At 35.6% G+C, this 251,773-nt stretch overlaps 1 protein-coding gene across 20 annotated transcripts; it reads right to left on the bottom strand.

Moving 5' to 3' along the window:
* Nucleotides 1–25,323: 25,323 nt before the first annotated feature.
* Nucleotides 25,324–174,655, bottom strand: IKZF2 (IKAROS family zinc finger 2). 20 transcript variants are annotated; one of them, XM_036926850.2, is made up of 9 exons: nt 174,517–174,655; nt 172,625–172,725; nt 171,096–171,144; nt 170,161–170,268; nt 82,767–83,033; nt 75,974–76,141; nt 44,816–44,953; nt 36,707–36,850; nt 25,324–31,173 (listed from the first exon to the last, which is right to left on the bottom strand). In XM_036926850.2, exons 3-9 carry the CDS (start codon nt 171,127–171,129, stop codon nt 30,449–30,451), a joined length of 1,584 nt encoding a protein of 527 aa, XP_036782745.1. In that variant the 5' UTR covers nt 171,130–171,144; nt 172,625–172,725; nt 174,517–174,655; the 3' UTR covers nt 25,324–30,448. The 20 variants fall into 20 exon arrangements, with proteins under 20 accessions (XP_036782745.1, XP_036782750.1, XP_036782740.1 ...); XM_036926855.2 differs by having other exon boundaries at nt 170,161–170,265; XM_036926845.2 differs by having other exon boundaries at nt 172,662–172,725.
* Nucleotides 174,656–251,773: the final 77,118 nt, after the last annotated feature.

Here is a 251,773-nt window from a genome sequence, read left to right as displayed (position 1 = left end):
AGATTATCATGACTTGTTAGTACTATGTATTTTACATATTTGTGTTTCCAGTAAAGACTGAGAGACCTTATTCCTGAGTTTATGCATTCATTCTAAGGATGTATCATAAAAATTTTCCTTTCACCTTCATATATGGAGAAAAGATGTCATCCACGAATTCTAGATCCTTTAAATTGCCAGACGGAGAATGCCTGAAATATACAAGATGTTCTAAAAGAACACAGTTTAATGATAGGAAAAAGCCGTAATTCAATAGTGGGCCTAATGCTATAATTCACATAGGTTCGGGGTAGTATGTGGTATGCACTTAAAGGATTACTTTCCTTTAAAGAGATGTTCCTTTGATCCCAAGGAATAGTTGAGTTACTTTGCCTCATTTCTGGTTAAGGATCTATACTCAGAATTAATCTGAAGTTTGAGCATTTGTTGGAACATGGCCCATATTGTGTGGCCTTACAAAATAGCAAGGATTTCAGGGATTGCATGCTTAAATCCTTGGAGATCCATCTTTTAGGTCAGGGGACCCCGTCCAGGTACTTTCTCCTCATTGCATGCCTTCACTTGGGATAAGAGAGGAGAATGGTTGTACTGTGTTCCAGTATGCACTGAGAGAAAGCAACATGTTGATGCAAAGAAAGGCCAATGGCCTGCATTTTCACTTCATCCTTGTGTGCTGTTGTGTTATTTGACCTTCAGATAATTTGCCACTATTGTACAGAGAGGACTGCTAAATCAATCACTTAAATATCCACAGGCATTAATTGACCATCCATGGAAAATGAATGATGGAAATAAGACCACCTGGGGTAATTTTATGGATTAAGAACACTTACTCTATAATAATATAAGAAGTGTAGCTACCCTATATTGCTTGCTTATTTTCTACTACATACTTAAATCCATCGGGTTATTTCTTTGAATAACTGTGAGATAAATAGTATACACACTACATGGATGATGCAACGGCATTAATGGAAGCAGAAAAATTTACCCATGGTAACGTAGCATGTGGAGGAGGCGGAGGAGCCTGGTCTGCCACCAAATCTGTCTATTTCTAAGGCTAATATCCTTTCCACTATTTCATAACCCTTAGCAATGCCTTTAGCCTTGCAGTTATGGTTGCTTTTTCCTCCACAGAGATTTCCCCATTACCTTGTACACATAAACCCACAGCTTATTCCTGACTCTTCTCCTGCCCTCTGTTCCTTCTAAGACATCTGACTCAGAGTAATCTTCCTGAAGTAGCAAGACACTGAGATTAACAAAGCAGAAGTACTATTATGCCACTTGGGACAATGACCTATGGGTTGTGGTCAGATTGCAGCCTGGAAAAGTCACATTTTGGAAGTCAGAGGTGATGATTAATATGATGTCATCTTTTATCAAGGTAAGTTTTAAGAAATGTCAGAATGTCCAGTCATCTGGTTTTCTACAAAATCTGCCTGCAAAAGAATTATGTTTTTTTCTCCTCAAAGTTTAAAATAATGCACTTCTTGCTCTGCAACCCACTGTTCTGGGACTGTCAGGAGTGAACGATTACAGATTTCTCCTTTCCAGGGCTCACTCTGGCACCTGTGCCTCGATCCCATCACTTCCAAATTCCTCAATAAACTTGTTAGCACATGTTTTCGCTTCATCTCTAGAATCTTCAGTTGTTCATTCCATTTTTATTTTTTTCTGCCTTTAAACTTCACTAAAAAACTTAGTTTGTTCTGCTGTCCCCTCTAGCTACCGTTTATTTCTCTTATATTCATTGCTGGGCTTTGAAAACAAGCGGTCTCAGGGCACTGCCCTCCCCACTCACCGTTGCACGCAGCCCTTCCTTCAGCTCCGCCATTCCGGCCCCACCCCCCTCCCTATCATGAGTGTTCAGTGGTTTTTCTCTGGCCATATACATGGGACAGTCTTGGTTCGTGGTATCTCAGGGCGGTATTATTTTAACTGCTCACTCTTCTTTTGAAACCCTGGCTTCATCCCTGGTCTCTTTTGGTCTCTTCCTATGATTTTCAGTAGCTTCCTTTCCTATTTTTCCTTTTGTTTTCTTATTTGTTCTACTTTATACTTCTTCTTAGTGGTGATGTAATGAATATTATTTTTTTTAGCAGCTTTATTGAGCTATATGACATACAATAAATGGAATATATTTAAAGTGCATAACTTGATGTTTTGCTGTATTTGTACACTTACAAAACCATCACCACAGTCAAGGTAGGAAACATATTCATCACCCCCATATTCATCCTCATGACCCTTTATAATCACTCTCCCCTGACTGCCCTCTACCCTCCAGTTCATGAGACAATATTTATTTTTTTGGTCTGGCTTTTTTCACTCAGCATAATGATTTTTGAATTGCTCCTGCATGTATCAGTAGTTCACTCCTTTTTGTTATTGAGTTTCAATTCATTGTACAAATAAAAATGAAATGAGTGGGCAGATTTTATTATATCTCTTCTTTGACAGACATTTGTATTATTTCCAGCTTTTGGTTATTACATAGAAAGTTTCTATGAACATCTGTAGGCAGGCTTTCCTCTGAACATATGTTTTCATTTTTTATTGGAGAAATACCTGAGTGGAATGCATAAATCATAGAGTAGCATATTTCCCTTTTAAAAAAACTGGTAAACTCATCTCCAAAGTGCTGTACATTTTACATGCCCACCAGCAGTGTATGAGAGTTTCAGTTCTTCCAAATCCTTCCTAACACTTGGGATGGTTAATATTTAATATTAGCTATTCTGATAGATGTGCAACAGTATCTCATTGTGGTTTCAATTTGCATTTCTCTAATGACTAACAATGTTGAACATCTTTTCATACATTTGTTATTTGTATATCTTTTTTGGTGAAATGTCTTTTCCAATCTTTTGATGGTTTTATTTTCTTAATTGGGTTGTTTTTAGTCTTATGTGGAATTTGAGAATTCTTTATTATGGATACAAGTCCTTTATCAGATAAATATGATTTTCAAATATTTTCCCCTAGTCTATGATTTTCTTCTTAATGGTGTCTTTTAAGAAAAAGTTTTCAATTTTGACAAAATCCAATTAATTAATTCATTTTTCTTTAATGGATCTTGTTGTTGGTCTTATATCTATGAAATCTTTGCCTAACCCATGATCACAAAAATTTATGTTTTGCATTAGAAATTTTAGCTTTCAATTTTACATTTAGGTCTGTGATCCATTTTTAAATTAATTTTTATTTATGGTGTGAGGTATGAATTAATGTCTATTTTAGAGCATCTACTGTTCTAGCATCATTTGTTGAAAAGACAACCCTTTCTCCTTTGTATTGCCCTTGCAACTATGGGAAAAATTAGTTGTCTGTACGTTTATGGATTTCTTTCTATTTCATTCTATGAGTATGTCTGTTATCACACCGATATCACAATGTCTTCACTTCTCTAGCTATATAACCAGTCTTGGAACCAAGTAGTGTTAGCCCTCCAACTTTGTTCTTCCCCTTCCTTTTTAAATTCCCCAACTACGGCTATTCCTGTTGGTCCTGTTGACTTGAACTTTTCTCTCTAAACATGACTGGCCTTAGTGAATTATGGAAACTTTCTCACAATTTTCATAAACACTTTTCTGCTAAAGTCTCTGAAAAAGAAAAGCAAAGGGAAAAAAAAGCAGAACCACCAACCCCAGCTTCTCTTTTGAGTTCCAGGGCTATAGTTTTGCCACTATACAGACAACCGTGTTTGGAAATCTCATTCCTTCCAGCTCCGGACTCTTCTGCACTGCCTGCCTGCCACCCTGCAAGAGCTCACCCTCCCAGGGCCTTTGTGTCAGCTCTCCCACCATTCTTCTCTCTGTCACTCAGACTTCAAACTTCATCTCTGACTTAGTTCTGTCCTACTTCCTCTAGTCCAGTAAGTCACCATACCCTGGCCAATTTTTTTCTTCCAAAATATCTTTCATGTATGTTTTTTCTTCTTCATTCTCACTGTTGATTCCCCCTCTTATTTTCTCATGCCTGAATGAAAACCCAACTGACCATCGCACTTGCAGACTTTTTCTGCCCCACATCATTTCCTCAGATAGAATTCTCTAAAGCACATTTATTTGCAAATCAAACCCCACCCAGTTTTCCTTTCTAGCTTTGTTTCCCTCTTTCTTTTAACTTGCTCCAGTTTAGCTGTTTTTTTTACTCTTATTTACATATAAAACTAGCTAGTTTTAAAAAACTATTCTTTAAGTATAGAAGGAGGTTTTAAGTACACACTAACTTAAGTAACATTTATTAAGACTTTGCAGAAAGACTGTGAAATGCAGAAACCATCACAGAATTTGGTTCCCAGGACTACTACTCTATTTAAACTGTACTCTATTTAGTCTGAAAGATAATCAGTCATTGGATACTGAGTATTCCATTTTATTTAAACTTGTCCCTTGCCGAATAGTCATTCAAGACCCTAAAAACACAAAAGTCCAGTGAAAATTCTCTAGTCTCTAAGACACGAACGAGGTCTCTTAGAGTTTCATTCTATGGTAAAAAGGACAAATTCCTGTGACTATAGGCAACTAAACGAGAATTTTCAGAAGTGATGTTATAAAGATCCCCTTTCTTCAATTAAAAATTCAACAAATGTAGTTAAGTTCAACTTAGGTAAATGCCCAGTTACCCTTCAGACTTCCCAGTCCTAAATGAAAGTCATGGGAAAGTAATATTTCTTATAATTGCAATAAACTTTAAAAGCTTAGTTCCTTATGGTATTTTGTAAAAGAGATAAGAAATAAACCATTTTCTAATAAGCATGATTCTCCTTTAAGAAAAGTAATATATCAAGATCAGTTATTTTAAGAATGAAAGAAACATTAGAATCTTGTTTATGGGTGCAGAGGGACATGAAATAGGAAATGTATCTTCTGTTTTTCAAGAATGTGGTACCCTGGACATGGAATCATTAACATAATTAAAGTGCCATAGTTAGGAGGAAATATCACAGTTGATTATTCTGGCATAAAATTATTAATTCTCTGAAGTCAGGTATGTCTTTTTTTCTATTAGCACCTCAAGAAATACCTTATACATAGCAAGCATATAATATGTATTTTAAAACTGAATTCAGTGATACTATTTCCCCAATACTAATAATACTGAAACAGTTAAACAACTGGCTTCAAAGGGTCAATTAGATATGTAATTTGCAGGAAGAAAATGAAAAAAGAACAAAAGCAGTATAATTCCAGATTTCATCTTTTCTATGCTAAGAAAATAAAATGGAGGACCTGAATCAGAACGGTGCACCTAGGAGATGATTTCCTGACATGTCATGTGGATTTATTTGTAAATGCTTAAAAGTAAAGATTGAGAGAGAGAAAAAAGCTCATTGTATTAGTAGAATGATTTTCTTTCCATGAGCACAAGTTCTTTTGGAAAGACTCCCATTTTCAAGGACATGCAGGTTCAGGTATATAAGTTTGTATGGGGTAAAGGTGTCATATGCAGAACAGGGAATTTACGACACTGGAGCCCTGTACCATCTCACACCATGTGACTTTGTATGTATCTCCAAGTACAGGAGAATTGTGTTTCCTAAAATTCTCATGCATAGCTTTTTTTCATCTTCCTACTTCATGTGTAAGGAATGAGGGCTACAGAAGAGAGTAGTGACACAGTTAACCTCACATAACAAGCTAGTCTAAACATCGCCTGACTACTCAAAGTCCATGTTGCGTTCTTTCACCTGCTCAGGAAAAAGCAGGAAGGTGCAATGCTTTGTTTGAATGAAAACATGAGAATTCGTGTAAGCAAAACCAAACAGCTTAGCCAAGAAGATAATTCAGCTTCTTAGGGTTTGGGCAGGCAAATGGGGAAAGAATGGAGGAGGTAAAAATCCTCCCTCCCCCAGAAAATCAACAGGAAATCTCAGTTAAAAAAAAATTATGTAGGTGATGATGTGGAGTAGGCACATAAAGTTGGAAAAGAGGCTTAATAACAAATCAAATTACATGTTGTGCATGCAACATGATTTCTGATAATTTTAGAAAGAGAATTTGAACATGATGAGGGTTGAAGAAGAGACTTGAAAAGGAATAGAGACGTAAGAGAGTGAATTTGTCCATTTAAGCATGTTTTTCTCCCAGTCCTTACTGCTCATCTGAAAACAAGAAGTAGAGCAGGTCAGGAAAGGGGTTATGGTTAACACTGCAAGATGAAAGATAAGCAGCCAGGCAGTTAGAAGCCAAAGCATTTTATCTAGAAGAGCAGGTCTGGCCTTGTTTCCATCTTGATAAGAATTAGATTGGAGAGCTTGTTTGTCTACAGACTAGGATGGGGTGGTGGGGCTGAAGAAAGGGGACAGGGAAGTCGGGTGCTTAGTTATGGAGTTGTGGCAAACTACGAATGTAATGATAGGTCCCTCTTTTGTGTTATATGTCTACCTGAACTTTGCAATTGTTAGACTTGTCTGTTTAGATAACATGGCTGTGTTTCTTTCAAATGTAGAGTCTTAAATATCTAAAAAGTTCAGAAGACCTGAATGGATTTATTATCCTAGTCTAAAATTTTAAAACAATGGCTGATTGAGCCACTGACTCAAAACGAAGGAATGACATGTGAATTTAACTCCTCTTTAAGTCATATGTTTGTCTTTATTCCAAAGCATATGCACAATATATTCTGAGTTTCTTTTTAAAGTTGTGCTTTCATTTCACTTCAAGTCCTCTTTTTAAAAAAAACAGTTTATAATTATAGGAGCTTCTACTTTCATACTGCTGCAGTTTGATGATATACCTGGCTCAGAAAGTGGTTTTTCAAATATCATTCTTAAAATTGACAAAGTTCTAAAGTCACCGAGTTTTATTTCTGGTATTCTTGTGTAAGAGCCTTGGTTGCAGGGTTTCCTGGGATTTTACTTGCCGTTACTTTTGGTGTCACAGTCCATCACAGGACTAAGAGATCAGAAATTCAAAATGAAGTAAGTTGTTTATTTTTTTATAGGGCTTTAAAATTATTTTAGTGCAAATTGTAATGATTTTAATTGTAGTGGGTTTATGCTGCTCATGCCATTAATTACTTCAGTAGTTTATCGGACATGTAAAATGATTAGCACTGGAGGAGGAAGCATTATAGGAGGATGGGTATAATCCTTAACTCTGTTGGGGATTATAATCTATACTACAGTCTGAAAGATGAAGGAGAACATTTTTAGCCAAAATGGTTAAATACTAAAACAAGATTTTATAAGCAACAGGTGGGAAGAAAGATCTTAAAACAATACATTCTTACTTATCTTGGCTACTTTACAGTTTGGCTGGTACCTTGAGTCTTATCTTCCCAGGTCCTGAGGCAGCCCCTATAGATAATTAGCTTTGGACATTGCCCTGACCACCAGCAACAGTGTCCAGAACACTCTGCCAGGAGAATTCTTTCTCTAGAATGTTTCTTATTTTTAACTTTTTTTCTTTTACATTTTGCCCTTGGCTACCAGTACAGTTGTACGGCATGCCGCTAAAGTCTAAGGCCTGAGGAAATTTTGATGATGATGATGATGATGATGATAATTGTAGTAGCAGTAGCCCTCATTTATAGGAAGCCTCCAGGTGGTAGAACTCTGGAAAGCATTTTATATATTCTGTTTCTCCCTCAGTTATAAATACATTCTAGTTACTAGACCTTTAATCTCCTTCACAGATAATTTTTGACTAAGAATAATGCCACTTGCTATTCTATACCCTGACCCCCAAGATGCTTTTAATTTTTTTATCATAAAAAATAGTGTTTCAATATACACATAATCTAGAAATGTGTAAAATTAAAAACGAAATTCACAACCCAACTATACAGACATAAGCACTTTGATACATAGCTTCCTAAAAATTGTTGTAATAGTCAATACACATGTATATGCTGTTCATAAGTGGAACTGTTCTTTTCATTTGGTTTAAAAGTGTTTTTCTAATTATCTGTTACTGTCTTTCTATAGTGCTAAATAGTTAACTGCACCCTTTTTCATGGCTGTATGTTATCACGGGCATGGAGATATATGTTTTTTAAAAATCAATCTTACCATTGAATATTTTAATTATTTTTCTATTAATTTAACAAACACTCAATATTACATACTTATAGTGTTTACTCATTTAATTCTTATTAAACCCAATTAAACTATAACAACCTATTATTGATAATGATAATCCTTTTAGTATTTTATAAGTTAAGAAATCATGGCACAGACAGGTTAAGTGACTTGCCCAAGGTCACAGAGTTAGTAAGTGGCAGATTTCAACTCAGACTGTCTGGCTCTACAGTAAGCTGTCTTAACTACTACGGTAGAGTTGCTATCATAAATAATGCTTCAATGAATGTCATCATTTCTTACTTTCCCTTAGAAAGATCCTTAGAATGAGAATGCTGGCTTTTCAAATGCATTGGCAAATGACCTTCCAAAGGTTGATACTTCTCCCTGAGCTGTATATTTCCAGACCGTAGACAATACTGGGTGCAATAATTTAAAACTGAGTTTCATGCTGTTTTAACTTGCATTTCTCACTCACAATCTTCTTCATCTGGTGGACTTAATTTTAGTCGCCTTTTCCCTTCTCATGAAACTCCTGCTTCGGTGTGGCTGTGGTGTCACCATCTGCTTCTCCCTTCTAACTTGTATTAACATTCCTTCTTTGACTCCTTCACTGATATTTCTCTCTGACCTCCTTTTTAATGTTAGTGCTTCTTAGCTCTCCACTTGATTCTCTTCTCATGTTGCAGTCTCCTTGGGAAATCTCATCCATTCCCATGACTTCAGCAACAATTTAAATGCTAATGCCCCACAAATTTTTATCTCCTCCCAGACATCTCCCCTAAATTCTACACATACAGATGTAACTATCTATTAGACATCTTCACCAGGGATATTCTCCAGGCTTTTAAAAACAGAACATGTTTAAAACTGAACTCAACATTTTCTCCCTAAATCTGTTTCTCATCTTGCATTTACCATCTGAATTTGATTCTACCATCATACAACCAAACACCTAATAGGAGACTCAATCAAGACTTGGGATGCACTACAGGATAATGACAAATGGCAATGATTTTGAATCAGGAAAATTTGGATTTGACCTTATCTGTGTTATTTAAAAACTGGATGACCTTGGGAAAATTGTTCAAAACCTATAAATTTAATTTTACATCTGCAAAATGAAGACAAAAATACTTACTTGGTAAAGCTGTTGAGAAGATGAAATGGAATGATGTATATATATTACATATGTTCTTATTGGAGTTCCTGACATACTAAGGCATTTGATAAAGAGTATTGCTATTTTGGGGTTAATATCTCACTTCTCACATCCAGTCCATTTCTGAATCCTGTCATTTCTAACCCTGTAACTTCACTCCAACAATCCTTTCCCTCTCTACCATCCCTGCTGATAATGCCCAATTAAGATCTAGTCACTTCTGCTTCAATGGTTGCAATTTTCTCTAACTCAATGGCATGCAATCTTTTTTTCCTGACATCAACACACAGGATGGGTGATGTTCACATGTGTGATTCTTTCCCCTAGGCATGGTGAATGTTAAGTACAATTCTAGAAGTTTAGGCTGCAACACCAGCTCTTGGAAAACATATTGGAATAGAAGAAAGAAAGAAAACATACTGGAATAAAAGTAAGAGTGACATTATTAAAGGTTAGCTTGAATCTGTTCTAATTTATTTTTTAAGTCTTATGCAAATCTGACTGCTATATTTTTTAGTAGCGAAGTGCTTGCAGCACATCTGTATGTATCTACATCATGGTTGAAAGCTTTTGTTAACCAGCTTCCTTTACCAGTTCTCTCACCCCACACTAATCCCATTTTCCACATTACTGACAAAGTGAGCTAGTTTCTATTAGGTAGACTTTACTATACGCCCTGCATTTTCTATGGGACACAACTCAACCCCCTTTAGTTTGGCACACAAGACCCTCCAGACCAGGGCCTTGTTAGCTTCTTCAGGCTTTTCTCTTTCTATTACTTCACCTTGCTTATCATTCTTAAAACAGCAAAAGAGAGGCATTTTTCACCTCCCTCTCCTCATGTCTCCCCACTGTTCATGCCGTTTTAGTCTGCCTCAGGCTCCAGATGCTCCCTTGAATGTGCTCTTCATCTGGGCACCTATGACCTATATGCCGCTAAATGTCCTGGTTATTTTCCCCTTGGCAGCAGTGGGCACTTTGAACACTCCCTTTCCTCCTAATTCTCTGGCTGCTCCTTTATCAATCACATCTACCCCTTTTTTCCTTCTACCTGTACTTCCATATTCCGCCCCTAGGACTCTCTCCTACACAGGTTTCTTTTCTTCTTTCTTTTCTTTATATTCTAACTCTCTTTGGGAGATCATCTCCACTCTTCATGGTCTCAGTAGCCATCAGTAGGCAGATACCACCAAATCCTTTATTTCTAAGGATTTACCTCTTGGTTGAACCTTATCTACCCAATTGCTCATAGGACTTCCCACTAGGTCTTGCAAGTGACATAAGCACAGTGTTTCCAGAAAGGACTTCATCAATGCTTCATCCTCCCCAACCAAGCTTTTCTCATCAAAATCGCACACTTCCATAAATGGCACTACCCATCCAATTTCTTAAGCCAGAAATCTAGGAGAATCTATATTTGACCTCTTCCACTCTGTTTTGGCCCCTACATTTCAACCAGTCATCATATCTTGTTAATTATACCTCACAATATCTCTAAAACTTGCCACATATCTCCACATCCATCGCTACCTCCTTATTCCAGTTGCCATCATCTCTTACTTAGATTAATCTATCTCCTCCCTCTGATTTCACTCCTCACCAACACTTCCTTCTCCACATTCAGCTGGTTATTTTACCTCAATCCAAATCTGATAATATAACTTCCTATAAAGCCTTTCAAGAAAAAGTTCAAAGATTTAACATGACTGGCAAGGCTTTCCAAGACCTGGGACTGGCCTCTCCCACCAGCCACCTACCAGCCACCTACCATGCTCACACTGTATGGTCTACCTTCATTGAGCTTTGTTCAGTCCCCGTATTTCTTTTTATCTCTGTTCTGCTTGCATGGGATGTTCTCCTCTCCCTACTCCCTTCCTTTTCTTGGCTTGCTCCTACTTCAGAGATCCTGTTCTTCAGGATTGATTATGTCTACCCACTGTAGGTTTCTAAGGTCCCACTACATTCCATATCATTACATCATACCACTTTACTAGAAGCTAACTTCCTACATGAGTGCTAATAATTAAAGTAGATTCACATTGAAGATCTATAAAAAATATTATCTATATAACCTTAAACATTTTAGCCTAATGCATTTAATGCACAATCATTCACCAGTTTCTTGATGTAGGGCTATGGCTTTTAATTTGGAGATGGAAACATTGACTGAAGATCCATTGTCTTTCTTTACTACAGTACATCACGTGTAAGTTCTAGTTTCACTTTATTTAAAGTGGGATGATAACTTAAATGAAGTGAAAATTTAAAGACATTTGCCAACTAAACTGAATGTAGAATTTTATGGGTTATTAAGACTTTCTTTTGAGTCTTTTCTGGTTGTAGATCCTATACCTAATTTTGATAGAAAAGTTTTTAATGATTCTCCATTACAGAGTCTCTCTAAAATATTCTACTTAATTTTCAAAGAAACAACTCTTTCATTTTACACTCTGTTTCATTGAATTATGCAAGCAATGCTTAATTATATTACATGGTTACAATAATAAGTCAACTGTCATAAATAGTTTGGGCATAAAGACAACTAATTCTTGGCAAGCATGCAACTCAGCCCAATGAGAGAAGTGTGTAGGCTTACTGGAGCACAGCCTACTGGCTTTGAGCTTTCACTGAGTTTTCACTGAATATTAATCAGTTTGTTGTGCAAAGGCAACTGATAGTATTAGTTAATTTGCCAAGTCAGTCAAGTGGAGGTCTACTGAGAATGCTCTGTCAACATAGTCTGTCTCTCTTCCACATTGACTGTAGGCACTGTGAGGACAGGAGAAGCATGGATATCAGAAAGAAACCATCTCTCCTTTTATTCACCTCTGTGTTCACTACCATGTGCTGGGAACACAATAAATATTTGCTTAAAGAATGACTATATTAACAAATATGTAGTCTGTCCTTCCTCCGCTAAAGCTCAAATGTCAACTGTTTATACAGCCTGAATTTCCTGAGTGATCTCTCCATCCTCCACAGCAAAATACGTAACTTCCCTTTTTCTGCCCTACTGTACTCTGCAGTTACTCCCAACATACCACTTTATAATACTCTAACATTTGATTTTGTTTCTATTTCTCTTTACTCCATTACTATCTCATAAAGGCAGGAAATTGTTTTTATTTTTTATCTTGTGTTTATTCTATTTGTCCCAGAAAATTAATTAATAGGTGAACAAATAAAATAGCTCTACCATCTAGATATTCTTGTTACCACTTTAGAGGAGGAAACTGAAGCCAGGAAGATTATATAACGTAAGTCATATTACAAGGCAAGTAAATCTTAGGGTCTCCTTGGTCTGTGGATCCCAAAGCGCATGTTCTCTTTCAACTTTGTTATGTCTCCTTCAGTCACCTAGTAAGATAAAACCTCTTCTAGGAATGGAAGCAAAGCATTTCTTGGCCTCAATCAATTCTTTTTACTTGCCAGTTATTTGTGAATATTAATACTTTCTTTGCTTGATTTATTTTATAGACTCATATGTGAACAGCAAGGAGGAAGGGCAGATGAAGAATGCTTTGGAACCAAAGGATATAAACCTGAGCAATAAGGAAGAGTATGTGGTTTGAATCAGAGGAATGTGGGGGCTGAGGTGAGAACGAGATTATATGAAGCAAATCAGACCCAAGGATACAGCTCTATCCTATGGCATACTTAACCTGTGGAATGAGAGCGTTTGTATAAATTAGCCATGCCACTGTTCCCCTCCATGGAGGATACTGCATTTCCCACATGTGGTTTGGGAAGCCTTCCTGGAATAGAATGTTTCCAAGTGATATCTTGAATGGTAGTGAATAATACAGCTTAGTGTTTGGAAAAAGAGGTTTAATTTTCAGGCTGAAAGGCCAGTGATATTGAAGGAACTGACACAAATGGAGAACAGGCAAATCTGGATGATGGGTAGAGTGAAGAAAGAGCCACTGCAGTGTGGGTGAGCAGTGGAGACTCTCCATACAATCTAGAGAAAAGAGCCGGAACAGCCGAATTAAGGATTTCCCTGGACCTCCAACTCCATGCCACTGACCCTGTGTTCACGTTTGATTTTGTCCAAATAAGACTTACCTAATACTCATTTTAGTTCTTTAAACACAGTATCTTATGTCAACTTTCTTCACTCTCAAATTAGTAACTTCATATAGAAAATTCAGAGCTTAATCAATTCTCCAGTTTTCTTAACACTTCAATAACTCAGTTTCTTTCAATATACCTAATAATGTAGAGGTTTGACTTCTTGTATCTCACTAAGAATTAATTATCTTCCATATCATCTGATTAAAACATATCCAGGATATACTACTATCCTTCCTACTTCTCCTTGTTTTTAACTTAATTCAGCAAAGGTGTATGTCTCTGTGGTCACCTTCTTCAATATCACTATGACCATAACATCATCTCTTTTATTTTTCTTTCCCTTTTATAAATCCTCTTAACCCACAAGAAAGATGGGTCTGTGATCTTTCACTTTTCCAACTACCAATTCACTTCCATCACTTTACCATGAATTTACTTCCCCTAAAATTAGATTGGCTATCTTCACTGAAAATTACAAACACAAAATCATCTAAAAACATAAAATATAAATAACATTCAATATACTTCTTTCATCTTCAGTTTAAATCCCTGGTCTATCACTTGTTAACTCCATAAATTTAGGCAAGCCACTAAGTCCTTTGAAGTCTCTTGTTTCTCCATCTAAAAAATTGGGTTGACAAATGGTATCTACTTCAAATGATTGTTTTGAGGATGAAATAAGAAAAGCATGGAAATCAGCACAGTAACTGGGACATGATAAGGACTTAATAAAAGATAGCTGTGGTCATTATTATAACACAGGAGTACTTATGTAGTTGAGTTTAATTATTAGGATAGATCACTGAGCCCTTGAAATGTGGCTGGTCCAAACTGAGATGCACTATGAAATGTAAAATACAAACTGGATTTCAAAGACTTTAAGGAAACCGAAGAAGGTAAAATATTTCATAAATTTTCATATGCTTACATGTCAAAATGGTATTTTAGATATACTGGATTAAATAAAATATTATAATTTCCATCATTTAAATTCTTAATGTGGCTATAAGAAAAATTTTAAATGGCATACGTAGCTTGTAATTTGTGGCACATATTACATTTCTACGGCACAGTGCTACTAAAGATAATGACAATCACAAACTCATGAGTAGATTCAGTTTTACTTAGAAGTCCTGTCATAAACTTTCTCAGGTGAAATTTATTCTTATAATATATACACACTTAAAATATTTTGAAATCTTTTACTACAAGATACATAGGAGATACTTTCTTAGGATTACAGATTTTAAATGATTAATATTTTATAATTTGAAATGGTTTTTATATCACACTTGTCAAATGCCCCCCTTTTATATAGCCTATGAAGAATAATACTAAAGATTTACTTGGGCACTGTTTATTTATGTACCTAGTTAATTTATATCTGTGTGTGTAATTAAAGATCTACATGACAATAAATGGGAAAACTTACTTAATTTTACTACAAGGCATGCGGGTTACCAGAAGATCAATAATAGATTATGGTTAAAAAGTGGTCCTAGAGAAGCCTACGTAAGTAAAAGAAATTGCCTAAAAGCTGCGTCGGGATACAGGGTTGCTCTATAACTGTACATCCTACCTCTTTGTGGGACCTTGAATATTATCTCCTATGATGAAATCCCAGTTGCCAGTCATGTGATTAACTAGCTGTGAAGAAAAAAAGTTTATTTAAATAAATTCACCAAAGACCTCATGATTTTGGCCTCAGTTTCTAACTTTGTATATTGGGATGCTCTCCCATAACCTGTAGTTCAAAATATATCAACACCTTGCACATTCAAATAAATTTGAGTTTGAACATACACCTACTTTTTTACACTTATATATGCCACAGATTCGAAAAGAATAACTTTAAATATAACTCTTCCATATAGATCCCAAAGAGAAACAAACTGCTCAAAGGTTCATGAGCGCAGAGAGACACATGGCTAGACCGCCGCCCCCCACCGCCAGATGCCCCGCCGTCTCCACTGGCTGAGGTGTGTGGGGCTCACACACTGCACTATGTTTATGAAGGTTGGGCTCTCGGGTTCTGCTCTTTATTTCTCCTTCTTAGACACCTTTAAATTCAGAGGAACAGAAAATAGAGGTACATTTCCCTTAAAGTTCCTCTGTAACAGAAATTCAACTTAACTTTTTAGTTGTCTTTCTGAAAACTTTCCAGTAAAATTTTACAGTCCCTCTTAAACATAACCTTTCCTTTGAGGCTGGTCTTGGCCCCCAAACCTTCTCCCACTATGAGCCCCAAGGTTATTTGACCCTCTGTTTTGACCATTGGTAACAGCTTTTCATTACAGTCATTTTTATACTAGTCCCATTCCTTCTACTGTTTTGTGCATTCCTTGACAGAACTGTTTTTATACTTGACATTTTGACCCCTTGATTTTGACTATTCAATGTTTCTCAACTTCCTATCCCTCAAATCTATTTCTCCCTTGTGATTTAGATGTCAATACGTGGCATCATGTACTTACTTTTCTGATTCAGAAACTAGGGTATCATCCTTAATTTATCCTTCTTCCTCACTACTACATAGATCAGTCACCAGTCCAGCACCTTCTACCTTTTAATTACCTTCAGAATCTAACCACATCTCTCTATTTCCAGACCACTCCCGTATAACTAACCACCACTACCTTTTTCCAGGACTTACTGCAGCATCTTCTACTTCCTTCATTATGATCTCCTACTGAAGTCCAAGCAATTTTGCTAATCTAATTATGTCACTCCTCAGCTTGTTTCCCTTGATATGAATGCAAATGCCTTGAGTTAGAAAAACAAAGTCCTAATACTTAACTCTACACATCTCTCCAGTTTTATCTCTTGTTATATGTCCCTATTTTCATCCCGTGCTCCAGCCATATTGAACAACAGTTCCCTGAAGGTAAACATTCATATTCATTCCCTCTCTTCCTGTTATCATCTCTCTCTGACTCTCCTTTGTCCTCTCCCCCACGTCTGTCTCTATGTCTCTCTCCATCTCTCATTGTCTCTTCCTCTCTCTTTCTCCCCATACTTCCCCTCCAGGACATTGTAGATGTCTTCCGTCTGCTTAGAACACATTTTCCATCTTCCTCTCTCACCTTCCCATTGCCATCAAATTTACTCCCATTTATCCTTTCGGACTCGCCTTAGACGGCACTTCTATCAGGATGCGTCTCCTCACTCCAAGGCTAAATGAGGTTCTTCTTCCATTTGTTTCCATAGCATTTTACCTTTCCAGTTCTAGTAGTGACTGTCATGTTTTATCCCTAATTATTTGTTTGCTTCCTCCGTGTAAGATAATGTCCTTGAGTACAGGGACTGTGTCTCATTCAGCAGGAAGTCCCAAGTACCCAGTCTGGCACAGTGAAAGTACTGAATAAATGACTGAACTCCCTGTAGTTCTAAGCAAAGTCATTGCCTAAGTAGGCATTTTAATCCCTTACACTTTAAATGATTTTACTAGTGAACATTGTAATAGGAACCAATCATGCAGAAAGAAAGTCTGGAGGAAAGGGACAGAGCTTATGGCCTCCTCAAACTTCCCAAGTAGATTCAAATTTAATGTTTGAAACAAAATCTTCTGCACAGTATTCTATCCTCTTGAAGTTTTCATCCTACAGGCTAATTCTGTAGCCATTTGCTTAAACTTCTCCAAGGACACAAAGTGACCTTGCCAAGAATCCCAGAATAAATAATGTCCACTGGGCCAGAGTCCTAGACTGAAAAAGTGCATATGTTGTTCCATACTTGTTTTGTTGTTGTTCTTCTTCTAGAACTCCTTACCAAGTAATTTCTTCAGGGTCCTCTAAAGAAAAGCACCAAAAACCTGCCACCTTCAAGTGGTAAACGTTTACTCCCTTTACCTCGACAGAATCGGGTTTAAAATTTAGATTTTTAAATGTATACATTCTTTCATAACTACATATTCTGAATACTCTGTTTAATAAGTCAAATGGCCAAGGATATTTGTCACACTAAGACCCATTATCCAGGTATACTTTACTTAATAGTAAAATATCAAAGAGCCTTGCTGTGTCACGAGTTAAGTGTTACTACATATAAATCAGGCCTGCTTTGTACATAGTGATAAATGGGGTGGGATGAGTCATTCACTCTTACTGTCATTCAGACGCCAATGATGTAGCTCTCCTAGCTTCTCCAAATTAGTTTTATTATGGAGTTCTGTCATTATAGCTGGATAAATGGGATGAATTCAGGTCTCACAGACCAAAACAAATTTAGAAACTAAGGCTCTTTTCTCTTCCTAGACTATCGCATTCGTAATTTACAGTCTCAAAATAGTGAAAATAAGTCTTACTTAAAAATAAGAAAAGTAGAAAAAGGCTTTGCTTCTGAGAAATAGAGAGGTTATTTATAACTCAGCCTCCAGAGAACTAAAGAACGAACAGAGGATAAATAGAAACCAGAGAGTCTGCAGATTTAAAATGTAACAAGTGAATAAATTACATGAGTTGTACCTTCACCCTGTGCTGGTACAGGGCGATAGTGACACTCACTGACGACACCATTAGTGACGTGTGATGCTTGGATGTGCTGGGTCACCACGGAGCACTAACTTTGCCCAAAGCTACTCACAAACTTTAATGTAGTGACTAATAATTGTAGTTGGGTTATACACACATTGGAAATGCAGCTGGCAAGGCTTACTGATATTAATATGAGCCAGAGGATCACAGAAAGGAAAACATACCCTGCATCATCCTGGTCACTTCTGAAGACTGTTTTTTTAACTTGGCTGACTGTGCCATGTTTTCTGAGTCAGATACAGGAGTAGAATAGAACTAGCCCAAGCACACTGTAATATACTTCATCTTAAAAAGAGGGCTTACATTTTTTAAGATGATCTACATGGATGGAATGTTAGTAAATTGTCATATGGCCCCAAAGTCACCACACCATATCAAGCTCTTGAGTGTTAAACTTTCTATAGGTTAGAAATTATAAACCAGGATAAATTAACAAGAATTCAAAATACATCAGTTAGCACAAATGAGCATTTTATTAAAGCTGAAAGATAACATTATTGAACATGGCGGCTGGTCTCTCAATGATGTTGAATAATTTTTTAAAACCCCAAACATATTTTTATAATTAAGGCAGAGAATATAGTTTTTAGCATACTGTAGTTTAAATAAATAATACTGTGTATCCACTTTAGAGTTTCTGCCAAAAACAAAGAAAAATAAGAGATATAATACCCATGAGCTCACCTTTATTTCAAAAGAATTCGGCAACTACCAACTTCATCTCTCAAGACCCAAGAAAGCTACTTGAGTTCTTGTGAATAAAGTGCTGTTGTCCCATTACCCAAGTGTGCCCCAGTATTTTTCATGTTAATTATGTAATCAAGTGATCACAGTCTTAGCTATAATCAGACTTGTCAAAACATTAAAGAAAGCAGAAGGTTCTGGGCTTACCCTTTCAGTGTTATGGGATAGTCAAACTGCCATTTGTTAGAATAACTACAAAGTAATTTGACTAAGAGTTTGGAAATTCATGAGTCATTTGCTGTCCCAGATTTTTACCCCTAAGTGTTATCAGATTATTAATATATATGCACGTTACAATCTGATGTAAATAAATAAATAAACAAAACAGGGTAGGGTGGGGTGGGGTGAGGAGACAAAGAATAGACTGTTTGAAAGCCAAAATATCAGGTTACTTACTTACACTGAAGAAGTAAGACAAGGAGAACATTGATAGTAGGCGTAACTACAGCACCCATCCCTGAAGACTGGGGAAACTTGTCAGGTCAAAGCCAAGAAATTCCAAATGGTGTACATGTTCCATTCCTGAAGGCAGACAACATGAGGTTGGATTTTATCATAAATGCATCACTTCACAATAGATCAAATTGGGAACTGGGGGGTGAATCTTGGAAACATCCTTATGCTATAGAATTAAAAGTAAAGAGATTAGGTTAGTAGATAGGTTTTGGCACCTAACAATAACAAGCATCAGTGTCCAGGCTGCTCACTGAATTTCGAAGACATAATAAAATGCCAACTCTTCACTGCAAACACTTGGATATCATGTCCAGGGTTTCCAGTACTGATAACTTCATATTACTCCTGACAGTCAGCTCAAGGTTTTTAAATAGAAAGGAACCAGATAGACCAGTATAAATACTGGAAATTACATTCTGCAACAGGCCAAGAAAATGAATAAGGGCATATGGATAGAGTGCTTTAGAAATGGGCAAAGAATTCCATCAATTCTGAAGGAAATTTGGTAAATTACCAGAAGACCACAGTTATTTAAATATAAAGAGTCTTTAAGAGACCAAGTTAGGATGATTTATCCATTTTTTTAAAACTTCTGCAAAAAAATTCTAATTCCAGGTTATTTTTTGGCCTACTACTTAATGCTGTATTTCTCAGCCTTCCTGATTGTGTCAATGAGTTCATTTGGGATCATTCTGCTTAAAAATTAGAATAAGCAATACATTACTTACAAGCTATGATTGCTGAAACATTATTTCTTGTTACATGCTACTTTGTAATATGTGCTGTCTTGGTCTGTTTGGGTTACTATAACAAAATACTGCAGATTGGGTAGTTTACAAATAACAGAAATTTATTTCTCACAGTCTGAAGGCTGGAAGTCTGAGATCAAGGTGCCAGCACAGTCACATTCTGAAAGCCATCTTCATGGTTCATAGCTGGTGTCTTCTCATTGTGTCTGCACATGGTGCAGGGACTAGGGAGCTCTGTAGGGTCTCTTTTGTAAAAGGCACTAATCCCATTCATGAGGGCTCCACCCTCATGACCTAAACCCCTCCCAAAGGCTCCATCTCCTGATACAATCAAATTGGAATTAAGATTTCAATGTGATATTTGGGGCTTACACAAACGTTCAGGCTATAGATTTGCTATTCCTCTTTATTAATGGAGTTTATCAATCAAATGCTGAATTAACTTTAAGACATAAAACACTGGGCTAAATATAGCTGGAATTGGAGCTAGTTTTAGCTTTTTCAATTATTTGGGGTGTTCATGAACAAAGTCACAACCCACATGAACCTGTTTCCTTGTCAATAAAATAAAGTCACATACCCTATACTTCCCATGAAAATTTTTAGGATGAATTAAAGTCAATAACAATTGTGCTTATTTGTAAAACACTTGTAAAAAAGGACATAGTTAAAACTCATATTCTGGTTGCATTGAATTACTTACATTGAAAAAGATTACATTTCAGATTACTTAATCAGAATTGTGACAGGGTGAGGAGGAACAAATAGCAAATGGCACAACAGGTGATGCAGAGTAGAGAAAGGAAAGAAAAAGGGCTGATGTGGATACAGATCAGGGGTGATAAAGGAGCTGGAAAGAAATGTAGATGAATTATAAGACATAGTGAAGAAAAAGAAAAAACAGGGAAAGAAGGAAAAACAGGGAAGAAGGCCACTCACTCCAAGATCTGAGATATTCCACATCCAAGATCTGCATCCGCTTTTGCTGCTTCTTAGAGAGCCAGATGCCCTTGGTCGCCTCGTCCCTACTTTTGAATGGGGAATGTGAGAGTTGGAAACTACTCCGTAATTTACAAAAGATGTGTTGCCCATAGTCTTTTAAGCTTTTATATCCACCAAATCAGAACCAGTATGTGGGCCCGGGGCTCTGACACAACGTGGACTTTTCCCATTCCCTCTTAAATTCTTCTACCCCATTAAGGGATACCACAAAACACTCCCAGTGAGGACCCTGCTCTGAACCCAGTCGCCGTCAGTTGAGATAAAGTGACAACACTGAGTGACTCCTGCCTCTTTAGACACAGGCTTACCTGTCCCCAAAAGTTCCCCTACCCCACCCCACCCCCACGCCCTTACCTTTGGTTCGTCCTGGAGCACTTAAAAATTTTCCTTCTTTGTGTGTGTTCCAATGGTCAGATGATCAGGTTCATACAGCTCTTTTAAACATTTCTAGGGCCAAAAACTCAACACCAGTATGAAGAGTATGTTTTCACTGTTTTGAGGAATTTGTCTTGTCTTGACAGAATTTCAAGTTAGAAGCTTGGTCTGATGCAAGACATACTCTAGGATTATAGAACAGAAGTAAGGACAAAAAGGAAAAAAAGCTAACGTTTCTTTTTCTCAAACTGAGCATATTTTTATTTTCCAGGATCTCCCCCTATCTTTGCTCTTTTTAAGGAAACTTTATCTTGTCCATTCCTACCATCTGCCTGTTAAGCTAGTTCATGGAAGCACCTCCCTCAAGTTTTGTGCCAAGTTGGAGAAAAGCAGCTACATTCAATTTTACCATTTATCCTCCTTGGTACTTCTGGTGAGAAGTTAAAAAAAAAAATCAGGTGAGAATTTTCGGTAGGACTATTAACAAAACACGAGGTTTTTTGGGGAGTTTAATGGCACCATCTTGGAACTCCCTAAGAGCAAGAGGTAGAGTCGCTTAAAGGCCAAATGAACTTCTTCACCAAGTGGCTCACACGTCAAGGGACTACCCTTTGGCTTGAGTTTATTAATAAAAAGTCTTCAGATGAAGATTTCAATTATTCTCTGACTCCACTCTAATAGAAAAATCAAGAGCAATGCATGTTTAAAAAAATGAAAAACTTCACTTAGTCTTTCTCAGTATTATAAACCAGGAGAACCTGATATTTTTTGCTGATCTTGAAGGGATCTTCATAAACTTAACATTAGAGAGTAATTTGTTAAATTCACCCTTTTTTGTTGTTTTTGTTGCCCTGATAATTCCTTTGTTTGTACTTTTCCTCCATAAAATAGGTACTCTGAACTAAAAGACAGTAAAGGAAGTAAAATTTCATTCAATTTTGTAGTATTTTTCATTGTATGTGGCATTTAGAAGTGATGACACTGGGGAATGTGATACATATCCATGGAAATCTGCAAATAATTCCCAATGAACAAACATCCTAATAACTATCTCACTGGTGATAGTAGATTTAAAATTGACATGGGGGGAAAGTAAATAGAAAAAGTTACCAAAAGGAGTGTGCAATGTATGTGCCCTTCTACATTTCTGGCAATGAAGATACTTGTAATAGAACGAATTTCTCATATTAAAACATATGCTAAATTTGTAAAATCTGAAAAGTTTATGACTCATACAGTGGTAGTATAATGTGAAGCAGAACAGATAACTGCATTTTTGCCTATGTGACTGGACAGTCTCAATGATTTAATCCCTAATTTAATCTTGGTCTGACTCCTAAGAAATGCCAGTTTTTAACACAGTTATGGATCATTAGTTGGATTGCTTGTGTCATTCATTGTGTGCTTTGGGGCGAGTCACAACTTTCTTCCTTCTGGTCTCTTTTTTTTCCTATAACTAGGGTATAGGCTCTGACATACATACCTCTGAGATTTGTTTTAAGGATAAAATAAAATAAATATGAGAATTGTCTAAAGAGTAAAGAGATGTCCATTTAAGAAATCATGGAGTAGTTTGTTGCCTACTCTGGTGGAGTACCCAGTGATGATGGAGATTTCTGATCTCACATGTACCCAAACTCTGGGCCAGGAATTGTGACACACATACACAATGGCAATGATAACTTAAATGAGCCTGTTACTATTCTAAAGTTTAGTCTTCTGTATTTGGAAGATGTGTTCGTGTACAGAATTGTCACCAGAAAGTGTTTATAGCAAACTTTTTATGTCAGAAGTTTATTTTATTGGTAAAATATTAAATAATATACAGAATTAAAAACTGCACTTACACTTCTGAGAAGAAATAAATCTTGGACAAATTATATGCTTGTTCCTGAGATTCCCTAAATTTATTCCAGTAGCTGTGCACTCAGACAGTACAAACCTTTATAATATAATCCTTTTCACAAAGTATTACAAAGTTTCTGCAGCTTCTTTAGTTGTACACACATACAGACATACACTCACACATGCATATACAACACTCATACACGTATACACAGTACCCACATACACGTACAAAGTATGTATGTGTGTGCATTAAAAACAAAGAAAATACAAGTCCCACATTTTAGTCTGCAGTGATAAAACTGTCTAGCAGAGGTCTCCAAATTGGTATATAGCAGAGTGAGTTGTCACACAGCTGCAAAGACTGTTTCTGTATTTCCATAGTAAACCTCATTTTCTGAGGTATGGTATCTGAGCCTTAAAAAAACTACATTACACTGAGCAAACCTGACATACAAGGTCTGGAATTTTAATTTTACATATATATTTATATATATATTTCTTTTTTAAACAATAGTTTTTATTTTCCCAAATCATTAGTTGAAAAAAAATGAGGTTTACTGGTTTGACCTATTATTTTTTTTTTTTTGCTTCTAAAACTCAAAATATCCTAGAAACTGTCAAGCAATTAGTTTTTAAAGTAGTCTAATTACCTTTGGTATTGTTAAAGAAAAATTCTAAAATGGCCAAGACATATACTGTACAAATTTAGTAATTGTCTTTAAAAGAAATGCCAAAGAAATGTTATCTTTTAACAAAATATGTATTTACAATTACAGCAGTTTTACTACAGGGTCACAGGTATAAAAAAAGGAAACCAGCATACTACATATAAATATGCATGATACGAAAAATACTTTTTACTTAAATTTGTATGAAAACAGGAGTGCTCCAAGTATTTCTTAAAAATTTTCTTCACTAGGTGGTGTTTAAAATTGAGCTAAGTGCTTTGCTTTTATTTTAAAGTTAATTTTCAAAAGGAGAAAAATGAAATAAAAAATAGTCTCTTAATTTAAAATATTGGGCAAGGGTCTAAGACAAAAATTCGGTCTTCATCAACTTTTTCAACTTTAGGACATGTTTCTCAGGCAAAATATTACTAATTTCACTGAAATTTAGCCTAATAAAGATACCATGAGATTAGACCAGTAGTTCCCACATTCTCTAATCTTTAGATTGTGGAGTGTTTTTCTCTTTGCTTGTGTGTCCTTTAACTAACACCACCACTTTCAAGGGTTTCTTTTTGTCATTACCTAAAGAATACGTCAGAACAGACAAAAAAAATAAAACCACAGTTTTTAAGACTTCAAGGAAAGTATTGCACTTGTACAGAAAAAAAAGGAGAAATATCTTTTAAACTAACTAGCAGAAACAATTATTCTGAGATTGCAAATAACACATGGTCTAAAAGGTCCAACTATTAAGAGCAAATATGGAGCCTGGAGAGCCCCCTCCAAACCTGGAATATTATTATAGTAATGTTAAAGCATTTTCTCCCAAGTGGGAGACAGTTAAGACTTTTTGCTTTAGATTTTTAACATCTTTCTAAGTTCTTGCAAAAAACTGTTTAATCTCATAATATACATTTTAGGAGGAAAACCAAGTCAGAACACAAAGTCCAACAAAAAAAGTAAGGCAAACATACCATATTATGATTACATAATCTCTGAAGTCATATTTTATGTACCCAATATTTGAAAGTGAAAGTAACACAAGGGTTATACCTTATTATTTTTAATCCAACTACTTTTCTTTTTAATATAAAACTACAGTTGAGTATAAAAATATGTCAGCAGATTATACAGCCAACAAAAATCACACACAAAAAAGTTAAGACTTAAGAGACCAATGAACTGGAAATAAGAATTGATTAGTCTACAAACTAGTTGGGGGAAAGAGAGGCAGAGACAATGACAGAAGGGACATGGACAGACAGAAGTGTGTGGGAAAGAGTAGACAAAATTTAAGAGATAACAAAGAAGTTTGTTACACAAAAGGGGAAGTGATTTTTGTTCAAAATCTGGGAGTGCTTGACAGTTGAAATGTTTTATCACAGTTTCAGAAATTGACCTACTTTAAAAAAACAAACACAAAAGAATAAAACAACAAAAACCAAAACCCAGAATCCTTCCCTTGTTACAGTGTATTCATTTTTTAAAAGTCCATTTCCAGTAAATTAAATTAAGTAGAATCCTGATAAGTGCATAGTAGGGGATTCAGTGACCTCCACCCGTTTGAGAAGCTTTTCTTACTGTCACTTGAGGTAATTTGAAGGGCCCAATTAACTGCAAACTGGCTTATCTGTACCAAAATGAAGTTATATGTTGTACTCTATGTGGCTTAGCAGAGGGCCTCTACATTTTATATTTTATTCACAATAAAAAGGACATCTTAGAAAACTAGTCATTCAGGTACCATTCTCTGTATGGGATAAAGGTTAATTCACAACAAATTTATACAGAAAATATACAAATGTAATGTAATGGGAGAAAAATCCCACAAACAGAATTAGGAACATATTTTTAAGAGTGCATGTGAAAGATATCCAGAAACTTACATTATAGCAAGAGAAAACTAAAAAGCTAGAAATATAATATTACATAAAAACCTTACACAAATCCCCAAATTTTAGGTTGTTGCAATAAATGTAAAAATATTCAAGGTGTCATTATTTGGCCTAGCAATACACTATGATTAAAAAGAAACACTAGCATATCACAGCTTCTTGGTCATATGACATTTGCTTTGTATACCAAGCAGCTCACTTTAAAAAAGCTGTCATATCCTAACATATCCATTGCAAGTAATACACAACCATGGTAAGGAAACCATTTGAGATTATGCTTTGGAGAACAGCAATGTGATACGACTGTTGACTTTAGTTTTGTTCAAGGAGAATTAATTACCTGCTTCTTTACATTACTCCATGAAACATGAACAGATTAGAAGACAGAGATTCTAAGACTAGAACAGCACTAGTCTGAGAATGAAATACCAAAACAATACTGTATTTCACTGACCAAAATTCCACTAATAAATCCTTGTATGACACTAAAACTCATTCTTCCTTAAAACAAAACAAACACATACCATAATACAATTCACAGCTAAAATATCCCTCTACCTCATATTTTACCTGCATAATCTTGTAATAGTATTCAGAAAATATTACCAAACTAATAAGGTACTAAAATCTGGTTTCAAGGTTTCCTTTTATTTTAAAGAGATGAGCTGTAAGTCTCTGTATTAGAAATACCTCTAACGGTTTTGCCCTAAGAAAATGGAGATGAACTATATTTTACTCAATTTTAAGTGATTTTTAAAAATACATAATAAAAAGTGTTGGAGAGCTACAACAGCTAACCAACACTTTCTCAATGCATTTTAAAAAGGCACCAATAAAGAGAAATTTTGTAAGTATTTAATACATTAAATTCAGGATCTTAAGAGACCAGTTACTGTATATTTTAATTATTTTGCAGAAACTGGAGATTCAAAAACATTTCTAAGATAACTTTTCTATGTACAAACTTCAGTTTCATCCCCTTTTCTTTTTCTTTTGCATTTGGGGAGTCTTCTGTTTCAGAATAATCTTCGTACATATAGTGCTTTACTAGAATAAAATATAAACTATAAAAGATGACCACAAATATAACTTATCCCTTTTTGTAAAGTGAGAAATTCAAAGTTAAAAAAAGAAGTAATACAGCCAGTACCTTTTATGATATAAGTTTTGTCTTGAAACCAGAGGAATACAGTTTTCTGTTTGTATTTTTTGCTGCCTTTCCTGTTCTTTCTCTACCTTAAGGAATCATTCTGGAGACAGAATGAAGTAACGTTCAGAAAATAAATAAAACATAATTTTCATTTAAATGCCTTCACTGATGTAGATTTTATCAAACACTTATAAAATATCATAAAGACTTCGTGGTTTTGTGGTTTGCATAACTGGGACGAAAAAACTGTAAATAAAAACGGTATCAGACTCACTTAAAATATTCCTGTCTTTCTACATTTGCCAACAGGTGATCATTTGCTTTCTGTATCTTCTTATTCAAAACTAATTTGTGTTTTTTTCACTTTGGAGGTTATGAAAAATCAGCTTAAAATCTTTTTTTTTTTTTTTGGACTGACTTTTTTGATTTGTTCTGGAAGTAAACAGTAAAGACCCCAGATTTAAGTCTATTAGTCGCCACTAGTTCTGAAGATACACTAGTAACTAAAAATATTTCCTAATACAGTCTGGTAAAGTAAATCTGCTAAATTGCTCAGGAATTAACTGCAATTTTAACTCTCTCTCCCTTTGTTTTTACAACACATCTGATCACTCTAATTGCTTTTCATGAATTTTGTTTAAAAGAATGTGTATGTACACACAAATACACACTATGATGCATACATACTTGTATGTATGTAGAGAGACACCCCCTACCTTGTAGCCAGACCTAAATCTCTTACTCTCCCATTTTGTCCCTCCAGAAAGTTCTCAACACTGGAATGTTTCAACAACTCAAAATCTCTTCCAATCTGCTTATTGGTAATTTTCATTGTTTTTAAAAGCCAGATTACAATGGCTCTTTAAAAGTGATTGACCACTATTAGAGAGATGCAGCACACTTCTCCAACAGGAACTGGCAATAAAATTCTGGGCAAAATTAGGGCAGAGCGATGTGATACATTTCTGAATTTTTGCCAAACTGGAAAATACAGAGGCTAACCCATTTTCAAGCTCCTCAAAAAAAGTGTAATGTAAAATCTCACCTAAATAAACCGGGAATATAACTGTTGTGTAAAACTTGATTTATTTGGTGTCTGAACCCCCCAACTTATTTTTAGGTATTACCACTTTGCATATTTCCTTTTGTGAATTAGAGCCAGCCAGCAAGAGCTTCCCAGAAAGCACTGTGTCCATAAAAATTCTTTCTAACCTACACGTTTGAATTGACCTTGTCCTCATTTGTCCCTGCAATACCCTGAGCCACCGTTACCTCTTTCTGATCCTCACATCATGAAGCTAAGAAAGTACAAGTATAGGCTGGTAACAAATACACTCTCACAAATAGTCCCTTCAATGAAATAGATTCCCCAGAAGATGAAATCAGAAAAGGAGAGTGCATTAGTGCTGTCTCACAGGAGTAGTATACAACTAACTCTTCAGGTCTACCTAAATTCAGTTTCATCCCAGGGCAGGTAGGTACATGACTGCTCATACATTGAAAAAAAAAAACCACAACATAGTAGGCAGGAAGAAGATTCATAGATGGCGCCAGCAAAAATTCACACGCAGCCAAAGTTATGAACATATTGACTGCCATCCAAATGTTTCCTTAAATTGAAGTAAAACACAAAATCACTAATCTTAAATTATTTATTCCCTTCCAAAAGGAAAAACAAACAAAATTTCATTTATGTGTGGTTAGAGTGGGTGGGGTAAGGGAGTCTCAAAGACATGCTTCACCTTAAATAAACTGTACATTTGTAATGTACTAAAGCATGCAGGAAAAAAAAAATGAGAGTTGACATTCTATTTAAAACATTTCACATCTCTCTTTTGGTGCATTCTCTTAGATTTAAGGGAATCGTTTGGATTCCCTTAAGAGAGAGCTGCGTTGTAACCATTTTTGCTTAGCTCTAGCTGAGTTCATGCTTAGAAGTTGTTTAAATAAGCAGATGGTAAGCAAGAAAATGACTGAAGAGCAGTGTTAGGGCCAGACTTGCTTATCTATCCACAGACCTCTAGTTTTGCTATTTCTCATAACATTTTGTGTTAAGAAACATAGTTTCAGTATCCTATTTAATGATTTTTTTTAGAGTAGTTATCAGTTACTACTTAACAGAACTTCAGTATTCATAAATGGTTATTGATAAGCCAGTCATGTTCAGGCCTGTCCTTCCTAAACAAATCAGCAAGTTTTGCCTCCCAAGAGTGTCCCCCAAAGTGACTTTAATCAGTCTCACTTGTTTCCTTCCCTCCAATGCTGTTGGATTGCAAAGAAAACACAGAGCACCCACAGAAATGAAATGAAAATCTGCACATGAAATATGGCAACATGGGATTGAGATTCACTTCTGACAAGTACAGGACATAGTCACTTTCACTTGGAGGTTCAGTCACATTCTAGACTCCAAGAAGGATAAAAATAAGTTTTGTTTTTCGTTTCATCTATAGTTCGATGTATAGGTTACAAAGTTCCCCTTTCCTTGCACCAAAAGTGGGAAATATAATTATTGAACAAATACTAGAATAAATAGCCCTAGTTCCATAACCTATGGCATTCAAGTTACCACATTTCAGTCAAAATAGCAATTGCTCTAAGATGTTGAAGAAAAGAGCCTATAGCAAGATTTTTAAGACCTTCCACTAGAAGAGTACAAAAAGAATGGACTATGGACGAACACTGGGTGGTCAGAGCTTGAAAAAAACTCGTGAAAAGAGAAATACCAGAAAAGAGATTTCTGAGTAGATTTTTTCCCCCTACTGTTAGCCTAATTATATTTTTCTGCTGACTTGTTAACACTGATTAAATGTTAAAGTGACAATCACAAGCATACTTTCAGAAACAAATACATATACTATGCTGCCATCACCTTACAACTTTTAAAGGAAAACTTCCCAAACAAATTTATGAAAAGTAGAGGTCCCTTCTGGAAACTGTTGACTTAGCCATTCTTAGACCATATGTTATTCTGAAAACTACATAAAAACACTATTAGTTAAAGGTGTTAAAAGTAAGGCTGCCAGGGTGTCTATAAAATGCCAGTCATCAAAACTATGGAAAAACAGTGCTTAAGTTTAGAAAAATAAGATCATAGGACCTCGGATGTACTGTAGGTATCCTTAACTACCTGTAGTTTAAAAGTTTTACTATGTGGTACAGTGTGTAACATACTGTATTATAAATTCCATAGGGGAAGTAAACATACAATAACAACTCATCCAAGGAGTTATCACTGAAAATAACAATGCGTTTGTGTTCCATGATCTCTAGAGGGAAAAATAAGTTTACATTTTGAAACATTCTTCTTTAAAGAGTAAAATTGCTTGTACCATTTCAACTGCACAAATCCTACCTGGAAAACTCTCAACATTCCTGCCTTCAGATCATATTCCTGAACATCAGTGGCAAATTAGAATCTCTTAGGTGAACCTATATGAATGAAGTGATTTTTTTTTTCCAAAGCATAATATGCCTTATATCTATGCATGGCAGAAATGAACTGCTCTTAAATTCCCACAAAATATAAACTAGCCAAGTTATCAAGAAAGAATATCCCCTGTCCCTTCTCTCTTCTGCTTCTTTCATATTGTTATTAGGCAGAGCAAATGACACTGCATCCACAAAGTAAGGATTAATGACAGTAATAATATTTAAAGAAAAAAAAGGTATGTTAACATCTGAGGGAAGGTGGGACTGTAAGTGCAGTATTTCTTCATGTGCAGTTCGTTACTTCATAGGGGTCCCCTTTGGAATGGAAAGGCCTAGTGGAATGTATGCTCCCCTCGAACAATGTGTGATGAAAACTCATAACGGTCCTGGCTTCTGTAGCCACAGATGTTGCATTCCAGTGGGTCCCGGTAGCCATGGCAACCCATGTGAATGGTGTACATGACATGGTCTAGGAAAAGGACTCGGCAGTGCTCACACTTGAAGGCCCTAATCTGTTCTCCTTCTCCATTGAAGACCTTGTAGATGTCCTTCAGGGAGCCCTTGGGAGCTTTGGGGGTACCCAAAGCCTTGACATCCTCCTTCATGTAAGCTGGGCTTTGTTTCCTCTTGGGGTTTAAGGCAGGGTTTCCTTGGTAGGACTGGTGGTCATCATGGCTGCTCTCTGAGTCAGTAGAATCCAAGCAGCTATTGCTGGGAGAAGCCTCTCTTTCCTGGGGTCGACTCTTTGGTCTGATGAGAGAGATAGGGCCGTCCATGTTGTTTTCATGACTATCGGAGGTTTCCCTGCTAATGGGTCTTTCTATCCTATTTGGATGATAGACCTGAGAATAAGCTGAGCTTATAACTGGGGCCACCTCAGCGATTGTGCTTGGCGGGTGCTGCATCAGAGGGTGAAGGGCCTCAGCTCCAAGGTAGGTGATTGCATTGTTGATGGCTTGGTCCATCATATGAGACTGCATCAGCTCAGCCTCCTTCTCATATGTTAAGTTCATATCAAAGTGAATGTCTGGGTAGCTGAATCGCATGAGCTTTTCCCCTGAGAGGGTGGGGGGAGAGAAGCAAAAGGCAAAAAAAGCACGCAATAAAATTAGTGATGCATTGAAAATATCAAAGTGCAAAATTAACTGATCACCTCCATCTTCTATGATATGGTGCATCTTATTCTTTAGACCAAGTGTTTGGGCTCTTTAATTCTGCTGAGATTCACAAATACATTGAACCCGTAAAAGGGATTAGTAATGCACATTTCACAAGCCATTTGCACTTGTTCTAATGCCATCATGAAAATTCATCTAGCCTAAAAGTTATGATTGGGTATGTGATCTTATTTTCATTCTCTATCAAAGTTTCCATAGAGCTCGGCCACTGTAAAACAAAGAAGAAATACTACGTGAAAATAAGTCAGAGACTATGGCTTGTTTTTGCATATTTTAACCATCAGTGACAATGCCACAAAGATCAGAAAATTGTGAGTGATCTGGTTACAACATCTGTCACCTCACTTGTGACAGGCTGAATTTGTGTAAGGTCAATTTTGTTGACTTAACTGCTGTATTAAAAAAAGTTATAGAGCCAGTACTGTCATTCTGGACAATTCAAAAAAATCACTATTGAAGTACTGTTAAAAGCTAGATTGTCTGGTATTTTGAGAGAAATTTAGAGTTATTTAGAGCTATTTCCAAAAGTACTTACTTATAAACTAGGAAAATATTGTGTTTGTTATTTTGCTTCTTGAAATGGGTAACTGCCCACGTTTACATTACCTCCTCTTTATTCAGATATGTGCTGGTATGTACACCCACTGTTTTAGTTTTCCATATTTTTTCTTGATTGAGGAATATTTACAGTTTTCTTGTTAATATTCACTTCAACAGACTTAATTTCACTTCAACATTTTACTTCATAATATACAAACATTAACCATAGGAGTTTGTTAGGTAAAACAAGAAATTCTATTTTTTCTCCTACAATATTGCCAGCTTTGGAGAGAATACTGTATCTTTCTAAAATTCTGCCACTAACACATTGTGGTCTCCTCCTAATTACATACTTATTTGGATAGGTAACTCTTACAGACCAATGCATCTTAAATATACATGTGGACTTCTTATAAATGTTGAGCATGTTGCTGTAGATAGCTGCTTTACTTGGGATGCCGACAGGAAGTGTTGATCCACAGAACTGCATTCCGGAAAAGTGCTTTCAGGTAGATAGTTATTATTTCAGGTTTGAAGAAGGTCCCCAAAATGAGATGAGGGTAATGATCAGAGTAATGAAAATAGAAGAAAAAATGATGAGACATTATCTTGTGGCATCCAATTTAAGACAAGGCAATGTCAAGAGTTTAAAAGTTAAACTTAAAAAAAAATTAGATTTATAACCAAAAAAATTTCAAAATTAAAAAAAAAAGTTAAGCTGGATAAACCTGATCTATATTTTCAAAGACTTTACAGTTTAGAGAGAGTAACAGCAATTTAGGGATCATTTATAATGCGATGTGATAAGTACTATGGGATCAAATAAAAGGCATACAAAATTCATTATGAGAGGAGTTGAAGACTTCTTGAAGGAAGGGGCATCAGAGATAAGGATGTGATGGCAAACATTTGCCAAGTAAAGGCACATGGGGGGTGGAGGAGTTGGCAGGAAGGCTGAGAGGAAAGAGGGCATGACTTGTTCAAGGGATTACTTATACTTCACTACGGCTGAGAGTAGAAATAGATGAGAGAGATGAAATCAGATAATACAGGGCTCATTCGACAGCTAAGAAATTTGAATTTTATCCTGAGGCAACAAGGGTTGAAAGGGTTAAACAGAGAAGTGACTTGACTAGAAATTTATTTAGCAAGACAGTTTAGGAAGTTGTTTCTGTAGCAATCATGGTGGCCTGAATTAGCACAGCAGTAGTGGAAATGGGGAAAATTTGACTGGATGGAGAGAAGTTTAGAAAATATGGTTGCTAGGGCTTGGTGATTATCTACACATAAATAATAAGAACGAGAAAGAAGTTAAGCATGAAGCCTGGGTTTCTGGTCTGGGAAACTTGGTAGATGGTGGAGAGATGATGATTAATTCAGGATGGGGAAGACTATGAGTAATAGTCATGTCCAGTCAGTACTGAAAGATAGTCTCAAACTCAGGAGAGAGAGATCTGGACTTGAGATGTAGATATGAGAGTCATCAGTTGATAGAAATTAACTTTTGAAGCCACAGGAATAGATGGTATCACCCAGGCATAGGTAAAGTGTGAAGAAGAAAAGGTCATAAATAGAATCTGGGAGGACACAAAGACTGTTATGTCTGCTATTAGACCCAGGCAAGTAGGATTCCTGCGCTGGGCCCATGATTAGAGAGCTTGGGCCTTGTTCCTCCTGGAATGAGGACTGGGTAGGGCTAAGGGAATATGCCTGTTTGGAGCTTACTCCCTAGACCACTCTGGGTGACCAAGACCCCAGAATTCCTTGCCAAATAGCTCTCAGCTTGCACCCAGAGTCAGCACAATCCTCTTCAAAGGGCCCAACCTTCTGAATACCGGTTGTGCTGCTGGCATGTATACTCTTTATACACAATCTGAGGAATGACCAACACACTACCCTTTATGTGTTGTAGGAGGGGCAAGTTCTTTTAACTTGGATCTACAGGCAGAAGAGTCCACACCTCTGTGCATGAGGCCTCTTCTGGTACTAGACCAGGAGTGGGTCAGGAGAGGAATGTGGCTGTAGGCCAGGGGTGGTTCTGCCCAGGCTGACAAGGTCTGGGGCAGAAAGCCAAGGAATCTGATAATTCTGTATTTATTTGAACTCTTCCAAGTTAGGAGGGTTGAACAGAATAGCTTTCAGCTTGATTCTGGCTTCCATTAGTACCTTTGCCCCGGCTACATAACTGTGAGTGGTAAATCCCTAAAGAAAATTGAGAAGGAGCAGCCAGAGAAGCTGGACGAAACGCAAGAGAGACCAGTGGCATAGAAACTAAAGAAAGAGTGTTTCAAAAGGAATGAACTACTCAGTAGTGGCGAACGCTCTGTAAGAGTTATGTAACCGTCTAGAAAGGGTGCCCTGGACTTGGCACTCTGGAAGTTAGTGGGGACCTCAGTGAGAATGGGGGGAAAAAATATGGGACAAAGCCAGGTCGCACAGACTGGAGAATGAGAGTAAGAAAGCAAGAGCTGCAAGCACTGGCAGCTCCTCCGCAGCCCTGCCTCAGGGGAGAAAGGGAAAGCAGGAGACTGGGTTTGAGGGAAGATGTGCTTTGATGATGAGGGTTTTCCCATTCAATGCCAAAAGGAAAACACTACTAGATAGAAGAGGGATGAAAATGTAAGTGGGAAAGAGGAAAATAACAGGGGAAGGTACATGGGGGGCTTGAATGGAAGAATTACAGAACGTGAGGAATTAACCATGACCAGAAAGAGGGATAGTTCTTTCACTGAAATGAGAAAAGAAGTATTCATGTGGATGCACATGATCTTACGGGATTAGTGACATTATAGTGAAATTATTTCAACTGATTTTATTCTCTGTGAGTCTAGATCCAGTATCATCAAGGAGTGAGATACTGTGTTTGCAGAGAGTAAAGAAAGAGCGAATGGCCATAGGTTTGAGTATGAGAGAGAGTCTATTCAGGGATGGATTAAAGGTGGGATGTCACACTGTATGAATGGGACAACTGATATGTGAAATCACTTATTCATTTATTTAGAGTGACACCAATTTGTGAGGCTGTAGATTTTCTCCAAAAATACTTGAAGCTATGTATACATATGGAAAAGATGCTTAGTTGGTTTCACTAGAGGGAGGGGTTTCACCAGGAGAAGATAATGAAAGGACAGTAAAACAAGAGTCAAGAATATTGGCAAGAGTGATGAACCACAGTGTCTAAGCTAGATAAGGAAAGAAAGGAGAACACAAAAAGATATGCAGAAAGTTCAGGGACCATTGACCTGGAGGGCTTGATGAGGTCAAAGAATAGTATTTACCTGAGGGACATAATAAAAAGGAATTTATGGTGAGTGTAGAATGATGAAATTTGTCTTGGAAGACATCATAGAGCCAGTTTCTGTGCAATTATTTGTTACATATCACTACCAGGATGGAATCCAAACAAAGAAAAAATACCATCAAATTCCTGATAAAAATATGTTACTTTTAAGTCAAACTGTAATTTTTAAAAAAACCTGTCCGTTTTCCAAGGAATGTTGGTCAAATTGGGAGTAGCACAGGGAACATGAAAATATTACAAAAAGTAGAACTAAATAAATTCAGAAGACAGAAAGAATAATAATGAATTTTTATTACACTATATTAGTATCTAGTTGAGATATAAGCATTTAATGGACAACCATTAAATTAATCAATGTTAAAAAAAGATGAAATGGCATTAGAAAAAGAAAGTTATATATAAAAAGGAGGAAACAGAAATAGAAAGAAAACTTACCTAAGGGCCCAGGGCAGGACTTTGGCTTAAAAGTGACCTAGTATATACCGATCCCTCAGGGCTACTCTTTAGCTTTTTTTCAGTGAGGTCTATCAATAAATCTCTCCAGTTTGTCTTAAAGTGATATGTTGGTGATTTGTTAGTTCTTCAACTTTAGACTGAAAGGAAATCTTCTCTAAGCATTTACTGGAGTAATAGAATTTAGTACTCTTTCCTCCCTGAAATAACCAAGGAGAAGACTTTCTCCCAGGCACCACTCAATTCACATCAGGGTGTCCACAATGCTCTGTGACACTGGAATGTGAGAGTCTGCTTGAGTATTTTTATCTAATTTTTATTACCCTGTTTAAAGTATAAAAATGGATATATTACATATATAATTAATGACAATCCTTTATGTAGAATTTCTATTTTTCACACATTTTAGAAAATGTAGATAGATGTTTTTTGCATCCTCAGGGATATTTAGTAAGTTACACTATGCAGAATGATGCCAACTCTGAGTGTAACAAAGAATACCTAAGAGCTTGGAAGTGAAAAAGGAAATTCTAAATACATCATATTTAATCTTTTCAATTCAAAATCATATGCTGGATGAAAACAACGATCAAAATATAGATCCAAATTTGAGACATCTTGAATGTACTTAGTGGCATGATTTTTCCAGTGCAGAATTTTAGAAAAAAGAATAAAATAATTTTTCTTCATTGTAGATCAACTAGTAAAAGCATTAATGTCATGAAAGAAAACAGTTTAAAAAACTGGCACTAATGCAAACTTAAAAACAGATTATAAAACTTGCTTATAGGCTACACCATTTCCCTTAATTAGAAGTATTTTTTAAAATAAATGAACGTTTTTTTACATGCTATTTCACTTTACATATCATTTCATTTTGAGATGGGAACTTACTTTCAAAACCTTTCTTTTATTGCTCTTCCATAGGCCCATATGCCTGTGTGTGTGTATATAAGCATGTATATATGCAATGGCATAAAGTAGAGAACAATAATGGAGAAAAAGGATGGGTATTTTTTTCATGAAATAAAATACACCATATATATTTCTAATATATGGAAACATGCCTTTGCCCACAAACCATTTTTTAAGGAAATAAAATCATTTGAAATGCTTACCCACAAACTTTTGTGGAGTGGAGCTTTTACGTTTTCCCATATTCCCTGTGAGCTTCTCTATAACAGCAGGTCTCTCAAAAGGCACCAGAGAAATATTGTTGTCCATAATAGGCTCTTGTTCCTTACAATCTTCCATAGGAGGTACTATGTAAAACCATACAAAATATGCAATCTGGTAACTTCTTCATTTTAAAAGATAACAAGGCTGGATTTGTCACCTGAGTATGTATTATACAGACATAAGCTAGTATGCGTGAATAAAAGCAAATTGAAAGAATAACTCCAGTACTAAAATACACTCTAATTTTACACACACATACACACACAAAGGATTTTGTTTTTATCCGTGTCGCTCTCAGATCAATGACATAAACTGTTGCCACAATTTGTGGCAAACATGTTCATCTTGTTTCTCATCTTATTCCTCTGAAAGTGTTTTTTAACATTGATTAAAATCAATACTAGTTTAAGACTACATTATTCTCAAGGTTTTGTAGTTTATTTTTCTGAAACGATTTAAGCACGTCAACTTGTTTTGGAGGAAAGCTTACACAGACACACAGAATAACAGCACAATACTTCACCTCTTTTTTCACCCATGCATTTTCCTGTAGCAGATTTTCTATTTGAGGAGCTGAGGGAGCTGTTAGTCCTCTTGCAGGACCTAAACACCTGCATAAAGCAGCCCTCGTGAAGGACTGATGCTGACCAAGTATGTCTATGCGTAGTGAACTGTGGCAGCTTTCTGACTGTGATTTATTTTAAAAAGAGCTCTTCAGCAAAATAATCTGTTTATCTGTTTCCAAACTGGCATATTTGCTTACTAAACGACTACTCTAATTCATCTGATAGAAATTCTCTAATGCTGCTCCTTCTTCATCCCACTTGTCTAAGTTGCTATGGGCTAATATATTAGCTCATAGATACTAACATTAGATATTGACATTCCAAGGGTAGACAAGGACTTATAAAAGCTGTTTTGGAATAGAAATACTGTCAAAGGATGTTTAAGGATAGAGTAACATCTGAGACAGGTGAAATTGGTTGACTGAAACCAATGTTCACAGGAAAGACCATAGTTATCACTTCTTAATTATTGCTGCTTTCTCCAACTGCACCTATGTTTGGAAGCCTAAAGGTTTCATACCTCAAGATAGCTGTACTTGTTCAGCATGTACTGTGAAATGATCTATTCTGCTTTTTTTTGTTTATAAAGGATAGTTCCACTGTGTGAGACACAACGCATCCCTATTTACAAGAGTAGACACTAAAATAATGTGAGAAAGCAAAAGATGAAAGTTCAGAAAATGCAGTGCACAATTCAGGTGATCTATTTAATAACTAATATAGGTTGCTGATTTTGAAGAAATGAAATATGGCATCAAAAATATGTCTTCTTAATTTAGACATCTTTAAAGAAATCAATATTCAGCCTAAGGTATGAGTTAACCTAATGTAGTCTAGTGGATGGACCAGAAAAATGCATTCTTCAATCTCTACTTTATAAGAGATCCTCTGGCTATGACTGGCAAGGGATTCTGCAATCACTGAATGTTAATTTGTAAGAAAATTCCAATATGAGAGTCAGAAACAAGGAAACAAGGTCATTTTCCATATTGATGTAATTTGTGACATTGTCAAGGTGAAAAAGTATGCCCCAAGATGTTACATAAAACATTGTTCTCTTTTAGCAACAATTAAAATTTAAAACAACAACAAAAAAATAAACAAGAAAAGCAAAGGATGACCATAGAATTCCAACAAGGTTGGTGGAGGGGACTGGAGGATGGAACAGCAGCGGTGATGTGGCAGGGAACAATATAATTAGATATAAATTATTGTCAAAATACCTTAACTTTTGTTTTGGATGGTAGATTCACAGGCACTTATTACATTATTAAAAAAAACTATGTAACTAAAAATCAGGCCATGCATGAACGGACCAAAGATGAAAATATAACATGGACCAAGATCCAAAATGAAAGAAGAAAAGAAAAAAGTTTGTTGTTATAAATTTTGCTAAAAAACAGCAAAATTGGTTAAAAGGGTTTGCCCCAAATTGAATATACTAATTAGTTTTGAAATGAGTAGTCTAAAACTTTGCAGTTTTGCTCTAAGTCTCACCTTGAATTTTCATATTTGCACATATTTAACACTCAAAACGAAACCTGGGTGTGGGAACTGTCCCACACCACATCCACCTCAATTCAGATGATTTGTCCCAAGTTCAATGAAACTCATGTGAACTGAAAACAATGACTTCGGCAGAGCCCCAGTCTAACTTCTACTTTACAACAGCCCTTTACCTATCAAATATTGATCTTGTTTCTACCATACTGGCAATAACAACAACTGATGAATACTATGTGCTAAGCACCATTTTAAGGGTTTGCATTTAATAAAACATTTAATCTTTTCAACAACCTCTCTCAGATGGGTACAACTACCACTTCTATTTTACAGATGGGGAAACAAAGACCCAGAGATACCTTAGGGTTTACATCTAGTTAGTGGGGTATATATGAGTTTAATCTAAGTGGTCTGGCTCAGAGCCCAGGCTCTTAGCCACTATGCTATTCTTTATAGACATAATTTGAGTGTTGACTTTTTATTAACAAGTTTGAGAAATGTTTAAGGTCTGCCATTGGGAAAAGATCTGATATACTTTCTCAATTGCATAACTAATCTGAATTTTTTTACTTTCATGGATCTGGTTGCAAGTCATCAAGATGTTTCTGGATATATACTACTTGAAACACGAATCAAAAGTGCACTGATCACATCGTAATTAGAGACATTTATCTAGGTTAAGAAAACACCAATATAGTAAGCTCACTTGTTACAGCAAACTTCATGACCAAATATCTTACTTGACCTTACTTTTGAAATTATAACTGGGATAAAAAATATATTCATACTTTTATTATTTCATTATCTCATTGATAAATTTTAAAAACAGAACTATCTATCTGTTCCTAACATAGCTATTTTTACCAAGAAACTACTCAAAATTTTTACCAAGAAACTACTCAAATTATAAGAAGACACAGTCTGAGGGGGGCCTCAGTAGGTCACATGCCCACTCCTTGGACCAGGAGAAGGCAGGGGACCTAGTCTGAGTCCTGCTGTGGCTTCACGCAATGGGAGACAGTTTTCTAAAGGAAAATGGAAGTCTAGCTATAAAAAGAAGGAGGAAGGTATGTTAGGCAGAGAAAACAACAGAGGTCTTTTGCATTGTCACAAATTTTCTCAGGTTGCCAAATCAAAAATAAACTTCAGTTTCATATTTTCTTGATAACATTGGACAGTGCCAATACTTGCACTGGCTTCTGTGAAATCACTCTTTCCATTTCCCCCTCTCTGCTCTCACTCGTCTTCATGGCTCTTTTTGTCCTTTCCTGGTGTGTTCTGATCTATAGATATCTTATTCCATACTTAACCCATTATCAACTTAGAAAACCAGTTACTTCAGGCTACTGCCTAAATAATAATGGCCCCTACATCTTTATTTCCTACCCAGACCTCTCTAAAGAGCTGAAGATCTATATATTAAATTTCCTCTTAGACCATTTCACTCGTTTCTCTCTCACTGGTACCTAAAAGATCTGTTCAAAACCTGAAATCTCCACTTCATGCCCCAAACTTTCTCCTGCTTTCCTAACTTCCATTTCAGTGAATGGTACTGCTATCTAGCTGCTCATCCATGCTAGATACCTGTGGAAAATCCAAGATTTCTTCCTTTCACCCAGTTTCCTGTCCCCACACTCTTACCTTATCCCTCCCCTCCCCTTATATACACACATGATGGTACCAAGTGTTTTAGATTCCACACCTACAGTTGCTCTCAGTTTCTACTCAACCAATCAGGTGGACATTGCAATGGTCTGCCTGCCTCTATCTTGACTCTTCTATCTCCTACATTTCTAGCAATAAAGTCTTTATGTACTAAGTTTCTTTTAAGATAAAGTACACAATTCTTTGCTTAGCACCAGTGGCCCTTCATGCTCTATTTACAGGCTATTTCTTCTCTAGCCTTATCACCTTCCACCCTTTCTTGCCTTTACAAACTGGGCTCCAGTTGTACACAGATCCTGGTAGGTCCTCACCTCACTATGCTCTTTTAGACTTCTATTTCTTCATACACTTTGCTTTCTGCATGCAAACACCTTTCTCCACTTATTTAACTGGCTCTATTGCCTTTCAAAACTCTCCTCCAACATAACTTCCCCTAGAAACTCCTCCTGCACACCCATTCTGATTTAGATATTTATATGCCCATAACACCTGTCATAAAGTGCTCAGTTGGTTGATTGGTTTATTTCTTCCAGTGTTGGTAAGCAACCTTAGGATAAGTGCTGCATTTTATTTGAATTGTGTTTCTAGTACCTCGTGCTGTGAGACAAATTAAAATTCAATGGATTTTTACCAAATTACTGAAGGAAATGATATTACCCAATGGAAATAGGTAGAAGAAGCTTACTAGAAAATTACAGATTCTCAGTTATGTCTCTGCACCTGAAATGAAGAACTTCCCTTTCCCAAATAATTCAAGAATATATATTCTTGCTCTAAAGTTAGCCATCTTTCTGGTTCATGTTTTCATTTTGTCTTCACTCAAGGGGGGAAAAAAAACTAACTGCATACTTTAGCTTTTAAAGCTTTGCCTTCAGGCTGAACAGACTTGAAAAGTGAACAGAAAGATAACTTTCAAATAACACAAGTAATGACTCCATAGCATCTTACTATGTTGACAGTGACTGCAATGGGGTGGGGGGGTACTTGATAATATGGGTGAATGTTGAAACCACAATGTTGCTATGTGAAACCTTCATAAGATTATATATGATGCCTTAATTAAAAATAAAATGAAACTAAAAAAAGATAACTTTCAAATAAAATCGTCTGTCATAAAACCCAATTCATTATTAGTGTTATTTCCAAAACTACAAGTCATGAAATTCTTTCCTTCCCTCAAACTCAAGAACTTTTTTCCTACCTCCTAAATACGTCTTCCGTGTTTCCCCCTGTTCCCTTCTCCTGTTGCTGGCTTTTTATCTTTTCTTTGGCATTCTCACTTCCAGTCTCTCCTTGCACCCCAGCTAGACATCTCTCCTACATTCTACATTGCTGAAATTTTTCTATACAAGACACAGAATGGATTACCCCAGTGGAATTCCAACATTGGATTAGCATACAAGGCTCTACCTCTGCATCACAACCCACTATTTCAGTCTCATCTCCTTCCGCTCCTTTGACTCTATGTTCAATGTCTTGGAACCCGTTAATGATCTTTTATACCTCCAAGGCTTTTCTGCCTGCAATGTAGATTCTATGTGAATCTGTCGAATCTGTGCAATTTTTCTCATCCTCATATTTGCTTCATTGTATTTATCTTTTTTAAAAGCATTTATTTCTTACCAGATTATAAATGTAAGAAAGAAATTATGTCCATTTATCTTTGCATCCCCAGAATATTCTGTAGAATTTGGCACATAGCAAACCCCAATAAATGTTTCCTGAATGAAGTGAAAAAAAAGTGCCTCATTGACTTCAGACACCTCTTCATCAGAAAACCCAATACGGGGAAGAATGTGTTTTGGGGAAGAGGGACTAAAAAAATTTAACTATGCCAGATACGAAAAAAATAAATTTCAAGGAGCTAAATGCAACCACAATGATGGCAACTCCCACACCTACCAGTAAAAGACAAAAAAGAGACAAGCTATAACAGGATAGTAAGACAGGGAAGGGGAAAATATGAATTTCATTGTGGCTCTGTTTCAAAGGAGACACACTAAGCTATGTTGATGAGACAGAGTTAATGATGAACTCTCGTAGCATTTTACCCATATTTTTCTCTTTTATGGCATTTATCAATTCCTACTTCATACAGTCAATTTCCCATTAAACATGTTAACAAAAGGAAAAGGAGATAAAAGGATTATCTCGATTGTTATTACAATGCACCTAGAAAAAGTACAGCATGAATTGATATTAATATACATTTATATGGTTAGAACTATATCCAATATTGGAGAACAAATATTTGGGTCTAGTCTCTAAATGATATCAAAACACCTGCCCCCCCGCCACTCCTCCTTGTCTTTGCCCTCTGCTGTACCAAGTATCTGAGTGCCTTTCCTGTTTTGCCCCCTGTATTCCAGTTTCAAAGCCATCTATAAAGAATCTTTGCCTATAAAGGGCTAAACACTTTGGGAAATGGGGTTGATGTTGAGACTACACTTCTTTGAAAGTATTTTCCCTCCAAAATATACTGGCTTAAATTTTTTATCAACACTTCTGCTGTAACTGGTTAAACTTCCAACACATAGTTAAATGTTGACCGTATTTATTTATGTACACTTTACCTTTTTATAACAATATCAAGTCTTTTCAGAAAGACTCTATTTCTTATTCAGCTAAGTATACAACATAGGGTTTCATACATCATTGTGAATGGAAAAATGAATTAATAGAATTCACTCAGTCAAACAATAAAACTGCAAAGAGAGAACAATATGTGGAAAAACTAGTCGTAGTGCCATAAGGTGTCTCTCGAAAGCTTTAGCATGTCTCCAAGTCTCTATCAACTACCCTGCCTCAAGCTACCTCTAAAACACACAATTTAAACAGAAACAGTGTACTTAGCAGATAAATGAAACCTCGAATGCCTAAGTTAATGCTGGTAGGCAATGTAACTTTATAGGGGATGCAACATTTACTATTTTTCAATATTTAACACCCTGAAATGTAATAGTAAAAATAACTCTTTATTGGGTATTTATTGTACATCAAATCACATTTAATCTCACATCAAGCTTATGAATGACTTCCTAGTAGACACTATATTGCCAGACCAGGTTTACTGGACTCCGAGGCTCACCATTTTAACTTCCATGCTCTGGATCCTATGCTACCCTCATAAGCCCAGGTGATGCATGCTTGCAATATCAAATTTACTAAGACTTAAAACACAGACAGGCTTTTAAAAGTATGTTAATAATGAAAATATAAAAATAAAGGGACTCACAATGAATAGAACCAAATCTGATTCTTTAGATTATACAAACTGTCTTCACGATGACTATTCAGGATGATAACACAAAAACTTAAAAAAATTCTCGATTCAACAACAAATAATCATTAGCTGTTCAATAAACACAATTCCACAATCTGTATTGTGTAAAATAAAACAAAAAATCCCCACATATAGCCCTTTAGCTGTAAGTTACTAAATATTTATATTTTTATAGCATTCCCCAATTATATTATTTAATATTAGCCAAATCTTTTTAAAATAAAAGATATAAATGTACCAATGAGTTAAGGTTTTTGTACATACTTGTATGAATAATAAAATAAATGAGTAAAAGTATAATTGGTAGGATGAGACAGATGCTCCAAACTCATAACTTTCTTCAGTAAGGCTGACTTACTAACACTAACTTTTTAGTAACAGATACCAACTGGTAAACCTTAGGGAACGCCTTTTGACCGCTACTGTGTATTGCACAGATCAGGATGTTATGCATGGGTTTGATTTTTGTGCAGGGAAGTGGTGCCTAATTTTGGTCTAGATTATTCCCCGCACTTGTAGAAAGCAAAGTCAGTAATTTCTAAGATGAATCACAAGACAATACAACAATATAATTTTTGTTGGAGACTGGAGAAATTTACAGTTACATCACTTATCACTTATTTAAGAGACATGAAACAACACAATCAATTATTTTAGGAAACCTGCATGCTTATATGGAACCATCTCTCTTCAGTGCAGTCAATGAAAGAGAAAATACTATCTTCCTTTAATTTATTCTGGGTTGGCTGCCATTATTATGTTAATTCAAACAAGACGTTATCAGAAATAATTTTGGGGTATCACAAAAACTCCACATAGCTTGTTTGCAAAGTGCCCCAAAGCTGAACTCATTTCAAGTGCTTAAGAAGATAAGCCCATACAAAGTTAATGTGATCTAAAACTGTTTTAAGCAGAGTAGGATTTTATTTTCAGGCTAGAGAAAGGGTAGAGAAAACTACTTAACCCATAAAAAACTACACAAGCAGTAAAAGGGGGGGGGAATGAAAATTGTGAATGCCGTTTCTACCCACCATGGTGACTCATGACCTGCCCGGCAGCCTCCATGCTGACATTCTGGAGATAGTTGTGGCAGCGTTCCTTGTGCTCCTCCAGTGAACTGCGCTGCTTGTAGCTTCGTCCACAGTAGTTGCACTTGTGAGGTTTACCCACTGTGAAGAGAGCTCAAGATTAGTGTGCTGCCAGTCTCGTCCAAGGTAAAAATTAACAGCTAACTTTTGATAGTCTGGAGGAAGCATTTTTATGCTTTTCAGACTTAAATCTCTTCCTCTTCCGCACTCTGATTTAGGCAAGAAAAGATAACAAATTTCTACCAAGACTAAAAGACAGCAAGAAGATAAGGCAGATGGTACCTTTGGCATAAGGGGAAACAGTGAATCAATTCATGCTCTGACTGTATCCTAGATCATAAGGACCTGATGATCAATTTTCAAATGACCCGGCTCTTAACACTAACATTTACTCTTACACAATTCTCCCAGCTTTGACTCAGTCAAAAGACAAATTGGAGTGTCCTAGATACAGGGTGAAAATTATTTTTTATTTATTTGCCAGGGCTAAGGATAGATAATTTTACTGAAAAGAAACACTAAAATCCAACAACTCAAAATGTCATTGTTTAATGCATAGATTATTTATGGTTACCAAGAAGACAAAAAGAATTCAAGTGATGAGAAAAAGTACAGATAAAAGCAGAGTTTCTCTTTTCTTTCCACCTTGGTAGTAACTTCACATGTGCAAAACTGCAGCAGATAAGTGTATTCTCCCAAATCAGCACTGTTCCTACATTACTGAGAATTAACTTACTAGGTGCTTTGAGTCAGGATTAACAATAACCACTGAAGCCCACGGTACATTTAGTTATATAATGATAGTAATATTTTCAATATATTTCACATTCAGAAAATGAATTACTTCCTAATAGCCTGAGAACTATATGTCAACTGTATCTCAGTAAACCTGGTAAAATACGGTGATGCTCACATAAAAACAAATTTAAAAATTGATTAAGAAGAAGAAAAACACATTTATGGAAAGATATATGTTTTAATGTATGGCTACTCACAAGGATATCCCAGAGCACTTCGATTCTTGGTTTTGAATGGATACTGAAAAGCATAAAACACCAGGTGGTCTGTGCCAAAACCCTCAGTCGTAAAGCATGGTGTGAATCAGGTCAGTGGCTCTCATTCGACTTCCACAGAAATCATTCTGTTTTGTCCAGAGGACAAACAGACAGCTTTTTTTTCATGGTCAAAGACAGCATTCCTAACTCCAGTCACCTTACAAACTCATGCTATGACACTGATCATAAGCAGAGCCGAAATACTGTGACAAAGGCAAGAGCAATATTTCACTGCACTGATTTTTTAAAAAAATAAGCTTGTATATTATATTGGAGATGCACATAAAGTAAAGTCAGTTATTTCATCACAATTTTTTTGTAAGCCGTCTTAAGAAAACAAAAGTACCATAGGCGGGATTAGTCATTTCTAAAAATACTAGACAAGTAACTTTGATTTTTCAGAACCAAGAATTTCTGGGAAGTAGAGACCAGATAGCTCTATAGATTGTGAAGAATCTGTATCACTCTGTGAAACATTAAACAATACAAGAAAATACTTTTATTCAAAACACTTGGTGTAAATAATAAAAATATCTTCAGATGCAATTATATTCCAAGCCATGGAGCTACCTATTATAAAAAGCCTTTGTTAAGGCCATTACTAAGTTCCAGTTCTTCAGTGCTGTTTCTCTAGAAATAAGTGATGAATATGCACTGAGCAAGTCTATTAACCTATTAGCACTAAGCACAGACACTGTAGTTAATAACCCACTATAAACCAGTTCCATCTCTGTCTACCCCTTTGTAAGTCCTATAGCATTGTGTCCTATGATACCTATGTGTTACTATGAAAATATTATCCAATACCTTCTTCCTCTTATTTATATAAAGAAATGTGATATCTTCTCAACTTAATTAAAACATAGTTCCCTTCCACTCCCCTTGGCTCATGACCCTCTAAAGAGTTCCAACTCAATTGACAAGGAGGAAAGGACAGTATACACTTTACTACTTTCAAAATTCATCTTCTTACAACCCTCATTTTTGAAGTCTACCCAGTCTGCTTTGCTTCAGCTTCTCCCATTTTGCATATTTTAAAACATCACTTTCCTCTTCATCCCAATTTGAGTAAATTATTCTAAAAGTAGATAACCTCAACTTCCCCAAATCCTTACCTATACTCCAATCAGATAATGCTCCACCTTATCTTTCTACCTCTTTCATTTAGTATGTATTTGTTAAAAGCCTACTATGTACCAACATTGTGATGAGGTTGAAATGTAAAATAGAGAACAAATTTTCAGGTGCCTATCCTCACGTAACTGACAGTCTGGTGAAGAAAAAAGATATTTAATAAATATAAAAACAGCATATTAAAATTGTGGTAGATTTTACAGAGCTAAAGAATTGTATGCTACTATAACATGGGAACCTAGTTTAGTTCAAGAAGGTTGAACAGGAAGGTCTGCCTGAGGTAGGAACATTTATTAGACTGATAATGAAAGAAAAGTAGAAGTTAGGTGAAGGGGTAAGGTAGAGGAAAGGCAGTATTTCAGGATTTCCCAGAACAGCTGTCATCTATTTGCTCTCACATATTTAGCAACTTTAAAGTTGAGATCATGTCCTTACCACTCTTTTGAAAATTATTTCCAAATATCACCAACAATTCTTGCCAAATCCAATGGCTTTACTATCTCTACAAGACCATTTCCTGTCAGTTCTTTGATATTTCTTAAAAATGAAGTTAATGATATTATTACATACATTAATTCTCTACATAGGATGAGCTTAGCTGTATAATACTTAAAAACTATGAGTTAATATGCATAACATATATATTCATAGAAGAAGACCAGTATTTTGCTTTTATTTTTATAAATATTTTTATACGTTCTCATCATTGGAAACATTTTCATTCTGATATTACTGAAACGTTTGTAAAAAGTCATCAATAGCTTCTGAATCACTGAATCTAGTAGATTTTAATCAATCCTGAATCTTCCTAATTTCTTGATCACTATCAAACTTTCATCTGTCTTGAATTTCTTGTGTTAAGCTTCTGGGATGTTTTCGTGTTCCCCCTCACTGGCTTCTCAGCCTCTTCATACCTGGCAAGTATACATGAAGCTTCTTATTTTGTTCTCAGTACACTAGTCTCCCTGTTTTTCCTCAAGATTAAATCCTCATTTCTATGACATGTCCAAATTATGCCTGGAATAATTTCCTATGTTTGTAAGCTGCTACTTGTCATTTAAACCTTTTAAAAATGCTCTTTGTGAACCCAAAGACATAGTTTTCTGCTCTATGCCCATGCCGTACTCTGCCCATACTCTGTTGATATGTTACTTATGATAATGGCATTATAATTATGCATTTGGTAACCTCCCTAGACCAAACAATGAGTTCTGTTATAAGGACAGATGTCATGTTTTACTCAATTTTGAATTGACAGTGGTTATGGTAGTTATTAAAAGACAGGAGATATTCAATATGTACTTGCTGAGTGACTGCACTTCAAGCCTCCAAATGCCTTTTAAGTATTGCCTCATACATATTCCTCTGAAACCTAAAATTCAGCATATCCAAATTATATTCCTTCACAAAACTACTGCTTTGACTGTTCTTTTGTGTTCATGTTACTCTGATTAATAATCCAGTCTCACAACAAGGCAGCCATTTTTGTTGCTATCTTTCTCTTTTTTCACATCCAAATAATTGCTATATTATATAGACTCAATTCCTTCAATGTTTTTCATGTGTATCCCTCTTTCTCATTCTTACAAGCAATATCGTAGCTCAATTCTTCATCATTACTAGCCTGAACTAGCATAATAGACTTCAAAACAGGTGTTCTTTCCTTCTGTAATTATTTTACTCCCCTCCTCAACAACCTTCAATGACTCTCAGCTTCCACTGCACAAAGCCCAAATCCCTTTACCCAGTCTTTAGCATCCTATGCCTGGTCCCAAAGCATACATCCCATCTTCTACCCCAGGATCCGGCCAAAATCACCTTGCACTTCGATACTTCTGAGTCTTGGTTCTTTCTGAAATGGCTTCACACAATTTCTGCCTCTTGAAATCCTACTTATCCTTCCTTTCCTCCCTAAACATGTTCTATCCAAAAGGGATCTTTCCCACTAAAAACCTTATCTGTATTGGCCCTCACACTTAGAAAACATGACATTCTATCTTGAATTTGTGGTTATTTATACATTCATTTTGACTCTCCCAGGTTAGAGTGTGATCTCCTTGAGAAACTGGAACAATGTCTTATACATCATTGCAAACTCCAAAGAGATCAGTATAGTGATTTGTTCTCAGAAAGAACTAATAAGTGGTGTTTTCATGAATGACATCATTTCCTTACTCTTTACATTTTTCTCTGACTGGTTTTCCTTAGATTTGTTTCTCATTTTGAAAGCAGTATGCCCATATATGAAATATGAAATTTCACAAAAAATTCATAATTTTTTTCAGAGATAACTATTTTAGCATTTTTGTACCATCTCTTCTATTTTTTCGGTGCATACAAAGATATATTTTGTTATGATTTTGTGTCATACACTATATTTTATTATCTTATTTTACTGAGCAAAATATCTGTAACATCTCTCCATGTTATATTTTTTGTTCCTGCTGTTAGGTAATGATTTTTTCCTAGATTCTAGAATAATGATAATGTTGAATTAGTTTGCTTAGCATTCTTAGTTCTTATTTACTTTAATAATTATTTCTCTTTTTACTCTCATTATATATGTCCTGAAAAAAATCAAATAGTCCTAAAGGGCATTTAATAAAGTGAATTATCTCCCCCAGACCCCAATCATATTTCTCTGTTCTCTCTTCTTGGAATTTCTATTATTTTGATGTTAGACTTTCTAGACTGATTCTTCATGTTTCTTATCTTTTTCCCCTCCTATTGACTATCCTTTTATCATTTGACTTTTAGAAAAATCCCTCACTTTTTTCTTTGCATCCTTCCGGTAAATGCTTTCACAGCATCATATGTTTCAATTTCTAGTTTATTTATTTTATCTTACATTCATATTTAACAATGAGGCATTCAAAAGCTAACTGGAAGTTCAGGAAACAGGTGGAGCTTGTGAACTCTGCAGTGTGACCAGGTAATGAGACTACCTTTTTATCACCAGACCCCCAAAGATTAGTATCCATGTCTTTTCTCCAGGACCTTTCAATTCCCTTAGAGAAGATTCTTCCAATTTCTAGCTCCAAGGGGAAATATGAAGCTGAATGTTGGTGTTCTGGAAGGTGAGGCAGGGGACCAGGAATTTAAGTATTCAGCTGAGTCTTTCACATAACCTATCTGCTTTAAGTCCTGTGTTTTCCCCCTACTCATTCTGTTTCCTGAAATCCCTAACCCAGAAGCTTTCCAATCCAATTTCTACAAGGAAAAAAATGTATGTTCCCATAAGGAGGGGGGCAGACTAGCTGATTGGCTGTAGTGTGGGAGAGTGGCTCTGTGGGTTGTTCTGCATACTGATTTTGAAATTCCTTTATAGTAGTCCAGAGCTTCATCCCAGCCTTCAACAGTCCTCTTCCTTCCAGAGACTTTTTTGGATTCTCTGGTGCCGATTAGCTTACTGCTCATCCTTTATCCCCGTCTATAATCACTAAAGGTTCCAGAGTCTTCTGTTTTATTGTCTGTTATCACTTCTCCCTCTATTTGCCTTCCAGCTTCCTCTTGACTACTATGTTATCCTATCTTACTCTCTTTGATCTTATGGGTTTGTACTTCTGTAAATGCGTACTGCGATTTTAGTGGAATTTCAAGAATTAGAGATCGAAGTAGCTTTTCATTTAATCATGTTTAAACAGCAATATACAATATCACTGTTAATATTGGTATGGTATAGCTCTTATGTATCATAATTCTCTTTTAATAAATAGAGGAATGAGATATTAAGAAGACTTAGCCACCAAAAAATAGCCACACATTTGTAAGACAAGGGAATTTGTGGAAGTGTAAAATTGCATATCTCCTCTTTTCTATTCTATTCTGCTATTTGTCTATTATAATACAAAATTCCTATCTATATTTGAACATTTTATTTAAAAAAACAGTTATAATGGTTCTTAAAAAATATGAACTGCAGGCTGTAAGAATTCCTGGAGTGTTTGTTAAAATGCAGATTCGTGGGCACCATGCTGGACCTAGAATTTCTGGGAGTGATGACCTGAGGTCTGCACATTTAAGAAGCTTTCCAGGCAGTTGCTTATACAGAGAGAAGTTGAGAAACAATGACTCTATAGAAAATCATAAATCATCATGTTTTCTACATCTGAAATTGAGTTAAATTTCATTTTAAGGGAAAGAATACTTTTCTTAACTCTATTATAATGATCTTAATTGTATTATCAAAGGAGTTAAAATTATCTTTGTCCTATAAGAAATTTTGGGATTAAAATCTGAAAAACCCTTGGATGAAGTATCATTTATCACTGGCAATAATACAAAAAAGAAGAATCAATTTTGATATGGGAGTTTACAACTGTATGTTGATTACTTATTTTGAGGACAGTGATCTAGTTTAAACTAAACTTTGCATCAGTTCTACTAAACTGTCTGAATTCTGAAGTTCGAGTGAAAAAAATTATACTGACCCATTTCTTTGAGATTGCAAGCTGTACCACTGCTAGCTTTGTAGAGGGATTTATGGTATTATTTCACACTGGAAAGAACAGCATGGAAATTAATCATCTCCACTAGTGGAAAATAAATGGCTTACAAGAGTGCTGAAGGTGGGAGGCTATGTTTCCCACTTTCTACAACACCACATGAAATGCCAATTGGAATATCTTGTCAGAACACAGCTAAAGCCATGAGGTCTTTCTTTCTTTCTTTCTTTCTTTCTTTTCCCAACTATACCTCTTAAAGAAAAGAAAGAAAGAGAGGCTGGGAAGAGAAAACAGTTGTTTTAGAGCTGCCACTTCCCTGACTTGATGAACTCAGGCACTGCCAGCCAACCATCTCTTCACGAACATGCATTGCCCCTGAATTCTGAGTTATAACATATGGAGACTTTTATTTTTTAAATCAGCTTTATGAAAGAATAATTTTCATAAATCCACTCCCTTTAAGTATACAGTTCAAGGAGTTTAGAAGTGTATACAGTTGTGTAACCACCACTACAACCAAAACATAGAATGTTTCCATCACCCATCACTACAGTTTTGTCTTTTTTTTTAGGATTTCAAATAAACTGAATCATACAGTATGCGGTCTTTTGTGTCTGGTTTCTTTCACCGAGCATAATGATGTTGAGATTCATCCATGCTGTTGCAAGTATTGGTCGTTTATTACTTTATGTTGCTGATGGGTATTACATTGTATGAATATACCACAGTTTATTTATCCATTCACTAGTTTGGGTTGTTTCTAGTTTATGGCTATTAGGAATAAAGATTCTACAACCATTTGCAGGCAAGTCTTGGTACAGATGTATACATTCATTTCTCTTGGGTAAATACCTAGAAGTGGGATTGCTGGGTCATATGGCAAGTATGTGAATAACTTGATAAGAAACCACTTGACTGGTTTCCAAAACAGCTGTATCACTGCATTTCAATGGGCAGATATTAGTTATAAGTGCTTCACATACATGCCAATGCAGCATTGTCAACCATTTTTCATTTTATCTATTCTAGTAGGCAGGTAGTGGCATCTCATGGTGTTTTAATCTGTGTTTTCCTAATATCTCATGAGATCGATATTTTGTGTGCCTATTTACCACTCACATATTTTCTTTGGTCAAGTATCTGTTCCAGTATTTTGCCTGATTTTTATTGTGTTTCTATAATTTTATTGTTGAGTTGCAAGACTTCTTTAAATATTCTGGATACAAGTTTTTTTTTTTATAAGACATATGTTTTGCAAAATTTTCTGTGAGTGTGTGGCTTGCCTTTTTGTTATTTTTGAGTTTCTTTTGAAGAACAAAGCTTTTAATTTTGATGAAGTGCAATTTATAGATATTTTCTTCTCTGCTTTCTGTTTTTGTGTGTTCTATCCAAGAGATCGTTGGTTAACCAAATGTCACAATAATTTTCTCTTTTGTTTTCTTCTAGAAGTTGTGGTTTCACTTTTACAGTAGATCTATGGCTCATTTCAACTTAAATTTTGTATATGGTGTAAGGTAAAGCTTATAGCATTTAAAAAAAATATGGATATCCAATAGTTCTAGTTTCATTTGTAGAAAATGTTTTCCTTTCCTTCTTAAATGATCAGAGTACTTCTCTTGATAATCAATTGATCATATATTTGTGGGTCTATTTCTGGACTCTCTAATTTTTTAATCTCTGTCTATCCTTAAACCGAAAGAGTAGGCCTTACTAATAGAATTTTTCAAAATTATTTTGGCTGTTTTAGGTCTTTTGTATTTCCAAAAAAATTTTGGAATCAGTTTGTCAATTTCTACAGAAAAGCCTGCCAGATATTGGTAAGTTCAATTTCAGGAGAATTAACATCTAATAATATTGAATCACTTAAACCAAGATCATGTATCTCCTTGACCTGTACCTTTCCATTCATTTAAGTCTCCATTAATTTCTCTTGGCAATGTTTTATAATTTTTCTTAACATAATTACAAAAACATCTTTAATTTCAAAATTATCTCTATGTGTTTGATGTACATTTGGGTGCTATAGTAAATGGTGCAGCTTTCTAAATTTCAGTTTCCAACTGTCCATTGCTAGCATATATAATTACATTTCATTTCTTTAATTGAAATCTTATATCTTGCAACCTTAAAGAAGTCACTCATTACTTTTAAGATTTTGGTCAATGCCTTGGTATTTTCTATATAGGTAATCATATCACCTAAAACTACAGTCTTACTTATTCCTTTCCAATTTCCATGTCTTTACTTCTTTCTCTTGACATACAGTATTTGTAAGACTCCCCATATGATACTGAATAAAAGTAGACAGAGATGTTCTTGCCTTGTTCCTACTCTTAAGGGTAAACTATTTTTCATTGACTATTAGTATGATACTAGCTGAGAGTTTATCAAGAATGGCCTTTATCATGTTGAGGAAGCTCCTTTGAGAATTATATGAATATATCAGTTTTTATGTGAGAATTTTGATCATGATACTGAATTATGTCAAATGCTTTCTCTGCATGTATGAAGATAACTATATGGTTTTCTTTTTAGTCTTTAAAATTACATTGATTTTTTCAAATGTTAAATCAACTTTGAATTCCTGGGGTAAACCCCACTTGGTCATTATAGGTTACCCTATATACATATTTCTGTATTCTAACTGCTAAAATTTTGTTTAAAAAGTTGCATCTTTATTCAGGAGGGAAATTGCTATATACTGTATTTCATTGCAATGTCTTTGGCTTTGGCATCAGGGTGATGCTGAATTCACACAGTTTGTTTGGAAGTATTTCTCTGCCTTCTATTCTCTGGAAGATTTTGTTCCTTAACTATTGCCTTAAATTATTTCTTCCTAATTGTTTGACAGAATCATAAATGAAGTAATCTGGAGTTTTCTTTTTAGGAAGGTTCTTAATTATAATTTCAATTCCTGGAATAAATAAGTAAGACTATTCAGAGTATTTCTTCTTGAGTGAGTTTCATTAATTTCTGTTTCAAGGAATTTATTTTATCTGCTTGAACTTACTGACATAAACTTGTTCATAATATTCTTATAGTATAATTCCAAGGGCTATAGGAGTTTTAGCAGTGTCACATTTTGATTTCTGATATTGGTAAACTGAGTGTTTTCTCTTTGTACTGATTTACCTTGCCTAGAGATTTATTCATTTTATTCATCTTTTCACAGAATCACCCTTTGATTTCATTGAATTTTTTCCTTTTTTTTTCTGTTTTCTCTTTCATTGATCTCTGCCTTTATCATTGATCTCTACCTTTATCATTATTATTTCCTTTTTTTAAATACTCTAGATTTAACTTGCTCTTCTTTCATGATTTCTTAAGAAGAGTTCATTGGCCTAAGGCCTTTCTTCTTTTCTAATATAAACACTTAATGCTATACATTTCTTCCAATTACTTCTATTGTTAGCATGTTCATGTTTTCTTCTATAGTCTTAAACATGTGGAGTATATTTATAGTAGCTGTTTTATAAACCCTGTCTGCTAATTCAATCATTTGGTCATTTCTGAGTCTGTTTCTAATGAAGAGTTTTATACTGATTATAGGTAATATGTCCCACTTTCTATGTATATCTGTCAATTTTTGAATGGAATGCTATATATTGTGAATTTTACGTTGGTGGGTTCTAGATTTTGCTGCATTTCTTTAAAGTGTGTTTGACTTGTTTTGGTATGCCATTACACTACAAATAGTAAAATGTTTTGCATTTGCTTTTATGCTTTAAGGCAGATCCATAGCATGCTTTAATCTAGAGGGTAATTTAGCTCCAGTACTAAGGTGATAACTCCTTTGAGGATTTTACTCAATGCCATGCATATCACAAGTCTTTCTACATTGGCTGACAAGAATTAACAACGCCCACCCTTGCATGAGCTCTAGGAATGGTTTGGCAGTTTGCTTTCTGTTTATTCTTTTCCCAGCTTCACGTACTTTTACATACACATAAGTATATCACTATTTAGCCAAAGAGTAAAGGGGGGGGCGCCTCTGCAAAATTGCAGAGCTTTTTCTGGGCAGAGTCCTCCTAGCTGATACTCTGCCTCGTACACTATAAGCACACTGGTCTCCCTGAACTCTTGATCTCTGTCTCCATAATTCAGCAATTCTGGCTTTCTCTGGGTTTTGCTGTTTCTGAGCTGTGGCCTGGAAACTGCCTCCAGGAAGTGAGCTGGGAAATCATAGGGCTCACCACCCTTGTTTTTCTTCTCCCAGGAATCCTAGTCCTCCAGTTTCTATTGTTAAATGTCTAAAGTTATTCAATATATTTTGTCTGGTATTCTAGCTGTTCAAGGCAAGGGGTAAATTTGGTCCCTAATACTTCATGGTCGAAAGCAAAAGTTATGTTTGTAATTGGATTAAATACCAAGAAAGTCATACTAACCTTGTAAGTTTTATTACCAATTTAATTCAGGGAACTGAAATAAAGCTTCTTATAAATATGAAGTCTAGAAAGATATAATACTTAAGGATTCTAAGATACAGAAGATAGCAAGCTGGTGTTCCCAAATACTTCAAAAGTTAACATAGTCTCCTTTGAAATAATATTGCTACAAAAACCCTAAACTAACTGGAGGGGGAGAATTATCAGTACAACCTGTTAGAGATATAGATACAGATTATGACCTGAACCGTGAATTACGAATTGGAAAATGCAATAAAAACAATGACACAATCCTAACAACTGTTTAGTTAGAAAACACTTTGCTAGCATTTACTAGTATTTTCTCCATTTGCCATTATGAGAAATTAGAAATAAATACCTGCCCTTTTACTAGTATTATTCCCATATACCTCCCCAAAAGGAAGAGCAATTCAAAAAGCCACAAAAAATTTTGAAGTAGGAATGTTTACCATAAATTCATAGGGTGTTATGAAGGTATATAGCAAAACCAAGTCTTGTTCACTTATATTGTCTTGAAATATGTCACTTCAAGAGTTATCCTAGTGAAACCTATAAAACAAATTACAATAGCACTAATACATCTGGTAAATGTTTTATCCTTTATATAGATGTATATATGCTCACATATATAGAAAACATGCAAGAAACACATCTATATACAGAAAACATATTTACCTTTGTCATGACACATACAGTCAGCAACAGAGCATTATGCATGTATCACACTGATTGCCCTATAATAAAAATAAATGTGCTCACTTTCCTATAAATACTATAATGCAAAAAATGGGAATCTGGTATCTGATTTTACTAGGCAATCGCTTACCAAATTGCAAATTAATCTGAAGAAAGATGAACACTGAAATATGGCTTAACTGACACTTGATTTTTTGGTTTCATAAGTTACACTTTGCCTGAAACAGTGGTCTGTTTCATTATATGCACACTCTGTAAACAATTTCAATGTTCTTGATCTTTACTGTTATAACTCTGACTCAAAAAAGGTTTTGCCAATTCGCATTCATGCTACTAGTGCATGAGAGAGCCATTTCATCGTTCTCAACAAATACTCTCATTAAAATAATAAATTCTCCACTAATGTGCTAGGCCTGTGATCTTCAAATCGTAGCAGGGCACTTTGGGGTAAGCACACTCTTATGAGGGGTAATTTAAAGCAAGATTGGCACAGGATATTTTAAACTTGGGAGAAAAATAATATCCAACACCCCTCATATACCACGCAAGCTACTTTCTCCCAGTTACAACGTTATAGCACATTATATTCCTTTCAGTGACTACGTATCTTTGTGAAGCTAGGTTTCGGCAGTTGCTGTCACACAAAGAAAGTACTCTGTGTAAATTAAATGTGGAGTAGGAAATGAGAGTGGCAGTGTCCAATCTGACTCCAAGGTTTGGGAAAGTTCTGCAGTGCACAAGGCATAGGATCCCATTAGTAAGGAACTGGCGGCTGTTTGAGACTGAAATACAAACATTATTTTGTTTTTCAATTTATGTATATTATTTTTGCGAATGGCTACAAGTTGTTAGGACAGAAATACTTAAGTTATTAGGACTTAACTACTTAATAAATGAGACTGTTAGATATTTCTTTTAGGCCAAAAGACACTGTGAGAAAAATTATTGAGACACTTAGGGCACTGCAAGAAGTTGGGACCCTCTGAGCCAGGCAAAATAATTTTTATTTCTTATGAATTTGCAATAGTGAAACTGAACATTGAACAAAAAATGTATTAGTTATTTGCATACAATCCTTTCAAATTAGCTACTAAATACCTTTACCTACTTATCAATTACATTCTTATTGCTCTTGTCTTTTTTGCTGTATCTATTAACCCCAACGATCTTTTGACTTATTTCTTATAAGTAATTTATGCTTTTTTGATGTTTAGATGTGTTAAATTTTCATGTGGCTAGAACTGTGGTAGTTTTCCCCTATGTCATTTACTTTACTGTTCCAAAGTTTCAAAATTCTGCCTGACAGAATTTTTGAGAAATATCCACATCTATTTTCTTTTCTAAATCTTTAGAAGTTTTAATGCTCCAGAGATTTTTTTTTGATAACTGCTTAGGTGCAAAAGGAGTATTTTAGAAAGGAAAGAAATCTCTCCCTGAAAAGCGAACTATTTTACAAAGAGAACCTCTGTTATGCTAAATCATGACAATGTAATTATGTGTATGTCAGAAATTATTACAGTAAAATAATATCTCTCTAGACAAAGTTTTCCAATGGCCCTTGGGGAGAGGGAAATGTTAAATGTTCAAATGAAGGTGTGAACCAGTACATTTCAGGTGGATTTTATAGCAGTTCACAACATACATGTGCATATCCAAGGCTCTTTTTGATGTTTAGATTGAATAACAAAGCAAGCAAAGGAACAAAACCTGCTTAACCCAATGTTTCCCCCAAATTATTTTTAAATGTAAGAGTATTTTAATAATTACTCTCCCAAGTAAGTATATTTTCTCTGGATGTACTTTGAGAAACACTGCACTATGATAATAAAATAGGCACACACTGCTGTCAATACTTTACTGTTCTTTTTCATAAGATCTGCCAAGTGGTGAACAAGGACATATAATTCCTTTAAGATTCGTTTAATATATTTATTGAGTGACTTCAGAAGCTTACCTGAACAAGACACATATTACTCCTGTGTCCATAGAGCCAACATAACTTAACCATTGAGTATTTCCATTTGTTTTAGAATGTAATAAATTGCTTTTCAAATTAAACTAAAAACTTATCATAAGGACACAAACACCAGGGAAGATAGTGCTTAAGTGTGGATGGGTATATTAAATAAAAAATGCCACAGATATTTGAAAGCAAAAGCATCTACTTTTTATTTTCAGCTCATTGTGGAAAAAAATAGGCACAATTGTAAAAAGGCTTCATGTAAGATTATTTTCATAAGAGAACAAATTGTTGGCATCTACTTATCTATCACTTTAAGTAACAAGTTTCACAAGATTTCTTTAACTGAATGCCTGAAATAAGGAAGCTAAATGGAATAAGGGAAAATAGATATTATAAAATATTTTGGCAGTATAAGGGTTATGTTTCCTGGTTTTTCTTTATCACATAAAACATCATAACTATTTCCATATCTGCTTAAAAAATAATCACTTAATAAATGAAGATAGACACTCAAACATCTGAATTTTTGTAGCTTTTAAAAAATATATATGTCAACTGTGTATTTATACTACAGATAATTACCAACTACCTAGATTGTGGTATTTGCAATCATAGTAATAAACATAATGTTCATAAATCACTGAACTCCAAAGTATGCCATACTTTTCTCATGTAAATATAATTTTACTAACTGATTGACTGATGAATATTAGGAAAGGAGCCACAGAAGTTACAGAGGGACAAAGAGTTATAATACAGCAAGGAGATGGTGAAGTAGAAATCTAACACAGGAGACAAACATATTTGATACTGTTTCATTACTGAAAATGTGCAAAACATTCATCATGGGGAAAAATAAACAGAAAGCCAAGTAAGAGCTTTCTAGGCATACAGAATAAATAAATTAAGAATAAATAAAAAAATAATCACATAAATTTTCCTTTTTGATATGATTTCTATTCTTTATTCAAACTGTTTCTCTTATCTGACTCTCCAACACCACAATAACTCAAGCAAGCAAGGCTTTCTAACATTATAATAACCCATGTATGCAACAAATTTGGATATTTAAAAGGTCCAATCAATTTGGGGGCAGATAACTTGTTCTAATTTATGAAGTATTTATATACAGTAAAGTGTGTGTGTATACACACACACATATATACATATATACATAATATGATTTCATATTTGGTTTTCAAATTATAGCCCTAATACTTACCAGCCGTGAGTGAATCCCAGATTAGGGTAAATGAGGAAACAGTCACACCTAACACATAGCATTTTTGTGAGAAATAAAAAAATATACCTATGGAAAACTTAAAAAGGTACTTGACACACAGTAAATGCTCAATAAATGGTAAACCTCCCCCATAAAATTCATCACCTTCTAACATACTACAATTTACATAGTTATTATGTTTATGTTGATTGCCTATCTCCCTGCATTAGAATGTAAGCTGCACAGGGCAAAAGCTATTTTTCTTCATTGCTGTATCTCAAGTGGCTAGAAAAATGCCTGATACATAGATATTCAAGAAATAGGTGTTGAATGAATAAATGTCATTTCATTATTAGAGTTTATTTAGGCTTCTCCACAAGGCACCCAGGATTTTCAGTTGAGAGAGGCTCTCACCTATGTTTATTGTCTAAGAGTGAGTGAAAAGAGCACTCTTGAGCTACATCTAATTTCACAAGAAAAATATTTTTGTGATTCACAAACTTGAAAAATATGCATCAGCTGACCTTACAGAAATTAGAGCTTTTCAGTTTTTCTTCCCTTTCCTTCTATGGGAATGTTTTAAGAACAAGCATATTGACCACAAGGCACTCCCCAATCAATTAATCGACAAATATTTTTTGATTGCCTATTATGTGCCAAGCACCATTCAAGGAGGTGGGGATACATTAATAAATGAGACAAAGGAGGCCCAGGAGCTTACAGAGCTTACATTTGGAAGATGGTAGAAGAGAGACACAAAGTATGCATGAACAAAAAGTCAAGATAACCACAGATTCTGACCCAAGCTTTACTAGACTTTAAGATAGAGACAGCAAGATAGGGAATAACTAGGAGGACGCTTGAGGTAGCGTGCTTAGGGAAGGCCACTCTCTCTAAGGAAATGACATTCAAGCAAGTATCTGAAGGATAATGAGGCAGCCATGCCAAGGATTGGGAAAGAGCTAAAGGTGGAGACTTTTAGGAGCAGTGCAAAACCCAAGAGCGGGAAGGAATAAAGTGACCTAGAGTGACAAAGAACACAGAGAGAGGGGTAGAGCAGTATACCATCAAACAGGAGAGATGGGCAGAACTTAGCCATGTTCAATTTTATTATAAGAGCAATGGAAACCCATTCAGAGATTTTAAGCACGAGAATGACAAGATTTAAATTGGATTCTTAAATAGCTTTCTGGATGCTATATGGATAAAAGAAGGGAAACAGGAGTATGGTACTGAAAGCATGTGCTCTGGAGTCAGGCAAGGCAGCGTTTATATATCCCAGCTCTTCCTAAGTATACTGGAAACTGTATATAATATGCATATGTAGTTATGATGGTATGATTGCTAGTCTACCAGAGCATAATTTTTAAATACTACACTTAGATTTGTTTATTTTATTCTAAATTTCTATATGCCCTCAAGCATTATGGAACATTTTTGTTTATTTGAGATGATACAATTTTTTAGTTTTATTATGCTGATCGCCTTTGTGTGTGTATGTGTGTGTGTGTTGTGGGTATGTTTAAAATCTAATCTATACAATATACATTGTTGACAAAGTATAAATAAATAAGGTAAAAGTATAATAATCTTAATAAGATACAGCTTTACATAAGGGACCATACATAGAATACTTAAAATTACAGATTGTGGGAATGTTAGGTAGCATCCCTCTCTTTAAATTTGACTTTTCTTATCTCTAAATTAAGGCTCTTAAAATAGTGCTAAAACAAAACAAGAGCCCATTAAATGTTAGCCATCAGCTTTTATTTTTATAAGGGACTGACATTTATCATTTACTGGGAAATAAATATAACCACCACTGACCTCCACGAATCTTAAAAACCTAACATTCTAGTTAATGTAGGAGTGTTTGACTGAAAATACCTGCAGATTCATTCATTCATTTAACTGATACAGTATAAGGGATGCAGGTGCAAAATAGAATAATAAGATCTCTTCTTTCAAGATGCTGAGTTTAGGATCTTTGATTCTTATCTACATGCTTATTATTATCACATTCCTGTACAATTTAAAAGGATGCCTTTCTGGTAGCTGATTTATGATACCTTTCATAAAAATTTAATTATATTCTAAATATATTTTATATGCTTATAATGAATGATATTGGTTTTTATTTACCGCATTTGTAAGATTCTTTTTACCATTGCAAGTTTTCTTACAAGATTTGACAAGATAGTACAGGCTGTAGATGAACAGGTTTCTTTGACTCAGATATACAGATCAAGTAGGAAAAACAAAAGAGGGTGGAGATTAGCTTATTTAAAAAAAAAAAGCCCTCAAAAAGTCAAACCAAAACAAAAAACAGTGTGATGTGCCCTTCTGGACACTGAGTAGTGATGTTAGCATGTCGTCCTTCTATTTCTGCCATGGAGTTCCGAACATGCCAGGCCTGCAGACTCAGTGATGTGGAAGGGACAATGTGAAATGGCCATAGGCTGAGACCGTACACGAGCATCCACACAGGATGCAGCTCTGCTAGCGCCCTTCGGAATGAGGACGGTGTAGAAGATTGAGAAGAATGAGAAATAGGTCCATGATTCTTGTCTATTTCTTTAGAATTCCTGAGAATGGAAAAAGGTAAAGAAAGGTTCCAGCAGTAAATTGATCTAATAAATGTCTCTGGACCAAATGTAAGAGCTATGTCAGATGAGTATGTGTTCTAGATGAAAGACTTCTCTTTTGTAATTCCCTCTAGAATGTCTGAAATTTAAAGAAGCATGACTACTGCTATTTGAAAAAGATGTGATCACATATGCTATTCAAGTTTTTAACTTACAAAGAACATATAAGATAGAGTATAGTTATTTGTCTGGCAAAAAAAGGTGTTCTACTGGGTGGAAATCATGTGGATTGTCTTATCAGCTGGCCTGTCTGAAAGTGGCTTTTCCCTCCCAGTCATATTTCAATGGGCAGGGCCTTAAGTGTCTGCTTTAAGAGTCAGGATTAAAGACACACATCTCATCCCCTCCTCTTCAGTGTTTATTGCAAAGCATAGAAAGAGGCACCCCTGGCATTAGTATCAAAACTTGATGGGTGAAATCAGCAAAGCACAGTTATGCAAATCATGTGTGCAACTGACACTGCTTGTGTAATTATCAGTGTAATCCACCTCTATCAACCACCTCCAGGAAGGAAAGGAGGGGTGAAGAGAGGGGAAAGTTCACACTTGGGAGATCACCCAGAAAGTGGGCCAGGTGCCAGGGCTACAATCAGGTAAGAACAGTTCCTTCTCATGAGAAGCCTGCAGGACAAATTACACTACACTTAATGCATCATCACTATTATGAATGAACTGCACCAGATTCAATTACTGCATGAGCATAATTTAATCTAATGTGTCTATTATTATACTGGTCCACAGATTATTTTTTAAATGGATCTCTTTGGCAAATCTGGTAGAAAATTCATAGCAACCTGGTTTTAAAATAATCTCAATATGAAAATAACTGATGATGATAATCCTTTGGCCAAGAACCCAATTTTCAGACTTTTTTTTTACTCTTCACTCATTTCACAAGATAATCAGTACTACTAATACTCAAAGGTCTATACCTGCAGCAATTACATGTTACACAAATTTCATATGCAGCATAAACTGAAAGTAGTTATTTGTGTACTTGTTCCTGGCAGTAACCTCCAAAAGTAAAAAATACTGAAGCAAATGTTGAAAAAGTGGGGGAAAAAATATAAGAATGACAAAGAGCAGAAGGCAAAAGGAGAGACAAGAGGGGAAAGTAATTTAAATAAAACAAGATCGAAACAGGGTGTACTAGAAAAGAAAGTGAGTGATTAAAAATGTTACATGTACTTTAGAATACCTGTTAGTTTATGGAACTCCTGACCAGTGAGTAACTAAGGACATGATATGGCTGTGGTAACAAATCCCTTAGTAAGAAATGACAGTATGTTTGGGGACATATCATTCTCTGATGAATTAACAGACTGTCCCGTATGAGATGATGTAAAACTAGAGCATCTGGCCAATAAGTGGTTATCTTTAACAATTTAGTCAAAGGTTAGTTCTGTCACAATCCAAGCCACATACTTTTGAGCTTTATTTTTAAAAAATTTGAAGATGAGGAGAAAGTTATCTTTTCTTAACAGCTTCTCTGAGAGCATGTACTTTATACCTTAAAAATGCCTGTTGGTTGTCTAAATATATTCAAAAGCAGGGTGAGTCATTATATGTTATTTTGTAGATATTTTCTCATAATTTCCTCATAAAAGGGCATAACTTAACAAAACATAAGCTAGAATTAAAAATAAAAGGCAAACTTTAAAGTGAGTTTGCAGTAGCATACTATTTAAGTGATACACTTAAAAGAACTCAGCATTATGAATTAATACAAGATTCAATATTTCTCAGCTGTTTTCATGGATAAAATCTAGTACTTGGAATTGCACAGTCTTGAAAAGTAACAGACAGTACTTATATAAAAGATCTAAAAAAATGTACAATGAGAAGTCGTTGTTTTAACAGATGGATATTTATGTGGTACATTTGGTCCAGTTGTTTTTTAAAGGACAAAATAACTGTAAACTGACAATGAGACACAAAGAACAAACCTCTTAAGCTGAAAATTGTCAAACATTGAATAGGTTGCAAAGTAGTGCTGTAAAAATAAACTTTCCTGAGGTTTTGGAAATAAACTACGTATTTGTTCAGAATAATATGTAGGTTTACTAACCCTCAGTCAAAAGAACACTTTCAGACACTAGAAGTTTCCTCAAAAAGCTATTACTCCAGGGTTGTACTATACAAATATATCACATAAGCTAATTTTATGAAGTATTTCTTTTTAGGTGACATATCCAAATAAAGAATTACATAAAAAATAATGGCTTTAATTGAAAGCTGAAGTTTTCCTTAGAATTTTATAGCAAGTCTTACTGAAAATCCAAAATAATTCTTATTTTCTTAAAATGACAAACAAAAAAAAAATCAGAAACAATTCCTGCACTGATCTGCTTACTCAAGGATATTTTATTTATATATCTCTGAACAATAGCTCAGTGTTAAAACAAACAAGTATCTTAAAAGTATGTAAGAGGTATTGGCTTTATTAGAATACAAGAAACAATGAATAGATTTTCTTGGGACATTAGGCTTTTTCATTTTCAAATGTTTTCCCATTTTTATGCAATAAATTTTTTTTATGAGAATCTGAATCCATTACAATTACTGAATTTTAGATACAGCATAAAAACATTTGAGACTGTGTGACATTCTTTAAATATTTTTATTTCTCTTCACAATGTATAGAAAAGGATTTAAAATACATATATATTATCTGTTTCCATATATTAAAAATACATATTCTTCAATGCTGTTTTAAATGTTTAATTTGGGCACAGCATTAGAGTATGTGAGCAATATATCTGAAATGCTAAGTAGAAAGAAATATGCAACTGTAGTTCCTCCTAGATTTAAAAAAATAACAAGTATGGTAATACCTTGAATGATAGGAGTCCATGGCCTAATTAAAACACTACTTCCCCAGTGTATTTGGTGTAGTAAAGACAATTAATAGGAGCAATATAAAATGTATAAAGCTCACTATTCAAATTTCTAGGAAGGAAAAAACTATAATCACTTGTTAAACTAAAAATTTAAGAGACAAAACTAATAAAAATCATTTTTGTCACAGGAGCACTGACACCAATTCATGATTAAAATCTCACATAAATACCATGTTAGGCTATAAACTTATATAAAGTGAATTAGATGATTTGTGTGGTAATCTTAACAGTTTAAAATACAAACTAGTACGTTTTATTTTCCTACAACCTCATATAATGTAATAAGCTGGGACAGATTTACCAAAGTGTAGTTTATGCTCTCACTGGGCTGAACAATAGACTGTGATCTTCAGCTGATATTTGATGATACACTCCAGTTCTTTATTTCGCCCTCCTTTTCTTCTCCTCCCAATCCCTCCTAGAATGTCATTTAAATTTCACATGTAAAAAGACATGTTTTCTTTTTTCCTTTCTCAGTCATTCATTTTGTTTTGAGTGTGGCAAAGAGGCAAAAGTAGAAAGAAGGTTGCAATTACTAGACAGGCTTAGATGTAGCCAATACACTGAAATAAAATTCAGCAATTCTAATGAAATATCCAGAATCAGGAGAAACAGAATAGCTCAACAAACCCATAATAAGTGAAAACATTTTTAAAAAACAACAACAAAAAATCAAACACTGACAATTGTTGTACAAACAAAATAAAGATTGTATTATTTAACTTTTTTTTTCCTGAGTGGACAATATATTGCAGAAATAGGATATAGCATTGCCACAACCAAAGTAAGAAAAGTTGTGATTTCTTCTGTTATTATCTTAAGAATTGGGGAATAAAATAGAGGAGTTGTTGACAGAAATGATCTGCTATGGAAAAAAGACTATCATATTAATTTGATGTATTTCCAGAATAATAAAATTATGCTGTTGGAAATTGTTAAAAACTAAACTTTTTCCTGGAAAATACTGGAAAAACTACCAAAGTATTTTACTCTTTAAAGAGCTCTGACTGATCAATTATTTTTAAAAGTGGGCATACTTTCAAAATTAAAAACTGTTATCAATCACTGTATCAAAATTTAAAAAACACAAATTAAATAATTAGGTTTTTGTACACTTAAATCCATTTTCTATTCCTATGTGAAAAATATTATTCAGGCACTCAATAGCCAAGGTGAGAGAGGGAAAAGTCAACACTGTTTTACACTGCTGCTGGTGTTCTGCAAGACAGAGGAAGCTTTTTCAACAATACTTCTAAAAAGGGAATGTATTTTAAGTGAACAGACTATTGTATATCAGGAGATAGAAGTGCTAAATCACAGAGTGTGTATGGCAAATACAGCTCTTAGACTTAGGTTAGCAGGCAGTTACAGAGAAGTACACTGAAGCTGTGAAGATCATCTGAAAACCTTAATTTAGGACATATGGAGATTTAAAGATCAAACTAAGTGAACTGATAAAGTCACATAGCTAATTTGCAATGAGCCCATTCTAAAACCCAGATGTCTTGACCTTTTGACTTCCAGATAGTACTCTTTTTCTCTTTATTGTTTTTAGTTAATAAAGTTTTATAGAATAAACATATGGGGCTGTATCATTTATCCCATAGCATAGAGTATAGACTTTGGAGTTTGAATGTCTTGGTTTGAATCCTGGCTCTGCCTGTGTGAACTCTTTGTGCCTCAGTCTTCTCACGGTAAAATAGGAATAATAATAGCGAGACTCTATCTTGACTGACTATCTCTCCATTCCTTTTGAGAAACCTACTGATGGGTGACTTGAAACACCAAATTCGTGGCGCTCACAGGCCTCTCTTTGGTATGATCACATAAATACTTCCTGTAGTTAAATTAGAGAGTCGCTAAGAGTCAGTTATGATTCTAACCAAACCTATTTATGCCAACTGTACCTTCTACTATAATTATGTAAATTATTCAGATATCTATACTATAGTGAAGTAAATACAAAAAGGAAATTATTTCTATAAAAGCTAGTTTTACCACTTTGGAAAGATTCAGTAGAGGTGAGTTGATTTAAAAAAATGCTAAAGAATTGGAATGAGCAAAGATAATCATAAAAATTATTGAGAAAAGTCTTAACAATTTAAAAGAAGTCTGCATCAAGAGGGCTTTTAAGTTCTTAAAGAAACTGAAAATAGAATTAGAGATAATACAATATGAGTGTGGTTTAGGGCAGAAAAATTGCATGGAATTTCAAAACCAAATTCCTCACTGAAAGAAAAGGGCCTGGACTTATATCCAGTTATATGAATAAACACATTTTATATTTACATTTTTTTAAATATAAGGATGTTTTATATTAAAAGAATTTTCCATGTTAATAAACTTACAGTTATTAATTAATAAAATACCTGGTTTTGCTCATGTCAGATAAAAGGGCTTTAATTACAGAAATAATCCTTGGGAAGTGTTTAGTTGTTTAGTATAGTGCTCAGTATCTAGGGAGGGCTCAAGAAATGCCTATATTATCTGTATATAACCTAACTATTGGGCCTATACAATCAAAACCAATATACTACCCTGCTGCCCTCTAAACTATGCAGTAGAGTCCCAAACAGAACATTTTAGCTTATATAGGATTATACAAGGTCAAAAAAGAAAAAAAAGGCTAGCAAGTATTTTTCTACATATTTTTTTCATTTTGTAAAATGACATATATATAAAATCTCACAGAAACATAGGTACGCATCAATGCGAGGTACATTGTTACCAACCTACTAGAAGGAAAAACTTTAAATCTAAACTATAGCAAGCTAAGATGCAGTATTAGGACTACAGAACACAACTAACTAAATAAATAAAACAATGAACAGTCACTTCCCAAAAGGTGTAGGAAACAAAATACTTTGTACTGATAATAACATATACTTAATACCCTATACTAGTAATTTTAAGCATCGGTTCTTAAATTCTAGTCAATCTGTGGCATATTGCTTGCCACAGCCATTTTCACCCTTCTTTGCTCTGCTCTGCTCCTGCAGAAAGCTAATTTCTATTGGTTTCATCAATATCTCCTTCGTCCTCTGATTTCTGGTTAGGTTCAGTTAACATGAGGCATCAGTTAAGAGACTGGAGGATGGAAAGAGTGAGGTCATGGATTTATTCCTCAGTCACAGGTTAACAGGGGTGCATTCCTCTACTGAAGGTCAGGATTCAAGACCATCTCCTACCTCTCTTAATTCCAGTACCTCTCCATCCCTTTGCCCTTCAGACACAAGGCTGCTAATGGCTTCCTGCTATTGCTAGCCTCAGAGTGCTTCAACCATTTTATGTTGGTTTCCTTTATGCCTGACCATTCTTTTGTAAATATCTGTTCTTTCATGAACGTCTCCACATTCTCCCCATTTGAGTGTCTCATCACTTTCCTGTCAGGGCCCAGATTGATAGCTATTGGTAGCAGGAGTGGCCCAAGACTTCACGAGGTCCAAATGGCATTCTGCTGTTGAGTTGCTCACGTTTGAAGAGAACAGGATGGCCTCCTTCTCAGGGAGTCAATGGAATACAGGTAATTCCAGGCATGTGTTAGCAACATGATTACTCCAAGTATCACTGGTGGTGGCATGGAATGAAGTGCTGATGCAAGGTAAGGCTTCTGGGGCTGTGGTCTTCACTGGCTAAGTGACAATGGTGGTGTGTAGTGTGAACACTGTAGTGTGATGGGCTATTTCTAATAGTCCTAAGGATTATACAGAGGGGAAAGAACAAATTGAAGGCCTCGAATGCTTAATCCAGAACAGAGATGGAATATCAAAGTCCTCTATCAGCTTTAAAAGTCCTTATTTACTTAAGCCTCAGGGCAAATAAGGCTGAAGACCAACTCTAGAAACTAATTCAAAAGGTTTTGGAGTTGCCATACTGAATAAAATGGGTGATACCAGTACCACTAGGTCTTCGTAATGGGATAAGATGGGGAAAGAGTGAAACATGAGATGCAATTATCTGATCAAATACTAAAACTTAAAGTTGAACCTCCAAACACTCCCAAACCATACAGTCCTCCTCACTCCCCAGCTTCCCAGTCAAGGAAACCAATGTTTCCATAAACTCGGATTCCCGAATAGTAACACTTCCAATTTCTTTACTTGGGGGAAGAATCCAATCAGATAACAGCAATTCTTTCCAAGACTTACTCCTATTACCTCTCATTGCCCCCTAGACCCTGGCTAATAACAAGTTAGATCCTAATGGCCAAAATCAAGGTCTGATCCAGCAGCCTATATATACTGACAGACTGCAAATCTTTGCAAATTTGTAGCAGGAGTCCAGTTAGCATGTAAGGGCATAGATTTATTCTAAGGGTTTTATATCAAGAAGATGAACTAAAAGGCTAGGTTGGGCCAAAGTTATCAATATATGTGCATTCACCTTAGATTTGGGATTCAATATATTGACTCGAGCAGGTAGGAGTGACTGGTTAATTGAATCCTTGATTCAGCGATGGCTTCCATAGTAAAAATTTGAAATACCAGAATTCTTCTGGCATAGTAAAGGAGAAGAAGTAAAAAGCTCAAGTAAGAATACTGGGAAGGTTCTGTTATGGATCACCCTGTTTGGCCTCCCCTGACTATATCCCTGGAAGTGCCTGTGGGACACTCCCTTGACCAGAGAATTACATCAGTGAGGATGGAACAAGCCTGCTTGAAAAGCTTTGTGGTGGGTGTCTTCTCTAGGCTGGCGGGAGGACAATGACAGATGTGGCAAGTGGATCTGGGCTCCCTGATGGGAATGTACATGTGACCTCAGAGTGGGAGAGGCTATGGGGTAGGAATTAATTTCAGGAAGGTGTAATTACTTCCATAAACTATAGGGATGGGGTGATAATCAGTGTCTTGTGCTGCACGGTGGCATGCCATTGTTAATTGATAATGGAGTCCCCAACAGTGAAACAGATGGTTAGGCTACCAAGCTGCTGACTGGCTTACATAGAAAAGTGGGCAAGAACCCAGCCTGAGTCACTGTGGTGGGAAGGGTGGTCCCTTATCCAGGAACTAGATCTATGCCTAGTCAAAGACCCAAAGTCACAACGTTTTAGGTAGAGACTGAATCCCTCTCAGAAGGGCCCTGAGACCTAGCCACAGATGGATGTTACAAATCTTCTTATAAGTCATTCCAGAATAACTTGTGGCCATTTATGATATGACTGTGTGTCGGGAAAAGGACAATACCAGTCCTTCCACAGGTTATAAGACAGGTCTATTATATTCACTCTGAATTGTTATTAATTCCTGGAACCCAAAATGCCACTGTGGACCACTAGTCAAAGTGGAGGCTTATGGAGGTCAAGGTATATATGAAGACTTTATTCAAGTCCATCTTACAATATGTTGGGAACAAACAAATTTAGTAGTGGGAAAATCGTTACATTGGTTCCACAACCCATGTTGTGGCTCTCAGTAATCTGGGTAAAAAGCTAAGAGCAATGCTGCCCAATCCAAATATGAGTTACACATGTAATTTTAAATTTTCTAGTAGCCAGGTTTTAAGAAGTTGGAATTGATTTTAGTAATATATTTTATTAAATTAAAAATATCATTTCAACATGTGCTGGCCATATTTAGGTGCTTATAACCACATGTGGCTAGTGACTATCATATTGGACATCACAGCCCTAAAATCACCACCTCGCCCAAGATAGTGAACTAAAACTAAAAGATGTTGGGATGATGATTCCTACTACATATTCATTTATACTGTTCCCTAGGTTAATGCAAGACCTAAATGGTTCTGTGGATGAATGCAGACTTAATCATATCATAATGCCAAATGCAGGTACAGTTCTAGCTATAGTATCTTACTGGCACATATTAACACAGCCCCTGACACTCGGTATGGAGCTATTGACTTAACAACTTCTTTTCAAAATAAGTCCTTATCAACAAAGATAATCAGAAGCAGTTTGCTGTCACACTGCAGGGACAACATACTTTCACTATCTTACCTTAAGGCTAGGTCAACTCTCCTTTGTCATAATATAGTCCAAAGAAATCTTCTTCATCTTGACATCCCACAGAACATCAAGCTGGAACATTACATTCATGGTATTATACTGATTGGACATGGTGAGCAGGAAGTTGTAAACTTCTTACAATGTCTCAGTAAGATATATGCTAAATGATAAGAGATAATCTCTATGAAAAGTTTAGAGACAGCATTGGCTAAATGTTATGGGACTAGTGGTCTGGACATGTTGAAATAGATCCCCTAGAGGAAATAACAAACTGCTGCACCTTACAGCTTTCATCATGAAGTAGCAGCAAAATGTGGAGCCTTCTTTTGATTTTGGAAGCAAGATATACCATCATGGGGCAGTTCTAAATGACCAATTAATAATATGCCAGCAAGACCTGGATATGCTGTTCAGATGCATGTACTAGGTGATCCACAAGGCTGCCAAGGTTGAGGGGGCTGGGACAAGAAAGGGATCTGCAGCATGCTTCTACTATGATGAAAGTTGCCTTATACCTTTCACTTGATCCAGCAATGCCATGAATTTTGGAAATGTGTGTGGCAGAAGAGATGATGCATGACGTCTCTGTCAATAAAGCATCAGAGTGCTGAACCCTAATGGTTTTGGAGTAAAGACATGTGATCTACTAGTAACTATTCTCCATGTGAAAAACTGCTCCTAACTTGCTATTGGACTGCGTTTAAGAATGAGTATTGAGCTATGACACTCGAAATGATCATGTGGCCCAAATTTCACAAAATGAACTAGGTGTTTTCTGAGTCAACATATCATCAAATACATGCATAACAGCATTTCACTGTTAACTGAAAGTGAGACGAGCAGGCTTGGGAACCCAGGTATACTTCAACAGCAAGTAGCTCGGCGTCCCTAATACCTGCTACTACTGCTTCACAGTCCCTCCTTCAGTCCACACTGATGGCCTCCTGGGGTGTTCTCAATGACCAATTAATGGAGGATGAAACCCGTGTGGACCTAGTTTTTAAGTGGATTACATGGTATTTGGTACCAGCTGTGACTACCGTGTTACTGAAGGGGGGCTGGCCCTGAAATACAGTAGTAAAAGGATATTCCCCCAAGCAGACAGATTTTCGGATCGTACACTTTGCATGGAAGGAGAGATAGCTTAGGTAATGATACATGGCATAGCCATATGATTGAGGACCTGAAAGAAAAAGACTGGAAGATTGGTGACTGACGTCTGGGAGAGCATTATGTGGATGTACCTCTCAGAATTTGTACAAAGTGTTACAACATGGTGTCCTATGTGAATTCCCTTTGGAGGGTATCCTCTGTGGAGAAGGCTCTCAGTAATCTGGGTAAGATTATCTGATGGGTGACCCAAATAACTCAATCTATTTTATGAATGTCAGAATCTTTACCCAGCTACTCTGGTGCTTGCTCAAGGGATCCCTGTACAGAGTGACAATGGGAGCAGGGATGGAAACCATGTATGGCTTCAACATCAACTACCCTCTGTCTATGATTGATTTAACTACCACCATTGCTGAGTTCACAATTTCCAAAGCTGAGACTCCAATGCACAATTCCCTTGAGGAATCAACCAGTCAACTGGTGGCAGGCTGGTTATACTGCATTTCTTCCAACATGAAGGAGGCAGAAATTTATCCTCATAGGCATTAATAGATATTCAGGGTATAGATTTACAGATATTCAGGATATAGATTTATTTCCCCTTGCTTCAATAGCTTTGCAAGCTCCTCTACATATGGACTTAACAGAATGCCTTACCAATTATCACAGTATTGCCTGCAACCAGAAAACTCATTTTATAGCAAAGGAAATATAGCAATGGGCTCAAACCTATAGATTTTATTGGTCATACCTCATTCCCCACCATCCAGAATCAGCTAGCTAAATCAAGTGGTAAAATGACCTTCTAGGAAGTGGTTCATATTATGTCTGGGAGCTGGGAGATTTTTGGGTTTGTTGTATGAGATACGGTATATGCCTAAAGCCATCTCTTCCATAGCCTGAATGCGTCAGTCTGAGAACAAAGTGGTTAAAGTAGGAATGGCCACAGTACAAATAATTAACCCATATAAAGGATTTTTTGCTTTCTGTGATGATATCTTAGGATTGGTGGTTTTGGACATCTCAGTGCCCACGGGAATAATGTTTCACCAGGGATCATAATTCTGGTACTGCTGTATTGGAAGCTAAGACTACTACTCCCTGGCTATTTGGCAAATCTCAAGCTACTGAACAAAAGGGAGATAAGTGGGCTATTGGTTGGCAATTTTTCCAGATTACCAAAATGATTTTGGGTTTTGCTCTATGGTAGGGACAAGAACAACTACGTTTGGAACTCAGGAGATTCACTGGGCCACCTCCTTAAAAGCTTGCCCAGTAACCCTGGTGACTGAAAGACTGCAATAGTCCAAGGAGAGCAGTTCCACCAAATTACTCAGACCTTGTAGGAATTAAGGTTTGAATTAACCGATTAGATAAAGAACCCTGTCCAGCTTAGATGCTAAAAGGAATTAGGGGAAGATGAAATTGGTAATGGAAGAAGAAAGCTACAATAATCAATTTGAGCTTTCTCACTAATTAGAGAATGATATCTATTATGAAAAAACATTGGAGACAGATAAAATTTTAGATTTCAGTTGAAATATGGATAAACTGATATCACCCCTTGATGATGCAGTAGCTGGATGACACCCCTCTCTCTCTCTTACCACTCCATTAAATTCTCTTTAATTGGGCAATCTGAGTATGCTAACTCCTTATATATCTGCAAAAATCATGACTGGGTATACCAAATTGCAAAATCAGCATGATAGCCATTTGTAGGAATTGTGTCTTTTTCTTTTTTTTGAACCTTAAAGTAGCAATATATTTATTTATAAAATGTATATACAATTTCACAGAAATAGCTTTCACTTTATACATACAAATGTTATAATTACACAGAGCCATGTAAATGATGTCAAATGTCTGGCCTGGCCAAAGCCAGTGGGAGTGGTCTACTTTTTGGGTGACATCACTCCCTCCCCTCACTTCACTGGCTACCAATCAGAAGCCCCTAGATGGCCTAATTTGCATAAAGAAGCTGATTGCAGTTGCACTGCTCAATCTAAACAAAAACCTAGGTGGTGTATTGACTTCTTAGACACCACGTACATTGATAGAACTGATAAAAACAACAAAAAAGAGACCAAGGAAACAGAAATTGAGATGAATATTGAATGCCTTTTAGAGATGTCACCAGGCACTGAAACTTCTAAGAGTGATATTGGCAAACCCATATGTAAAGTAACATGCCCACTAAACCATGACATTAAAGGCAGCACAATTTTGTAAAGAACGAAACAGATGTTTAAAGGTATATTTTTGCCTCAACTTCATGTAACATATAGTCACGAAAACCTATGTTTTATATAATCTTTGGTCAACTCAACAATACTTTAATAAGCCAGAGTACATGAATAGCTACAGGAAATCAGTGTCTTAAAAACATGTGTCAATAAAGAATAATTTTATAATAAAACTCTACTACTTTAAGATATAATTTTTATAGCACAGTTTAAAGTGAAATATGAAATGCCATAGTTGGAAATAAGTTAATTATTTCACTCAGGGAGGAAAGTAAATATATGTACTTAAAATACTTTGTTTTAATGCTTGCATTAATTTCATTTTTTTGTAACTGTCCCAAACTTAGGAGTTAATGTCTAAAATAGTTTTGCACATTTCACATTCATGTTAAAAAACTAAGTAAAGCCTTCAGGATTAACAAGAAAAATGTAAAGAAAGATAATGTAAGCATTACCTCACAACCCACAGCAACCTCTAACACAAATTGTCACTGTAGATGAAACTACTACTTTCATCATATCTTCATATTAAAATTAAATTTTAATGTCATTATAGACAGAAGGAGCACATAAAACTGGCTTGAGAGTATTCTACATTAATTTCCCACCTTTAACTTCTTGGTTATGGCAATTCATGTTAAAAGTAAAATGAGATTCATTCCAATTTCTAATCATTCTTTCTCTATCATGCACTATATTCTGGCATTTAAAAAATCAAACTTATTCTAGATTTTTTAATGATGACTTATGAAAGCAGAGGAAAGTTTCAGAGAGCATCCAATGACTACAGTTTGAGAGTTAAAGAAACAAGGATAGCTAAAATTAAATGAAATACTCTAACAAGTTGGTTTTCTAAAAAAGCATAATATTTTCAAGTTTAAAAATAGCAGTACTTGATTTCCCAACCTGGGCACTGTATCAGTCAAAACATATGGCTTTCACCTCTTCCATGGTAACATTAGAATGTGACCATGATATTTTACTATATTTTTCATTATCCTAGATTAGCCATAACTGCTGCATTAATAATTATAAAATTTGGAAAAATCATAGAAAATGTATATAACAGATGCTTCCTTACTCCAACGGCTTGAAATAAGAGACTCATCAACTGACTGTGTTCCTTTTTGTCAAGTCTAGAAGCCTAAAAAAGAAGGGCTATAACCATCCTGCAAGGTGTATCGGTGATTCAGTGTTCACAAATATTATCAAGCTTATTCCTAACTATACAGCAAACCTATGTTACTTTTTGTATTATTCTATAGCACTCTCCTGAATTCTCCTATTTTAATAAAGAGTTGGGAACACTTACCAGAGTGGGTCCTGAGGTGTCCTGTGAGGGCGTCCCTTCTTCTACAGGCATAGCTACAAAAAGGACATTTGAACGGCTTCTCTCCAGAGTGTAACTTTATATGTCTCAGAAGGTTGCCCTTCTGAGTAAAAGAAGCTCCACACTGGTTGCAGTGGAAGGGACGTTCACCTGCAGAAATGAATAGAGGTGGAAAAGATCAAGTAGGTCAAAGAGCAAGTGACTAATCTGCCTTACTGTTAACTAGACCCAGTTTCCTGCTGAGAACGTTTATCTTTCTCCTACGTCTTCCAAACCTTTATCTTCCTAGTAATTTGCTTTGCTAATACCAAAGTTTTAAACTTAAGGTCAAGTGTTGGTTTCCTCTGTTCATATGAATTTTACAGGATTCCTGTCATTGACTCAAAAGAGTAACAATAATAGCATTGACCATTGAACAACTAGATGCCATCACTTTACTGACTCTGCTGGTTGCTTTACATACAATATTTCAATCCTTATAATGACATAACTAATTAGGCATCAATAATTTCAGTTTACAAATGAAGAAACAGAAGTTTAAGTATCAAAGTATCTGATTATATAGCTACAGAGCTGATAAGTACTGGAGCTGATACCTGAATCTTGGGCAGATGGGACATAAAATCCTGTTCTATTTTTGGTACCATACTGTCTCTTTAAAAATCACAGAAATTTGAGTTGGAGTTGGAAGGGACCTTTTGTATAACTCTCATTTAGCTGATAATTTTCTTATCAGGGGCCCAAAGAGGTTCAATGAATGAACCAGGCTTCAAACCTCATTCCCAGAACATCGCCAAATATAACCCCAGTGTTTTGATTCTCCTAGCCACAAACAGTGAAACCTTCAGCAAAATTTCCTGATATAATCAGGGAAACGTCCAAAGAATATTACTCATACAGATATTTCCTGTATATTCTCTTTTTGTTGTTTGACAGGAATTCTTTCCTCCTATTACTGCTAAAAAGTTGTTTAAGCCACAATTATCAGTTTAGTCTGTTGCCATCAACTACTTTTCACCAATGTTACCGAACATAAAAACATGGAGTTGATGAGACAATAAAATTGGTAGATAGGGTCAAACTGATAACATAAATCAAAACGTGAAGAAAATACTATTTATTTTAGTTTACTCTAAAGACAGAGATGAAATAGATTTTAAATTAATATATAAATATCTAAGTAGTACAAATATATCATGTTAAAGTTCAAAAGTTCAGAATAAAAATAAAACCAAAAAAACAATTTCCTTTTGGTTGAACTGGACCATTTCTGTATTGAGTTTAGACAGTGATCATCATTTTCAGTTTTTAAAAATTTAAACTGAATTATCATGTTTCATATCTTTAATTGAAGCATTCATAATAATGGTGAATAATGAAACCTCTATTTTGGGTGGCCTTTAAAATAAAGCACACTCAATGATTCTTTTTATTTAAGTTAGGAGGCATAAAGAAGATAAATTGTAGGTATATTCTGGCAGTTGCCACTGTACATTCTATCATATAGATTTGTTATAAAACCTAAAGAAACTGAAAAATTGATAGATCAGGCATATCTTGAATTCTGTAGTACTTGTTCCTTTTGAACCTGAATGAGACATACCAAAAAAGTGTAACCTGTATGTGTGTGCATCAAGGGTTAACGTTTTTTCTTAAGAAATGTGGAGATCTTATAAGCTAAGTTTATAAAAGGTCCTACACATTGATGTATTAGTTCGAAAAAAAGCTATCATGTTAAAGTTACCTTAAATTTTATCTTATTTAACTTGGTTGATTCATTTGGTAAAACAAGCAAATTAAATCAGTAAAAATATGGCTTAAATAGGAATACTTTACCTACAACCTCTCATATGAAGTCTTCAAAGTAATCAAAGTTTTAAAATAAACCTAATTTTAGTAACTTTTTATTTTACACACACACACAACTTAATTCTTTGACATTTGTTCAATGAAATAGCAGTCCATAACTTTTTTAAATCATAATTTTCTACTCCCCACCCTTGCCATTAAAATTAGTAATAAAAAGGAAAAAGAAGGCACTTTCTTCATGAAACTCACTTTTTAAACTGCAGGAAAATAGTAAATATGAATTATACTCTCCACTTCAAATGTTTCCTTTTATTTTTGAAATCTCTCTATGACAGCCTTCTCAGGCAAGTAACAAATTACTATGAAATAACATTAAGATGAATTAAATTAGCTTGATGAACAAAACATTTGAAATCACATTTCCTTTGGAAAATACTCCTGAAGCATGCTAACTTTGATTTTCTTTAAACCTGGCACAATTTAAATATTTAAAAATCCCAGGAGTATTGAATTTGTCACTCAAAACAATGCTAACCTAAAAACAAAAAATAGTAACCCTGTTTAAAGAGAATTTTTTAATTCATTTAATTGAGTTTTATGAGACTAGTGATTGGGTAATTCAGTTTTTACATATACAAAGTAACCAGATATCTTCCAATTTTTTTCTTAGTAAGAATTACTTCTGAAATTCTATGACCACACTTAATGCGGTTTAGGTATGTTGGGAAATAGTGCTATGTTGCTGACCATGTCAGTGTGGAGGCATTTGCTAAATATGTTCCATAGTCATGGGAAGTAGAGGCAAGATGAAGGTAACCAGTCATGCTCCCATTTTTGATAAGAGGAAAGGGGCAATGATAATAACACACCCTGATTTCAATCAGATAAAGCTTTACATAAATTACATCCTTATTGTTTTTTAAACTTTTGGATACTAATTTTATGGCTTTGCTCATTTGGAGTTCGAATATGTTTAAGTACTCTTAATGTCTTGATTATCTAAAACGATAATTATTTCAAGAACCCTGTTTGTGTGCATGTGTGTGTTCCACACTAAATTTACTTGAAATTACAGTGAAAGTCCTCCATAACACTACTGTTGGAGACAAGGATGACAACAGAGATTAATTCAGGAAATTTTTTAGTATATGTTGTTATATATTAGAAATAATACAAATAGAGGAGTGATGTCCAAATCTGTTTAATAACAAATCAAAAGTAAGTGAATTGACTAATTTTTCTAAAAAGTAATCCTTGTAAAATATGAGCAATCTTTTTATCCAATGTTTTGGGATTTTCCAGGCCTATGCATTAAGAGATGTGTAAAATGATCTCATAATTAATAAAAGGTTCAGTTAACTACCTGTATTTTCTACATAACTTGAAACAACACACTTCAATTAGATTTTTAATAATGTGTTCTTTCTTTAATAAATAGACTGAATCAAATGGTTTTCTAATTAGTTTATGCTTATCTGGAAAATATATTAACCATATTCTTCTTCAGATGTAAATAAAAGTAAATTTCAGGGAAACACCACGAATTTACTAAATACATAGTGACATATAGAATAACCCCATTCAAAATTATCCAGTAGGATCTTGTATCTGTGATAAACTAACTTGTGGGTAAGCACAAAAGTCTGGATTAACAACTCTGGATTCAAAACAACTAAAATGTAGCCACGCTACCCTCCATTTCCAGTCTCAATCTATTGTTTCATAATCTACTCATCTACTCTAGGACCTTCTCTAGTTATTCACTAGTTAAAGCTACCTATTCCTTTATGGAATAAATTATATTTCAATAGTTTGTGTACTTTCATAAGAACATATTTCTAGATCTGTGTTTCAATATTCAATTGAAATGCAAGTAGACATTCATCGATTTGCTTTGGCGAGTCCAAGACAGAGGGTGTTCCTGTGTCTCATGGAACAACCCCCTACAAATAGAAAATTGCCAGGCACCTGCAGGGAGGGCCCTGGAACAAGAGAATAAAGCTGCAATTTACAATTTTTGTGCTGAAAACTTAAAGTTACAAAGATGACAGTAATTTTGCCCAAAGGGGCATAATTAAGGGTATTCTGTATTTATAATGTTCACATCAATTAGTGTTTAAGCATGAATTGATTTACTACACCTACTTCTTTTTTTCTCTCTAAATTTGCAGTGAGGAGTGCCTGGAGTATCCGATGACAATATTACCTGATTATCTACTTAAGTATCAATACCAAAGAAATAACACCAAGCCATTAATAAGACACTGGGATTGGCACTTTAGTAGAGCATGAAAAAGAAAGAAGAAGTGAATTAGATCTGATACTCCATGTCATTGTAATGAATTGGGTGGTTGTGTATCTTTTTTCACTATTAATTTTATATTAGATAATCTATGAGCTAAAAACACACAAACTTATGTTTCCCAAAGGCTATTTAAGTGTTTAAGGAAGTGCCTTTCATATTAGCTATTAATAATTGATGAGAGGCAGAAGTTCTAAACTGAAAAACAGTAGCTTATGGTATTAAGGAGAAAACATTTGGTTAATCACTAAATTCTGACTATACTCATTTCAATATAGTTTAAATTAAAGAAGCACCAATAGACTTTCTATTCTCAAATAGTACTAAAATGGAGTAAAAAACATCCTGACCCCCTCAGAGGTATAAACTGGGTCATCAGAAATATATATAAAAATAGCTAATTTAAAGATATATCACAATTTCAAGGTCAACAATGTATGGCAGGTATCCCAAGCTCATCTATGAATGGCTATTAACTTTAACAAAAACCTTCCAGATCGGAGGAAAGTAATAATTTTTACAGTACTCCAATAAATATGTTAACAACAGAAGTTCAGAGTTGTAAGATTATTTTAAATGACTGTTTAGTCCATTCTCCTTGCCTTTACTAGTTGAGTGAATCTCATATTCACAGGACTTGTGTTAATATGTACAACTGCTTAGAAACATTTTTCATGTCAATCAGATGATTTTCAGAATCAAAATAATTCAACTCTACTGTGGAAGTAAATATCAAGTAGAGTAAAGTAGGTATGTATTAGTGTTTACAAACCAACAATCTTCATGAGCAATCATTGCAGATATGGTGAACCATTGATTAACCTAAATTTTCAAGACAGCATATCAGGTTCTTTGAATTTTCATAACTCAGACCATAAAAGCTGTGTTAAAAACCTTAACAAAATGTTTTTAGTATACCTTTGAGCCTCAAAATGAACACTATATGCAATTCAACTGAAAGTCTTTAGATTAATTTTGTTTAGTTTGTATGTTGCTAGATCCAAGAAGTTACACATTTGAATGAGTGTTATCTTTCCCAATGTAATCACACTGAGAAAATGAATATATTTATATAGCTTTGTGGAAATCTTAGAACTGCAGCTAGAATAACTGTGAGCACAGGAGAAAAGTAGACTCATTATTTTACAGTCTTTTCCTTTTTCTCTTATCAAATATACCAAACTTGATCTTTTAACTTTTCCATGTGGTATCTTTAAAAATTAAAAAAAATTTAAAAAATCCATTTGCACCAATAAATGTTCTAAAAATGTACTATTTAAAATGGAATTCAAAATAAAACAAAAAGTAAAAATGTAACTATGGTTGGAATAAAGGTATATTATAGACTCTAAAGCTGATGATTTCAATTATTATCTGGTAACACTGATTTTAATGTGTAGCTTCTTACTATAATTTTTAGGATATCAGCCTTTTGTCATAACTTATCACAAAATGCTAGCATATTGATATACCAAGCATAGTATATTTGAAGAAAACAAATCTGGGCATCAGGATCAGGAAACACCTTGGCTCTAGCCTCTCAATGCCCTTAATTACGTGGAGGATAAAGGACAAATGACTTTTCTGGGGCTTGAGCTTCTGCATATGTACATGAGAGGTTTAGACTAAAAAGACTCAATGTGCCTGGTATCTCTCATGTTTTAAGCTACTTAAATTGGTTATTCAGAAGTAAATTTTTAAATTCAATTCAATTTCTTTATTGTGATTTACCTTTCCATCATACTTTAAAACTTGAGAGAATGAGTGACTAATATTTTGCTATATAATACCATTATGCATTATACTTAAAGCTATCAATAACCTTTAAATCTGTTTTCATATGAACTTGGAACTTTTTTTTTTAAGAGTCAGTGATATGCCTTTCTTACCACAATCTCATTTCTGGCTTTTTAAAATTAAAAAAAAAAATTCATTCTGCCAAAGGATTTGAAGGGATTCAAATAAGGCCTTCTCCACATTTAGTTTTTTTTTAACATTACTCAAATGCCTGAAAGTATAGGTTAAATTAATTGAAGGCCTCCTTTTCTCACTCTATTCTATGACTACACATTCCTACCAGCACACCTGCCATCCTTGGTTATGTTCCATCCTACATATCTCCTTGCAGGAGTTACAGTAAAAAATTACAGGAAGATGGTAACATCCTTGAGCTAGGAAAGTATCTGCCTAATACAGAAACTCATAGTAGGCAAAGATTGGTTGGAAATTGCATTCCAATAAGTTAACTAGATAAGGTGAAAATGACCCATCCCTACATAAATGCATGAGTACCATTTTATAGCATAAACTCTTAGCTAGCAAACTTTATTACCTGCCATGGGTATGGTAAAATATGTATAGAAATACAAAAAGATTAAGTTACACAGTTCTCCTATACCTTTTGAACCCTTATCATATTATTGCTATATTAAGAATTGTGGAAACTGAATCCCAAACTTCTTTTCTGACATGCTATTCAGATTTGAAGGCTGGAAGTCAAGACCCAGGCTACTCTCTGCTTTTCAGCAATCCAATACTAGCAGAATTCTGAAAAGGTAGTCTCACCATTGCCACCCCTGAATGAAAAGGAAAGAGAATAGATGTCAGGTAATATCAACATCAGATGTCACAGGCAGTCATCAGGTTATTCTTTCAGCTGCTTACCAGTGTGACTCCTTTTATGTACCATAAGCACATTGGGCCCAATGCAAACCATGCCACAGACGTCACATTTCAGTTTACCATTCGGAAGCCGGATTCCTCCCTCGCCTTGAAGCTCCTGGACTTTCCTGTTGTCAGCCAGCTCGCTGCTCTCAATTAGGGGTTCTTCTAGGCTGCTGCCCTCATCACGGCCCCTGATCTCATCTTCACGGCTCAGGGGTTTCCTGTCACACTCTTCATCACTCTGCATTTCTAGCTTTACTGAATTTGCTATAATTTAAAAAGAAGAAAAGAAAAAATTTTTTAAACATTAACTCTTAAACATTACTATTAAACATTAACACATAAGCATGTTATGTGTTATCACCTACATCTGTCTTCCATCCACTGCTACTGTATTAACGTGGTTGGAAATGCTATGTATGCCATCACCAATGCAATGTTAAAATATACGGGTGCTTTATGATATTTTATTGAAGCTTTGGCATGAAAGTGAGGATGGCTCAAGAAAGCTCTAGGTAAACAGAATGACACTTTATGTCCACACACATTTATTTCTTAAACTCAGTTGCATACCTTTTAAGCAAGTCCTTAAATAATTCTGGAGTTGGCTTTTGAGTTTGTCACTAAGGCTACCGAGACTGAAGTAGGACCATGGAAGAGACAAGATTAGACATTGCTTAACCCACTGAGCCATTACTCCTCTTAATTTAACAATCCTACATATACTTCACATTCTCTGTTTCACATCAGGGTACCTGTGTAAACCTGCTTCTGAACTGAGCATGAGAAGCAACTTGAGATCTTAATTCATATGTCTTATACATATAAAGGTACACTGTCATGGCAAATATCCTAAAATCAGACTAAACACATATATTCAGTAAAGAGCTATATAAATGTAGGGCAGGGTACACAGACCTCACACACTCTTAAACTACTCTGCTTTTTTTCCCATATTGAAAAAAGAAGTTCTCTATGGAGCATATGAGTTTGCAAATCAAAGTATTCCAACTTCATGTACACCAAAAGCAGTGACAAGAATGGCATTGCATGCACACGCTTGGGACAGTTAAGAAATTCAATGCCTTCTGTTTGCTGCTTCTGGATCATCCCACAGAAAACTTGGAATTTTGTTAGTAATGCCCTCATTCTCGTTTGCTGACAGTCTTTTCACAAAGCAGAAGCAAGCTGTATCAGTTTTTTAACCAGTGATCTTAAAAATTTCTTAAGAAATCATATCAAAGTTACTGAGCAAAACCAATCATTTGGTACTAGTTGAATAGAGGAAATATTTCACAAAAAGGAAGTAAGTTGTTTTTACTCCAGTTGTTTAATTAGAGAAACCACACATTCTGTGATTTGCTATTAGTACTTATAACAGGCAGTGCTATTGAAATGTATCTTCCTCTGCTCTGCTCCTTAGAACCCCTATGAACTAGAGGCAGTGTGGAACAATGAGATCACTAACTGGGTGTAGTCAGGAGACCATGGCTCTAGGACCGGCTTTGACATTTACTAGCAATATAATCTCAAACTAATTATTTAACCTCTGAATCTTATGTCTCTCATTTGCAAGTGGAAATGAATTGAAATTACAAAATAAAGTTTGAGCAGAATAGTTTAGCTATTAATATGAGGATCCTGTAACCAGACTGCCTAAATCTGAATACTAGCTCTGGCACTCACTACAAGCAGGGTTACCTTTCTGTAAGATACTCAAGTTCTCCATGTCCTCTCCAAAATGGGGCTGCAATGGTACCCACTTTCTTAGACTGATGTGAGCCTTAAATGAGTAAATATAGAAAATAGGCTTCACTATATTTTTCTGTGGACATACAGTGCTCTATTCCATAAGATTTTCAGGAGGATCAATTAACTTACAGTATGTAAACTGCTCTGTAAGATCTATGAAGGGATGCATAGTCTTCCAGGCCCCATTCTAATAGAGTACTACACTGAGTTTTACCCTGTTTACAAATCAGTACTGCTTTATTGGTTTTCGAGACGAGTAGGAACAAAATTTCATCCATCTTAATATCCCTGACATGCTCAAGAAATCTGTGGCATCTAGAAGGTGTTAAGGCAGTGTTCACTAAGCTGTTACACTAAATTAAGAATTTTTTTATTTAAACTCATTTTATATGTTTAAAGAAGCCATGAACATAATAACAAAAAATTAATCAACATAAAGGATACAGAATGTTCACTGCCCCTCGGTTCTGCTCTCAGAAGCAACCACTACCTTTATTTTCTAATTCTAAAGTGTTTATGTGTGTGTGTGGGGTGGTGGTGGTGGTGTATATGTAGTCTCTCTTTTCACACAAATTGGAATGTACAATTCACCTGATCTAAACTTTGCCTTCTTTAACAGTATCTGTGTAATATTTTCATATTAGTACACAAAAACCTACATTGCTCTTTTTAATACTTGCATGGAATCTACTTTATAAATGTATTATAGCTTATTCATCTAGGGTCTATCAATAGAAATTTAAGATATTTCTTGTTTATTACTAATATAGACATTATTGTATAATACCACATAGAACTGTCAATCTGATGATACAAATTGGTATTTTACTATAGATACTAATCTGCATTTTTTAAAAATTATAAGTGAAGTTGGGAATCTCCCATATTTAAATGTTTGCTGTTGTTTTTGAGAATTTGTGTTTTTAATTAATGAAGGGCACCTAATATTTTAACTCATTGATGATGAAATTCATGTTTGGCAAACTTGCATGTACTCCCAATTACAATTTATATACTAATAGGAGAGTTGTAGTATGATTATTTGTAGATATAATATATAAAGCTATTTTAACTAGTAAGCATTGTATAATAATATTCATAGGACATTAGTTATCAAACCTTTGAAATTAAATTTTTACTCTTCATTATACAGTTATTTCTTTTACAGTGTGGTAACAGGAAGACAGTCTCATAAATGGGCTAATTACTATGAAGATCAGAACTTCTCAATATGAGTAAAACTGAATCTTGTTATTATAAACCTCAATACCAAGAATTACTTTTTAAACTTATTTCCTTGATATGAAATAAGGATTGTAAAATTCCAGCATGTCTGTGGGAATTTACATACATTATTATATACTGAAAAGCACTAACTATAATATAAACAATATTTTGTCAGAATAAATTATTAGCAATAAAAAGAGATGTGAAATGCAATTTTAATTAATTGATCATTTGTTCTGTTATTCAATACTGTAGTCATATATAACAAAATATAGATATTTGAATAATTTCAATAAATAAAATGAAGATGTTTAATGTAGGTATCTTTTTTATAACTTTAAGAAGATGAGATGATTTACATTTTAAAACAAAGAAGACAATTTTATAGCTTTAATGAAGGATCAAAAAGAAGTTAATTGTTGTATTTTTTTTTTACTAGACTTGGAAATGTGTGAACATAGGTGAAGGATAATAATAGTTAATAGAAAAGACACTTATGAACAATTTTGCACAGAAAAAACCTTTGAATATATTTCAGGATAAAAAGATCCACATATACATTCATGCAAAAAATTGATTCATAATGCAGAGGTTTATAAACCTTTTCCCCATCTTTATGCTTTAAAAGTACCATTCTTGAACTTTGAAACACAGTTTAATCACCTCCATTTACAAATGATCATGCCAATGCTGAGAAGTTAAGAGATTTACACAGGAGCTCATACTATAAGCTCAAACAATTTTCAATCATAAAAGTTTCTTCAGTGACCTCAGATTCTCTACATGCAAAGGCTTCATATTTTTCGCTTTGTTTCAAGATACATAACATGAATGAATAAAGTTACCCAAGACTTGCCTTTAATTCACTAACATGGTATTGAATAAAGAGATGATAGAATAAGGGTGTTTATACAGGTAAACAGATATAGATCACTGTAAAAAAAATGGTAGAGAACAAATGGGGAAAAATCATGTTATTTTGTGAAGCTGTCAGAAACTAATTTTAATTTAGTCTGTGTCATAATTTAAATTTTCTTTACCACTATCATTATGCTTTGAAAATTTTAAAAGAAGACAGTGCAAAACCTGAATGTATACCACTTAACATGAAATGGAAAATAAAATATACAAAGTTGTTACACAGACTAATAGACCTCACATTCATAGAACTCATCCAACTTCAATCAAAAAGAAACAGGAGTGAAACTGAATTCTCTTAAAAAAAAATCACTGAACCAGCAAATATTATTAATGCTATTAAATATTATGAAGTACTTGCTGCTTACCTAATACTTTGCTAAAAGCGATTATGGAAGTGTAAGATTAAAACCTGAAGAATAATAAATTCCATAAGAAACCCATATTAAAAGTATATTATATACTAGTCAGAAACAGGTCATGAAAGAATTCACGAGCAACAGTACAGGAAATATTTTACCAACATATAAAATTTAAGTACAAAATAAATAAATGTACTGACCTGAACAGTATATAAATGTAAAGATGCTTTTCTTATAAATTGGACGTTTACTTTCAGTTAGTCGGTACCTTCTCTAAGACACCTATGCAAGACAGCATTTGATTTTGCAATGTCTAGCCATTGATGTCCTCAAATAATGAAATGACCATTTTTAAAAATTTGGGAAGAAAAGATGCATGGTGAAATATATTCACTAAATTTTGAGTTATCAAATTACAGGAATAAATTCTTTCTTCATCCTTACAGTGTGGTTTTCACATATAATCCTATCATTTTTAAATGCCAAACTTTGGAAATATCACAATAATCAGAACTAATAATATTACTAAGACACTTTAATATCTAAATTTAACTCTCTATAACTTAAAACTTTAGTATTAGTATGACTTGATTCTACCTACCCACGAACAGATTATTCAAGTTTCCTTGCCAGGAAAATAATTCAAGGGAGTTATGATTTATTTGCTTTATTTGAAGGGATATAATATTTATTAATGTTATGGAGTATAAAATAGACTTTCTAGATTCATTACTATCAAATTCATGATTTATTTGTTTAGTTTCCAAATTATATTTTTTGGCTTTTAATTTTTAATTTTTTAAAGGAAGCAAGTATTATGGGAGTTAAATATTTATCTCACAGTGCTGAATAAAAGATACCTGAAACCATTCTTTACTTACCAAGTTGAGAAAAAAAAATCTTTCAGGTGTACTATAGGTAAGTGGACATTTATATGCTTGGTTTCTCTTGTGTGACAATTCAAGAGGACACTTAAGGGATGTTATTATTTAAAAGCATCAATTTCTCCCAGTCTATGCCAGGTACTTGAAATGATGTTATATACACTAATTGAATCAATATATCTATCTAAGAATCTGTTGAAGTTGCTTCTGAACTAATACAATTCTCTCTCTCATTTAAACTTTCGAAACAGAAACACCAAACATGATTAAATCCATGTTAACAGCCCAGCAGCTGTTTAAATAATGTGTTAGGAAAACAAACTGCCTTCAAAACTCTGATGTAAAGCACAATTATTTATTAAGAATTTACCAGTAATCTACACAAAGTAAAACCATCACAACAAAACTTATTTTAAGGTATGTGCAATCATTTAAACAAAAATGTCCTCCACGAAATTTTGCAAAATATAAAACCTTTGTTTCTTTTAACTGTGAATAAATATATGGGTACATCTTGCAAAACAGCTCCTCACACATCCTTAAAGTATTTGTTTTATGAATGGTTGGACAAGTCCAGACACTGGTATCACTGAACTGCAGCTGAGCCATTTGCAGGCAGTGTTCTGTCTGTACATCACATTGCTTCATTCTCCTTTCTTCCTCACTTCTCTCTCCAATACAGTGAGATTATGGATTTCTTAAACCTATTAGAGTAATTAGATCAAGACAAGGCTAATTTCTGAAATATGGTTATTCTAAGAATAGTGCAGTAGAAAGTTACCCTGAACCTGAAGGCAGGACACCAGGATCTTTACGTCCTCTCTGTCACTTAACTAACTAGTTATGGGGCCTTGAGAGATTTGTTTATTTTTGATTCAGCCACCTGCATCATCTGAAATATGGGATAAAGAACATTTGATGTTTCCTCAGAACAGCAGGCTAGATAAAACAGTCTCTGAAGATTTATAACCCTTTAAATAGTAATAGAAAAATAACAACATAATTATTTATGATTTACATCTTGTCTCTAATACTCAAAACAACCGTGAACAGGTAGGGCAGTCACAGATAAACAGATGGAGGTGTGGATGTTAAGAGACTCTCCCAAGGATACAAAGTAAATGTGAGCCTTATTTTAAATCAAGCACATCTTCTTCTTAGCCTAGTCCTCTTTCCGTGACATGGTACTAGCTCTCCAACTAAACAAGTAACTAAGGTTCCTATTATATTTAGGACAAATCAGTCGTGGGCAAAGAGATCTTTCAGATGCTATAAAAAGTATGTCCAACAGTTGAAAAGGATGCCAGGAATTCAAGTCCACAAAGGTCAGATAAAAATTTCTATCAAAAGTGCGGTGCATATGCCCACTCAAAACAACTACCTCCTGTTTTCAAATGTGCTTTGGTCCTAAGGCAGGTGTAGGTCTCTGCAGTACAACTAGTTCCTGAAGAAGTGTCAGTACTCAGTCCTCTCCCACCTCTCACCTTCTCTATACTCCTTTGTCATGCTGTGACTTCTCAGTGGTAGGTAAAGATAGCCATTTGAGGAATAAGTCAATATTATCAATTTTAATCTCTAAACCAACAGTTTGTAGAAGACGGCATTTTCGGACTTTCTTTGTGGTCAAGTTTTGACCGTCTCGTGTCAATTATTGTTATAAAGATAAATCATACAGATGAGCAGCTTATGCAGCATTTCACTTATACTAGGAGAGATCCTCCCAAGACAATAAATGCCAAAGAGTGTCTGTTCTACCTCCTTGAAGACAAAAATTAAAATAACGGAGGACAAGACATCTGACTCCTTCATGGTCTCCCACAGTACATGAAACCTTATATAGCAGGCCAATCCTCAAACCACAAGCCTTTATTGCCCAGCACAGGGGCACCATTGTAGTCCAGAGATGAAGTTTCCATTTCGGGGCAGACAACTAGTTCATGAGAAACGTACAATGAATGTGGAGACAATAAGCCTAGGTTCAATAAAAATGCCATAGGCATACAATAGTCTATCTCTAATTTAAAGGAATGATTTCATTTGCCAAATCCTAAAGATTCAGTACCTGCCATGGCTAGCATATCCAACTCCTTTATGCACCCTCATGGACAACACAAAACTTCTGTAAGATTCCCCATGACCTCTCACCTGGGACAATCTCAACAGCTTTCTAACAGGTCTCTTTTCTTCATTCTTTTGCCACACTCCACTCCCCCAAGTCATCTTATATTCACTTGTGAATCTTCCTAAAGCAGATATCATATTACTCTTCTAAATATTTCCAATGACTGCCGGCTGTCTACAAATTAAATACAAAGATACTGGTGTGGAATTTAAGGACATTCACAGTAAATCTCCATCATATCCCTCAGCCATCTGTCCTATTAGTCCCTTCATTATTCATACTTTTCCAGCCATTGTCCAGTCATTCTTGTTGGAATTCATCCTACACTTACCTACTTACTCCTTTTCATTTTTCATGGCTCCTGTTATTATTTTCTGGAATGGCTCCCGTATTTCTATCAGTAGTAGCACACCATTCAAACCCCACTAACCTGCTACTTTTTTTCATGAAGTGTTTCCTAAGCACTAAGACACAGATTTAATTAGTATATTTGCCTTAACTCTACACTCCCTATGTGTGAATCCTTGAAAGGAAATGTTATCTTTATTCACAGTTGTATAGCATGTTACCCTTACTTACACTATGCACCTGGATAAGTTTGCTGAACCGTTGTTGCTGATTTACCTATTGCACTTCTCTTTTTAAGTTACAGAGATCCTGCATAAATTAACCACAGGTGTCAAATAAATGTAACAGTAGAATTAGGTTCTAAACACAGAACATCAACATCAGTATAACATTGATTAAAGGACCAGTGGACTAACAGGAATTATACGTGCCACCTGGCAATCATGACAGTCACTCTAAGTACATAACATTATCCTCATTTTACATATGGGGAAACTGAAGCTCAGAGTGGGCAAAATAACATGTCCACATCACACACCTATTCAGAGCCAGATCTGACACTGGAACCCAGAACTCACTAATGACCAAATTCGTGCTATTTCCGATGTCATCAAAAGCAGAGCAGTTACTAGTTATCAGTAAAGAATGAAAGGATATCAGTATGTCAAAGAAGGAGAACTTTGAATCATTGCGTGCCATCTGACACATTTTTTTACTGCATGTCTAATACAGGTGTAGTAGTTTGCCAGGTTTGAGTGAAGAGAAATTAGTCTGAAAGCCTGGTTTGGAAGAAGACCAGCTTATGCTGCCAAATTTTCTGAGCATGGATTTTATTTCATATAAGAGCAATCTACTTTGAACTGGTGTTTGGCAACCATCTGCTTAACATAACTGTGGGAGGTTTGTGAAGCAAATTACATTGTGAAATTATTTAGTTAATAAAGGGAGTACAAAATTTTTATCCAAACTTCTGTAAGTTGTAAAATCATTACTCCAAAATCAAGCTGAGTGGGCATATTCTTGAAGGGACCCACACATTGGATTTCCAGAGGTCACTGAGGACGCTTAAACCAGGTCAGAAGACAGTGCTGCCCGCACACTAAAGAGAAAGACGGAAGAGACGGAGCAGTGCTTCTATTACGGGGCTACAGCAACAGGGGGAGGAAGCAAGCCACACGATTGCTTCAGCAGCTCTACTCAGTCTCTGAACTAAAGTGAAAGAGGAACCCAACAGCTCTCCAGGCCCTGGATTTAAATATCCTTGGTTGCCAAAATCTGGAACATACACACTGACGTCAAGACTACACAAGTTATTTCCTTGGTGTTCTTCCATAAACACTATTTGTGTGAAATAAACAGAGTCAACCTGGGGCCCTGAGATGCACAATTGGTCAGGTAAGAAAAATGTAACCAACAAACATGTCAAGTAGTAACAAGGAAGAGAAAACCTGTAGTGATGATTAAGGAAAATGAATCTCGTCAACCACCCTGGTAAATTTTAACAAATCCGTACTAAGTATTTGTTTCCACAATGTAGCAGCAGCAACTTTTTTTATGCTAGTCATACCTGGTTTCCACCCCTAATAAAGAGACGTGTTAGATAGTTATATAGAGTACATTTGTTTAAAGGTAAAAAATAATTACAAAGCAACATAGGAAGTACTAGGTGAATGATGGAAATGTTGGACTAGAATATCTGTGTTAAGTTCTTTATATATGTGAACATTAGGAAGTCACTCAATATTTCCTACAGTGTCCGGTGATAGCCACTACATGAAACTTGTAAGGCTGGGAAAGCACGCAGTCACTGAGAGCAGGCAGTATAGGACATGGTTAAGAGTACAGAATCTAGATTTAGTGTCCTGGGGTTTAAGGCCATGTTCTCATTTATTAACCATATGACCTTAAGAAACCACTCTAAGTTTCTTTTTTTTTTCATTTAGAAAATCAAGATAAATGATAATACCTGCCTCCTAGGCATGTTCTGAGTGTTAAATACAACTGTATACACAACATCCTTAAAGCTATTTTACTTATTATTAATAGATCTGCCACAAAAGCATATCATAAAATGTAGGACATCAAACAAATATAACTGTAAAGGTATGTTTACTACAGGGAAGTACAGGGATGGTACAGAGGCTTCATGAAGGAAGGAGCATTTAAGGCAGTACTTAATGGTTGGATATGCTTTATATAATAGTAAAGATAGATGTTACTCAACATTGGGGCAATCATGAAGAGAGGAATATGAAACATGTTGGGCTTGAATGACACCGTTTTTCCTGGAATACGTACATTCAACAGGTAACATAAGTAGAAAATACTAATATCAAAAAAAGTTTAAAATACAGGAAGACCTAAGAGACAATGCTTGTAGGCAGTACTTTCAACGATCAGTGCTGTCAACTTATTAACAGACCATGTTTCAACAACCACAATATGAAGGAGGGAACTCCTTAAATTCATTCATTCATCTATTCAAAAATCACTCACTGGCACCTGTTCTGTGGTAGCAGGTACTGCTGTGCAGAAGTGAACAAGGCAGATAGGTTCCTGCTGTCAAGGCCCTTGTGAAACTTAGGCATGTATGTGCATATGTATGTATACATGTATCTTTTTCTTGCTTTTATATATGAGCAACTAGGAACAGTAAAATACTGCAGTGAAAGTTAACAACATCTCATGAGCCCTCCCCCGAGAATATGGTACTATGATAAAATCTCAGTGCAAAATGTGGAGAATAAGTAATCAAGAAATACACCCCTAAAATCACTATTTCAAAAATACAGCTGCTTCTGAATTCTAAGCAATTTTTAAGCATGTCATGGATTTGTGACCTGAAGGTTTGATTATTCAATGAGTTGTCTGTCTCCATATCTAGAACATCCTTTAGCTAGCTTTCTATAGCTCATAACTGCAGTATGTGAAATTTTTTTAAGTTAATTTATTTTTATTAAGGTATTATTGATATACACTCCTATGAAGGTTTCACATGAAAAAAAACAATGTGGTTACTACATTTACCCATATTATCAAGTCACCACCCATACCCCATTGCAGTCACTGTCCATCAGTGTAGTAGGATGCCACATGAAATGTTCTTAAAGTGATGACATAGTTCTATGTATCACAGAAAGCAAATTCAACAGACATATCCAATATAGTTAAAGAACATGAAGATTTTCTTTTAAAAGCTTGTAAAGGTAAGTTATTATGTTTATCAGAAGTAAGATAATTCTTTATTCATTTCAAAATACTTCTTTTAAAATACTTGATGTTTTCTTGTCAGATCATAAGTACACTAAAATTTATATAAACTTGAGTTTTACTTCCCCTTCTATTAACTTGTGATTTAGTGCAGATATTGTGTATCTGTCACCTCTAATTGGCCAAGTTGCCTTCTTAGAGAGTTAGCTTCCTTTTCTGTGAAATGGAGAAAATACTACTTATTTGTACAGGTAAAATAATTAAAAAACTATCTGCCTGAGGCTAAGATTCTTGATGTGGTATATAAAATTCTAGATGCAACCAGACTACACTTGAAATTTTATGTAAAGAGTGATTTGTGAGATCAGTTATATATTAGCTACTCAGTATCTCAATATAAATTTCTTTACACAAAAAAAACACTGCAAGACTGACATAAGGAGTTTACCCCCTGCTTTTCTTCTAGGAGTTTTATGTTTTCAGGTGTTAAGCATAAGTTTTTAATCCATTTTGAGTTGATTTTTGTGTATGGTGTAAGATGGGGCTCAGTTCCATTATTTTGCATGTGGCTGTTCAGTTTTCCCAGCACCATACTAAGAGACTATCATTTCCCTATATATATTCTTGGTTCCTTTGCTATAAATTAATTGACCATATACATGGGCTTATTTCTAGGCTCTCTATGCTGTTATATGCATTTATGTGTCTTTTTATACTTATACCATACTGTTTTGATTGCTATAGCTTTGTAGTATAGTTTTAAATCAGGAAGTATAATGCCACAAGCTTTGTTCTTTTTTTCTCAAAGATTACTTTGGTTATCAAGGATCTTTTGTGGTTCCATACCAATTTTAGGCTTGTTTGTTCTATTTCTGTGAAAAATGCCATTGAAATTTTGATAGAGATTGCAGTCAATCTGTAGGGTACTTTGGATTGTATGAATATTTTTAAAATATTAATTCTTCCAATCCATGAGCATAGAATATCTTTTCATTTATTTGTGACTTCTTTAATTTCTTTCATCAGTGTCTTACAGTTTTTAGTGTAAATGTTTCATTTCCTTGGTTAAATTTATCCCTATTTTACTCTTTGTGATGAAATTTTAAGTGAGATTTTTTTCTTAATTTTTCTTTCTTACAGTTCATTGTTAGTTATAGAAATGCAACTGATTTTTGTATACTGATTTTGTACTCTGCAACTTTACTGAATTTGTTGACCAGTACTAACAGATTTTTTTGGTGTAGTCTTTAGGGTTGTCTACATATATCACCGGCAAATAGAGACAGTTTTATTTTTCCTTTCTGAATTGGATGACTTTTATTTTTCTTGCATGATAGCCAAAATATGGAAACAACTTACGGTGCTCATCAACAGATGAATGCATAAAGAAGATTGTGATATGTATATATGTATCTTACATATAATAAAATATTATTTTACCATGAGAAAGAAGGAAAAGCTGCTCTTTATAACAAGATGGATGGACCTAGAGGGCATTATGCTAAGTGAAACAAGCCAAAGACAAATAATGCATGGTATTATTTACATATAGAATCTTAAAAGAACTCAAACTCATAGAATAGAGTGGAAAAGTATATGCCAGGGGTTGGAGTGTAATAGAAATGGGGAGAGGTTGGGAAAAGGGTACAAACTTTCAACTATAAAATGAATAACCATGAGGATCTAATGTATAACATGGTGACTGTAGTTGCTAACATTGTACTGTATAGTTGAAATTTGCTAAGAGTGTAGAATTAAAAATTTCTCACCAGAAAAAAAAGTTAAATATGTAAGGTGATGGATGTGTTCATTAAATAAGTAGGTGGGAAGAATCCTTTCAAATGTGTACATATTCATACAAGTTATCACAATGTACACTTAAAATGTCTTACAATTTCATTTGTCAATTACACTTCAATAAAGCTAAAAAAATAAGAAACCATCTAAAAATGAATACATTTATTTTTATAAAATCTGTTCCTAGGTTTGGGGTATAGATAAAGATCTATTTTTAGATCATATATTTAAAACTTCTGGCTTAAAAACAGCATTCCTAAATCTACTCTTAATCTATTTCTGAAAGTTATAGGTGAAAGCATGTTTAAATGTTAAAGTACTTTATACGTATACAGAGAATACATACTGGAAACTTAGTTGGTATGTGTGCAGGATGTTCTTTATTAAGCAATAAATGTTAGCTACTTAAGCAGCAGATAGTGCCATATGATTAAGTGCCATCCCCATGTGTTTCTTTCAGTTGCATACTGGCTGGCATCCAGGAGAGGAAAAAAAGCAAAACAAACACAACATACTCAAAACTTAAAGAAAAAAAAAGGGGGGGGATGCTACAACCTTCACAAAAAAGCATGAAGTCCTTGACTCAAATAATGGTGTGAACACTCGCGAATTTTTCCTTTTCTTTAACTTTGTTCCTGTCAGGATCTGAACCCTGACACTATGTATGGCTTGTGGCTGTTTGCAAGTTTCCTCCCCATCTGGGACTACGAGGCCAATTGCAGGTTTCCCGGGTGGGGGATGCTGTCACGGCAGGGATTGCCTCAGCACTTCACAGGGATCGTGCCAAGCCCGGAGATACTAGCCACCTTGCTCCCTGTGACAGTCACCAGGCTTTGTACTTCAAGTTACTAAAAATATACAAGTTTTTAGTTTCAGAAACCTAGATGCTTTCTTTGCTTGAAGACCATAAACACATGAGCCACTGAAAGTCATTTTACTTCTTTTCTACCTTCAAAATGAAATGAAATTATTTTAGGGGCACAAGAATGCCCAAATCTACATTTCTGTCACATTCATCTCAAAGCTCACTGTCCTCTTCCACATTCCTAGTAGGCTGCCTTTTTTCAAGGCAGCACATGCTTACTGAATGTGCCTCATTCTGTGGAAGCTGTCAGCAATTACAGCCATGAACTTTAATCTTTTTCTTTTAACTACTGTAGTATTCTGGAAATAATGACACAACTTCTCCCTGCTTTAAAATGTCAAGCTGACCACTCAGATAATAAATATATATATATATTTAATATCTGACACTATCATTCACATTAATTTCATTTCCTTCCTCATAGTGCTACTTCTAAGTAGTTTAAACTTGTCACATGACTAATCTACCTAATGGCAAGGTAGTTTTTAACTATGCAGTAATACTTTTAAAAATAGATACCAAAACAGATGATCCCAAGAAGGTAGGTAGTTTCACATCTGACAGCGATAGCGTCAAGGAAATACAGGTCTCTGTGACAAAATACACAGTTTGAGAGGAGGAAAAAGAAGATAGGAGAGTCAACGATGGTATCCAGGCCTCTCAAAACAGCACTGCTAAAAAAGAAATATTCAAGGTTCTTAAAGGTAGTATCAAGTGTCCACGGGGCCATTAGAATCAATTTAGTATGAGGCCAGTTTGAAACAGCTAGCAATGGAAGGAGTAGATGAAAGACAGGGGGACGAATACTAACGTTTTATTGAAGGCCCATTTTTGAGGTGTCCTTCAATATTAGCCATTTCATTCCCAAACAAATCTTTCTAGTAGGTATTAGCTTTGTTTTGTAGAAAAGGAAACTGAGGATCAGGACCACATCACAATGCTGAACAATACCTCTGACCAGCAAAACACAGTCATAATGTATATCACTGGCTACATAGGGAACCACATGGGGTAAAAACCCAACTTCCACAAATACGGGGATTCACAGTTCATTCTCTATTGACGGTGCCATCTTGAGACATTCATGTTTTACCAGCAACTAGTCTCAGAGTAGTACAGAATAAAGATATACAACATTAAGCAAAATACAAACTCATTTACGGAGTAATATGAAAATAAATGAAATGCAACATATAAAAATGCAAAGAATCTGCAGAGAAAAGGAACTAAATGCAATGAACGGGTCTAAGACCTAGACTCTTATGCCTGATTTTAAGGTCACTCCACAAATGTCTGGGGTGAAACTCCTGTACCAAGGTACTCTGCTAAGCACTAAATATGCAATGACAAAATCAGACATAGCTTTGCTTTCATTTTCTGCTCATATCAAGTGAAGACAAGGTGGGTGGCAGTCCTGCAAGTGTCTTTCTACGCGAAGGGAGGAGGCAGTATAAAAGCAAAGAATTTGGGACGAGAAAGACTCAGAGCATTTCATTAAAATTCCTGGAACTAAGGACTTGTAGCCCTACCAAATATCCTTTCAACAGAAATAACTTCATTTCAATTCTATTTTACTGATGTGAATTATTATTTTTATATGTAAACAACTAGCAAAAAAAATATTTACTGTTGAAAATTTACATGTAAGCATCAGCTAGCAGCTCTCTCTAATAATTCCTAGACTGTCTCCATCACAAAAATAAACAAAGCTATATAATTGCCTTTTTTCACCATGAAAGTAGCCCCACAAAGTGAGCAAACCCTAACAAAAACTAAAATAAAACATACCCACACACAAAATTTGAATAAAAACCTAAAATGAAACCTCTTCAATCCATTACATTCACCATAATTAGATACAAGATCACTCTGACAAGTAATAGAATATTTGGTCAAAAAGTAATAGCTTGGTTAAAATTTCTACATGCTGATAAGAGTTGCAAGCTTTCACTATGCTGCCATATTATCAGTCTTAATGAAATTCATTTGTCAGTTCCATTTTGAAACATGAGTTCTTACCCTGCACAATAAGGATAAAATTAAAATCTCTTCTCTTTTTTCTAATCAGGTCAGCTAACAATTTGAAAAATAGAAAAGGAGCACGTCAGAAAATTATGTTACTAATTGGTCAAAAAAGATTAGTTTTCAGATTCCTTGGCTTCTTTTTTTTTCTATTTCCACTGGTGATCTCTTTAAATATTATCAGTCAGTTGCTTCTTTTCTTTAAGCTCATTCTGTTGCCAGCGGATATATTGAGTAAAACTAGCCAAAAATACATAGCACTACACAATGCTAAGGAATAATGCAGCAGATAGTCTAGAATTTATTTCTACCCCAGTTGCAGGCTTTATTATCATCATTCACTGGATATTGGACCTGTTCTGTAGTAGAAAATGTCACCAAGTATTTGATTCATTCTAAAATAGAGAAGGCAAAGATACCTGTCTATATATCTTGACTTTAAACATGAACATACAGACGCCTTAGTGAATTTCAACACTCTTGAAAGTAAGCCTAATGAGAGAAAAGGTCATATTTATTTACCATTGCATTCCCATTTATAGGGAAACTTTCCAAGCCCAGTATATTAGGCACATTAGGCTTTATATTTTCTAGTTCTTTTTTAAGTTTTTGCTGCAAAGTGTTAAACATAGCAACTCAGTAAAAATTAAATATGGCCTAGGAAATTATACGAAAATTCAATGCAAGTGACGCATGAACCTGATTAACTCTAGGGCATTGAAACTATCCACTTGGACCCTGAATTTATGTTCTGTTTTATAACTTCATTCTGCTTAATGTTGTTCTGTACTCTCAAATGATGTCCAACTTTCAGTTTATTAATTCATTTAATAATGCATAAATTTATAGTATTAGAATACTTATCTCCCAGTACAAGTACAGTACTGTCTTCATGAAAGAAGGCAGAAGGTTTAAAGGAACAGATATAAATAATTTCCTTAAAGCCTTAAAATCTACCTAAATGATGTGCCATAAGTCCATACTCTTCATGATTTGGGGAAGAGAGAAATGAAGACTGTTTTTTCATTCCTTGAGAAACATCACAAATGAAGGTTAATAAAGGAAACTAATGTATTTAATGTGGTACTAGGAAATGATACACAATAAACCAACCACAAAACTAGAAGTGGGATGCATAGGTTCCACTGCTGATTAGTGATGGAATCCAGTGAGTAAAAATGAAGGCAAACATTATGTATCTCAGTCTCCCAATTAGTAATTGGAAATAAACTAGCTCCATATTTACCATAGAAGACATTTCCAGGGAAGTATTATACAAATATTTTCTAACAATCATAAAAATGTTTTGTAGAGAAGACAGAGAATTATTCAACATTTGATGGGCAACTGATAGCATGTTACACCCTTTATGGATGTACCTCTTAAACCACAAGAAAAGCAGAAAATCAACACACACTTTTGCCTTTCTAAAATGTAAAGTTCATATTAAAGATAGAGAATTCAAATCAGGAAAGTGAAAACCACATTAACTTTTAAACCAGAGGTCTGTACAAACTTATAAATAATACCATAAATTATAGAAAGTTTGAAAAATGTGAAGAACTGTCTCTAAAGACAAAATCTAGAGGTTGATAAAAAGTGAATTTCAAGTTCACTTACTAATCTCTGGGCTCAGAAACTTGTACCTATTTGACCCAATTTCTATAATCATACTTCCCCAGTTCCTTGAATGTACTTAAAATCCTCTCAAACTTAAAAAAAATAGCAATATTTTTCATGATTTTGTTGCAAAAGTCTAGAGCATTGATCTAATATCAGACCAATTAACACTATAGTAAAATAGCAAAAAGTGAGAAAAGGAGAACTTTGACAAGACAGATGTAGTCTAACTAAAAACATGAAAACAACAGTATCTGTTTCTCATGCTTTTCCTTCACTGGTAACCCAATATAAAACTCAGTATAAAGAAATAAAATTCTTCTGACATGTTTATAAGTATCATATACAAATGTTCATGTCAAAGATTAAAATCCAAACTGACCATTAGTCAGGATTTAAAAAAGCACAAAACTCTTAAGTCCAATAGACTGGTTACTGTTTAACTCTTTTTTTTTTGTAGAGACTAACATATCATTAATTACCACGGAGAGATTATGGTTTATATTTCACTTGGAATCTAGATTCTGTTCTGTACTTCAGTACTTACTAAGTATTGCTAGAGTAATAGTATGCCAAATTTTCTGAAACTGTTCCAATTAGGAGAAAAAAAAAACTTATAAAATCTATACAAATTTCACTTATCAAGGTTTTGAGCATAATATGATGACACAGAAAATTATTATTACAAGTTTATTTAAAGGCTCACTAATTATAAGCCTAATATACAACAGAACAGAGAGACAGGCATGGATCCTTATCATAGAGCAGCATGTTTGTTTTATTAAAACTACCTTTTAGTGATTTGAAAATACTCACCTAAAAAGAAATGCTTACATCTATACAGACTTTTTGTTCAGTTAAAGTTTAATTTTGTTCTGCTGGCTTAATATGGCTTTATCAGGGTTTTAACATTTGTGTCATTCCCATTCATTAACAGTAAATGTAAAATAGTAAATCTCACTGGGAAAGTTTTCTAAAAGTTATCCCAGGAATTAGTAAAACAATGTATTGAAACAATTTGCATGTGTTTATGTTTATTAGCAAAATGGTCATTTAAATATTTAAAATTAGCCTATTAGCAATACTTAAAATTAACCATGAAATAGGTAAAAGGGCCAACTATGTTTGGGTTACACTCAGTAGAAAATACATATATCCTATACCATATCTGAGTTCAAACATAGATGTTATTATGTCAGGAGGAGAATTTTCTTTCAAAATGACAAAGCATTTGCTCTTGGTATCATCTAAATACATATTATTTATCAACTCATTTCTAGAATTCCAGTATAAATATTGCTTCTCTGAGATAGTATAAAAAAATCTTTGAAAATGAAACGAGTTGTCCTCAAGGAAAAATTCGATAAAGTTTTAATTAATTTTTATTAAACACACTAAGTATATTTTAATCTCCCTCGTTTGGGTGAAAAAGGCAAATAACCCATTTTCAAGTGACTTCTATCTTGGTGTAACTGAAGCACAGATATGCAACTTAAAGAATATGAAAAGAAGATTTACAAACTTTCTTCGCCTGGGCATAAAATGATCACAAGCAAGCCCTAAGAATATGCCACCACCCAGGCACCTATCAAAGTTAGGATAACAGCACAGAGAAAGAGCACAGTGGATGTGGTGCCACAGCAATTCAGATGCGGATTGTAAAACCTATAAACATACTAGTGACTTTTTAAAATCACTATTTGTAAAAAACAGTGTAGCATTTCCCAACCCTGTTCTATACATAAAATCACTTAAATGAAAACTAGACTTGTAAACAGGCAGAAAAAAATTAAGCCTCATAAAACCCCATTATAAAACTTAAAATTTTTCCAGAGATGTAGCAACATGGATTTCCACACAGTTTTTCACTTATTTAGAAAACCTACTTCTAGATATTCCATTTGTTCCAAAACACTGAAACAGGAAAGTTTTCCTAATATATAATCATTTCTATAATAATAATAATGTTCCTAAATACAAAATATAAACATGATATGAATAAGAAAGAATTATTTTGAGGCACATAATGTGTATCAGGCATATAATGCTTAATATGAAAATTAAATATGATGGTTTGCAATGTGATCATACTAACACAGCACATATCTACCTATCAATTCAGAACTTGTACTTTGTCTTTGATTTAAATTAAATGAGATAACATGTGAAGTGCTTTTTAACTCTAAAAGCCAAACAATTTATTAACTATCGTTAACTATTTTGGAATTAATATTTAATATATAAACAGGATACTGTCATTTCCTTGTATTTGACACTATGTTATAGTTATTCATTTTCAATTGTTCAGGAAAATTTATATAAATTAAATTAGATGAGAGATGTCCCACTTCTACATTCAAATTCTACAACTCACTATAAAAAAAAATCAAAGCATATGAACTTAGAAAATCAGGAGACATCTAACTAATGTAAAAATAATTTGAAGGAAAATTCTGGTTATCTTAGAATAAAAGATTGTTACACACTGGCACAAATTTCCCAAAAGGACTGTGGAACATCTTCATATAGGCTGTTTAAGAATGACAGAAATATCTATCTCACATATGTGAGATTAAACAAATCTGGTGTAGAGAAGGCTTATTTTAATGACTTACTAATACTTAATTCTCTATTTCTGAATTCTGAGATCAAATGAGTATTATAAGGGAGGACAAATATGTATACTAATGTATCATTTGTTTATATTAGTGGTTCTTAAAATGTACTCCTGAAAAGCACAAGTGTTCCATATGCTAAGTTGAAGTATTCTATAGCTGAAGTCACAGAAAGTCAGTTTGTAGAACTTGCAAATTTAAATTTTTTGTAAGAATTTATATTAGAATGCTGACAAACAACAAAATGAATGAAAATAGCAAATGAATATGAATGATGAAAATGGAAATGGAAAAACCATCTTTAGTTTGTCAGTTTTTTTTTTTTCCTTAACTGACCCTTGGTTTGAATATTGTAATTATATCTTTATTTCTCTCTGAAATCTAGTTTTTGCTTGTTTGCTTTTAAATCTATAACACAAGTGGGTTGGCTCTCCTTAATACAAAGAGCTCTCATATTACTTTCCAGCTTTAAAGCCTGTGATGCCACTAGGATCCCACAGACAACTCTGCTTATTCCTACATCCTCAACTCCTCAACTATAAAGTTATTACCTATGTGTCCTGTAAAAGAAATTGTGGACACATGAATTTATCGTTTAGCTATGTGAATTCCAGAAGTGTAGAGACAATTGGCTGAAATTGTTAAGGAAATTTGAATATATGGATAGCAGCATTTTACCTCTCATTGAAATACCAAAAGAAATGCACTTTTTTTTTAAAGGAGGGGATTTCCCCCTTTTACTTTTGGTGCATTAGTTATTTGGTCCACAGCAACAATTACTAGTTTTTTTTCAGAAACAAAATCTGTCTTACACAGATTGTGAGACTATTTTATCTGAGTTTATATTACATAGTAACTCATGATTAGATAGTTCTGTATAGATGGCAGGGCATTGCCAAATTTGCCAGCTCATTAGATCTCCACACTACAGTATAAGGCATATGTGTTTCCAATGCACTACAGGAAAACTGAATCCCAGAACACTCGATTGATTTGATTTGAGTAAAATCACATAACTGGTAGGTTAAAGATCCAGTAGGCTTAGATTTTGTTGGGTGTTTTGATTTTATTCCAAATACTGTGCTTCTCTTTGAAAAGTGAGGCCAGAAGGGAATTTTACATTATGACGAAATGAAGTGAATGGCTACCTAATTTTAACCATTAAGGTCTCAGTTACGTGCCTCATAAGCATGGGCCAATGGGGCAGGCCACCAAACATAACTGGAACTCTGCTGTCATTTCCTGCCACTGTTAGTCATTCTTCCCTTTCATGTCAACCTCACACTCAAACCATTATTCTTTAAGAGTTTTGTTTCCAGATCTATGAGGGACAACTACATGGCGGGTATTAACTTCTGAAATATCAGTTTGATATGTAAGGAGTAGCCTAACATTGTGAAGTTAACTCTGTTTTCAACAATGCAAATACTGCATTTGGTTTTTTGTTTTCTTGAATTGTCTTTATTTTGATGAGTGAGGTGAATAGCAGCTATCAGCAACAGGTTCCATCTACAAACCACCATCACAAGTTTCTTGCCTGTTACCAAGATAGGGAATTCACACTGTCCGACCATAATTGGGCAGGATATGTTTGCTAGTCCAAGAAAAACTGTTTCATAAAATGTGAATGAAACAGGCAGAATTTGTTATCTCTTTTTGTTTTTTTTGCAGCCACTTCCATTTTTCCCAAAGTGCTATCACCTTTAAAGTGCCTATAGGTTTTTCTTTCCTCCATTTTAACATCCAGTTCATCCTTTCCATGACATATCCTAAATGAAACACTGTATATGCTTTCCTATCACCCATCCCAATCAAAATTCCCCTATTATTTCTCCTATTCCCTGGGACCCTGGCCAAAGCTTTTAGGAGACCAGTTACTTAATTTGATAAACTCATGAGCTACTTCTAGCAAAAAGCTTGATCAACACTTAACAACCATGTGTATAACTAGGAAGCTCAAAGGAGCAAAAGGAATAACATTCAAGAGAAAAAGTAAGAAGCACCAAGCTTGAACTACTATATACCCTGAAACTATCTGACACATATATACATAAAATGTATATTTTGTATGCTCAGTTCTGATGGTGTGACAAGAGTTTTTTCTTACCCAGTAATTTACAAACACTATATTAAGTGAAATTCCAAAGAAGCTGGAAGTTTGCTTTAAAATAATCTGTGAGGGAAAGAGGTTTGGGTAGAGCTAAAAAAAAAAAAAAATTAACTATGCAGTAGTAACTACTGAGGCTGGGTGATGGATGCACAAAGGTCATTAAAATTCTGTCTATATATTCAATTTTCCATATTAAAAGTAAAGAGGAAAAAGGGAGAGAAAACCAATCAATCAATCAGTCCAGGGGTAATAGTTATGAAAATGCAGTAAATGTAATTCAGATAGAACCCTGAAAATAGTTAAAAAAGAAAACAAATGATCATAAGGGGGGAAAAAACCTTTGACAAACTCTGATAAGAAATATGGGTAAAATGCAGTGATTAAGACTGTATAAAATAAGCCAAAATAACTAAATGTTTGAAAGCACTTCAAAGAAATTCTTAAATTTTATAAACTTTCATGGATCTAATGAATACTTTTTCCAGGAACATCATTAATTTTCAAAACAGTTACAAATTTAAGATGAAGTATATAGGTTAGTGATGGCAAGCAGTGGTTTGATGGTAAGTAAACAAACTATGATACAAACTATCACTCACTCAAAATCTTAACTAACTTTAGTAGCCTTGATAAATGTAATGTACATAATGGGGAAAAAGGTCACTTACTAAATTCTCTCCAGAATATATTTAATAGGAGATGGAGAGTTTATCAGTCTTGACCTATTCTTAAACTAGTCCTAATCATTAAGAATCCCTTTTACAAATATATTTTTTTATTATTATTAGCCTGGTATATTTTTAAAAATAAATCCATTGAAACTGATAGCAAGCAATTAGAGTTTCTATTTATTTATCCAATACTTATTAAGTTTGGCAAAATCATAAGCCCAGAGGCTAGAACAATGAATAAGCTAGAACTGTTGCCCATAAAACTCAAGTGGAGACATATCCAGCGTGGGAAGAGCACCAAGGTAGTTCAGGAAAACTCACAGCATACAAAGCTAGCGAGTGGTTATCCTAGCAATCAACCAACTGAAACATAGCTTAAAGGTACACCTGAATCAAGATATTAGCCAGAATAGAAGGAAAAAAATAACAGGTATATGAGTATGTCATTGTTCAATTAGATTAGAGTCAGTTCAACTCCAATATCCACAATATCCTCAAATCAGATGCAAGATGGCTGTACAACATGCTGCTAAATAACCCAATGAGTCAAAGAAGATATCGAGGAAACAAAAAATACCTTGAGATAAATGAAAATAGAAAAACAATGGTTCAAAATCTCTGGGATACATCAAAAGCAGTTCTAAAAGGGAAGTTTATAGAGATATAGGCCTACCTTGAGAAACAAGAAAAATCTCAAACAATCCAACTGTACCCAGAAAGTACTAGGAGACCAAAGTTCAGTTATTAGAAGGAAGGTTATAATGAAGATTAGAGTGGAAACAAATGAAGTAGGTATTTCTAAAAATGTAAATTTTAAAAAAACCTAAAAATCTGAACCTAATAAAAGTCTACAAAGAATGAGTGAAACATGGTCAAGTTAAAGCTGAGTAAAGCTGACTATAAGTTGCCAAGAAATAGAAATCTGGGATTTTGGTAACATGTCAAATGGGAATTTATTTTTCTAGTTTTGTTCTACTGATTTTTGTGCACTATATGTTGAAACAATTTACCACAACTGGAGCAACAATAAGTATATAATGAAGTTTTGCTATATAAAAATTACCATTTGACCCAGGAATTCCACTTCTAGGAATTTACCATAAGAATGCAGCAGCCCAGTTTGAAAAAGACAGATGCACCCCTATGTTTATCGCAGCACTATTTACAATAGCCAAGATATGGAAGCAACCTAAGTGTCCACCAGTAGATGAATGGATAAAGAAGATGTGGTACATATACGCAAGAGAATATTATTCAGCCATAAGAAGAAAACAGATCCTATCATTTGCAATGACATGGATGGAGCTAGAGGGTATTATGCTCAGTGAAATAAGCCAGGTGGACAAAGACAAGTACCAAATGACTTCACTCATATGTGGAGTATAAGAACAAAGAAAAACTGAAGGAACAAAACAGCAGCACAATCACAGAACCCAAGAATGGACTAACAGTTACCAAAAGGAAAGGGGCAGGAGGGGTGGAAAGGGAGGAATAAGGATGGGGAAAAAGAAAGGGGGCCTTACGATTAGCATGTATAATATGGGGGGGCATAGGAGGAATGTGCAACACAGAGAAGACAAGTAGTGATTCTACAGCATCTTACTATGCTGATGGACAGTGACTGTAATGGGGTTTGTGGGGGGGGGACTTGGTGAAGGGGGGAGCCTAGTAAACATAATGTTCTTCATGTAATTGTAGATTAATGACAACAAAATAAACTTTAAAAAAATTACTGTGCTAACTTTAGGGAATAAAAATATTAATAAAGTATGGTTCTACACTAAGAATGTTACAGTCAAATTAAGGAAATAAAAGAACTATCTAAATACATGAACAAATATACAAAGTTGGACAAGTGTCAGGTAAGTGCTTTCTTCTATTCATCAATATATTTCTTCACTAACATATCCTACAATGTTATATTCATGCCAGAAGTGATGAAATATAATAATAAAAATACCAATAAAAGGAGCAAAGCCAGTCATGGAACCAGTGCTCATGATGGCAATAAAGCAAATCCTCTGAACAATAAAAAAAATCCTCTGGCTTGTTTGTCCTCAAGCCTATAGGGTTTGGATCTTTTCTATGCAGTCAGTATTCCACATCATTCACATTACTCTAAGCCCTCAGTTTATGAGATGTGAAGGAATATTTAGATCACCTGAATTTACCTATTATGAAGCAAGAGTTAAAAGTGCCCTTCCTCAAAGTTCAGGGATTATGTGAAGAAGAAGTACCTGCTATCATTTCTTCACAGATACTAAAAGCACTCATAAATTTTAGTGACAATTGTTTTAAATGGGATTCCAGCAAATTAACTTACTATATCCATAAAAATTGGGAATATTTTCACTTCCTTGCTCAAGTTTTCCTTTTTCATTCTCAAATAGGTTTCCAAAATACAACTTCAAAGGAGAGGTTTTGCTTTGCTTTGCAGGGGTATAAGCAATTCATTTAAGTCCTAAAACAGTATTTTATATTTATTTTCCTTAATATTTGTGCTTATATGATGGTAAATTTATACCTTCGATACAAGGCAATAAATTTCAAGCCTTCTGTTAAAATGAGACATATAAGTGAAAAACTATTAAGAACTGTAGCATGAGGCAAGAAATATTAAAACTACGTAATGAACACTCTGCTTTCATAATGTTTGAAGTTTAAGAAACCTGCATAAGCTCTAGTGGAAAGAACAGATAAGGAGCAAGTCAGGCCTTGGTTTAAGTACCACAGATGATGCTTATCATTTACCAGTTATTCTAGTACTCCTATTCTAGTACTCTCAGCCATAATAAAGTGAGCACCTACTGTGGAATCCAACCATCTTGACTGATTTCAAATCCCAGGGCTGTCACTTTCCCGCTGAGTATCTAAGGGCAATTTGGTTCATCTGTCTCCCTCTCCTAGAAGGCTTCCCTGATTTAAAAAATTAGATAGTAACAGCTACTTCCCAGAGATACTTTAAGGATTATATGGTATCAAAGAAATCATATCATCTCTCATAGGGCCTAGCACATAATGGTACTCAATAAATGGTCCATTTTCACTCCTTCTCCAAAGAATGCTCTGAAACTCGTTTGCTCCTGTAATATTAGGTTAGCTCCTATAGTCAATGTTAGAAAAGTGCTTAGTAATTACTTTTGTGGCTTGGGAAAAGGAAATGAATATATATGAGATCTTGTAGAAGTAACAAAATATATAATAAATATTTTTTAAACAATCACAACCTGATCAAATATATGAATAAAAAATCATCTAAGTTATTCTATAAGAGGAATATTCTTGAGAAGAGAAAAATCACGACTTTCCCCTAACTGTAAAGTTCTGTGATGGCAGGTATCATGTCTATTGTAGTCACCTCATGTCTTCCTAACACGAAGGACAGAAGACAGTTCATTAACATTATTGTATGTATAAATGAATGAATGAAGTACAAACGACATACAATTAACTTTCCCATAGAAAAATTAATGGGCTTCAATCTCAAGAAAACCTCTTTGATACTCATTTGAAAACCTCTGCAGGTTATACCATTTAGAGGAAACCAAGTTCCCTCAACTGTCTCTTCCTTAAGTATTTTCTAAGTTGCTACAAAGACCCAAGATCCTGTGGAAATGGGCATTATTTGAAGGCCACTCATACATAAAACAATATTATCGTGGCTTTTCTTTTTTTTTGGTCCACATGGCCTCTTCCAGGCTTATTTTCCTATATCGTAACTTTTCTAATCTGAAATATAACAGTACCATTAACCTTTGTTGAAGTTACATTTTGCAAGCTTTGCAGCTCTTCCCTGTCTCCCCACCACACACGTATAACTCCCTCTTCTCATTCCATACCCCTTTGCACTGGAAGTCCTTGTTTGTCCTCATTTTCCTGCTTCCATCATTCCCGATAGAGCCCCAATGTTTTCGCCTGAGAGAATATCCCTTCCTGGCCAATTTCAGCAAAATTAATGCCTGCTATCAGAGTAGTGAACCTCAGTTGCAAGGGGAATGATGTGATTTAGCTGTCTTCTATTACACAGTGCATGGTGGCCTGAGCACCATCTTACTCACCTCTGCATTCCAGGCCCTTAACACAGTGACTGGCACATAGTAATAGTCACAAATGTTTACTGAATCAAATGGAATCCTGCCTCACATTATCTTTTTGATTTGTATATAGAAATAGGTGATATTAAAAGCAATTGTCTAAGTAAGCAATTTTTTAAAATAGGAAGATGAGAGCTCCTTCTTTTATTAAAGGTGCTAAAGAGCAACTAAATATTTTCCAGATTATGTATGTTATCAAAAGAAAGGCTTTTAAACACATGCTCATGTTACCAGCCAACTCTACAAGTAAGGTAAATGATACCATTGACATCTTACAGTTTGAATAGCATGTATATTAACATACTAGCATCAAATATTAACATATGTCAATGCTACCTCACTTAAATAAGGCTTTGTTTAAAAAAACATCTGGTTAAGGACTTTATTCACTATATTCTGATTCCAGAAACTATTTTTAAGTTTCTTTACAAAAGCCAGTAAAACGGGAGTTTATTCATCAACCCATGAGAGTCAGTGTACTGGTTTCAGTGGTGTAATAAAAGAATGAGAGAGTGGATATCTACTCAGCAAAGGTGTTGCAGCATTAATGACAGGGAAACTGACCTGAGAAAAACACCCGAAACCCACAACACAATCTGTAGAATGAGGAGGGAGACATGACATTGGGTCAGCCTGACAGTCAATACCGCATACTCTATTTAAGAACCACCTTATCCGGATGTATAACCTATTTATATTCTACTATGTATATAAAACAGCGGGTCTCTACTCTCGATTATCCTGAAGGAGGTTGCAGCCTTGCTAATGATAGGTGTCAAGATCGACCAAAGAGATGGACTTTACTCGCTGGAAAATGTTGAGACTTTCAGGGATCACTCTGGCCAAGTTCTTAAACTTGAGAAGGTGGTGATTAAAAGTTAGCACGTGGCTCTGTCGTGGTGAGATGTGGAGCAAAGAACCCAAACTGCAGACAACACCAAATACTAACTTTATGGAACTACAGAGCTCAAGGCGGCTTAGGATAAAGATCATCACCCCACTAAGAACAGGAATTACCTGAACTTAGAAAAAGTTTTGAATATTTAGCTAAATGCTATACTAATAAATCTTATGTTCTTCAATATTCAGCAACACTTCTCAGTATTTAAGTATAACTCTGAATGTAGACATGTAGAATCCATGGAAGGAATCTCTGGAATGTTGTAACTGTTTGAATAGCTCCTATCCTGCAAATACCTGCATCCAAAAAGGAAAACAAAAAGGCTGGAAGAAAGCTGCAAATGTTATTAATTTACCAGTGCTAAAGTCCCCCAAAATACAGTTTTAACAATACAAAATAGTGTATTACATGAGGTATGATCCACCAAAAAAAATTGCTGTAAATTAGCTCTTTCTAAACTGACTAAATTTCCATTAACAAGAATGTCACCTGTGGCTGTGGGGAAGCAGTAGTGATCTTGATGTGGCATTAATTTAGTTCAGGCTGGCAATGGGAGTCTAGCTATTATTCCCATATAAACACTAGCCACAGCAGGGGCACCTCACCTTTCTTCCATATTCCCACAGATGTTTGGAGATTTCTGGATTTCTGCAGGAACCACAGGGACTAACAACTCTTTCAAAGGGACAACCTGCCCCACCACCACCCTTTATACAATCAGGCTCCAGTCCAGCAGCTCCTGGCTGTGCTTGAGCTAGGAATTTTAGGAATGGGGAAAGGAATGGAATATTCCCTAGAGAGGTTAGCCTGGAATGGGGCTGGATGGGGGAGGAAAAGAGGGCACCCATCACATCCCTGTCAGTCAACTATTATTAACTACTATGCTGATGGAATGGAATCTAACCTTACACTGGCCATGTCTGGCTTTCTTCCAGGTTCAACACATTGCCAAAGAAGAGACTGTGGTTTTACTAAGTGATCTAGCCTTTGCTCCTTAAAGATCTCTCTGTTAATGCAATAAGAAAAGTCTCAACATAATATTCTCCAGTAAACATTTACTTCACAATACCAGTACACTTAAAGCAGGAATCTTAGGTTTTAAAACAAAGGGTAGAGGAAGTCAAATCAATGGAAAACCTGCAAATATATGGTGAGATTAATCCTAGTAGAGCAGAAAAAAAATGTGATTTAAACATACATATTGCTGCATTTTGACTCATTTCTGTAGGAAAAAGTATAGGAGATCTAATGAGGCACCAAATATTAACTCATAACACTAATCATATTTGCAATTCAGAAAACCCCCACAAAATACTGATTTTGATATTTTGTCATTCTAAGAGGTATAAAAGTGGAACTCATTTCAATAAAAAAAAACACTTTATATATATATGTATGTATATATAAAATGATCTATTATTCTTGTTCTTTTATACCTCATCTCATTCCAAGATATTTTAAATCAGCTTTATAACTAATATGCCCTTTCCAAAAATAACAATAATAACTGAAGATATTTAATAGGTACTAATTAGATGCCAGGCAGTGCACTAAGTCTTTCACAAACATTATCTAAAGTAAATGGCAAAACAATTGAGTAAAATAAGTAATATTATCCCCATTTATAGATGAGGGTATCACATCTTAAGAAACTAAGTAACTTAGCCAAATCTTACAACTTCATAAGGAGCAAGTAAAGATTTAGAAAGAAGAAAAACACATAAAGATAAGGAAAAAAATTATATAGAAGATCGGCTTACATGTAGAGCGATAAGTCAGGCATGATACTCAAATATCCGGCAGCTTTGGACCTCGAGTGTCCTGTAAGGAGTTTCATAACCGCATTGCCCTGTAAGACCATCCTGGCTCTCTGATCCTTTGGCTAAGACCCTTTGATTAAGAGCCAAGATCTTTATCTGCCCATCTTATAGAAATGAATCTCAGACTTCACTTGTTCAAAAAGGAACTCTTCACTTCAATCCCCAAATCCACTCCTTCTCCATATCAGTAAATAACATCAGTATTCATGGGGCGGCTCCGGCCAAAGTCTAGCAGTCATTCCTGACACCTCTTTTTCCCTCACATGCCACTTCCAATCCATCAGCAAGTCTTATAGGTTCTACTTACACAACACATCTGACTACTTCTCACCATCTCCACTACTCCAGTTCTGGTTGGATCCACCACAACGTTTCACACCTCTCACTTTCACACAGCCTCCTTAATGTCACCGTGGTTGCACTACTGTTCCTTTCATCTGCTTCCCACAGAGCATCCATAGTGGCCTTTTTAATGTATATATCACTCCATACTAATCTCCTCATTCACACCACTATAACCACACTTGTCTTGCTCTTCTTAAATATATCCTGTATGGAAAGTTTTAAATGTTCCTACTACATCTTACTTGAGTAAATCTAATGCTTTATGCAACAGAACATTTTTGGCTGACAGATCGGGGGCCCAAAAAGTAATCTCCACTCTTTAGCCCCAGTCCTGTAAGTGACCATTCATGTGCATGACAACCTTCATTAAGTAAGGGGGAGAAGAGTGAGGAAATTGAACTACGAGTAAGTAATAGGTAAGTATAGAGGCGAAAGTACATCCCCATGGGACTCTTTGCCTGAGGGGAAATGCTTACAGTGGAGGAATGAGGGCCAATAATTGATGGAATAGTGTTTGATGAGAAATGAAATTCTGGAGAAGAGGTTATGGCCAAAAACTGATCAACAGGCACTTCCTGATAGTTTGGGCACTAGCAGAGTTTAAGACCTAGATGACACGATACAATGTGGATTTGGGGAGAGGGCTCCTACAAAAGTATCTCAGAAGCCACATATGGCATCAACACTGGCTTTCATCTTACAGGTAGTGACAGCAAAGGGTCTTTGTTGATGAACTTCTTGAACTACAGATGTGAACTTTTGGAAGCCGAAAGAGGAACTGTAGGCAGCGTGTAGTAGTAACAGCTGACAGAATGGTTTCCAGATGTATGTGAAATGCCTCTGGGTGGACTCCCAGAGGTAACTAGGAACACTGTATACAGGGCTAATATGCATGACTCAGGCTAATGGGGTTGCTACTGTGGAGTCTGAACTACCTTAACCTGCTCACTCAAGTGCATGTGTATTTATATGGAAATCACAGGCTGTGGAAGTCTATAACATCCAAAGTTCACTTATAGGCATCTAGATTCTGCCTATAGGTAATATCCAATTTTTTTCTTTAATTCTAAGCTTTCTAATGGAGACTAAACATGATCTTTTGTGTCACCAGATCTAGTCTCATTTACTTTGGCATTCACACTTTTATTTGATGCTCTGGCCATACATAGAATTATACAAATGGTTTTCTATCGTATCTCATTTTCACCAAGAAATAGATCAATTTAAAAATGGAAGTTTTAAAAAAAATTTTCCAATGTAATTAGTTAAGAATAGGTTAGACTGCCATCCTTGTAAAGAAGGGGAATTTGGACACAGGTATGCACACAAGGAGAAAGCCATATGAACATCTTCAGGCAAAGATCACGGCGAGGCACCTACAAGCCAAGGAACGCCAAAGCTGGGAAAGGGGCAGAGAACAGATATTCCCTCTTAGACCACAGAAGGAACCAACACTGCTGACATCTTGATCTTGATAGCTCCAGAACTTTGAAAAAAATAAATGTCTGTGGTTTAAGCCAGCCAGTTTATATTACTTTGAAACAGCAGCCCACCCCCCAAAAATCAATATAAGCTCAGATGAGATATATTCCATTGACTTCACAGAAGGTGCAGTAGTGATCAAAAAACTATTGCAAGAACCTTGTGAAATACTTCAGAGAAGAGAAAAGGTACCAGAGAACCAGAGATGACCTAATTTTATAATTCTTAAAGGCAGAGATGTGAATTCTGAAAATGTCAGATAAGTATGCTTAAAATGAAACCATCCTAATTCATAGGCAAATGTTTGTATAACAACTTTTAAAAAACGTTCCAATATATGGGGTCATTAAGAATAATATTTTTGTTGTTGATTGTGGATAAAGTGAAGGTTCCTATGGCCAGGATTCTTACCTGGCCCTGGTCGGCTAGCTCACTACATATTCGTGGGCAATATGTTGCTATTGACTCTATATAAAGAGCTCCACCCAGTGCTCTAGGCAACATGGTGGCCTGGCTACATGGCTGCATGGCTGCAGGAGAGGAGAGACTGGAGTGGTGGCAGTGCCAAGGATAGAGACTGAAATGGCTGCTGGGGCAGAGAGGCCCAGAGGCAGAGACAGGCTTGCTGCATGCGGACTCGCTATGAGTGGATGGGATTCTAGTGATTGACCTGCCACCGTGAGAATAAAGTTGGGGATAAACTCTTTCACCCCAAGAACATTCCATTGTCATGCTTCAGTCTCACTGAATCCATAGTGAACTTGCCCAGGGATGAAACCCATTGGCAAGACAATTGGCATGGTCAGCAGGATTCACTGTTGACCAAGGAATGGAACAGGCTGCCCTCATGGGAGAAGTGTTTCAGTGGGCTTCACCTATGGATGAGGAGACATTCAAATGTCCCCCAGTGGACATGTGGTCCGACGTGGCTCGCCTCCTAGAGGACCGGGCCCCATCCAAACACTGGGAAGGGGTGGAGGCAACATCTGAGGCAGTAAAGTTGGCCCTCAGCAAAATAGGGAATTCCTTAGAGAAACAGAGTGCCTGTGAGGCAGCAGGAATGGTGGGAAGTGTTTTTCTCACTATACTGAAAAAAGCCGTAAGGGAGAAAGAAGCCCTCCTGTAGGAAGCATGAGAAGAGGCAGCACAAGAACATGAGCTCTGAGGTGCTGCTGAGGAGGTAAAAACTTTGTTGGTGACTGAAATGGTGTCACTACAAGGTGCTGTGGAAATGGTAAAGGATGTGTGGTAGCCCGAGAGGAAGCACCTCAAGAAGGATCAGTGGCCCAAGAAGCAGTGGCATGAGAAGCAGCAGCACGGAAGTGCAGGCTGTCAAGTTCCATGGGGCAGGTGACGGATGTCGTTGTGCCATCAGCCCCAGAAATGGAGGAGGAGCCAAAGTCTGATGAACAGGTAGGGGTGGAGGCCCTGCCAGTGCCGGAGGCATCAGCACCTCCTCATTTGAAAGCCCACCCGTTTGAAAGATGGTGGCAAACCCAAGAGAAAATAAAGACTAGGCAGCCATGGGTTCCTCCAAGAGAGGTGCAGCCCTCTCCCCAGGTCATGCAGCACTCAATGCTCCACTCCTAAACTCAGGCTCAAGCAATGAAAGTACAAAAGGAAATACAGTCTGCTAGAAGGAAGAATTTAAAGGACCCTGTGAAGGTCAAAAGGACCCAGATGTGGGTTTATTTGACAAAGGCAGGAGCAGACAGAAAAAAATTGAATGGAAAGTCAAATAGAATCTTACTGGAGCTGTGGCAACAACTGAGACTGGAGCAGCATTTCCGGCCACTGAGAATGAAGCAGAAGCCAGCGATAAAGCAACAAGATCAGCCTGTGTGTCTGCAAGACTTTCTGCTGGAGAGGCTGGAGAAAGTGGGTATTGTAAGGCCCACCCATGATTCTTTTGGTTAACTCATTTGAGTAGAACTGGTTTGAATACAGCCAGGGTGGCCACTTGGTGGCAATGGATCTCCTCAGGCTTGAGGGTTATAAATTGTCATAATTTTTGTTATTTGCATACCATCATAGCTTCTGTTGTTATTATATTATGGAATTTGGTTACAACATTCCAGCTTTCTCACACAGGGACCATTGCAGAAGACTGAGGGCACATAGATTGAGAGGCAAGAATCCTGGAGGGGTGGAGTGTGGATAAAGTGAAGGTCCCTATGGGCAGGATTCTCACCTGGCCCTGGTCAGCTAACTCACTACACACGTGTGGGCAATACATTCCTATTGATTCTATATAAAGACTTCCACCCAGTGCTCTGGGCAACACAGTGGCCTGTGGCACCGCTGCAAGGCTTCAGGAGAGCAGAGATTGGAGTGGTGGCAGAGCCAAGGACAGAGACTGATATGGCTGCAGGGGCAGAGAGGCCCAGAGGCAGAGACCAGCTTGCTGCATGCAGACTTGCTGTAAATGGATGAGGATTCTAGTGATTGACCTGCCACCATAGGAATATAGTTGGGTATAAAATCTTTTACCCTTAGGACATTCCTTGTCATTTTTTGGTCTCATTGAATTCATAATGAACTTGCCTGGAGCTGATACCCATTGGCAAGACATTGATTCAGTATTATTACTAGATTGGTAGACAAAGCAAATGTGCACTTTGTTCATCCTGAGCTTACTTACACATTGAAAAAAACCTCTCATGAAACTCCTGAGGTCAAAATGGAGAAATATGCAGGAAATAATATGAGTCAGGTACATTAATAGCAGGTTGAGCAACCACACCCAAAAAGTATTGATTAATGAAAAGATGTTAATTTGAAGAGAGGTCTCAAGCCACCCAGTGGCTACTTTAACAAGACTGAAAAAAAAACATTCATGGCATGTTTACCAAACCTGTGGATGACACACAAGCTGATAAAGATACCTCATCCTCTGAATGGCTGAGTCTGGATTCCAGAAATCATCCAACTCAGGAGTCATTGAAGGAATCAGAGATGTTTAACCAAGAGAAAAAGAACAATGAAGGTAGTATGAAAGTTCAATGCTAGATATAGGGAAGATGTAGGATTAATGAAGTTCTTGCAGGAAAAACATGAAATTTTAATAAAAGACTTTTTACTTCTACTATCAATCTAGTTCTAACTAATATGATATTTTAGTTAACTGTTACTGGTTTACTCATGTCCACTAGTTTTCCCATTCCTACTTCTGCATTTTCCAATCCATTTTCTAAGAAGCAAGTTAGTTAAGCCATCTTTTATAAACTGCAACTATCAAGGCCTCCTCTGTCATTTCAAGGTACAATTATAGCTTTGTTTAAATTTTTATCTTAAATATAACTGGTTAGAGCTCTCACCTGCCCTAGAAGCACAGTCAATTCAAGGAGGAATGAGAAACACTGATTGCTTTGCTAGTCCGAAGGATACTGGGCTTTTCATCATTCATCAGTGCTGGTTCCATCCTGGCTCCCCGTTCAAGCCACAGTGGCTTGATAATCTGGTTGCACTTGGTGCGCAACTCAGTCGTGGGTGCTCTTAACTCTTAGTTTACAGTTAAGCATTATCAGCTGCCCTTCCTCAGCATACAGACTACCCTAGAGACATCACACAACTTTCTAGCATCAGCCCCATCAACTCAAAAGCTATTCTGAGTGTTGGTTCCCAGTCTGGGTCCCCCCTTTGTGTCCTCAAGTAAATTTTTCTTCAAGGAGATTTTATTTCAGGACTCTCACTGCCCTTTCTTGAGACTGGGTTTTTTTGGGCAGGGACACACAACTCAATCCCAACAGAGACCAAGTATTAATTAGTTCTTTCTCTGTCAGAGGTCCTGAGCATCTTATGCAAATTGACCTCCTCCTCTCCCCAATTCTCAAGCGGTAACAGCCTTTTATTAATGAAGTCAGAAAGCTTTCTACTCTATGACAATGGCTATCCTCGCTTTTTATTTCCACAACTAAGAAAGTCTATTAATACAGAAATATCAGCCTTTCTGAATTTAAAAGCCTGCCCCCTACCAAAAACAACAAAACCCCCACATAAATCAAATCCTGCTCAGTGTTCAAAGTCTTTCAATAGTTGCTCATTTGCAGGAGGATAAAAATCCAAACTTCTTCCCATGCCCTACAAGAAAATATACATCACATGGCTCCTTTGTACCTCTCCAGCCACGACATGGCCCATTCTTCACCTCACTCACAAATACTAGGCCCTTGTCTTCTTTCACTTCTATGATGAACAAAGGCAACTTTCTCCTACCTTTGGGCTATTGCACACACACATACACTAGTCTCTCATATACCAATATTCTGTGCATACCCCCCTTACTTACTCTTCAGCTTAAATTTCACCTCTTCTAAATATTCAATGTAAATGAAGATCCTAATGCTCTTTTTCATTGTTCCCCTGTTCTTTGCCTCCACAGCACCTATCAAAAGTTATTATTGTACATTTCCTTATGTGCTTATATTTTTGCTGTCTTCTCCCACCTAGAACTGTAAGCTGTATAAGGACATAGCCATATCTGTTTTGTTTATTCCTGTAGAGCAATTTCAGTGCCTGACACATAGTAAACAAAAGGAAATATTTCATTAAATAAATGAATAATCATTAGAAGTGCCCAATGACAGAGCCACCAGGTTTATAGGCTTGGAAACTATCTTCATTGTATATCAAATGTTTTTCAGGAAAGATTTCTAAGTTAGAAACATCAACTACATGAACTCTCAGTTCTGGAACTGACTTATAAGATATGGGCTACAATAGGGATTCTAAAAAGAAAAGGTCATTATAATCTGGGAGGTTAGAAAATTTCAAGGAGGAATTACCTGAGATAAGACTGACACAAAACTTAAAGGAAATACTTGACTTAGAATGGTACAAGGGAGGATTTCAAGGTGTGGAGATGAACAAACAGAAATATAAAAAGAGAAATGAGAACATCTAGTGTGAGATCAAGTCAACTTCATTTAAGAGAGGCATAGAGTAACAGGTAAGTAAGAATGGAAAGGTCAGTTGATAAATGGTCTGAACTGAGTTCCATCTCTCAGTCAGAGGAGTGATGAAAATTGGGGAGAATGATCTGGATATGATGATGAATGTGTTGGAGGAAAAAGTAGCTATAAATAAAGGGCCAGTAAGGGGCTATTAACCTACCATAATAATTATGAAGTTTGAAGTAAAAACAGGAGTCATATTCTACATATTAAACAATTACATAAATTGGTACAGTTACCATAGGCAACAGCAGGAGAGTACAGGGCAAGAGATTACCACAGTTAGAGGAGCCCAGGTGGGTACTAAGCATTTATGGAGGGGAGGGTAACTCAAGCGACTTTGAGAAAAGGCTATATCACAAATCTGTACAGAAGCATTTTAACATTTTAGCAATGAGCAGAACTTTACCAGTGAGTGCTGGATGAATATCAGCCACAGGTGAAAAAAGTTAGATGAGACAGGGAGAATCAGGATGAGAGAGGACAGGATCACACCCAGAGAAATATTAAGGGGAAAAAAATAAGAAACTAGAGGACTAAGTCTAAGAAACAAAAAACAGTAAGTAATCAACAATTTCAAGATTTCAAGCCTGCAGAACCATATAGAGTAGAGGGTTATATTAATGACACAGAAAAGATACTTTGGAAAGAGAATAAATTTGAGTGAAATGGCATATGAAAATTCTGAGTTGTTAATCTACTGAACTTAAAATGTTACTTATAGTTATTTCTAAACATTCTAAAGGCAGCTGGACACACAAACCTTAAGTTCAGAACTCAACTCAAAGTTATAGACTTTGGAAAAAACTAAGGAAAAAATCAGCATAAATGTGATAACTGTTGATAAGCTCTTTAAGTGGACATTATAATGAATGATTGACAGAGAAATAGCTTTTAGGATAAAGTAAATTTCGAATTGACCAAAATATTCCATTAAATTAAAAATTAGGCTGCTATATAATATTGCACTGAGCAAATCATTCAATAAACCCAAGATTCATTTGAAATAATGATCCTCAATCCAGGAATCATTAGATTCCTTAGCATACGAATCATTTGGGTAATTAAAAAAAATATACTGATGCTATAGACTGAATGTATTTTTCCCAAATTCATATGTTGAAGCTCTAACTCCCAAAGTGATGGCATTTGGCTGTGGGGTCTTTGGGAGACCATTAGGTTTCCATGAGGTCATGAGGGTAGGGCCCTCATAAAGAGGTTAGTGCCTTTCAAGAGACACCAGTGACCCTCCCTCCCTCTCTCTTCCTCCTTCCCTTTTTCTCTTAATCTTTCTCTCTACCTTGTGAGGACACATTGAAAAGGCAGCTGTTGCCCTGATCTCAGTCAGACTTCCAACCTCCAGAATTATGAGAAAATAAATTTCTGATGTTTCAGCCACTCAGCCTAAGATTTTGTTATGGCAGCCTAAGAAGGCTAATACATTGATGGTTGACCAATTAAATGAGAACCACTGAATTAAAACATATTCTAAGGCTGCAAAAATAACTATATCCCATTTAGTCACCTAACTATTTTGCTTGAAATATTCTACTTAGGAAGATCTATGACCTAGGAAAAAAGTATAGTAAACACCGTAGAAATGTTTGTTTTGCAAACAAATGTATGAATGAATGAGAAATGCATACATGCTTGATTGAATAAAACATCTTGTGGAAGAATATATATAAAAGCAAATATCACAAGCTGAGAAAAATATAAAAATGTAATCCTCATGAAGAGGAATACAACAGTAATACTTATCTAGGTAATAAAAGTTTAAACACTAAAGAGTCAAAAAATTAAAATCATGCATATATTACTTATTTTAATTATACAATGAACCCTTTAATTGTTCAGTGGTATACAATAAAATTTCAAAGATTAGCTCTTTAAAAATATCTTTATAAAAATTAATACAACTTTGAGATTGCTTTTTATTTAGATTGACTGAAGTTCCCTATGGTGGAAATGCCTGTTAATGAAAGGCTGAAGAACAAAATGACATTTCAATTTGTGCTAAGTATACTTTACTATGTCACTGAATCTGAAAAAATAAGTTATTACATGCATTTCAGCAGAACCAAAACTCAGGGGAAATTCCTAATTTAGTATTTCTAGCTCATCTAAGGATAGTATTTCCATTTACTAAAGATAGAACTATAGATACTTAAAATATAAATATTAATACTTGAAGTAAAAATATGCCATTTGCAGTTTCCTTAATACTAGTGAATATTTGTAAGGAACTCGTCTCTGGATGACTGTGACCACTGAACGTCACGTATCCTATGAGAATGTAACCTGCAGGATATGCCCAGAAGGGCCTAGAGGAGGTACTGGAAAAGATGTAGCTGAAATCTCAAGAAACAACACCCTTTCTCTGAGGATAAAGTGCTTGATGAAGCATCACACTCTAAACTTGATACACATTGCACAAACTTAATGGCTAAATGATTGACCCTAAGAATGTATAGAAATATCTAAAAATGTCTAAAAATAGCAATTCAAGCCTGGTCCCCCAAATAAAGCAGCTGATAATTATATGTAAACTGTGATATTTTTTCTCTTTCTGATTATCAAAACAACAAGTCCTCATTATATAAAACTGGTATACACACAGATACATATACCAACACCCACAAACCTACCCCCACTTTTAAAAGGTTAGCATGTCTCTTTCTGTCATTTCTTTTCAATAAGATTTGAGACTATATATATATTAGTAGTAAACAAATTATATACATATATGTACTATATACATATTGTATGTATATTCAATATATACTAAATACTATTTACTCCTCTATATTGGTCTAAGGATTTCCTAATTCATTAAGAAAATCTTCATCAACACAATTTTCTAGTGTTACTTCATCTATGGAATAACCACAATTTACTTGAACACTGCTTCCAAAAATAATTTCTAATAATAATGATCAGTGACTATATTTATACATCAACTTCTGCATTCCTGATTCGTTTAAAATTAGTCTTAAAGAGGCATTAGTATGTCAAAAACCAGTTACAGACATTATAAAAGTTCTGATATATACTACAAAATTTCCTTCCAAAATGAGGCACCAGTTTACATTTCTTTGAATGAAAACATGTGAAAACATCCATGTCACCATAATGTTATCAAACAAACCAACAAAATGTTAGCAATGTGAAATAATATCAACAATTTTAATCTTCCTTTAATATCATGGGTGAAACATGTTATTTCACTGTTTTAATGTGTACTTCCTGACCACAAACAGAGACGAAAATTTCTTCTTGTTTATCATCAAAACATAATAAAGATGAGTTTGTTCTGCAAACTATTCAGATAAAAAAATTTTTTAAGTGCCATTTTAGTATCAGTCACCAAAAAACAAACTATTATTGTCCTTACATTTTAAGACTAAGGGATAACACACTGAATAATCAGTAACAGCAAGGCTAGTGGTATACTTTGTAAAATAGTTTATTGTGCTAGTTAATACAACTATGGAATCATTTTAGATGTTCAAGCTAATCTGTGGTAGCCCTTAAACAAACAGTTATGCATATAATCTGTAAAGTATAACACCAATTCTCTCTCTGAACTTTTTTTGTTTTTTTTACTATGTTAATGTTTGCCAACATCTTAAATCCTGATATTCATTCCTGGTGTTTTTTTTTTTTTTTAAGTATCCAGAACCTCCACATTTAGCCTTTATGTGCAGTAAATGTGTTACCTTGATGCTTTAAGGATCAGTCATTAACCCAAAAAATACAATTAAATTTAATTTTAAAAATCTTTAAGATATGACTTCTCATGTGTAAGGGGGAGTAGTGATTCCTATACTAGAGGTTAGTGTATTACAGAACCTGGCACATAGCACACAGATGTTTATTCAATAAACATTATTCCTTTGCCATTCACTCCTCTCTCTTTCACTCTTCTCTGTATCAGTATATACTTGCTGATAAAATAAATTTTTATTTGTAATTAAATGTGTGATAAAATATAATTACATATCTACAATATCCATCACCAAATATTTTTACACCCTATTAGCAGTTGAATAGAATCTGCCAAAAGGACGGGACTATATCAAAGTACCCTCTTCTAATTCAATATTTAAAAACAAAAGACACCATGAATTGTAGAGTACGTTTTGCAGGGTAATCAAAATAGTAAGTATGAATTAATCCCAGAAAATCCCAGAAGTAAGGTCAGTTGTATCATTCTGTATCAAAGGCCTTCACTCTGCTCCAGAATTATTTAGAGAAATTAAACAATCATTACAGATGCCCCACCCCTGAAGATTTTGATTAAATTGGTCTGGGGTGGGGCCAAAGCAGCAGTATTTTTTAAACATCCCCAGATGATTCTAATATGCAGCCAGTGTTGAGAACCAATGACCTACATATTACTAAAGAGGAAATAATTTACAGAGCGGTAAAGGGATACACAAAACTGTAGAAAGGAAGCCAGTGAAGAAGCTGAGACAAGAATTAAAGTCTCTGTTTATAAGAGTTATAAGAAAAGCTCATTCTTGAGTCAAAATAGGTTTGCATGTCTGATATTACATAACCTGGAAATATTTAAACACATTATTGAGGCAGGCACCACACTTAATCTGCATTTAGCCTTAACACAAAATGCTTATAGACAACAAATGGTCTCCTTTACTATTGCCACAAATGGTCTTTCTACATATCATCAAAGAACTAATGTTTCCTTTGCTTCTTAGTTTGAAGAAGAAAAAAAAATTCTCAAGTCTAACATAAAATTGGCAATCACATTTTGCTATATAGGAGAAATAAGTCTTCATAAGTAACCTATTCTTTGCAAAAATGTAAAGGCAAAAGGAAAAGATGTGAATAGATCACATCCTTAGGTAAAGAGCAAAGTCTCCAAAGCAAAGCGCTCTCTCAGTCTGTCCTGGTTAAAACCTGTTTGTCTGGGGATTGGCTCAGCTGCTCCAGTTCCAGCTTCCCAGCCTTCCAAGGTGCTGACGTGACCTCAGTTGTCTCTTTGCTGGAGCTGGATCCAACTAACAAAATCCAACACATGCAGGCACATGCAGGTGGCTCCATTATCCAGTGTCTTCAAGGACAACAAAGAATCAGGAATCAGTCACCTACTCTAGTTTTGCCCTTGATAGTTTTATCCTCAATCTTTAAACACAGTCCAAAGGGTATCAGGCAATGGACACATCAATGATCAGTTGTAGAGTTAACCAAATGAAGACAAAATATAAATCCAACTAAATATTAACTAACTTAATTATAGAAATTTAGAGGAGAAAAGCATCTAATAAATCAACTGAGTTTACCCATCCGCTGGTAAAGATTCAAAGGCTTTCTCTCCTCCCTCTCCTCCTTCCTGCATTTCATTTGCAAAGATAAAGTGGCAACAGATTATTGAAGAGGTTGGAGAAGGAGAAAGTATCTTCAGTATTACTTTATTAGATGCAAACATTACATGCATGTATCCACATGAAGAGTAGCGATGCCATTCAAAAAATCACATCTCTTCTCCTTTTGGGGGAGGATTCCACCTTGCAAACAGTATCACCTATAACTTGAACATGCTATCCCTAAAATTTTGTGCTTTTACCAGTAATTGCTAGTAGCAAACTCTGAGCCAAAAATAAATATGTGTGAGGAAGCCTCATCTTAATTTCCTGTGACAACTTACCACTGAAGATCTACAAATACTTGAGCCTTCTTCTTGTACTTCCAACTCCTGATTTTAGAGCATGATGCACATAAAAATATTAAAATCTACAAAAAAAATAACAATCTCTTTCCCCCTGTTGCTAAAAATAAAATCCTAAAAATATGGGATGGAAATTAGAAAACACCGTCTCCTACCTTAATATACAAAATTTACACATTTAACAACCCCTCCCCCAATCCTCATCTTAGAACCCACATCATTACACTTTTATAGCATTAAGGGAAATAAACCCATTGTACTTGGCACATTGTAAGCACTTGTGATGATAGTTACTAGGTGCACGAGTAAAAGTTCTGCTGCTTTAGATAAAATAAAGAGTTGGTTTTCATTTTCACTTTAGTTTCCTTTATGAAAATTATATGGTTATCTAAACAAGTAGGTTAATAATTTAAGTTGGTTTGGGGTATGTTACATTTTAATGTATAGCAATTAAGGTAACTGACACTGAACACATAGACGACTCTCCTTATGTCTTCTAAAATGGTGCTTGTCAAATACTCATGAAGAAGGACCACATTGTTTTTTATACTGCCAATTGTCAAAGACCAATGCCTTTATATATAATAAAAGAGAAACTGAAAATGCAAAACACAAGCTCCCGATTTTTATTACTCTATCAAATGTACATAAAGGTTTTAAATACTCAATTCCTATATTTGTCTTAGGGAAGACAGTCAGTAACAAACATTTCCTAGTTCACAAACTACACATTAAGTAGGACTGTTATAAAGAATGCTTGTTTTTAAACATGATGGATAGTGACTGTTTTGTGACAAAACAAATTAAAATTAAGAACTAAAAGCCCTTCTCTTATTGATGATGTTTCACTTATATGAATCTGAATTCAAATTAGATACAAAAAAACAGTAAAATAGCCAATGTACTATACTGATCCCTTCATAAAAAACACATAACATTTAATACACTATTTTAAAAGGTTACTGAACAAAGAAAGTGGATTTTAATTTAATACTGATTTAGAACAGGGCAGTATACAGTAAATTCTATGCTGTAGAATAATCACTAAATAAATCATGAAAAACAAGTAAGAGTACCCTCACAGGTTTACATGTAAATTATTAAATGAAGTTCTTTACACTAATCTAACTACTATGTATTTTGGAACTTGGCAGCTTTAGCAGAACATGTCACTACTTCAGTTAGTACTTTTTTTTAAGTGCTATGTACCTGTACAGAGTCAAAGAGAAGTCCCAATAGTATAAAGCCAACAAAGGCAATAATATAGTAAAATGTTTCATTTTTCTTATAGAATATATAATGCTTATTATGTATTTTCTCTTCTTTTATGGTTTCAACACAACTTCTTATCAGTTTTGGCATTAAAGCAAATAGCAATATAGAGCCTACTTACACAGTTGAACTTCATTTTTAGAGCTGATGATATACACATATGGCTATATATATATATATATATCCCCCTTTTGTTGATGAAAGAAAATCTCCTATATTCCTATCCCTAAGAAAAGACTAATACAATGAAATGAAGTGAGATGGATAGAAAACATTTTTTGTGTCTATAGTGAGAAAGTTTGATTTATCAATAAATCAATTCATACCATTCAAGCCTGCCTTTAAAAAAATCTCAGAAACCATGAAATGTTTTTATTGGTTATTTAAAACACTATATAGTGACTGGGATTGGAAAGGAAGGTAAGAGGCAGTCTCTAAACTAGCATTACTCATTATTTCTCCAATCTGAAATAGTTTTTCTTCTTTTGGATGTCAAACTAAAAGTCTCCTTACCTAAGGTAGTCCCGAAAAGGTATCAGAGATGAAATGGAACAGATACCTTCACTCCAATCCCCTCATGAATGCACCTGGAGAAGGACTTGTGATGTATATAACCTTTGTTCAGCCTGAGGTTTTCCTAGTGACTGACACTACGTATTATGCCTATGAATATGAGATTACAAAAAACAAGTTCTTTAAATGGAGAAAAGCCTTCCAGACGCCCAAATTAAATTTATATTCCATTTCAAAAAGCAGTGATTAAAAATGTTTGACATCCACAAATGAAAATAGCTTTTAAGACCCCAACATAAGCAATAATCATCTATCAAATGAATAATCTAGCGCCTTTCAGAGTACTTTTAATCAATGTCTGTATTCCATCACACAAGAAATACAGTACAACTTGTTCCATGTTTGATCCAAGATGCTAATGATAGTAGCTGTGGCAATCAAAGCAGTAGCACAAATGATAGTACATTCACACCTAAAGTGCAAAGGAACACTCTCACCACTTTATTCTCACTTTAGCTCTGTCTGAAGCAGGAAATAATGTAATTCTTCCCTTATCAAACACACCTACCATTTCAGATAACTGAACCATGACCAGTTTCTAGTATTCAAAACTGGTACTTAGAAGAATAGTGTTACCACGCAAGCCAACAAGTGATTTCTAGACTGTAGACCTGAATCTGCTACAATGATTTTTCACTTTTTTGGTACAACCAGGAAAGAAGCACATACATATTTTTAAAGTTATGATCCTTTCATTTTTTTCAATTTTAATATATTTTAATTGTAATTTATGAGTTGCATCATACAGATGGGGGACAGGTGTATAATACCAGAAATAATTGACTAGTTTCTGTACCCAGGAAAACCAAGGTGTGGTACTGTTAGCAGTTGTCAAGGCATCTGTTTGCCCAACTCTTATCCAGCTGGAGCAAAGGTAATAGAAGCTTTTGAAGCATAAAGAGAAAGTGGAAAAAGACAAAACTTACAGACTGAATTTTCAATACTGAATTAAAATGCACAGTGCAGCACAGTACTTGACCATTAAATGCAATACAAATAAAAATAAATCAGAGCAGTTCACAATTCACCAAGACAAGTTTAGTGTTTGTATCTCTTCTTTGTTTCTGACATACAAGTAATATACATTTTTAAAAAGAAATAAGATGTCAATCTCTTAAGATTTTAATAACTCATTATCAGAAACTAACAAAACAAATGTATAAAAACCCACAGCATACAGCAACATGACTTTTAATAAGACTATATATGATATTTAAGGGAAGGGTCTCAATTTGAGTCTACTGAATCTAATATTTCACACTTGCTGTCACACCGCCAAAACCAGAGGAAAGGGGGGGAGGGAGAAGGCAGTGCTTCCTCGGCATTGCTCCGCCGTGGTATAACAGCCCGCAGGAAGGCATCAAGATGCAAGTAAGGGTGACAAATGGCACGGCCAAAAACAGTTCTTTTTGACTCTAGGATATTTTGGGGTAGGCAGTAATGGAAAATAAGAGGTAAGGTGGCATGGAAGCAAGGATTTAACTGGAGGCTCAAGTCCATATAGTGGTTACAATAATGATATTATTTGCATTTCCATAATATTTGTATTATTATAAATAATAAGTAAGTGAGCATCTATTTTATGTCCCAAATACTAAATAGGAGGCTTTGATATACATCTAGTTTAACTCTAACAATCTTTAAAAATATTAAGTATTATCACTTCTCTTTATCCAAGTATATCAACTGAAGCTCAGAGATATTAATTTATTCATACAAGGTCACTCAGTCAGTAGCTAATTATTCTTTAGGGTAACCAATGATAGATAGACAGACACATATACATGTTTATCACAGCTAACAGAAACACTTGGATTTTAACCTATGACTGTCAGTCTCCAAAACCTAGACTGACAACCTAATAAAAAAATCATAAAGGGTTAATAAAAAATATTTTATTAATGTTTGCAAAAGATAACCTTCTGATTTGTCTAATCAACAGATTAAAAAGGAAAGGCTTAATATAAGTTTAGTGGGCAAAAAATGAACATTGAATGAAAAAAAATCAATGAATGAATATAAGATAGCAAAGTATAAATAGGATTTCTTTTAAAGGAAAGAATGGGAAAATATATGTCTTACTGCCATTTTCATTCCCTGAAAGGAAATGTTTTCTTAACAATAAAATTACATCTTGATCTTCAATAAATGCTTGTTTTGCACACCTTGCTTAATCAGAGAAAATGATAATGCAATACAAAATTCAAAGGGTGCTTAAGAGTGAGCTATTTTAAAGTGTATATGTGTTTGCTATAACAGAACAATTATTACAGAAGTATATGTTGTACAATTGTCAATCACAAATATAGTGATTAGACTTATAAGGAAAAAGTTAAAATTACTTTGAATTTTCTAAAAGGAATAAAATATTTTGAAATGTATTGAATAAAAGGAATGTTACCTACATAAATGGCACATATGTATTTTCTGCATAAAAACTGTGCTGTTTTCTTTATTTTAATACTCACACACTCAGATTTCTATTTTCAATATAGATAAAATGGAAGGAGAAAAACAGAGTTAACTATTCCATACCCAGAGGTACTTCAAACCCTCAGAAAAACATGCTTAGTACAGTTAAAACAGAACCTGCTAGTCTCTTAGGCTACCACACAAGTGTTTTAAAAGTTTTGTTTTGCTGTGGTTTTAAAGCTTAATGTAATTTCTCTACCACTGCTTCCAACAGACAAAAACAAAGAGGTAAAACTCAAATACAACAGTAAACCACAGGGCAGACAAGTCTCTCGCAGCCCATTCCTTAACAAACTTGTTGCCAGTCCTGTCTGCACCATCCTAACTCCTGTGTTTCTCTGGCCTTGAGCCAAGAGTATCATTTTACTTTGAGTGAAAAAAAAGAGTTTCATTCTTCCAATCTTGTACTACTTTCACCCTGACCTTGTAATCTTGTTTTTCCACATTTTCTAACTACTCAAACAAAAGCCATCCCCCTAACATATTCATAAAAGATATGGAAAAGGAGAGAACGGGAGGGAGGTGTTCATGTTAACATACAGTACTCACATAGTACTGAGCACTATCTGAAATACTGATAAGGACAAGCATGGAAGGGGACTCTACATGTACCCAATAAATCCAGGTAACATATCCATTGTTCCACATTGCTATGGTCTGGTGACAGGAACCCCAACTAGAACAAGCTTGCCTTACATTTTCCTTTGCATTTAGATGCCAACTTTGATAAGGTCACACCTTAAAAGATCCACATAGCGTGCAATGCACCGATAGCAATAAAGCCTTCAGCCATTCCCATACACAGATAAGACAGTAAAAAGAAGAAGAAATCAGAACAACATTCACATGCACAAATAGATTTACATAGCCAACCTATTTGTAACTACAGCTATCTAGATCCTTCCTCACACCAGGGACCTAAGGGGAGCTAATGACAGAAGTAGTAGAGAGATTCCACCCCTCCTCCCTCCTTGCTTCTACCCCAGAATCGTCTCAGAGGCGCTCATTGCTTTCCCTCACTGGTCTCCTTTGAGGAGTATCCAAAAGAATTCCTTCATTACTCTGTCTCTTTCAACTCCAATAACTCTCTGAAATGTCCAATTCCTGACCCTTTACTCCCCTAAACCTCCCAAAAGATTTGACTTTCCTTCTGCAGAGCTCTCTCCCATGAGCTACCCATAGAAACCAATTCCCCAGACTGCCATCCCTCCCTATCATTCCCCAAAGATCCAATTCTCCTTCCCCCGCTGTTTTCCTTTCCAAAGGCTCCCAAAAGAACCTGACATCACTATTAGTGAAAATACACAAGAGGTTTGGGAAGGAGGGGGCAGAATACCACAGTAGCAAAGGAAAACACACATACCTATGAAGGAATGATGTTCTAATTCCTGAACTGGTTTTTCTCTTATCTAAAAGTTTTGTGTATACTGAATACATCATATCATCTCTCAGACACTCAAACTTTCCCAAATCACTTGATTAACTGTCTTAAACAGTTAAAATTTATAGAAAAGTTACCAACTTGTAAAATTGTGACCGAAATCAAAAGACTGGAGTGCAAAGATCCTTTTTTTTTTACCTCCTCTCAAACACTGTAAATCAGAATTCTGGAAAAAAAAAAAAACTTCAGCCCAAACTATTTATAGATTGGCATCACGTTCAAAACCTCTGTTTTGAGAATGCTATGCTCTAGCTCACAGGTTAACCAAACTCTCTAAGAAACTCTTTATCTCATTTAATGTTTGCACTAAGTTTTAGGAGTTTTTGAAAACAACTTCTTTTACTTTATTTAATTGTTGCCTACTTCGGGTAATAAAACATCTCTGGGGCAAAAGATAAATGTGTAATCTGTTAGAGAACTTTTTCTTCAATCTGTATATTTTTGTAACCAGAAATACAGTGATAAGAATTAAGTGATTCTATTTTATAAATTTACCACGCCTCATTTATTTAAATTGTTAAACTTTATAATTGGCTACTTCTATAAAGAAGGCATTACTACAATGACTGAAAATAGTATTTAAATATTTAGTACTTAAGTATTTTAACATAGATCCTATAATTTTTTTTATTTCTTCTGTGGTTTCTAAAAAATAATTTATGAAAGAAGGAACCAAACTCTTTTCCTGTTTAATTTAAGACATTCTTGCTTTTTCTAAATGAAAAGATGGCCTAACTACTTTTAAGAAAAAAGTACTTGTTTTTATTAGGCTTTCCATTCGGACACCAAACAACTAAAAGTCCTTTTGCTATTGGAAAATCTAAAACTAAAGTATCTCAGGTGCCACTTTCATGTATCTAGTTCACATTAGTACTGTGATGACCACATTAAATAATGCATGTATTTAAGATGTGATTAATATGTAATACTTGGACAAAGGTACTAAAAAGTACTCTCTAATTTTTAAGTCTTTTAAGCTAAAATATTTTTTTAAATTTAATGTGATTTTCACTCAAAATATCTATCATTTCACCCATCAAGTCATCATATGGTAAAGAACAGATATATCTTGCTGTTGATTAATGGGAAAAAAATCATGTATTTAGATATTAATTATATCATATGGGTGACTGGGCTAATTAGCCTGCCCAGATTCAGAAACACCACTTAAGCACAAAGATCCTTTTTTTTTACCTCCTCTCAAACACTGTAAATCAGAATTCTGCATGTACTTCATGGTATAGGAATTTTTCCCTCAGACACATAATGAAAGAGGCCATCACACAGCACTTGGACTGTTAATAAAAGGCAATCAAAATAATGATCTTCCAAAGATACTTTGGAATCCCTTGCTTTGAGAACTATAAGGCTAAGCAAGGCAGGAAAACAAAGAATTATTTCTTACTTGGGTGAGATTTATTACATTTATTTCAAGAAAGAGATGATAATTATAAGATCTCATGGCTGCAAGGTTGTAGCTTCTGAGAAAGGGGAATCTTTGAACTCCAGACAAACTGTATTCCTCATTTTAAGTATATGTACATACATGCTTTTTTCCAGTTGCCATTAGAACCTCAAAATTCTAATTGTGGAATTGTCTCTAAATTCTACCTGTTTTCAGTGATAATTTGGATAATTCACCCTGGTATATATACATGTATCTTTTTTCAGGGATATGTAGGGAAGAAAAAAATAATTAAATATATATCATATACACATATTTCTATAATCCTTGGAGAGAGAGACCACAAAAATCCTAGACCTTTCCTTGACAATATTTTAGAGAATTTTCAAGAGTAACAGGAACATGGTAGAGCCCCAAAACATGCCCAACTAGACGTCTAAACACTTGAAGTTTTCTCTTTACTAACTGTGCAGCCTTAGACAATTCACTAACTTTTCTGTGTCTCAGTTTTCACATCTCTAAAATACAGGGGGTTGAAATATCTCTCAAAAGCTATGATGAAATGAAATGAAAAGTATCAGGGGCATGAACCTAAAATAGGCAAAAGGTAACACCAAACTGCACTGTCAGGAGGATGGAGTGAATATAAGTTGAGAAAAAAATTACTGAAATTACTAAGTAGAAACTGACAAGACACCATTTTCAGTATTTAACTCACGAAATATTCCCAAAAGTATTCAAAACAGTTGTTATGTCTGGTTTCAACTAGAATAACACCAGCTACTAAGAAATGAAATAATGAAGACTATATAAGATGCTGAATAATTTCACTGGAAAGGAATTTGTTTTACTTAAGCAGAAGTTCTACAAAACTTTACACAGTTTTTAAATTTCTCCTGCATTTACACAGCACAAAATAACCTTGCTTACATTAGCTTCATATGCTACTTTTACCATCTCCAGTGTCCTGTGATCTGTATTTGGTCTTGTTAAGCAGGTTTACATGCTTGAAAAGACATAGAGATCACCTTCTATGAACCCTTAGGGTGGCCCACAGTTTTCAGAGAGCTGAGCTACATGTTGAGCTACTGAACTGATGTGACCTGAGATTTGATCCCACCGCAGTAGCCATCAGGCTATAGTGGTAGTATTACTTTACCAAAATAAACCCCTCCTCAATACAAAAACATGCCAAGAGTGCTTCCAGGTGCCAACTTCCACTCTTCTGGAATAAGATTCCACCAACAGAGTTAATATAGCTTTTAACTATTTTTCTTTAGACGCAGGTACATATATTTAGATTCTACTCATCCTGAATCCATTCTCAAAGTACATGTAAGAACACACTGTTTTATATATATATATATATATATATATATATATATATATGCAATACATATTCACTGTAGGAAATTTAGAAATCTAGAAAAGGATACCACAATTCCAACACTCAAAGATGACCACTATTAATTAACACTTGTATTATCTTTCCCATCTTGTCTTTATGAAATGTAAATACACTTACATATAGTTGGCTTTTACTTACCATCTTGAAGTCCTACTATATAAACTTGCGTGACCTTTTAAATTTCTGTATTTTAAAAATTTCCTATACCATAACTATCTTTGCACATGATTTCCAATACTACATCTTATTCTATCCAATGGATATGCCATTTTTAAAAACAATCAACCAGTATTTAAAATATTTCAAAGGATTTATATCTAACAGGTAATTCTCTATATAATATTCAATTTGAGTAAATTATTTTAAAAGTGATTTTAACAGTTAATCCTATTAAACTCTCAGTAAATGAAAATTGTACGCAGACAGATTTATAGGAGTGAAAATTTTGTAATCAATTCCTCCTTTGTTTTATTCAAATAAATCAAATATTATAGGTAGTGGCAAACTGTGCATATTGCCTTATTAACATTCACCTTGCAATTTTAGTACCACATATCATGATTAACATAGTCATAGGAACAATAAATGCTTGTATTCAGTATCTATTATGTTATGTGTTTCTTAAAGATATTCATTCTAATCTTGACCACAACCTTATGAGTAACTAGTAGTACCTTTTTTTGCAAATTAAGGAACCAATTTTCTGAAAGGTTAAATAATTCATACAGCTAATAAGTGAATCCTACCAAAACATAAGATGTAGCTCTTGAATTCCATATTGAACAGATGTTCAAAGTTCTCATCTATATATTCATGTCTTATAAATTTGTATTTATAAACTGTATTTTAGTGCTAATGAAGATAAACTCGTAAGATTACCACTATTACCATCATCTTTGCAGTTTTGCAAAGTAGCACTGCAGTTTGTCAGTGTTATACTTCAAGTAGATAAGCATAAGCAAGATAAAATATATACAGAGATTTTTAATAATAATATAATTTTCAGAAATGTTGGACAATAATATCTGCCAAATTTTAAATTCCAGCCCTGAGTTTTGTTCAATTGAATTTTTTTTAAACTGTCACTTACATACATTTTTGGATAATAATTGCTGGATGGAATTAAAAGTGCAAGAAGCTAAAACATAGAATGGAATTAAAATTATTAAATGTATACAAGATATAAAACCATCAACAAGTGATAAGAGTGTGAGGAACTTGCATCTAAATAAAACATATTAATGGATTATGCTAGTCTCTTACAGTTTGACTCACAAGGAACTATGGGGCTGACATTTTTGCCCCATTCTATAGGAAAATTATGTTCTCAACAAACTAACATGGGATGGTGTGGTTCATCTGTTTAGTGTTTATCTTTTCTTTCTTTTCTTTTTTAATTAGATATATATTTGCATGGCTTGAAAAAAAATTTTTTAAGTCTTCGTTTAAAAAAGTATATATATGGAAGAACCTTGCTTCCATCCAAGTCCCCTATCTGCTCGGCTTTCATCCCTCTATCTACACACCCCCAAAACAAGAAACCAGTGTATGATTTTCTTGTATATCTTTTTATATACATTGTAACTATCAGAGATTCTTTTCTATTTTGAACAAATGTGGCTTATTTTATTTTGCATTTGTTTTTTTTTGTAACTTAGCAATATATTTTGGAAATCTGTCCATATTCATAAAAGCCTTCATATTTTGTACACCTGCATAATATTCCACTTCTGATGTGCCTAATTTATATAACTGGTCCTCTACTGAAGGACATTGCAAAATATTTCTCTTCTTTTGCTATTAAAAACAATACTGAAATGAATCTGTACATTTAACATTTTAGAAATGTAAGAAATTTGTAGAAACAGGAATACTAAATTTGTTCTATTTTTTTCTATTTTACATTTATACCAATTTATATTCCCATCAACAATGTATGAAAGACCTGTTTCATTGTAGCCTTGCCAATAGTGTGTTTATTACACATTTAGACTTTTGGTTGTATATTCAGTTAAAAATGCTGTCAATGTAGGTTTATATTTATCCTATTTTAGATGAAGTTGAGAAAGAATTTACATGTGTAAAAGCCAATAGCATTTTTCTGTGAACTACGGGTTAGGATAATTTGGCCAGATTTCTAATAGGACTTCTTTACCATTTATATTAGGAGCTGTTATCTATTAGGGAACTTAGATTTTTATTCATAATGAGTTGCAATTTTTGTCTTCAGCTTGTCATTTATATTTTGGTTTTGCTTATGATATTGTTTGCCATGTAGAAATTTTAGATTTGCAAAATTTCAAATATTTTAATCTTTCTTTAATTGACTTTTGGATGTTAAATTCTATTAAAAAGGACTTCTCTATACTAAGACCATAAGAAATTCATATTTTCTTCTACTACTTTTATGGTTTCATCTTTCATATTGAAATCTTTGTTCCAGTTCAGAGCTTATCCTGATGTTCAGTTTCAGATATGGATGATGTTGAGTCTACCTGTAAAATAAAATAGTATATCTTTCCATGTTTAAGTATTCTTTTGCATATTCTTTAATATAAATATTATGCAGTTCAATGAAACTTTGTATTAATTTTGAATTTCCTTATTACTGAATTATTTCATCATTTGTAATTATTTTTCAACAGATTCTCTGAAGTTTGTGGGCATAAATCTTTCCCATAAACAGCAATTATTTTACCTTTTTCTTTCTCATTTCTATACCCTTTTTTCTTTTATCTAACTGCATTGGCAGTTTCCTCCAGCATAATATTAAATAATATTGGAAATGGACCAAATTTTTTTTGTTTCTGATGCTTATGAATATGCCTTGGGTGTTTTCCTACCAATAATAACGGTTTTGGAGATGACATAAGTATACTTTATCACACTGAAGAACTTTCGTTTAAATTCTATTTTGAGTATGAAAAACAGCTGTTAATTTAATCCTATGTTATTTTCACTGTCATATGATTTTTCTCCATAGTTTAATATGATATATATTGGCAAATTTTCTACTACTGAGCCATCCTTGCATTGCTGAAATAAACCCATTTGGAATCTCAACTGATTACTAATTTACTTTATAGGAATTGTCACTTACTTTGGAATATTATTTTTTGACTGTATTAAATTACAAGAGGCCAAATCTTAGAGCAATAAAAAAAAATTAATAACCAGAAAGATCTGGAGAATGGGACTTCACATTAGGTTTGGGATATGATATGAATTAATTGATTATGTTGGACTGTTACAGTTTCATTGGTTAAGAACTATGAGACTAACATTTTCATTCCAACTCCACAAGGAATTATATGCTTAGCAGAAGCTTTTTAGCCTAACATTGTGTGTGTGTGTGTGTGTGTGTGTGTGTGTGTGTGTGTGTTTGGGGGGAATTGTTTAATAATACATGAATTCAACTTAAAGATTTGCTGAACATGTTCGATTTTTAAGGCTTCGAGTGGCTCTACAGTGTATTTCAGTGGCTTACAAATATTTTTTCACTGAGATACACAGTCAGAAATGCCTTTTTTATTTTAACTCATATGTATATCTATGTGTGTCTAAATATATACTCATATGTTTATGAAAAATGGTTTCATAAAAGAATACTCACATAATATATATTTACTATACATAGTGATATCCTATACTCTATTATTTTTATTCCATATCATTTTAATTAAATTGCTAGTTGCAAAACACTATACTGATTTTTCCAACCCATAATAAGTTGCAATCTATAGCTTGGAAAAAGTTGTCACAGTAGCTAAGAACAAGGATTACTGAGTCAGACAACCTAGGTTTGAATCACAGTTCTACCTCTTAATGGCTTTAACTGTACCTCCATATTTCATCTGTAAGACAAGGGCTACAGTATCTACCTCATAGGGTATAAAGATTTAATGAGCTTATACTTGAAAATGCATGTTTTAATAATAAATGTAACTGTTTTGATAAAATATTTGCCTTGACTCAACAATTGTCAAAAGAAAAACAACATCCCTAAAACAAAGAAACTGAGAAAAAAATCATTTAAAATATATACTTCCTATCCTCTATTAGAAATACCTATGAGCATTCCAATATGATCTAAATATGTGATCTGGACCATATCTTCCCTTTCAAGGCATTGGAGATAATCAATAAATATTTGCTGAATTAGATAAGTATTAAAGTCTCCATTTTATTCTCCCTTTTTAAAATACAGATGCATGTAAGTCTTTCTAGGGGCTTTATGAGATCAGTGGGCATGCTAAAAACTTATTGCCTACTAGTACCTTATAAAGAAGTCAACATATATTATGACTCTTAATTATATACATTTTAACTACTACACAGTAATATATAAATATCTCTGGTAGATGTTGTCTTATGAGCCAGGTTTTTGAATCTGTTAACTTGATAGACACTTCTATACAACGTTTCTTAAATACTTAGGAAAACCTTTTGGCTTATGAACCATCCCCTACTCTTTACTGCTTTTGGTTGAGTAGTGAAAAGGGCAATGGTACCCTCAAATGCCTACAACTATGTCATATGGAACTCAATGACCAAGGTGCTGAAAACACAAGTTCAATGTCTCTTATCCAGAACTCCTACAGGAGACGTTAGTGGTACTAATAGGGTGGTGTGAACAAGTATCCCCCTAGAGAGTACAGAGAGCTTCCTCCAGATTTATATGCTAATTCATAGGGGATTCAAAATGAAGTGGGGATAGGCATGTGGTAAAGATCTGTATGAAAGGGCATAGGTATCCAGTGATCATTCCCACAATAAAAAAATCTGAGTCTATTTCATCCACCAAGTCTAATGCACACCCATGCTGGCTCTTGGCCCAGCTCTAGCAAGGGACAATCCATGAGATATATGATGGCACAATTCTAACTCAGCTAAAATGGTAGGCTGGCAGTACCCTAATCTTTATGTTATTTGGGCGAATAAACATCTTAAGTCCAGTCTGGAGAAAATAGTAATTTTATTTCCTCCTTAACTCCTAGTATTCCAGGGACTCTCCAAAGTTCACTTTGGAGCCAATGGAGAATAGGTATTTATTAGACATAATTTTATTGTTCTGTCAGCTTGCTGGAATCTATCCACTATACATAGCAAATGATATTAATATGTAGGCTACCTCTGGTAAACATGTTACATTAATTTCAAGTGCAATCTCAAGAAACCTCCTACCTATGCAACTGTCTGTTAATTTACTTTTGAAATAAGAGGTTTTGTTTCTCTATTTTTTCTCTCTCTGTGTGTCTTTCAATTGTACCTACTTATTGACATTCTGTGCATTTTTTTCTAATTGTGGTAGTGGGGAAAGGTTTTGTTTGTTCAGTGCTAGCATGTTCCTAATACTGACTGGGATTATATTCTCAAATTTGACATCTATTCAGCAAGGAGGGGCAAGATACACAAGTTTGACAGAAAAAAAAGGTAAATGAATATTTTCATACTTATCACAGAGATGGCAAGTGCTAGCAGGCTGGCAGAACACCTGTCTCCCACTGAAAATGCAACACTACCCTCTTCCTAATACACCTGTAACAATCAGTCCTGCCTAAACATCACCTTGAACCTTGTTCTCTGCCCTTAAATATCTACTTGAATTACTTCAACATTGAAACCCACTCCAAAGTTTAGGTACAAATAAACAGCAGACTGAAAACTTTCAATGAATTTTCATGCTCATGTTCGCTAATGATAATAATAGGGGTTCTTGAAAAATGTGTTATCTTCTTCAGAGATATCTCCAGTTCCATTTTCTAAAATAAAAAGGTGTCTGTGTGTGTCCATGTGGGTTGTAGAGACAAAATGTTTTTTTTTACTCTGACAAGTACTCTTATAGTTTTACTTTGCAGGATCCTACCTGTAAATTGTTACAGAAAAAAAAAACCTAAAAGAGTACTTTGATTAAATACAATATTAAGTAAGTTTGTATTGTTTTTTCTTCTTTTATGTTTCACCCATTGATTTCCTGTTGGATGGATTTCAGAAATCAGTTATCAGTGATCATATTAATTGACTATTGATGTCAACATTGCATGAACCAAATGCATTCACAAAATAAAGTATATGAAAGAGAGTGTGAAAATCAGGTAAGAGATTCCTCAGAAAGTCCCTTCAAATGTGTGAAGATCCGATCCACTAAATCTAATTTAATATGACTTTGACCAAAGCATAAACTTCTTAGGAAACAAAAGCATAAACCTGTTCAGGGAGAGCTTTCTAAAAATTAAACCAAATGCATATTAACTCTAAAGAGTTGCAAAAGATAAGTTTCAAACAGGCTCTAAAAAGGTGAAATTACAGCTAAATTAGGTAAGGCTGAGACATAGTAGCTGTGAAAGAGCCACATAATAAATATATACAATCACATGTTATAATAAATCATATTTCATGTTGCCATGTATGTTTTTCTCTAATTTCATTTTCTCAACATTTAATAAATGTACTGAACTTTTAGTTTATGCAAGGCACTGGCCTAGGAAAACAAAATCAAACATTTTTATGCCTTATATATGAATTGGTCCTGATTGGTCCTTATTTAAAGTATGAGGAAAGGGAATGATGACTGGAGAGGAAAAAAACCTTCTAGTTCCCTCCTGAATGAACATGCTGTTCTAATAGTTAGATGAAATTCTACAGGCTTGAAGCAATTGAAGGATTAAACCTCAGATAAATTATTTCCTTTTATTTCTATGCCACTTGCAAAAATTATGTTTTCATAGTGAAGTCTCCCAATATGAGAGCAGACTAATCAGTACAGGTTCTTGAAATAATGGAAGCCTGCCCATCAACTTTACATCCATGTATCTCCCAAATTACAATCAGAGACTGGTGTTCACACCCCGAAACCAATCCATCACTCTCATCTCCTGCCTTAAAAATGCATTAAAGGGAGAGATAAAGGCATTGCATGACTCAAACCATGTGGATCTCAACAAATATGTCCCATTTACTATCACTGAATAATAACTGACACTAAACCAAGTTTTTTCCATCAAAACCAAAAGATAACAGAAATGCTACATGCCAGATGCCAGTAAGTGAAGAATGTCTAAGTATTTACATGGCATAATAAACACTTAGATCTATTTTTACTTTAAGACATTTAAAAAAGAAATAGTTATCTCAGAATCATATTGTTTGGGTGGAAAATGGAAAAAATAGCCGTGTAATATCAGTTTTCTTGGTTGGTAGAGCAGATACACAACAACAGGGTAAAACTCAGATATACCAAAGCACTACCTGAACCTCTTTTAATATGATAAAATAATGAATGGTACTTTATTGACTTTCTGCTTAATAACACTACTTGCAGGAAAAACAAAGTCACATTATCAACATCTTAAGTTGTAAACTCTTCCCTTGGTTACAGAAGCACAAAAAGATGTACTAGTAGGTACATTACCACAGAATGAAATACTCTGCAGCTATTAAAAATCTTAATGTATATATGTGCTTAGCAACATGAGACAGCATTTAATATATTCTGTTAAGGGAAAAATAACCATATCATAAACAACTTTTATTACATGATCCCAGCTATTCATATGTTTACATAGACATAGAAAATGACTTGAAAAGATACTTTTAGTTGTTAAATTATAATCAAAGTACTTAGAACAAAGCCTGACACATAGAAAATGCTATATAAGAATTTCTATTATTATTTTGCATAGTAATTGGTTCTGATTATGAGATTGAGTGCTTTTCTCTATTTTTTACTCATGTATACATATTTTCCCTCTAATGAACCTGCATTTATTCTGTTAAAAACATTTACAATAAGGTATATATTAAAATATATTTTATTGAAATCATTATTTTCACATCCAATAATCACAGCCCAGGAAAATTAACCCATATTCTAAACAACTAGAGTACTCAATAATTTTTACTCAATGGCCTCTAAGGTAAAATTAAGTAGGAAAAAGGATTAAAGGTATATAGGAAAGGAAAGAAGCCAACATTAAAAGTTTTTACATCTGAGTGCTCTGTGCTGTACCATAAAAGAAAATTTCACCAAAGCTCCTGACCCCAATAAACAAACGAACATATAAATGAGCCACTGTCATTCAACGCTGTTTCTAACACAGAAAGTAACAGAAGTGGTTGCCATTCATCCAATGGTTATTCAATAACAGCATTGCACATTTATGGGATCACTTACTACGCACCCCAAACTCTTGCTAACAGCTTCATGATTCACCTCATTAAGTCTTCCCAACAACCTTTTGAGAGACACACTCTTCACACTCTTTAGGGCAGAGGCACAGAAAGGGTAAGCAACTTACCCAAGGTCACTTGGTAGCTTATCCAGATGGTAAATGCAGCTGGGATTTGAACCTGGGCAGTACCTAAGCCCTAAATTCTAGTCAAGAGTTGTTGAGCATCTATTATGTGCAAAATGCCGGGCACATCAATACAATGATGATTGCCCAATAGCCAAGACCCTTGCCTGCTAAGGCCAGGCTCTCTAATGGTTACTTGCAGTCAGTCCTCTCCCAGCTCTCAATCTGATCCCCTACATCTAGCTCCTCAATCACTGTAACTGTACTTATCGCCACTAGCACCAGAGCTGTAACTGCCAGAGCTCTGTTGCCCACCCCTGATGATATGGGAAAAGTATTTTCCTCAAGCTCTGATTTGTGATTAGAAATGTATATCCTCATAGTTATTTTCCATAATACTATTAATACTATCAATCAGCTAAATGTCACATTAACTAAGCTTTTTCACTGGTTATTTTAGAAATTAACCAGTTTACCATGATTTCAAATGAAAATTGCATTCTTTCAATCTATTGTTTTATTTTTTTAATTATCATAAAGAAAAATTGAGCTTTTTCCCCTTCTAGCATCTCGTCTACAATATGTATAGATAACATGAAACCACCATCATATTCAGGATACAGAAAAATACACTCTTAATAAAAAAGAAAAGTGGTTTACAAATGGACTTAAAGATAATTCCTGTTATACTACGAACTTCTTTCTCTGTGTCGTCCAACTAATCAGATATCCCTTCTTCCCTAGGAAAATACACTGGAAACTAAAATAGAAATGTGTGGTATATTTTTGCAAAATATATTTTTATACCTGTGGCATTTTCATCTTTACAGATATTTAAAAGCTGTGGTTTTCTGAGTTTTGACAAGTGTGGACAATACTAAATGAGCCTGCCTTGTCTGCATTACGTATGACTGAGTGCTGCTTATCAACAGACAAAGGCTAGGGGGGTCTCCAGTCTGAGATTATCAATCGCATACTTACACAGTATTCAGAGACATTTGTAAATGTGCTCTGCATTAATAAAACCATAACCAAAATTTTTTTATATTACAATAAAAGTAAATAATACCAAGTCCAACAACCTGGAAAAGGTAGATTCAAATCTTAGTATTAGCTTAAGTTCTTATACAGCTTTACAGAAACCACCTGGAACTTTTTTTCTACCCCCCAAAAATTACTGCAACAGGGTCAAAGAATGGCTAAGGAGTCACTTCCAGATCCTAATATTTTCTAACTTTTTTTTTAAACAACAAAACTAGTCCTTAGTGTTGATAGTCTATACTCACAAAAGAAAAAGTCTCAACTCAGGTCTGGTACTACCTTTGGGCTGGGAAAACAGTTATTTTCATGTTACTATTTTGATAGAAAACAAAATAATAATATTCGTGGGCCCAAAGTTCTCTTCCATAACCTCCAGTGTGATCTGGTATCTGAAATTCACATTATTAGAAATTCATTATAACAACTTGAGTCTGAATTTCTAGAAAAAAAAAGCACATATGCTACCCTAAAACAACAATGATCCACTTAAACTTATGTGACTTCCTAAAATCACAGCTCAAATGAGTTTAATTGACTTGTTCTCTGATGGGACAGAAAGCTGAGAAAAGGGTTCCTTGTGCCATAGACAGGTTTTTATTTGAATGAAGAGGGATTCTGGAGATACATATCAGAATCATGCAACCCTGAAAGGACGGCAGGACTGAGCGGGACAGCAAAGCAGAAAGACAGGGCCGCAAGGGAAGTGGGTTTTCAAAGGGGAGTGCTAAGAGAGAGGAGAGAATAGCACAGAGGTCCAAGGACAATTCGTAAACTTCACAGCTAGCCTTATCTACATACACTTTGCTGGGGCACTGGTGGCATGCCCCTTCCTGCTTTCTAAGTACTTCTCCCACCACAACCTCATTTTTTTTTTTTTAATGAAATAGGTCAGCTTAACAAAGGGCAAATGAATGAGCTGACAAATTTCCCTAGGTTTAGCCAGAGGAAATTCCATTAGAAGTCTAAAACCATGAGTCAGCACAAACAGATCAGACACAAGTGTGGGAGTGAAGAAACATGAGGCGGACAAAGAAGAAAGGGTGTACCACTACTTTTTATTCTCTTACTGATGACATATAAAAGGAAATCCATAGCAATTTTTCTTATTAATACTCTAGCCTACTATGAGGCCTACCTACAGACATACCCATCTTGGCTAGCTCCAAATAACAAGAACAAGCGCATGAAGCAGGGCCTGAAGAGGCTTGAATGTTGAGTGCCAGACCATCTCTACAGATCTGGGTTCAGAAGTGACCATCCTATATGGATCCCTTCAGCATCCCATTTACATAAGAGCAGGTGAAATCTGATCAAAACTGGTGTTTACTATTTGATCTCTTTCTTTTCCTCCCAGCTAAAGGAGTCACCTCCAACTGCCTTTCCTCAGGGCAGTGCCCACTCCCATCCACTTCATGAAATCCCATTACTCTGCCCTAGTCATCTGTTCATAAAACACTGGGGAGGGAAGCACCTACTCTATGCCATATACAGTGGCAAGACTACAGACACAGAGATGAACCAGAACAGTTTCTGCCCTGGAGGATCACAATGTGTACTGTGGGAGACAGACGTAAAACAAGACAACAGAATGTGCTAAATATTCTAGTAGAGATAGGTATATACTCAGTGCTACAGGAATACAGAGTAACTAAAGTTTTAAAGAAGCAGTAACATTTGCTCTTTAAGAAGGATCGGGAGTTTGCCTGATAGGGAAAAAGGGACAGAAATTCAAGCAAAATGGAAGGGTTTACGCATAGACAAGGCAATTTGAAAGAATTTATGTTTAAGACACGCAAGGGTCTGTGGTTGAAGCACAGTGTATGTGAGAGGGAACGTCAAGAGATGAAGATAAAAAGACAGATTGTGTTGTTTAATAAAGGGAGTGCATAAAATGCTAAAGAGCTGATTAGCTCTTTATAGGTAACATAGCTCATTAAAGCCCCCCTTAGGTAAGGGGATTCATGAAGGTTTTTAGGAAGAGGAATGACAAACAGATCTGTATTATAGAAATAGGTGACAACACTACAGGAAGAAAGTGATTAATTCTATGAATCTAACTAGGAGGCAGACCACCTCCAATTCTTCCTAAGAAATCAGTGTACACTCTGCTCTGATTACATGGATATAATTGGGAAGCTCTGCTGTTTGCCTGACTGTCTTAATTTACATCGAAAATATTCAACTCATGTTTAATGTTTCCTTGTTTATTTTCTCTCTCTGCTATATTTCACCTTCAAAGAAAGAATGAATTCTTCTCTGTTCTTCCTCTACACAATATTTTTCATAAAGTAAGTATTCAATAAATACTCACTACTTGATTAAGATACATAATAATTATCCTACAGTATCTATTCTCTAAATCAGTTTTATGCTTTCTGATTTTATTTCTACTTCTTCTATTAGTATTATCGATTCTGTTCTGTTCTCTGATCCTATTTCTAGTCTATTTCTATAGACTATTGGAGAAATATAAGGTCAACCAGGTAAGTGTTTGAACAAGTGCATTTAAAACACACATCTCTTCTTTCCTTTTGGCTCCAGCTCATGGGGATACGGCTTCCTATCTCAGGCAAATCAGTACTTGGGTACCACACTGATCCCCTTAGCTATAGTTCTTACATTCAGTAGTAATTCAATGTGGAAGCTAGAGTGCCCGTGAAACTATTTAGCAGATCACATAGGATATTCCTGGAATTTGACCAATATTTTTTTCTAACATCAGATTTGCTATAAATGAAAGGACCTTAAGGAAATTTTTATCATTGACATTGGAATAATTACTCTTGGCAGACTGGTCACAAAATGTTTTGACAGCTTCTTTGAAGTACAATAAAGAAAAACATAACTATACCAAATGCCTTTTATCACTATAGCATTGCTTTAAAATGATCATTATTATGTTTCTGTACAGACAACCAAGTAAAATAATATCTGTTACCATTCTTAAGAGTTCTTTTTCAGTTTGGTTAGAACTGACCACTAATCAGCTGTTGAAATCTAAACTGATTATTTCTGAAGTGTCAACAGATGCACAACCTCCCTGGCTGAAACAGGAACATGTGTCTTTTTTTCATAAACTGGCTGAGAGAATACAACTGAGAAAGAAGAGGAGAGAGAAAACATTCAGTCTCATAAAATACAATGTGAAAATGTTTAAATAAAATGTCCCCTTTTTTTTTAAATCAAATGGAATGACCTGGAAGGCCAAGCAAAAGGAAAATGACCAAATGCAGCTAGACAAAAAGAATTAAGACCTTCTGCCTGCTGCAGTAAAACAAAATAGTATGTTTACATTTTGTTTTGTTTTGTTTTTCATGAAAAGAGCAACCTCCACCTTCTCCCCATCCCCTGCAAAATCTAAAGATACAGTTCAGTCATATTCTTATACTATCATTGAAACATGAGGGACTTTTTAGTGTGTGATAGTAACATGCTATCATTTCCTAGCTCCTTCGAGCAAGTGCTATCTTCTTTCCTAATGCAGTCCTTTCTAATTTCCTGCGTATATACTATTTGCTAGTGTTGCCTAAACTTGCCTGATCATTAGAATCCCAGTCACAGGTTCCTGTCTTGAAGATTTTGATTCAGTACACCTGACATGAGGTATAGAACTCTTAATTTTTACAAGCATCCCTGATGATAGTGATGATCAAGGAAGTTTGGGAAGCAGGGGTCTATGACATAACTATTTTTAAAATAACTTGGTTGTAAGGATTATTCTTTCCCATGAATTCTATAATGTCCCTTGCCATGACATGAGACATGGCACTGTGTGAACTTGCTGAAGCACCCTTATCAAGTCTACAGGGACATAATTAAGTGGGCTAACACATTTCCTAAATGTATATTCAATCATTTCTCAACCAGTGAATTCCCTAATTAGGTAAATGTCTAAAATAAAGCAAAGACAAATCTGACAAAACCTAGCCTTCTAACCAAGAGAAATTCCCACCCCCCACAAGGCTAAGTTTTGCCACAAGTGATCTGGCTGGCACACACTGGTATCTCTCTGAAGATAGGCTCAGCTCCTCCCCAAATGTTCACACAAAGACAAAGCTAGCTAATTTTCCTGTTACATGTGAGTCACCATCCTAACAACTTAGATTGCTAAGGTGCACATATTGAAATATATGCTTCCCAGTACAATTCCATATCCAATTACAACAGTCAGTCCAATAAAGGAACAGTAAAATCATCACTAGGGCAAGGGAGAAACACCAAGTCATAGGCCAATTCAAATACTGATAATGTCCTCAGAGGAACAAATGGGGATGCCTCGGACCTCCATCCCGGGACTCCATATTCCTTTTCACCTAGGACATTTTCATAAGAAATTCCAGCTGGAAAATTTTAGTAACTTTCCACATCCTAAGCTAAATGAATCTTGAAAGATGATCACACTTCCTTTACATGCATTTTGCAACATCTCTCTATAGGGCTCTTCACTTCTAAGTCCCACTTTTAAGTCTCAGAGTGTCCAGGTTAAGAGAATATTAACTGCTAAAACATGTATACATAAAGTCAAAATTTTGCATTCCACGTGAAACAGAAACATAATCAGTGGATTTGTTTTCAAAACATGCATAGGTTTCAGGCAAAGTACCATCTTAACTGTAACTTAATATGAACTGTCAAAAGACTTAAAAGTTTATTTAAAATAACTAAAAGTAACAATAAAATGTAAATTACTAAAAATTAAGTCAGAGTTTTTTGTTATTGTTATTTAACCATACTTAGATGGTTTACTCGTGGCTGTTGGGGGCAAAGCTGGAAAGAGAATGAACATACATACATCACGGTACCTGAGCCATTATTCCTCAGAAGAAACTGGTATAGCTTTTTAAGCATTAGGGTCAATGCGAAACTCTAAAAAACTGTATGAAAACCTAATCTAAAAGCACTAATTCAGAATAATGCATCTAAAACTCTCCTTAGATATTTAGTTTGTATCTTAGTAAAAAGCAGTAACATTCCAGAGAAGCAGATGAGGGCTCAATATGAGGAACAACTTTCTAAGAATAAGAGTGGATCACAATGCAATAGTGAGTTTCCTTCCTCTAGTACTGGAAGCAGTCAAGCAAAATCCCAGAGACCACCTGTCATGCATGCTGTCAAGGATATTCTCACTTTGTTTGGGAAGCTGTTCTAAATGACCTCTGGGGTCACCTCCAAGTGAGTGTTTGATTCACCAGGGTTATTTTCACTGGTGAGATAAATGACATGGGTGTTCACGCACACACACACACACACACACACACACACACACACACACACACACACACACACTTGTAGCACCAGAAGGTAACTTGGAAGGCTGATATTTTTTAATGTGATTTTATAGGCAAAACGCAAAGGATGAAACAGCTACATTCTCAACCCACCATTCTGGGGAAAGGAGAAAGGGAGAGAGGTACAAGTCTGTTCTACCTCTGGATTCTTTCTAAGTCAAAGAACAAGCCCAGGCACTTGATGACCTCTAGCACATTCCTTAGCAAGGCCCGATGATCTAGTTCTTGGGAGAGTCTGGGCTACAAAACTACAGAACACATTTGGATGCATAAATGCTCCTGAAAAACATACGTGTCATGCAATGAGTCTTCTCTGCTCTCAAGCATATATCAGTTTCTTGTGTGAGGAAAACATGGAGTGAGTCCAAACCTAGTAGTTTTCAGAAAAAGTGTACATGGGAACAAACAAGAATACAAGACCCCAGCAGTTCTCAGAAGTAGATTTAGCCTGTTAATTTCCAGGCAATTCAACTTGTTTATCAACTGACAGGCTCAGAGATTCCCCCCAGTCTTGAGATAGGAAAGGAGAAATTGGGCCCTACACAAAGGCAACTCCTATTTTTTGGAAACCTTATATAAAGTATCCCTTATATACCTCACCTAGCATCTTAAATGTAATTAATCAAGTTTTAAGTAAAGCTTTATTATTTGTCTGTATTCTCTGCTTGTTACTTCCATGTTTTTGATACACATAATTTTTCTCCCAAAATAATTACTGCAACCTGGATAGCCTGGTTTTGTGACATACCAATTAATATTACCATCATTTCTGAACTTTATTGAAGTGTTTTGCCAAATACCTTTGAAGGGTTTCTTTTGTGACTTACCAAGATGAACCAGTGAAATAAAAGCTACATCTTCCTCTATAGAGTATTTGACATTTGGAAGTTTTTAGCTAACATCAAATGATCGTTATTCTCACATTAAATCTGATTAAAACATGCGCCCCAAATAAAATCTTTTTTCTTACTTTCTTCTAGTTCTTAGTTTTGTTCTTAAATATAATCTTTCCTAGAGGCTGAAACAGAAATGTTCTTCAGGGACAGAAATTAAACACAGACATTCTCACCAGCAAATTTATGCAATAATGTCTAAGTAACCATAATTAAGAAATATCAAATATCCTTGCATACTATTTTCTCCCAATGAGATTAACCAAAACTGATAAAATTCAGTGTTCTCAGACAAAACAGGGATTCACAAACTAACTGTAGTATAAATTAGTAACCTTTTCAAAGGGCAACTTGAACATAATTTATCCACAAAAATGGTGATTGCAGACTCCTTGACCTAGCAAATCTATAATCAAGCTATCCTAGATGTAGGCAAAGGCAAATGGATGGATGAGGACATCTGCTGTAACACTGTTTACATAATAGCAGAATCCTAGAAACAACCTAAATGCTCATGAGAAGGAATAGATAAGGAAACCACAGCCCACCCTCAGTGTATAACGGAATTGTATGCACCTGAGAACAGTGTTGATATGAAAAAAGAAATTCCTAAATGGAAAATCAAGCCATAAATCAGTATGCACAGCATAATCCCATTTGTATTGGAAGAAAAGGACAAAACAGAGAGATACACAGTAGTCTATATTCTAGCTGAACTAGCACTACAGTCAAAGTGCTAGAATATACTAAAACATTATGGGAGGATAGTTAAGAAATTGGTAACGCAAGAAACTGAGGGTTGGGATTACCTAGGCAGTGGGGTTTTTACTCTCCATTTTATATCTTTCTTCACTGTTTTAACTTTATACCCTGTTCCTATATCACTTCTATTTAGAATCTTTATTTAGACTACTCTTCAGCCTAGACCATAGCAGAATTTTGTAACACTGGCCACATCCCCTGTGGGATGAAGCTCCCCCCCCACAACGATCATCCCCAGCACTATCAGACCATCCGCCAAAGTTCCACTTCGGAACTTACGTAATGGATGGTTTCACAGCTGACATTTCCCCCACCACTTTTCTTCTTTCTTCACATCCTTATGCTATTTGTGCTGATTTCAGCCTCACTTTCTCTACAATATAAGCTCTTCTGAGAGCAGGGTTAATGTCTTAAGCCTTGCTTCTCCCAGTGGCATCTAGCACAGTGTTTAACAGGTGCCCATAATAAATACATGTTAGATTTGTTTATATATACGTAAGATTTCAGCTTTAAGGTTAAAATTTTATTTTAAAAGAAGAACCTACCACTCTCCTGATCATATACATTTGGTAATGACTCATTTCCATATTACAGAAAGAAAAGGAACTTTAAACTTATAAATAACTTGCCATTAAATAACTTAAGTAAAAGATGGAGACAAAAGCATTAAAAGAAGTCTAAATAATCTTCTTTAACATCAAGAAAATAAGCATCCTTTAATTAGGTATGACATTCAGGGTGAGAGAACATGGGCAAAGAAAAAGGAATCTGACAGAAGAAAAAAAATGTTACAATAATCCCCTCACTTCCAATAGTGTCAACTACAATCGCAAAAAAAAAGGCATTGGTTTCAGCTCTGGGTACACATTTATAACCATGAATAAGAACTACACATCAGAATGGAATGATTATTGATTTCTTAATGGATTACTGCTGCACAAATTTACACTCACCAAAAAACCATCAATCTTTGGGCAATAATTATAAACCTATCACAGTACATACAGCATTCTAAGTGAATTGAAACTCACTGCTATCTGCCGGGAAATGACCAATTTTCTCTTTCTCCAGCTCCGACCACAATACTGAACGGTGAGCAGCTACTTACATCAAATGCTATTATAGGACATGGTTTGTAACAGCCACAGCACGAACCATCTGCAAATTGCTATTAGAGAGGTAAACAATCAGGTCTGATAGCCTTTTATTATTATTATTATTATTATTATTATTATTATTATTATTCATTAGCTCTGAAAACTGTAAATAAAATGGGCATGAGGCAGTTACACTTGTCAAAGAACCCTATCTTTACTGGCAGATTGTAGGGAGGAGGTCAAGGGCAAACAGAGCATTAGCTCAAGTCATGCTGTTCTGATTTTACATCCTAATTTCAAACTTCTCCCCACATCTGCATCACAAGCACCAAACGACTAAGCTACAGAGGTTAGGTCTCTTTCTAAACCCTAAGTGTGTTCTCAGTGAATTGTATTTTTACTAAATACCAGTGTAACACCATTAAAATTAAGATTTTATTTTCCAAAAAGAAAACCCCACTATGTCAGTTCCACCTACCAGTCTTTAATCATTGGGTAATGATGTGATCTAGTATTAATTAATTAGGTTTCTAATTCTTGTACTTTCCAGCTGTAGGGTACGGATAACACCACTTCCTTCCAGATAGTTAATACCGTTCCAAAAATCTTATTGCTCTGTATTATGCACAAATAGTTGCAGAATGAAGACAGTTGTTAATCCAATCCAAATAAAGGTGATTTGGATTCTATAGCATATTTGTTTTCATTTTCTCTTTAGATCCTAACCTATCATCAGAATTTTGGGTTAGATATATCAATCTTCTTTTCTAAAAAAATTATAACATGTAATTTTTCCACCCAGTTACCTAACTTAAAAAATACGCATTTCCAAAACATCCTAAGAACTAAAGAAAAGAGATTTGATTGTTTTTGTAAAGCATTCCCTTTCCTAAGTACTTAGAGACTATTAAATTACCATGACAATCAACCATAATAATTAAAATACTATTAAGTATAATATGAAATCAAATAGAAAAGCTAAATAAAGTTACCATTATAAAATATAATAGATGTGAAACACCACAATGAATTTGTGAACCAGTAAAATTACAGATGGCAAACTTGGTTTTTTTCTTGTTTATTTAATACAAAAGACTATGCTGTTATAAAAATCAAGTCAGAAAAAATAAAGGTATTCTCTGGAAGGCAAGAGATAACTTTAGACTGAGTTAATAATACTTATATTTCAACTAATATCTTAGGAACCACAACTCATAAGTATAAAAACTACATACAAATATTTACAATCTACAAACAATAATGGTTAATTATACCAGAAAATGAACAAAGAGCTTTATCTAAGTTGCTGCATTTATTTCTTAGAACCTTATGACAGATGCTATTTATAGCTGAGGAAACTGAATGTAGAAAATCCAAGGAATATTCCCAAGGTCACATGAAAAACAACCAAATATGAGCAATTGCCTAAGGTTTAACCTTAAAGTGAGTTGCAGAGCCAGGACTTGACTCAAGATACTAACCTGGGAAGTAGTAACCTAAAAGTCCGTACTCTTAACCGCTTTCACTGGGCCTCACCCCAGAACAGAAACAGCAACACCCACAGGCACTGCTGTGTTCCAGAGCTGACAGGTACCCAATACTTGTTGTAAATGGAATAAATAAACATACTTGTTGTAAATGCAATCAATAAACAACTGAGTGAAAAGAAGGAATGAGCATATTACATAAGGGAAGAACACCAGGCCAAGACCAGAAGACAGGTTTTCAATCATTGTTCTTCTACTCTCTCCCCCTGTTACCTTGGGCCTCAATTTACAGATCCCGAAGATACAGGCTTTGGAATTGACACTGCAGCATAAAATATTGTGTTTATTATAGGTGTGTGCATGCGCGCACACGCGCACACACACATACACACACACACACGAGCACACAGAATTCTATTTATGGAAGGGAATGGAATTCAGTTGGTCCTTGAGCCCACACTCATCATCTACTATGTTCCTGGCCCTAATTCTGGGCATTGGAGCTGCATCAGTGACCAAAACAAACGTTCCTCAAGGGTGTGTTGGGAGAAGAGGCAAATAAATTAGATAATTTCATATAGTATTAAGTATAACAAAGAAAATTAATGAGCCATGTCACAGAATGCCTGAGGGGCTTATTCAGCTACGGTGCTCAGGAATAACCTCTTTAAGGAGCCACAGTGGTGTTGAGAGAAGAGAAAAAGGAGGCTTTGATGCAAAGTCACAAAGGAAGAGTGTTCCAAATGGAAGGAACACCATGACAGACTCTCCAATAGGAATGAACTGGCCATGTCCAGGGAGAAGAAAGATGGGAGGTATCCTGAGAACTTGGTGAACAAGGAGAATAAAGGAAGAGGAGGTCAAAGATGGAGGCAGGAGCTATATCCTTTAAGATCTTGCAGACTTCAGAAAGGAATTTAAATCGTATTCTAGTTTCAATGGAAAACTTTTGTGTTTAAAGCAATGGATTGTTATAATCTGATTTAGGTTTTACAAAGTCCAGCTCTGCCTACTGGGTGGATCATGGGCCACAGAGGATCAAGAACAAAGGCACGAAGACCAGGCATAAGCTTCTGCAATATTTAAGGCATAGGGGACTAGGAAATGATGGTAGCTCACACTACAGTTATAGGAGTGAACATTGCAAGAATTACATAAATTCAGGATGTATTTTAGAAGGAACCAATGGTTTCTGAGGGGCTGGATGTGGAGTTTGAGGGAACTGCAGGACCAAATACATATTTGAAAGTCAAAACACCCACAGTATCTAAAGAAATACACTGAGAAGGACAGAAAGAGGCCGGCAGACGGAGACATAGGGCTGCTAACAGATGACGGCAGATGTTTTCTGTTCACTGAGGAACTGGCAGCCACAGATTATGACACTCCTAATGAAGGTGTTCCTTCTCTCTCTCTATCTCTTAGATAGGGGCAGCAGATTTTTCTTACTTTTCTTTCAAAAGCTTCTGGCTTTCTGATTTCAACTAACTGGATCATTTCATCTCAATAGCCAGAAATCTCGAAAATCAAAACACATAGAAAAAATAGAAACTTGGAAATAAATACTAATTACCAAGCCCAGGGTCTCTCATAGGCAGCAAAGTAAAAATATCAAATTTGAAGCATGAGAGCATTTTAGTGCAATAAAATGCTTTATATTATAAAGCAACAAATATGATTAATAGGCCTTAATCACCAGAGTTGTGCCCATTCAGATATATGATCCTGAAAATATATTAATATCCAAAATATCTGTGAACTCCATTGTTGAAAAGCAAGCATTCGTGGGAGTGCTAAGGTTCCCACCATCCTGAAGAGTCATCCAAGTAGGTAACAGTGTACTTTTAGTTGAAAAACAGCCTTGCTAGCACTAAAAATATTTTACAGTAATTCAACTCCACTCACACAATAAAGAAAAAAAATGGTAAACAGAAAATTACAGATTGATTACTATAAAGGGTATTTTTAGCACAAAAATGGAGAGGACCTGTTATCATTAAATTGCTGCTATACAAGCACTTTCAGTTCAGTTAGGATTAAGTATATTACTTTCCTATAAATGGCCGTTAAATATTATAGGCTGAATTTACAGAACTTTATGCTAAGCAAACTACATTTCATGAGCTTCCAAGTAACATACAATTTTGCTGTAACATTTAAAAACAAAAAAAGAAAGGAGAAGCAATAAAAAGATCACTTCTTAAAAAGAAGATCCGCTACAACATAAGCAATGAGAAGACTTGGTATTCTTCAACTTATCAAATATACTGCCGTAAGTCTTATAAGCTATAGGAATGATGACAAACAATGTTTGAAACCTAGATAATGATTACTCATCTAAAAGTGCTCGGACACACTTAAACAATATTGTTAAGCAAGAAAGGATTCAGATAAAAACTGAAAAAAAAATTTTTTTCCTAAGGTTATGTATCTGATCCTTGGTACTGTTACAATAATTTCTTCATAGACAAATGTGATTGATTGTCACAATTGCTCTGAAAAAACAGTCCTGGCCTCACAATCTAGCATAAGCAGAGCTGGGTACAGTTTCAAGGATGAGCCATTTGATTCATAGGTTTTTAAACAATCTTTGGGATTTAACTACCAGGTAAGAATTGACTGAAAAAACAGCAGTCTATTACAGCCCATTTTTACGTGTGTCTATTAAATGGGCAGGTTATGATTTGAGACTCCTTGGATCATGATTTTAGAAATATTTATTAGGCAAAATAATAACTTTAAAACTATAAACGTTCTTAAAAATACCTCTTGCCTCATTCTCTTACCAACAAATGCCCAAAATGCCTTGGGAAGAATTTTAATTCTTTTAATTTATACATATATTTAGTTATATGTACAGATAAATATAAACTTACATTTATGTATTTATATATATATATATGTAAATAAAATCAAGATTCTCTACAGAATGTTTAAAGTCTTTTGCAAAATCTATCTCTATATTCTGGAGTGACACTGGCCCGAAAAGACGTATTTTTCTGAAGCCATGTGAAGCTTCTAAGTACTTGAAGCTCCTACCTAGTACAACGCAGTATTCTGCTTGAATGAGTGTGGAGAAGAGAGTTCAGAGTCTAAGCTAGCGCTAACTTTAGACCATTTATTTTAAAACTGCTTTGTGCATAAAAAAGACTAGCTGGGGGATTTGTTCTCAGGTATCCTCAGCACACAGACAGGGCAGAAGTGACCAAACCTGTGGGGTTAATGTGAGTAATAACTTAGAGGAACAACTGAAATGTGTCTCTAATGTGTCCAGTCAGCTAAGCAGCACATATTAACTCACAGTGTATTTAAAAATTAATAGGCGACCATCTTAACTGAGAGACTACTATGCCTGAGACACTAACTACCTAGTTCCTGTGGATAAAAGAAACTAGAATTTCTTGAATTATTTCTTAAAATATGTTAATGCTGTGATAGAAGCTTGACTGAAGTTATTTTATTAATCCTCTACAAACCTAAGAGACAAGCACTAATTTTCCCTATTTTACAAATGAGGAAGTGAAGACTAATACACAGGACAGCCAAAATACAAATTTAAGTCTATTCAGCTCTAAAGGCATGTTCTGTCTTCTACCCTCAAACTGCAGAGATGGGAGTCATTTCCCTGCCCTCAAGGAGATTCCAGTCATACCAGGGAGATAAGACAGACACAGGTAATAGAGTAACGGTAAAACAAGATAGGAAGTGATAAAGGCTTCCTAGTTTTAAAGAACTGGATAAAAAAGGATCATTTGGTTTTAAGGACTGTTTGCACTGTCACTAGGCTAATAGTAACCCTGACCCAAGAACAGTTAAGTTCAGACATGAAAAGCAAAGCATGTATCTTTAAATTATCTCACTGAGATTTACAATGATTTCTACACCTTTTAACCAGTGATTTAAGAGTAGTCTGTTTATATATACTCTGATAAAATCTTTTTAAAAGAATATCTACTTTTCTTCTTGATTGTTCACAGGTAAGAGGAAAAAAGTGGACTTTACTAGCTTCTGATACATAGTTCTAAGAATTCCAGATATGCAACAGAGATGTGTTATGATGTAGGATACACAGCACCATGACTATGGACATTCATAAAATTTCAGAACCAGAACCATACTAGGAATTCACTCACCAACACATCTCGTAAACAGATAAACAAGTACCTGCTAAAAGATCACTTGGGGTGGGGTCAGGAAGGAGGCATACAGTGTTGTCAAGTCCTGCCACCAAACACATCTTCTTTGAACTGCCATTCTCAAATGAAATGTGGTACTACTGCATAATTATCATTTCAATTATATCCCTCACACACAGAGAGGTTTATTTGTGATTCGCTTTAATTAGGTAATTTTAGTTTCATCTCTTAGTAATCGATTTGAATACAACAGAATTAATAATTGCTTCACATCTGCGTACACATATCTTTTCAAACAAGGACTACCTGACAGATGAAGAGCAAAAATATCCAGTCAGAGATACAGAAATCTTACGTTTTATCCACAGTGCCTGGGTTTTTTTTTTTTCATCATTGTTGTTGATTAAAAGTAGACTAAAAACATGTACCTAGAGACTATTTGATATGTTTGTAGGATCTGTTTATTATTTGATTCAAGTTTTTTCTCATATCTATCTAACAATAAAATAATAGCTACCATTCTGGTTAACTTACTGCGTGCCAGTCACCGTTCTGGAGACTTTATGTATATTATTTCCAGTGCTCACCACTTCTTTGACAAGGCAGTTATTAATGTCTCTGCTGTACAAACTGAGAAACCAAGAGCTGATATATCTGTCTAGGAGTCATTCATATGGGATATAATATCAGGACTCACTTTTTTCTACCACAGAGGAAGGAAAAGAGAAAAATTCTTTCAATTCTCTAAATCTGAAAAGTGTGTGTTTATTATTTTCTAGTAACAAATAAATGCTTAATTACTGTCAGAAAGAGTAATTCCTCTGAGACTGCTTAAATAAATAAGTTTAAGTTTTAATAAGTACATTGTATGTTGGGTGTGAAAGCATTTCAAAAGTATAAAGCATCTTAAAAATAAAATGTTACTTAAAATAGGCTTTAAAAAAATTGTTTACTTAAGAAGTTAAGCATATACCCTGATCTTGTTTTTATTATTTATGGCTTAGCAAACCTTTCCTTCAACAATAATACACGTGTAAACTTCATGTCATGTCTGATAAATTTTTACTGTAGTATTATCACAAGCTTAATTCTAGAAGAGTGCTCCAGTGGGTAAAAGCCAACCTGGGTATTCTAAATTTCTGACAGAGTACGATCTCAAGAAAGTCTCCTGAACACTGTGTGCTTGAGTCTTAGATACCTCAGGAGGGAAATGGAAAAACAACGGATCCGAGAACAAAACCTGGATGCAAAACCCAGTCTCATTTACTCAGTATCAAGTTTTCATTGCGATCTCCCAAGAGGAAGAAAGAAAGGAAGGAAAGAAGAAAGAAAGGAGAAAGCGAGAAAGCAATCAAGCTGAGAAAGTTCTTTCCTCCTTTCCCACTGAAGTGAAATAAAAAGGCAGTTGAGGGACCAGGACAGTTTACTCTGGAGAGGTTATGCATCAGTGATAATTTAGGAGTGCAAGCAGCTAAGGCATCTCTCACACATGGCATATACTACAAAGTCACTTTTGCAAAAGATAAAAGCAGTAGATTAGTCCAAGAAGGCCATGAAGAACACCCCTGGTTTATGACAGCAATCTACCCTAGGTACTACCGACTTTCACACGGCTTCAGTCGGCGCAGCTTTTGAAGCTGAACCCCTAATGCCGTAGCTCCTCTGACCAGTCTACCCCGCTCTTCCACTCCCCAGCTTGCAGATATCTGAAGAGCACACTTCTTCCTACTGAATCTCAATATTTATCATTTATCTTCTGTCAGACGCCATTCTAAACTTATTGCCACATTCCTCATCATTCAAGCAGTTAGCTTCTTTAATTAAGATATAAATTCAGATTTTGCTTTATTTCTAATGCTTTCTGAAAAAAAAAAGGGAAGGAAAGATCTTATTTTTCATTTGCCCTATTCACCTCTCTAGTAAATCTAATTAATTCTAGTGGAACCTGCAGCTTGTCCCTCACTTCTGGGTTCACCTTTTTTATTTTTCCTTTTCTTCTCGGGCTAGCTCCCTTCTGTGTTCTCTATACTTCAGCACCTCTACTCTTTCCTTCCGTATGGCTTAGGTTGTTTTCACAGGTTCACAGGTCCTACTCCATTAGCAACATACTAAAAAATACTACAGTTGTCTTGCTAAAAACAGTGTATCTTTAGAAGTTTTAACGTAAAAAAATTAGCAACACTCAATGGAGCTTTAAATAGAACATGAAAAGATACTAAGGCTTCTTTTTTAAAAATAAACTTGATTATCATATACAAGGTAAAACAGAAAACCAAATTTTAATTCACTGTCCTCCGACTCCTTTTGGCATAACACTACAGTGCCTGCTCACCACTCTCAGAAGTACACTTATATGTACATTATTTGCTTTACAGCATTTCTATCACTCCTATAAAAATTCAGAGTATTTAAGTTTATTTGGAAATTCCACTGTATTACAGCAGCTTTAAAATGCAGGTTTTGCTTGCTATCTGAAAGTACAGCATCCCTAATGAAGCCTTTTGTAAACTCACCGAGCATAAAGTGAAGAGGATACCCTACTTGGAAAGTTCAAGTTACCCACTTCACTTTTACAAAAGACCTACATTCATATAGTCATGGCTTTTTTGTAAAAGTAAAAATCCTCTTCTGATTTCTTTTGCTTAGGAAAAACAAGTACTAATGTAGATCCTTCCTAAAAGCACAGTGGCACAATTGCAAACTTTTGGAAAACAGGAGGTACTATACCTTATATTCAGACAAAATCCAAAATAATACTCAGTAAGTCTATAGACAGCAGCAGTTACCTACATGAATACCCCTAATGTCACAGTACTCATCATCAGGGCGGTGCTGTAGCCTTTCGTGACTGTATAACATCACTGAAATTTCAAGGTTAAACTTACGTGATCAGAGCTGTCATTAGCCCTCTTACAGAATAGCTCCAGACTACATATCTTTTAGAATAAGGTTAACTGAATTAGTGTTTTTTTTAATTACACAAGGAAAAGATTATTTGTAAAAGACCCAAATAATGCAGAACTTTTTAGGATAAACAATAAACACCCTTTTTACCTTCACATACCTCAAAATGAACTCTATCAATAGTTTGATAATTTGATGTTCCCTTCTTGTCCTTACTTATTCTCTGTATTGACACACACTCACACACACGCATACACTTTTAAACTACAAATGGCATTTTCTTAAACATACAATTGTATGAAAGCAATTGTTTAGTCAGCTACAGCATTTCTGGTAGCTGAAAAAATTGTCCCTCTTCAAATTTGTTACAGCTATGATACTCAAATTGTGGGACCAAATAAAACTACTCAATTTATCAAAAAATTCTTATGCTAACAGCCTTACTATTAATAATAATTTACATTAAAAATATTTTTTTAAATTGCATTTTGTTGATTGGCAGGAAGGCGTTTCTTTCTTGTTTGTTTTTGTTTCAAAAAACTGAATCCAAAAACTGTCATTAGGTCATTAATTTGTTGTCATAGTTCAGACAGATGGTGGTGTGTAATTCATATTTTGAGTTTAAAAACAGCAGATTCACAGAAAATATCTCACATTTCTTTTTCTAGTTCTCGATTATGTCCAAACAAAAATCTACTACTGCTTTCAACTATTTTGCAAATGTTCAGCAATATACTAGAATTCATTTTATATTCTAAAATATAATAGAATCAGTGTTTTCAAAGTGTTTATAATTTTAAAATAATACCTAAAAATGATTATGTCCTACTTACCTGTTGTCAATATGTAGAAATTCTTTAACAGCCCAATTTTCCAGTTGTGATAGATGGGTGAACTAAGCAATCACTTCTAATAGAAATAAATGGGCCTATTTGAATCAGAAATTAAACACATATACATCCTCAGTCCTAAAAGTTATGAAAACACTACTTTTCAGTTAAAAAGTAACAAATGTATTGCAAATAAAACATCTATGTCAGACTATCTGGATAATAAATAATGTACGTCTGACTAAAACACTTGTCTTATAAAAGAACTACATTTCCATATGTAAATACTATGTTAAAATGTTTATGTTTTAAACAACAATAACAAAAAACGCTTTTTATGAAAATGACCATAAAAGATGTTTTATAAGTAAGTTATAGAAGATATGATGCTTCTTTAGAACTCAACCAGAAATTATTAAAGTAAATTCGATGCAAACAGAGCAATGTAGTACCCTAGCACTTCAAAAAATGACCAGCCCTGCATATTGATGTCTTCTTAGTAAGAAGTAGGTAGAGTTGACATAGTCAGGTGTAAGGAGAACTACAGCTTCCATGATAATAAGAGAGCAATGACAAAAATGTCAAAGGTGTAGACACCCAGAATGTTAATTTATTAGAACGTGACTTTACACTGATTAATTATATGCTCCTCAAAATATCTAGAGTGCATAAGAAAAGTTAATTAAAGCATTCAATTTTGTACATGGTATTAAAAGAAGTTTTAATAAGTGATAGAGAACTGATTTTAAAATCTTAACAGCATGTAGAGTTCGATCTGTAAACTCTAAATGTGCTATATAAAGATATTAACAATGAAGATGATGATGATGACTATAAAATATTCATGGAAACAATTTACATTAACTTGATTCCACTGAACATGACTGTATAGAACCTTAGAAATCATCTTTTTGAGGCTGATCTCAAGAGTACAAAATCCTTTTTTAAGTGAGATATCATTAAAATTAAAACATACCTAAACAGAGAAAATCACTAGTAAATTATTATTTCAGAATTATTCCAGTATCTAAGAAACCAAGTTTCCACAAATTTCCCCAAATAGGTCAGAAGCACATTATTTAAATACACATATGCAATATGCTAATCATAAGTAGTTCCTTAATTCAACAAATAATTACTGGCTTCCACAATGTCCCAGTATGGTATTATATACTGGGGATGAAGAGACAGATAAGGCATGATCATTATCATCAGAGATTAACATCTGGAAAATCTCCTATTAGCTTCATCTCAATGTGTGGCCTCAAATAAAGCTTTGAAACATATTCATAAATTCACACTCAGTAATTGAGACGGCCTTCCCTATTAACTAATCTAAAATACTATAATTTTCTATAAAATCTCATTTGCTGTGGGCAGACTATTTCAATGATTTCATGAAGCTGGTGTAATGTTTGTTCCTGTGACCTGCAAACAAGAAGCTCTTCTAGATTGCCAGCTATATTAAGGTGTCTTTCTTAGGTGGCAGTCTTACTTTCCATCTTCATCTAAAATAGATATTAAGACCTCTTAAACTGTTGACCACATCACCCGTCAACATTTCTGTGAATAGACGTTTGAATTTATGGTTATAATAGTTGGGTTATTCTTTATAGGCATAATAAGACTACTTTTACAGTTAAGCTATAAAATCAACGTTTAACAAATCTAAAGCAGAAATGTTAAATTACATTAGAGAAAATGAATGCTTCTAGGCTATCAAGAATTGTTTGTAACCTGATTATATGTATTAATATAAATTAAAGACTGAATCTGGGAGATTTAGCTAAGGAAGCTGAAGGGAAAAAAATGACTCTCAGAGGTATTTTGCCTGAGCCTGTGTCTATGGAACCCAAATCTATGTCCATTAAGGGAGAAGGAATTGGACAAAGGACTTCAACCATAATGATCCAAATGGCAATGCTGTCTCTGCTGTGATGTCGAGTATGTTAGGCTCTCTTAAACATTTGGATTATATAACTAATTCCCTTTGTTCAGATTCCTTGCTCACCAAATGACATTCACTGATTATCCACACAGGTCAGTTCACAAGAACAAAATGATCTGGTCAAATCAACTGGAGTGATCCAGATCCTATGTTAGTTGGTTGGGAGTTTTTTGTTTGTTTTGTTTTATTTTTAGTAAAAGCATAGATATAAATTGCCATTCTGATTTTAAATAAGAATTTTGTAAACTTGCTAAACGTACATCAACCCCAAGATACAGATCCACTCTAATTGAGCTGCCAATCAAGTTTCATGACCTGCAAAGCCTACGGCCAAATCCTGCATCATAAAAAGTTTCTAGGGGAAATGTTATCCAGTGGGAACCTATCTTAGAAGCTGGTTACATTTTTCATCTCTGTTTCATTATCTATCTTCAAATTTATACACTTTAGAAGAACTCGCCAGGAAAAGGTGAGAAGAAATTCACTCACTTACAACAGATATAAATCATGGTATGCACATCACACTTATTCGCTTATAAACGTGATAGGATTATTAATATCTCAGATAAAATATGAATTCATTTAGACCATGAATGATAACATCCTTGTCTACAAAAAACTGTAATATTTTTTGTGCCCAGCATCAGCAGTGTATCACACAAAGTAAGTGCTTAATAAATGTTTGCTGGATCAATGATCAAAAGATGAAAAATATCTCTCTAGAGAGTTCTGAATCTCTACGTACAGGAAATCTCAGATGAAATACTTCCGCTATTAACATCATTTGGAATTCCATGATGTCTTGGGTAATCAGAGGTTATATTTTTAAGACGGAGTTCTATAACAGATATTTTGAGGCAATAAATAAAAAGATGTTTTCTATATCTAACTTTTTTCCTCTAGGTAATATTACCCAAACAGGTACAATATTATAAACTGTTTAAGTAATTAAGTATATTTGAAATAATTTTCAATTAATATATATTATGCATATATATTTATCTTAAAGTTTTCAAAAGGCTCTAGATAAAAGTATTAAATTACTTGGCTATTAATGTGGCAGAATTTTCCAGTGTGAAGCTAAGAAACCATTCCTCATGTATTTTAAATTATATATTTAGTAAGAAATAGGTTACAGAGTAAAGACAAATCATATAGCAAAGGCATTAGAATATATGGTATATATTAGCCTATGACTTTTAAAAACATCTAACCATAAAAGTTATGATATTAAATATACCACAGAATTTAAAGAGAGGGTTGGCACATTTTGTTTAAAAATCAGTGAGTCAATCACAAAAACTAATTCAACTCCTGAGACTAGCATAAGAAGCCTCCATTAAGCAAAGGGAATTCATTAAGACCTGTGCTCATACATTTCAACATAGAATTTTGACTTAATGGGGCAATTGGGGAAATAAGGTCACTGATCAAATGCTGTGAATTACTTAGAGAATTTTTTAGAAACACTAAACTATTGCTAAAGTAATACAGGAGCAAAGTAACCAAACCACTGCTACATACTAGATTTCACTAATTAGGAAAATTTATACTTCAGTCTAATCTGTGCATATGCCTGATTTCTATCCTCTCCCAAATCCTACAGGTACTTCAAACTCCCTGTATCCAGAATTAAATGAGACTAAATCTTTTCCCAGAAGCCTTCGCCCCAGTACTTGCTATTTTCCTTGATGCAACCTACTGCCATTTATCCAATAATCTAGGGATCATCATCATGAATTTCCTCCTCTCCTTAACACTACTATCCAAGTCCTGTCCACTCAAAGCTAGTATTTCCAAATTCTCTTCTTTTTTACAAGCTGTCACAACTTTTTCACTCAGTCATTGTAACAGCCTATTAGAAATGCCCCTGCCTCTTGACTGGTCCTCATCCACAATCTTTTTTCCCCACATTACAGCCAGTATAACGATACATGTCCATCAGAAGCCTGAAGTCTTCCACTTTGTTAAAACCCTTGGCTCCCTTGAAAATGAAATTCAAGTTTCCTCTTACACAACATATTCCATGTTCTTGCCTTGATTAATTCTCTACAGTCATATCTGGCCTCAAATGCCTGGACACCTCTAGAAATACCAACCTACTTGTATTTCCCAGCACTTACATTATTTCTCAGCTCCCAATGTGGGTGCATTGTTTACTGAAAAAGCTTTCCACTTCTCTTCTAAATTCTATTCTTTAAGAAGTCTCAGCTCAAACAGCCTCTCAATCTAGGAAGTCCTCCCCAAACTAGTACCACCACCTCACTTCCCATAATGATCACAACACTGAGCTTACCATACTATAATGCCCTGTTTAGATGTCTGTCTTTCAAACCAGAGTGTGAGCTCTTGGAAGACAAGGACAGTGTACTATTCACCTTCGGATTCACCTTACAGTGCCTGACACATAAAAGGTAGCCTATGAAAATTTGCTGAATCAACCACTTAGAGTGCAACAGCAGCATGTCAAATGCCTATAAGTGATTACTACATTTTAAGTTTACTTCAAATTTAAGACACATAAACTATTACCTCTAAAAGGTACAATTAACAACAATCAGGCCTACAACTTGACTAGGCATCATCAAATGAGAATTTATGGTACTACCAGAAGGATCAAATGAGGTGAAATTTTAGATAGAGTTTTTCTAAGAAAGAATCAATTCTAAATATGGTTATGTTACTCTGTTAAGAGGACTTTTTCTTTTTCCATTCTTAATGACCAGTGTCTTTGGAGTACTCATGGTAAGCGATGATTTTCTTTACATATAACCAAAAACATAAAAGTATAGTCAGAAACATTGAAACTCAATAAACAGAATTTCTAATATACAGGCAAACTCTTTTTTCTTAACAAAAATCTTCATAGATGCTTTAAATAAAGGGCTTTTCTTAAAGTTTTAAGAGCTGAATGATTTTTTTAAATCTTCAAATTATTAGAAATCCCTGTCTCTCTTCCATGGACCAATGTGGTAAAAAGCAAAGAGCAAAAAACCTGAATTTCAAACAAATAGAGATTTGAAAACGACCTCTTATAGTCATGGCTCAATGAAAGAGTAACTTGATTGCTCTGAATGACGGCAGCAGTGATGATTTGTTGAATCTTAGCCTGTGCCAGGAACTGTGCTAAGCATTTTGCATATATTGTCTGATTTAAAGCTCACAAAAGTCCACTCAGGTAGCTATTGCTTATTATCCCCCATTCTACAGATAAAGAAACTGGAGTTCAGAGACATGAAATAACAAGCCTAAGGTCACACAGCCAGTTAGTGGCAAAGCAGGAATTCTAACACAGGCCTGTACAACTCTAAAGCCCATAATTTTAACCACATACAATCTAGCACTTGTGAGCCTCAGTTTTCTGTATTATAAAATGGGGTAGCTACTTACCTCATGGAGCTGTTGTGGAGACCAAGTGAAATAATATGGATGCATCTAGCATATTTCTGGGCATCCTACATACACTCAATAAATTATGTTCCCCTTCCTTCTCTCACTCCAGTGGTGATTAAATATTTATTAGGAAGTAAAGAATTCCTAAGTACTCCTTACCTATTTCAAAGCAGAGGTATTCTGAGTCTTGATTAATTCACAAAAGGAAATACTACCAGATTAATAAATTTGATATAAAGAGATATAAAGGAAAGAAGCAAAGAAAAGCTACATATTCTACCTTATTTTAGGACTATGACCCTCTATTGATCTTTCAGAACGTCCTAAGATCAAAACACATCAATATTCAAAGTTAAGAGAGACAAGCGTGGGACCCAGAGACCTCAATTCCTCATGGCTTAAAGGAAGACTCTCAGTAGAACCTAACCAATTACATTCCCTTGTAAAAAAAATGTACTTCCAGTGAGGAAGACAGATTCAAACAGAGATAGAGGCAATAGTGATGACACCTGTTTAGTGAGCTCTTTTCTTTCTTAAAGACAGACCTTTATTCTCACTTTGGAGCAGCCTAAAAATGGCAGGAAGGGAGCAAGGTGCAAGGAAAAATACATAGCATTTTTGCTAGTAATTCCCTGCATATACATATTTGCTTTAGATTCTTTTGCTTTTTCTTTTGGTACACAGTCATGACACTTACCCCTGATAGGTATAAAGAAATGAAATCAAACTGTAAAAAAGAAACTTCCTAACAAGTAAAAGCTAAGCAGAAGGTATGTTGAGTATATACACAAACCTAAGTTCAAAACACAGTGAGTTTTTACATCAAGCCCATCTGGTGTTAGATTCGGGTGTGTCCTAGGGAAATCCAACCAAGGGTGACTGCCAAACTAAGGTGAGAGCACAGCTCAGAAAGCTGGTGAGGCCCATAATATAAGCTATATTTTAAAAAGCGCATTAGAGCATCTGCTTAAAAAGATTACTTGATATCACTCCACCCTCATAATAACTCCCTCCTCTTCTACAACCCTGTTTTTGTCACTAAAAAAATATGGGTCAATATTGGACATGGCGGGCACCCTAAGATAATGGCATTATAGAGAGACCCGAGTTAAGGGATCTAGCTGACCCACAAGGTAACATCACAGTTTTATGTCCCAATTCTGACAACTTCATCCTTCTGCTAAAGACCCAAGAGTCCAACTGATTTCTTCAAGCCTGCATTTCCACACAAGAAAAATGGAAATCGCCCTATACTTCTGCTTCACTGGGCTCTAAAAATGGAAACTAGCTAAGGAAAAAAATGAATGTGAAGCACTCTGAAAAGAATAAACTAGATTCCCTGACCTGATTATTGGTCAGAGTCTTGTAAAACTAGAATTACTACTTCTTCCAATTCCATACATGCCACCTGGCCATCAAAGTGACTGATAAATAGTACTGACTGTGAAGTTGATTCATGTTAAGGTTTTAAAGTAATAGAAACGAAATTTGTATTTTCAACTGTTAACCATTTCCCAAAAAAAAAAAAATTTACTTACTGGCATTATACCAGTAGATGATAAGAAAAATAAGATTAATTACCATTTTTTGAACCTTAAAAATCTGTCAAAAAGTCAAGTAGCAGGTATAGAAGAGTTTCAATCTGATATTGAAGCAACTGTGTGAGAACTGGAAATGAGCTAAGACAGAAACAGAAGAAATCACAGAGTAAGTCTCATCTGATGAACCGAAATACAATATGGATTATTTTTATATTGTTCTGTCTGAGTTGTCTGTCTCAGATTCTTAACTTCGAGATTCTATTTTTAAAATTACTTAACACTGTGTATTTCCAGTAGCCATCAAGGCATATTCTGTCATCCCTGACACCGAAGATTGTCAGCACACTCAATGTGTACACTAATGATCTCAGGCAACAATACCCATCTTCTAATCAAAGAGATCCTTATTCCAGAGGAAAAAGTCTAAAGTTCTCTAAGAAACAATTCTTTCTAAAACATAGGAAGTAGTCATTATAAAATGTTAAGATCAGTAATACCTTGTACTTCTTTCGAAGACTATCTTACGTGCTAAATTTTAAAACCAAAAATTGGCAGGTACTATAACATTTTTAGTTGTCTCCCAAGTTGCCGATGCTCTCTTTTAGCACTGTCAAATAATGATAGCTGCTGTCATAATTTTTTATACAATAGCTGGCAGCAAGTTGTACGGAGAGCCTTCATCTTAGAATAGTCATCAAATAGCCTAAACAAATTAGGAACTTATAGTAAAACTGACCACTTTCCTAAAGCCAAAATAAGTAGGCTATTGCACCTTATTGATACATTACTGCCAGAATATTAGTTGTTTTATAAAAATCAAAGGTTTTAATTATTTTACTTTTTTCTAAACTGTGTTAAAATATTTTTTTCACTTTTATACACATACCCCTGTCCTCTCCTTGCTGCTACTGGAGGCTATCCCACTCTGTCACAAAGGTTTTCATATTTACTTGTGGCCTTAGTACTCAATCAAAACTGCAATTCTATTTTTAGAAGCAAAAGCCCTCTTCAGGAAGTATATTTGAAGATATTTTTTAAATGCAGAAGATAAATAAGCTCTTTTCACTTAATAAAGTCAACAATACATGCAAAAGGATTTAGGAAAACCAATGATATTGGACATAAGTTACCTGACAGTCATACACACAAAAAAAATTATTATAAGTCACAGAGAAACATCAGACTGACCAACTCTAGGTCTCCTGTTCTAATTAACAGACCAGAGTCCCTCTCTACCACTATTTACTTTGGCAATCTAAAATGCTGATATTCCCTTAGATCTAACAGAAAGGAAAAATGGGTATCTTCTCCATCTAACACCTAAGTGGGTAACCTAGATACTGTAAATAGAGGCTACATAAAGGATGCAACAGACAGCTCTGAAGTGAGAGCCAAAATATTTAACCTGCAACTCTGGAAAAGAACGTGTAAACAAATGCAGCTTAGCCAAAAACTATACTAACATGGAACTGCCACAGGCTAGTAAATGAAATTAAAAACAAAACAAAACAAAACAAAACTCTTCACCAAAGATAGTTTTACTATGGTTGGGTGAGAAAAGCTCAAATGTCAAAAGCACAGTTCAAATTTATTTGCTCAAATTGATCATGCCTATGCTTCACGATGTTTACTTAAAATAAATGGGTGAACTGCCTTTCTGAAGGAAGTACTTGCAAAAGTAGAATCATATTCACAAACAAGTAGCCAGTTAACAAGCATTTTCCTGCTGACATTCTCGTGGTGGCTAGGGGATGACAGTCAAAAGTCCATGATTAACATATACTCAATGTTTCTAAAGCCAATAGCTACCTATTAAGCTAATAGAAACTGCACCTCAATTTATTTTTGCTCTTTAGGAAATTAAATGGAAATTATCTGAGAAATAAAAGTATCTATTCTACCACAGAACTAGTACATTAAAATGTTAAAATGTAAAAACTGCATTGCCCACATTAGAGTACTAGTATAACTTTTATTGCTTTAAAAGCCAACTAGCAAAAAAAAAATGTTACAAGATCCATTATAAAAGATTAGCACTATAATTTAATACATATTCACTCACTATTAACTTTTCTTTCTACATGATAAACGAATTTCAGTGACTGCTTCTAGAATAAAACCTTCCTAAGAAGTTCTTCCCATTAATAAAAAGAAAGAAACTTTTAAATAAGTGAATTCACACAGTTCAATCAAAATTTCACATTAATAACTAGAACCACTTAAAGGTAATGAATTGCAACATGTCTTCAACAGTACTCTATATACTTCACTTGTAATTCAGAAGTCTTTACTACTCACAAAGCTGGTCTGTATAATAACCTCAAGTTTTGAGCATTATAAGAGGGAAGTGGATAGGAAAATTTGTTCTCTCCAGATAATCAGAATTAACTTAAGAATATGTTCATAATTCAGTAGATGATTCAGCTTTCATTAGTTATTAAATCTTTACTTTAAAAAAAAGGAAAGAAAATGCCTTTCCTTCACATATCACCCAAATAGAAAATTTTTAAACTAAATTACATTTACATGTAAGTCATATGTCCTCTGTATATAAGAATATAACACATACCAAAAGTATAAGGAAAACATAAGATTTCAAATTACATTTGAGTATGAGTAATAGAGCATTTACATTTGATAACAACTGACAGAACATTATAATTAAGAGACACTAAACCATATTCTTAATATTTTGTCTTCTGTCACAGACAGCATTGTAAAATGCTCTTTCATTACACAAAAAACAATGTTTACTACATCAATGAATGACCCTTTATCAAGAATAGTAGCCAAAATTGTCTATTCCTGCAAGTTCAAAACATCCTTCCTAATTTTTTAGTTCTTCTCTGGACAGCCTAAAACAAAACACTTTCACTTTGTTAGAGAAATGGATGTAAATGAGTTCCACAAATTTCAATTACACTTCACTTCCAATGCTTTGGAGAAGAAACTTCCACATGCTCAAAAAAAAAAAAAGAGCAAGTAACACTGCAATTCAACGACGATGGATTAGCTTTGTACCAAGCCTATATAAAATTATTTCACTTTTTCACTGTCAAGAGTTCTTTCGAAGTGACGTGTTTCCATATTATTTTCACCCAACAACAACACATCTACTCATAAACCTGGCAAGTCAAAACAATAACCAGCAAAGTCTAACATTTCTTACCTGATACAGGTAAGCACCAGCTCCCAAATGCCACGTTGGGATAGTTCAGACTAGTAAGCAGACTCATGTTTTATGATACTAGGATGAATAGGAATAAATCTGTGTTGTTCTTTCTTTAGCAAAATCTACAGCAGCAGCTACACCACAATGTGAGAGCACCTCACAGACCTCACAAATTCAAGTCTGTCGCTAGAGAAATAGGAAAAAAAAAATCATAAAATGAAGACTTACTGCTTGTCATGTGACTTGGTGAGGCATGCTGTCCATTGGGTGTGCTTGAGGTAAGGTCAATCGCCATACTGGAGTGCTCCCCTTCAGGTGAAAGCTCATTGTCACCTGCTTTCACAAAATAAAATATTTTGGTCTCTGTTCATTGGGACATAAATTCTAATTATCAACTTTGCTTCATACATGCAGAGGCAGGCAATGCCTTGAAATTTTAGTGTAATACGTTTTTCCCTTCACAGAAACTCTTAAGGAAATACTATTTAGCAACATAAAGTAAATGAATGAAATGATGAAAAGCCACGACCAGCCCACAATATAAAACATTACAGAATTTTATTATTGCAATATCTTAATTGTAAAATAAGGGCAATCAGATAAGTTGATGTCTTCTAAAGTATTTTTAATTGAAAAAAAAATAAGTTTTCTTTTAACATCTACTTGAATCATTAAATATACAGCATTAATAATAAGCATTTTCCAAAACACTGGCTCTCAGAGAGCTGGATGCCTGAAAGAAGAATTGGCTAAAAAAAAAAAAATCAACTTAAGGAGGCTAATTATTTTTAACATTATGTGTCCAAAAAATTAGGTTACAGGGTAGAAAATATTTAGTACACAGTATATTACTAGGCATACATGTAACCTGACCTATTCTAAATCTAAAATAAGTGGAAAAAAAATCAAGTACAAAAGTGTTTATCTGCTGAGCTACCACTGACTTAAATATTATCCTTAATATAGCAGCATATTTCCCTATTTCCTTCTTATTTCACTTCTGTGCTATTACTGCCTAAAATTTATTTAAAAGTGAAATTGTGAACAGGTTGAAAATGAGAGGATAGAATTCTTGATAAACACTTATAATTCAGAAATTAAAATACAGGTGATCCAAACGTAATTTTATTGCCAATAACAAATTAATGGGAATGAATACTTACACGTTATATAGCCATCAATAGCCTCTGTTTCCATAGTCAAAGTGCAGTGCTGCAACACAAAAGATTATACCCTTAACACAATGATTCCTTTCAGTATCTTCCATTAAATGCTTAACTTACTTGAAGCGCCAAGCAGTTAGCCCATGTTTCTGCTGCAACCTGTACCCAAGAAACATACTACAGTGTACTCTATGTGCTCATTTGCAAGTCACTGAACTCTTTCTGCAAATGATCTGATTCCTGCTGGAGATAGGATAGGAAAGATAAGTGTGCTGTGAGATGGGCTGTAGCAAGAAAGGAATGACCCTCTTAATATGAGTTTACTTGGCTTAATGAGAAAAACTAGGGAGGGTACACCTCAAATGTGCCACTTTTAATTGGACTTGAAGCATTTTACCATTCACTACTTCCCACACTTTGAGGACTTCCCTAGCACACAGATAGCTCTATTCACAATTGTTGCAAGTTAGTTCATCATGTTCTAATAGGGAGGGGGGAAGACACACAACATAAGAAAACAAAACAAAATGTAGTGCCCAAGTGTGTCTGGAAGGTTTCTGCAGCAGTTACCCAACTCCCAGACTTGTATTGACATTTTAGCCTACCCCAAGTTATGTGTAAGCACCTGTTCGATGTAACCTTAATTTCCTGCCAGATCATGGTTGGATACAAATGCCAAGCCTACTTAATACATTCTGATTTTGAAAATTTCATAAACTTCTTGCTCTGGGGAAGAGCATCACTTTTTTTTAAAGTTTGGGGAATTATTTTCATGCACCAGTGACACAAAACAAGAACTTAATTCTCAGAAACAAAAGTAAATTGTATGAGATGACACCCCCTAGCTTTGATTTCACATAATGAAAAGATCGATAAGCTAACTGTATCCTTTGAAGGAAAAAGTTTAAAGAATTGACATGTCCTGAGGAGATTTTTACTTATTTTTTTTCCTTTGGCCCTGGTCCTTTTTGCCTTTAGTTTCAAAACTCTCACTGCACCAGCAGCTAAATTATTCACAATGAGCCATTTCTGTATTGATCGCCAAGTATATTTAGCCCTGGCTCCTGGAATTTCTCCATTACTTACTGGAAAACAGGCAGCTTCACTTCTTGTCTCCAAAACCACTTCCCTTCTCCCTCCCCTCCCCTTCTTCACCACCACTCTCCCTACCCACCCCCAAAAAACTTTTCTTTCTTTCTTTATGGAATAATCAGATCAAATTCCCAACTCAGTCACTACATAAGTACTTAAATTTCAACCTGCTGTACTGTTATCAAAATTCTTCAAATTATGATTACACAAGGCTTTAAAGAAAGGCATCCGTAAAGTTGAAAAGGGGAGCAGTTTCTTCGGATATTTTACAAATGAGTTTATCTCTTTAAAAATGTACACATTTAACACATACATATTAAAAAGAAAGAAACGTCAGGGAGAAGCGAAAGAAGTCTGCCCCATCAGTGAAATGGCTATTAGCCCTCAGAGAAGGAAAGAGATAAAGAAAGGGAGAAAGAGAAACGAAATGTACATACAAAAGAAATTGTCCTTTGATTAAAAAAGATTCATCACCATTTCCAGCTCTGTCGGGAGATCTCAGCTTCTTCTAACCCCTCAAAGAGGTGACAATGTCGGGCTGAAGATAAACGGAGAGAGAAAGAAAGAAGTTTTTTGTGTTTCCCCCTTCTCTCTTCCCTCCCTTGCCCCTTCTAAGCCAAGCCCCCTGCAGAGTTCAAGGCGAGGAGGAAGGAAAAGCACTTTACAGGTGGGTCATTCCGAGCCCAAATCCAGCAAACAGATCGGCTGATAAACAAAACCAAGAAATGAGAGAGAAGGAACACCCCCCTTCTCCTCCTCCTCCTCCTCCTCCCACCCCTCCCCCTCGTCCCTTTGGGATGGTCTAGTAGGAAAAGTCACTCAGGAATGGCACCACGTACTTTCAGGAAAGAGGAAAAAAAAGAGAGAGAGAGAGAGGTCAGTCAGTGCTACAGCAATGCGATTAACAAGAGAAAAAACTTGATCCACCGGTTCCTTAAGAATCGACCAAAAGCTAAGACAAGAAAACTGAAAGAAAAGGTGGGGGGGCGGGGGGTAAGAGGGGAGGGACAGTCAGGCAGAGCCCAGCAAGGAGCCTAGGCCAGCTACTTCACAGGACTGTTTTTCGCCCTTGGCAAAAAAAAAAAAAAAAAAATTAAATCTTAATTCCATCTCCTTCGCCCATACTAGAACCTGTCAAAGTGATTTAACTGCTGCCTTTTTACATGTGTCATAGCTGTTTGTGTTTGCTTTTTTTTTTTTTTAGATTTCAGCAGGATCTGGATATTACCTTCTATCTAGACAGCTGCAATTTATTCCAGGCTCCCCAACCTTTCTTGGAATTCAAGTTAAAACAAAGCAAAACAAGTCCAAATCCATGACAGCTACAGGGACAAAAACTGATTAATCGATTAACATCCCAGGCAGATTACAAGGAGGGGACGATAAATTAAGGCAGAAGATATCATCTTCAACACGATTCCCTGAGCGTCCTTTACAGAAATAATTACGCTAATCATAACGACAATCCCTCCCTCCCAGAGAAAGATAAATTATTATTACTGGTTAACAGCAACAAGTCATTTGATCACATCGGTGCAAAACGAGATGCTATACAATTACACTTAACTTTGAAAACACCCCCCTTTGCAAATCAGATACACAAATTTATATATAATCTATGAATCAGAAGACAAATAAAACAAGAGCTGTCCTTCACCACGCAAAAGCCAAGCGGAGATTTACCTCAGTGCATGCAGTAAAATAATCCCATCACCCTTTTGTTTGTGTTTACTGTTAGTGTGTCCTCTCTCTTTCTTTCTTTCCTGTGCCTAACGTGTGTTTGTGCACTGCAGTTGGTGGTGGAAACTAAGGCAGTGGCTCTGTAGCTAAGGGTAATCCTGTTTTTACTTCCTCCATCTTCAGCGAGGAGCAGGGTTAGCCCGGGACAGCTGGTCAAACCCCGAGAAACCGATCCGCCGGAGCCCGAGCACATCTCCCCCGCCGGCCGGGCTCGCGCAGACGCCCGCGGGCGGAGGACGGCGGGCGGCAGGGCCCCCGGAGCTGGCAGTGTGCGTGCGTGCGCGCGCGCGTGTGCGTGTGTGCGGGGCCCGGGCGCCGGTGCGTATGTGTGTGTGTGTGCACGCGCGGGCTGGGAGTGCGCGTGTCTGCGCGCTGGGCCGCTCGGCGCGCTCGGCAATCGATTACAGGACAAGTGCTGCCCCGCGGCTCCGCGACGCGCGCAGTCCCTCGCGCCCACCCGCGCGCCCCGCCGCGGCGCCCGTACCCTGCGCCGGCGGACCCCGCCCCCGCGGGGACCAGGTAGCCCACTTCCGAGAGTCCCCGGAGACCCCGACCCACGCCCCCCCCTCCGAGTCGTAATAAATCTCACGTTTTCTGCTGGCTGGGAAGGAAGGATTGGAGCGGCGAGGGGAGGTTCATTTCTGCCGCGTGAAGTTCTCTTTCCAACTGGGATTTGCGGAGAGGCCGGGCGAAAGGAGGCGGACGGCGATGCAGACGCCCGACGCCGAGCTCCGGGATCAGCGTCCCGGCCGGAATCGGGGTGTGCGCGTGGACCCACCCACTCAGGCTTCGCAATAAACTATGCGGTACAGATTCAGAAAACGGCCGGAATAGACCAGGACACGAATCAGGATGCAGGGATTCTCGGGAATGGATTGAGAAGGAAATTCAGGTCTGGGATGAAGCTCAACTATTGCTATTTTGAAAATGCTTTACAGTGCAAGTTTAAAATTAGAGTGTGCACTTGGTTTTACTCCCCCGGGTATGTGCCACATACACCAAAGCCAGGGGAACGCGGGAGGGTCCTCAAAGTTGTTTCGAGTAAAGTGTTGCCCATGACTAGCATCTTTTAATTATAGCAGAGCTTTTTTATTTTTGAAGAACTTACATGGGTCGTCATGAGAAAAACAAATTTATGTTCTTTCTACAAATAGTAGCATTTAGTATCTTTCTTGACCACGTTTGCAAAAAGAGGGAATCGAGACTTCTATAATTAAAGGGAAAAGGAAAATGAAAGGAGCTGAAAATACTGAACTGTGTAGTCTGGATGGCTTAAGTTTGAAAACATGAAATTATCAGGACTGCAAACAGCATTTCTGAGAAACCATATCACAGATTGTGAAGAAAATCAATGCTGAAAGAGTAGGAGCAGACATCGTACTCCTACTCCTTTTAAGAATCCCAGAAATAGTTGGTGAGGTTTTTTTCTGCTGAGGAAAGAGAAATGCTACATTGAAGATAAAATCTTCAGCTGTGTCTTAAGCACTACTCTCTACAATCTGGGAAATTTTGGATAATGACTTTTCTTTAGATATTGGGTTGTGGAAAGAATTAATTCACATTAATACATACTAAATAATGGATACCATATAACTTTTAATACCATATTTAAGTTTTACAATGGATTACTACTTAAAAATTATATTTAAGTGACAATTGTACCAATAGGCTTTTTAAATTATGGGAAATGATAGTTGGTGCCATTACTGCAAACAGTTTTCGTTGGAAAGCAAATCATTTGCACTCAGGCTAGCAACAACTTTATGACATTTTTTTTTTAATTGCAGTTCCTCTGAGTTACATACTGATAAAGCAGGTTCTTTTTTAACCTAATCATCAGTTATCTAAATAAAAATAATTTTCCTGAAGTCATATTTGGGAAAGACTGAGTGTAGAACCTCACAAATCATTCTAATCATTCCAATAGACAGCAAAGATTTTAATCTTAAATTACTTTAAAAATTGGAATGTTCACAATATATAAATTCCCATTATATAAAGGGTATTATAACTTATCTAAATTGCCATAAATCCGTCCTAAAACTAAGCCTGTTTATCTGCAAAGTTAGGTAGGTCCTTAGAAAACATAAACTAAAACATATTCAATATTAAGATGAAATAAGTGGATAGTTTAACCAATTTATGTCATTGAAGAGGGCCCACTGTGAAGTCTTTAAGTAATCATCCTCAAGTTTCCCGAAGCTACCACAGTTGATATTGTCCTTGCCCCTGGCTGATTAGAAGCTTAATTTAGCTCCCTTGAAAGCCTATCCTTTTTAAGTTACTTTCATTCGTTCCCTAACCACCAGAGGCACACTCTCTCCCTCTAGTGGCTAAATGTTCAGACACTTCACACGTGGCGACCCCGTCTCCCCAAGAACTGGGGATTTGGGCAGGGAACAATGGCTCCCAAATTTTAGAACGGCAAAGGTCTCATGACCACTTGTGAGACCATTTTGGGAAATTTCCCACTTTGTAACATTCTATGTTCCTTTCACATTTGCAGATCATAGAGCCAACTCACCCCAAAGAAGTCGAGCTTATGTTTACATAACAAGACTAGGGGCTGGTTCTGTTGGTTCTTTTGCAGTCAGATAGGCCAGGCTCGGGATCACAGTGCCACTTGTGCGGAGGAAACTTTGTATAATATACAATTAGTAATTCACTTTGTGCACAATTTTTCTCAACAGTACTTTTATACTAGAAGATATATTTATCTCCATCCTTTGCCATAACTACACTGTACACATTTGAAAAGAACATACATAGTTATGCATTGAAATGTAGCACCAGGGAAGTGCAGAACCAGATTCTTTGCTCACTATATCAAGTTGGATAGTTAAATTTTCACTTTGGGGTGAGCTGAGGAGATAGGGAAAAAACACCCCCACCATTTTTCATGTAGCTGGTTCTTCTCATCCTTCTGTCCCATCCTACCAAAACTGCACCTTCCTGGCACCAACCCCTATCTTAGCACCTTGCACATGTCCTTCATTATACGATTTGTAAATACTTTATTCATTTGTTCAGTTTTTAAAAGAAAATCTCTCTCCCCCACTAGAATGTCATCTTTTTTAAGGGCAGGGATGTCTGTCCTGCTAACAATTGTTTTCTCAGAACTAGCACAGTGTTTGGCATTCATTAATACACATATGCATGTGTTAATCTCCGTTTTCAAGAGACAGAAGGTGTAGGATATCAAAGATACATTCTAATTCTGTAAAGAATTTGGCCAAATGTTGGCTCATAAGTAATGTTACAAATATCCTTAACAGATCATCTCTGATTTACAGTCAACATAAAAAATGTGAATGCCTTAGTAGATAATATAAATTTTATAAGTATAAATAGTAAAAGTGGTTAAAATTGTTTATCAAATATAATTCTGAATAAAATATATTTATGTGACTCCTGTGTTTTATAAGCAAATTATCTCATGTTAATGCCTGATCATTCATGAACCAGGGTGACTGTGAAGGAAGGCAACAGATTAATTCTATAACCACTAAGTGCAATTAGTAAAAGAAAATTTTATAAGGCAGTGTAGCTAAAAGGTACATTATAAAGTATTTTGTTTTCTTTGGTGGCTTATTTTATCATTTGAGATCTTAAAGCCCTAGTACCCTTTAATGGAATTTGGATAAAAGTGTATTTTTGTTCATTCACAGAGTTAACCCCATGTTTTCAAGTCTTGGTTTTATCTTTCGCAGATGGTTAATGGGGACAATTAAAAACTTTGCAATACTTTCCTAATGTCGAAGAAGTTTTTGGAAACAAATTACGTATTAATTTTTTTTGGCCTGATCATGGTAGATATAGAACATAATCACCCAGGGTAGGTGCCCTATAATAACTTGAGTCCCTGAAAAGGTTAAGATTAACAAGCACATATAGGCACAATGTTTTAAAACTGTTTTATTTTTGTTTTATTTTTGTCAGGTGTTGTTTTCCTCTTTGAAATGGTGTTCTCTTTCTAAGTGGGAAATGGAACAATGGTCTTACTTTCTTCTGTCGACCTAGATTGGCACTAAGAAGAAGCAAAGAAACCTGAAATGGAACCATAGTTTCAAAGAAAATACTCTAAAGATCCCAAATCCAGTTCATAAGTAAGGCATATTACCACCTCCCAACTTTGCCTCCCTTACTACATTGATAATCGAGGGTCCGTCCTTGTGGAATGTGAGTCCCACATGCATTCCATCCACCTTGAACAATAGTTTCTTTTAATAATTTGTAAGAGTGTCACTTGCAATTAGAGATAAGGCTCTTGTGCAAATACCCAGTCCCTAGAAAAGGTAATATTATGACTGAAATTCATGCTTTGATAGAATATCAGATTTCTTCTAGAGGGCTCATTTTGATGTGAGAGCAGAAGATAAACTAGCTCTAGCCCAAATGAGAATTATAAATTGTAAGAGTTAAACTTAGACCATGGGGGTGCGGACTAGAGAGGTTTCTAGGTAAAAATGAAAACACACATTTTTAAAAGTTGCCGTTAAAAATCCATCATAGTTGCTTTAAAATTCAGGTATGTTCAGCATTTGTAGAAATGAGTTCCATTAATGTAAAATGAAGGAACTTTGAGCTGGCTCAAGTATAGATAGCAAATGCTCAAAAAACAACCCTATAAGGCATCGGGAAAAACATTCTTCTAAGAAACCCTAAAATTATCCAATATAAGAAGTATAATGAGGTTATTGGAACCTGCAGTAAAATATTAGTACAAGAAAAGAAAAAGATGATTCAACTTTTTGAAGATGCAGCTCACAAAATAAGAGAGCAGTATAATGAGCACATATTATCTAGTGATCCATAATTTAGATACAAGATAACAAACACTCTCTGGGTAAAGAAGGAAAACCGAAAGAGGCCATTTGACTTTGGAATTGAGAGGTGAAAGTAGGACAGACTAACCCAAAGATCCATTGTACCAACAGTTGGATTCTGCTGGAAATATCCGTAGTCTAAAGCAGAGTGATGGTAAATTGCATCTCAAGAGAAATATTTGGTAGTTAAACCAGTGCCAATAGGCATATTATCCTGTTTTATTTTTAACCTGCAAAAAGCTCATGGAATTACATGCCCAGTGTTTGTGAGGAGCCTCAACTCTTTGTAAACCAAAATTATTTCATAGTACTGCAAAGTCTAATCACATATTTAAGCAATCTTATACAGACTGAAGAAAATAGAAGAATGCATTACTAACAGAAAGGGAAGGAAAGAATCTGGGGATTTGCCTTCCACCTTTTTTAAGCCAGATTTTGTAAACCTAGGGATTTAGGAGCTGTCAGGGATAGAAGTGGGGAACTGTTTCCTGTTTGATAACTCTGAAAAAGGGTGTGTGGTGTGGAAGAGGGAAATGAATCAAAGAAAGGTCGTTTACATGTAGTAAAGTCAAATGTCACTTCCCCCAATTCTCATGACTTGTGGTTTAGAGAAAGGTTAGATTAATGTAGAGGTTAGTGTGGCATTCTGAACTGTCTCAAGACATGATATATGAAGATGAGAATAACACCATCAGTATCTTTCCCCATAGCAGCTATGTTTAAATTTCAAAAAGGTACTTAAAAGTTGAGGTCATGGTGAGGTACTAGATACCTGGGAAAGTCCCACTTAGTAGATTAAGGATATCATCAAAAGCCCTATAAACTATATTCTAGAAACTGCTTCATTGAAAGACTGTTTTTGAATTATACCATTTTTGAAAAATCCTTATGCGGAATCTATAGCATTTCAGACTGATGATATAACTGATTTCAATGAAGTTGGGAGTATTAGTGAGACTAGGGAAGCCCTATATATCATCATCATCAACATCATTTTATGCCAGGCATCATCATATACACATTACATGCATTATCTCATTTAACTACACATTTTAAGGAAGACAATCTTAGCCACATTTTTCACATAAGGAAATTGAAGCTTGGAGACAATATTATCTTTTCCAGGGTTCCCAAATGTCAGAGCTAGACTCAGAGACAGGTTTAAGTTCTAGAAAGCCAATGGTAGTAACCACCACACTATACTACCTCCTAAAGAGCCAAATATTTATTGATCATACATAACGTTTGTTAGTCAAATCCAGCCATTTGGGTAACATACTGTCCAATATTGAATTACTTGAAAGGAAAAGCAGATATGCATGGTCTTCTTAGAAGGTTATCCAGATGTTATATCAACATAGAACTCTATAAAATCCAGTGCCTATGTGTGTGTGAAATATGGCCTATTTAATATCTAGTACTTAAACATCAGACACTCATCTGTACATACCTTCTGGACTAGTGAATGACATGAGAGAATCACTGAGAATGAATTAAAAGATAACCCTATAAAGAATAGAGTAACAATGATGGTGACAAAGAGCTATGGACAAGGACTTAACTTTAAATTCTGAATCGTCAAGTATTTGCACACTTTGTTTCAAATGTGATCTTTCTGACTCATTGTTCCCAGAAATGTAAGCATCAAAACTCCTCCTTTTTGTAGATATATTTCACCTTTATATATAAAGAATGAATGACTGACTTTCCATGGTGAGCCCTGTATTTTAAATGGTCATGATGTTCTTAAATGACATTTTGAATTTCAAGAAATAGTTTTTTTTTTTTAATGAAGAGCAGCTCTCAGTTTATAGTAAAGGCCAATTTGAACATTTTGAACATCCATTAAAAGCCTCTGAGATTGGGATTTTTCTCTGTTTTAATTTCCAAGTGAAGTAAATACTGGAGTAGAGAAGTAACCATTTTATTACTTTTTTCTGTCCCAGGTTGTGTACGTATGGAAGTTAAATGTTTTCACACAGCAAGCTTTTTCATTTCCTTAAAAATGGTAATACTTTTATTTGCTAATGTATTATTTATCAAGGAAGCTGACTGATGGCTTTGGGAGAATTTCACTCTAGGGCATTTTGAATGATCTGTCTAATCCAGAAGAGCTTCCAAAAACATGAAATAGCAAACAATGAACAAGGAACCTGGTATGTTCATAATACAGTCTTAAAAATAATTTAACATTTGCTGATACTTATGTTACAGAATGAATACTTAACAGAAGCCTAGTTACATATTTAAATGGGAATTGTCATTCTTCACCATCTAATATGGAAAACAGAGGGGTCCTCCTTCCAAGTCTTTGGGAAAATTGCCTTCAGAGATCACTCCTGATGTGGAGGTGGACACTGCAAGCTCTTAGACCTTGTCCCATTAGACAGTCTATCATACAGAGAACCCCTTGATCAATTCAAACCCAGTATTTGCAACTTTGTAATATTTGCACTTTTCATGTCATTTCCCTATGTGGAGAAAATAGACTTAGCAGTTATATTTTTCCCTATAAATAAATGATGTTTCTGGGCTTCGTACAGCCATGCCTTACTCATTTAGACATTTTTAGCTGTCTTTTCTAAGAATAATAGTGTACTTATGAACTTGAGTTTCTGTAACCCCAGAAAGCTAAAGGGAGATCCTAGACAGTGAAGCTCACTAAGGTCATTATGGCATTCTGTACAAGACCCTTGTGATTTGGCCAGACTTCTCTCCCAACTTTGAGGATGTCATGGGCTCCTCCTTTTGCCTGCTTTAGAACTTCAAAGGAACATTCAGCCTCAACCAAGCCAGCCTACTTAAGGAGATTCATGAGGGTCAGCATCTCTGAGATAAGCTATCTAAATGGAACCATTCTGAAATCTGAGAGGAAGGCCAGGAGATCTAAGGAGAAAGGCAGACATTCACAGCAACAAATGCTGCCTGTAGTGATGACAGCAGAAAACAGAGCTGCTGAGGAGAGAATCAGAAGAGAGGGACTAGAGGCTGTGAGTGCAGAACGATAGTTCCAATGAGTTTAGCTATAAAAGGGAAGACAGGCTAGTAGCTGGAGGAGTGTATGGGGCTGAGGGAAGTTTTGGGTTTTGTAAGCAAAAATTAAAGAGAATGTTAACGTGAAGTCCCTGAGAGGACAGCAGAAAAAAGATCTGGAGCACAAGTGAAATAATTAGCTTCAGATAGAGGAGAAAATACATTTTGTATCCAAGCAAGAAAGGATGGTTATGGATGCAAGTAAGTTAGTTGATATGATGAGAAGCTGGGGAGGGCTTAAAGAAGGTGTCAATGTTATTTACTGAGAGTGAAGGGGAAAGTACCTGGATCAATAGGTTAAAAAGAGTGAATAAGCTAGAAACACTCCCCTAACCAACAGGAGAAAGTAGAGAGACTTAGGGACCTTGGATCCCAGTGAGGTTGAAGAACTTGTCTAAGAGGGAATACTTGGAAGTGTGAAAGTATAGAGGACTGTAAGTAGAAATTTGTATATTTGCTGGAGAACAAGATGCCAGGATCCAGAATGGAAGTTGAGAAGTCGTGGCCTTCTGGAGGTTTAGATTATCAGAAAGATAGGATAATTAGGAGATTATCTTGGGTTTTAGAGAATAGAGGAAAACACTGAACTAGGTGTTGAAGTCTTTGAAGAATGAGTCTCTGAAAGGCTGATATGTAGTAGCAGGCAGGAAGAGTAAGGAAGAGGCAGCAGGAGAGGAGCATCAAAAGAACTGTTGTTCCACACGAGTGTAAATATTCTGGGGAAAAAATGGCTTGGATTGTATGGGGGATGCTGACCCCAATTTCTAGCCCCGAGTTAGATGAATTACAAGAAAACAAGTGGCCTTCCCTTGAGAAGACTATAGGTAGGGTGACCACATAATCTGGTTTGCCAATACAATCCCAATTTATACCTGATGTAGCTATTAGTAGTGCCCTCTTTTACTGGTAGAAGTGTCCTAGTTTCTATCGTAAATTACATATTCACTCTAACTCAAAAGGAAGTGGCCTCAAGAAAGAGCTCTTTCATATAGGAAATAAATATTTTCTTAAAAATAAGTGAGAGGATGTAAGACAAAATGGCTTGCTTGAAATTGCTTGGATGACATGGGGTTTGTTTTCTTGAGAAAAGAGTGCTAGGGACCATAGTAAGAAAGGTCTGGGAGGGGATGGAGCAGTGGGATATGAATCAGAGGAGAGGAAACATCAAGGCATGTTTGGACTGAGCACGGAAGACATGAGTTGACTTCGGCGGTGCTTCCATCTTCCATTTCGGTCTCATCATCTTTCTGACCCCTTGAATCTGGAATCAGATGGACGGCCATGCCTTTAGAGGGTAGATATGCCTTCTGGTATTTTTATCTTTACACGGTGGCCAGAAATTGCAGCAGTTATTATATGACAAAGTGAAAGATTCAAGTAAAAGACCTGCATAAATGTTCCACCAAATGCTGGTTCCTACAGATCATCGCCACACAATGGTTCCTAACTGGGATGATGGCTTCCTAACACTTGTCTCCCCTTGCGCTTGTTTTGAGTGTTCTTTCTTCTGAGTTCTGGCAGATTCAGCTTTCTTTCTGCCAACCCAACTCCATTATTTCCTTCAAAACCAGGGTAAGAAAACTAGACAGTTTAAGGCCTCTGAGTAATGTGAAGACCGGTTTATTCATAGAAGTCATTAGATTTTGCCAAGTATTGTATACTGAGAGCGGATGACAAAAGGATTAGAGTAGTTAAGTTAAATGACAATGCCAAATAGCAAATAGAAATTATCAACCTTGCTAAAAACAAAATATTCTTAGGTCTCTTAGGTCTGTAAGTCTCTAATCACAGCCACAGGCTAAAATGCACCTTCAAAAACCAATATAATCCGTAACCATACCGGAATTGATGACCCTTTGAAAAGAAATAGTCCTTCTTCCACTGAACGCAAAAACTACCATTATAACATCTTCATAGGAGACCTTTAAGTCAATGAGGTCATTTGTATTTAAGTCTGCAAATAATATACCTTAATGCAACTAAGACATAAAGCTTATCGATGTAGTTTGTTAAAATATAGATAAAGCTATTTCCCTGAGCTATGGACAGTCTTCAATCATGATGACAAATAAATATGTAAGTTAAAATGAGTGGTTTTTATTCATTTTCTAAAAATACTCATACCAATTTATAAATACACTGTCCATAGCAATCCTTCAAGTAGTAAGTTTGCAGCATCAATTTAAAATATGAATCATTTATTTACAAATCTATACACAGTTTTTCAGAATTACCTCATGATAAGAAATCAGCCTCACTTACCTACAACTGTGGTTCACAAACTTGTTTTCTGCACCTAAGCCATCCACATGTTTAATGTATTCCTATTTGGTTACATCTGTCATTGCCTGAAAACATTCTAAGCTGGATGCACCCCTAACCCCCACCTCCTGCCACCCACACACCTCTAGCTCCCCACTCCATCCTAGAGGAATATCAGTTTATTGGATTGTGTTATAGAAGTTTGAAAAATATTCCCCTAGAACAATGTTCAAATGTCAGGTTACAACCCATTAGTGGGCAATATATTTAGTGTGACATAACAAGCATTTAAAAAAAATAAAGTAGAATGGAAAAGAGTGTGTCATATATAACAGGAATAAATAAAAAAGTAAACTTTGATTTTGCAGATACACATATTGATTTACTGGGTCAGCACATAAAATATATTTTTATTCCCTATAGATTGCATGTTCAAAAAAGGTTGGAAGCCACTGTTTAAGAAAACAAATTGAGGTGTATCACTTCACTGAAATACTGCGCAATAATTCTATACTACTGTATACACCAACATGGATAAAATCCAAACTATTATGTTGGGTGAAATAAGCCAGTTATAAAATGATTCTTACATTAATTCTTAAAAACATTTAAAACAATATTGTGTATTGTTTACTTACATGTAGTAAAAGTATAATAAAATGGAAAAGAATGATATCACTTTCAGAATAGCAGTAACCTCTGATTTGAGAGGGAGAAGGATGGAGGTACCTGTACTGTTTGGCTTCTTAATAAATAAAATTCTAGAAGACAGACCTTTGTACTGTTTTACTCTGATTGATTCATTTCATTTCTCTGGTCCTTGTTTCTTCACTTAGGAAATGAAAGGATAATACCAGGGAGAGATGTAAGTATTCAGCTGGAAAGAGAGGTGGAATTGTGTCATGAGGATGTGTTTTAATCATACAAAATTCAACCCACAGAATTTAAATGTCTTAATGTTAACCAGCTAGTTAGTGGTACAACTCAGACTAGACAGAGGCAAGTTATCTAGGATGACAGTTTTTCATTCTCAACCATTTAACTCTGCCTTTGATGTAAGATAAAAGGGCATGGTAATTTTATCTGGGACCATAAAGTCAAGAGATCACCATTATCCTCATCTTCACCATGTAAAGTGGACCCAGTGACCAGCAGTTCTTTTAGTGCAACTAAAGGAAAGAATGAATGCTTTGAAAAGGCCAAATATAATTAAATGTGTGTGTGTTTTATTGGTAAATATTAAAAGAAGTTAAGATCACTGGTTTCAGGTGAACTTTCAGTTTAGTTTAACCAATGTTTTTTTACCTTTGTTAACATAATTTAATTGCAAGTTTGTATGATTTCTTTTTTTTATCAATTGTGTCTTTTTTCCTTTTTTATATTTATTTAATTTTTATTAAGGTATCGTTGATATACAATCTTATGAAGGTTTTACATGAGCAACATCGTAGTTACTACATTTACCCATATTATCAAGTCCCACACACACACCCCATTGCAGTCACTTTCCATCAGCGTAGTAAGAGGCTATAGAGTCATTATTCGTCTTCTCTGTGCTGTATGGCCTTCCCCATGCCCCCCTACATTATGTGTGCTAATCATAATGCCCCTTAATCTCCTTCTCCCTCCCTCCCCACCCACCCTCCCCACTTGCTTCCCTTTGGTAACCGCTAGTCCCTTCTTGGAGTCTGTGAGTCCGCTGCTGTTTTGATCCTTCAGTTTTTGCTTTGCTGTTATACTCCACAAATGAGTTGAAATCACTTGGTACTTGTCTTTCTCCATAGTTTGGCCAATCTCAAATGATTAATAGTACCCATGTCTGGTCTCCTGAAGTTCTTTGATTTATGAATTGGAAAACAGGAAGGAGTTCTGTTCAAGACTGATATTTGGTTACTGTTTAGAAGCTGATTATTCATTGATCCCTCAATACTTCCTAAAAAAATTTGAACTCATAATAAATTCAGAGAACAATAAGATGAAAACCCCTATAACATAAAAGAAACTAAGAAACAAAGGGAAAACAAAAAAATTAAGAAATTCCAATTATGAAATAGCCACAACTGAACACAAAGCTTACTTCTGAACTCACAGCAACAAGGTGAAAGAGGAAACACACTAATTGCTCTAATTGTCTAGCAAGGCTGTGTAATCATCAGCACAAACACACACACAAAATTTCCCAGCTCAGTGCTCCAAGAGGGATTTGCCCAGGTGATAGTGACAGAAGTGTCATTGGTGGTAGTGATCATAAGGCTTCAATCCAGAAGGCCTAGGGTCAAACTCCAGTTCTACCACATATATGTTACTGAGCAGGGGGACAAGGCTCTTAATCTCTCAGTTTTCTCATCTATAAAAGTGGGCAGTAATAGACTTTATCTCCTACGTGTATGGATTAAATAAATTAATATTTGTAACTGATCAAATCAAGGCTGAGAATAGCCCTGCACCCCGGTAAGGGTGCTAACATGTTTCTTTAATAAATTAAGCAAGAAAATGTTCTGAATAGGAGTTTTGACAAAGTCATTCTTCAATTAGTGTGATTGCAGTTAGTACAGTTAATTAGTATAGTGACATAAAAGCTGACTGTTGGTTTGTATTTATTTTTCTATTGATTTCTTTCCCAATTTTTAAATCTTCCACTTTTTTAAAAAGAAAAACATATTCTCTGCCACATGGATCAGAATATCCATTTCTCTTGCTTGCTCTTCAAAATGTAATCCTCCTTGTAAAATATGTCAGACTCAGATTTTTTTTTAATACAGACCTCGGCCAACTGTAAAGTGGAACATCTGTATCACTGCCCAGAGAAACCTCACATAGCAACCAACTGCTAAGTTAACCCACACTCACAAAGGCGGTACAAGGTTTACAACAATTTGAAAACTAAGGTATTTTCCCTAAAGACTAAAAACGATCTAGGTTTTGTTTATTCACCCACCCTGGGAGTCTGGAGTCTTTAAAATGGAAAATTTTGAGTGGAGCATTTTTAATGTAATCAAAGATACAAAAAAACCTAATTACAGACAAAACCTTTCTATATGAAAAGACAACATGTTGTATCGCATCTTATAAGCAGCTCGAGTCCTATTGAATCATTAAACCACATTTTATGTTTGTTCCCCAGAACTATGTTGTTGCCATACATTATAAACACATGCTTTGTAATTCCACTTGTTAACTTACTTAGCATCTACTGTCCACATCAATAACTTAGCTCACCTTTAAATACATTTCATGCATGTGTGCTATCTCCACTACTATCTTAGAGCAATTTTAGATAAAGACTGAGTCATCATTTTTTATAATGTTCCTATTTCTTAATACAGTAATTTATACAGATTTAGTACTATTGTTGTTAATAAAAATTATCATAGAGATGGAATCCTTTGTCAATATAGTATAAAATATTTCAGTGCTGTCTAGTCATTCATTCATTAAAAATCACTATTAATGCAATTTCCTTTCACTTTCTCTGTGTTTTCAAATATTTATGCTTTTTCTTTATTTAGGTCTTTGCACTTTGGCTAAATCAACCAAGCTATTATTACCTTCTGCAATTATTAAACAAATATCTCTTTGGTTTCTCCTAAATCTTTTCATTGTTTATAAAAAGCCTGTCTCTCAAGTATTTTTGGTCCTTTTTTTGAAGGTTTATTATCATAGTATTTCAGCTCTCACTATATACCTCAAATATTGGTATCCTTTTAGAGTATTGTATTCATATTACATACTTTTATAAAGTGAGCTTATGTCTTAAAATAGTAGATGACTTCAGTATGATCACACAACTAAAACTAGGATTAAAGTCTAGCTTTCAGAAACACCTGTTACTTATTGTCAATTTCCTTTAACTCAGGCTAGGAAGCGTAGTGAGCTTTTAATTTTTACTCTTTTATTTTCATTTTTCTTTTATGCAACTCTAGTCTTTCACATTTCTTAATGAGATTGACAGATTTAATTTTCATTTTAATGAAAGTGAAAAATTAAATTGGATGCTAAATTGAAAGTAAAATAAAATGTATATGCAACCACTTTATAATATGCAGAATTCTAGCCCAATGTATCTTAGTCTTATCTTTTATTTTTTCATTTAAAATATTGTCTTAGAGTAGATTTCGTTGGGAGCAATATTTTTTACAAATTGTCATGATTGTTCATTTATTTTCTTTCCACTCAGTTCATATGTCTCATTTAGCTATATAAGAATTTAAAGTAAAGGCAAATCCATGTTACAAGTTGGATGGAGAGTATTTTTATTGCAAGGAGTGAGAACTTTATTACAATTAACTCATTTTTATTATTTAAACTTTGATTAATTCTAAGAAATATTTGAGGTTACTATGGGAGGTATTTGAGAACTTGAAGAATTAACTTAGGAAGGTATCAATGACCATCAAGATATAGGATTAAATTCACAGTGATGTAATGAAAGCATTGTAATATATTTTGACACAACCCATTTATTTGATATATTGTTTATCCTATCTATGTATTTCAGGAGGTCATAGTCATAAACTTTGAGTATCCTTTTTAAAAATCTCTAATAATTGAAGTGAAATTAATTGTGAAGTGAAATAATAAAATTGTAAAAAATTACTATAGCTTGCAAGTTATTAATTGTCACTGAGCTTTGAGTCTTTACTTAAAGTTGGTATGTTGCTACCCATCTCCATGGACAGAATAATGTGTGTTTTAGAAAAATTACCCAATGTATCTTATAATAAAAGCCAAAAGATCTTTCAATAGAAGTAATAAATTATTGCTCAGATTTGTTCTTAACAAAGCAGTTTTTATCAATACTTATCTAGCTAAGTACAATAACAACAATAGGGTAAAATCAGAATCTCTCATTACCTGCTTCTATAATTGTGCATGCATAAAGTAGGCTTGAAGCCTTTGAAAGGAGAAATTGTGCCACCTGAATACTAATTTTGTGAGTACTGTAATTTCACGTCTGCTATCCATGTTCAAGCTGGTTGTGCTTTGAGGAACAGCTGAGGCTTTATGGAAAACTTTGTAAAACATTCTATTTAGAAGCAATTATTTTTCTTTGCATTATGTGCTCTGGGTATTTTTCTTCCTTTGTGTTTTATTTTGAGAACATTTGTATGAAAACAAGATCTTTGTTTCTTACAAGCACATCTGCTCTTGCTGCTTATAGATTAGGAGAAGTCATCATCCTCTGTGACATCATAATCATTTCCAAGGCAACCTAGTTTGCTTTACTATTTTTTTGAAAATAGAATAAAAAACTACAAAATGTCAGCAGCAGCAAAGTGTTTATCTCACAACAGATACATAATAACTTCCCAGTTTTCTGCACCCACATTGTGTGACCTGTTCATTTCAAAGCACCAAAGCTTAGCCTTATTGCACTTAATTCCCTTAAGGTCCATGAGACTGTCCATTCCAATTATCCACAATTTAGAGGACAAATAGAATGCTGAGGAAACAAATCCTGAGGTGACCAACTTTATTGTACCTCTATGCCCTGTCACGTGGCTTGGCTGCTGTTAGCTCAATGAGGGAGGAAATATATGAGACCTTGGTGTTTTATGTTCTACAGTAAATAATGATATAGATTTGAATAACAGCTGGAAGGATCTTGAAGCCCTTTACTTGAAATGATTTTATGAACAGGCACTACATCCACTCAGCCACTTCAATGCTGTCACTGCTGTGATGAAATGTGGCTATGAGAGGCCTCAGAACATAATCATTTGGATAGCAAGTCAAGGCTGCTATAGAGGACTGGAACTAGGAAAAGACTTTGTGGCATGTCCTACTACATCAATATTTGTCAAAATTATGAAGCTTTAGTCACAATAACCAAGCAATCCATAAAGAAACATTTACCAAGTATTTGCTGTGTGCAGAGCCCTGTACTGGGGATCATGTGGGATATAAAGTAGGACACACATAGTCCCTGACCTCTCAAGCCCTTCTTTGAGATCAGTGTCTATATTAGTGTCACCTTTTTTTTTTCATCACTACTAAAACATTTTGTAATCAAATCCTTTTCCTCTTTATTTGGACAGTCCCGTTTTATTTTTGAAAGTGTCCATTTGATAGGAACCACTTTAGTTCAGAACAGTTAGAGAGCTGAGCCTGAATAAGCTGTTGTTTGTTGAAGTCTAAGGAAATTTGGAGAGGGAGGGCTCTGAGCAGCCACTGTTTGGGTGCACTTGAACTCGGGGTCAGCAATAAGATACATGATCCTGGACCTGGTATGAAGCAAGTGTCTGTTATCTTGGTAACACAAAATTGTGAGTCTCCTACATCAGGAACAAGAAGTTATGCAGAAGTACTAAGGTCAAAGTGTCATAATCCAGAGAAGAAAGTCAAGGGGATCTACTTAAGCAGAAGAGGGGCAGGTATTGAGCAAAGGTCACAATGACATGCAGATGGCAGAGTCTAAGTAAGCAGTGGGGTGGGCACTATTGTAGAGGTCCAGCTGCATGAATCAGTCAAGCAAGACTGAGCTTGGACATAGAATAGCCATTCATGTGGTACCAGGAGTGAGGTGGAGGGCTGCTACTTAGGTATCATTGAAGGCCTCACAGAGTAACATTGATTTTTAAAAAGTCTTCTTGACCCCTCAGCCCCCGACTCCCAGCCACCATGGCCATCAACTTTAAAACTATAGCTATTTAACACACACATCCATGGCTAGTCCTTTTCCCAGGTTTCATAATCAACCAGTGGCCTCCTGCACCCAGGGATTCCCACCACCAAGATCTCCTTCACGTCCCTGAATGATCCCATATGCTATCCAGTCCCCAAGGTCAGCTGGCATCCTTGACCTGGTTTATCTTGTTGCTATTTAAGTCCCCCTGATGAAAAATCTGAGTTAAAAAAAAATATTAATGTGAGGGTGGAAGTTTCTTCTATTCAGAAGAAGCTGCATTTATAATAAACAAGCCCAACTAGCTCAGCGTATTAACACTTAAGTTTGTTGCTCAAAGTGTTTGGTGAGATTCAGGATATTTTCAAACTTGCTAAATCATCTCTTTGGGGGCCTGGGATCCCCTGCTGACTCTGCTGCACCTGCCTGGCAGACAAGGGAAAGAAGAGAGCAGGGGACCTTGGGGGAAGTTGCTGTGGACCAGGCACATAACTGCTGCGCGTCCCTTCTGTCCACGCCCCACTGAACAGAACTCAGTCATCAGCAGTCCTGACTAGCAGAGAAGCTGGGGAATATGGTCTAATCATGTGCCTGAAGGAAAAAAGAGATGGGTTTTGGTTTGTACAGTAATGTATCTTTTTCATCAAACAAACCCATTTTGCTCTTTTTCCCACACAAAGAAACACCTCTGCTCACCAAGTGACATCATCCAAAGCCCTCTCCCATCACTGAATCTGGCTCCGTGTCCAAACTATCCAGGGTCTTGTCTGTTGTGGCTCTCTTGAGAGTCCAGGCAGGATTGGCCTCAGGGGTGTGTAGGGTTGAGCAGCTTCCCATTTTCAGAGGGGATCCTCCAATTGGTTTCATGCTCTGCTCTCATTGCCCTGAAATTCATAATAACTTTATCTTTGAACTCATGTCTTCTAAGTCCAAAGGGATAAAGAGCAGAGCGGGTATGTGCAATTCTTGTGTCCTCTGTTCCTTGCTACCCCATTCCCATACAGCATTTGGGTTGCCCGTGAGCACAGAATTCCAGTGGACTGAGGATGCTTGGGGGTTCAGCAATACCTGATGTGAGAACAGGTAAGCACATGGTATCTGTGACTGAGTGAGCAGGGCAGTGATCACTCTGGGCTAGACTATGCTTTCCATTTGAACCAAACACTTGCTTCAAACACAGAAAGAGGTAATGGCATTTTAAGAAACACAAAGAACTAATGAACTCTAGTATATCCTTTTTTTCTCATGCTATCTTTCCCTGTATTAGCCAACCACTTACACCAGAATGTCATGGAAGGAATGGGAAAGATAGAGCGACCCGAGTTCCTTCTTTTATTCCATCTTGCTCATCAGTAAGCCAGAGGTAGAGAGCATTGAAAGAATGTGCACACACAGAGAAGCAAAATAAAGACACTTGAAATAATTGTGTGCAGTTCTAGTAAGAACAAAATGCACATGCATGTTTGACCCACAAAGTAAGAATTGTATAATTTCAGTACATTCACATTTGAGTAAATGCTTTCATATTTGCATTTAAATGGCATTGCACAATAAAACAATGAATATTAAAAAAAGTATTCCTTTATTTAGAGTGATATTAAGTAGCAAATATAAAATACCATGATAAGTCAAGACATTTTCATACCTTTAATGGTAACTTTTCTCTACTTATTGAACAAAGGGCCCCGTATTTTCATTTTACACTGGGCTGCACAAATTCTGTAGCCTTCTCTTGGTCTGGTGATCTATGTCCTTTCCCCAGTATTACTGCAGTAAAAGCTTTCAGTCAAGAAAGGGAAGAATAGTATACACATAGCAGTCAATGGCCCATAGAAATTATTAAATCCTTCTGGGAAGGCACTGTGAAGGGCAACTACCCAGGATGTGGGTAATTTCTTGTTCTGTCCCTGTTTTTCTTTCTGTGGCCCTTCGCTTCTCTCTGTATGGAGAGTTTTTTCCTTAAGCATTATACTCCTTAGAAAAATCTGAAATGGTTCTCCTTGTGGATTGTGCGCTTTCACATCTCTCCTGCCCAAGAGTGATCTTAAGGGCTTTTCTTTAGCCCTGGCTCACTGTCTCTTTGACACTACAATTTCTTCAAAAAAAATTTTAGTAAGTATTTGATCTATTTGCTTCTGGTTAGTTCCATGTGCCAACGCTTTTTAAATAGTTATTAAACTTGCCTATTCCTTGTTTCCTGGTCTCCATGTTTTTCCTGCGACTTAACGGCAGGCACCACGAACAATCTGAAACAATGTGATCCGAACCTCTTTAATCTAACTGAAAGTTCCTCTTTAATCTGATGTTCACTGAAGGGCTGAGTTCTTTGAGAAATCTCACTGGCCCTTAGTCATTCAGGGCCATTTATTATTTCAGGTCACAAAGCTATCAACTTTTCCACCATGAAAGGTCCTTGATCCCCGAACTTTCTACTCCTGCCATCCTCTGTGTGAAAATCAGCGCAACCTCACCTGAGTGCCTGTCTTCCTGTGTAAGTAGTGGCCAAAAAAGCACACTAGGGCACTGACAGTTCCAACTACTTCCCCAAGAGCTACCGGCTCAGTAGACCTGTGCTCTGCCTCCCACGTTCTCCCACGGCAGCTTTACTGAAAATCTGCTGAAGCATACATAGCATGGCTCCCCGGGCAGCCACCCAGCCTGCTATATTGTATCCTCACCTTCTGCTGGCCAGTCACAAAACTCATACCACTTATTTCTGGGTTTTGTTACAACAGCAGCACAGGTCAAAATCCCAATTTCTATACTTACCAAGATAGGATAGCTATTGTAATAAACAGTGATATCTCAATGCCTTAATATACTGCTTATTTTTATTCATATAACACATTACTGTGGCATTATAATGAATGAGACCCCACTCAGTCATTAAGAGAACCAGGCTTCTTCCATTTCAACTTATTTTATTTTGTTTTAATAAAACTCAGATGTAAAAAATCTTGTTTTAAAACTTAAAAATTACTGAAGTGCATTTAAAAGGTTTGCTTAGAAGTTCAGTTTATTTTAATCCTTGCTTTTAGTGTCTGTGACAGTTGAAAAATCAGAGGTAGAGCCAAATGGAAAAAATATATATTTGCCTACACTAAAAAAAATCATGGTGCTCGGTTTTCAATCCTGTCCACAAATTTAGAAAAAGATTTTATGGAAATTTTACTTGTAGATTTAAATTTCCATCTCCCCTGATGTCAGTCAGTAGTTCTAACAAAGCAATTGAAAGACTGACTATTCTGTTTTTGACAGATGCATTCGAACTCACTGATGTATTTTTATGCAAGTCAGAGAATTCTATTTTAAAATTTTCTAGTATCAAGGTATGAGAGGCATTTTTAAAGATGACTGATTTGCTTACACTGTTTCAGCTACAAAATTGATTATAGTAGAAATCATTTCAAAAATTCTTTTTCAAAATGTGTCCCCCATTGCATGATATATTTTTAAGGGTAATTACTATTTCAGTTATCATGAAAACATTACCTCTGTATGAAAGGATCGATAACTTACATTTTTTCAAGTGTCTATTTGGCAGTATAGTACTGCTTATCACAGAATATGTCACCAACCAGAAACTGACAGTCAAGTCTTGAATATGGCCTATTGCGGTTGGTCTTCCAGGGCACCAAGAAGAGTGTAAAGGGGGTGAAGAACAGATCCAAAAGAGCTGAAAAAAAGATATCTGGCCCACCCCTAAAATCATACTCATATGCAGGTGAGCTGTAAAAGACTGAAAGTGAAAGAATGAATAAGTACCTTCGTCAAGCCCACATCTCTGGAACTCCAACACTTCTCGCAGAAAACTGTATATTATCTTACATGACAAAAGACTGCTGGAGTCTCTTATAAGGCCTCTTCCCCTAACTAAATTAAGAAATAAAATGACATGTAGCGTATGAAGACAAATTATCGTTGTTATTACTAAAAACCTAGATTACAGAATGTAACTTAGTGAGAGAGTCAAATAGGCCTCCTAACCAAGCCCCAGAACTGGCATATGTAGCCTTTCAGTCCAGACATTGCTGTGCTGGGGCAGATCTCCCCAGGAGAGAAGACCGCTCAGGTAAGCCTGACCGCACTGGGTTAGAGGAGCAGAGAGACTGAGAGTTTGCCAGGAAAGTCCCTTCTAATAGAAGCAAGGAGTGAGAAAATAATGTCCCCTTCTGCTGAAAATTCCCGGAAAAGATTTAGTGCCAGTGTCAGGGTCAACCCATATATCAACATCAATACATTTTAATGTATTTCTTTTTAGATAAAAATACATAAAAATTCAAGTTCTAATGTTTTCTTCTTTCAACCCTGAGAGATTTTTCAGCAGCCCCCTTAGGATGCACATATGCCACTTCTGAAACCATCGGGTTGAAGGGTACACTGTTGGATCACCAATGTCCAGTTTAGTCCTAGCTCAGTTCCTGGCAAATGAGCTGTCCAAAGGCAGGAATAATTTTAAACCTGTACTTAGTTTACCTCTAACACTATTTTGTCTCTCATGCAGGTGCACCCGAATTGGTTTAGTCCCAGGCCCACACCCGGACAACCTTTAGGCCATTTTCCACTGAACATGCTCCCAGGCTCTTTGTGGATGGCTCAGGATCCACCTGTCACCACTGTTCAGCCCTAAGCTGAATGCTATTGACAGTATGTCAGCCTTATGATTACATAGGAAGGACAGTGTATTATGTCAATGCACGTAAGTCTTTTTTAAATCTGGTATGAAGGTTAGAATAACTTACTACTTTTTTTTAATCTGCATGGCTCTTGGCAAAGCAAGCAAGAGGTTTTAAAAAGAAAAATAAGAAACCTCTTAAAACGCAGCTTATACAATGGAAAGATTTTAAGTTGCTACACAATGACTTCATGGTTCTCATCTAGATCTGACACAACAGAAAGATTAAAATGGGCGACGAATGATATCAACATTCTCTTTTATTTTTTTTGGCCAGAAACCATTTTTTAAAAATAAACTTTTCATTTTAGATTGGTTTTAGATTTATGGAAAAATAATTGCCAAGAGATAAAGTGAGGACTGTATAATTCTCACTCCAGACCTAAACCCATTTAAAAGATGTTTTTGTTTGTTGGTTGGATTGGTTTTCTTTTTAGTTTTTGAAATCTTGTGCATCTTCAATAGCTCAGGACAATAATTCAAAGAGTCATGGAAGAAGATACCACTGCCATATTTCAAAGATTTAGTGAGAATAAGAATTCTGCTTACTTTGAATAAGAATTTAGAGCTATGACCCCTGACCACAAGTAGATTTAAGAAAGTTTAAAATTGCCCTTCTGGGCAAATATTTTAGGAGCTGATGAGCATTCGGCTTCATTTAAGGTACAGCTTATTATAATATACCCAAGAGACTGACAGTTTCTATTTATTGCTTAATTAGAGAGAACTTGAAATCTCCTGGAGTTCCTTGTCAGCCCCAGGACAAGAAGGGAGACACATCTTGAGGAGTAGATCAACCTCAGGAAAGGCTAGGAAGGCCATCAGACCTTGGATGAGTTTGCAGTAGCTTAGACAATGCCTGGTAGCCCAACAAGGAGAATGAATATACTCAAAATTAGGGAGTGTGACTACCTCTTTGTCCCTCAGACCTCATGCCTTAGAACATAAGCTTCTTGGGAGCAGAGGTCCTAATTATTCACACAGAAGTTGTACCTAGCATGTAGTTGGCACTCAATAGAGGAAACTTGATTCCTACTCTGAAAAAAGTGTAAGAGGAGATGACTGAATTGTCAATAGAAGAGAGAAGCCTTAAAAAGAGGAAATTCATAATTTAGCACCCTATTTTTAAACCTGTGGATTCTGCAGGGAAAAGTACATTAATGGTCCAAAAGCAAACAAAAATCAATAGCCCCTGCATTGAAGATGGGAAATCATTTCTTACTGAAATCTGGAGCATTTGAATGATGGGTTGCACTGTGAATTTGAAAATGGCCACTGGCTAAGGGGAGTTTCAACTGAAAGGCCTGATAGTAGAAAACAATGGTGCTGATCATGTGGGTTAACAGTGAGGAATCACCTCTACAGAGAATTCTCATTACGTAGGGTGGCTTTGGCAGCCACTTGGACTGGGGGGAATAGGACTTGGTATATAAAAGATGCTTCTCATTGGAGAATTCTCATTGCTTAACATCATGAGACTTTAGGTCTTTAAAAGCTACCTGTTACAGAACATATATGCTACTATTTCATATAATAATAACTGGCATGCTTTGGGCCAGTGTGCATTAATAGAGAATATTTTTAAGTTTCCAGGAAGCCACCTAAGCACATAGTACTCCCTTAGATTACTAAGTTCCCTTTATATTACAGATATTTGATAATAACAATAATAATATTTAATGTTTCTTGAACACTTACTAAGGATTTAGCAGAGAGCTGAATACACTGCTTTAATGTTTAAAACAACCCCATATGGTTTGTAGATGTGGAACTTAGACTTAAAGAAAAGTTAGGACACTTGCCCATTCTCACACACTTAATAAGCTTGAATTTAAACCCAAATGTTGTGGAATCTAGAACCTGCAAGCATGATTACTATGTTTTATTCATAGAAAGGTTAATTAATAAAATTAACTGTGTTCTTTCTTTTTACATTGTTCCATTATTCTGTCATTAAACAATGTAGTTTAAATGAAATGTAGTATAGCCATATAAAAGGATAAACTGAATGGGGGTTTGCTGCTTTAGAACAAAGCTTTTCTTCATTTACTTCATCCAACAGTTCTGTACATTGCCTTTCCCATGTACTTGGTAAAGGAGACAAAGAAACATAAGACAGAGACCCTGCCCTCAGGGATCTTTTCTTCTTGAGAATACAAGCCTGTGTATACATATGATAAATTGAATAATCATAATATCTATACAATAAAGTTCTAAATGAGTTGTACAGACAAGTGCCATGGAATTTCAAAAGACAGATGAACCACTCTGTGCTTGAGTGAGCAAGGAAATCATGTGAATGTAGAAGTTGAGTGATTCCTCAGAAAGTCCATAAATTTGAGTAAATTTATAGGAGGAGCAATAATTTACCTGTACATCTACTTCTATCTATAGGAAAGACTACCAGGTAAAAAATAATGCCTGATGTGTCTATGGAATAGTAATTAAACCAGTTTAACTAGCACGTATAGTTTGTATTGGGGAATAGTGAGAGAGAAACTGAAAATGAGAAACATTTAAAGACAGTCTTGAAGGTCCAGCCAAAGCTTTCTCTTGTGGGGAGGGGAAGGGACCTGGGCCTTAGAAGGTTGTGGTAAGAAGGGTCAGCTGAACTGGGTGAAGTGGAAGAGATCAAATAATTTAGCTCTGGATGGAGGGAAGTGGGAGAGGGACAGAGTATAGGCAAATTTATGGCCAGAGAGGTAGAAGATCAAAACTGAAATCTTGGGGAGACCGAACCTTGTGAGAATGCTATCTGCAAAGATTTGGTTGTGTGGATGGAGAACCATTATAGAGAAGACACACAGCTTAGTGGATCTAAAGAAAGCAAAGAATTGTAAGTTCCTCATATAGTGTGAGCATTCAAAACACAGAGTTTGGAATTTTTGAGGATGGCACCCCTTTTTAAACACTAGGAGAAAAACATGAGCCTATTCTGAATTCTGAAAATAACAAGGGAGGGTCAGTGTTTCTTGGGAGGCATGGGGGATGGAGGCAGAGAGAAAGACAGAAGCGCAAAAAGGATAAAAAGCAGTTTATGTGGATGTTCTAAACATCAAATGAAGAAAAATGGAAAAATAATGGTGAGTTAAGGATCTGGAAACCCTGGATGAGTCAATTTCTCCTTTACCCTTTGAGTGATAGGAGAAGGGCAAATAAAGGTGAAATAGTCATAGAGATTAAATAAGTGCTGTGGTATTTTCTGGAAGAAATCATTCTTGCTTCAGGAAAATGGAAAATGAAATAAGGTCAGAAATGATAACTAACATTTTTAGGTGACAATTATAAATAAGGAACTGTGAAAGGGAAATGTAAACAAGTGAGGTGGGCATTTTATAAGGTATAGTAGAAAGAGTAGACTCACTGGAGAAATGAAAACATAAAATAATAGAGTCAAATCAGAGAGTTAAGTTGTGGTAGGGGAGTTTGGAATCTCAGATAGCAATATAAGTGACAGGAATTAGGGGAAGAAACCAGTTCAGAGGCCTTTGAATAACATGAAGACATTTGCAGGCGCAGGGTATCAGGGGAGGCTAGCCTCTCCACAAACACAGGTGTACAGGGTCAGTTGCATTTTCTAGAATAGACTACCTCATGGTGTATTAAGCACCCTCTCCTATAGAACTGATAAGGTTTCAGTTTTGGAAACCTTGATTTTTGTGAGGTTATCTGCAGAAGTGAGGAATAGAAGGGCAGAATCTTGATAAAATGGGAACCAAAAACCACTCTACCTCTAGGAACTGCCTCCTCCATCTGAAACTGAATGACTATCTGGGGGACTTGTATAACTGACATTTCACCGTTTCTTCACTCAAACAAATGGAATATAATGATATCTTCAATTTGCTAAAAGATTTTGAAGAGCCTCTTGAAATCATCAAGAAGAGAATGAAGTGTGCCTTTATTTTTTGCTCTTCAATGGTCACCTCAAATGCCTCCTGCTCCCAGAAGGCTTCTGCATGGGAAGGAAGATGTGTATGGACGTGTGGAGTGGACAGCAGTGGATATAGGTGGCTGCTTTGTATGCTTTCTACACCACCATCATTGACTAGAAGCCACATGTTTTGAGTAAAATTAACCCATTTCAGCTCTTCTAAGATTGAACTGTGAATAGATGATGCCAATCGGAGTGATACAGCTGGCTTTCAGTAAAGATTGGTTTCTGGGGTGATGGGTCATGTGGATCAAAGCCTCAGGCAACTCAATACATGGAATTCCCCTGGTCTCGGAGATGGGCCAAGGGCCAGTAGAGGACTTAAGTGGTTGGGTTGAAAGTCAGTCCGAGACTTTATTTGGTGTTTTTTGTTAAGAAATTTAGTCAATCAATAATTTTCTCATTCTCTCTTTCTCTCGCTCCCATCCTCTAATGTTGGTTATTTGTAACCATTCTTAACCATGAGGTAACTAGCCTAGAAATAAATTTGCTACACTAGAAAAAAAACTGGAGAAACCAAAGTGTTCCTTGATAAATTCCATAGAGCTGCTGGATCAAGACTTACCTGCTCGTTTTATAAGCTATAGTCTAAAAAGTGGGCTAACTCTGCACTCAAGAGTCATAACTGAGATACCATTCTGAATTACATGTATACTCATCTATTAAAATAGTTTATTTTAACCCATTTATTTGAATCTCAGCACAAGCTGTCCAGCACTGAATTTATCTGGCCACATTTCTTATCTTTCCACACAGATTTTGAGTCCCCTGAGGGCAAGGTCTGCAATTTAAATATTTCCATGTTTCTCCTAGCTTTCAGAATACTGCTTTACATGTAGTAAATGTGTAGTGCTTAATAAATATTTGAAAAATGAATCAATTAAACATATGAACTTGTGCATTTGATCTCATTAGCACCAAACTATATTTACCACACATTAATAATTCTAAAACTGTTCAATCAACTGAATATGAAACCATCCTTGTTTTATTGTTTGACTTTTTGTTTATTTGCTAGTTTCTGTTCCTTGCTATAGGAAATGCTCTAATGGTAATTTCTGTTTTATTTTCTTCCACATGGACCACAAAATGTCCAAAAATGTCATGACAGTTCATCTAAGGTTTTAAAGATTAGCAAGAAATAATCAGTGTATAAATTCTGTTGGTGTAATTCTAGCCAAAAGCTGAGTATCTTGAAATTTTAGTTAGCTAATGCAACTTTATCTTGAATAAAGGAGAGAACTACATTAGGATTTAGATACATTAAAGATAGCCAAACCAAAACAAATCTGCCTTGCTTTTAATTCAAGCCTTGACTCTTAAAAGTGTTCGACCTTGGCAGAATAATTTTATTTTTGTTGGTCTCAGTTTTCTCATCTATAAAATGGAGATAATTATACTATCAATCTTATAAGATTATTATAAAGATCAAATAAGTTAATAAAAACAAAACACTTAAATTGATGTCATGCATAATATACACATAATAAGTGCTATTTTTCTTCCTTATCTCTCTTCCTCCTCCTTCCTCTTATTGTTCTGATATTACTGTTATTCACATCCAGGTTGGTAAACAAATGCAGTTTTCCATGTAAAAATTATTTCTACTTTCAGGTACAATAAAACATATTTGCTGCTTCATGATAAAATAATTGTCCCATATACCTCCTAAAAAACAGCTGGACTCTTTTTCAGTCACATGCCCAGGCAACAGATATGTCTGCATTTGAGAAAATTAATGTATGAAACATGCCCTGAAAGAGTACCAAAGTTATAAAAAATAAAATAATTGTATAAATAGAAGGTATTTTTCAATAAAGTAAAAACAGTGGCTGTTAAAATGAATTTCATATGCAAAGATTTTTTAATTCACAAAAAGTAGGTGTAAAAAACTAATTGTTACTTTGCTCCACTGTTGAATAAAGTTAATTTAAAATTACCTTTCATCACAATTTTCATTGAGATAGTTATATGCTTATATGTAGTTGTAAGAAATAATACAGAGAGATCCCTTATACACTTCATTCAGTTTCTCCCAGTGATAACACTTTCCAAAACTACAGTTTAACATCACAACCAAGATATTGACATTGATACAACCCAGCAATCTTATTCAGATCCCAGGTGTTACTTGTACTTATTTGTGAGTATGTGAACATGTGCACACACAAGTGTAGTTCTTTACAATTTTCTTACCCGTGTTCATTCCTTTACCCACCCCAGTCAAGATACTGCACAGTTCTGATAGTACACCATCTCTGTCCATTCCTTCTGTACTTACTTGTAAACTAAAAATAAGTTAATAAAGAAAAAAACTGAATGAACAAAGAAACCAATCTTATGACTCAAGCACCCCAACACATGCTAGTTCTACTACTAGGTTCCGAAGGGCCAGGTTCATATGCAAATGGAAATGCACTTTGGATGTAAGTTTCCCTGAATGACACTCAGTAACAGTCACATCTGACTGTATTTTTTTGAATATGCATACATTTCTTTAGCATCTTTACACATATTTATCTCTCTTTCTAGAATAGAACTGAGATTGTAAGGACTCATTTATTTACTCCATGTCAATTGTCACTTATTTGAATTACAGACATCTAGTCAATATTATTAATATCAAACCATGACTTTGCTAGCCGGTTTAAACACTCCAACATCTTCTTTCACCTTTCATATACAGCATTTTATTAATGTTTATCACATGTATGTGACATTAAGTCCATGTATGGAAAATATTAAAATATAAATGCATATTGTATTTTACTTTAAATAGACAAGATATTTAATATATTTTAAATATATTATAATACAAAGTATACCCAGATTATTAATATAGTCTATGAGTGAAATTACAGCCAGAAATACCTATCAGCCATTAAATGCATTGATCAAGGTGTGAGAAAGTACAGAAAATTTGAAATTTATGGCAGCAAAATGGATATATAGGAAGATGAACTCAGGCGGTGTGCTATGAACCCTTAAAAAAATGTCAATGCAAAGATGAGGCCCTCAGGAACTACTCTGAGAACACTTGCCTCACTGTGTTCCCTCCTAGTCATTGGTTCTGTCAGCTGAGATCTCTTGAGGTTTTCTCACCAGGAAATGAGAATAAGCCCATATGGATGGAAATGGAATTCCATTTATGAATGGAAATATTTGTAAGAGATTAAATATTGATCACAATTTTACAATTATTTCATATTAAAATCTATATGTAAGTGCTGCATTATTGAGTTCAGTCTCTGTTGACTGTTCAATTCAAAAGGCAACACAGTAGAATTTGTTCCTACTGGTAACGTAAGAAAACTGATACTCTTTCATATCAAATGATGAAATGGCATTCCATGTCATTCTGTAAAGCGTAGTGTATGAGATTTGGCTCTTACTGAAAAATATAAATCTTGGTAAGTGAATGGCCAACATGATGAAATATTGGAGGCAAAAGAATTTAAAGGAAAATGAGTTTGGGTGCTGAAATCAGATGGCAAGTATTTCTAGTTCTCCACTGAACAAGCAAAGCACACAAACTCTCTTGCCTCAGCATCTTCATGTGTAAAAGAGCAATAATAATAAAACCTATTTAATAGGATTGTTGCACTAGTTAAATTAGTTGGTCCATGTATAGCACATAAAAGATTCCCAGGTATATAATAATCATTCAATAAATGTGAGTGCTTACTAAACAAGATGTATTTTTTGAAGTATTCTCAGTTATAGTTCTGAGTATCTTACTTATGAAAAATTATACTGAAAAAATGGCATTTACAATTGTTAAAAGAGCTGTCTCACAGATTTTGCAATAGTACTCTGAAACAGTCAGTGAAAATTAGCTGATTTTGCTGTTGGAATTACTTCTTCTTTATTATAAGAATTAATAATGAAAAACTGACTCACTGTATATAATAGAATTACAATAAAACCTGTACAAAAATTTGCTATTCCCCCACCACCACCCGCACATGTCCATAAAGGAGCAATTCTTAGAGATTTCAAAGTGTTGCAAAATTTTAGAAGTGAATGGTGAGTATAGTGGAAAGATTAAGGTAGAGTGAGTATACAGGCTGTTAGCCTCGGTATGATATTTCATTTCCCTTTCTTTTATTTCCCCCATCATCATTTCTTTACTTGACATTTCCCAGCACCTTGCTGTCCATTATTGCTTATTTATCATATACCATATTTAATACCAAGCATGACACTGTATTGATCAACCCATTATGTCTCTCCACCTTGTCCATCCACTCTGTTCTGATGGTTTTACACATCAGCTCTTTGGGATGATGGCATAATTTGATTCAGAGCCTCCTGCTACATACTACTTCTTGAGAATATATTAGTCACTTCAGTAAGCTGCTTTAGTTTTTTCTGGGCAAACAACAGTAGGTTTTTTATTTTACCTGCTGACCAGTCCCTATTCTCCTTGGCAAGCTTTTCTTCTCCTGCCTATCTCTTACATATTCTTCTTCATGTTTTTATCCTAGATTCTCTGCAACTCCTAATCTTCATGGTCTGCTTGAACAACCACTGCTTCAATAGCTCCAGTCCAGTAATAATCTATTTAGTAAATGACTCCAAAATTCAAACCACTAGGCTAGACCTCTCTCTTGCTGGCCTTATGATAACTCCATGTGGATGATTTACAGACATCTAAACTCAGCATCACCACACTGAACTAATTATCCCCCAAGCTGACCTATGCAGAGAATGACACCATTAACATGTAAATTATCCTTAATTTCTCACTCGCTTACCTCCCACAGCCCATAAGTCTGTGATGAGTATATTTTAAAAGAAACCTTTCTGAGTGTTCCTTTTCTCTCCATGTCCATTGCTACAATCTTATTCCAGGCCATCAGCATCTCTTGCTTACATTACTGCAAATCTTCCTGTGTGGTTTCCCTCCATCCACAATATTTTTAGGGATGCTGTTAAGTAATCTTTCTTAAGTGTGAATCTAATTGTGTCACTTCCATTTTAAGTCCTTCAATAACTTCTTTTTCTCAGAATAGAATGGAAACTCTTTGTTTTGACTCTGAAGGCCCTTCATGACCTGATACTATCCAGGAGTCAAGCTGTTTAGTTGTGAAAGCATAAGCTTTGAGATTACCTTTCATGCCTGGATTTAGATCTTAACTATTCATCCATCCTTCCATCCATCCAGCCATCTATTATTGAGCAACCACTATGTGCCTGGCACAGTTTTTTCCTTTGTGGATAAAGCAGTGAAGAACACAGAGGAAGCCTCCCCTTCTGGAGCTTTCCTTCTAGAGGCATGAACCGAACAGTTCACAAGTACAGTATGTCAGATAATGATAGAGTGCCTCAGAGCAATGCTTGTGATGAGATTGATGTATGTACTAGTGGCATTCAGAGGGGTGGGAAAAAAGAGGGCAAATCTCTGAGGCAGAGATGTATTGAATAGCCTTTTTTCCCCAATTATGATCAACTTGGAGCTAAATGTCTCTAGAACACTTTAAATTTTATTTATTTCAGTATCTGAAAGTGTCTCTAGCTACTACATGGACAAGAGACTATGAAGAAATAAAAGGGGAAGGAGGAGTGGGTTAAAACGCTTTTTGCAATCATCCAGGGCACAGATTAAATTATAGTAGTAATGGAGGATGTGGTGAGGCATGGTCTGACTCTGAGCAGATTTGAAAAATAAAGCCCATAGGACTTGTGGAAGGATTGGATTTAAGGATAGGAAGAAACATTAGTGTCCAGGACTACTTGAAGGTTTTAACTTGAAAAACTACCTGTGATGGAGTCATTCACTGAGATAGGAAAGAAAAAGGGAAGATCCCATCTGGATTTCAGAGGGGAGAATCAAGGATCAAGAATTTGTTATATTTGAGATGCTGGTGCAGGTCCAGGTAGAGACATTAAACAGGCAGCTGGGTAAGAGAACCTGAAGTTCAGGTGAGCAGTTTGGACTGGGATAACATTGGCTGTCATTTGCATAAAATGGATTTAAAGTCATTGGACTGCATGAGATACTGGGCATGGAGTGTCGACCAGGAGTATGCCAAAACATGTTTAATGAATGTCTCTGCCTGAAAGAAAAAAAAGTACGTATCTACAAATTCGATATATACATCTCTCTTTTAATTTGCCATAGTCTCCACTACCCATTTAGCTATGCACATGTCCTCACATAGACCCTTTTCACTCATCTACAGCACATGTCTGGCTCTTTTAACATGAGTTTGTTGGACCTGAGTAGTCCTTCTTTCTGGATACTTTTTATTTTATTGCATTTCATTAGGTCCTTTCCTAATGAAATGCATGCTGTAATACATGCTATTTGTCTCAAATGCCACATCACTGATAAAATTAGGTGTCATTACTCCCAGCTCCCTTAAATGCAGACCTGTGTCAGCTGGGGCAGTGAAACGAAAAGCTAGAAGGAATCCACTCTCTAAACATGTTTTTCAGTGCATATCAAGATTATGTTTCATTACCTCGAAATTCTTTAACTTCTTGTCGAAGAAGTCGGTACACTGTAGGTAGCTGAAGTGTGGATGGCTAAGGAGTAGTGTTTCCAAGAGATATTACCAGGTTGCCTTGAATAATAATACACATGTTTGGGTATCTTATGGGGAAAGACAATATCAATCCATTAGCTACAATCAGTCCTCAGAGTTGAGACCAACAGTTTGGAAGACATTTTTTCCAAAGATCTCTTTTCCTAAAACTGGTAAAGAAGACTCATTCTACCTTAATTTTTTAAGTGAGGCAATTATTTCAGATACAATGAAAAGAGCCACAAAAGTAATTTATTATGGAAATGATTCAGTGTGAAAAATTGATATTCGAAACCATCATGAACCAGATTCGTCAGTAGGTGAATGTAGGGATCACAGGGTTACAATTAGATGCTAATCACTGTCTGAATTAATTGCCCTCTCACTGAGGGTGTAAGGTTAGCTTTTAGCCATTTGCCACAATTTTTAAGTGTTTTTTCTTGTCTTGAAGATGTATGAAGTATAAGTAAGAAAGCAATGGAAAATATTTCATATTAAAATCGTTATTTTATAGTCAAATAGAGGTCATTTTTTTCTTTTTAAGTTTTTAATTCCTTTTTTGTTCTTTTTGTTTTCTTTCTGCTCCACAGGCTTTCCTTTCATGGTTTTACACATCTTGTGATATTTTTCTTTTTCCTGCAGAGCATAGATATAATTTCCTGTGTGGCACTCATGTCTCCAAGACCTAGGATGCTTCTTGAGAGGCATGGTACCATTTTGAGGTAAGTTACAGCATAAAACTGCATTAGTTACCTCATTTGTGAAAATTATACCAAATTCCCAGATATGTGGTAAACAGTTGCTGGTAAAAACACAATCCTAATGGTTTTTATAATTGATGTTTTCAAAACCAGAAATAATTCTGACCATGTTGCATCCCCCTTTTAGGACTTTAGTGGTGAGAAAGGATTCTGTGTTTTATGAGGTTTAGCAGCATTATATTTAGACTTTTTACTGCTATATTTCTGTACCAGGAAGACTTAAGAAATTTTTTCTTATATTAGTTTGTGAAACACTAATAGAATATATATATGTAATAAAAATATATTTTATAAATTTAATATATATATTATAATATATATATATATAATAAAAATATATATATTTCTACTTTTATTAGTAGTATTCCAGGAATGTAGTTCTATCACAGATGATTTCACATGAAGTATGAGCATTTTTTACCTAGTATTTGTAATACCTTTAGAAGAAGACATCATTACACCATTGTTTACCTTTTTCAATAAAGATTTAATAAGGGCTCTCCCAGTTAATTTTTAAATTACTTTGTCCTACTTTCGAATAACTTTTGGAATTAAACTTTCTGTAATGCTTATTGGTCTCCACATTAATTATAAACTTCTTGACCTTACTCAATTTCTCTTCTATCTATTAGTGCAAATTCATACTTAGTGTTTAAATAACTTAAGAAACATGATCTGACTCATGCAAAACTTCCATTGACTTTTACTGGAGTTGGTGAAATTTTGTCAGACAGCCAGAATTTAATTCATTGCTACATCCCAGAATACAAACTACAAATGAGAAACTGGTGAACTTTGTGCCATAAAGCAGGTTAATGTTCTTTTAACATTTTTCCTGGTTTCAGTGGGATTTTTTGATAAATATGTAGCATTTATAATGACATTTAGATTCCTGGTAGATAAGTAGTAATTTATAATATATACATATACTTAATGATTTTATTATATAAAATATTAACATTACCATTTATTATTTTCATTATTGTTATTTTGTACCCCACTGAAATGGAGTCTGCATGCAGAAACAATAAATTCTCACAGATTGTTCATTTCTATAATATTTAGACATAGATTTTAATGGTGATATTGAGTAGCTGAAAAATGTTTCTTATGTAGATGGAAATCAATTGACGATTACCTGAAGTAGGATGAATCTAAAGGAAGCTAACAATTCTAGGATGATGGCAGCATAAGGGCATATATTCTACCCCTAGCCGAAAAAATACCTCTTTGATTAAAGTAAACTAACCACATGGGTAAGGTGGAGTGGAATGGGGAGGGCAGATGCTTGCTCTGGAAATCATACCAAACAAATCTTTGGAAAAAGATTTTCTTCCACTTAAGAGTAGAGATTAGAAGCAAATTAAAGGAAGATGCCACTTTTCTGCAGAGTATAACAATCTAATGGGCAGTAGAGAAAATTCTGGCAGGGTCTGCTGATATTTGAGGGACCCAGATCAGAGCTGTAGGCCAGCTCTGAGAAAGGATGGGGCCTTGGAGCCTCTTTCCCACCACAGTTCAACAACATTCCAAGGCCCTGCTGGCATCCCTGGAATGTAAAGTGAGCACCAGGCCCTCCTCGCTTTGTTTCTCTGATCTGGCCTTTTGATAGCTGTCTGAGTTCCCTCAGAGGAAGGAGAGCTTTCTTCTATGAAATACTGAATTAGGTGACCAGAAAGGTGGAGAAGAAAATATCAAACACAAGGCAAAGAGAAAAAAAAATTAAATAGAGGAAGCAGATTTTAAAGCATGGTAAACAGAAACTAAGATGACGGAATGAAGCTTGCCCTGCAGTGAGTTCTCTCAAGTTCCAATCCTGGTTCACTGATTACTGGGTGTATGTTAGTGAGCATGTTTCTTATACTGTTTGGTGCCTCAGTTTCCTTATCTATCATATGAGGGTAATAACACTTCACATGTGACAATTAAATGATAACATATTACTTTTATAAAAAGGGATTATGGCAATATGTAGAGCACATGCAATATGTTCCATACGTTCCATAAATGCTGATAGCTTTTATTAAATTAATTTGTTGCATTTATTTTAGTAAACATTGTTATTAAGTCTAAATGAAAATGGACTTCTCATTTACTCAAAAAGTGATTTATTTAAAAAACATTTATTTAAAAACAATTCATTTATTTAAAAAAAACCCAATTAAGTTAGAAACAGTCTTTATAGTGTATAAATGATAACTAAAACAAAGTGATTCAAAAGTTCGTGTAAAAGGACCTGTGGTAGAAGAGCTCATTGTTATCACCCAGTCACATTCCCTCTGTGTAATATCATCCCCACCATGGGATAAAGTTCATACTCTTCATCCCCTGACTCTGGCCGGCCCTTGGCGACCAGCTGATTGGATCAGAGATGGACACATAAACAGGATAGCCAAGCTGTGGTCTGCCTCGTGGCCTGCCCTTTGTGTCTTGGCTGAAAAAGTCTTTGGAGAGGATCAGATTTCTTTCTTAAATTTGGAGAATTAAATGAGCTGAGTGGAAGAGTGTTGGTGGAGTGCATTTGTTAACTCCTTGTAGACTTAAATGAAGCGTAGTAAGAAAAGGACACCGGAAGGGAGCTGGCTCTGGGCTGCCCACTAGGGGACTAAGCAAATGCGTGGATGTGGTGTATCCCTGGTGCAGGAAGTGGTTCCTGCCCCTGCTTCTTGCTCTGAGACCACAGAGTGACAGCAACTCTATTAAGCTCTGTTTCTCTGGTTAAGACTGGGACCCTGACAGGGAAGGAGAATATTATCTTGGAGAATGGGGAGAGCTGGAATTCCTTGGCACCCTGGCCTCTCTGAGGTTCTTTCCAGTGCAGGTCTCCTCCCAGGAGTGATGAGACTTCCCTTTATAAATCCCTCCTGTGACCAAAGCCTGGAATGCAGTTTGGACTTTTGGAAGTAAGCAAAGGCAGATTAAGGAAAAAAATCCCTTTACTGCAAGTTCTAACTGATGTTTCCCTTCAGGGCCCTGAGGCTTAAGCCTTTATTTCTAGAAGAATGGGGAGAGGAGGAGCTCGTCCCATTTGTTGCTAAGCAACCAAAGCTTTGCCGGCCTGTTCTCAGGTCAGGTTTGCAGCTACTGAGAATCAGTGACAAGGTGGATGTGGCCATGCAGGGAGAAGACTCATCTCAAAATTTCTGGTTCTGTATATTTAACGATAGATTTTACAAGAACAAAATTCATCAGTAGCCCATCGAGTTCTTCAAGAATGGTGTTTTTTGAAGTAAGCCAGGCCAGAGAAGCAAGGGTAAATTTCAGACTCATCCCAACACAGCAGGATATCATATTTTCCCATGCAAAGCCCAGGCCCAGTACAAAGGATGCCAAGAATACAAACTTAACAGGAAATATATACAACCTTTATAAAGAAAAAACATAAACCAACCAACTAAATGAAGGACAGGAAAGATTACCAGAATGAATGGACAGACATTTCATGTACTTGTTGGAAGAACAGATATCATAAAGGTGTAAATTTTCTACAAACATATTTACTATACCACAGAGATACCCTTTGTTTTCATTTTTTTGTTTTTTACACATCGTAATCATCATTTAATTGGAAGGCTAAATACGTAAAATTATTTAGAAACATTCTGAGAAAGAAGAGTAATGAGTAAGAATTTACCAAAGACATATTAAATCATATTGTTAAGGTGTGACAATTGAAACAGTGGGATATTGTGTGATAACAATATAGGAATAAACAGGTCAATCAGCAGACACAAGCGGGAATTTAGTAAGCACTATAGGTGATATTTCATATCGGTGTATTGTATTGAATGAATTTTCCCAAAAAAATGTTCTGGAAAAAGTGTCCTAGCATTTACAAAAATACATAGTTGAAACCTTACCTCCTACTTACACCAAAAGGAATCCTATTTGAGATTTAAAATTAGAGATTTATGATTTGCAAAAATAAGATCATAAAGTAGAGAAGAACATTTAGATTACTAATGTCATAATCTTGAGGTGGGGAATGTATTAGTCAACTCTGACTGCCATGACAAAATATCAGGCTGTGTGGCTTAAACCACAGACATTTCCTTCTCACAGTTCTGGAGAGGAAGCCCAAGATCAAAGTGCAGACAGGGCTGGTTTCCTCGGAGGCTTCTCTCCTTGGCTTGTAGATGGCTGCTTTTTCTCTGGGTTCCCAAGATTTGTATGCTAAAGCCCTAACCCTCAATGTGACTATATTCGGAGACATGAACTTTAAAGAGGTATTTAAGGTAATGTGGTCATAAAGGTGGGGCCATAATCCAACATGACTGGTGTCCTTATAAAAAGAGGAAGAGATACCAGGGGTGCATGTGCATAGAGAAAGGGCCATGGGAGAATAACAGGAAATGTTTTCTAAGTATCAACTCAAAGGCAGAAAATAACCATTAATTCATTAGAAGTAAAAGGAATTCAAACAAAATGATAACATCATTTTTCATTTATTTTATTTTCTAAGGAGTTGATAAATCCCAGCATTCATGAGCATATAGGGCTATAAATATCGTCATACAATGTTGATGGGTGAGTAAGCTGATATAAATACTGTGCAGGGCAGTTTGCAACACCATTCAAAGATATGATTTGCAGTGTATTAAAAGAATGTGTATGTCTTTCCACTTCATAAACTTTACCCTAGGAAATAGTCCAATTGGTGAGCAAAAAATGTATGCACAAGAATGTATGATTGTTGCAAGCAATGAAAATAGAACACAAATTTCATGTTAGTAAGTAGGGGATTGGATGAACCAATTAAGATACAGTTATACCATGGAATGCTCTTCAGTAATTTAGAAATACAACGTAGATCAGTTCTCTGGATATGGACACAGAATCTGTAAGATGTAATGTTAAGTGAAAAAAAGCAGGTCAAAGTAGATTCCCATTTTTGTAAAATTAGATAGAAGTATACATACGATGAAAAGTGGCTATGTATAGTCTGACTTGTTTACATTGAACATACAATATTTTGCTAATCAGAAAAGAAAGCTATTTTCATTTTTTAAAATCAACAATTTGCAGAAATAAAAAGCATATTCTATATCCAGACAGTATATTTAAAAATATACAAAAAGCATATTTTTTAAATGACAGAAAAAAAAGTAGATAAGAGATTCTTGCTCTGTGAGGCTCAGAAAATATAGAGAAAAGACCTTATAAGGTCTATGGGTTTAAACATTTGGGGAACATGGACTTCCAGCTTTCCTGTGAAAGTTTTATGCTGTCTGTAGATGGAATGTGGTAAATGAGAAGGGCCCCTTGGCTCTGATGAGAAAGAGTTTGAGAAATACAGCTGGATGATGGGGAGAGCAGCCCCGCCATCAACCAAGAGTTTGCCCCAGAGAGTCTCTCCCTAATGTGGAGAAGTCGGCATCAGATTTTCAAATTTGATACCATCTCTTAAGATTACAGAAAGTTTTAAGTAATTTCTCTCTTTCTTAATACGTGAATGATTACTTCCTTGCTACATGAGTATTGTTCACTAAGCAAATTTTTGTATTCGGTCTTTTATAAAGGGGTATATTTGATTTTAAAAAGTCACACATGTCCATATTACATATGGTATAGGACGTTCTTTGTTGGCAATTTGCTTTATACCTTATATTATGTGACTTTGCTTAATTTCATTTTTCTGATTTTTTTTCTTTTTTTCTTCCTAACAAGTAAAAAGTACATTTAAAAATATGCAAAGTTCATGTTTTACAGACTCAATACTCAGTCTGTTGTGTTGATCCCACAACATACCCAGGATGCTAAAAATTCCATGCTGGCATTTCAAATGGGAGTGAAAAGCATACTGAACTACTTTCAACAAGCCTGGTGCGAAATGATGAAAAATATTTTTTTTATTTATCATGAGTCCAATTAAGTACCAATGCATACAACTTTTGCATTTAGGGTTTAAGAGGAAGTCAACAAGAAAGGAATGATTATTAGGTTATGATTACACATCATACTGTCCAGTACACTATCATTTTTGCTTCCCTTCAACAAAAGGTTTGCTTGTACATCTGTTGGATGGAATATTTGCTCAGTAAAGATGCAGTAAGAAAGGGCTATTTGTAAGAGAGGGGATGAGGTACATAAGAGGTTATAGACCCTGTGGATGGTGAAATCAAAACTCTGGAAGCCTGAAAGAAATAAAAACAAACAAAAAAGGTTAAAGGATGAGCATTGGTAATTTAGCATTTAGAAGCTTTTTTTTTAAATTAAGGTATCATTGATATACAATCTCATGAAGGTTTCACATGAGCAACAATACGGTTTCAAAATTCACCCATATTATCAAGTCCCCCAACCCTATTGCAGTCACTGTCCATCAGCATAATAAGATGCTATAGAGTCACTACTTGTCTTCTCTGTGTTATACTGCTTTCCCCGTGACCCCCCTGTTATGTCTGCTAATCATAATGCTCCTTAATCCCCTTCTCCCTCCCTCCCCTCTCATGCTCCCCACCCCTTTCCCTTTGGTAACTGCTAGTTGGGAGCTTCTTAAATACAACTACTGCCTATCTTTTCCCCCAACATACACCCAGCAGAAATGCTTTGCTTTTTCCTGAGGAAATGTATTATTTTAATTCCTGACATTTTGAGTCATGCTCTATACTGAAATGTTCTGTTATGTATGTATTACCTTATCAAAACATAAAAATTGTTCCTTCAAATATTTTACACACTGATCTAATATTAGCAAAGAGGCTCAAAAGAGAGAACAAAGCAATGCCGTTGCTTAAGATATTAAGACACTTAAAAAGAAGCAAAAATTGAAGGTCATTTAATCAATGCAAAAGTAAAATTTAATATGGGAAGTAGCATGAATTTTTAGAAGGTCATACTTGAAGAAAATCAGAAGTGAACTCTCATGAAAATTTTCTGAGTGTTTTAGAGAGATGTTTAGTCAATTAATATGCCTTGAATAGGTACAGGATTCGAATCACTCCTACTGTTTCCTAAAATATATATTAGTGCCCAAACAAATTTTGTCTCCAATAGATTTATCATAACCATGTTGCATTAAATTAACTTTTAAACAATTGAAAAGTAAATTTATATTAAAACAAGCATATGCACACATATTGCTAAAGGAAAGTATTTAAAAGCTTTCAGCAATTTTATAGCCTCTATATATCAGTTTAGTACATTTGTTAAAGTAAAAACTTGTCTTTAATTAAAAAAAAGATTTAGGATATCACAGTTTCTCAATCCAATTATAAACTGCTTTTTAACGGGTAGCTTAAACAACTTTCCACTGCATATTCCTTTTTTGATGTGGCAAGAATGTTAGCAACGTTAGATATCTACGATCAGTCCTTCCAGCTTATACTATACTCAGTTAATATACGTAACTTGTTATTTAGAATGCATACTTGCCCTTTAAAATATTCCCAAATGAATATAAATATCAACTCCATGAATAAAAATTCAGATTGTAAAAAAAATATGATTTACTCTTTTGAAGTAATTGGTAAACTGCTTTGTACAAGAGAAAATGGTAAAATACAACCTTTTAACAAAGGAAAGTTTCTAAACTTGAGAATGTTACCGAACTATAAAGGTTAGGTGGAAATAACCGTGATTACGTATCCTAAGCACATTTTTAAGTACTAGTGAAAAAAATCTCAAATGAAATGTTTATAAACTCAGAATCATTCCAGAGAATCAATGGATTTAAAACAAAATGAATATATAAATGGTAACACTTTCTTCTTTAATTGAGGAAGTAACAACCCTCTCACTCTGATCATTTGGGAAGATCATTGGGAATATAGCTTGATATCTGTGATTCCTACTCTGCATTTGTATACAAATTAACAATGTTCAAAGCTCACTCATATATTTAGCTAATTTTATCATTATATAATATTGTTCAGCTGAAATATCCTCCTCATTTTTCAGATGTGGAAAATACGTCATTCATTCCATCAATCATCATATATGAACTGGTTTTTATATGCCAGCCACTATGCTAGACTCTGGGGATACAAAAATAATTGGGCATCTTCCTTGACTCCAAAGATTTAGCAACAATGGCCATGGATTATGAGCGTTGTTAAAGATAGCACTGTGTATGCGATGTGCTGGGAATACATAGGAAAGACAACAAATTGAAAATTGGATCAAGAAAAGCATCTTAAAGAAGATGAAGGCTGAGCAAGGATCATGAACAGACAAAGATGAGCAGAGGCAGCATTTTTTGCAGAAGCAGCAGCCTGGGCAGAGGCACCAGTGACAGTGTATTGTCCATTCTAAACAACTAAAGAACTAGAGTGGCCCGCTTGAGTTGGGATGGGAGAGGTGAAAGTAAATGGTAGTGGATGGAGCAGGACAGATAGCCAAAGGCTAGATTGATTATGAAGGGTTTTTTACACTATGTTAAATGGCCTTGATGCTGAAGAGTATGGAGAACCAGAAAACTCATAAGATCTGATTCTTTGAAGAAAACCCTATGGATTTGAAGAGGAAGCAAGCTTGTAGGGTAATAACTCTTTTAGGGAACCTATTATAATAAATCAGAATATAAAATGCTGAGTCCAAACTAAGGTAGCTGTAGTGGAAATAGAGAGTGAGATTATGTCAAGTTTATTCACAACATTAAACAATTGTCTAATTTGGGAATATACTGCTATAATTCACAGTGTAAGTAAGTCAAAACTCTTAATTCAGATATCCCAAGTCATTTGTTCATTCAGCATACCAGTAGGACTTAGAAAGAATGACTATATAAGAATAGCCAAGATTGTTTTTAAAAATAAATAAAGAAAATAGGAGGCTTGCATCTTAAGATATTAAAACACAATAAAACTGTCATAATAAAACAATATGTTGTGATATAAGAAGAGCCAGATCAATGGGACAGACTTCTAAATGACAGCAATTATTGTTTGTATGTCAGGAAGAATCATAAACAATTTAAAAGGCAAACTGGAAATTTAAAACAAACTGGAAAAATACATTCCCCATATAAGAAAGATAATGGATTTATTCATAACTTTAATGAATTAAAGATCAATTGAAGTTACCTAAAAAATGATGTAACATTGTCAAAGCATATGAACTTCCCCAAATATAAACGTGAGGAATAAGCATATTCTTATTGAATAAAGTCCAAATGTATTCTTAAATAGAAAAATAAAAATTAAGACAAAGATATGCCATTTTTTAACATACTGAATTGCAGAATAGTAAAAATAACCCCAATCATCAATGAGTATGTGGAGAAATAGCCACTTCCGTATATTCCTCAGGAGAGTGAACTGCGAGTCTTTCTGGAGAGCAATTTTGGCAATATGCTTCTAAAGCTTTAACCATGTGCTTCGGCTCTGCAGTTCCAGATAGAGGAATTTATCCTAAGGAAACATAAATATGTGAAGAAAGTTGGTGTCTTTGCCTGCATTCCTCAAAAGTTAAACCTAAACAAAGCTATATATGTGAATTCTTTAATGAATCATTATCCCAGGGAGCAGGAGTGAGGGCAAGGGAGCAAAAGAAGGAAGGAAAGAGAGCACAAGGATGCATGATCGATTCAGTCATCACTATGGGCAAGAGGTTGCATGAAATCATAAAATCCTCTGGGAAGCCATATACAAGGGGAAAAGGGCAGCATTCATGAACCTGCTCCCATCTCTCATTTATCAATATCCTTGAATTGTCTTGAATAGGAGGCTGAGAGGCTTTAATGTGGTGATTAGGAGCTACCCACCGAAGTCCATCCCGTGCAGCACAGAGATCTGTGTGCGTCTCCCATTATATACATCTCTCCTACTGTGATATGGGGTCTTCATTTTGTTGTGAGAATAAATTGTTCTCACTTCTTCCCTGGAAGCGGAATAGTGCATTCCCTGAAAGAGGAGAAGTATCAGTCAAATTTGCCAGAGACCCTTTCAAGGTGAAGGATACCCATGGTGTCTACAAAGACTTAATGTAAGAAGATGAGTGAAAAACAAGCAAACTAAACCAAACCAAGCCAAAACAAAACAAAAAACAACAAAACACCTTGCAATGTCTGCTAATGCTGCTGGTCTTGAGATAATGCTATTTATCATTTATTTTCTTTGCCATCAATTCAAGATTTCCCTCACCCAGAGGCAGCACTGGGCCCTCAGCATGAAAGGGGATATGATGTAATCAATTTGCCAAAATCTGGCTAGCTTATCCCCTCAAGGAATGATGCTGTATCACATGTTGATTGCTGCTGCTGGCAGGTTGGTCATGCAGCAGAGGCAGTAATTAGGTCAACACTGATGAGAAGGAAGCCATACTGTTGGGGTCATGCATATTCTCTACTACTTTCACAAGAGCCACAACATTCCTAGCACTAGTATGGCTAAAGAGACATCAGGTTGATATCCACTGGGTATGTCATACTATTCTTTGTGGTGGAAGTACTCGGTTGGGCACTGATGTCAGGCAAATCCTCATCCTTTGCGCCCAGGGCTACAGGTCCAATCATATGCTTCTTTCATAAATTGACTCATCATCAATTTTCTAAACTTGTCTCTTTAGATCACTGAAAAATCAGTCTAGCCATTTGCTGCTGCCTAAGGCTCTATGTAGACCCTTACCCTAGGTTACTTTTCCTTCAGTTTGAATTGAACAACCAAGTGTATCATTTACCATATTCCCCTTCAGTGTCATTTCAGATAATTCCTTTCACCAGTGTCACTTAGGTCATCCCTGAGGGGTGCTATAATGCACCATAAGTCCATTTCCAGTTAATATAAGAATATTATGCTGACCCACCTTTGAACCACACCTGATTACTTTCCTCCTCCATCCATTGGACTATAGAGGAGACCCTCTAACCCCTTGAAGCCATAGGTTTAAAATGATGTGAAGGTATTTGTGCAACAGAGTGGTTGACCTGGGCTATCTGGGCCACACGTTCACATCTTTATTTAGATACTAGCATGCCATTTGTAGCTGTGGCAGGTTCCTGGGGTTCTGTGGGTTTTATCACCTGATCTTTGGCAGCTGCGGCTCTTTCTAGGCAGTCAGCAACTCACCAGGTCCAGTTAGTGTGATGTCATTTGTATAGTTGATCAACTAGTAATTAACCTCAGAAATTTTGTAGTGTCAGTTCTGCTGCACTTTGTAGAAGTAGTCATAGGCCTGCCCATTATGGGAGAGTAGCAATATCCTAGACTGACATGGCATATGAGACAATGTTATGGCAATATTTGGAAAATATAATCTGTCACATGTATTCTCTGGACTCACATAGGCCATTTTTATATTCCCACCTCCATGAACCTTTTGACCACTTTCTTAATACCATTCCAAGGAAATTCCGGCACCTACAATCATCTCTTAGACCAGAATGGAATTTGGATAATTTTCAAGGACCTATCCTAGAAGTGTACTGAACTAGCTCCAGATATCCATGATGAGACATTGAAACCTTAGTTTTGGGTTATGGAGGTGCACCCCTATGTAAAAAAATTCTCCCTGATACAGAGTTTTATTCCAACACTTTTATTAATCATGCCTATGAGCCATTCTTCTGCATTCTCCTAATTTCTACACATTCTGCTGATACTTATTTTCCATGTCTGCATTTCTTGGCATTTAAGCTATGTCTCTCATGAGCAAAAACTGTGAATGCACTCAGAGATTTGACCCTAGTTATTGGCCTGGAGGCAGTGAAGTATTTCAGTGGCAGGTCTTACATCATCTTGCAAAACATCAGTTTAAGGTGAGGTCATTTCACGTTCTCCATGCAAGGGAAGAGTCCCCTCTTCTGGAAGGGGCTGCTTTAGTAAAATGACAAGCTCAGAAGAGTATGAGTATTTATGATTCTTAGGTTTTTTTCACCTAAATGTTTTCATTTCAGTTCTTAGGTCTGACCCTTTACTAATAAGAGCTCTGACACTGTTACAGAGATGCAGCTAGATGCTGCCTCATAATCTCATTTTAGTTCTGATCCCCTTCATATATCCTGAGCCTGATATATATAACTATATCCTGAGCCTGATTTTCAGCCAAGTGGACCCTATAGCTGAAGGAGCTGAGATTCTCCTCCAAAGCTACCATAGAAGGTCTCTGAGTTTCACAGTTTGCTAAAGCAGAAAACAGGCTATTATTATGAGGCTTCATTATCTTTCTTTAATATTTCCAATACAATTAACAAAAGCTAGCCTGCACTGCAATTCTTATAATAACTATAGTTTTAATTGGTCCCATACCATTCATATTTCTTACCTGCTATCTATACCTCATTTCAAGCTACCAAAGTAGAAAGCCTTAGTAATTTTGATGCCATTGCATGACAAGGGTTCTTGCCATCATTGTACATGCATGTGTGGTGGGGAGCCCTCAGTGTCTGATGACTGAGTACTCCAGTTCCAAAATCCTACTGTAAAGATCTTATTTCTAAGGTCATTTCTGATACCATCTTTCTCAACTTTTTTTTCCCCCATGGAGCATAACCTAAACAAAGGCTTATATGCATGTCCTTTATTTGGAGATGTTTGGACAAGGACAGCAAATAAGAGAAAGATGAAAATCACTATGGACAGCTGGTTGATGAATCCTATAGGACTATCTGAGAAACCTTATGAAATGCACATCAAGTCTATCCATCCTGCAACAGCAAGATGATAAGCATATATCCACCAGTTTTCATTCCTTTTAGTGAAAATTTCATCCCATGAGGTGTGGGCACTAAGGGTTTCCCAGAAATTCATGCCTTAGAGTCAATGGAGAATTCCTGGGATGGGAGATGAGAGGTTCATCACAGGTATCTGAGGCAAGATGCTATCTGATTGTATCTGTGTGGAACTGGTTAGAGCCTGAACAACATGGGTTGCCACAGACATGTCTGAAATAAAGAGGTAAGAATGAATGGATCTAAAGGAGTTCTTATGAGGTGCCCAATATTATAGTCTTAAGAACATCCATCATATCGTAAACAAATGAAAGCAATGTAAATTCCTATCAATTCAGGGTTTGTTAAATACATTGTGGTATATCCATTCAAATAAACACTGTGGATCCCTAACAGAAAACACAATAATAGAAGCATATATGATGCTATAAAAATAAAACTTAAATTGGAAAAATCTAGTCAGAAATATATGCTTGATTTTATAAAGTCAATTCAGATTTGTCTAAATCAGCAATTTTCTCATTCTTGGAAATGACTAGGATTTATGTACTTCTTTTATTTGTTTTCCTATATAGCTTCCTATACCCTCCTGGATTTCTACTCAGGATACAGAAGACCTTAGTTTCTCTCTAGAAATTATTTTCAATTTCCTACCAATAAATAATAATAATAATAATAATGAAATTCTCCTCCTCTTCCTTCTGGCTTCTTCTCATTCTTCTTTTTCTTGTTCTTCTTCATAGATATTGCATTGGCAGAATAAAATGTGGTGAACTAATGTTTTTTCTGGATAAAAGCCTCCTTTTCTGAAATTTCTAATTAGTTATCTGTTGTATTAGTTTGGGCTGCCATAACAAAATGCCATAGATTGAGTAGCTTAAACAGTAGGAATTTCTTTCTTATGGAAGTGTGCTGTTCAGTTAGATTCCCCAGTTGGGGCTCCCTTCCTGGCTTGCAGATGGCCACCTTCTTGCTGTGTTCTCAAATGTGGAGAGAAAGAGATAGAGGAAAGTAAGCTCTGGTGTCTTTTCATATAAGAGCACTAATCTTATCATGAGGGCCCGACCCTCATGATCTCATCTACATCTAATTACCTCTCTCACAAAGACTTCATTTTCAAATCATATCAAATTCAGGGTGTAGCATCAACAACATATACATTTTGGAGGGACATAATTTAGTCCATAGTTCTCATTATAACTTACTTTATAGAATCATAGACTCTTAGACCAGAATGGAATTTGGAGGGAATCCAATTCACTGTTTTACTCAAAAGAAGGGATTCTGGCTATAGAAGTCCTAAAAAATGATGGTGCTACTTTATATTTAATTTATTCTTTAGACATACAAAGTTTACTAGCCCAGAAGAATGTTTGCAAGTAACTTTTAGAATGAGAACAATCCTGAGGACAAAGTAGTTTTAAAAATCTAATACAACAATAATAGCACGCACTTAAATTGGTCTTACAATGTGCCAGGCTTGGTTCCAAGCACTTTTCAAATGGTAACATATTTAATTCTCACTCTAACCCTGTAATATAAGTGCTATTAATACCCTCATTTTATAGAAAAAGAAACTGAGGCACAGAGAGTTTAAGTAATTTACCCAAAGTTACACTGTTAATAAGTGGTGGAAGTGGGGTTTGAAATCTAACCATCTGGCTTCTCCTAAACATAACATCAAGAAAATAATTTCCAGAGTTTCCACTTTTAATTCCTTCATTCTCATTTGCCACTGCTCCTTTATTTTTCATAAGGTTTCTATGATCTCTAGGCCAAGTGAGATTCCAAAAATAACAATTTTAATTTTCAAATCGAGGGCATGATTTCTAAATGGACCAAGTTATTTTTGTGAACCCTACATAAAATTCAGGAACAGAACTTTGGGAAGGAACTTCCAGATGGCAGTAAATCTTCACAGTTCAGTAATTAAGCCTTTTGAGAATGTTACTCTGTTATGGAGCCACTGCCTGATTAACTGTACAATATCAATTATATCAAATGGCACTACTTTAATTCTGTCAAAATTTGACATGCTGACATGAGACTGTGAAGTGTGATAATGAGCTGCCAAGTGTCATAAAGTGCCACAGGGGAAAAAAACACCCTTGCCTTTGGACTAAAGGTGTTTTTTTTTTTATTGTTCATATTAGAATATGCTTTATTAAACCATGAACATCTAGATATATACATTTCTCCTGTGTGAAATGAATGGTCTGATCTTTTCTAGTTTTATGAATGAAGTTCAACTAATAATAGCCAAACTTATGGAAGAAAATAAATATAGCATACATGTTTGGTTGAGGAAGATGATATACTTAGGAAATTAGACTCTTTTTCTCTCATTCCTGTGAAGGACTCTCTGAAAGTTCACTATGAGTTTCCATAAGTTAAAAGTTTGACTTGCTTAGTTTTACAGTGACAGACACTTGTCTGGTCATTAAGGACAAATCCAGGCTGTTTAAATAATAAAGCTGAATTTACTAAATGGCAGGATCTTTCAACGAAGTTCAACTTTCTTGAAAAGAAATGCCCTTTTCATAAAAAATAGAAAAGATTTTATTACAAATACAATTGTATCATCTAATATAAGACCTTAGAGTTTCATCAATGATATAATAAGAATAGTTAAAAGGCACAGGCCACTCTGTTTTGATTTTTGCATCATTGATTTAATGCAATATTTAAATACCTTAGTTCTCTGTTTGTGTCCTGAAGTAGACAAAAGGAACCATGCATTATGACTTAGATGTATGAATGTCTTAAGGAGCAACCTTAGAACTACCATAGAAAAGTCATTCCATTTCACATATTTGGTGATTATCTCTTTCTGAACAGCTACCATTTCTGTACTCCTTGACCTCCTTTTTATCTTCTTGCCTACATTTCCAGTTACCTTCTGGATATTTTCAATTGGAAATCCCAGCACTCCTTGGAGCTCAGATGTCCAGCTGATCAGTGTTTCAGCTCCCTCCCAACTCATCTTCTCCCTCCCTATCCTTTGGTCTGGAGAGTCATCATTTTCCAACTTGCTTAAAATTGAAACCTAAGAGTGTTTTTTATTTCTTCTTTGGCTCACCCACTTCAGCATTCTATGGGCTTATAACCTATTTATTGAATCTTTTGAACTCAGTAAGGTAGAAACACAAAAATGACTTCTTTTTTCTTGAAACACTGGTTTCAATCAACGGTTAAAACTTTGCCATTCTTTAATGACATTTGGAGAAGGTTCTATTCTCCGCAAATGCCTAGCACCAGCAGTGCCCCGGTTCTCCTTTTCAAAAACCCTTCAGCTCCCGTGATTATCTTCCATGGCTACTCTCTGCTAATCATCCTCTCATTGGTAGGCTTTCTCTTCTGAGGTACCAGCAAGATGGAGCAAACCTTCCCCTTGTGTTTCTTAGCTCATATGAAATTTGGGCAGCCCTGGAATAGTAAATGGTAGAAGAGCTGGCTCATACATTACCCTCTTGTCTTTTGTCCTGTTATCATTTTCCATTTATATTTTTCTTGGCTCTGGTAGGTTCAGAGTAAAACAACAAATTCATTGACTGAACTGGATGAGATGTCACTGTCTACGTCTGGCAGGGATTTTTGATATTTGAATGATTTTGGGAAGTTCCTCTTGCATTGGTCATTGGTAAGGGGAGCACCTTTCCCATCCTATTGTCTTCATCCACAGTGGGTGGGGTGTGGGGGAAAAAGATAAAGAAACCCATTACACTTCACTCTTCTTATGTTTTCTGTTTATATAGACAATGAGACAGGTTTGCAGCAGAGATATTTAGGAGATTGGGGGGAGAAAACTGCTGGTTCAGCTGCCTCATATCTAAAATGGGTATCTAGCTCTTACTATTTACTCAGCTATTTGCTACTTTATTAGAGAGTGAGGCTTTTTTTCCCTGAACTTAGGGTCTTAGTAACTAATTCTGGGACAATAGAGCTAGCCTGAAGATCCTGTTACCAGTTGCCAAATTGTCCTGAATATTTCCTTTAAAGTATTTTTCATATTCATAATGAGGTCCAAAATGATATCTTAAGAGCTAACATAAGACTCTTTTGTGCACGTGTGTGTGCATGTGTGTGTGTGTGTGTTTTGGGGGAATGGGCTACGGGGTACACTGTCTTGTTGAAGAAAGCTCTCAGATGTCTCCAAGTAGAACATTGCAAATAAGAGATACAGGCAATCTACATCTCTGCTATGTACTAGGAGATTGTACCTATTTAACCTTGACACTTCAAGATGCCATCATACACTTTGAAATCAGAAAGTGCATTTCAGTGATGATGTTTCTCACCATCTTCCCTGGCCTACATAGATCAGATTTTACAGTACTACTCCAGGACTATGGGTCTGCTATGAATTGCACAATGTTTTAAAGAAGGGCATATACTCTGGCTCCTCCTGAGGGGCATTATGAGAAGGTGGGTGTGCAGGACACAACTGACATATACACATTGACTTTCCCATCTTCTTAAGCTTCTGTATTATTTCCTCTAAATTATGCAAGCGAAATTCTGGAATCTCACCTCATTAGTCATAATCCATCACTGAAATCGAGGTTCCAGTTAAGCAAACAAACTCACTTTTAAAGTCAGCTGTTGGAACTCATACATTAAATGCAGAATTTCTGTGTAGTAATTCATGTTGATAACTTTGATCTGAGCCAATGTTTATTCCATCCCACTTGATATAACATTGTTAAAATTCAAATTCCTCATAAATTTGTCAATGTCTAGATTAGCAAAATCTCACACTTCTTTAGGTATGGTCATCAGACTCTGTACTTTCCTCTGGGACATATTTGGATTTGACTCTGGTTATAGGTCTGGAGACAATGGAAGCTTTTGGAGGGCATGGAGAAAACAGGCTTTACTTTGCAAGGTAACCTTATGTTAGTGAGTTTATTACAGGATCCTCAAGCAAGCAAATAGTTGTTTTCTCAGATTGTAGGGGAATGTCTGCTTCTGTTGACAAGGAAGGCTCAGGGAGATTTGACAGCTCCAAATCCTCATATTTGTCTGAGTACACCCAGTTGCACTCCTTCCATGCTTTAACGCCATTCATTCCCAATCAAATTCTGATTTTCATACAAAATATTTGGCAAGACTGAACCCAAGTTATATTTTAATACTATAAAATACTCAATTGTTGACTCTAAGTTCCAGCCATTTCTGCTCTATAGCTAACTATCATTCAAATCATATTTCTAAATAAAGACAATGAAAAGCTGCTACTTAAGGATGAAAAACTTGTAAGAAATATATACTAAAAGAGAAATTAGACTAAGTATAAAGGAATGAAATGTAAGTAGCAATGTTGGGCCAAAAAGTTAGTGAAGAATTTAAGCAAGTCAAATTAAGTACTGAGTCTTAAAAAGAGACTAATTTGGGAGACATTTCAAAATAAAAGAGTGCTAAAGTAATTGATCTGATAGATATGGCCATTGTTCAGCAAATATTCACTCACTCTCTACCCTTCGCATCCATGGGAGGAATATACTTCTCCATCTCAACAATGTTGGGGTTGGACTTGTTACTTGCTTTGGTCAATGGAATGTTAACAGATGTGTTGAGAAAAAAGACTTGAAATGTGCATTCCTGTTCTTCCTGTTCTTGGTGTCCTGCTTTTTGCAATAAGAAGAGTATGTTTGGGGAAGATGAGAGGCATCTGGAGCAAATCTGGATCCAATGTATAGTTTGGACTTGATGTTTAGCCCAGCCAAGTCCAGCATAGCTCAGCCATACCCGGATGACCCCGACACATGAGTGAGAAAGATTGCTTATTGTTGAATGCTACTGGGGTTTTGTGATGGTAAGTTAAGCAGCAGTACTTAACTGATGAATTAGATACTACTTAAGGTGTAAAAGCAAGGAATATTGGATTAAAACATTCTAAATTCCTTGAATTTTGGGGGAGAGGAGGTATTGCTTAACGTATTTTATATTACTATTGGTTTTTTTTGAAAAGCCAATATATATGTATTGTATAAAACTGAAAATGTGCAAAGATATTCAGTAAAAATTATTTTCCTTCCCTCCCTTATTCTACATGTGCCTATTTCCTCTTTCCAGAGACAACCCATGTTACCAGTTTCTTGGGGATACTTGCAGAGATATTTGTACATATTCATTTATTTGCATACATATATATATATATATGCAAAAATAGAAATGTATTAACACACAAGTTTTCTTTGCACTTTCTTATTAAACTGCATAATTGGAAATTGTTCTGTATCAGTGAATATAAGAATGGCTAATTAAAGAAAACATTTATTATAACCTATTGTTTGAAGAAAATTATTTAATTAGACCCTTCTGTATAAAATTTCTCTTAAATTTTGTTAATAAATAATAATTATAAAAAATATAATAAGGGTTATCATTAAAAGTATAGAAATAAAATATATAAATTTCTAAACTAGTTCCAGGAAAAAAGGGAGAAAGAAAAATTATCCACCCATGAGAACACAGGAAGAGTGGAAGAAACAAGCAAAGAAAATGCACAATAAATGGAAAGTTCAAATACAGTAGAAAAAAATTCAAAATGGCATACTGGGTACCATTATCATGGTATATATTAGTATAACTTGGAAGTCAAAAGACAAAATTCTCCAACCAAACTTTCTTGAAAGTCCAGCTACATGTTATTAATAAGAGATTCACTTAGAACATGACTGCACAAAACATTCATTTAAACCATGATAGAATGTATAGAGATAGAAAAATAAATATTACAAAATAATTACTAAAAATAATTTGGTATAGATAAACTTATAACAGAGAAAATAGACCTAAGGAAACAATAGTGTTAATAAGGTATATAATTAATCATAAAGTTTCGATTCACCAGAAAGATAAAATATTTCTGAGTCAGTAGGCATCGGCACATAACGACACTGACTCAAAATACATAAAGTAAAAATGGATAGAATTGTAAGTACAAATGATAAATCCACCATCACAATCAGATCCTTTTAACACCTTGCCCAAAAGTCAATAAATTTAAGCTATCCAAATACTGGTAATGGTAATGAATAACACATCTAAAAATCCTATTAGTCAATTATAGAATCCCCAAACAGAGAATACACACTTTTCAATCAATATAGATTATTTATAAAAATAATCAAATATAAGGCTCAGAGGAAATCTCTATAAACAATAAGAAATTGATATATAGACTGCATTTTCAGACCAAAATACAATTACTTTATGAAAGAAATAAAGAAAACTCCTAGTGCTCTCTTGGCAAGCTAAAAAACTAAATCCTAAATAATTGTGGGTTAGAAAATAATAATGTAAATTATGACTTAGAATTGGATTTCAGTGAATACATTAGAAATTTGTGGGGACCAGTTAGAGTTCTTACAGAAGCATTCTTAGCTCTTTATACAAATTTCTGAGGGAAAACAAGAAAAATAGAAAAAATAATGAGGTAAGCTTTGAACTTAGGGCATTAGAGTAAGAACACGAATAGAAGTAAGAGAGTAGAAAATTATAAGCAAATGCACAGATTAATGAAATAAAATATAAACTATAAAGAAAATCAATAAAATAGTTGAGACTGGTAAAATTTATTAAGAACAAAGAGAAGGTACAAATAACAAGTGTTAAAATGAACATGGAGACATAACTAGAATAAGTTAATGATGTTTACTTGTTTTCTATATGAAGTTACAGTTGAAAAATAATCCTGTCTTAATGTGAGATTTTTCCATGCTGTTCAGTTGATTCATGCTTGTTTTGAAGCTATGAAGAGCTGTCAGATTCCTTTTAAACAGCTCTGCATCAGTGCTCCTGACACACAATCATTGAGGCGAGGCTTTTTGGACACACACATTAGTGCTGTCTTTTGGGATACCTCTAAATAACACTTTAAAGTAGAATAGCTGGGATTCTGTATTGGCCTAGGGACATTTGTGAAAGGTTTGCATTTTGTGCATGCGTGTGCTGGAGATGCTACTTTTCCTTTTGGGGACTATATAGTTTTTCATAATGCCATTTTTTTAGTGTTGAAAGACTAGACCATTGACAGCCATTCTCAGAGCCTTTCCTTTGCTCTCAATCTCCCATTTACCAAAGACTTATCTCAAAGAATTGGACAACTGGAAATAAAACAATAAACCAATCCATCAGAGGTTAATATAATAACTCCTCTAATATTTGCATATAAATAAGAGCTAATGGTTTAAAATCAGATAATTACATTTGAATGGACTTACAGGCATCAAACAATGAAATGGGTGATGTATTTTAAAACATACTGGAGTTTTAAGTGCTCAGAAACATCATGAAAGTTGTTTGAATTTGAGGCTGGCCTTGCAAAACTGGTGTCATGAATTTCTAATGCAGTGTTTCTAATACCCCCATCCAGGTTTTGTGACTTGCAAAAATCCATAGAATTTGTTCCTGGAAGAAACTATAGATGAATGAGTGTACAAACCCATTTATATAACTAAAGAAGTAACAGGTTTAGTCTGTATCAGAAGTCAAGACCAGTTTACTTTGGATAATCTTCTGGCTGGCTAATGCAGAAAAAGGAACAGCTAGAACCAGTTTGGGCAAGTTCAAGTGCTAAGTGAGTCACCAGAAGCTACAATGCTAATGTTTTTTTTTGAAATAACTGATTGTTTTCCATTCAGGTTTGTTCCAGGGTCAAATAGAGTGTCAGCATTCCAAGAAGAAAGATGGAACTACCACCTCGTAGTAAAACATTTTGTCTTCGTCTCACAAATATTCATGCATATATTCAACCAACTGCTGTTTCCTGACAAGAATGTGTTTTAGGACTATTTTTTGTATTTACATTTCACATGAAAAAAAGAATACTTTTCCTTGAGAAAGCTATTTCTTCGTTAGGGCAGGTTTCATATTTCATCATTTTGTAAACTCTGAAAATAAAGAATAAAACTAAATAATGAAGCAATGTTTGTGCAGTAGACTAGACTATTGAAAATTTCATTAGGAGTCTATGACAGAACTGAAATTTGAACTTGAGTGTCTACATATTTGGAATATTCTGTAGCTTGAGAATCATATCCCTAATTTTTTTCTGTTCTTAATGCTGTTACTTCTGTATCAATTAAGGATTCTTACCAATATATAATGTTTCCAATGGAAGAAGAATATAAATGTGTATTTTTCTAGTTATAGATAACTTTTTTTTGTCTTTAGTATTTCCCAGCTACTGAAAATACATCTCAGTTAATCTACATATAACCGTTATCATCATCTCCATTCTATAGATGAGGAAAATGAGACAAGAAGGTTAGGGAGCAGGACTTCTAGAGTAAGGAAAACTCTCCTTTGCAAAAAAAGAAAAAAAATTAACTGAATAACGTTATTAAAAGCATTCTTTTTAAGCCTCTGGAAATTGTCCTAAGACACACAGCAAAAGGGGAAGAATTCACTCAAGAAAATATACTACATCTCAGTAAGAACAATGAGGTTCTGTAACATCTGAACAATGACCCACTCCATTTTCCAGCTCAGTGTCGTGAAAGCTCTATCCCAGTGCGTCCATCCAAGACTGGGCTTCCTATCTCTCCAGCTCCCAGTCTGGCTCTATAATGTCTTCCTGTGAGCAGTAGGCTGCCAGAAGTTCTTATTCCTCCCCAATCCATATTGTAGTGATAGGCATGGCTGAGAGACTCCCCTTCCTGTCTGACTTCCATTTGTAAGGCAGAAGCTCTGCCCCAGGTACAACAGGTTAGGAATAGAGACACTCTGATAGTAACCCTCCCCTTCTCTTCTTCTCCCAGTTCCCTCATAGAATTGAAGTTCCATGGTGAGAGTGTAAAGCCAAGAAGACCTGGGGCAGCCACCACCTGCCCTTATGACCACCCGTAGAGTGAAAGTATCACTCCCGGAAAAGAAGATCCCCAGCTCTGGTGCAGTGGCACAGTGGTTTTGCCCAGGTGGTAAGGCAGGCCGTAAGGACACTGCTCTGTAGCTTTACCTGAGGGAACTGGTCTTACTGGGAACAGACAGTGGACAACTTCACACCTAAGGCTATTGTCATGAACAGTGGAAATCTTGGTGGAGAGCAATTAAGAGGAGACTCCTAGGTCTGATACAAGCAAATTTGCAGAGTAGTTAAAAGTTTCATAGACAGAACTAGGGAGACAGCCAAGAAAAGCCCTCCTGGAATCACATTCAACTCTGGGAGTCAGAAAGGTTGTGCACATAATCCAGGCTATGTATTCTTAGAAATAATCAATCTCAATTGCTTGGGACCAGTGACTCCTTTCTTCCTTCCATTTGCTTATTGGCCTTTTTTTAAAGATACTAAACAGAGCAGGGACTGGCAAACTTCAGCCCATGGGCCAATTCTGGCCCTTTGCCTGCTTTTGTACAAAATGTGAGTTAAGAACTGTCTTGCCAATGGGTTTCAGCCCCAGGGAAGTTCACTGTAGATTCAGTGAGACTGAGGAATGGCAATAGAACATTCTTGGAGTAAAAGGGTTTATTACCCAGCTTGTTCTCCTTGGCAATAGGTTGAGCACTAGATTTACATCTGCATCCAGCAGTCTGGAGGTTTGTAATCCTCCTTTGCCTCTGCCTCTGCCCAGAGCACTGGGCAGAGTCTTTATATAGTGACTCAGTCAATAGTAGCTTATTGCTATTACAGGTGTGGAAGCAGTAGCCTAGGTAGACCAGTTACATCATCAAGTAGTTTAGGATCAGGTGAGGATCCTGGCCATAGGACCTATAATTTTCCCCACGGAACACTTCTTAATTTTAATTGCTGAAAAAGGTCAAAAGAAGAATAGTATTTCATAACATGCAGATTCTTTAAAATTCAAATTTCAGTGTCCATTAATAAAATTTTATTGGAACACACACACACAGGTAAAATAAGATCCCTAAAGTTTTAAACTAGTAAGTGGCTAAGATGAATTCAAAGATTCAGCCTCAGCTGGACTGAATTTAGAGCCCTGTAATATATTCACAACATGAGTCCTTTAGTCACAGAATATAAATGAGACTCTGCTGCTCCAGGAGGAGGGGGTCCCTGTTCTGGGTAAGTTCACTATCAATTTGATGAGATCAGATAACCACAATGTAATGTTAGGGATAAAGGAAGGCTCATACCAAGTTTTATTCGCATGGCAGTAGGTTGAGTGCTAGACTCCCATCTGTCTGTCTCAGTCTCTGGCTCCTGGCACTGCCTTCTCTGCTGGCTCCATCTCCTCTCCCCAGCATGGGGCTCCATGCTCTCTCTCTCTGCTTCCTAGCACAGGGCTCCATGACTTCCCTCTGTCAGGCTCCTATCTCTCCTGCTTACAAGGGGTCTCTGCTGCTTCTTTTTCCTGCTTCCCTCTGCCCTTCCCCACAGGGCCAACACTTCTGTGATTGTTCCCAGGGGCTCTATCAGCCCATAAACTGCCAGTGGGCATAGAAGCAGGCTAATTATGTATACAATGGGTGATATTAGAATCAGGGGAGTTGAAAATCCTGGCCATAAAATTTATTTTTTCCCTACAGACTCAATTCAGATAGATTTTCAAAGTTAGAGCCATCACCAACCACCATTGCTGGAATATGTTTTGGGAAAGAAGATGTCTTGCCTGAGGGTTTCAGCTCTAGGCGAGTTCACTATGGATTCAGTGAGACCAAGAAATGACAACAAAAAGTTCTTGGCATAAAAGGGTTTATACCCAGCTTTATTCTCCAAGTGATAGGTCGAGAAGTAGAATCACATCTTCATCCAGCAGTCTGCAGGTTTGTAATCCTCCGTTTCTGCCTCTGCCCAGAGCACTGGCCAGAGCTCTTTATATAGTGACTCAGTCAATAAAGCTTATTGCCTATGGAAGTGGAAGCAGTGGCCTAGCAGTAAGCTAATTACATCATCAAGTAGTTTAGGGTTAGGTGAGGATCCTGGCCATAGGAACTTCCATTTTCCCCACAAAGGACCACAAATTATAACAAATGTTGACTGGTGAAATTCTGTGGGGAGAAGGCAGGAGAATTTTAATGGCTTTATTTTCTACAAGGAGATTCTTGAACTAACGAATGAACTAGTAAGGCTCTTTAACATACTCTGACCACATGAGTAACAGAACCGGAATATCCTTTGCTATGATATGTTGCTATGGTACTGTATCTAGGATTCCTTTTTAATGTTGTTCTTTTATATAAAGGATTTTTGTGTATATGTGAACAATTATGTACCAAATAATATGTTCCTTTTTTATCTAACTAGTTCTTTATTTATGAGGATACAGTTTTCAAGAATATGAACAAACTCAATAGACAGAGCCTGTTTCTTTAATGTACCACATGGCTTCTCACAGCATTACCAAATGGACAGTTGAATATTCTAATTTTTTCTTGCTGCAAAGAACAAAATTCAATATTTTTAGTTATTGAATGAGCTTTGTCTATCTCCATATTTGTGCTGTTTTTCATTTGTGATCATATGCAATGTATTCTGATCAATCTTGGTATATAAAAAACATTCCCTAGTATTTTTCTTGATTAATTACTTGTATTTGAAAGCATATCACTGGAACTTGGGTAGCAGCTAAGGCAGAGACTTATTTTTACAGGGTCCAAGCAGGTAGCATAAATGTATAGAATAGATCAGGTGTGGTACAAAAAGAAATAAAGTTGTGGCAGAGAGCCACTTAATCTGTGCAAGGTCCATTCTTCCTTTCATCCTTGTCTTGCCAGTGGATTTCAGCCCTGGGCAAGTTTGTTATGGATTCAGTGTGACCAAAAAAAATGACAGCAAAACGTTCTTGGGGTGAAAGGGTTTTACCCACCTTTATTTCCAGGTCACAGGTCAGTCACTAAAATACCATACCATTCACTCAGAGTGAGTCTGCAGGCAGCAAGTCGATCTCTGCCTCTGGGCCCCTCTGTCCACACAGCCGTCCCGCACAGCCGTCCTCCGGGCTCCTCTGTCCTCACAGCCATCCCGCACAGCCATCCTCCGGGCCTCTGTCCTTGGTGCTGCCACCACTCCAGCCTCTGCTCTGCTGTCCTGCAGCCTTGTATCTCTGCCACCATGTCATGCCCAGAGCACTGGGTGGAGCTCTTTTTATTGAGTCAACAGCCACATATTGCCCACAGGTGTGCAGTGAGCTAGTCAGCCACAGCCAGGTGAGAATCCTGGCCACAGGAACTCTCATTTTATCCACAATCCTTAACAACATAACCTCAAATTTTAACCTGGGCACCTAAACCTTGGAATAATGCCTTAATTTCAAAGCTTCCCTTGCAGCTATGGATGGCTCTAGGTTAGCCTTCTAGGTAGCTGGCCAGTCTTGGGAGAACCAACTGAGCATACCTATCCTTATCTCTGTTCAATGATGTCAAGTTGGTAGCTTAAAATCAGCCATGACAGGAATATTTACACAATGAAATTAGAGGGAAGGTGTTTTTCAAACATTTACCAGTATACTACTGGTTCAGGACAATGAGTTGTAAACTGCATTCCTCTCCCTTAAAAACACCTCACATAAGTTCATGGCATTTCCTTTCTTGCCTCTTCCTGCATCCTCCTGCTTGCAATGGGGAGGTGATGGGGCTGGTAAAGCAGCCTCCTCATGCCATGAAGGTGGGAAGAGACTGGGTCCTTAATGACATAATGGAACAACCATATTATTTGTTGGCTGTTGGGTGATGCTGGTACAGCTGACCTGGGAACCATACTCTGAGAATCACTATTTGGATTTTTTGTTACATGCAGCTGAAACTGGTGAACTAGAGAGAACATGCTTCATCTGAAGGCATTCATAATCAAATTTTTTAAACACTGATCTAACCAATAATATACATCAATTGGCCTCCTTAAACTGTGGAACAGAATAGAAGGAAGGAGCTGCAACTTTGACTCATATATAGCACTCTACTGTCAGCAATTGATACCCCCACCCAGGATTCACAGAGAAGGAATAAAGAAGACAATATATGTGCAAATGAAATTAAAGAGAATAAAGATATGTACCAGAAAAATAAGTTCAAACAGTAACTAGCATGGAGATTGGAGCAGACCCAGTCAGAGCCCCACCATAACTTGCTTGGATCTTTTTAAATTTCCACACATACTATTTCCCAGGGTATTTTCACTCTTAAGTTGCCAGCACTGTGTCTCTTTGTTAGAGGATTGGCCTCAGACTGCTTGAATTCACTTTGTTAGAAGTACCTGGTTGTTTGGCAGTTTTTTACCAATGATTGACAGGTGCAGGAGAATAAATATTCCAGCTACGTTGCCTTGGTTAGGATAAATGTGAGGTGTGACCTACACTGTCTTCAGACATCCTTTGTAGTATAGAGCCAAACTTAGCCTCTTTGATAACATGCCTTGCTTAATTACCATAACTAGTCCCATTTCCTTACAATCCTGATAGTTCTTGGGAAAACTTCCTATTAATCACATTCACATGAATCCTCATTTCAGCATCTGCTTCTTGGAACCCAACCTAAAACATATGTTAAGAATTTCAGTCACCTTCCCAGAAAGCAGTAGAAGAATAAAGGAAAGAGCAGTCATCCTGGTCTATCTTCTTGAACTTAAGCTTTCTCTACAGACATGTCTCAGATATTCAGATTTGCTTGGGAAGAAAAATCAACTCATTTTGGATATCCTGGTTCATTTAGGAAGTTGGCAATATATGTCTGCCAACTTCAGGAGAGAGGTCAGACCCAAAGATATATTAAATTAATACAAGCTGGGTTGTCAACTCATAATGTATGAGTTATGCTGATTTACTTTTCTATGAACTACTTGTCCATCCTCAACTAATTTTAAAATTCAGTACAGCTGTGAGTTTCATTAAATGTTTATGATCCTATTATAGGATGTATTTTTAGCCTTAATAAAAGGAAGTTGATAAAGCTTCATTATCTGTCGTTTCGGAGGAAGAGTAAAAAAATCTAACATCTACCAAGTGAGTCTATAATATGTCATCATAAATCTTGTATTTCCCAAGCCTTTGTCTCTCTCTGACATCAAAGATAAATGACTATTACTAGAATTAATATCTCTTAAATATATCATGATTCTTCAGCATTAATAGCCAAAAGGCTGTTATGACAACTTCACTAAAATAGAATTTGATTTTCTTTCTATGAACTGTAAGGGTTACTGTGAATTTTTAGTACCTGTAGTGGAAATGTCTTCTGTATTAACTCAGCAGGTTTTCTTAGAGCAATAAAATTATTTTATATGTGAGAAAGGAAATTACAAAATATAGTGGCAAAGTTATTCTGGTTTTTTATCTTTTGAAAGCCATGATCATTTAAATCACTTAGCTAGAAGAGGTTAGTATCACTTCCAGGCTCTGAATCTTGCTTTAAAGTGGTGTGAGCTTGGTAGCAAAATAATACAACTTAACTGACCTAGGGAGAACTCTTTAGAAACATCCTCAAGATACTTGAAGTACTCCTATTTCTCCTACCAGATGCAAACGATAATTTTAGTGTAAGTTTCTTTGTCCTGTGAGTTACAAACATAATTTCTCTAGAAATCTGTGTCCTATGGAAGCTCCAGCAACAGTTGCTATGGAACTAATTTCTAACGCTGACATTATGAAGGCTCATTTTGGATTGGAAAGAAATGCGTCTGTAAGACATTGAAAACTACCTCTATAATTAGGGTCTGAGAAAGAAAAAAAATTGGGGAGTGGCAAAAAATTGAAGTACTTTCAAGTGTTAGACCCTCATGAATATTTGATATATTTTAATGGTGGGAATGTCAGGAAAGCAAGTATTTTATAGGATTATTTCCTGCATCAACATCAATGGAAAAGATATTTTAACTTCTGGAATTAAGAGATTTTTATTTTAAAACTTATATGATGATTTGGATGTATAGTGAGAACCTAGCAATGATGGTGTACGTTAAGTTTTAGACATTTGCTCCTTTCTTTTCAGTTACATCCCAGTGGAGACAAAACTGAAGAACAATGAAAGAATGTTTGCCTACCCTGTGTTCCTTAGTAATTTAGGGCTTTTTATACTTTCTCTGCTCTTTCCCACTATGAAAAGCTTATCTCTGATAGCAAAGGTATGAATACATCAATTCACACTTAGGTGAGAGTCATTGGTTTTAGAGAAGCTTGCATGGAAATAAAATGCCAGGCAACCTGTTTACCAACTCTTCCCTTGACTTCATTTTATTTTACTCTCCATATTTTCTCTCTTGTTCTGACCTTCCTACTTAACCTTTTCTATTTATTTTGAAAACTGCTGCAGATTTATTTTGACATTAAATTGTGGTATAAATGCACAAGTAAATTTAAAAGAATGATAAATACAACACTTAGCATTTTCTCAGTATTATAGATGAGGAAATTATTAGAACAGAAAGGTAAGTGACTTGCCTCAAATTATTAGCAGTTTTTAAAGCTGCAAAGTAGGGCCTGGAACTCAAGCTCTTCTGTTTCTGGAACCAATATTCCTTTCAGAGGAAGCCCTGGCTTTTCTGATGACATGTGTATAGTCAGTTTGGTTGTAATGACCACAATAATAAGTACCTTTATTTATTTTTATTTTAAAAGTCAACTACTAGCTTTCTGAAACATGATCCCTTTCTAAGTTTGAAATCATAAGTCTTAGAAGTAGGTAGTGTATTTTTAGTCTGTTACCAGTCTTTTCCTTCCTGAGGATAAGCCCCTCATGAACAGGATAATAAAGTCTTATAAGGAGAAAGCCCTTGATAGAATGGTTGACTACCATAAAAAAAAAAAAGGGAAATATGCTGAAACAAAACGGACTCTATTGCAAGATCAGTTATTTTTCATTACATCATTGTCAAACCATCCCACATGCCCCTGTTTACAAATTTCATTCTCATAAATGAAATATATAATATACAATGAAATTTAATTTCCACTTTACCTTTGGGTTTTATTTCTAATATAAAGGTTACATGCATAAAAGGATATGAGTTTGGTTATAATTGGAGCTACATCATATTTGAAACTTCCAAGTTTTCCCACAATTTTTAATTTTCTCAAACTTCCTGGATATCCAGCTTGACTTACTCATGAAGATTTTTATCATCAAATTATAGATTTTGAAAATATTTCTTCATAATGCTGTTTTTTAAAGTCAATGCTTACATTTAAAACCAGACTATTTTTTATAAAGTGTGTCAAATAACACTTAATGGCAAAATAATTAATTAAACAACTGTAGCTGTGTTACCTTGTCAAATACAGTGTTACTAGAATGAGAGAAGAAATCTGTGTATTTCGAAGGGGAGAAAAGAAAAAGCAATAGAGAAAAAGGTGGTGGTATACTTTCCCACTGATAGATGTTTCCCTGCTCTTGAGACTGCTTTTACAACTCATGCTCTGTTTTTACTGTTCTCCTTTTACCTATATTTGACATTTTTAGAAAGTTTTATTCACCAGAAATGCTATAGAATTCTTGTGTACACTGCCTTCACATGTATTTTTCCAGAATATGTGTTGCCTAATTAAAGCATAAGTTTTTATGTCACTATATCTAGTCTTATCCATTCTGAATCTACCACTATAGATATTATTAAAACAAGTCTACCCTAAAAAACTCAAAATACAAAATGATAAAAGGGTATATTTTAAATCTACCACCTATTAAATTGAGGGGAAAATGTTAGAGAATGACAGTTATTATAAATAAATTTAAAGCTAAATATCATTTTAATTATTGATGATTTGCTGAAAGTATTGCTTGGGGTAAGAAAAGCCCCAACAATTTAAGAAACTAGATTTTAACTTTCCTCAGGTGATTTAACATTTCCAGGCATCGTTTTTTCCAAGGTAATAAGGGTTGTTGAATTAGATGAATTCCAAAATCTCATCCAACTTTAGTGTTACAAATTACCCTTCTTCAAACATTCTCATTTTTAAGATATTTAGGATAAGCAATAGGAACATAGGGACAATTTCCTCCCTGTATGAATCAAAACCTGTGTACTGTTGAGCAAGGTACGTCAATCTGGTTGATCCATCTGTTGGTTTGTTTGCTTGTTTATTTGTTTCCTTGCATTATTTAGGGGCCAGAGCAGTTGAAAAACATGATTAATAAACAAAATGAAACTGGGGTTGTGACATAAGGAAGTAAATCTGACCTGAGAGGCAAAAAAGGAGGGAATTCACTACTGGAATACACCATGAAAGGACTATCCTTGGGTCAAAAGAAACAGAACTGTTATTAAGAAAAGGTAGAGCATAGCTATGTGCTAAAAAGATATTTTCCTTCATAAAAAAATCTATAGAATTGTAGAGAATATTTATGTGAGGCTAAAAGAAGATCTGAAGCAAAATGAGGTAGTACATCATAGTGATTACTTGGCTGAACTTGGAAGTTGGATTGCCTGGGATCCTATCCTGAATATGTTACTTATAGCTGGGGCAGTCTGGAAAATTTATTTAGTCTCTCTGCGCTTCCAGTTACTAACCTCTAGAATGTGGATTATGATAATATTGACCTCAAAGGGTTGCCGTGCAGATTAAATGAGATTAAATATAAATTTCCTGGCATAATGGAGGTGCTCAATAAATATTAATTGTATTATTAATAAATATTAATAAGTATTATCCCTGTAGGAGTATACTACAGAGGACCTGACCACAGAAAGTGACTGGATTAAATTCACCGAGTGCAAATGACGAAGCTAGACTTCAAGTACACATTCAATTGAAAAATCTCCTTTCTCAAAAGCAGAACATTTAATAAATTCTTGTCTTATCTTGCTGATAGTTTCATCCAGTAAAAGGTTAAAAAAAGTTATTAGGTAAATTGGTGCCAGTGACCTGTTCATTTGCATATTGGCTGCATGTGGGGAAAAAAAGACAGAGCAAAGTGTTGAAAGAAACCAGTGAAACTTCCCAGGAAATAACTGACAGGATCAGATTTTAAATTGGCAAAACACAAGAAGAGAGGCCACATACTTAAATATTATGGTGATGCTGACTGTCAGGATAATGTCAGAGGTGCTCAAGTCTACAATGAACTGTGATGATGAAAACTGTTAAGGTTAACAAAAATTTTAAAATATGGAAGGGGATTTCCTGGAAGCAGAATATATGTGATGTATATTCTTTGGTAAAGGCTATTGATAAGCAAAGCTTAAAGCCAGCTGGTGAAGCTGGTGATCAAGCCCAGCTGCTATTTGGTAGAAAAGGGATCGAGATCCCAATCCCTTTCCACTTGAGAGTCACATTTGTTAAAATATGCTGGGATGAGCTGATGTAGCCTTGACTTAGGGTTTGTAGAATAGGAGGACAGTTTCCCACTAAAATAAAGTCAGCATAAGGGTAGGAATAAATGGGACTGCTGGGTTGACCCTTATACCAGGTGAGGTGGGTAAATTAGAATGATGATTCCAGATCCATGAGGAACAGTGAACACATGCTGTCCCTATTAACCTGGGGACAGGCTATGTAAGGTAATCCCACAAGCCTGAGCATTGGTGTCTTGGTGTGTGGGTAACAATGAGAGAAATGTTTTGACAGTCAAATTTCCAGAAAATTGTAATGAGCAGAAAGAGCATTTATCACTAGCAGTCCTGTTAAGGTTTCAGCAGGCAAGGAGAAGATTCTCTAGCACTAATCTTATGGAAGCAAATGGAAGCGGGACTTTTACTAGCCAGATTTCACATGAGACACCAGGCCTTTGTGTTTGGTGACCCTACCAGTTGCAATCAAAAGTGACGATGATTCTTGCAACCTCAAAGGGGCAGGTATGAGTTCTCACAGAATGTAGAGAGAATAATTGTGACTTTAGACTATTCATTTGGGATTGTTCTTCCTTCTTTAAATAGGCCTGTATTGCTATATACTTTCCTCTTAGAACTACCTTCGCTGCATCCCACAGAAGTTGGGGCTTTGTGCTGTTGTTGTCATTTGTCTCCATATACTACTTGATCTCTATTTTAATTTGGTCATTGATTCATTGATTATTTAGGAGCATGTTGCTAAGCCCCCATGTGTTGTGAGCCTTTTGTTTTCTTTGTACAATTTACTTCTAGTTTTATACCTTTGTGGTAAAAAAAGTTGGTTGGTAGAATTTCAATCTTTTTTAATTTACTGAGGCTCTTTTTGTGGCCTAATATGTGGTCTATTCTGGAAAATGTTCCATGTGCAGTTGAGAAGAATGTGTACCCTGCTGCTTTTGGGTGTAGAGTTCTGTAGATGTCTATTAGGTCCATCTGTTCTAGTGTGTTGTTCAGTGCCTCTGTGTCCATACTTATTTTCTGTCTGGATGATCTGTCCTTTGAAGTGAGTGATGTGTTGAAGTCTCCTAGAACAAATGCATTGCACTCTGTTTCCTCCTGTAATTCTGTTAGTATTCGTTTCACATATGTTGGTGCTCCGGTATTGGGTGCATATATATTTATAATGGTTATATCCTCTTGTTGGATGGACCTCTTTATCATTATGTAATGTCCTTGTTTATCTCCTGTTACTTTCTTTGTTTTGAAGTCTATTTTGTCTGATACAAGTACTGCAACACCTGCTTTTTTCTCCCTATTGTTTGCATGAAATATCTTTTTCCATCCCTTGACTTTTAGTCTGTGTGTGCTTTGAGTTTGAGGTGAGTCTCTTGTAAGCAGCATATAGATGGATCTTGCTTTTTATCCATTCTATTACTCTGTGTCTTTTGATTGGTGCATTCAGTCCATTTACATTTAGGGTGATTATTGAAAGATATGTACTTATTGCCATTGCAGGCTTTAGATTTGTGTTTACCAAAGGTTCAAGGGTAGCTTCTTTACTATCTAATTGTCTAACTTAACTCGCTTATTAAGCTATTATAAACACAGTCTGATGATTCTTTATTTCTCTCCCTTCTTATTCCTCCTCCTCCATTCTTTATATGTTAGGTGTTTTAATCTGTACTCTTTTGTGTTTCCTTTGACTGCTTTTGTGTGTAGTTGATTTTATTTTTTGCCTTTAGTTAGTATTTAGTTGGTCTGCTTTCTTTGCTGTGATTTTATTTTCTCTGGTGACATCTGTTTAGTCTTAGGAGTGCTTCCATCTAGAGCATTCCCTTTAAAATATCCTGTAGAGGTGGTTTGTGGGAGGCAAATTCCCTCAACTTTTGCTTGTTTGGGAATTGTTTAATCCCTCCTTCATATTTAAATGATAATCATGCTAGATACAGTGTTCTTTGTTCAAGGCCCTTCTGTTTCATTACATTAAATATACCATGACATTCTCTTCTGGCCTGTAAGGTTTCTGTTGAGAAGTTTGATGGGATTTCCTTTGTAGGTGACCTTTTTTCTCTCTCTGGCTGCCTTTAATACTCTGTCTTTATCTTTAATCTTTGCCATTTTAATTATTATATGTCTTGCTGTTGTCCTCCTTGGGTCCCTTGTGTTGAGAGATCTGTGAACTTCCATGGTCTGAGGGACCATTTCCTCCCCCAGTTTGGGCAAGTTTTTAGCAATTATTTCTTCAAAGACACTTCCTATCCCTTTTTCTCTCTCTTCTTCTGGTACCCCTATAATGTGAATATTGTTACATTTGATTGGTCACACACTTCACTTAATATTCTTTCATTCCTGAAGGTCCTTTTATCTTTCCCTGCCTCAGCTTCTCTGTATTCCTGTTCTCTGATTTCTATTCCATTAACGGTCTCTTGTACCTCATCCAGTCTGAACTTAAGTCCTTTCAGAGATTGTTTTATTTCTGTATTCTCCCTCCCAACTTGATCCTTTAGCTCTTGCATATTTCTCTGCAGGTCCATCAGCATGGTTATGACCTTTATTTTGAATTCTTTTTCAGGAAGATTGGTTAAATCTATCTCCCCAGGCCCTCTCTCAGGGGTTGTCTGGGTGATTCTGGACCTGACCAAATTCTTATGCCTTTTCATGGCAATAGAGGTAGTCGTAGGCAGGTAGCGCATGTGTTAGCTGCGAGAACAAAATCCCTTCCTGCTTTGGTTACCTTGCCCTTCTCCGCTGCCTGTGCTGGTTACCCACACACTGGGAGCAGGCTCCAGGTTAATTTCCTGAGCCATGGCCGGTGGAGCAGCCCAGAGCCCTGCGGGGAGTGTCCGACTCTCTGGGTGTGCTCTCCTGTGAGAATGGCACCCCTTCTTGCCTCTGCCTGTGCAGGGCAGCTGCACGCTGGTGGTGGCCCCAGGTCTGGCCCGGGCTGCTGCAAGCCAGGAGGAGGCTCTGGGCAGCTGCTGTGGGCGCGGCCATTCCCAGGCTGCTCTGCTGGGGCCACACGGGAGGCGGAATGACTGGCAGACTGTTTATCACCATGAGGGGCCTCAGAGCTGCATTGCCACCCAGGGGGTTAGGGTGCCTGAAGTTCCCCAGGATTCCCAGCTGCTGGACTGAGTGTGCTGGGATGCTCCGTCCAGCTGTGAGGCCCCTGTCCCTTTAACACTTACAAAAAGCACTCACTTTTCTTTTGACCAGGGAGAGTTGGCTTGGGGACCTGCTTGCAGAGTTTACTTCTCCTTTTCCCTAATATCCAGCACACCATGGACTGTGTGTCTGCACTCCCAGTGAGGATGACTAGGGCTGGGTATTTAGCAGTCCTGGGCTTCCACTCCCTCCCCGCTCTGACTCCTCTCCTCCCCCCGGGGGGGGGGGAGTGCTCGGGTCCTCCAGGTCGCGCTTGTATCTTACCCCCTTTATGAGGTACTGAGTTCTCTCAGGTGTAGATGTAGCCTGGCTGTTGTACTGTATCCTCTGGTCTCTCTGTTAGGTGTAGTTTTATTTGTTGTATTTTCAAAAATACATATGGTTTTGGGAAGAGATTTCTGCTTCCCTACTCATGCCACCATCTTCCCAATACTCTGGAATGTAGAGAGAATAAAATGAAGCCTGAGCCTTGGAATATAAAGAAGCATGGAGAAATTCCATCAGAAGAGGAGAAGAGAGCCTCAACTTGCTATTAATCAAGGGAGATATATCCTGGAGCACTGCTTCTCAAACTATTTTGAAGGACCATTCCCCAGTCCCTACCCACAACACACACATCATGACAGATACCTTTGTAAAATAATACAAATGCATTACTTGAAAAATGATATTAAAAAAAAGATACATAGTCTAAATTTCTATTTTTAATGTTAGATCCAACAAACATAAACTTAGGGCTCAATAAATGTCACCAGAACAAATATAAGATAGGGAAAAATAATGACAAATTGTGTCAGTTGTTCACTGAAAGTGCATGTGCCAGTGTACAGGTGATTGACATACCAACAGACTAAACTGGAACACTGACAATATCTTAGCTGGTGCTTTCCATGCTTGGGATATACAGTACATATTAAAAATGACAATGTATATACAGTGCTATGGAGTAAATAGATGAGACCACTTAGGCCACTAGAGGCTCCTCCTGGTCATCCCAGGACTAAAACACATCTTCAATTCTGCAGGGAGAGATGCAGCTAAGCTCATGCAGTCATATAAAAAAAAATAGACTGAAAGAAAGCTTCTCTTGCTCTCTGAGTGTGCATGCATATTATGAGAAAAAGCCTTAATCACAATCCTTATTCACAAATAGTTTCACTCTCTGTGACGAGCTAATTGTAGATGGCATTGGAAAGCCTTGAAACAAATCTTGTTTTACGAAATAAGTGATTAGAAATTTGGATTAACTTGCAGATATGAAAAACTCTTTTATGAAGACCCTGTACTATGACAACCCCAGGATGCTGCCATACAGTCCAACCAGGAAATTGATTTTTAAGGTTGAAATTCTTTCATTGTATTAAAATACAGTATTCTTAATATATAACCCTTCATGCTGAAAAGAGTTAGTGCTAAATTTTATTTATGCAAGATTTTTATTTTACATTTAACTTAATGAGTAGTATCAAATTTTATGGTCACTGTTTTTCAATTTTTAAGACTGAAAGGACGTTGGTAATGTGCTGACTTGACATAAGGCACTCATAGCAGCAAATGGTGTGATCAGGTGTGGAACTCTGTAACGTTATAATCCCATAGCAAAGGTCTTGTCAGATAATAAGAAATCAAGATTTTCCTTTATCCTGTTCCATGACTCAGGCTAGATGATGCCTATCCATATGACAGAAGAAGTCAAAGCTTTAAAATGCTGGGAATGGGGAGTAATAAAGCAAGTTTATGGATGTTGACTGTGAAGAAGAGTGATGGGAAAGAAATCATCAAATTTGCAGCCCAGTAAGAAGCACTGCAGTTAAATGCTTATGGGTGTGAACTCTATGGCCAGAATACCTGCATCTGGGTCCTGGCTTCACCACTTATTATCTGTTATTTATTAAATGCTGAAGTTATCTGTAATGATAGCCTCTTTCCTCATAGCATCACTCTAAGAATTGAATAGAGTAATACACTTAGAACAGAGCCTAGATGATAAGTAAGTGCTTGATAAGTGTTCTGTTTTTTAACTCCAGACCAATGTAGGCCTAAATAAATTGTACAGGAAGTATTTCTGAAGTCCCGTTAATATTAATATACTATTTGAGGAAATGTGACAGGCCAGAGGCTGTTCTGTGATTGGCTGCCTGCCGTTACTGATAACAGAGAAGGTCATGGGCCCCGGGAGTGTGGGGTCCTCAAACAGGGTTAGCCTTTCTGAAATTGCAGTGGCTGATATTTATTGAGCACTGGCTATGTGCCATGTGAAGCAGGAAATGCTAACATGTATATTGTCTCTCTCGATCCTCACAACAATCCTGTGAGATAAGAATAATTAATTTCTTTTTAAGAAGAGGAAACAGTAACAGGGATTAAAGTCACTTGCCCAAAGACAAAAAGGTAATGAATTGCAGAGTTAGTATTTCATTCTGGCCATTCAATCCTGGACTTTCCACTTCTATACTCCTCTCTGTTGCTTTGATGAATCCCTTAACAGTTTCTTCTCTAACATGTTTTAGGAGTGAAACTGGTTTCCATTAGGTTATCCTCCTCGCTTTATCTGATTGGTCTCCTGAAAGAATCTGAGGTAAACCTTGTATTCAAACAGAAGAAGCTGAAGTATCAATTTTATTACCCCCAGAAATGTGCCCAAAGAACTCAAGTTTTCATTTGGTAAACTATGGAGCCTCAGTTTCTTTGCCTGTAAACTGGGAATAATACATATTCTGTATGATCATTGTGACATTAAAGAAAAATAATTTTTGTGAAGTGTCCATTAGTGTGCCTGGAATATTCTAAGTAGCTGTTATGATTGTCATCCTTGAGAGTCACGAGTTTCCTTAGACTGAAGGAAAGTCGGGTGCAGAGCCTGGGGTTTAAAAAAACGATTTGAAGAATGCATGGGTGCTTCAAAGAGAAGACTTCAAACACATGTATGCCTGCCATGCAGATTTTTATTCAGTTCTAGGGTTACACAAATTCTCTCATTCCTGCTACTCTGCTGTGGAAAGCTGTGTCCTTTTAAAGCATATGGGTAAGTATCATATTGTGTGTGAAAATCAAAGAGGCACTAGTCTAAAAATATGTAACCTGGATTCTATTCCTGGCCTACTGCAGACTCCTGTTAACTTATTAATATGTCTATGCCTCAATTTCTTATACATGTATATAGAATTAACTCTTTCTCCCCCACTTACAGGAATTCTGTAGTGATGTCTGAGCATCCATTAACCCTTGAGCTCTCTTAAAAGAGGCAATAAGCATATACGAGTCTTAAACTGTTAGATCAGTGAAAAAAGTGCTTTGGTACAGAAAAGGAGTTTTATCTTTATGCTTGTAGACAGGAAACCATGTTCATATAATTGGAATTTACTTTTTTGATGAACTTTTTATTTTCATATAAAAAGTTTCTGCTATTTAAGGTTTACAAAATTGAAAAGGGTTGCACACTGACAAAAGAAGCTTAGCAAGTACCCACTTCACCCATAGGGACCTTATGCTGGGGACAACACGACTGATTAACATTATCTAAGGGCACATATTCAGCTGACTGTTGCATTCGATTTCTTAATTGCAGGTAAATAATCTTAATTCTCAGTTTTAGAATTGAAACAAAGGAGTATATGCTTTAAAAATTATTTCTCCATCAGATAGTTTTGCTTGCTTTTCATTATACTAGATTTCTCTACAAATATTTTATAATCAGGGCATAGTGATCACCTGTGGAGATTTAAATCTAGACATGTATTTGACTTGCATATGCATGCTAGGACTTCACCCTCAGAAATTCTGATTCAGTTTGGCCTGCCCTGGAATCTATAAATTTAAAATGATCCACAGTTGAGTCTAAAGGGTGTCCTTAATTAAGATGTAAGGCAGCGTTCACAGAGCTTTTTAATCTGATGGTAAGGCTAGCTTTTCCCCAGCATTGGTAGCACATCTATGGAAAGAACATGCTGTTGATTTCCCAGAAATTTTGTTTTCCAGTCTTATGTGTTTTCTGATCTTTGGCTAGAGTAAAAAATAAGGATGTGTGAGAGAAGCAATAGAACATCCTGATTGATGAGGGCCCAGTCCTAGGTTCACCAGCGCGTAAACTAGAACTGCTTTTGGGTTCTCTTGTTTTACATTCGTTCCTCATGAACTTTTCCCAAATAACTGAATCACTGTTATTGCTGAAGCACTAGCACTTAGGATTCCCTGTTAGAATTTGACAGCATTCCATGGTAGCTCAGTGAAATGTAGCAAAAGTATTTTTTATTGTATGTAACACTTTCTTGGACTTCTGACATTTGCTGATTTGCTTTGATTATATTGCTCCTTAAAATTAGTATAATATCCACTTCAGAGGGCTGTTGTTGCATAAAATATGGTCATAAATGAGCAAAGCCCTTTGTAATTTGGAAAGTGAATGAAAATGTTGGATATAATTAAAGTTCACCTTCGTGAATTTAATGATCCATAGGATACTGATTCTTGAAGGACATTTTATTGTGCGTATTTACTTAAACCCCTTGCTTTTGCTAAAAGTTAAGGCAGTGTTCTTAGAGAACACAGTTTACCTTCATTAGAGGAAATTGTTCAAAGTAAGTAAAAAAACAAAAAGGCTTTGGAAAAAATTACAATGTTAGTACTGTATGCCTATTGTAACAAATGCAAGCAATGCAGAAATTTAAGAAGTAAAAAGAATGGTTCCTACTTTACCCTGTGCCTCACATTCCAGAAGCAGTAATCACTAATGCATTGGTGTGTACTATTCCAGGATTTTATTTACATCTCAGTTTGCACAAGCACACACATATACTCTGTCTCTACTAGAAATTTATTTTTCTTTTAGCAAAAATTATCATCTTTTCACATATTAAAATGTTCTCAACAAGAGTTTTAAGGCACTTTTGAGTTCATTGCCTAACTGCTGTGCTCATACTAATTTTTTGACTCTGAGGATATCAAGAATGGAAAGCTGTTCATACCCAATTTTTCTAAGTGTCAGGGAAAAATGTACACCTGTTTTCATGTCTGTGCCTCTGTGTGTCTCCCCAGGGGATTAAGCTTTTACTCAGGGGATTTCTGGTTGGGGCGGGGAGGGTCTGCACCACAGTCTCACTCTAAGTGATTATTATCACACTGGTAAATTTCCACTGTGGCTGCTGGGTGCAGGCTGTGAACACATTTGAAGTCAGCAGGGGACCGTTAGAAACCTCCCCTTTGCTGAGACGAGCTGTAGAAACCTCTGCTTCACTGAAGCATACTTGCAACCTGCGGTCAGTCGCTCCTTTTTTCATGCAGTGCTGTTTTAAACTGTCTTCTATCCCACAGAGCAAAAAACATACCCAACAAAAAATAGTACAAACAATCCCCATGAGTGTTTTTGAATTTTCCTCTGCTAATCTCATTGTTAATGGTATGAAATCTTGCCAGGAGCCATTTGTGGTTTAGGCACACTAAATAACATAACATTCACACACTTAAAAACAATTAATATCATGCATCAAATCAAAGGCTATTTGATGCAAAACTTAGACTAATAGTTTTTTCTATCTGTCTTGTGGAAAAAGCATCTCATCTTCTTTTACGGGTTGTTGATTGTTATGTAAGGAGGTATATTTAGTCATCTGTAGAACATTCAGGACGCTATACTTAATAATGACATAATTGCATAAATTGCATACTGTGAAGCTTGCATATTAGATTACCAGGAAAAGATTACTCCATTTAAAATAAAAATGCTTTCCAGTAGTTAGTGGAAAGTGATTCATACCTACATTCCCTTATTTATGCTTGCCCTTAGCTGACAGTGAACTTACCAGCACTGAAATTCTTATTTAGTAGAACTGAAATGATATTGTCCTTGATTAAGAGCAGTGATTTTCTTACCAAATGAAGTTTAGGTAGTTGGTGGAGCTTCTTAATTTTCTATGCTATTGAGAAATTATATTGTTTGTTGTGTTGTGTTTCCATGGAGTTCACTGGAAAATGTTTCACTGGAAAGGTGGAGGAGACTGAATTGGTTAACTAACTGCTAGGATGAACCCAAAGTCTATTGAATTGAATTAAAAATATATTTTGATATAAGAAACATGTTTATTATACAAAACTTAGAAGAACACAGTGATTGAGTACATTGTCACCATTTTATATGGATTTGTTAAAATTTTATTGTATGTTCTAGAATATGTGGTTTGTAAGCCAATGGATAATATACCTATATTAATATTACATATGATATTAAATATTCTGTTATAATATAGAATATAGAAAGTTTTTATAACTGAATTTCTAAAAATTTAACGTATATATATTTCTATGTCAAGAAATGCATTTTTACAATATTTTTAGTTACATTTTAATTTCCTATTGTTTTCATTTTCTTCTACCTTAACATGTATTTCTCAATGTACTTATTGTTAATCTTGCCATTTGATTTAGCAATTATAATTAACGTTTTAAAGCATAGAGATATTCTTTTTAATATTCACTGTTGTCCAATAAATGCATTTTATTTTCAGTATCACTATTTAATATTTTGTCCAATTTGCTCTTTTTTTTTTTAGTGATACAAATATTTGCTTGTCCAATTTAAGTGAAGTGCAGGGTTCAGCCATTTTGCCACTAGGGACCTGCACGTTTCTATCTCTAACCACTCTGACCTGCAGATTCCCGAAATCTAAGAGTCTAAATTCATATTTGCTTTGTGTTCAATTTGAAGATCCATCAAAATGCTTAGAAGTCGTATGAATCCTTAAATATACAACAGAATGAAGAAAAAACATAAATGTTTATTTAAATCAAAATTTTCTTTTGCACAGCTCACTGCTGTGGTAATTACAAATAAATAGGAAGAGTTTCTTTTGTTTGTTTATTTTGTTTTTTACCAGTTCAAGCATTATAAATTTGGATATGTATTTCTGTTTCAAATTTACAGTTTTTCACTTAGTCTTTAAAATGAAAGTAAGTAGATTTATCGCACAATGAGCGATACAGGAAACAATGCTTTGAGATGCCCGGAGAAAGCCCGATCTTTCCTACCCGTGAAATGTCCCATCTTGATTTATTCTCCTCCTGTTCAGTTTACCACCCTCATGGCTCACTGAACCACAAGAGAATGGATTTCCTGAAATGGTAACTTTGGTGTTCAAGAAATCACTTTGTGTCAAATCATTCATTACTCTGAGACAACTTCTTGTCTTATTCTATTACTTCCCACTTCGACGGAGTGACCCGAACTCCAGGTTTATATTGCTGGTGACAATTCTGAGTAACTGACCAAAAAATTGGTCAAGTGCATCTTTTCATTTTGTAAGAAGCAGGTGCTTCTAGGACCTATATTCCTATTGGAGGGAGGAATGTTAACTTGAGGAAAATGTAGCAACTGTCGATGTGTTTTTTTTTTTGTCCTGTGGGTCATCAATTAGATTTCTTTTTCCAATAGGGAAGGTAGCACCATTCTCTGTTCTTTTTTTCAAATAAGGAGTTAAGAGGCCGGAGGGAATCATTTGAACACATTCGACCATAGCTTTGAGGGGCAGCTGGTCCTCCCAGCTCTGTGTTTGTTCATGTAAGTGTGAAAATAGATCAATAAATACACAAATGTCTTTTGTTTCTTTAATTAACTTAATTTTACTAATAAGGAGATAATGCACTGTAATTCCTTTCACATGCTGATTAGTATCTCTCATATTTTAATAGTCTCCTTTTTAATGGGGGGAAATAGTGCCTCACTTAAAGCTGTGATATGAAAGGCTCTGATACAATTAAAATGAGCCAAACATCTGTGGAGATATTTCTGCGCCTCCTTGATGAAGAAGTAATCTAGTTTGATGGATGTCTTTATTTCTATCTTAATCACAGCATGCAGGATTAGCAATACATGTGTCTCACTTCAGTTAATTACTCAGAAGGCATGCACAAATACAGGGCTTTGCTTCAATTAATAACTTTGAATTTCAAAGAACTTAGGGGAGACTATACCAAAAGTACTCATTAGAGCACTTAGATAAATCTAATGAATGTTAGAAAGATTTTGTACTACAACCTCCTGCAGGTCTAGATTTTTCTGCCATTGCAGTGAAAAATCTGAAAATATGTAGAACATACAATAACAAATCAGATAATTGGATGACCTAATATCCTGGCTGTAGCTATAGCCATTACCTGAGGGTTTAAAGAACAGTGAAAAACGATTAGATCAACTGTGTCGTGGTTATAGAAACAGAAGGAAAAGCATACATTCTTACTCATACATTGATCCAACATTTATAACCCTAAATATAAATATTATTAGTGACTATTCTTTTTGAGCTTGTCTTGGAAAAATTAATGGAAAGACAAGATTATTATTGTATTTTCATTGTATGTTCTAAAATGCCATGTTCTAAACACTTTCTAATGACTGGGTACCATGTAAACAAACAGTTCTTTTCTAGTTAGAAACTAGAAATAATCGTTTGACTAACTGTAGGTTATGAGAAAAATTTCAAAACTGAGAAGTGATGAGGATGATGATAATGATAATGGTAATGATAACAGGTAGTGGACTATAAAGAAACAGCCTAAAAAGGCAAAAGTAAAATAACAAGTGGTTTAAGCCTAAGGTACCTTGTAGAAACATGGCTCTGAAAGTAACATAATGGTGTGAAAGTCAAAATTTATTAGAAAGAGAAAAGGTGATGGGAAACAGATTAGAAAAGATGTATAAAATTAGGTAAATAAATCTGTTAAAAATCAAAAAATATAATGACTGAGAAGAAATAATTTTGTGAATGGGATTATCATTCACTATAACAATTAAAATTCAGAATGGTGCAAATAGTGTACTAAAAATCTGTCTGTAACCAGCTTGATACTTTCCCACGGGCAACATTGTAGATGTCTCCATGAAGTAGGAAGGATCTGTTTGTACCTATTTTTATTTTAAAGTTCATTCCTACTTCTAGGAAAAGCACTAAATCTTCTAAACTGAGAGGAACTCACTAAGGATGCTGCACAGAAGTTATTATCAACTTATCTCTAAGCCCAGCCATTTTCATGATCAAGATGCAATGTAAATAGATATGTAATAGTATATCAATCAATATTTATAGACACAACACTATATATACATATATAAGATACACTCACACACACATATATATTTAGTACCCTAGCAGCAAACTTGAATGGAGTTAATTAACTCTGTTAATTAAACAATAGAATTAGCTGAATTTCTACACTGGATAGAGGATATATCCTAATTCTATTTGTATCCTGCCTTAAAGGCAAAATTATTCATACATCACAGTAACAGTAACAGAAATTTTAAGTTCAGAAAAACATTCTTAAGGAATTGCCTTCCTAGTTCCACTTTGACTCATTTGCTAAGTGAGCATTTATATGCACTTAAAAGGAAAGCAAAGCAAAGCAAAAAACAAACAGTAACAGAAAAGCCCCATTAGCTTTCAAAAAGTCTATTGAAAATAAAAAAACTGTTGACAATAAACAGGGAAAACCCCAATTTGTTTCAGGAGTTGAGTTTACAATATAACACAAGTTCAAGAGCCCCTTCTAAAAATCCTGAACAGATGAAAATACTTCATGCACCGCTGGTGTATTCTTGAAAAAGAATAGTCCAGTTGAAAGAACAGTTGCTTTCTGACTTCTGTTAGAAAATCTAAATTCCAACATAGTTGTCAGATGAAACTATACAATCCAAACCTCCTCTTATTGACAATGGAATTTGGCTTTGGGTAAGTGACTTCATTACTCATCTGTTAGTTATTCTTTGAACAAAAGCAGTTTTGTTGCTCAACCTAGGATCTGAATAGATAAACGTCCAACACCCTTTGCAATGAGGTTTGGGGTAGTGCCAAAGCCATCTCAAGAGTTGGAGAGTGAGTGGCACAATATTAAAGGATCTGAAAATTAAATTGTTCACATTCATTCACATTTGATATCCATGAGCTGCAAAATATACAAATCATTACTTATCCTGATATAACTCAATTTTAAACTTTTGTACAATTACCAAACTAGAAAGTTCAGCTTTTCTAAGATCAAGATGTCATATGCTCTGCTGACACAAGAATGATCAGAAATAACTCACATGATAAAAATGGAGATTGTTCTAGAATATTTTGGAATGAGACAAACCGTGATGGGTCATTTTTTCCCCTGAATTATAACGAGCTATCTAGATAATCAATAAGTTTGTTTTTAGTGTCCATTGGTTGATAGATGAAAGAGAAATAGTTGTAAGCACCAAATCCTCACAAAGGTGCAGAAACAAGGTGGATTTCC

Source organism: Manis pentadactyla, chromosome 6, assembly GCF_030020395.1.
Source record: "Manis pentadactyla isolate mManPen7 chromosome 6, mManPen7.hap1, whole genome shotgun sequence".
Classification (NCBI taxonomy): domain Eukaryota; kingdom Metazoa; phylum Chordata; class Mammalia; order Pholidota; family Manidae; genus Manis; species Manis pentadactyla.
Note: the sequence above shows the minus strand (reverse complement) of the source record. Positions and strands in the feature narration are given on the sequence as shown.

Bases quoted from the DNA above. Each gene is read 5' to 3' on its own strand.
- IKZF2 (XM_036926845.2), bottom strand. The intron at 83,034-170,160 runs GTAAGTCTTCAT...TTTAAATTATAG, and splicing joins ACCAAGTCACATGACAAGCA to CAAATTCAGTAAAGCTAGAA. The intron at 36,851-44,815 runs GTGGGTAGAAAC...GGTTTTACATAG, and splicing joins GCAGGTCATGAGTCACCATG to TACCTCCTATGGAAGATTGT.